Raw genomic sequence first — 288,358 nt, 5'->3', positions numbered from 1 at the left:
CAGATAGATCCAGATGTTGTAATACCTATATGGATAGACATTTTGGAAGTTATGGAAAATAGGTCGCTGATAGCCGCTGTCTACAGCAATACAGAAAACTCTTGTGAAGTCAGTATTGTAGACATGCCACACATATGACTGAGTGGAAGCCAGTCTGAGTAAGAATGCAACATTCCTTTGCAGAAGCATAAAAAAAGAGCCCATTGGGGTGTTTTGGAGAGGTGACTCTAGAGATATATGCATTATAGACATTTACATGTGCTTTTATCTGCATGACAACCTTTCCTTTTCTCTCATTAATCTCTGCAGCCATCAGTCAGCAGTAGATGTTAAAAAATCTGTTGTTATGTATAAGTTGGTATGTAGCTGCTATTGTATGTGTGCTGTTATGACAATGCATCTTCTTGGTGACACCTACCATGAGAGAACTACAAAGGACTTTGACAGGTGTTTATTTGCTCATGATCTCAACATGATGGCACTGCAATGTTGAGTTTTTAAAAAACCTGCTGAGATGACCGTGAACAAGGGTGTGGTTTGACCCATGAATACTTTCATAGTGAGACACACCTTCCTACTTTAGAGCCCTGCTCCTCATTCTTCATATTTTTTCAGTTCCAGGAGGGTTAAATGTACCTGTTGTATCAATATATTATATGATGGGTGTGGTCTGAGAACGAACTGGCATTGCGGTTTGTAGCTTGTTGTTCATTGTTGATTATCAGCATGATTATGCTTAAACTACAGAGCTTAACACTACTGTCTCTGTATGCTGGTCTACTTGTTCTCAGGAACTGGAGGGAGAGCCTTTAGTTTTCAGGCTTCCAGCATGGGTGTGAGACACTGACACCCTCTCTGCTTTATAAATTAAGCTTAAAAGTTACCCATTTTTAATTAATTGATAAGCCAGTGAGCTATACATGTTTTGTTTGCATCTTGCAATACTTTTAATTCTTTTGTTGAAAGTAACACTGGAGAATTTTGCTCTTTTGCTTCCCCTCTGTTTGAGCCCTGCAAATGTACAGCCATAAATAAGCAGTTATTTTCAAGTTGAAGTGGACACAAAGGCGCCATCACAAGCCAATAAAAATGACAAACGACCAGACAGCAAAACAAAGTGGTGAAGGTCGGTATCTCAGCCCCAAGGCGCTCTGGGGTAATTTCAGGCCCAGGAATGTCCACAACAAAAGTTAGTGGACTTCAAAATGAGTCAAAAGAGGGCTCATTCATTTCTCTGGGATTGCTTTCATTTGGACTTCTTGCTTTTATGGCCGTTTAGTCTTGACTTTTTAATTCTCTTCTTTTTGCTTTGGCTGTTTTTGGTCTAAGCTTTGCTTTTGCTCTGTGGAGCACTTTGGGTCACGCTTGTGTTTTAGTGTTGACGGCTAAGTTGAGCTTAGCTGGAGTTCATGACACCAGGTACAGTTTACATGAAGCTCTCTGGAACAGCAGGAAGCTGTTAAACTTTGGTGTTGACTCAGAACTTTCTTTAAAGTTGAAGGATATGATCTGAGAGGAAAATACTAGTTTACTGATCATGCTCGAACTCACAGTACCCTGAGAAAAGCCAATGAGAAAAAAATTTAAAATTGTCAGGAACTGGTAGATGAGTGCAGGGGTAGAGGCTGGAAGGTCATTTCATAGTCATTATCATTGTGATTATTACCTCAAACACTCTCTCACGCTCCAGTTCTAAAAATGGACATTTTCACATGCAGTTTTTCTCATGACCACTAGATGCCGCATGTTCTTTGAACGTAGTTGCTGCCTGTATCTGGCTGCATGAGCAAATGTCTTGTAGATTTCCACTTTTGCTATCTGCATTTTGACCATAGGAAGCTCTTCCAGGAATCAAGGTTTTCTCCGGGGTCGCTCCCTCAGCTCCCTCGAGATTTCAAATGGAGAAATGTCAGTCTCAAAATAGCCCCAGTTTGGAGGTGGCACTTTTGAGATGTCCTTAAACCTTCAGGGTGGGGCTTTTATCACTCTGTCTCAGTTTTCATATGCAGAACAGCTTGTAATATCTGTTAATCTTATGTTCTATTGCAGTAATGGTTGTTACTGTTTGTAAACCCAACATTTTAAACAGTCTGAAGGTCTGAATGAAGAGTTAATTTGGACAAGAAGCCTCCAACTGAATGAGACAGACAAGGGCCTGACCATCAGGAGTCCTGGGAGTTTCCCCAGTTGGTCAATGAATCAATTTGCATGTTCTCCCCGTGTATGCCTGGGTTCTCTCCGGGTACTCCGGCTTCCTCCCACTGTCCAAAAAATATGCATGTTAGGTTAATTGGTGACTCTAAAATAGTCCCTAGGAGTGAGTGTGAGCGTGTGTGTGGTTGTTTGTCCCATTTGTCTCTGTGTGGCCCTCTGATGGACTGCCAACCTGTCCAGGTTGTACTCCGCCTCTCGCCCAATGACTGCTGGGATAGGCTCCAGCCGCCCCGCGACCCAACTGTCGGATTAAGTGGATGTAGAAAATGGATGGACCATCATGCATACCTAACTGGAAGCCAGTTACCTGTGGTCCATGTGAGTTTGACCCAGCCCCTTTCTCCTGATATTCCAGAACGTAAAAGTAGTAAAATCAGAGCAATTATGCTCTAAAAGACAAATAAAAGCGTCCCAAACCCCATCAATGAGTGTTACATCAACACAATTTAAGCTGAAGTAGAGACTTTTATTATTTGTGTATCATCTGCGAGACGCAACATACTTCAGCTGACTTAAGTTGCCTCATCCATCCTGTACCTTAGACCTCAGTTATTCAACAGATCAAGTGATTTATTTTGGACTGTTCAAGTTCTGTTGGTAAAAACACACCTTACTTTTTCCACAGAGGACCACACAGAGGAATCTGTTGTGATCTAATGTTGCCCTCTAGCGACTACATGTAGGAATTATTCTATCTAACGTCATTGTACAGCATATAACTACATTACTTTGCACATCTGGGGCCATTAAAGTAAGATTTTAGGTGTTTGAACACACACCTAAGGGAAAACCAGTACTGAAAAGTCCCATTCAGATGAAATACACAGACAGTCTTCATACTTTCTGCTTTTATTAACAATAACTGAAAACAGATCACAGAGAATTGAAAATATAAAGATGAAATAAAAATGGAGAGTGAAATGTAAATACATATCAGGGTCATCATTCTGAATTCCCGAACCTGATGCCAGTCTTACTCTACGGTGCAGTGATGAATACAACACATCTGTCGTGGAGCAGTTTATTTGTTTTAATGGCCTACATTTTACAGCCATAAGGGCGATATGCTCTGCTAATAAACTCACCTGTTTTAGTAAGTTAAACACATTTTGCTCTTGTTGAAATTAAAGAATAGAGTTCATATTGTGTTCAAACAATTCTGATAAAAACCTGCTCTGTTTTCTTTTGCCCTGTACATGCCAACATACCCAGTAGAGCTGCACCAAAAGTACTTTCAAAGACAGTTTATGCTGTTTTGAATGATGTGAGCTTGACCTTTCTACCATGTGCACATACACACACAGCGTCCTACATGGATGTCTTGCAAGGATTGTCAGGACTGAAGGTCATGATTTCCATGTGGATAAGACCTGAGTGGAGGGAAAGCACCGTTAGAAATACACGGGAAAACTTCTTCTTGATGATTTAGGATTCAGTGTGTGTTGTTAAGGTCACAACCTCACTGAAGTAGCCATACTTACTCTTCCACTCGCTAATGGCGAGCTCCAGGCTCTCGAAGGAGTCGTCGTAAGGCTCAGAGTCTGTTTCGCACTCTGGGTCGTGATATTCAGCCAGGAAGGGGTGGGACAATCCCTGCTTCGCTGTCAGCCTCATCTCTGGATCCAGCAGCAACATTCCCTCCAAAAGATTCACAGCTGGAGGAATCAAGACGGAAACCACCTCAGATTTTACTTCATTAAACATTTTTTACTTAAAACTTACAGCGCTGGGCCAAAATAAGTCTAACACGCTAAACATTTTGTTGGGCGACCTTTGGTTTGACTGTTCTTCGCTGTATAAAGTCTTCTCCAGCAGATCTAAAAGAATCTCAATGGGGTTAACATCTGGACTACATCGTGGCCAATTAATTTGTGAAAATCTGCAGATTTCTTAGTCAAACTTTCACAATTTGAGCCTGATGATTCCTGTCTGTGCCATCGGGGGAATAAAAATGATCTATTGATCGTAAGACCTGGCCTCAGACTTCATATGAGGGGCAGCTACGGCTCAGGAGGAAGAGCAGTCGTTTGTTAATTGGAAGGTTGATGGTTTGACTCCTGACTTCCCAGATTACGTCCAGCCTTCTTACTTCTTAGAAACTGAAGCCTTCTCTTTCAATTACCCTCCCCGATTGGAGATTTTTTTTTAACTCAACACAGCAGTTTAGTCCAAAGACTTTGAGACCGCTTCACATTGTAAGTGTACAAGTGCTCTAACTTTCACCATTGACCCTCTGAGGTCAAAGGTATAATGATTTTATCTTTATATTTCACCTTAAAAAGTAAAAACTTTACCTTGTTTACAGTTTCTTCCTGCATCAAACAGGAAAAAGCATGACGTGAATTATTTATCATAAGTCTGATTTTACTTGGCCTGTCGACACAATTTAGAAACTGCTTTATAGTTTGAAGTCTGCACTTTCAACGCAAGTTGAAATGGAGACTCAGCGAGTCTGCGTCTTCCTGCCACCTCTTAAATTGATCATGAGATTTGATCATGAGATTTGAGGTTAAACACTACTGTGATTTCTACTGTTGTTTTTCTTAATTTCTTAGGGTTTGTGGGTTTTCTGACTTTTGGATTTCCTCGTCTTGGTTTTTCTGTGTTCTTAGTATTTGGATTTATTATCTATTTGTATTGTTCTTCTTTGGTTTGCCTCAGTTATTACTCTTGCTTTTGTACATAGTAGATCTGCCTGTACTCAATTCTGTTCTTGTGTTTATCTTTAAGTCTTGATCTCAGGTCAGTTTCTTGTTGATTCTGTCTTAGTTTCCCTGTCTGTCGTTAATTGAATTCAGCTGCTGCCACTTGTCTCTTCAGTCCCTTCAGTACATAAGCTCCATGGTTTTTCTCAGTCTTTCTCAGATCCTTGCTGATACTCTGCAGTTACCCACTCATCTGGGGGTTTTCCATCACCATTGACTCTAACGTAATTCTGGATTCACCATACATTTAAGTCCGATCACAGTCATTCCAGATTCTCCTCAGAGTTATATCCTTCCAGGTTTTAATGATGGGTTGTTAATGATCTTAACCCAGTTTAGTATTTGCTTGCTTGGTGCAGTCCATAGTATGGAGCTGGAATAGAGACGTACGTTTTTTAACTTGTATCACTATATTTGAATGTGTGATAACAAGTACAAATCAAACAAGTATCCAACCAATCACACACAGAGAGAGAGAGAGAGAGTAAAGGTTCTGAAATGTATAATTATTTGATTAATGATTTTACCTTTATTTTTCACCTTGCAAACTAAAAACTTTGCACTGTTTGGTGTCACTTTTTCAGCACAACTTCACACGTGTGACTTTACAGTTAGTTTTTAATTTTGACATGTTGTGTATTAACACACTGGACCTAAAAATCACACAAAAAACATGAAATCAGAGTCGGAAAAAGTTAGATTTTTGACTGTGAAAACCACAGCGAGCACTTTCCTCAGAATAGCTAGTTTTCAGTTTCTTCCTGCACCAAACAAGACAATATTCAGGAGAAAGCATAAATCATTGATCATAAGTCTGGTTTTACTGCTACCTCATCTTAAATCGGTCATGTGATTTGGACGTGCCGGCACATCCGTCGACTCCAGAGGGTTAAACCAAGCATCGCCATTGGTTACTCAGCAAGGTAAGACTTGTATATTTGATTTGTATTTGTTATCACACGTTCAAATATAGTAATAAAATTTAAAAACTTTGGTTTGTTTTCTAGCTTCATGGCGGAGACTAATAATTTGACCTTTCTGGAGCAGTAACATCTTTTCCACAACCACAGGATGTGTCTTCTGACCTGGTTATTTCAGGAATAAGAAGCTAATCCATCTTAAGTCATTTGTTGCCGGCTGAAACATTGATCAATGCGATTCTTTTCCAACCCAAATCCAGGTGGAGACCTTTTATCTTTAATTTTTTTGGCCTGTCATAACTAGATTCTCAATCATTAAATGTTCCACATGTAACTACTCAAAACAGTGTTATTTACAGGCATGAACAACTGTAATGTGAGTAGGACGGGAGCTTTTTGTCAGAGAAAGTGTTGAAAATAATGAGTTGAACAGGTAGAAGCGCACCGTTCTCATCCATTGTCGGGAAAACTTCTTTGAAATTTTTCTTTTTTTGTGGAGGGAGACCTTGCACGTACGATTGTGCCTAGAAAACAAAAAAAAAATAACTGTTAACGTGTTACTAAAAACCATGAATACAGACACAGACATTTGGAAATAAGCTGGCTTTATCAGTTCACTTCTTGGTATTTAAGATATTTGTCAAATCCAGAGTGTTAATTAAAAAAAATAATAATAATAGTTTGTGGAGATGCCACAAAACTCACATCTTTGCTCTGCATCTTCTGAACCAGGGAGGAGTCCGGTGTTCCTGTCAGGCGAAGGATCTTCTTCAGCTGATCAATGCCTGAACAAGCTGGTTAAGGACAAACTCGGGTAACGCCTCAGCTCATTATGACACAATAAGCTGACATTTATGTGGAAAACATCTGGACTGTCCCACTAAGCCTCCCAATTCTGCCACAGATTCTTTATTCTAAACATTAAATGTGCTGTGGGGTGATTTTCTGTGTCCTGTGGATACTGTCGTGCCCTGGAAAAAGCACCTGGCCCATGATCATTTCAGCCAGAATGCAGGCGGCTGACCACACGTCCACTGTGAGGGAGGAAGGCAGACGGAGGATTTAAATAATATAAAAACCAAATGCTTCAGTGTCCTAATACAAACCGGAAGTGACAGGTGTTGAAGGTAGGCAACATTACCTGTCTGACTGTAGTGCATCCAGTTGAAAATGATCTCTGGTGCCCTGTACCAGCGCGTCACAACATAACCAGTCATTTCACTCTCGGTTTGTCTTGCCAGACCAAAATCCAGAATCTAAGAATAATTTCAGTTGATTTGACGCTTATTAAAACCTGAGAGATTTGCTTTGAATATCTTTAAGAAACTGACCTTTAATTCGCAATTTTCGCTCACAGCGAGGTTACCGGGCTTCAGATCCTGAAAGACATTTTGGAAAATGCTCTGATTTGTTTCCTTGTTTAGAGCAAGATGAAAAGATGTCAAACTGTTCCTTTAAATGTATTTACTGAGTGAACACTAGTTGATGATAAGTGAGACACAGAAACCCAGCAAGTGGTGTATTATAAGATGATATACCAACCCGATGAATGATCCCTGCAGAGTGGATATACTGTGGAAAAGAAGAACATAGATTAAAGTGGGAAACACGCACAAAAACATATATATGGAGGACTGAAACTGAAACGGAGTCTCCATTTCACCTTGTGTTGAAAGTGCAGACTTCAAACTATAAACTAGTTTTTAAATTGTGTCGACAGGCCAAGTAAAACCAGGTTTATGATAAATATTCTATGCTTTCTCCTGGATGTTTTCGGCACGTTTGGTGCTGGAAGAAACGGTAAAAACAAGCTATTCTAAGTAAAGTGCTCCCTGTGGTTTTCAGTCAAAAATCCAACTTTTGCCTACTCTAATTTGATGTATTTTGTGTGATTTTTAGGTCCAGTGTGTTAATACAGTGTGTCAAAATAAAAAAATAAATGTGAAGTCACACATTTGAGGCTGTGCTGAAAAAATGACACCAAACAATTTTAGTTTTTAAGGTGAAATATAAAGGTAAAATCAGAAAATGGACAGTTATACCTTTGACCTCAGTGTCTTCATTTGCTTTTTAAATGAGTCAAAACAATCAGTACAACATAAGAAAAAAGGAAAGTGCGTTCAATAGTTGAGGTGCAACTGCCTGAAAGGAACGACCGTCAACAACACCGACAATCTCTGATCACATGACCTGAGAGTTTGAGTCGGAATGTACGGTTTTATATCTAATTCTAAAATTAACTGGTAGCCAGTGTAGAGATGATAAAATCAGACTCATGTGTGATCTTCTGTTGGTAAAGAGTGGGTTGCAGTAATCTAAAGGAGAAGAAATAAAAGCATCTATGATCATCTCCAGTTCACACTTTGACACCAGCCATCAAAACTTTAAAAGCAGTTTCGGACCGATTGTTTGGTCTAAAGACACGATTGGTCAAATACAACATAAACTTGTCGAGTGGTGAGAGGAGCCAAAAGAGCCCGTCAGGGGCAATGATCAGACATTCTGGATTTAACTGAAGGTGCTTGTCCATTAACCACGGTTTGATGCCTGTCACGTAACTCATCAAATGTGGCGGTTTGTAAAACTCTGTGTCTTTAAAAAAGCAGTACAGAGCTTTACATTTTTAAAACTTCCCTTGGCAAAGCAAATCTGTTTGGCATAAAAGGTATTCAGACTACAATTCTGCTGCCATAATGCTGAACAGGACAAGCGGAAAAAAAAAAAAAGCAGTACAGCTGGATATCATGAGCATAATATGGTATGAGATGTTGATTTATAACTAGGACAGAATCCAGGATAGAACCCTGAGGGACTCCATGTGACATAATCTAATTATAAGAATTTCAGAATTTCGTTAGATAGATAATAAAATTAACCATTTTAAAAACATCTTTTTAACTCGATTAACTATGATGCTGTGATCAGGAGTAAGAAATTTGTATAAATTAATGTAGCTTAAAAACAAATCAGAATAACATATTTATTTCACATTCTTCTGAATTATTTTTGCACAAATTATTTTTTCATTCAATCTTAAAAGCATTTATCATCATAAAAACTGGTTTATTTAGCCATTTATATATTTGTGTATTTGTTGAAGTCCCCCATTGAGCTGCTGTATGGATATAATAATGTTTATGTAGCAGAGCAGGTCTGTAGGAGCCATATGTGGAAATTTCTTTTATATTCATGAATGATTAAGTCCTGTGTGTTTGTACAGCCACATGCCTTACACATGTGGATACAACTAAAACAGAATATTGTGTAATGATAAAGTGTGGACACCCAGCCTTACAGCCCCCTACATGTGATCGTTAGAACTATGTTTTGTACTTTTTCCAGCTATCTAAGCAGCTAAATGCAGATAAATACAGCTGAATACATTCATAGAAACATTCATACATTCATAGAAAATTTGCAGTGTTTTCCTGTCTGTTTAGTTTCCTTTGAGCACTTTCGGTTAAACATTGACTGGCTCTGACCTAAAAGCATAAATAAGGGTAAAGCAGTGAAACATCCATGACAAATTCAGGCCACAAATGGCATTTACACTCCCTTCACTGAAATAATTAGTAGTGAGCTACCAGAGGAGCATCTTATCTGACAAGCTGCCTCTTTGTACGTTATGTCATTATAAAGTGAATATCTGAAATATAATCAGACATTTTCTATCCTGAAAACAGAAAAATGTGAGATTTTACCCTTTATATGTGCTTATCATGGGGCACGTTTTTTTTTTTTCATGTATTGTCAAATAGGGCACAAACAAATTTTTTTGGGCTCGTATTATTTTTTTCTATTCCGATTTGGGCCAATTCAGTATGCGGCCATAAATCGGATACAGACCGGATGTTTTTGCAGTGCGATCTCAGTCTGTGCGGTGAAATCGGAATCCATGCGACTTCCACGTCACTCTCAATCGATGTTCGTCACAATTCTACCCACCTCTGTGTTTTTAAAACGTTAGCCAGTGAAAGACTCCAGCGATGTTTTTTTCAACCATTCATACTGAAATCTAATATTGGCCATATTTAAAAACAACAAAAAAATCAGATCTTAGCATTAAGGTCTGCAGTCTGAATGTAGTCTAAGTCTCAGTTATGCTCAACGTTAACTACAGAGACGCATATGGACAGAGACTTCTGTCCATTGTCTGCGTTCATTGTGTGCGTATTTTGGTACGTTTTCAGAGAGCAAACGGAGCAGTACCATCAGAAGTCGTGGGTGCAGTGTTGTGCAGTATAGCTAACATGCGACCAGCGAAAGGATCAAACAAAAAGTTGAAGTCATATTCTTGTCTCTTGTAATCACCCCTAAATTTCCTCAGTTGTCTTGGTGTTATCTCCTGGTCTCATTCATACCCGTCTCCTGATAATCACTAACTTATTGTCACTCTATTCATCAACCCTCCCAATGTTTATAGCTCTCCGGTCACCTCAGATCATTGTTGTTGTTATCCTGTGGTTCTCTTCTCAGTTTCTGATGGTTTACAGTCAGTCTGATGATCCTCTTCTTTTACTTTATGTATTTGGTAGTGATGGGCGAATGAAGCCAAATAAAAGCATAGAGGCTTTTCTTTTAATACTGAGAATTATTCAAAGCTTCTGGGCTTCACTGTGAGGAGGAACAGTGACATCTGGTGGCAGACTGAAATTAGCATGTGCACAAAACATTGTTTTAATCCCAAATGTGTGCAGTAAAACTCAACTAAAGCTGCCTGTTAATAAACAGATTTGAGGTTATACACAACCTTTAGTAATAGCAACAAAAGCAAATATTAGATAAAGCCATGTGTTCATGGCAGGATCGGATCCTTCACCCAGAATGAAAGGAAAAACCATAATTCCCAAATGCAACTTGCGGAACTACACCAGCACAACTTTTGTAAGAATAAAAGTATAATTTTTAGGCTGTATTTCATGTATTTCTTTCGTTTTATGCCATATTAGTGAAGTATAATCTGATGAAAGTGTCAGTAGCTGCCCTTGTGAACATGAGCATTGTAAAAAGTGGCCCAATGGAACGCTTCGTGAAGCACCAGTGACGTTCAACATCATCACTCACTTGAATCAATCTCCGACGCTTATAGAGTTGACATACGACGGTTCATTGGACTGACACAAGCTTCGGAGCTCTGCTATCGCTTGCCCATCTGTAGCGTTTAGTTTTCCCCCCTACCTTCACCTCCTCATCCAGTAGTCCTGCGTTTGGGTCCTTAACCTCGAGCTGAAGCTGAATTTTGACAGTGCAGGAACTTGTGCTGTTTTTTTGTGTCAAACGTTTAAGTTAAAGAGGAAACTGTTGGTCAATGGCTTCCTCTGTCTGCCGTTTGGTAGAGAGTAGAAAGCAGCACCCATGAAACAAAAGATGAAGTTGTGGGCAGAGCTGAGGGGGAATGCAGTTTGGATTTCTAAGTGTGGATAACTCCTTCATTTACACACTAATGTGATTTCATCTTGTTCTGTTTTGTTGTTGACAAACTATGCTCAGGTCCCTGAGACAGCTGAGGCCTCTTTCTAAAGTGCCTTCCTCTAACTGTGGTTGCCTTTGTCTTGTGACAAAAGATTGAAGGGATTGATGCAAAAAGAGACAGAAGCGTAGAGTCTGGAGGAGGTGAAGAGTTCAGCTCTGTGGTCTTTTTGCATCTCTGCTCTCTCCATACGTTGCAGTCTATCTGGAGTTGACCTGAGGTTCACACAAGCTGTGGACTTGCAGTAACTTGTCAAAAGTCTGAGATTCGGGCATTTTCTTTCAAAAATTTGAGCCTTTTAGGCAGACGGTGAGCTTCTGTTTTAACTAAAGACTGTTAAGCTTTAAAAAACATTCATTCTTTTTTACTATCAGGAGCACTGAGCTCTCACCAAAGACTGTAAGATAACCTGTGTAGGTGATAACAGTTCATTTTGTTTGCATATAGCCTGGACTTTACGTTTTGAAAAGGGCAAAAGGAGCAATAAGATGAAGGTGGAGGAAGAAGAGCTTGAAGATAACACCCTTATCCTTTCCTTGACGCTAACCCTCATCCCTCTGACGTTTTTCAGGAGATTTTAAACTCTTACAGGAGACGATAAAACCTGTCTGATCTGACGATAAACCTCGGGAGATGCTGGAGAATATGGAAAGAGGGGCATCATGTGTCACTTTGAGTTGTGTTGCGTGTTTGTGTTGGTAAAGATAAAATCATGGTTGAATACGGTAAATATACTGGAAATAAATTCCCAAGAAATTGATCTAATATTTCATTTCCATATTATAATCCATGGTTTTAATCCCGCATTGTGATGTATGTCCTATTTGTGCATCTTTAGACACTTTCTGAAACTTCTTTTCTTCCTTCAGTGCTAAATTTGACCAAAAATGTTTTTAAAACTACAATCAATGCAAACATACAGGTCTCTTCAACACCTATATGACAATGTAGATAAAAATGTTCACTGAGTTTGTGGGCTGCCGCTGTCTTGTCCATCCCGTAGAGAGCAGCACTCTCGCATTTCAACAAATTTGCAACGTGTCGTTACTTGTTTCAAGTCTGCGACTGCAAAACTGAACCTGTTCCAAATAACTGATGCCTTTTTTGGGAATGAATGAGCTTTTTTGTGTCTCTGTAGGATACGGTCTAAGCCCACTCTGAACTACAGAAGCCCAAGGAGGGGCTTATTAAAGAGAGAACTATTTTCAATCAAAAACAAATAGTCATAAATGGGCAAATTAGAATCAATCGATGAAATCGATTCATTGCCCAGCCCTACGTGTTACTATTTCGCTTAGTATAAAGTTTGGTTGCATACAGACAAAGATGGCTTAACCCCCTCTTAGTGATCACACAAATCGTGCTGAACAAATCTAATAGATTTGATTTGCACTCTTTGGACAACATTGTTGACAGTGAGGATCGGATGTTGACCTCGACAGAGTAAATAATCCAGCAGTAGAAGGAATACTCAACCCGACTGATACTGAGATGCCTTTCATAATGGAAGCAGAAGCAGGGGAGTTAGGGGGAGGAGATTTCTGATGGTGGTTGAGATCTGCCCCGAGTTAGGATCGAGGAATTGTTACAGCCCTAGTTACAGCCCTAGTTACAGCCCTAGTAACAGCCCTAGTTACAGCCCCCACCCGCACAAGTTATAACAACAATTTTGCCAAAGATCCCATTGTTGCTATGCTATGCCTCTATAAAAAGGCTAAATTCGTATACTATTTATACTAAATAGTATTTTTAACACTATTTATCAGTGGAAATCTGGCGTGATATAAAAATCATAAGCACTCACCTTCAGCCCTCTTAGAAGCTGATAAAAGAGGTATGTGATGATGCGGTCGGTTAATCTCTTCCTCTTCATAATGTGACCCAGATCCTGGGCTACAAAGGGCATTACCATGTAACTAAAGAGAGACAAAAATAAAAGGAGAGCATGTACAAATAATCAACAAAAACCGTCTGCTTTAATGGACATAAAATCTAACACTAAAGGGATGCCCTGTGCTGTGAAACTAAACACTGTACGAGCTCAGCAGAGACGGCGACACAAACCGATGAAAACAAGAATAAGCTCGCTCTCACATGTTGTAGCTTCGACTTCTCGTGAACCTACACACAAATGAACACACACAGGGGGTCTCAACAAGCTGCAACAACTAGCATCGGCGTGTCAATCTCAACTCACAAGGTTTGGAATTTCTCCAGCGTGGAGTCAGGTGTGAAGACGTCAAGGAGGCAGATCACCTTCAAGGAAGAAAATAGTGAAGAAGTAAACATGCTACTATACATATGTATATATATATACATATGTCAAATACATTATGTTTACAGTTAAATATAGTAAGTTTTTCTGTTCCCATCCGCATGACAACGGGGAAGTTTTGGAAAAGGCTGCAAAAATTGACAAAAATGTATTTAAAGATGTACTAAACGAGGACGTGATTTGATACATTTGTAAATACAGAAGTTAGCCTGAAGCTCACCGCAATCAGCAATGTGTGTTTTAATATGAGAAAAGACACGTTTGAGACGTGTTCGCCGTGTTTCAGGTGAATTCTGAGCCATGAGGGCTCCAACAATACACAACACTCCCTGCTCGTGAGCTTTTGTTGAATGCACAACAAATTCTGCTTATCGTCAAAGTTTCCTTCAAAGCAAGAAAAGAAATTAGATCAAGATTGTGAGCAAGATTATAGCTAGTCAGCAACTTGGCTTACTTTGGTGACTTTTTCCGTACTTGAGGACATGCATTTGGGTGTCTGAAGTCCCTAACAACTAGAAAATGTAGAAAAACACAACCCTGGCATTTAGTTTTGGATCCTTTATATGTGAAAATGTGACATGCAGTGAGCCGTTGATGTAATTCCCTTTAACCTTGTCTGACTTTGACTTCAGATGATGCTGCATTCACTGTTCCTCAGAAATGGGAAGATTATCCCTTTTTCTTTCGCTCTCAGCTTTAACATTAACTTTAATTCCTATCACCATTTTTATATTTACATGACATAAAGAAATACATAAAGTAATAATGCTTAATGCAGAACTTTGTCTGATATCTCGACCTTTTTATAATCTGACTACCACCTGGCATTCTTTCATTTTTTACCAGTAGGAAGTTAGAATTTTCAGATTTCTCATGGGTCATGAATGCACCGTCGCTATAGCGCCTATAGCAGACTTTATAGAAACAACATCAGTTAAATATTGGCCATATAAGTAACTGATTCTAATTTCAGCTTCTAAAAACTTAAGCAAAACATATAGCAAGTCAAGCATTGTTTACATCATTTTAGTGTTTAGTCTAAGGTCTGAACACATTCATTGTATGCTCTCTTATATCATATCAAACACAAAAATGGCAAAACAAATAAGCTTGTATAATAATAAATTCCACTGAAATAAGTAACAAAATTATATATGCCAAAATAAATTGAAGGAATGTGAAATTACTAAATTTTTCTGCTTTAATTTAAAAGTGCATTTCCTTAATTTAATCTATTTTCTTTGTAACTTAGTTATAAATATAATTTGTTATTGTATTTGGAACTATTTTTGATTAATCCCCGCCCCCCGCACCATGCTGTATTGATCTATTTATTCCCTTATAATGATTTGTTTTTTTATTCTGATATGTCCCGATATATGTATTTACTTCTCTGTTATTCCCCAAAGCACATTTACTTCCCTGTTTTCTTTGTACATTTCATTGTCTCCGTTTTTTCCATTTCCGTATGCATTTCTGCCTCATTATGCAAATGAGGGGGCGGTATGACATAGATGGCTTGTTAACTGAAAGACCGAGATAGTTTGGGTTCTCTAAGTCAGTTATTTAAAAAGTTTGAACAAAAATATAGGCGGCACAACTGTAAGCACTTCGGCTGTTGTTCTGACAGCAATTTAAGCTAGTTGCTAACACTGTTGTCATGAAACAGGCCTCTTATGACAGGGAAATAGGTGGGCTTTGGGAAACAAAAAGGCGGGAGAAAATGCAATGGGGAAATGACAAAGGAGCAAATACATCAATAAATAAATCAAATATAAAGAATAAATAAATAAATGTATGACAAAGTCGAAATAGAATAAAGAAATAAATAATTTAAAGGAAATAAATAGATTGATACAGTGCAAGGGAAATAATAAATAAATAAATACAGGAATAACAAATTAACAAAGACAGAAATTTAATTAATTCCAATTGAAATAAAATTTAAAACTGAGTGGCAAAGTAAATAAATAGCTAAATTAACACAAATGAATGTAGTTTAAAAATAAAGAGGGTTGCAGTGGAGTCGAACATCCTGAAATGATCCACTTAAACTGAGGTTTAAACAAAAAAAGAGCTGCTGTGGTTTGTTACTTTGACCAAAGTATGTCTCACCCTGCCAGATATCAGAAAATGATGTTAGCTTGTTGTGAAAAAAGGGCAGATTATGTCTTATTATGTAATGTTACCACATTACTTTGTTAACTGAAGCTTTCTTGTTGAACGGTTATGTTCTATAATTCAGACAACCTGCAGCTGTGTGGATAAGCTGTGTTTTCAACACAACACCGGTCCTCTAAATATAATATATACTATATATAATATATATCTATATCTAATATAGTGTATAACCATTATATTATTTGCATGTTTCTGGTTGAATGATGTAAATCTATACAAAGTGTTAAAACGCAGTAATTAATAGTACACATGCATTACTACGAGGAGATCTCAAGGAACCAGATCTGTGATCATTAGTTTTATGTCAATATGCGTCATATTTAATGGCATGTAAATATTTGTTGTCCTGTCCTGTTATATCTGACCTGTCGGGGACTACAGATGTAAAGTAGCCTTATGGCAAATTCTGGTACATCTACATGGATATGTTCATTAATATGCACTCAATAAATAAATTACAGATGGTAACCAAAACCTGTCTCATACACCTCAATAAGACTTGTGTTTAATTGTGTTAAATAGTTTTTAAAAGGGCCAGAATATGTCATCTTTAAATTCTCTTTCTTTTAAACTTAATTTTTCTCACATTTTCATGCTGTATGTGGCGGAGGAGCCTGAGTTCCCTGTAGGCCCGCTTGGTGTGGATGAGGGACTGGAATGGCCGATACAGCTTCTTGATGGCCACCTTCTCTTTGGTCTTCTGGTCGATGGCAGAACTAAAGGAGATCAAACACACAGCGTCTCGCGTGACTCAGACTGTTACTGTTATCTATGGCTGCTGCTTATTATCTGTTGTTAACTGTCTGTTCACTGTGGAGTCCACAAAATGAATAAAAATCAGTCAAATATAGGAGCTAGCTCTGTTATGTTTCACAAGATATGAGTAAAAAGCACTCGCAATTCCTGTTAAAACAAAGCAAACAAATTAGGTACACACCTTTAGACCTGAAATGAAACGCTCCAACAGGGTTGGACTTTCTGGTATTTATTGACCTGACTTTATAATATTGTCAATAACATCTTCTTCATCAAAGATTTACCGTTAGATACAACTGTTTCTCAGACATCTGGGATTCCTGGCTGGGCTGTTTTATGTTGGTGTTGGAGATTCTTGTCATTTTGGAGGACCTGCGTTGACTTGCTGACTGCCTCAGGCAGACAATAGTGCTTCTGTTAGTAGATATGAGCATAATCTAGGCTACTTCGACTCCCTGCAACGTAGCATGCAGTGGAATGCAGACTCTAGGACTAAATCAATCTCGACAAGAAATAATTTGTGAAGTCAAGGATTCAGATATTCATCAAATGGCCTGTTAATTCTCATGTATGTTGAAGATAGGTCAGTTGTAGCTTCAAAGATCTTTACCTTGAATTCAAACATTATTCAGTACTGGATGGTTTTATCATGAGACAAAAATTGTAGATTGTGGGTATAGACGTATGTGGTAATACTTTTAAAGACATTTCAAAGGTTAATTACAGAATTACTAACTAATTTAATCCTAGAATAGGATTAAATGTTACTATGTTACATGATTGTGCAAAGAAAAAAGGTTAAATCTCTTGCAAAACTGACAAAGAGAGAGAGAGAGATAAAAACCCTGCAGGAATTTCCTCAGTCAGTTTACCTGAAGTCTGCTCAACCTCCCCGGTTACACTCACCATACTGTCCCGTAAGCTCCGGAACCGATCGCCCTCAGTGTCGTATATCTGTCCGGGACGTCCCAAGTCGTTTTCTGAATCTCCTGTCTGTGAAAACCGGGTCTGACAGGCAAATCTTTCGCTGGAGACTGCATGTCGCTGTTTTATTTTAAAATTTGCTGTCGGGCTTTGAAACCACACAAGGCTTTTACAACCTTGTGTTTCAACCTGACAGGTGAGATAATGCGGTGAGGGTAGGAGCTGCACCGAGAAACGCCCCCGGTGCCATACTGCCTGCCCCCGTTTCATCTCACCAGAGGCGCTGTTCTCCCAGTTGGTGTGCAATCACCTGAGGAAAAACCACATAACTCATTCCTGTGCTGTGTTAAATAACCTCTTCAGCCTTGCAAGCTGACCGAGTTAGTCTCCCAATAAAGTAGAAAAAGTCAAACAGTTTTATTCTCTAAAGAAGGCAGAAATAATCTAATATAAGATTGAATAAAGTTTTGAGCTGGAATACCAAATGATATAAAAGGAAATCATGTACTGCTTAACGTGAAATTAATCATTAAAATAGTTCAATTCAGGTTATTTCATATTATACTGTTGCAGAATTAACTTTATTAACAAAATTGTCTTATTTTTAACCATGTTCTGCTAAACCTTAGCTCGGCTAACAGTCTTTTAGCTAAACTAGTTGCTACTTTTTTCGATATAGTTTGACATTGCAAGCGCCTTATTGTTAACAAGGGATAAAATAGTTTAAGTTAAATCATCAAAACTTGTTTCAAGTTTAGGATGTAAACAGAATTAATTTTATTAAAGATAGCTGTGACATTTTTTAAGGATTTCTTTTTAGCTCAGTACTAGCTGACTGTTAGCTTTGTAATTTAGCAAACCTCTGAAATGATGTTTTTGGAGCACAATATTATTACTCCATACTGCACTGTGCAAAAGTCTTAAAAACCCCTTTCTTAATGTATATATTTCAAGGAAAACCGAATGTTGGTACAATGGTTTATTGAGACAAATAGATATACAGTGTATAAGGTTAAAACAAAACAGTTTGTGTCAAATTTTAACAAGTTTGAAAGCTTCAAGCTATCTGCCATTTCTTTAAGTAGTCTTCAGGAATAGTTCTCCAGGCTTCTTGAAGGACGTCCCAAAGCTCTTCTTTGGATGTTGGCTGCCATTTGTTCCGTTCTCTGTCAGATGATCCCACACTGCTTCAATAATGTTGAGGTCCGGGCTCTGGGGAGGATTCATCCCTCCATAAGACCTGTTGCCACTGATTTTCAGTCCACCTCTTGTGTCATTTGGCATAGCTCAGCCTTTTCTCCCTGTTTCCCTTCCTTAAGAATGGCTTCTTGACAGCCACCCTTCCATGGAGACCATTTCTGATGAAGCTTGGGCCAACAGTAGATGCATCAGCTGAAGGTCCAGACGCATCTCTCAGGTCTTGTGTCAGGTCTTTGCTGGATTTTTTTTTTCCTCTTTCTTAAGGACATCACTTTCAGATACTGTCCATCTGCTGTAGATAGTTTTTTAGACCTGACACATCTTCTTTTGTCCTTGACTTGTCCAGTTTGCTCAAATGTTTTAAGGACCCTAAAAAAGTAAAAAAGAAAGTTTATGAACAAACAGTTACAAATTAAAGAACAAATGTTATAGATAATGTTATAGATATAGTAATTTTAAGAGTATATATATATATATATATATATATATATGTATAATATTTCTACTTGATCATATCACAACTGGATACTCAGTTGTAGCATGTCTTTCTGAGCTGTTCTAATGCTATAAGTCTGCCTTCATTGTTAAAAAACCCAAGACTGACTTTGTCAAATAGCATTGACACATGGGCTCACGTTTGTAGTTTACTTTGCCTGCTCATTATGAAAAACAAATATTTAAAGAAATATACACATGAACCTTCTTATTCCACGTCTAGTATGAGCTACAGTTCTTCTGGAAAATATGACTCATCCCATCAGGATGATCTTGTAATTTGTACAGCCCCCACCCCCCTCCCTTTTGACCTCATCTTGTGTTTATGACACAGAGCTATATGTAACCCAGCAGAGGGCAGTCACACCTTATTCAGCGTGCACACAAGCAGGAGAGTGCCCACTCTCTGCCAGCCAAAGTGACTTTAATTAGAAAATTGTCATCATTATTAGTGAATATATAGTTCAAAGCTTGTCTAATTACTTACAGGTAATGATTGAAGGCATCGATGGAGATCATACTGATCAGAAACCTGCCAGGCCCAACTCCACTTCCCATCTGCTCTGTGTTATCAGAAAAACTATTTTTGTTGTGAAGCTGGAACACAGATGCAGGTTTGTGATCTAATTATGTCCATGTTTCTGTGCTGAACAGTGAGTGCAACTGGCAACGTGTTGTATGAACCTACAGAGTCAAGTCATCAAAGGCAGAGCAACGTCTCTGAGCGGCATTTTCAAGATAAAAGATGCTCAAGCTCCACTGGTTTTTAGTTGTAGAGCTGCAGAAGTTCATACTGAAACATAAAGTAACTAAAAGTATGCTGTACAGTATGTTGTCTGCCTCTTAATTCATGTAGCTCACTCTTGTTAACAATTTCAGTGCTTCTTTATTTTCGATTTCTTATGGTGACAAGTTTGCAACGTAATTAGCATCTTTGGTTAAAAAATCTCTCCTGATGTCGTGGTCCTTGAACACAACAATGCACTTGACATGTCAAACATACTTTAAACCTCCTTTAAATGGACAATTTTCTCTTGGTTAAAAAGATTCAGAGTCAACTTGAGGCTCCTTTTAGCTCAGACTCTCTGTTGGAATCATATAAAATGGCAGCATAGCATCTGTTAACACCCACCTCAAAATGTATGAACAAAATGTTGTTTTTTCATTGATTTTTTTTTAGATTGTTTTATTTTGATTTAAGGACATCAAAGACCAGATCGAGGTGGTCCAGGGGCCATTTCTGGTCTTTGAGCTGTATTCTGACTAAACAATTTAGCACATTCGTCTGAGAAATAACCATTTTTTTGTAGTTTCAGCAACATACCTTAATCTCTTTCTCTATAGTTCTCCTCACTTACACCATATTACTTATATTTTTGTGAATTTCTTAATTGTATACTTCAACTTCATTTGTATTTATTTAGGATATGTTATTCTTAAAATCAATCCATTCTCTAAACCTTCCCAATTCAACTCAGGGTCCAGTCTGCCATCAAACGAGAGGTGGGCATGTTGCTCGCCATCATAGATCAAAGGACCAAGACAGGGACAAACAAACATACACACTAACACTTGCTCCTAGAATCAGTTTAGAATCGCTAATCAACCTAACATGCATGTTTTGGAGACAACAATGCTAACCACCACACCTCTATTTGATTTTAAATTAAATTAAATGAAAAAAAAACTTTATTTACTAGAGTGTTGCAGTCAATTATTTTTCTGATAATATAAAAAAAATAATCAGATGATCCACTGCAAACTGCTGCCACTTTTGTGTGGTGTATTTTATTTATTTCACATTTCTGTATGTGTATATTTGTAGTTATTTCATTTGATATCTTATTTTTAGATATTTTTTCAGACTTTTATTTGTGCTGCTGCAATGATACAACTAACTAAGTAACTTACTAAATAACTAACTTTACAGCTGACAACTAAAACAAGGGTAGTAATACTACTACTGCTACTACTTCTAATAGTAATAATAGTATTTATTATAAGAGGAAGAAGAAGAAAGAGAATAATAAATACAACAATAGTATTAATTATAATGTGTTTAATCGATTGCTTATTTACTTTTTTGTTGCTTTTGTTTTGTTTTTTTCTAGGTACGACGTGTTTGGAGACTTTATTTTGAAGGCGGCATCTCCTACTTCCGGTCTCCTCGTGCCTGAGACGTTGATGTCGCCTCGTCCTCTGTCCTCTCTGCAGCGCTAACCGTTGTTGAAACCTCTCGGATGGGAAGAGCTACCCGATCCGAAAAACAGCAGAAACGGACCGCGGTTCTGACGGGAACACCCACACTTTCTCACACTCTCCGGACTCCGAGTTGTTTAAAGTCCGTAGGAGTTTTCTTTTCTACTTTTTGAGCCGTTACTTTCCCCCAAAGAAAAACACCGCCGGTTTTCTCTCCTGTGGAGCCGGACCTCATCAGTTTGTGGCGTGGATGTGAGACTGTATTTAACTCCTCATCATGGACGACTGATTCATCCGCTTTGCACCTAACAGGTAAGTACAGAACCGTTCGTCTAGGCTCGGTAAACTCCACTCTTGATGGTATGTTCATAAAAATGAATGTTAATGTTAGTTGTTAGTCTTAAATTGAGGTTAAGCGTTGCTTTGCAGGCTTTGTTCTACTTTTAAACAGGTGAATCAGTTGTTAACGCAGTCTTTATGGGTCTGTTTATATTTTTTATACTGATGGGTGACATGCATGCCATTCACAACCCACTCAGACTGATCTCCACGGTGGATCCACGCTGGGAAACACTCTTTTGTCAGCTGATAAAGGAATGTGTGTGAGCCAAATGTCAAATGCCTTGTTCACCTGCTAGCAGTCTGCTGCTTATTCACAGCTGCATATTTATCGCCTCATTTAGAAAACAGATTTAATCCACTCTGTCTGCCTTCATTGAACTTAACAGGGGCTCACCAGCTGATTATTTTTTTCTGGAATTTCTGTGTGGTGGCTGTGGATGATGTGCATGCCATGTGGTGAAATAAGAGCAGGGCTGAAACAGCTCCTTATCCCTCTGATAAAGCCTGAGAAATGCCTTAGTCGTACAGGAATGCTCTTCAGTGCGGCTGTGGTTTTGTTGAAATGGCTAAAAAAGGAAGATGGAGCTCGGTTCAGCAGCAGGTTGCTCTGTCCTGTGCCAGCTGTCAGATTTAATCTACCAAAATGAGAAACAGTGTAGAAATGGATCAGAATCAAAGCCTTAATGCAAACCGTACTCTGGGTCTCACTGCGAAGTGTGTTGGCGTAGGAGGTTTCCCTTCAATTATATTACGAGGCTCACATGTTTTTATTGCATTTTTCATACACTGTGCAAACTTTGTAAAGATTCTTGTGGTTGTGCAGCCCAGCCTTGAACCTCCATCATGTGGGCCTTAGTATTTAGACATTTTTGAATAGCTGGCCATATGCTTGCTGAGGTTCTGCTCCAAAGCATGATATCGCATTACTTCCCCTGGACTGAGGGGGGATGAATGGAGGTGTGCTAGTTTGGTATTATCAGGGAAAAAATGTGTGGAAAAATTGGACTTTTGTCCAGTTTTACATCTGCCCTGTGTGCTAAGTGTGTAGAGCTGCTTAGAATGAGTTTGTGTGCATAAAACTAGGCCGCCATCTAAGCTTCTGTGTGCGTCTTATCCATAAAAAGTAAAAAGACTGAGGTCATATGGGCGAGTAGCTTGTTGCTGCACGTCTCAACTGCTGTTTGCGAGTAAAAATTTAGTTCAATTTGTGATGCCACTTCCGTATAAAAGGAAGTTTTTGGATTGTTAACATTACAGAAACGTGGAACATTACATCTAGTCTTATGCCTTATGATTGAATTATCACATTTGGGGAAAGTTAAACTGATGAATAGATACCTAAGAAGGAGGAGTAAAGCTTGATTTTATAGATCTTCTTTAGATCAAAGCCACAGTCCAGGTTGTATCCTCCTCACGACACATGGTGGCATCCTTTGAAGAAATGCTGCTACAAGCAGGATAAACGACTTATACGAGCGTTTTCAAATTAGAGCACACTTCTTGCCCTTAAAGGGGAACTCCGGTATTTTTAAACCTAGACCTTATTTCTGGCATGAAATACGTTTATCTACTCACAGTTTGGCGAAAGTCGGCGTCCTTCGGGAGCTATTTAGATAACTCGCGATAGGCGTATATCCATATAACGGAGTGAACAGGGCAGGGACGATGCAGCCTCTAAATAAGGCATAATCTATCTTTATTTCACCAATACTTTAAGAAGAATGAATGAAAGAATGAAACGAACGTGTACTATTGCTCTGTTAGCACATAGCTACTGTTATGTGGCTACTTGCAGCTATAGGAGAGCTAACAGAAGGAATTCTACACACACCTCTACTGGGACCACTTCATCGACAGGCATGGCTGCAGCACAGCTCATTCACTCCGGTAAGAACGTCCATCTTACTCAAAGTCGTCGTTCACATTGTCAAAATCGGATAAATATCCTGCCATGTTGCACAAAACTAGCAGTAGCAAACTCTGTGTGAAGTTAGCCGACTGTCACAGAGAAAGGAGTAAATAAACTGTGCTGCAGGGGGGCGTGTGGATGAAGTGGTCCCAGTCGAGTGCCTGTGTAGAAATCCTTCCGTTAGCTCTCCTATAGCCGCAAGTAGCCACATAACAGCACTTATGAGCTAATAGAGCTATAGTACACGTTCGTTCATTCATTCTTCTTAAAGTATTGGTGAAATAAAGACAGATAATGCCTTATTTAGAGGCCGCATCGCCCCTGCCCTGTTCACTCCGTGATATGGATATATGCCAATCGCGAGTTATCGAAATAGCTTCTGATGGACGCCGACTTTTGCCAAACTGTTCTCAGTGAGTAGATAAACGTATTTCATGCCAGAAATAAGGTCTCTGTTTAAAAATACCGGCGTTCCCCTTTTAAGAAGTCAAAAAATCCGCATTGGGTGACCATTATCACCATGGACGCCATTTTGCTGATGTAAACCCAACACGTTAAACTGAAATCTAGTCACTTCCTGGTTGTGTTTGGTCTGTAACATCTCTTGGTTAGGGTGAGAAATCAAAACAGCTTGGCTGGGGTTAGTAATTTGGAGGTTCAAGGCATTTTTAGGTCTAAAATTCAGTATTTTTACAACATAACCTTCACATGTAGTTGCTCCCACGGCCACTAGAAATATAATCATGAGTTGTAATTTTAGAAGGAAGACAGCCTCCCATAGATATATAACAAATACAACAACACTTTTATTATCATTATGCAGCATATTGCTTTGCTCAGATACAAAGCTTGAAACAAAAGTGTAAAATAAAACAAGTTCTATTTGTATCGGGCTTGCTTGTAATGCTAACACGCACTTTTTTTCACTCTGTTTATAGTCTTAATTGGTTCAATGATCAAACACATAAACCTGTGAAACACCCTCTCTGTGTTCTGCATTGTGGTGATTTAAGTAAAAGCTTTCAATATTTATTTGATCCCCAAAAAGTAGCTGGAGATTAGTCCGGTTAAGCTTCCAGAAACCATTGTTTGAAGTACACAAAGGATCCCCAGTGGCATAGAAATCCTACAGCTGTCTAGTATTTTGACGGCCTAATTGCCTGCCGGCCCAATACAATGACAGAACATTTAACACCTACTTTGGTGTTGCAGTTTTATACTGCAAAATTAACCCGTGACTACATTTTCCACACTCGTTTCCTGTTGTTTATATGCACACAAAGCTTAAATTTTTGCACCTACTCAACATCTACCTGCGGTCTTGCTGAATGATGTCGCTCATCTGCGATGGTGGTGACATGAAAATGTAAACGCACGACTTGCTGTTTTGACGCCGGAAATAGGCCGGAAATACCGGAAAATACAGTTGCTGTTTCACCTCACGCTCATGTAAGCAACCATCTCAGTTCTCATCGTAATTGCTCACATACTTCCTGTGTTGTTACCAGAAGATTCCCCAAGAGGGCGCACCTGATCACCCAGACTGAACTCGATAAATGGTAAATATGGGGTGAATATAAGAGGTTAGCATTTTTTTAAAACAAGATCTAGACAGAAAAAGCAACATCGTAGGATATCGTAGATGGTACGTGACGCCCCTAAACCAAGCATGGAGTGAGAAATTGCCGACACGAAACATCAAAAGTTAGCTTACACACCCCCTACTGGTCAGCTTCTTAATGCAGCTTGCGTACGCTTGGTATCTCAGCCCCTGCGTTTCTACAACAATTTCAGCCCCCAGAATAACAAAGTTTATCGTACTATAAAATGAGTCGGCACATAGTTTGAAGTTTTTCACAAACCTCTCTGTGTTAACTTTAATCCCGATCTGTGGACAAACGTAACTGTGACACGTTTTCATGTGGGAGCGTGCGGATGTTACAGGTATAAATGCTTCGAATAGCGCATGTTGCGTCGTGTGTATTCTGCGTATATCAGTTTTACATGGATGCGTGACTCAAGCTTAGGGAGTTAAAAAGAAATAAACGAATTGGGAAATAATAAAGGGAGGAAGTAAAATGAATGAAGGTGTGTTTATTTATCAAGTTATTGTTGATTAAGTTTTTATATGAACCGTTTGTGACTCCTTTCAGAGCCACATTTAAACAGTATGGTTAAAATTTATCCAGTTATTTACATTTGACTTTTTGACTCATTTTGTTTGTTTTGGAGCTCCATATCACAGATGTTATCCGTTACTGTTTTGCAGTGCTGCAATCATATCTGCACACAGAGCCTTTTGAATTAAACTGTGGCGTGATTATTCCCATTATAGTCGGCATACAGGAAGTGGTTGGGTTACTATCCAGACCTCGAACCTTTCAGCCTCATGAAGAGCAACGGGTCGAAGGCCACTTCAGATGCAGCTGGTCACTGAAAGGCGATGCTTTGCAGCTGAAACCAGCGCTTTCTATAAATCATAAAACTGTGTGACTGCCGGACTTGTTCGCAGCAAGGACGGGCTTTTATGATTTATTGGTGTCAAGTGGCGGCCACGCAGTAGGTTAGGTAGTTTATCTTTTAACAGCGTGAGAACTGGAAATGAGAGGGAGCAATAAAAGGAGAGGGAGCTCCTCATGCCTCCCTCATCTGTCCGTCAGGTGTCACATACTGTAGGAGGATGTGAGCTGTATTTTTAGCAACATTTCGAGTATGCGTAATCATGAAAATGGGAAAGGAATGACTGTCCTGATGAGGTCTTGTTAATAAGTGACCGCGTTGTTTGCCTAACACTCACAACCAGAGGAAGGAATCAGAGTAAAGGGCCTCACTGTGTCGGTGCATTTGCATGAAAGAATGAGAGAATATGGACACTAGATTTTGATGATGGAAGTATTTTGGGCGTTCCCCGTATCAGTCACTGCAACAGCTGGTGGTCCCTCCTGTTACATTCTTCTGAGTGCATGTGTGTGGTTGTGTGCAGGAACACTTGCTCGGGCACCACTGTGGCCACAGGCATCCCTGGGAAGATAAAGGAAACTGAGAGGCATTGTGCAAATGCCAACCCCATATTTTATATTATCACTCCTCTGTGACTTCTTCTCTTATAGAAAACACCACACATTTGGTGAACTCTTCTTCGGATGCAGTTGCTCCCTGCTGGGTAGATTGAACCCCCCAGGCCTCCGTAAGCTCCCGAGGGAGTTGGCGGACAGTCAGATTGGCAGCCTAATAAATACTCCTTTTCATTAAGCAGCAAGCCTCTATTCGCTGTACTTAAATGGAAATCCCCCTCCATCCTCTCATCCTATTGACCATACAGACTTTACAACGGAGGTACAGGACGTTTGTCAGGAAAAGAACAAGCACATATGTGTCAGATGGTCCCATAAAGTGCCTAGATGGATGTTCTTGGTTCCACTCGAAGGATTGAAAAATGTAATTTAAGCTTAAAGTCATTTAACTCAACAGAAAGATGATAGAGCCTGGTAAACCACTGCTGCACAGATCAGGGATCACTCCTTCATACTCTGGCTTCCTGCCAGGCTGGTATTGTGTTGGCTGTCTTACATTATTCCTCATCAGCTTGTGGGTGGAGAATGAAAGATAGTTCGGCTGTTATTTACAGTTTCCAGTCATTTGAAAACTCTGTGAATATCTTATCTTTTGCTCTCTGTTTTGTAGGATTGTCTTTGCACAGTTATTCCAGACAAAGTGCCATTTTTATGACTTTTTCAACATATTTCTAGAGTAGATGTAATCCAGCCTGCTTCTGTTTTCAGATCTCCTGTGTCAGCGCTGGTAACATGATGAGAGCTTGTCTTAAAAAGCAATAATAATGATATATATATCACAGAACAGCGGGCGGAATGGGGGAAAAGCGCGTTTTCTCTACAACTGAATATGACCATAGATCCTTATCTCTGTAAGAAGATGGTGAGGGTGAAAGCGGCTACTGTATCTCCTCATATCAGTTGTGTTACTACGATAATATATATATTTTTATGACACAGTGTGTGTTTGAACTAGTTCATTCTTTCTGGTTGAACAAAAGAGAGCCCAGATGTCTCCTTTCAAACATTTTTTTAATCACTTGCTGCTGACAGTCTTCTTTGTCTCCCAAATCCTCACAGTCGCACTGCATAACATAGAAGCTACGTGCTTTTTCTTCTTCTTCTTCTTCTTGAAGAACACGTGCCACTTAATAATTCCACTGAAATCGCCATTTGTTATTTGTATCGCACAACGAGAACTTTGACATTTACCTCCTCCTGAACTCTGTCAGCATTCGCTTGCTTTTCCCATTTGCAGCGTTGTTTCAGTCTTGTTGTCTTTAGTCTGACTTAAACAGAGGCTTTTGATTGTTTCACGACACGCTTGAACAATTCCCACATTTCTATACATTGCTAATGTCACGTGCACGCAACGCTGGAACGCTATGCTGATGTCAGCTTCTGTTAAAAATAGACTAAAAGGTAAAGTTTCTGATTCAAACCTTGGATTACAGGAGATCCCTTCAAATTTAGTTGCTGTTTGGATGCTAAAAGTGAGCTGCTAATACAACAATATGGTCAATCTTGATCCTCACTGATGTAATCTCTTTTGTGGCTGTAATCTTCTTACTCAAAGTCAGAGGAAGACATGCCTTATCAAACCCACAGGGTGTGGTTCTTATTGTTCTGACGCAGCCCTCGGCCTCGGGACAGTTGTGTATGTGCCATGCCACCAGCCCCATCCCCTCACCCAGCTCCCCAGAGAGCCTGAGCCAAGCCGGCAGCCCGTCCTCGACACAAAACCTTAAACCTCCAGCTGCCCTTTTTTATACTACCTCGGGCTACCAACCCTCCTCCTTCACTGTAGATGTAGAATACATAGCTACCCCTCGTGTAATCAGGGTTACTCATAGCAACAATTAACATAACTGGTTAAAAATCATGATCTTGTATATGTTAAAAGCAGTGTTTTTCCTCCTGACTCCCCTATTGAGGGGGTCAGTGAAATGATGCCATGCTGCTGTGGAAACACTAACAACCGCATGCTGCGCTCTATGTCTGGACCAGAATGCCTGCTTTTGTGGACGGTTCCTGAAGTCCTCAGCCTTTCTCAGCTTGTTAATTAAATTCCTTTCCACTCGTTCCATCAACTTGTGCTCAGCACATTTCTGATGACCTTGCATTTGCTGATCGTAATCAGGGGTCTGACTTATTGCTGAGCCTGCGGTGTCATCCACCAACCGTGTCATTTTGAAAAGGGAGTTCCCTTTCTGTCCATTGGCCTGCTGCCTATATTTGAGCCTTTGCTGCATACACTGCTGGACAGTTACATATGTGGGACCAGGTGCTGGTGAACCAGAAACATAAACCGTCCTCCTCTAAGCTGTTGCTCCCGACACCTAGCACCAGGCCCCAAGACAGTTGGCTTTGGATCCTGTAGAGTTATGCTTGGGATCTTATGTGCTCACAGGTGGAGCATTCCCTTTCTTAAAGAAACACATTTGTTTTGGGGAGGGGGGGGGCTTCTGAGTTGAGGCGTAATCATAACACAACCCGAGACACACTTTTTACTTCATTGATTGGCTTGGTTAATTACTTCTGCTAACACAGACTGAGAATGAACAGCGGTCAAATGAGTGATCAATATAATTTGCACCGATCAAACAAACGGATGTCAACTGCTTCATTCTGCCGCCCGCTGAGTGTGAGCATTTGGGATTACTTGTGTGTTCAGAAAGTAAGGTTCAGATGCTAATTGCTAAGTCAGCTTCGCCTTCTTATCATTGTCTGTGGGGGCTCTCTGTGAGACGGATGACGATCTGATCCTCAGATTTATCTGCGGTAACGGGGATTTTCAGTGTCAGTTTGGATCCTCACAGATACTGAAATGGTTAAATCCCCCCTTAGGTCACCCAAGAAAAAGGAATAAAATCAAAAGAATGGCTATATCTGTCCAGGATTTTTTGCTACAGCTCTGATCATCCGCAAACTTTGTGGCTTGCTTTAAAGAGTCACTCATTTTGTGAAGAGTTTTTGAGTCATTTTAGGTACTCGTTTGCGAACTGCTGTTTTAAAGCTTAAAACCTTTTCTAAATCAAACGCAATGAGCCAAGTTTAGATCAGACTTAAACGACCAGGTGCTGTTATTTCCAGAAACTGAAACGTTATATCAGCCTTGGGTCTGTTGCATCTTCACCTTTGGTTCGGGTTCAGGGTAGATTAAGTCCGCTAAAGTGTGCTGCTCCACCCCGATGTTGCTTGCCAGAGTCTGATTGAACCAGACAGGAAGTCCGCTGCAGCCATGTTACTTTTATGGAGTTTGAGTTGTACTTATTTGTGTCAAACAGCTTAAAAGCTTAACTGTTTTCACATTTTATTGCTCTAAAACACTTCTTAGTTATAGTGTCTGTGTTTTTTTTTTGTTTTTTTTTGTGTCTTAGACATCACCCGCATAAAAAGATGAGAGATTAACATTTAATACTCTGATTTCTCTGCTTTTGCTGTCACAATCTGAGCAAATGCTCATTCTGAGCCCACCCAAACACTGAAGCTTATGGTGCGTCTTGTCGGCTGTCTATCTAGCTATTAACTAGCTATTAACTTATTAATGTTGTGCATTTCAACAGTTTTTTAGTTATGTTTTTCACCTTAGAGCATAAATAATCAGAGATTAAATGTTTTATGGCTCCTATTTAGCTGCTTTCTTGTTGCAATCTGAGCTCAGAAGCTCCCAGAATGAATCGGTCTGAACGTTGCGTTCATGGACACAAACAGCTATATAACTTAAAGTTGACATATTCTACAAGTTAGGTCAGTATTAATGCTTATATGACTTGGTCGGAAACGCAAGGAATGCTCTACCAATCAGAAATGTCTCACCCAAGGTTCAGGATTGTCTGAAACGTACTAAATCCCTACCTGGACCATTTTTAGGGCCATGAAACTCTATTTAGTCCTTGGTTTCTACAGAAGAACAGAAGCTGGAAAAGGTTGCTGTGGTGCAAATTTAACAATTTCTACTCTAAACGTGACACCAGTTTACTTAATAAACATCTAGCTTGACTTTTAATCTACAAAAAAAGGTTTAAAACTAGTAACTGAGATAATAAACTTGTGAAACATATAATATAGTCAACTGGCTTGTTTCCATTAATTTGTTTGGAGTGGATAAACATCCAGTGTCTTCAACAGTAGGCTAGTTGCCACCTGGAAGTAAAACCGGAGGGAAGAAAACAGAAATAAACCAGTCGCTCATTAAAAGGCATTAGTGAAACACGATTAAATACTTTATGATCAGGTTTTGCTCCACCTGCGTTGCCTCCTGCTGGTCATCAGGAATAATCACTTCTTCAGCTGTGGCTTCATTTTTCAGACCTGTAGGCTACATTATATCTTGGTATTTTACAATTGGAGTTGAAATCCAGTCTTAAGAATTATATATAAACTATTCTTCACGACCTCAAAGGTCTTTGCATCATGCAGTTGTATCAAATATCAGTAATGCAAATTGTTATTTTGAGAAGGGACAGTGAATATAATTTGATTAGCAAAAGACATGTAAATGTACCTCGTTAGCCTAAAGGCTCGTTTTCATTTGCAATCCTTTTAACAGATACTTGTTGTGATGTACAATCAGCTCACTTGGTACTGAAAATTTTCATGTTTCCAAATATCTCAATGAACTGAACGATTTCTGAATGTTTTAATGGAGTATGAAAGAATATAAGATGGATGTTGTTTTTAGCTAAAGGCCTCACTTTAAACCACCTTTACCCTAACCCCCAATACTGATCCGAGTCTTTAAGACTGCTTGTCTGTATTCCTTGTGTTTAGCATCTCCTCCATTGTCTGCTTTACGCTTTCTGCCCTATGAGATCCACAAACTGCTGATCATGTCGCACCGTAGACCTTTTCAATAAATGACTAATCAATCCAGTGTGCAGCCAGGCTAAACACTGACAGCGGGCAAACATCGAGAGCTCGATAGTGGTCACTTTCCATTAAAAACCTTGTAGGTGGTGGTAAATGTTCTTGTCCAGCTCAGGCGGTGCCATCTCGACTGTTGAGAGGACAGGATGTACTATAGCTTTAAATTCTAGGTGATTAAAACCCATATTCTCAATTGCAGCGATGGGCTGGTCATCCTCTTTAATCCTTAATTGTCTTATCACTGTTCCTCTGAAAGTAGTCCCTCTTTGTTTAAGTTCTCTTCTGGTATGGGTTTCTTTAACAAAGCCTGGGCCAATTGCTTAAACCTTAAGGGTCTAATAAAATTGATCGTACTGAATAAAGCTCTGTTGCCATCACCTTGGAAAATGCTTGGATTTCAGACATCACAAGTGGATGTTGGACTGTCTAACAGCTTCTAATGCAGTCATATTACGGTGCTGCTGATATTAAACAACAGAAATGGAAGCTGATGTGACCCCTGATGCTGATTAGTCTGAAATCCTGCAGCACGATGACTGATATATTCTTTCAATGTTTCCTAACAGCTGGATATATTTAGCTGATTTCTGCCTTTTTAATGAAACGAAACATCTCCCACAGAATCAGCAACAATTTTCCTTAAATGGCTGCATTCCCATTGGGCTCAAACAGTAGCTGAAATGCAGGAAATACTGATCTCATTTCATGTGAGATTCCTCCGGAAGGTTGGTATTGAACCTGAAAAGTGGCTTTAAATTACCCAGTTCTCCGGGCTCACGAGGACTGACAGATAGATGCCTTTCTGCCAAACCCCTCCATGCCTTTGAGTGGCTGCTCGCTCGGTGCTTTATTAGATGAGGAGAAGAGCAGAACTGTATAATTTAGTAAAGGACCTTGGCCTGTGGGCAGAGAGTAACAGAGAAAGCCATGATTTTCAGTGTGTTTGGTCCAAACGCAGCAGCTGCAGGAGAAAGAAGAGGAAATCATTGAGATGGTTTGTTTGAGCGGATCGACCACGGCAGTCCAAAAGTCGGCCTCGATCCTGTGATCCAGTTTGCAGTTTGCCACAGTGAAAACATGGCTTCTTATCAACACAAAGCCTAGATTGTTGACAGAAGAAATCCCAAAACCCCTCGTGGAATTAGTTTATTTTCTTGCATTTGTGTATGTCCACGTCCAGGACAGTGCTGTCGTTATGCACTGTAGTAGTACACCCCAACAAGCCATCCGGACTTCTTTCTTTCTTTAGAGTTGTCTTTTTGAATTGATCGAGTTTAACATCATTTTCAGACAACTCGGCTCACTGTGCCGTGGATCTATTTCTACCCACTTTTTTGCTTTTCCATGAAGGGACAAACTAGTTTGGAGTTAATTCTACTAGCATGCAATCAGTTGAAAGCAACATCTGTGGAGTTGGTTTGATTTATTAGCAGTAATGAATCTGTCTCTTGGATTAGCTACATTTAATTAGACTTTCCAAATGAACTTTCTGGAAAATTAAGTCTGATCTGTTGCTTGATTGCTGGAACAGTGTTAGGATTTATGTTGCAGCTAATGAGCTGATTGATTGCTCAGTTGATTGAGTTATTGTCTTGTCACAGCTTCTTAAAACCGTGGCATTATTGCATGTAAACTCAGTGAAAACAAATGCGACCAGACGTCACCAGTAGGTTTATTGTTTAATGGAATGACAACTATCTAATTAAATAACGGTCGGACGAACCATGGTTGTCTTTTTCTGTAGAATGTTTATGTTAAATTCATCAGTTTTAATACCTGGTGTGATAACTTTAAACAGTGGGGAATATAAAGCAGTTTATTTCAAAAGCACAGAGGCAGTATCGAATAAAACTTAGTCATTTAGCTTCGCCCTCAGCAGGTTTGCCGAGGAACACAATGTATATTTAAATTTTCTACCGTAGTCACACCTTCTGCGCAGTTGCTGGGGTGACAATACTTTTTCATGTGGTTAAACAAATTAGTGTCATTTCCTGTTTTTAATGTTCACCAACCCACAACGTTTTCCATATCGCTGACGTTGGGGGGGCAGCTTTGGTCAACCACTCTGCCAGTTTGGGAAGATAAAGTCAGTTTCAGCCTCCTACGTTTCTGCTCAGTTCGCTGGTCGGTCTTGTCGGTTAGCAACCGGCTGAGAGGTGCGTTACCGCGAACTGGCGAGTGTTACTGCGGGACACACAGCTGGTGTTGGAGATAGATTTACTGCAAATGTCTCGTGCTCATCACCGAGATTGAAGTAAATTTAAATCCTGATTGAAGTTTGAGATCGTTTTATCTCATGTTGAATCACTACAACCACTAGCGTGAAATCCTAAAACGACTTGTGGAGGTACGGCTGGCCTCTGTGGGGTAAAACATGGCTGACCTTCGGTCACCTCAGTGCCACGGTGGCCGCGCTACTCCAAAAACATCTAAACTCATGTCTAAACAGTCTCGGTCTCGTTAAATCATCCACATATTTGAAATGGAGGAAACGACCGAACTACGGGGAGAATTTTGATGTTGGAGCGTGTGGCACAAACACTCCAGTAGCTGAATGCTCACAAGTAAAGCGAAGCAAAGTGGTCTGAATGCACCATAAAGCCTCAAAGCTTCCATCAAATCAAGCATAGAACAGTCCGCTGCAGCCCAACTTCATAAATCAAGCTGCAGTTTGTGTTTGAGAGCTGTCATTAACATCGAGCCAAGTTTGTGTGATCTGGATTTAAGTCACAGAACTTTCTACCAGTTGCTTATTTTATACACTTAGCAGACATTTAGAGCTGTGCAAGCATTCGTTTGGAGCTCTGTTTCTCGACATTTAACACATACCTTCCCCGAATTTCTCTCTGTTTAGTCTCCACCATCTTTTAGAGGAAAGATCTGAAAGATACTCCTCTATCATCTCGACAACAGCAGGTAGTAGTCAAACTCATTGTGAACGTTGGTGAGTTGGTGAGGTTTACAGAGTTTGCATATGAGGGTTTGCTGTGGTTGCTGTCAGTCAGTGTCGATGGGCGCTGGCCCAACCTTAGAGGGGAAGCACAGCAAAACAAAGAGCAGAGACGTGTGAAAACAGAGGGGGGAAAGCACGCACAGAAACCTTTAGCAGAAACACGGTTAAAAATACTTAAATCATCTGGCCTGTTGATGTTTTTCTTCAGCTACTGGAAGTAGAGCAAAGGCGGGTTGTGATTAAATTCAGCTGAAAGCCTCACATCTCAGCAGGTGGTTGAGTCATGTTGAATCCATCATTACTGATTAACAACTCCCTTGCTTGATGATTAAATATGCATTTGTTTCTTTTATTTCTCTGGTTTTTCCAACGACACAGCAGACGTCTTATTTCTTGCTTCAGGAGGTGAAGAAATGGATTGTTTGGACTTTGTGGATGCAACATTAGGAGGGATTCAGCAAAGCGAGCGTCTGGGTGTCGGTGGGGGGAGTATAGATTTCCACAGCCGTCACAGCACAGCTGAGCACACAGTATGAAATGACCCAAACACAACCACCAGATCTTTACAGACACCTGAATGTGTGGCAGCTCGATCTGTGACTTTGTGTGCCTGTGCTCACCTGCCCAGAAGCAAAAAATGTTCAGATTTGATCCAGTATGTGCTTCTGTATTGTGGTCGCTGGTTTCAGCTTATAAAAGCAGAATAATAAAGACAAGTTAAAGGACATGAAACTAGTGTCCTGTCGCAGATTGTTTTAATTTCTTTAGGAAATGAGTTTCCGATTAAGCAGCATAGTAAAATAGTGTGTCATGGAGGATACCACAATACTAAAGCGAGAAGTAAACACAGCCTCTGACGGAGTCAGGCCTTTCCAAGCAAATCTATGTTTCTGCTTCCAAGAAACTGAATGGTATTTCCTTAACTGGACTCGTTCCTGTTTCTTTGTCGACAAGTTTCATTCTCAGTAATAGAAAAATAGTTGATTTCCAGGTGGAGTTTGAGTCAAACCGTGAATACATAACAGATGATTAGGTCTTCTCCACTCAGAGGCATTAATCTTATGAAACATTTGTTTCAGGCAAGCAAAGCAATGAAATGACAGCACACTTCCATCGAGAAACAAAGTCAGATTATTTTTCAGTTGATAGAGCTTTCACGTGTGTAAAACGCTTCTGCCGTCTAAGATCTGAACTTTGGACATTTGGGATTCACGAAGGGATTTGAAGTCGGTCCATTTCGCTTCAACATGCTGAAGTTTGGGGGCTGGAAAATACAAATTGAGCCAATTAAGGACGTAAAACTATTACAATAATTACAGTTATTCATAAGCCTCCAAGAAAGCGAGGATCTGGAAAGTATCTTGAAAAGCTTTAGCTGTCCATGACTTGGAGTTATTATTCACAGAGTAAACAAGGAGTGTCTTAGTCACTATGATTTAAAACAGTCCAGATCTGAGAGGAATCTGAGAGTCCAGCTGCAACAAAATAGCTGAAGTTGTCATGTTCTCTTAGAGGAGTAGTTTGACATGATCGGCTGGGTTTGTGTTGCCTTGGACAGGGCCGAGATAGCTGTTGCTCCCAAGTTGAAGCCATTTAATATACCGAACCTGACGACACAACGCCCTCGGTTGGAGGCAGATGGTAGCTGGATACCGCGTCTGTCTCCAGGTGGGGTCCTTCCCCTTTGTTGTTGTAGGTTTGCACTAACGATACCTCCCACCAGGCTCAGCCCACAAGCCATGCACCCTGCTTATTATTGTAAGATCATGCTTTCACATGAAAGTGGGTGCTGGCAATATGAGAAACAGACTAGAAAATTGTTGTTATTCAGTGTGTGAGTGAGTGGTCTCCATTAGTTGAACAGTAGTTGGATCAGGTCTGTTTGTCCAGCTGCTGAATCACCCCCTGCCAGGCTAACACACACACACACACACACACACACAAACACACACACACACACACACTTTTGCACTGGCTACAGTCATTCCCCGTCCTAACAAGCTTTAACCTTTCACCAGACTAATCGCTTTTTCCAGGATTCAGAATGACTCACGGAAATGTTTTTTTTTTTTTTTTTTCCAAGCGTCACACGCACACATATGCACGCACACACCAGACCCCTCTGTCTTTGTCTCCCATCTAAATGGATCTTCCTCTCCCCCCTCTTCATGTCTGGATAGGCCATGTCCGCCTGCCTCCATCTCCTCCCTCCTGTCATTCTTCACATCCTTTCTGATTTCCGAGTCGACAGTTTGACCCCGGTTGCCCTTGACACATGCATTTCTATAGCCTCAGCCAATCAATAGAGACTCCTGTGTGCCAGTGTCAGATGTTGGCTCCACTAATTGAAACTAACAACAACCTGGAGTGAGCGTGAATGAGCGTTTTTATGCGTGTGGCTGATGATGAATGAGAAGGATGGAGGAGCTGCCACTTTCACATGGTGATCGCATGTCATCAGCTGTTGTTTAAACCTTTGTTATTGGAAGATAAGGGAGAGGAATTGTACCCCATCGTGTCAGCTGTATATGCCAGCCAGATGATTAGGTGTTTATCATTTTAAAATGTGATTATTACTATTAGCTCTTACTCTTTACCTTCAAATCAGAATCTCATTATTAGTTATTTAGTGTATGTAAGAGCTTTTCAGGAGTTTACATGAACAGTTTTTTTTAGTAGTTTATATGAGAGCTTTTCAATAGTTTAAATAAAGGTTTTCAATAGTTTAAATAAAGGTTTTCAGTAGTTTATATGAGAGCTTTTCAATAGTTTAAATAAAGGTTTTCAATAGTTTAAATAAAGGTTTTCAGTAGTTTATATGAGAGCTTTTCAATAGTTTAAATAAAAGGTTTTCAGTAGTTTATATGAGAGCTTTTTACTAGTTTATATGAGAGCTTTTTACTAGTATATATGAGAGCTTTTTACTAGTTTATATGAGAGCTTTTTACTAGTTTACATGAGAGCTTTTCACGAGTTTATATGACAGGTTTTCACTAGTTCACATTAAAGGTTTTCACTAGTTTACATGAAAGGTTTTCATGTGTGCTAATTCTGAATAATGTCCCTGGTGGCTCTCCATAGTTTAACATGTTAAGCGCTATTGTTGAGCTTTGATATTGATCCTAACTGGTTTCCTACTGTCTCCAGTGCTGATCATGGGAATATTTTAAACACATCGTGGAGGAATAAGTCAATGTCTGTCAAGCACAGTACATTAATCAGTTTTATCACAAATTTATTGTTTTGTTGTCCGAAAACATACATTTGTTTTCTAAACACAAATATATACGTAGTAATATTGCTCTACCAACTGAGCCTTCCCCTTTAAGAAACTGTTATTGTGGATAATGCGGTTGTGAGCTGTTTTTGACGATTGGCTGCAGATGAGGAATGTGTACAGACAGAGGTGGTTCTATGACTTATTATCAGCCATTAAGCAGCCACATGGGCCCAGGTTTCAGAATACCTAATCTAAATCTTCTTGCCCCTGAAAAGATGATGCAAATGATCAGCAACAGTTAGGAGGCATGGTTTCTGGAAATATTACAACTATTAACATAATCTGGTAACTAAACACCCCTGTTTACCTGCCAGAGGTGTACAAAGCTGCATGTGTTGCACAGTTTGGTAGCAGCCTGCTCAGATAGCAAATGGCAGCCACAGTCTTGGTGTTACTGGTGAAAACGTGAGTTCTTCTGCCTGTTTTTTAATACGGACACTCGGTGGAACATTTTCAGTCTCTGCTGGAATGAATGAATGTTACAATGCTGTAGACAGCACTTTTTATTACATTATTAGTTTCCCATTTCCCATTAGAATATTTAATTTAGCAAAAATATTAAACAACACCAGTTCCTCATCAGAAATGATGCCTCAGAATCTGTTGTTTCATGTCACCAGAAGTCCAAATAACTCCAAAAATTGAGATGATAAGCAGGCGTTCTGGAATTTGGATCGATTTCGAGAATTTATTTTTATTTTGTCATTGATTAATTGAGTTCATTTATTTTTATTATCCTTCTAACAGAAAAGTAGTTGAGGTTTATAGGCGAATTGATTTTTATTCATTTTTTTCCCATTTTAATTTGCCTTTATTTTCCTATACTGTCAACATTTACAGTCTAAACATTAACATGACATTAGAAAATAAAAAATAACTGCATTAGTCCAACCAAAACTGAACTTTTAAATTGAACAAAACCAGACTTACACTCCCAGATAAAGCGGTACACTCTCAAATGGACTCGCATGGGCCTTGGTGCTCCGTACATACTTCAAAGCTTCATCTTTTGCATTTTTTTGTGAAAAAAATAAAGCATAAGTGTATGTTATTACAGTCTATTTCCCAATAAAGCTGCTCTCATTCACATATTTTTCAGTTTCTTTTCATGACATCATAAATTGTGACTGAAAGTCCACCCATTAAGACCATTTGACCACTGTCGCTCTGCTCTAATAAAATCCCCATTCAGGTGGAGACAACGTCTGTGTGGTGAATGTATCTTAACTGATATGTATGATGATCTCATACAGAGAAAGTTGGAGGCGGCAGAATGTCTTGTACAGTCAAACTTGGTTTATTAATTAGCTTCTGCTTCAGTTCATGTATACCAGTAGATGGACGGTGGTCCAATCAAAATGGCCACTTCGAGCTTACAGTTTGTTTTCAGGATTATTAGCCTTGGCCGAGGTATGTAGCACAGTCTCTGAAAAACCACCCAGGTGCTTTAGACAGTAAATCAACTCTAAAATGATGCTTTGAGACCCCTAAAGCATTTTAGCACATACATAGGATAGATCAAGATGTGAAATGAAAGTTCCAGGTCAGGTGACGTCACATAGTTTACAAACGGGTCCCAGGTTTTATAAAATGTCTAATTTTCTTAAGTTTTATGTTGTGCATCCAACCTCTGATCCAGTGCACTTCTCATGCTGGTTGGTTGGTTTTTACAAGGAGGCATCAGTTGATTATGTTGTTATAGAGCTCGTCTATTTAAGAGTTTACAAGCGGACTTTGTTAGCTTTTTACTGAGAGATCGAGCAGGTTTATAGCATGTTGAGCATCGATTATTTAACTACACCGTTACGTCTGTGGTGGTTTTCATGATAAAGACGTATGATCTCAAGAAGAAAGAAAATAAATTAACAAGGATGGTGTGTGTGTGTGTGTGTGTGTCTGTTGGGGGGTTCAAATCTACTGTAATTAATCCCAAGCATCAGTCAGTGTATTGTCATTAATAATGCATTTCTTAGCAGCAGTCCTGACAGAGGGAGTGGATTTAACTCTTTATTCAGAGACTCGGCAACAATGCCAGCCAACCCCTGAGGACAATCTGCTTTATTTGAAGGCTGTTCTTCATGAGAAAAACACATTTGGCTGCTGAGCCACATCCTTCGTTTCCAAACAGTTGCAGTTCAAAACACATTCAGAGCTAAACTACTTCCAGTCCTCAATCTGTGTTAAAGTACGTTAAAGTAAAAACTTACAATAGTTTAAATGAAAAGAAAAGACATTTCTGAAAGTTATGATACTGAGGATCCTTTGCACCCACAAAATAACATGTTACAGGCTGTGCTGATGAGATAATAATTGTATAATATGTTTGCAAAGTGAAATCTGCGTTGCCACACAGACTGGTCTCGAACAAAGCACCAGTTTAATGTAAGAGTTTGGACGATCTGCTGTTCCTACACTGTGTCTGTGTCAGAAAACAATCAGCAGTAATGCAGGAAATTGCTCTTGAGTGGGCCCTCTTGTTCTTGTTATTCAAAGATCTTTTCTTTCCTCTTCCTTTTCTATTATTCAGTTACCTAATGCATTGCAGAACTACTTAACGGTTCAGTTTGCAGAACTGATTTATGGTTTTTTAACTGCCGATACTCTCATTTTCAGTTTTTCAGAGGTCTTAAACGGGGTCTTTTCTGCATCCGAGGGTTGAATACTATACATATGCCACTTAGCGGCAACTTGCGGTTTGAGTTACACGCAGCAATGAAGTGGGTTTTTGTTTGAGTATCAAACCAAGTAGAGCTACATAGAGGCTACTGCACGCTGCCTGGTGGGAAGTAAAAAAGGTTCGATCCCCGACTGCTGAAACTGGCTCTAAAGGTGGCGTATTATGTCGTTATCAAGATGTATGAGACATAACAGCAACAACTCCTTAGAAGTTAGTGTACATCATCTTCATTAGCTAAGCTGTTAGCGTTAGCTACTGCTAAAGAAAAAGATGAATAAATAAATAAACCATGAGGAGTTATTTCTCAGATATTTCCCTGCTCTGAAATTCAGGCTCTGAGAGCTGGAGCTGATCCCTCTTTGTGGCTCAGTTTCTTCAGTCCAGCGTTGAACTGGACCAAGTTATTAAAACAGTATGTACAGCAACTACTTTTCAGTCTTTAGCTAACGCCGCTGGAACTTTACCCTCAAATAGTTTATCCACTGGGCTCTTCTATCCTCTGAGGCTGCTGGTAGATGGAAGACACATGCTCCTCAGTACAGCCAACAACAGAACATTTCCAACAGAAGCTGGCTTCATCCGTCCAGCAGGGTGGATGAGAGTGGGCGGGGCTTAGGGGATGAAAATGAGTGGTGTAAATCTGAAATGAAAACGACGGCTCGTTGAATGAGGAACTGTCAAACAAAGTGGAACTCAAACAAAATGTCTGGGTTGTGTTTTGGGGGAGTTTTACACCTGCTGGTAACTTTAATCAGAATCAGAATACTTTATTGATCCCCAGGGGGAAATTCTTTAGTTACAGCTGCACCCGTTTAAAGAGCATGAAAAAGGAATAGAATACAATATCAATATAATAATAAAACTAGTATCCTTTAATACGTTAAAACACTAAACACAAATACAAATAAAAAAGAAGCTTAGTGAGCGGGAAAAGAGAATAATAAACAGGAGTGACTGCAAGGTGCACCCTAATATATGCTCCCAAGAACAGAAAAAATAGATTTTTCCACAATAAATCACCTTGAATGCAGAATAAACTTAGTATGAATATTCAAAAACAAGCACTTCAAAAATTTGTAGGTTTTCTGAACAGAATTTAAGAGCTTATTTCCTGCCCAGTAAAGGGATTTCTCCATCTTCAGTTTATAGGAGATCTGATGTGAAACAGTGTGTGGTGTCTGCTTAGGTCAGAGTCAATAAGTGACCCCTGCCTCTAACCTACAGGATCATAAACTATAGCGGTCTACTCACCATCTTCTCTCGCCGTATAAGACGCCAAAACAACTTGGATATAAGGCACACATTGGACAATATGGGGCTCAGTATCTCGCCCAAACAATTAGTTGTTTGAACTGGAGAAGTTGGGGATTGAACCCGCAACTGTTAGATTGAAACATGACCACTCTACCCACTGAGCTTCAGCCATTATCAATAAAGCAGGAATCAGAAGTTACAGTGTGACACTAAACTGCGGTATAAAGTCCCACCTGTTACTGAGGCTAAGGAAGCTAAATAGTCTGCTCTGTCAACAAGCTCAATGTCAGGTTTCCAGTTTAGTTTGTTTGAGCTCAGCCTGCTTCAGTGTGAGTTCTCAACATATTGTAACAGCTTCCCTTGGTTCTGTTAATACAGGAGAAAAGTAAATCCAGTCAAATCTCATCAGAAATGATACAATACATCTATTTGTTCACTTGTCCATTAAAGCAGTGTCTTGCTTAGTAGCTTTAAGTGCGTGATTCAGATGGCTGTGATTCAGTGATGAAACAAATAGTAATGCGTCTTATTTGTAAACAGGACTTTATTTTCAATATCTTTCATTAAAAAAAAACAGTTTACCTTAGTGACGTTTGCCAATAAGTTCTTCAGCATTGACACAGAACCAACAGGAAAAGACTTCTAACTAGGACCCACCTGTTGTGTGTAATCAGCAATCCGTCAATTATCTGCAGCTATGAAATGCACCTTTAAGGTAAGATTTTATGGTAATATCACACACATCGCACGTTAGAGCTGTTCCACCTAAGGTAAGGACGCGACTCCGCAGTAATACACGCTGTGATAGCGTCTGGAAGTTGCTCTGCCGTTGGGGAGTTGGGATTCAGCTTGAAGCGTCTAAGCTTTGAGTATTTCCCCCAACCCTAGTTGTAAGCTGCGCTCCAGACAGTAACAAGCCCTTTTTGTGAAGCTGCTGTTGTTCACTGTTAGCTGTTCCTGATCTGCTGTGAGATCAAAGGAGTAAAATACTTTGAGTGCTCCTCTAATTTAGCTTTATACCACTGTAACACTGTCCAAATAAAAGATAAACACCACATGTCCTTCTTTGTTTCTACAAGGCAATAAGATTTTTGTATGTGTTGTGCTAGTGACGGCCCAGCTAACCTTCAGCTGCTAATCCACATCCACAAATATTTCCCACGTTAAAATCAAAGGTGCCCGTTTACATTCGACTTTAAATCGACACGAGTAAATGTTTAATTTCTTTATGGGAATCTGAGAAAAGCAGAATAAATGTGACTTTTCGTGTCATTGTGAGTTTTTTTGTTGTGGTTTCGTGCAGGTTTTTTGTTAGCGTTATTCTAGCTCGTATACCGTGTGTCTACAGAGGAATCGTAAGCAGGTCAGATTACCACATGCAGTGTGTCGCTGCTGTGTGTTTCTTAGCATTGTGTTCCAGTCCGTGTGGATCAGTTTGAGTCCTGTTTATCTTTCGCTGGTTTGAGCGCAGCCAAATCCATGTGGGCAGGATTCAGGGTTTCTGTATAGCTGAGGTTTAGCTTTGATGGGGGTGGGGGGGGGTGTTTTTACTTCCACAGCAGCCTCTCTCTTCAGTTCACACGCAGTGAACTGAATCTGCCTTTACTTTTTTTTTTTATCCAGTCTTTTGTTCTGTGTGGTTTTGTCTCTTTTTCATCGGTTTAGTCGTTTATTTCTTTTTTCTTTTTGTAGAATTTGCTTCCCCTTTCTCATGTCTTTCTTTTACATAAGTGTGCACGCACGCACACACACACACACACACACACGCACACACACACACACACACACACACACACACACTCTCGTCTTTGTATTTTTTGGCCCTTCAGTCCCTGTTTTTTATCTTTTTGTCCCACCTCTTTCTTGGTTAAACCCTCTAGTTTGATCAAACATTGATGATCCCAGGTGTCCTCAGACCTCAGGGGACATTATGATTGGCTACACAGTCCTTATGGAGACGCACGCACACACACACACGCACACACCTGCAGGCCTCTTAAACCCTCCCCCTTCTTGCTTTTCAAGATCTGAGTTAAACCTTATCCGAACCCTCGCCCCTCTCCTTTGCCGTTTCTTATCTTTCTCTCTCCTCTTTCCCCGCTGGATGTTGGAGAGCCAGCTTCAATTAAAGAAGCAGTGGGGTTCCCTAAGCCATTAGCCATATTAGTGTTGGGTCCATGCCCGTGCCCCTTCTCGAACAAAGACCTCTGAATGCTTCCTGGAGTAGTTTGGTTGGCATTTGTCAAGATTTGCAGCCACGCAGCCTCTTAGAGAGCCAGTCTGCGGTGCTCCCGCCATATTAAACTGTACTTTAATGTGTTTTTAAGAAAGGATTTTTATTCAGGTTTCACCACAGTGGACCGGTCTCTAAACTACACCCTTTACAGCTGATTTCCCACAACACGACAATGACATTGTTGGTCATTGATTTAAATGATGACAACACAATGAAAAGAGCATTGCCCATTTGATTAATGACATCTAGAATCCTCTCCTTGCCTTCCTGTGGGTTTTTATCGTATATTTAACCTTTCGCAATGATTCCTTTGTCCCCAGATTACAATCACACACCTCAGACCTTCAACACAGCCAGACTCCAATCATCAATCATCTTTGATTTTCTGCCACTGATTCAGATAGAGGGGTAATGTAGACGCATTGTGTGCGACTATCTAGTGTTCCTGAGCAAGATGGAGAGAGCACAGTCTATTAAGCATTTGACAACCGAAGACCTCCCACTCTAAAAGACCTGCTCAGATTGTCCTCTCCTCCCAATCCCAGGAAGCTAAGGGGGAACAAAGGCGTGTCTCAGAAATGGAAAGGGGGGACATTTTCTTTCTAATGAAGCTGTCTGTCACACAGCTTGTTGACAGAAGGCTGGGATCTCGCGCTCCAAAACCACCAGTATGGAAGCAGAATTAACTGTAGTCGTGTTTAGACACCAACAAGATCATGAAATTATTATTATTTCAGCATTTTATGTATGTTTCCGTTGGAGAAATTTCCCACTACAGAGTAACTTTGTCATTCTTGCTGAATAACCTTATAGCCATTTTTCCAGTATATGGTGCGGTGTGATCCATCTCGGCTCTTCCATGCTTTATTCTCTCCGGCAGACGGTATCAGCTGGTTATCATCGCAGCGTTTGTGAAGCTGCAATGACGCAGGGTCTGCTGGTTTTCCTGTTGGCATTGCATCAGCTGGCTAGAAGTGATGACGAAAAGTCATGATCTGTCAGCACAATTAATGTTTACAGTGTTGTTAATGGATGACGAGATAAATGTGCCACGGAAAAAGACGTAACAGTAGTTATTTGTAGGGTTGCAAATGTGCGAAAAACACCAGGTCAATTTCCAGAAACTTTCCGCAGGAACTTAAGTTTGGGAATTTTGTAAATATTCCTCCATACATCGGATAGCGTGCGAGGAATTAATCTGCTGAATAAGATGACAAAAAAACCCCGCAATAAAACAAATTAGCAACATGGCTCAAGACATAGCGGTGTTTGTGGCGGACTACCATTAAATTTCTCTTGTTAGTACACCAACTCATTAGAAATGAGCTAGCAAAGATGGGAACTGCTTAATAAACATTAGCATGATAGCATCGCGATTGAGTAGCTAGCTACTTTTGTATTTGTTTGAGTGATTTTTGGACTGGTTCGCGTTGTATCTTTGAGAAAAAAGTTGTTTTGCTTGTAGTATGATGGATTGTTGTTGAAGATGGCTGAAAAATAACCCTATAAGGAATGTGAAGAAAAAAAAAGGTTTAATTGCACCATACAGCCAACACCTGGCAGGAAGTAGGGCTGAAAGTCAAATTATCACTTTTCAAAGTTATAAAAGTTGCAAAGCAAGAAGATTTTTTAAATTAAATTCCTTCTAGTTTATAGTTTCTGGCGGAATAATGGAAAAATGACCTTATTTTTTTCCTTCTTTAATGCAAAATGATATGTTAAATCCTCTTCTTCACAATAAATCAATGAATATCATCAATGGTACACGACAGCTGTGTTTTCTAAATGAATTGGTCACTTGTAAACATGTATACCACATTACATCTGCTCCAATTCAACACGGAAATCAATAGATACTATAGATTCTTCTTTTCTTTATTCGGCTGTTTCCAGTAGTCCTTTGTTAGTGTTCACATGTTATGATTTTAAAGCTGTTTAACCAGCTGTTTCCCCTTTCCATGAGGACCACACTGGGATCAGGAAGTACCCACCAGCAGCCACCTAATGAGCGAAGAAACCTCTCAGACTGTAGAGAGCGATCCTGAATAAAACGTGAATTAGAAACGCCTGTCACTGCTCCCTGTTTTGGGCTTCCATGAGATTATGTCAGCATGGTCGCCCTGGCTGCAGATGAAACGCATCCAGGATGAAAAGTAGGCATTCATAAACACCAAAGTGACCAGCCAGGCCTGTGATATATTAATGCAGGGCTTTGTTGTGTTGTTTTCCTTGTGGTTGAACAGTCAGGTAGAAACCAAGAAAGAGAAACAAACGTAGAGGGTGTTTTCTGAAATGTCTCCTCTGCAGACTTACAGAAGAGCCAGTGAAACACTAAAACGAACGCTGCTCTTACACAAGGCTGCTATTATGGTCAAAAGTTCACGTCGCCACCCCAAACTCTGCCGCACACCAGCACTGCCTCAAAATGCCTGAAGACTTGGGTCCAGATTTACTAAAACTTTGTTTTAACATCAACTTTTCACTTGTTATTGTTTATTATCCAGACACAGTGATGACTTGGTACTTTTAAACCTGGTTCTATTACGTATGTGTATATATAGAAAGATGCTATTTCAGGTACGGTAATTGTTTAATTTAAAGTTTTGCACTGCACGACTCACTTCCTGTTCTACTCCTGGAAAGAAAAGCTTGTCCTAACTTTTGAGCTTGAAACTGCTGTGATTGTTGCTTTGTGGGCGATGAACATGAGTTCTGTGAAGGGAGCTATTCTTAATGTTTGGAGTACTAGATGAGGACACTAACAGGACAACCGCCCCGCCACATTATTCCTAATTGATTAAAGAAAATCCTAAACGACCTGGATTTATTAACCAGAAGAAGAAATGCAAGACGTGCTGCATAACTTATGGCTGTAGCTTTGGTGCCATTCACATTTTCGTTGCCACTGTTTCTGAGTGAAGAATGAAATAACATTATCTAATAGAAAGAAAGCAGCAACCCTTTAATAACAGCTGTTTATGATATCCAGGGGTGGACAGCAGGCTGTAGTGATAACTTGCTTCATGATCAAATATACTCATTAGCTGCTTTAAAGGTGACATATTAAGGAAAAATCACTTTCTCCTGCTCTCTGGAGCATATATTAGAGCGTCTGAAGAGTCTCTTTATTTATTTTTTTCCTTTTGCAGTAGCTAAAGCTAACAGCTTGGGTGAAAGAAGATGACGTACACAAACTTTTAAGGAGTTGTTGCTGTTACTTTCTGAAAGATTAACCTAATCGTTACCACATTACTTTGTCAACTGAAGCTTTCTATGGTGTGTTTTCAACACAACACCGGTCCTTTCCTCACCGTCATAGCTACATTAAACTCCGTGTACCGCTCTCTTTGTGTTAACATAATGTTATCGACGTGTTTCTGATAAAGATGAACAGTTGTTTAATGACATGGAGATATCTAAATATATATAAAATGTTTGAACGCAGTAATTAACGCTGTGTTACACTGTGAACATCTCCGGGTTGTTCCATAACTGTTGATGAGAAAGCTTTGTTTACTAGCATCTGGTGCTAACTTCTAGCTACACTGCTAAGCTATTTCCCTCTTAGAGGTGATGTGTTTTTGGTACGATTGCAGGACTAGCTTCATTATGTTTGAGTTACTGCATTAGATTACACAATGGATGCCGGGTTTTGCCGCTGGAGGGGTCGAGCGTTTGCTAAGACTGGGTCAACGTAACCTATCAGGGAATTGGTTGAATGAACCGGTGTAGGTTTTATGGGGTTGACTCTTAATCGTGTTATTGTTTCAGTTAGATCTGCTTTTATTCTTTCAACAGTAACACGGATAAAGTATGTGTATTATAATCTATGAAGTGTTTAATACTGAAAGCAACCAACACTGTGTACCTGAACGGGTTATTCTTTCGGGGGTTTAAAGCTTGTGTTGTCTGAATTACAGGCTCCCGATTCTCAGCAGGTGTGCTTGTTTTTACACTCCTGGCTGACTGTTTTGGTCATTGTTGAAATGAGTTGGTCGCACCTGTGCTGAAGAACTTCACCCGCACAGCTGGACACTCCCATCAGTGATATTTAAGACACGCAAGCACGCATTAATGTACCCGTTAATGTCATGTGTCAAATGGTTTTAAGTTCTCGTCCCTGGTCGGGAAAGCAATCGTTCGGTGATGTGATGCTGCAGGACAACAGCAGCAAAGAATCCCTGTCTAAATATTTAGAAAATGCCTGGCATCCAGAAAGGCGCCTTGGACACTAAGCATGGGGGGACAGAGAGGGAGAGGCAGCCAGGAGGTTATGTAGAGGGGGGAGTGGCTCCACTTAGCATGCTACGAGTCAGGGGTTTGCCAAGGGTCACGAGCTGCATGAATAAAACAAATCCTGCTCTTGCATCCATGTTTCAACATCCAGCAGCATGTTCCTTTGGGATTAGATGAAGGTGTTTTTATTCTCTCTCTGGATCTTTGGAGAAAACCCACTTCATGACTCATAGTCATAAAACTTATTAAACTGGTGGTTGGGCAGAAAGCAGACAGGGTATTTTAACCTCATTGTGCTCTGGTCAACTTCCACTGATTTTGTGGCTGGATGTGGCACTTGAAAAAAAAATAGTATTTTTTTAAAAATTTATTTATTGTCAGCTCTGTAATTTAATATCCAGGCTGAAAATCAGGTTTGACGTTTCCCAGAGCTCTCTGGATCTCATAAACCGACGCTTATAACGCTTTTTCTGGAGACGCATTATAGAATTCACCAACTCGGAAAGAGGAGAGCTCAGACGACCGTGTGACAAGCTGATTAACATGCCCACGGATTGGGAGAGCTAGACCTCAAATCTCTATTCACCGGACCCAGGCACGTCGTCACGACAACGAAGGACGACAAAGGACTTTCTCAGGCTATTGAGCGCTGTGAAAGAGGAGGCAGCCGTGTGTGTGTGTGTGTGTGTGTGTGTGTGTGTGTGTGTGTGTGTGTGTGACTCGCAGTTGAGATGTGGCTGTACAAGCCGTAGGTGGTAATGTATGCAGACAATCCACAAACACATGAATACACATGCACGGCCCACTGCCCTCTCTTTATTATTCTGCCACACAATGAGTGGACCAGCATTTCTGCGGTGACGTGATGCTTCATGTGAGTGTACGCTCGCTCTGAATTCCAACCAGCAACTGGCACGGAGCTGCCGTTTAAGCTGGCTCTGTCCGTTTCTTGGCACCACGACTCTTACATTTCTTCTTATGTGTTTAACTCTTAACTTTATAACTTTATCTGGAGCTCTGGCTCGGGTTTTTAAAAGCCTTGAAGTTTCACTTAAAATCAGCATCTAAATACGTGTGATAGTTTCTTGCTTAAAGACAATATTTTTTGCAAAACTGCCAAAATCCATAGGACTACAATACTGTATAAATGTGTTGAGCCACCCTTCATTTCTTTATTCATTTGTTTCACGGGAACTAGATTGAGTCCTGGTATTCCAGGCTTTCTGAAGGTCTTTCAAAGTTTTTCCAAAGCTTTATCACTCGTTTTTAGTTTAGTTCTTATAACTTACCATTTTCAGAGGAATGCTTTTATTTGTTTGTTTCTTAAGCCACTTAACACCTATGAATCAGTAGTATAAAAGGCCCCTAACTCAAGAGATGAGACGGTGTTGTGTCCACACATAAAAGAGAATTTAGCAGAGAACCAATTTTAAATTGTATCTTTAGATACTTTGTTACTAGCAGCCTGTCACAAAGACACACCATTTGTTCCCATTTCTTTAGTTGTATCGATGAAAAACACCAAAGATAACACAGTTTGAAAGACAGAAAATAGTGTTTTTGCTCCAACAAAGTGATTCTCAAAGAGCTATTAGCTGGAAACGTGGCATATCTCAGCATGGTGTGCAGTGTGTCCGAAAAACATTTGAGGAAACTGGACAAGTGGAGGAAAAAAGAAGAAGTGTCAGGCCTAAAAAACTATCTACAGCAGATGAACAGTATCTGAAAGTGATGTCCTTAAGCTGACCTTCAGCTGATCCATCTACTGTTGGCCCAAGCCTCATCAGAAATGGTCTCCATGGAAGGGTGGCTGTCAAGAAGCCATTCTTAAGGAAGGGAAACAGGGAGAAAAGGCTGAGCTATGCCAAATGACACAAGAAGTGGACTGAAAATCAGTGTCAACAGGTCTTATGGAGGGATGAATCCTCCCCAGAGCCCGGACCTCAACATTATTGAAGCAGTGTGGGATCATCTGACAGAGAACAGAACAAAAGGCAGCCAACATCCAAAGAAGAGCTTTGGGATGTCCTTCAAGAAGCCTGGAGAACTATTCCTGAAGACTCCTTAAAGAAATGACAGAAAGCTTGTCTAAGAGGGTTCAGGCTGTGTTGGAGAATAAAGGAGCTCAGACCAGATGTTGATGTTATAAGCTTATAATAACTGTACAAACTCAGTTTTTGCCTTATAAACTGTATTTCCACTTATGTTTGCACATTTCAATAAATTGCTGCACCTATTCCCCATTTTCCTGGCAACGTATAAAGAAGTTTGAGGCGGCCAAAGGCTTTTCACAGCCCTTTTTTTTTTTTTTTTTACCTCCAAACCGGTTTAATCAGGACTGAGCAACTTTAGATCCTGCTGACTGTTATTTGTTGAGTTTCTAGCTGATGTGATTAAATCCAAATGACGCAGATCAAACTGGATTAACAGCTTTTTTTTAATCATTAAACTTTTGCTGTTGCTTCTTACTGATACTTCCGTTTATGTTGGAGTTATTTGGATTTCCAGCCGCGCTGTCTGGGGCCTTAAGTGCTATTAACCAAACCTGCTGCAGTATAAGAGCCTGTTAGTCTATTAAAAATGTATGACCACAAGTCACCATAACCCAGCCACAAATTTAATATCAACCCATCCTTTCTCTGCCCTGTCACAAAGCTGTTATGTGCAGTTTTATCATCATTTGGCAAATAAAACGGCGAGATGTGACATTTATTTTGAGTCAGAGTTTTTATCCTTTACGTTTCAAGCTTTTTATGAGTAGAATTTCATGCTTTTGCTTTGTTGTCCTCGTGTTGTCAGTCTCAGAGCAGCTGACTTCGGCCTGTAATTGTGGCAGGATTGGTTGGCTGCTGCTCGCTCCGTTGGTGTCCAGTCCCGCCGGAGGATCTGACCACCGGCCTTTTAATAAACGCCGGCTTACATTAGATAAAAGAAAGCACACAGAACTGCAGCTGCTCAGCACAGCAGATATGTTTCTCACCAGTGTTGTCTAAATTTAACTGTATGCTTCTGTTTCAGTCTTGGTTTGCATTGTATTAGTTGAGGCGTGGTGGTGGTGGTGGTGGTTTGAATCTCATCAAACTCGTATTTATTAAATGGACGTATTGAACTTCCTTCAGGGCGATTGGGTCCCACAGCCGTTTGCCCGTCACTGGTTCAAAAGTTAAATTGAGCCTCAGCTGCTACTGTCAGTCACTTCCTCTTCTTCTCTCTGCATTTCATTAAGTCGGCGTACCCCGGCACTTTGATCCCTCCGCCCGTGGAACGTTGTTGAAGAATTATAGCACCATCAGTTCCAGTCCGTCATATTTGCACGACAGCACCGGTTCGCAGTCCGCCTCGGCCGGGTCGAAGGGTCAAAGGCTGCGTCGTCACGTTCCCAGAAGAACCAGTAACACCTTCCAATAAAACCTCAGTATGCTCCTCTCTGGCACCGCCGCCCATGTGAAGTAAATAGTTTGCATTTAAGAGGGGTTATGCCATATTTATTCCACAATGGCGTAGCACCTTTTCCATGTAAGTGGTACCGTCTCCACTACCTCAGCTTTTAGTCACAGAACCTCTTTGATTACATCCGTTTTTTTCATGTCACGACAGTAAAGAGAGCTCAAATTCCACGTCACCAACGACCCCAAATGGCACACTTTGACCTGAGAAACCACTGCGTTTCTCACTAGAGCATTAGACTCTAATTGAAGCCCTCACACTTGAAGTTTGGGCCAAAAAAACTGTTAATAAATCCATATATTATCCCTGTATTGCACATTTTCAGTGACTGTACTGTAGCTTGTCTAAAAGATGAAGAAGGAAACCTACTTAAACCATCTCTACTCCTCAGTTAGTTGTGTAATGCTAAAAGAAATGACATCTTGTGCCCCGATATTTTCAAATCTTGACACGTTATCCCATCTATTTGATTAAAAAAAAACGTAATCTAATTGTTATTGCGCCGAAGGAAACAAACTAATGCAAAGTAAACATTTTTCCTTTGCTTTTTTTCCTCAGTGGAAACATAAAAAACATCCACATCGTCTCTGATATTATTTTCCTCTTTGAACTGCTGTTTTAGAAGCCCTAAAGATCGATCTTTGAAGGCACAAGTGACCATATTTGGGCTAAAGGAGTATACTTAAGACAAAAATACATGTCATTGAGGCCTGATGTCACCTCAACCCAGCACAATGACGCGTGTATTTAGCTTATGGTTAATGGTTTTTAGACTATAGTGAACTTATACAAAGCACTTTACTGTGTGTTTCGTGTTCACTCCTCATACAGGGCTTCTCGTTTACAGCCTGAAGGATTATAGCTGTATTAACTTAGCTCAAACTCCCAACAGTATCCAGTCAGACGAACAGACCCATGAAAAACACGACTCTGGCTTACAACCCCATAAAGGGACTCATTTAAAAGCTTTATTATTATGTGTAACATCTCTGAGGCGTATCATTGATACACGGTGAGACATGGCATCCAATCATGGACCGACCCAAGCGTCTGCCAGTCTGCTAAATGCCTGCACGCCCTCTTTAACACGCCGAGTTAAACACTAATACAATCAAATTTGTCTCCTCCTCTACACCTGGAACAAGAGCGATGTTCAAACAAGCTGGAGAAATGGAAACTAAAAGCAGAGCAAAGCAATAAAACCTTATTTAATGATCTACAGATACAGTAAACATGCCCACACCTTCAGATGCCTTCAGATACAGATCATTCGAACTGCTCGTCTCGGCACACCTCAGTGATGGATACAAAAATACTTTACCTTTGCTGTAATTCTAGCTAACAGCTCTCTTTAAAGCAGCACCCCAGTGAAACTGAACATTTTAGGAAAGTTAATCTAGGAAAAAAGGTGTTCTTGGCAAAATTTCAGTGATTAGCTGTAACATGTCTTAATTCTTCTAAAAGTCATTGTGTCCTAATGTCCCTTTTCGCTACAGGACTGTTGACATATTGTAGCAGGGAAGCGTGTTACTAATGATTCGGTTAGAGCTGCGAAATATGTTGAAAATGTATCGTTATTGCACAATAAACATAGACAATATCACAAAGGAATTAGTTTGAAATGGGAAGAGCACAGGTGTATAGATGTGGATCTGTTTCTGAGTAGCATGCATGGCTCTGGTTCATACACCTCAGATTAACACCATTTATTTAAGTATTTGTTTGCATACTTCAACTGTGATATTGTGATATTGTTTTTTTTTTTGTTTTTTTTATATATACTGTCCAGTGCTAATTTTGGTGAGTAGCTCTGATGTGTTCACTATATAGAACTCTCTCAACTCTTGATGTAACACTCACATTCAGTATTATTTAAGTCTGGAAATAAAGAAGAAAAACCGTCCAAAACAAAGGCAATCATTCAATGGACACAAATGAAGAAAATTCCACACATTTCAGCTCATTCCTTCTTCTGGCCAGTGTTTAAATGATCTACATTCTGTAAATGACTGTTCAATTATTTAATTCTGCACACCACTTCAGAGGCCCATAAAAGGGCAGTTATGAGTACATTATTCCCTCTTTTTCACACGAGCACGTTGATGAAGTGGCTGCAGTGTCATGAGTGGCCTCTTTGGCCTTCACTGATGGTCCACTTTGTTAAACCGGTGTGCTGAATGGTCAGCGTTTGTAGACTAGAGATAATGGCTGCTCATTAGTAATAGATTCTAAAAGATGAAAGCTTTTACAGTGGATCTCAGGTCCTGCGTGACACGCTGTACCAAGCAGCAAAGCTTAACACCTGCTTTTCCCAGCAAGAGTGCTACTGCTTTCAGGGTGAAAGGATCCTGTCATAAAACGGCCTAATGAGTGTGTGCGGGTGGGTGTGTGTCGCTTTTTTAGGGGAAGTTGCTTTTATCCTGTGTCCGTTTAGTGCGGCCACTTGGTCGGAGAACTGTGAAAGGGACACTATTCGCCCCAGCAGCAGACAGAGAGCCCCTTCAGCACACCGGAGGGACCCACAGAGAGACCCTCTGTGTGTGCATGTGAACCGAGGGGAGAGAGAAGCCCATTGACCCTAAAGAAGGCAACGGAAATGGAGAAAGGCCAAACGTGTACATCTGCCTCTCATAATGTTAGTGATCTAAACATACTGATCTGAATATCATAGTGGTGGAGAGACGGAGCCAGAAACTGCACGATAAGCAGTGGATGTAAGAGTGGATTAGAGGTGTTGGTGTTACAGCACTTACAGCACTGTGCAAAGCTTTCCAGCCACCCCTCATTTCTTTATATATTTCCTGGAAAACAGGAAACGGCTGCTATTTGGGGTCAAAAACAGAGTTTGTACAATTCTAACAAGCTTAAAAGTCAGTGTTTGGTCTGAGCACCTTTATTCTCCAACACAGCCTGAACTAGGACTGGACGATTAATCGAATTTTGATCACGATTTCGATTTTGGCTTCTCACGATCATGAAAACTCTGTAATCGAAGAAAAACGATTAATGTGCCGCCGCGCGGCGTGTATGCAAATTACTGCGCTGTAAAAGCACAGTGAACGCACCTGTGTCGCCTGCAGCTGCAGCAGTGAGTTTGTGGATCAATTGTGGAAAGAACGGCTGACAACATGGCAGAAAAGCAGCCTGAGCCTTCAGTTGAAAAGAAGGGTAGGACAAGTTCAGTCATTTGGAGACATTTTGGCTTCAAATCGTCGGCCGTAGAGCAGAAAGAGATTGTTTGCAAAGTTTGTCACGCCGTCGTGTCTGCACCCCGGACAAATTTGTTAAACCCTTTAAAGTTCAGCCATAAAGTGGTCTGTGACAAAGTATTGACGGAGCAAAAGACCCAAAAAAGTGCAAGAGCGTCAACTTCAGCCACCGCAACACAGTCCTCCACTGAGGACAGTCTTTACAATGCCGCTCCATATCCCACCGGCTCCCAGCGGCAGCGAGAGATAACGGAGGCGGTGACGTTCATGCTAGCAAAGGACATGTGCCCCATCAGCACAGTTGGCAACCCACGGTTCAAAACACTGGTGAAGACGATGGACAGGCGGTACGTGTAGCCATCCGCAAACACTTCAGCGGAGTTGCACTGCCTGCTTTGTGTGATAAATGTTGCGCTGAAGTTGAAAAAGATATCTCCACTGCCGAGTATTTTGCCACCACAACAGATGTGTGGTCAAGCCGCACTATGGAGCCGTACATATCTCTCACCGTGCATTACACTGATGCAGATTTCACCATGAAGACAAAATGTCTCCAGACAGCATTTTTCCCTGACGACCACACGGGTAAATATTGCTGATGGTTTGAAGCTATAAACACTTTTTTCTTTAAAATCTATGAATAATCATGTTTATTAATCGTGATTTCAATATCAATCAAAATAATCGTGATTATTTTTCGTTATCCTGGACAATTATGAAAAATAATCACGATTATTGATAGTATTAGCTTAGCCTTTTCCCCCTGTTTCCCTTCCTTAAGAATGGCTTCTTGACAGCCACCCTTCCATGGAGACCATTTCTGATGAGGCTTGGGCCAACAGTAGATGGATCAGCTGAAGGTCCAGATGCATCTCTCAGGTCCTGTGTCAGATCTTTGCTGGATTTGTTCCTTTCTTAAGGACATCACTTTCAGATTTCAATTTTTTAGGCCTGACACATCTTCTTTTGTCCTCCACTTGTCCAGTTTCCTGCAAATCTTGAAGGATAAAGTTTCAGCTAATAGCTCTTTTGGAATCACCTTGTTGGTACAAAATAGCATTTTATGTCAAACTAGGATCAAATTATGTGTGTTTGCAACAGGCTGCTAGTAACAAAGTGCCCAAAAATACAATTTAAAATAGCTTTTTTGCTAAGTTGTTTATGTGTGGACACAACACTGTCCATCCCTTGAGTTAGGTGTCTTTTTAGGACTGAATGATTCAAATGTCAGTATTGAGTGGCTTAACAGACAAACAAACACATTAAATTATTGCTCAAGACAATTTAAAAGATTACAAGAAAGTCTGGCTCGTTGGAAACAAAATATGGAGAAGTGAGGGATGGCTGAAGACTTTAGTACAGTTTGTCCACTTTTCCATTCATTTGACTTCTGACAGTAGCTTGTATATAAGATACTTGTCCTACTGTAGCTCCATCAGGTTAATGCTTTTATTGCAGAACAAGGTCCAAGCATGTCAGACTCCAGCGGTTATTATTAGCTGTGGATGACAGGCTTGTCTGTTCTCTTCTTTGCGCCTCACACAACATCATGAGAGGATATCATAAAATGAGTATCGGTTAAAATGCTGCTTGGTCAACTCTTAGTCTCTCGGTCAAAGAATGGAATCTCTTCAAGCTAATGAAATCACACTGAAAAGAGTGGTCACCATAGTCTACCTTGAAGGGAATGAAAGAGAATGGGAGTCTTCAATGGATACAGCCATAACATTAGCATATTAGCTATATAAGTAGTAACTAGTGGATGTAGAACAATGTGGTGTGCTGCTCACACACTTATACTCAGTCACATCCAAGTAACTTAAATTTTCTGAATAGGATGATGTGCCGTTGTTTATATTTTTACGTTTATCTCTTGCTATTTTTATGCAGATGATAGACAGCTTTACCTCCATTTTCTCAAATGTTCCTACAATTCTGACAAAACTGAGGTCTTTGCCACCTCTGCTAATATTCATGTTGTCTTTAAACTGTATTTGACTTTATTACCTCATACTACAAAGTTCACTCAGTCCTATTCCCTTCAGATTCTAAATATTGGAATTATCAAATGAATACTTTTGGTAATTCTGGAGCAACTATTGGTATTTTCTCTCATAGGCCACTGTAATTTCCCTCTTTTCTTGAATGATTTAGTAGCAGTATTTACTCTGCAGTCCATTTTTCAGCTGATACAGAATGCTGCAGCAGACCTACAAACAAAAACTACCTGTCGGTCCAACATCTGCTCCATTCCTACATCCTTTCATGGGCTTTGAGTTGAATTCAGAATTGATTTCAGCATTTCAAAATTGCCCAGGAAGGCCTGGCACATGCATATATAGCTTATTAATTAAGCTCCTATTCTCGCTGGTAGCCTGGTCGACCTTTTGATCAAGACCTTTTATCTGTTCCCTGTTTCACTTTTAAATCTAGTGGTGGCCAGGCTGCTCATACCAAAGTTACCTACAGAGTTCCTCAGGGTTCTATACTCAGACCCATTGAGTTCTCCTTATACATGGGTTCTTTGGGCAACATTATCAGAAAACAAAAAAGCTGATGACAATGATTAATCAGTCAAACCCAAGGAAACCAATCAGTTACTGAAGTTAAAGACTTGTCTGGTTGGTAATTTGCTTTGAGTGAATTCAGGCAAATCTGAGGTGATTGTTTCTGCACCTAAAAATGTCAAAGCTTTACTATCCAACCGTGTAGTTAATTTAGATAGCGTAAGCTTAGCTTCCAGTACTACTGTGAAGAACCTTGGAGTAATTTCTGACCAAGATTTGTGTTTTGATTCACATAATAAAATGGTCTCGAAAGCGGCTTCTTTCCATCTACGTAACATGACCAAAATCGGGAGCCTACATTCCCAAAGTGGTGCTGAAAAACTGGTTCATGTGTCACATGGACTAATGCCGTGTCATTTTAACTGGGTGTCCAAATAATTCCCTTTAAAATAATTCCTGATCCAAAGTACTGACTGGTATCAATAAGAGTGACTTTGAGTATGAGTTTTTACATGAACGGTTTGTATTTCCTCTTATCGTCGTAGCTTTAAGGATTTATTTAGCTTAATATTTCCTTCTCCAGCAACAGTTTTGCCCAGTGTTAGAAACTTGTTGGAGGACTCTGCTAACGCAGCAACTCGGTCTCCTCAGTGACTGTCTCATGAACATCACCCAAAAACATATGCCAGTGCTTTCCACTCAGTCCTTTTAAATCAATCCCAAGTATTCACAAGTGTCTGTTTTGTATATTCTCACTGGATGTTGTCGCTGAGGGCCTTGCTGATCTCAGACAGACTCTTTGCTGCCTTCTCTACTGCACCGTCCGGAACGGGATCCAAAGATGCTACTGTTGCAGAGCCCAGGGGCCGGGGCGAGGCGCCAGCCGACCCAACACAACATAACAATGCAAGGCAGTGCTCCGTGGCTCCGGGCCCAGTGTCCCCCACTGTCCCTGTGCTGTTGACCCCACATATTTTATGGGGTCTTGGGCACTCAGTGGGCTGTCATGGCTCATTAGACGCTTTAGAAATGAACTTGCACAGCCGACTCTCTCTGTGATTAATAAACATGGACAGAGAGGAGAAGAGAGACAGATAGGAATGGGGAGGGTAGAAGTTCCCAGATGAGACAACAGTCTGAGAAGTTTACAGAGGTCTATAAATATACTTGTTAGCACACAACACACATACAGTACAGAGGATATCGGCTTTCTTTCTCCTACTGATGGGCTTGTTGGAACTTATTATAGACAAACTCCTATTTGAAATGCTTTTGATTAAGGAAATCACTCATGTGTGCTTGTTCTTACATGTTAATGTTTACCCCACAGTTTCCATGTGGCCATCCTTTCCCCTCCCCATTTCAGTGGACAATCTAATGGCCTACTAGAGGTTATTTTAGGCCGCTGTACTGTACTCCTCAGCTTAACGAGCTGCATACCAGGCTCAACTGATGAACTGTGGAGATTTTTGGTGAACTGCATGTGAGAAACCACCCCTCTGCTGCTTTAGAGGGAGGTGCTGGTATTAGTACAAACACACTTCCAAAGCAAAGTGAAGGCCAAAAGAGGTGGCTCGAAGAGAGGGAACTCATAAAAGGAAAAGGATATTTTCTTCGTAGTTTGTTTAAAAACTCAAAAATGAACTTTTAGATGCACTCACATCTCAGTAGATGATCATTAAAATGTTGTCAAAGTTTAAGAGTGGTCATTTTGTTGTTGGACGACAGTGAAAATCCTTAAAAGGTCTCAAATACAGAGAGTAGTGTCCCAGACTGGACTTCCCGTTTAGTCTTTTCCATCAACTCACACTGTTTCTCATGCCACTGCTCTTCCCCATCCATCTCCACTTAGCCCCACACCACAGCCAGCCAGGCTGATCTCAGGGTAGCTCGTAGGAAGCCATCACTGCCGGCTGGTAAGAGGAAGTTCCCATGATGATGAGGTCGCTGTGGGCTATAAATATGTTGGCAGGTCAAAGAGCAGGTGAGGACGCCTCTTCGGAGTAGCAGTGACAGTTTGTCCAGAATTGTTCCCATGGTTTAACTCTGAAACCTATGAAAGGACAAATTACTCAGTTTTCCCCTTTTGCTTGGAAGTTAATTCATAAGCAAGATAGTGTTTTTTTTCTTCTTCTTTGTGATCCAACCTCAGACTTCACAAAGTTTAATCAATTCTTATAAAAGGCTAAAGCTCAGTCGTCAACTGTAGTATATAGGTGACATATTTATTCCCATCCTTTTCCTGACTTTTGGGATTAAGGTTTGTACAAATACTGCGTCTAGCTTCTAAAATAACGTCTCCGTCTGTTATTTTACATTATATGACAAAAGAATAAACACGTCTGTCCACTGTTCAATCTAATCTTAAATAAAGATCTCTTAAAAAAAAAAAAAAGAAGAGATTCTGTAAAGCGAAGTGCTATAACTGGTTTACTTTATTAAATGGACTTCTTTGGATTTGTAACTCCACTCAGCTACTCTGCATGAATCTGGTGGAGATTCACGCATGGATCTGTCTTTCTCTCTCTCTGTAAGGTCCATTCTCGCTCTTTTCCCGTTTCCGTAAACGCACTTTTCCGTCCATTTCGAAGCACTTTTTGGCCAAACTAAATCAAAACTAACCACGTAAAATCGGCTCCTCGCAACATGGTGCTTCAGTCCCAGCATGCAGCCTGGTGTAAGGGGACGTCCAGCCCAAATCTAACTGGGATCGCTCCAGTAGTCACTCAGACATTTTGGTAAAAAAACAACAAAAACAACAAAAAAAAAATGCCCTCTTCTCAATAGACCCATCCACTGTGATAACATGGCTACAAAGAAGCCATGTTAATGAGCTCTAGAAGATATGAGGCACAAAGAATTTGTTTGTTTAGTATGTATATTTCATAAAGTCTCGTCCTCTGCTGTCTCGGAGGACTGTGCGAATTTTCAGGCTTGTTTAACAGAGCGGATCGGCCACTGATTCACCCTCTCCTACAGCAAACGCAGGACTCAAATCCTCTGATAGTGGGCGTGGAGTTTATTTATTATTACTCCGTCTTATTTCGGTCATGAATAAGTAAAGAGGCGGCCTAAGACACGCTGTCCCACTCAGCAGACACACGCACCTGCTCCAGGATGGCCCCCCGGTCATGGACCAACGCTCACACACTGGCACAGATTCCCCTTCTCCTCCCTTTCATCCCCCTCGTCTTTGTTCTGATTGTAGCCGCGGGGGGTAGACAGTTAGGTGAGACGCCACTGCATCGCAAATGTCTTCGCAATTTATTTGCACTTCCTTTAAATGCTGCCTTTTTTTCCTCCTCCATCACACTCTTATTCTGACATAGACTTGTATTCACGGTCATTATCCGGAGTGTTGGGGTGTAAATGAAATAACACTTTCCGGTATCCCCGTTCAAAGCTTCTCCGCAGATGGTGCTGCACATGAGTTACTTATGTGTTTCTCACTGAGGTCAGTGAAAGGTCTTAGGAACCTGTTCAATCATTGAAGAGGGTTTTTCTAATGCAAAGGCTTTCAGTGTCTACCAACCACTCTACACACAGGTGTTGAGTGACGGCTTTGGAAATGGGAATATAGAGTTGTTGTTTTGAGTGCTCCAGCTGTAAAAGATACTGCGGTTGCTGGTGAAGCTGTAAACGCTCCGAGTTATGAGATAAAAGGTGGAATTAAGCCATTTGGTAACCGAGCCTCCTTAAATCTTGCTTCTTTTTGTTGCTGATCCATCACACTCTCTGCAGGTTAATCATTCTCCATTTCTGTCATTCACAGATGGAGAGAGAACGACTGGGATATGATTGCAGGTGATGCAGCAAAGGAAGTCTTCAGTTTAACAGAGAACATAAATGGTGAAAATCTTTTCTCAGAAATCCTCTTTATGCTGCCTAAAATAAGTTTTTTTTTATTAATACATTTTATTAAGACTGCCAGCAATACTGCTTTTTTTTAAATCTGTGCTTCTAAATTTCTCGATCCTGTCTTTGCCACTTGGCAAGCAATCTTGAAAAATGGGTTTTGGATATTTAATCTAACTTCTGTTCTCGAGATGTGACCCAAAGAGGAGTAAAAAGTGCACTAGTTAGGAGAGATTTGGGTCATTAATGAGCATTTCTGCCATCAGGATGGTCTAGATTGGGGTATTAAATCGCACAGGGTCCTTATTAATTAATAAACTATTATTGTTATCTAAATGCATGTAAACATGTTAGTCCAAACAACATTGAACAAAACTGAGCATCCAGATAATACTGATGGGGTTGACATAGCTCTGTATGTATATACTTATCTACCTCAAATGGGCCAAGACACTCCATCTTTTTGAGTAAACTGGGCTCGGCTTGTTTTTAATAATTTTTGGACTGTGCAGGGGGCGGAGAACTTGCTGAACGGATTAGATTACTGATGATATTTGTGTTCAAATTATCTTCGGTATCTTAAGAAAGATGAGAATTATCTTTAAAGTCTGCATGAAATGTGTCAATGAGGGCTATATTCCAGTATTTATGCATTTCCTCTTAAAATAGAATCTCGTCTTAGAGGGTAACCACCCTCTGAACACCCATCTCCACTGGCCTGATCAGGCACCACCTACTGTTCCGTATTGTTATCCTCAAATTCAAAATTCAAGAAAGGGTTTAAGTGGAGATTAAATTTCTATACAAACCATAGTGCAAGATGAGTCATCAACATTTTTTATCGTTTTCCAGGACATTACAAACACTAAAATACCACTAAGGGTACCTACATATCTATATTTAGCCTTTGATGGATCACATATTGGTGTGCAGATAAAGTAGTAAAACATTTGAATGACTTTGAGGGTTTTTTAAAGTCAGACAAACTGAAATGTGCACGACCTTTGATCAGGAAAAGAGCTTCTTCTTGCTTGCTTGAATTGTTTTGGAACAGATTCTGGCCAACGTAATTTTCCAGTTTAACTCTCAGCTGTCTAAATCTCTGAATTGTGCACTATAGTCAGATAATAGACCATATAAGCAGCCTTTAAACCTGTTAACTGCTCTAACTGTGCTCCTGTCTCCTCAGAGTATTTGCCATGCTACATGGGAAGGCTTTGAACTCCTCCCTGGTCTTCCTCCTTATTCTCACCATCATTGCCGCTGGCCGATGTCACTTTTACCCGCGGTTTTCACGCAATGACACTGAATTCCAGCACCTGGTGCTCCACCCGGACCCCTCTGTGGGGACGGTATACGTGGGGGCCAGGGACTACCTTTTCCAGCTTGATGGATTAGATGGGCTCAGGCTGGATCAGGAGGAGAGCACCGGTCCTGTGAGTGACAGCAAAGACTGCCTTCCTCCAGTCACAGAAACCAACTGTCCACAGGCCAGAAGCACCAGTAATCACAACAAACTGCTGCTGGTGGATCCGAAGGCGTCGGAGTTGATCACCTGCGGTAGCGTCCATCAGGGCACCTGCCAGAAACGAAGCCTGGACTCCATCAAGAAGGTTCTCTTCTCCACCGAGAGGCCCGTGGATACACAGTATGTTGCAGCCAACGACCCGTCAGTGTCCACCGTGGGGCTGGTGGTGGAGCTTCGTGGCGTGAAGAGGACGGTGATGTACGTGGGACGGGGCTACACCGCCAGCCACCCGCCCATCTCCACCCGCCACCTTTCATCAGAACCCGTCTTTTCTTACGAGGAGACGGCGAAGCTGGCTGTAGCTGGACGTCTGTCAGAATACGACCATCACTTTGTGACCACATTCACGCGGCGCTCCTACGTTTACTTTCTGTTTTACCGACGCGACATCAAGTCGGTGTCCAGGGAGTACCGGACGTACGCTGCCAGGGTGTGCCTGGAAGACACCTCCTACTATTCGTATGTGGAGGTTCCTCTCGTCTGCAGCTCACCGTCCTCTCCCTCCAGGACTTACAACCTGCTCCAGGCAGCTCAGGTACTCAGCACCAAACAACCAAAGCACAGACTTATGACTAAAGTTTTACTTGGTTTGCGGAGTTATTCTCCTCATCTTTGAGTGTCTGCCATGTTTTGAATGATTGGTGGAAGTTTATCGGAACATTATCACCTCCTCAGTACTTTAAGGCAGTTGCTTTGAGGCAGAGTAACGACTCAGAACACTGAGTCTGTCTGAATGATTCTCAGATGTCACACTGATCTTTCACTGAGTGTCTCCCACGCCTTTGTTGCAACAGGTGGGACAAGGTGCAGGCCTGCAGGGCAAAGATCTGCTGGGAGTCTTCTCCACCCGCGCCAGCTCAACAAACAACAGTCCCGTGGATTCCTCGGCTTTGTGCGTTTTCCATCTGGACGAGCTCGACAGACACATCGACTCCACCCGGGACCTCTGCTACACCCAAGATGGGCGGGTGGAGGGTAAAGGGGAGGTGGCCTACATAGAGTATGAGGTCAAGTCCAGCTGTGCCAACCTGCCTCTGGTAAGGATGCGGGAAATAGGGGAAAATGCTTTCAGGGAGTGGACGTTAACCCGATTTTGAAGCTGGTCTTTCCTCTTATTAAAGAAAAGCAGATATTTTAGAGCTGTGTGTTCTGCTTCGTGCAGCTCTGTGCTCGTTCATAGCATATATATATATATATATATATATATATATATATATACAGGACTCACTGTAGATACATTAGAGCTATATATCATTAGTAATAATTTGATGCCTGTTACATCAAGCATATCGACACACTTGGCTTAAGTGTTCAGCGTAAGATAAAACAAATGGAATGCACAGCCAAATAACAAGGAAATACCAGACTGGTAAGATTAACCTGAATAATGGCTGGATGGAAGTTTAGTAATGAGCACCCTTCTGAAAAGCCCCGAGCTCCCAGATGCCCGAGGAGAAGCTTTGCCCAGCTGCAGCCATCCAGAGACCCCATGTGCAGCCGCTCAGGTCCCGTCAGCCCACAGAAACATTTAATGGGATCGTTAGGGATCAATAAAGAAAACTAACCCTAAATCATCTGTTCTGCTGCCTAATGAGCTCTGACAAGGAAGGATGGAAGCTCTTTTGAAACTCCTTGACATAAGAGGAGAGAGTAACAGGGAGAGGAAGGGGGAGGAAAGAGAGACATGGGAATAGAAGGACTGTAGCACGGAGAGTGACGGGGGGGGGGGGGGGGGACATTGAAAGAACAGGGAAAGATTGATTAGATCACTATTCCCCTTCCAACCACGATAAGCCATCTTATTTTCATAGTAAACAAACTCTGAACAGAAAAAAAGAGAAGTCTCCCTCCCTCTCTCTTTTTTTTTTTTTTTTTTTTTTTTTTCTCATGGCCAATTATGTGACGCGGCAGTTTGGAGACTTACAGGAAAACAGGATTTTCAGTGGCCGCTTTGCACGAGCAAAAAAAAAAGAAAAAAGAGCAAGTTGGTTGTTTTCAAATGAGTTTGCTCTAATCTGTGGTGCAATCCTCTTACGGGGAATTAAGCGGATTCAGTGGCTCTGAGGCAGTAATAGGAATAAAACCTTGTTGTTTTGAAGCTTCATGCTTTCCAGTTTAATCAAGAACACAAAAGTAATCCTGGAAATTAAACGTATTGAAAAACTAAAAGCAGTAGAAGTTGTGTTTATGTCACAGCGAAACCATTTCAAGCTAACTTTCCGTCCTGTCACATGTTGTAGAATACCCTGAATGCGTACCCATGCGGCTCTGACCACACCCCGAGTCCAATGGCGAGCAGGGCACCGCTGGAAGCTGAAGCTGTGTGGCACACCTCAGGCGCCCGCCTCACTGCTGTGGCCGTCAGCGTCAGGGAGGGACACAGCATCGCCTTCCTGGGAGACTCCAAAGGGACTCTTCACAAGGTAGCCGGCTTCCTGAGAGCCTCCCCCAGCATGCACCTGGGAAAGCAGGGAGAAAACCCTGACTCATTACCATGGCAATAATTATTCCATTTGGCAACTTCTCTTTAAGGGAGTGTTCTAATCTTCCAGTAGGTTACCTAATTCTCTGTCCATACAACCTCACCCTCACGGCTCTAACTGCTCTGCTTGTCTGTAAATCATATCCCAGCAAAGCAAACACACCACATAAAACATGAAAATGTAGTTTAAATCAAGTCTGTGCCAGTTCCCTTATGCCTCCGACTACAGCCTGAAAGATTCCCATCATTCCGGCATTCACAGTGTTCCAACATACACAGACTAGCATACCACCGTGATCCCGCGGTTAATGCTTTTGCTTTTTGTCCTGCCGGCTGTGATTGTTGGAGACCTTGTGCATTTTCTAACTTAATGATGTAAAGCCGCGTGGGGACTTTTGGAAAACTGGTGGACTCGTTTTCTTTCCCCTGCTGCTGAAACCGAAGCGTGTCGCTGCCTTTTGAGCAGCATTTGCATCAGAGAATTGGAGAAGTAACTCTGCTGGGGGGGGGGGGGGGGGGGGGGGGGGTTTCCCTCTAATAGCTCCGTTTTGGTGCATGTCTGTGTTTGGAAATGATTCATTATGAGTAGTTTCGTGTTTCGGTCTCAAGTGAGAGGTGGCGATTTTCCATCCATGTTAAATGTAATCCTACAGTCGTGTATTAGCGATCGATAACCTAAAATCTTTGTCACAAACTTGATTTTTGCACTTGCAATCGGTCGTATCAATTTATATGTGGCTTTGCTGATTTAAAGGAGCAGTTCACCAATTTTATAGGAACACTCATGTGCTTTATTGCCATGAATTTGATGATATAATTGATAGCACTCTCTTGTTTGTACATTAGCTGTAAACTCTGAGTTGGGACTTGTTCAGCTCAGCTGAGCATAAAGACTGCAAGCAGCAGCTGAGGAAAAATATGCCAACTAGCACTTTTTTTGTTTGTGTGATTCATTCTTCAAACAAAATTCAAATAGTCACACTTGCAGGGAGTGGCGTGCTTGAATAATTCCTTTCATGCACAGACTTTCTGAGGTGATAAGTGCTCATCTTTGCTTGGATTTTGAAGAGAGCCAGGCTAGCTTAGCCAATCACCTCCTGGCTCCAGCTGCATAGTAACACACAGACGAGACTGAGATTGAATTTTTCATCTAACTCTTGGCAAGACAGAAGAACACATTTCCAAACGGGGGAAATATTCCTCCAAGATCATCAGAGATCTAAAAGGAATGTTTTAATCAGTGCATATCAGGCTGTTTCTTTAGATTTTAAGATTCTGATTCATTACACCTGCAACTGAAGCATCTTCCTCTGCTCAGGGACTGATGTTTATGATATAAACATGGAGCTTTTTATGGTTAGGTTCAAGCCTTATCTTAACATTTGTGCTCACATTTAAGCAATCTTGTGTTCCCCCCTGTGGAAAGATCGCAGTTTAATATGAATCCAGTGTAACAGAGTAGCCTGAGTTGGAAAAATATTCCAACCTTTGTAAAACAATATGCCCACTGTGTCCTGCTTGCTATAAACCTAGTGTTTGTGAGGAGGGGCTTTCAAAGATGGGGATTGTTGGGCCTCTCCTCAAGTAAAATTAGGAATAGAGGTTGATTTGATTTGGCTCAGTCCTTAGATACTTATGGGATACTCCAGATGTTTTAAGCTGTTGTTTTGAGTCACTTTTACCAACCTTTGCGGGCTTTTTATGTCTGTCATTGTGGTTGTTTTGAGTCTGTTGGTTGTCATTAAGAGTGCCTTAGTGGCTGTTTTACGTCTCTTGGTCGCTATTTTGAGTCTTCAGTCAGTTATTATGTTATTATTTCTCTTTTTGGATATTGTGTCTCTTCATAGTCACCTATATATCTTGTTTAGTTTGCCTTTGGGGTATCTGTGTGTGTCTTGTAGTTTAGTTTTTTTTTGGGAAAACGCATCTAAGAACTGATCTTCAACCATATCACACACATTTACACTTTGAAAACCTCTGCTTTCGAACTTTTTATACTACTGCATGAGTACGTCATACACTATCATCAGATTTACACGTGTTCCAATAGAAATGACCAACCCAAATGAGACAAAAATACTCAGCAGCTGATGTGAGTGAAAACAGAGTCCGGTGTTTTCGATCAGTGGAATGACAACCAGGTTTGGGTGGGCGGCCAGTTTTATCCGAAATTATAGATCCATCTGTCTGATCTTCATAACTCATGTTCATGGAAATGTATCAAGACAATGAGGCCTCAGAAAAGTCTTTAGATGCTCATTGGGCCTGGGGGGGAAGTTGCAAATCTGTCTTAAAGAGTTTGGACTTCATTGTTAAAGTTCACAGGAGTGAACACAGAGAGGAGTGGAGGTGTGTAACGAACCCAGGTAACCTCAAAGCAACTACAGGCCTCTCCCACATTGGCTAATGTTGATGTGCATGATTACACAAGCAGGAAGGCGGTGAACAGCAGTGGTGTACAGGGAAGGTTTGCTATAAGAAAGCCTCTGCGTGGAAAAGTGTTTATCGGCAGTTGATGCTAAAATAGATCTGCAGAGCTGCATCCGTTCAGAATCGTGGTGGTGACGGCTAAAAGAAAATGTCAGGGCATCTATTCGGAAAATGACTCGAGAGGGAGATTTAAGCAGCAGGACGGCAACCCTGAGCGCACACGTCGTCCTACTAAAGGAACGGTTAAGCAAAGTTTTGGAATGGCCTCGACTAAACTGTTTAGTTGTACATGTACACATATTATTTCTACTCAAATAGTAACGTATGGCTTTTTGTTGAGCTCTTCATCAGCTTTTAGGGCTTTTAGAATGCTGTCCAAGACATTTCAAGATGAAATTTATTCTTGAAAAACTGTAGTTTAGCCCTTGCCCAAGTCTGCTTTACCCAGAATAAAGACTGGATTTTTATCCCACATCTCTTTTATTGAATTACTTCAACCTCCAAATCTCATCAAGGCGAGTTTGAACAATGCACTTCATGTTCATGTATGAATGTGAATGATGGGCTAGACATGCTAAATACTAAATATGACATGCACAGCAGTATTCATTTCCTAAAGGGTCGCTAGACATCACACAGCAACTTCGCCTGCCATTATGTGTTGAGAGTATCCTCTTAATGGGACAACACTTTCTCCATTCTGTCTACAGTGATCTCATTAACATGAGGTAACATGAGAGTTTGAAGGCCTTAAATCAGAATCACTTAAGCCAGAGGTGTCTTCCTGTGCTTCATATTAGATTTGACTGTCTGGTAATCGCATTCATGGCCACTTCTGCTGCGATCCTGTGCAAGTGTGATTTGATTTGTGTTTGGGTTGTAAGCTAGAGAAGGTGGTCCTTTAGCATTATTTTCATTTTTGTCGGTGTTAGATTTTTACATCCTGTTGTGGACGTCAAAATGTACAACTAGCAATAGTTACGAAAATGACGAAAGTAACTTGTGTTTTTCTGATGTTGTTGTCCAGGTATATCTCGGCCAAGATGGCGTTGTGGAAGTATACGCCAACACAACGATACATCCCAACTCCCCCATCAACAGTGACCTCTTACTGGATCAGCACGGGTCACACATCTACATCATGACCAAAACTGCTGTAAGTCCACAATGAACGCAGTTACGTACTTTGGGATAGTTTTAGGTTTCATGTTTAAAAAATATACCTAACAGATGTATAAACAGACGCTGCCTTTCTTCACATTCAACCACTCACCCAGATGTCTCCATACACGAGACTGAACATGGCTCGTCATTAATCGTCAGACAATTTATGGTTTGTCAGAGTTTTTCAAGCTTTGATACTTCCTCAAGCTGTGTCTCTCTAAAAGAGACTGAGAGGCAAAGGATATAAAAGCAAACAGAGAGGCCAGCTGGCAGTCTAGGTCAGAAGTCACTAACCCCACTGAGATGGGCACAACAGTCAGCAGGAGGTGTCAGGTCAGACATAACAATGGTATTGATCTGAAAAAGTACCCTCCATTGTGTTGGCACACTCCCTACAGAGTGTGTGTGGGTAGCTATAGATGCTGATAAATGAATATTGGAAACTGGAGGTCTATACACTGAATGGTTTGTGTCAGCCCTAAAGCGCTGAACGCCTTTATGCTAGCTAGTTACATTTAGTATATATGTTTAAAACAGATTAAGTATAATGAGTGTTGCAGCTAGCATAGAGCTAAAGTTCACGTCTATAAGCAAATGAAAATGTAATGTTTGGGGTAAAAAATATTGTAGCCAAAGCCAAACTGCTATGTGTGTCTTGCTGACTAAGGTATTGTATATTTATATGTATTGTAGCACTCTGATAACCCAAAGAAAAACATCCTTTTTTTCTAATGTAGATGTTGTGGCTTTATAATTCAGTCAAATCTGTTGTGTTACAAGCTAGCTAGATAGCTGTGAGTTAGCACTGTGGCTAATTTGAAACAGTAAGGCTGGCGTTGTGCTAAACTAGCTAGCTAGCATCTTTATGACGTCAGCTATGCGAGCAATTATTCTCACATACTGATTTTGGCTGAGTAGCTAGCAAGAGATCAAAGATCTCGCTAGCAAGTTTTGGCAATGCTAATATTAGTCAGTCAGCTCTGATGAAGATGAAGTGTCTCCAGATTGGTTCGGAACAGTTAATTTGCATTTAATTTAAAGCCACCTTGGAGAAACAAAAAAGGAAAAAATATGTCCGAACAACAGCTAATTAGCCACTGACATTCATGCAAGAAGCTACGATTGATTTTAAGCAGCTTTATATATGCGATGAAATTAAAGTAAATGTTAAGTAAATTGAACTTTTAAATGGCCTGTGAGCACCGCAGCACAATAAAGACCGAAACAGCTCACTGACAGCTAACATCCCTAACCAGAGATGACAGTGAGTCATTTTGTATTAAAATGCACAAACCATCACAAAGACTAAAGGAAAATATTAAATATTCCAAGGAGATTTCATTCCTTTGTCATTTAGAGAAGATTGTGGAACCAGACCATTGAATTAAAGTGAAATTACCTCAAAGGCAGCAGAGGCTTTTGCCTCATGATTCCAAATGCAAAACTCTGGTCCCATGTTGTAAAACCATATTCCTCATACATGACCACAAATAGCATCAATAAACTCAGCTAAGGATTTTATGCACATTTTCCATGGTCTATATACTGTTTTTTGTGTGTGTTTGTTTTACTCTATGAGCATGTTGGACAGATCTGAAATCCATTCATGGTGTGGAAAAATGTTGGAATCAGTTACTCAGAATGAATTCTTCTGTAAATAATCTGCACAGCCAAAACTAGCAAGACGTCCAGTGTAATCGTCGTCTGCCATTGACTGAGATGTCAGACGTGCCTTTTAAAGTATGTTTATATTTCTAATGGTTGTAATTTCTGTAGGATGCCGTGACTCATTTTACCTTTGAAATACTGACATAACTTCATTTGACACGGTGAGCTGAAGGGCCCAAACGTTACCACCGTGCTGCTATTTGTCAGAGAAAGAGAGCAGAAACATTCAGCTATAGTAAAAAAGAAAAAAACAGGTGAAGTCAGTCAGTGATGCTGTCAACTTACAAACAAAACCCAAATATCCACAAAAGGTGAGGCGCTGTGCATCATGTAAATTGATACAGGATGCAGTGATTTTCAAATCTCATGAAGAAGAAGCTCCATGTGCACAGTGTTTCTGGATCAAAGCTCATTTAAAGATGAACAAATGAAAGATGAGGTAAAATGAAAAAAACTTTTCTGTGGCCCGATGGCCCAAAATATGAAATTCATACCCTGTGAATAAAGAGGAGTGGGATTGTTATCCGCTCAGAGGCCTGCATCTCTGATGGTGCGGGGGTACATTAGTGCCTGTGGAACTGGGCACATGCACATCAGGAAAGACTCCACTGATATCTGACCATTCAGACGTCTTTTTTCAGGGAAGGTTTTGACTGTTTCAGCAAGATGATGCTAAACCACCTACTGCAACTGTTAAAACTCCATTTCGGTTTACTGTCAAGATTTGTGTTAGAAATAATCAGTTCTTAAGAACAATTTCTGCTGTTTGCTGAGAGACGTACAGCTGGAAACAACAAGCACATTTTAATGTTTGTCCAAGCCCAGATGAAATTGATTATTTATTAACAACTTGCCAGAGATGGATCTTGGCTGTGTGCCAACTTAAGCAAATAAACTGTGGACCTACTTTGTTACTCTGAGGAGAAAAAAGCCTGACGTTTAGACTTTGTCCATCTGAAGAAAGCCTGTTGACCCAGTTAAATCTGTTTTCCAGTGAAGCATTTGAAGTTGAAATGACTTTCAGCAACATTAAAGCTCAAAACAAATATTAAAAGCAGGTCTCTCACATCAAAAGCACGAGGGTTTGCAGTAAGGATTAAAGGTTTATTAATTATGGTCTTGAAAACACTTTAGAAAAGAAGTCCAAAAACAAAGAGCTTCACATAAAGAGTGGTTGAGAGGCTTGAAACAATGGCAAGGTCTCCAGTTGGAGAGCAAAGATCAGTCGGCATGCTCGGTGTGTAAATCAAAATCACAACGCTGTGGTTGCAAATCAAACAAAATCCAAATGAAAAGGCCTCATCCATCATCGGAGAGTCCCATTTCTTTGATTTCTTCGCCACGCAGTCATTGACCAACACGCTGAGTAATCGTTTCTTTATTCTTATTCCCGGAGAATCAAATTTTAATAAAGTTTGGATTGATTTGTTCCTCATTACAGTGCTGTTTCTTTAGGAGTAGAACCCCTGGTATTCACCGAATAAACGTTGTCTTTGATTAATAACCGTCAGGTATTGCTCATTGTCAGGTGGAAAAGCGTCCTGTGGCAGAATGTGGAGACTACTTGGACTGTCAGTCCTGTCTGTCTGCCAGAGACCCGTACTGTGGCTGGTGTGTCCTGGAGGGACGGTGAGTTTGTTGACTTTTTCTCTGCATCTTCTCTGCTCTTTGTTGCCCGTTTCCTTCACTTTCTGACACGCAACGTTTCCATGGGGATTTCAGTTGTGGCCAGCGGTGGGAGTGCCAGCGCGGCTCTGTGCAGGGCCAGTGGTTGTGGAGTTTCAACCTGACACAACAGTGCCTCGGCGTCCAGCACCTCAGCCTCTATAACATCAGCCGCGGGGAGAAAACCGATGTAATGCAGTGGGCAAAGACAGGAAATTGTTTTATACTGTGCCAGCTACGACCGTCCATGACTCCTTTTTCTTTCTTCTTCCCTCTTTTCTTGACGTTTCCGCTCCCATCCAGATTGCATTGTCAGTAGAAGGCCTCCCCGGTCTAAAACAAGGAGAGGCCTACTCTTGCTTCTTCCAGGACACAGAAACTCCTGCTTTGCTCACGACCACCGGTGTGATATGCTCCACCCCCGATGCCAGCAATTTGCCCCCCATTAGTCAGGGAGACGGTGAGTGTTTGCCCCAATAAATATACCAAATCCCTCATGTTTTTTAAAAACGTACAAAACTTCACTTTAATTGTTAAACTGTTGACTCTTGGGGCATTAGCCAATGTTTCTGGGCTTTTGATGGATGGGTTTTGGGGCCAAAACTTCCTGTTAGCTGGTAGTTTGGACGTTTTATTTTCTAGCCAGTGTGTCCCACTTTAAAAACATGAAAACAAAACCCATTTAAATGTGACAGAGCTGAAAGATTCTGAAGTGATGTTCAGTCTGAGTACACCTCAACCTCTAATGGTCAATGTAAGGTGGTTAGCACATGTTAATCTAGCCTATCAGTGCAGATGCATTACTGAGGCTGTTTGTAAACTGGGGATGTACACACTGTAGTGTTTTTCTCCCGTGAATAAAACAGCAGCAGCAGCAGCTCTCCAGTATCTCTGGATCAGTGGGAGATGGTCCCACAGGAGACATGCAGCATGAGTCACATGATCCAGCTCAACCCTTAACGACAGCCCAGCCGCGCTGTGTTCAACGTGATGATGAAATCTTCTGGTATCACGCTGAACTTCCAGTTCGAGATGTCCCACTTTTACTCCTGCTGTGTTACACAAAGTGTAGAGAAGATGTTCTCTAAGTTTTTCTTTAAACCCATAAAAATCCAGGCGACACTTTTTATAATTGATAAGAAGTTTTAGCAAAAAAAAAAATCGCGCTTATATTGGGGACAAAAACGTCTCGAGTGCAGCAAACTATGAGAAAATAAAGCCAAAAACAAACCCTCCTGTACTAAAATCCAAACCAGTGCCGGAAGCTTTATTCATACCTGTTGACAGAAAATAGAGTTAAAGAAATTCAAAGCACTGATGCCGACATTTATTCAGTCGTTTCCCTTTAATCCAGAGTTTGTAATGGTGACCCTGTCGCTGCGCTTCGTGAACGTGACCGTAGCGGAGACTGAATTCACCTTCTACAACTGCAGCTTGGTCCAGGAGCTTTCTGGACGCAGGCCGTGAGTACACGCCGCACGCTTTTTTAACGCTTTTTAATGCGTTGTGTGTTAGCAGGCTGCGAGGCGTTCTCACCTCCTTACATCCGCTGCCATGTATTTCGTAACTCCAAAGGCTGTTCTGTTGTGCCCTGCTAGGTGCCAAGGTTGCATTAGCAGTCGCTGGGGGTGTAACTGGTGCATCCACCAGCACGTCTGCACACATGAACACACATGCAGGCAAGGAGTCACCATCTACAACCGCAACGTGAGTCACCATCAGGTCTGAAAGGGAAGGCTCTGTTGTTTTATTGAGAAATCTATAGGAAAACACTGAAGCACCAGACATTTTCTCATGCACATCTGTCATGTTTGGTTCAGTTTTACTTGCTTTTTAGTCCTTTCCCCCCCCTTTAATTTACACCATAAATCATCTTTTTTCGGTATCACTCCTGAGTTATTTCTTAATGTTTCTGCATTGTCTCCTTTTTGTTTTTATCCTAATTTTATTTCTCCTCCACCTCCTTTGTTTCCTTCTCCTCTTGTTTACTCGTGCTCCTCCGTCATCAAGTTCAAACCGCCAACACCCACCATCCCACCACCCACCAGAAAACCAACCCCATCACCTCCTCCCACCACGACTGCCCCAACAACAACCACCACCACCACCACCACTACAACAACAACAACTACAACAACAACAACAACCCCTACAACAACACAACCACCACCCACTGAGACATCTGCTCCCTCCACAACAGCTGCCCCCTCAGCCACCACCACTGTGACACCCCCCACTACCCCTTATGCTGAATCCACCACACCAGTGACCTTGTCCACAACTTCCCTCTTTGTAAGGATCTCCACCCAGGCCACCACCACACACACCAATCTCACAGCAACAGAGGGGTCCCTCTCTGATCTGGAGGGAATGACGAAAGGAGCTGGTGCCACCACGAGTGACTCTTCAAAGGATGTGGATACCGTGTATATCACAGATGAAAGTCCCCACACTACATTCCCCAGCAGCACCAGTGGCCACGTCGACTCTCTCCTGAGTGTTTTTGAGCCCTCTGGTGAAGCAGTGGGCTCTTCTTCTGAGATAAGCTCAACTACTTCCAGTGAAGCGGCCCCTTTAATCGAGCGCTCTATCAGCGACGACGAGGAAGCCATTCCTCTGACCACCTCCGAGGAGAATGTCTCACCTCCTTGGTTGAATGGGTGGGAGAGGCCAGAGGGAGAGATTGAGATGGACTCTGAAAGGGGTCCATCTGTTGTCCCTCCGTTCATCTTTACACAGCCACCTGAGACAGTTATTGAACTCTACTCTGATCCGGCAACAAACCCACAATCTGATTCTTCAGACGAGTATTTTCTGGTGAGTGAAGAGGTGACGTTTTGTGGCGGTGCAGAAACGTGGCTACGAAACACTGCTACACATTTATTTTCATGTCCAGAGTGAGAAGGAAACATTGCTACCACTCTCATATCTGTGTGTTTAAAGCAAAGCTAACATTTCAGGACTCTTAGTTTTTTTACGGCTTATTTTACCGTAACTTATTTTATTCAATTGTAGATTAGTTGAATTTATCTTATTTTATTGTTAACTCATTTTATCTTACCTTAACTTATCTTATTTTGGTTCAATTTAGCTTATTTTGTCTTAGTTTATCGTGGACTAGTTTAGTTTAGCTTGTTTGGTTCTGCTCAAACAAAGCAGAGTCCACCTTCCAACACATTTTCCAGTCTTTTAATTCCAGGTTATATCTGTTGTGTTACTCTATTTAAGAAAGCCATGCAGGCTGTTAGCCCTGACACCAGGCTTTATGTTAAGCTAAGCTAGCTGCGTCTTAGTTTTACCTTCATTTTTAACTTACAGATGAGGAAAAGGGTGTCAATTCTCTCATTTAAATCCGTCCTAGATCCTCTTTCAAAAGTGTAAAACTCTTCCTTTACAGTAAAAAAAATACAGTGAGGATGAAAGCTTTAATGAAGGGTCAGTTATTCTGAATACTGCAAGCGCAGTTTTCCTTTCAGGCTCTCCTGACTACAAATCTGGCTGCGACTGAAACAAAATCAATGTCATCCCAATTGTTAAGATGCAGCTGAGTGATTTAAAGCATTAACCTGCCGGGTTTTATTGACTCGTCCACCCTCTCCATTTCGTTTCTGGTCAACCTGTTTAGTGCAGCTGGTAAGTAATGAGGTTTCACTAACTCAGCATTTCCTCCTGCAAGCGAAAGAAGCTACATTTCCACCTCTGATCATCTTTCAAGAAGAATTCCCCTCTTAGGGTTTACTCACATTCATATCATTGTCAGTTTTTTTTTTTTTTTAGTTTTTTTTTTTACATGTTTTGTTTCTTTTTGTGGACTAGCTTATTTTTTAGAGGATGTGTCTGCCCTGATGAGTAATGTTTGGGTTTGGAAGGTTCAGAAGAATGATAAAGCAACACTGATTGTCATGCTTCACGCTAATCTCTCTCAGTTAAAGGAAACACCAACAGTTCAGAGAATCTCGTCACGGTGCCCCTATGTGCTGTGTCGGCACAAACATTTGCTTGTTAAATTTAACGTTCAAGAATCCGAATAACAACGCGAATGGGAGCCAGGCTTGATTTAGCGACTAAACAAAGGACGGCCGTATTTAAAGGCCGTCGACGCGTTTGTCTGCGTTGTTTTATGTTTGGGTGTCTCACAATGTCTCCACAGGAATGCCCGTGTGTGGAGAGAGTTCAGGATTCTTCTCTGCTCCCCGTCAATGTGGAGAGGAAGATCACGCTGGTGGGCCAACACCTGAACTTGTTTGAGGTAACGTAGCGATCTGTGAGGAGGACAACATTTTAGCTTCGTTTTCTTTGAGAAGACGAAACAAATCCAAGCTCCTCGCTCTGCTGCTCCAGAGTCTGGAGTCTGGGGGGAAAAAAAGTCCAATTATGCTTATTTTATGATGAATCTGTTGTTGGTTAACTTATGTGGTTGGCATTCAGGATGAGAATTTGGACTACGAGTGCCTGTTGGACATTGAGAATCGGTCAGTGGTGGTGGAGGCCTTCGTGGAGCCGGACGCCTCTCAGCCAGAGGTCTACTTTATCACCTGTCAGCCACACCAGGTCAGCAGCAGTCACCCCTAACGTCTGGAAATGATGAGGAGGAGCGTCAATATATTCATTCACTCCTTGTTTTCTCTCATAATTCCTCCCTTTTACTTATTATTCTAGTTTTAAAGCCTACATGGACAAACTGGACTTTCAGCTAATTAAACTAAAACAGGAGTTAGTATTTATTAACAGTGTAAACTTAAGTTATCCTTATTTAATCGTCTATAAATCAGTTCTAATCAACAAAAAGGATCATTTTACAATAAGCCAGCGGCATACTACATGAACTAAACCTGATAATCAGGTGGTTTAGTACATGTTTGCATGACATGGGCTCATACGCATGCACTGATTTGGCTGCTTCCTGCTCTTCTTCTTGCAGTATGTGTATTCCCTGTTGAAGGAGGAATATCCCGCCACGATCAGTGTGAGGAGGAAAAACAACTTCCTCATCGACAGCGCTGAGAACCTGAACGGTTTGTACCGCCGCCGCTTGGCGTTTCTGCCCGGTAGAAGTTAGAGTGACCGAGCGCGTGTCGCGTATTGTTTCATGAGAAATACCGGCCCTTTGCTCCTTGTCTCTCCTCTCGCCTCAGTGACTCTGTTCAACTGCTCAGTGGGTCGGTCAGACTGCAGCCGGTGTCGCACCGCCGACCAAAAGTACGGCTGTGTTTGGTGTGCCGGCGCCGCCGGCTCTCGCTGCGTGTATCAGGACTCGTGCTCGGATGAGGTCAAACACACCTGCCCCGCTCCGGTCATCCACTTTGTAAGATTCTTACCCTCTTATGAACACTTTTTAAGCTTGTCTTTGCTTGAGAGAGAAAGGTGTGTGATGGCAGTGCTTTCATCGGTGCTGAAAATAGAAAAATGGGTTTCATTGATGTGGTGGGACAATCCAGTCCAAATTGGTCTCAAAAATATGTTTTCTTCGTTACTTTGCTTTAAAGCGCTGTTGAACAATTTGAAAATACAGCCAGCATCCTTTGCTTTTGATTGGCACCTGAATTGAGGCTAAAAGAGCTTTAATGTCGCAACAAAAGTCAACAGGACTCTGCTTTGTGTCTGACCTTCTTCTGCCAGCTTTTAATGAGCTTGTAGAGGACTGATGCATCCAATATCCAGCAAACCCTAAAAGCAAGACTTGACTACGTTGTCATGCGTGAGAAGCCTAAACTGCGTTCTGGATATTTTTTTCCAGAGTTTATGAGGTAAAAACATGGAAAACAGACAGCAAAATGAAATCTATGCGTTTGAAGATGAAGTGGAGGCGTGCACTTGGAGGAGATTTCTGTGGACTGTCGGGAGCTGTTTTAGGAAAGACTCCAGAAATTACCTTTAGAAAACACTGTGAAAGATGAACCCTTTTTACTATTTTTGACTTGTGGATGCATCTGATTATGTTTTCCAGCTGATGTACACTCAGGGTTTGCCATGTTTTTACTGGAGATTCTTAAAAGCGAAATATCAGAAATGTGTTTTTGAGTTTTTACGTCTACGCCAGCTTAGAGTGAGCTCGGAGAAAAATGTTCCTCCTCAGCCATTTTCTCTGAAAACTTTCTTCAATCAGAATCAGGAATCAGAAAACAAAAAAAGCCAAAGATAACAATAATTTAAATGATGATAAAACAAGACTAAATATGTCAAACTTTATGTAAAGCTATGTAGAAAAATAAGCATATTATGTATATAACTCTAGTGCTCCTGTATTGCACGTAATAATATAAAAAAGTGAACAATTTGGTGGTAATTGCACATGATGATGATGTTGTTTATGAGTACGTGTGTTTAAAGTTTGTGTAGTTTGGATTTAAACAGCAATTTAAAGTATCTCTAGCACAAGCTCACGGATTTAATATAAAAACGAGTTCTATATTACATATAAACTATATAAATAATACTATATTAATCCACACTTGGATGATTTTATACAATTATGATCCAAGTTTAGTATGAATTTATGGTTTTAGGCGGGTGAAGCGGCACCACCCTCATCATTCCTCTTCTTATCTCTACATTCAAAACAAAACTCAAGCTGCCGAGTTGAGTCACGATGAAACAACCCGATGAGGTGTTTGTCACCCAAATAAATCTGTTTCTGCACGCTGGTCACGTTGTCTCTGACATCAGAGCAATTCACACGCTTATTGAATAGACAGAAAGTTGGATTATGATCCAGTTCGCAGGCATCAAGATCAGACTTGCACGTCCTTCTTGTGTTTCAGTTGGACCCGGTTTCTGGTCCCGTGGAGGGAGGGACGGTGGTGACCATTTCGGGCTCCAACCTCGGCCAGAGAGTGGAAGAGATCCAGAGCTCGGTTACAATAGCCGGAGTCCCCTGCAGCGTCATCCACAGCAGATACGAAGTCTCCTCGAGGCAAGGCATCTGCACGCCGTGGGCCTTCCCCCATCTTTCTCCACAGTGACGGTCTTGTGACGTTCTCTTGCAGGATAGTGTGTGAGACCACCAGCAGTGGAGCAGAGAGGAGCGGCCATGCCTCGGTCCAAGTGAGGGAAGGAGGAGTCGGGCTGTCGGCTCAGATCTTCAGCTTCCAGGTACAGTCAGCGACAGCCACAGTATTGTGATAACGCCTCTGAAACAGGCGTTTTATTTTCAATGCAGCATTAGCAAATATGTATGCAGAGTAAAGGGTTACACCCCATAAAGTTAGGAGAGTAACCAGCTGATCTTTGCTGGTTAATTAACCGTGTTAACCTGGTTAATTAACCGTGTTATCTCGCTTGTTAGCACGCCTGTAGTTGGCCGTTCTTTTCACCGATGCTTGAAACGACAGCATCACCTTGGATTTGGTAAAGACCGTTAGATGATGCTCCTGGAGAGTCATGTCTTTTATACGCGCTTGCAGGGAGCTGCCAGCGGCTGGGCGGCGGAGCACACACCCACCCTGGATCGGGCCACCAGTCCATCACAGAAACCAATGAAACAAACAAACAAGCATTCACAGTCACACTCGCTGCTGGAGACATGAAATCATATTTGAGTTCTGCCTCCTCTGAGCACTCCAAGCCATAGCCACAGCCGTCTGTTGTTTTTTCGGTACCCAAAAGATTCCCAAAACTCCGCCTGAAGTCCCTTTTTTGGGGGTCTCAGGGTAAGAGGTTTAAGTGTTACCGGAGAACGGGGGAGCGATGCTCTCTGCTGCTCCCAGTATGAGGAAATCCTCCTGATGCTGGAAAATGTTCATGGTTTTGAAACGGACCTTTTAAAATGATGGTAAATCTTGTAACCAGGAAGCAACCCGTGCTTTTTTCAGCTCACACTCAAATAAATGGAGATCAGGTAAAGTTATTTAAAATCGCTCCGTTTTAAAGTAATTTAAGCAAACAGGCAGTGAGACAGTTTCGTTTTCTGAGGACTTATTTATTAGATGTTGTTTCTACCTTTCACCCAGGCTTTCAGTCATGGTTTAACCTCCATATATGAATACTTAGAGTGAAGAAAATCACACACTGGGTTACTGAAATCAAATGCTGAGACGCTCGTAAACACAGTTGCTTCTACAACACTGTGAAACCATGCAGAAATACTTACAACACCCAGTTCAAAGGCAGCACTTCTGGCGTGTTTTCCCCCTGAGTTCTGCTCAGATTCACTCACAAGAATACGGTAATGGGCCTTGGGCGTGGACGCCAACAAACCGAGCGGGCCCTCGCTGAGAGGAGGCTCCTCTGGAGCAGATCGGGTGCAGCGTTACGGCAAATCGTGCACAAATTCCGTCGTTTATTTTGGAAAATAGCACTGCTTTCACATAAAAAAAATATCTGTCTAATTAAGGAAATAGCACCCCCCCCACCTCCCTATCTGTGGCTGGTCTTAATTAGGCCTCACCAGTGCCTGCTGAAATGTAAGTAAAGCACAGCTCTACAATAAAGTCACAGCTCCTCGGCTTATTTACATAACAGTAAAGGGACTGAAGCTTTGATGGAAGCCTTAATTAATTGTCCCAAGTGACAAGCAGATTAATTGTTAAACGGGCTGGCTGTGAGGCAGCCTTCTAGAGTTTCCCAGAATGCCCTGGTGTTTCTTTTTATCTCCCCAATAAATCACACTCTCTGTATTGGATTATTGATTAGACTTTCCTCTTCTTCTTTTTTTTTTTTTCCTCTCATTCATCGCTCTGGTGTATCTCTTCCTGTCCTGACTTGTCCATCCTCAGAATCCCACACTCAGCAGCATTTTCCCTAAACGAGGGCCCAAGGCGGGGGGCTCGTCTCTCACCATCAGAGGTCGAAGACTGAGGACTGGACACGCAAGTGAAGTCGGTGTCCTCATCGGAGGAGTGCCCTGCTTGATGTAAGTGTCCCCAAGGGGCTGTTAACTTGTAAAAAAACTAACTAAAACTAAACAAGAATGTGTTTATGTAACCGTCCAGAAAGGAGGTTAAAATGAATAATAAAAAAAAAAGAAAAGAAATAATCTTCCTCTGCACAGGCTGGACGTCCAGGAGGATCAGATCAGCTGTAAGACCAGAGGCAGCAACAGAACAGGAGAGCACAGCGTCACCGTGCGCTTCGGGGGAGCAGAGCGCCATCTGCAGGGTCTGGTGTATCATTACACCCCGAACCCCAACATCACAAAGGCCACGCCATCCAAAAGCTTTCTGAGGTATCAAATAAAGCTGTGCATCCGAAACTTCAACATTACACCCAAACCGACCAAGATTCTGCCCTAAAAAACACCAACCGTAAGAAATAACTGAAAAGGTAGCATTAAAAGTCTGTTTTACCCCTCTTTTATCTATTCCTCGTTGTTGTTTTTGCTTGTGAATGTCCCATAATCTGTTCCTGTATTACCAGAAAACCTTTCACGCTGTAAAAGTTGCACCGAGAACACAAATGAATTAATTTAATGTAACAATTACTGACATCTTGTGGTCAAATTGGAGTTGGCAACCATTTCAAATGCCATCCGCCCATCATCTATTAATGTTCTGCATCTATATATTGGTAGATATTAAACATTGCACGTCATCAGCTATTTCTTTCTCTGAAAAGTGTTTGTCTTTATTTTCTGCCTTAGTTTAGCCAGATTTGCTTCAACTCAACATTTTTGGTTTATTTGCTGAAGTGTGATAATGAGTATTCTCTTATTTCTCACATTTGTACCTTTAAAATCTCACAAAACAGCATGTCCGAGCGCTTATTTCTCAGCTTTCCTCCTCTCCGTCTCCATGTGAACAGTGCTCTTCTTCTTTAATCTACTTACGGTCGTAATGTGGCTGTTCTCCAGCGTAGAAAGACCTTTAATAGCTTTAATAGAAAGAAATGGTTCATTCTAAGATATCTTTGTTATTCTTACACTTTAATATTTTGAATGCAGTATTTATTTATTTATTCTTTTTACGTGAAAGTTAGCGTGTGCTGGATGAAGAGTTTGTCACTTTAATTTGAAACCGAATTGGCCACATAAGCAGCAAAGATAAGAAACCAGAAAAGTGTTTGACAGCAAAGAGCGAGTGTGGTCTCAGTGCAAAGAGTGATAACATTTTGTGTCCTGCTCTTGTCCTCCTTCGCCCTGCAGTGGAGGCAGAATCATCAGCGTTTCCGGTCAGAACCTGGATGTGGTCCAAGAGCCCAAAATGAGGGTGACCCTCAGTCCTCCCGATGCTCTTCCTCCCAGAAGGAGACGGAGCATCAGGAGGAAGGACGACGGCCGACCGAGCGGGCGGCGTGATCCCCAGGGCTCGCTGAAAAGGTGGAGGAGGATTGTTCCAGAGACAAACTGCCCGGAGGGAGCGCTCTGCCATGTCAAACACGTGAGAGCTGTTCGCACCCTTCTGTGGACATTTTAGAATAAGCTTGAAGTTGTTGTTTGGAGCTTAAACTGTCCCTGTCCTCTCCGTCAGTTCGAATCTCGCTGCACAGTCAACAGCTCCTCTCTCATGTTGTGTCCGACCCCTGCTGTGGGTCCAGAGGCCAGAGGGGCCAGGGTGAAAGTCCACTTCCTGTTGGACAGTCTCCATTTTGACTTCAGCTCTGTGGCTAAGGAAGCTTTTAGCTATGAACTCGACCCAAAGCTCTACAAGCTGAACCGGAACGACTCGAGCAAGCCGTACCACCACAAACCAGGCAGCATCATCTCTGTTGAGGTGTGTAACCTGTAACCTGTAACCTGTAACTCGTCCTCCTTCTGCTGCTTTAGCTAACCTCAAACGGTATGACCTGATCCTCCCTTCCAGGGGGAGCGGCTGGATCGTGCCATGTTCAAGCATGAGGTGGAGGCTCGGATAGGGGAAGGCTTCTGCGTGGTGAAGACCCTGACGCACAACCACTTGTACTGTGAACCACCGGCCCAGCAGCCCTCTGTCACAGCCAGTAAGAAGCAGGATGGGATGGAGAGTCTGCCTGAGTTCACTGTGAGTGGATGAAGAACCCAGAAGTCGAGTTTTCTTCTAGTTTGTAGTACTTTTCTCCTCTTTTATCAGGTAAAAATCTTTAATTGCGCCTACAGGTGAAAATGGGAAATCTGAACTTTCCACTGGGCAGAGTGCAGTACGACAGCCAGGCACAGTCTACATTTCCTCTGGAGGCTCAGGTGGGAGTCGGAGTGGGAGCCTCCATAGTGGCTCTTATAGTGCTCATCATAGTGCTCATATACAGGTAAACATATCGCCACCTGAGCTCAGCTGATTTAAACTGTTGGTCATCAACAAAACCGCAAATTCCCATTCCTCCTTTGTGCTTAAACATGATCTTTGCTGTGCTTCAGGAGAAAGAGCAAACAGGCCATGAGGGACTATAAGAAGGTACAGATCCAGCTGGAGAACCTGGAGACCAGCGTCAGGGACCGCTGTAAGAAGGAGTTCACAGGTACAGTCCACCCTCTCCTACTGACCTCATGGTTGTCAGGCGCCTAATCACCGTGTTTGGGTGGAAAGTCGCATGCAGTTGTCTGATTTGGCAAGTGAAAATAAACGATGCTTTTGTTAAAAACCTTGTTACTGTTATCACAGACTGAGTTATCACGTGTTTTTTAACTGCCTAAGTCTGGCTAAAAAGATGATAAAACCAACATGACAGCCAGGTAAAAAAAGATTATTCCTACAGAGCTGGTCAGAAGTTTCAGTCTCATCCAGGAGGTGTCTAAGGACAGCTGTGTCCACCGTCCGGTATTAACTGATTATTAAACATGTTCATCTACAGCTGTTTTAAATAGTTCAACTTGAGCAGCATAAAGTCACTCTCGACGCTTTTTACAGACCTGCTTTTTAACAAGCGGAGCAGCTTTTCACCGAAGTTTAAACGGGTTTAAAATGTCGCCGTAGTGCGATCCTGTGCAGATAAAACCCATTTACCATGTTTCTGTTTGACAGTGTAAGACACGTGAACGCAGAAAAAAAACATTGAAACGTCAAAGAGCAGTTTTACGGCAACAAAACTGCCAGTTAGGACCTTTTATATTTCCAGTACAAACCAGTTTCAAGTTGGTATCAGCCGTTACGTTTCAGTCAAAGAATGAATTTGCAACAAAAATGTTATTTATTAGTTGTCCTTCTTGTTATTCTAGGTTTTATGAACACTCAGATGATTCTAAATAAAGCATGTACTGTGGATTGTGTTGTTTTCTCCTAACTGACCCCAGATTATTAGTCAAATATACATTTTTCTCCTTAATTGGCCCTCAATTTATCCATTTTAGGCGCGTAACTGCTTGAAAAGTAAAACATATCAGCCTGAGATAATAATACGTCACCTCTCTAAATGTAAAGCTTGGGAACTAAACTCTGGCCTTTACTCACGTTTTAGACCTGATGACAGAGATGATGGACATGTCCAGTGATTTGGTAGGTTCAGGAATTCCCTTCCTGGATTACCGGGCCTACGCCGAGCGCATTTTCTTCCCTGGCCACCAGGAGTCGCCACTGAGACGAGATCTGGACGTTCCAGAGAGTCGAAGACAGACGGTTGAGCAGGGGCTGGTTCAGCTGTCCAATCTGCTCAACAGCAAACTCTTTCTCACAAAGGTCAGCCAGTAGTTGGCTCACACCGGAGATTTTCTTTGGGGTTTTATGCTGTCTAAGCTTTGCTTCATGTCTCATCCCTGTTGTGCCTCCAGTTCATTCACACTCTCGAGGTCCAGCGGACTTTTTCCCCCCGGGACCGGGCCTACGTGGCCTCTCTGCTGACTGTAGCCCTGCACGGTAAACTGGAGTACTTCACGGACATCCTGAAGACGCTGCTCAATGATCTGGTGGAACAATACGTGGCCAAAAACCCCAAACTGATGCTGAGGAGGTGAGGACGCTTCCCCGGGTGTTGTTGTGGTGCTGCCTTTCATGTACACACAGTTGATCTGTGCTCTTTTTCCTCAGAACTGAATCTGTGGTGGAGAAGCTCTTGACCAACTGGATGTCTATTTGTCTCTTCACCTTTCTGAGGGTACGTACATGTTGTTGGGATGTTTTTGTGTTTGCTACCGACAACAGCTGGAAATGAACCCCGTTATCTTTAAGTCTTTCTGCATTTAACTCCATAACTACCATTATTCATCTGTAAGGCCCAAAGTACAGTCAGTGTGTCTGTAGACAGTGAAGTTTTCAGCCTCTCAAACTTCCCACAATTTTGTGATTTCAGACTTAGTTTTTCTTTTTTTTAAACCTTCAGGCATTCAGAAAGTGTAGTTAGTGCCTGGTTATCGCACCTTTAGCACCAATGCTAACCTCTTAGAGCACCTTTCCTTTGGAGTTTTAACACGGGGAGTGTTTGTGTGCAGCCATTTTCAGGTCCAGACTCTGGCCTGATCACTCCAGGAGTTTACTCTGAGGATTGCTTAATATTTATCTACATACATCCTTCCTTCTATCCTGCCTGATTCTGTCAGCACCTCTGCTCCAGGGACTGAGACGTTGGACGTCTGCACTGACTTTAGAAATGCATGTAAACACGTTGGTCCAACAGAAATGCTTTAATCAAAGCAACACATCCGGATAATGCAGCTGGGAATCGATCCACTCCTGCACGTAAATGCTCTCCACCTGCTCCAAAGTCTCTTCTTTTTGTAAGATAAGTCAAATACACCTGAATGTTAAGAGCTGAAGTTCCAATAAAGCTGCTCTCATTCTCTTTCTGTTGTCAGACAGCGAAACGGCCCATTAGAACTACGTGTGGACGCTTGAATAATTTCCAATAAAAATCCTCAAAATGCTGTGACGTCTGACAAAATCACCATTTAAGTAACTTAAAGACAAAGTGTTCGTTTAATTCAGCCGTACTTACACGGATGATGATCTCCCTCAGAGGAAGTTAGAAGAAGCTCAGCGTTTTCTCACCATCCACTGGGTTTAATAACTCCATATTTACTGGGACAAAGGTGGTCCAGTTCGATGACCGGGTCCATGTGACCGTGCTGATGATGCTGCCAGGAAGAGTTTCACTTCCAAACATGTTGTTGGGAATCCGCTTCTCATGATCCAAGAGTCATTACTGTGTCTTTTGTGGAATTCCCAGGGCTCTTCAGTGAGACCACGCTACACAAAGACCTATTTACTTTGCTACCGCACAGTTCTCGAATCTTACAGGCCTCTCGATCCCAAACTTCCTCCATCTGGGAATGACGGAGGCTTTTGTGCGCTGGGATACTTTTTCTTCTGTTGTTCCACAGATCTGTGCCTCAGTCCTCTCGTGTAGGTCTTCAGGCAGCCTCTTGACCTCACAGTTTGATGTTGAAAATGTAATTCTTTGCAAATATCATCACTTGTAAAAGCTGCTCTATGTGGACACGCTACTGTAGCTCCTGTTCAAGTCACTTCCCTGTTGGGCTTTTCTAGTGTTTCTTTTCTGTTGCAGTATTTCCACAGGAGTCGACATTGAAGTCCATTTTCCTTTTGTTATCTCACACTAACACTTAGAACTCTCACTTTCTTTCCACTTCTTTACTTGTTCCACTCGCACTCTGTTCTTTAAATAACTTTTTACCTAATGCCAGGGCTTGTTATTCCACTGAAGCTTGGATGTTACTCCTCACTTGTAAGGAAGAACTGCTTCATAGAAAGTCTTCATTTAAGTTGGTGTAAATCAGATCTGGCTGGTAAATTAAGGCTGAGTCCAGGCTGCTCAGAGGTAAAAGGAGTTGAGTTGGTTTTGGGAAAACTACTGAAATAAAGTCCCCATTCTTTATGTTTGGCTCAGGAATCAGCGGGGGAGTCGTTTTACATGCTGTTCAGAGCAATAAAGCACCAGGTGGACAAGGGACCTGTGGACGCTGTGACAGGAAAAGCAAAGTACACGCTCAATGACAACCGGCTGTTACGGGAGGACGTGGAGTACCGCACGCTGGTGAGAGTCCTTCATAGTTTATTACATAATGATTAAGAGTTAACACGGCCATGCAGTGTTTTTACTAAAAATGCTGACTTTTCTCCTCGTTTCATCCCATCTTTAACCTGTTTTGATGTCTTAAAGTGTATGTTCATGCTGCCTGTTCAAGTTCTATTTTCCACACAAAAGTAGTATCCGTATCTTTTAACCAGTACTCACAGTGTGACGCGATAAATTCAGATTCAAACAACTCAATTAGACTGCTTTGTAGTGCCGTTTGTGTTCCAGTTCCACGTGTTTAATCAGCCTTCCCGCCCATCTGTCCAGACTCTAAATGTTGTGATGCCGGCCGTGGCCGCCAGCGGAGGCGCCACTACTACGGTACCAGCCAAGGTCCTGGACTGTGACACCATCACCCAAGTGAAGGAGAAAGTTCTGGAACAAACCTGGAAGGGAACGTCTTTTTCTCAGAGGCCGCACATCGACTCGTTGCATCTCGGTTAGTCCACTTTAGTTCCTACGGCACGTTTTCTCCCAGCTTCTGAAGTGTCGAATTGATCGTTTCGTTTCCATTTGACTGCAACCGTTGAAACATTAGAATAAAGCACTGCGTAAAAGTCTTCAACCACAACTCATTTATTTGATATAAAACAAGCAAAATGGGAAACATGTAAGTAATATAACCATAAATAGAGTTTGAATATATTTGTTCTGAGCTCCTTTATTCTCCAACACAGCCTGAACCCTCTTAGACAAGCTATCTGCCATTTCTTTAAGCAGTCTTCAGGAATAGTTCTCCAGGCTTCTTGAAGGACATCCCAAAGCTCTTCTTTGGATGTCGGCTGCCATTTGTTCCGTTCTCTGTCAGATGATCCCACACTGCTTCAATAATGTTGAGGTCCGGGCTCTGGGGAGGATTCATCCCTCCATAAGACCTGTTGCCACTGATTTTCAGTCCACTTCTTGTGTCATTTGGCATAGCTCAGCCTTTTCTCCCTGTTTCCCTTCCTTAAGAATGGCTTCTCCTTCCATGTAGACCATTTCTGATGAGGCTTGGGCCAACAGTAGATGGATCAGCTGAAGGACAGACAGACATCAAGTAACAAAGTGTCTAAAATTAACTAAAAATTGTTAAGTTGTCTGATGTGTATAGACACAACACTGGTTCATTACTTGAGTTGGGTGCTTTTTTTTATGCTTGAATGATTCATAGGTCAGAGTTAAGTGGCTTAACAAACAATGAAAACACATTCCTCTAGAAATTGTCAGCTACAAGGACTGGACGGTGAAAAATGAGTGAAAAAGCAGAAAATGTCCAGAGAAAACTTTGAAAGACTTTTTTTTTTTAGCCTATCCCTTTTATTTCTGTTTTGGATAAGATGACATGTGCCACATTTGCCACAGCTTGATTGCAGGGATGCAGACTTCTTTCTGTGTGTCACTTGACATTTTTTAACCATCACCAGGTCACAAACGCTACTGTTAGCTTGAGCTAATCACTTTGGTGCAATGGCAATGCAGTTAGGTCAGAAAACGTCTGCATCACAGGAGAAGCACATCTGGGATGTATTCGTGTTGATCCTCCCTTTGAAAGGGGATTGTAGCTTTGTTCCCCAAACAGTTTGATGTTGTCGGGCTGATCCACGCCCACCCAAATAGTCCAAAGAAAGACATCATGCAGGACTTGGACATAAGTAGAGTAACAGCTCACATCAGTGGTCTGCTTTGTAGTATTTTTATCCTCTTAAATCTGCACCGATGAGCAGAAAATGAACATAACATCAACATTTTTTCCCCAGAGTGGCGAGCAGGTGTTGCAGGTCAGCTCATCCTGTCAGACGAGGACCTGACCTCAGTGGTGCAAGGCTCCTGGAAGCGCCTTAATACACTCCAGCACTACAAGGTCAGTGAAAGTCTCACGTGGCGTTGGCCTGGTAGAATAGACCAACAGTTGATCCTAAAACTCTTTCAGAGTTGAAGGTAGTTGACACTTCTGTGTGATGCAGGTCCCTGATGGAGCGACGGTGGCCCTCGTCCCCAGGAACAGCAAACACCACCTCCATGACAGCCACGATTACATGCCTGGAGAAAGTGAGTCGCACACATATGTAATACTGATTTAAACAGATGTGAAGGTGTACTGATGTTGCACAGGTGTTAGTTTTACCTCCTAATCTGAGTTTGAAGCCTGAACATCTTCACATGAGATGAGAATCACAGGCCAACTCCTGCGATGTTCTCCAGTTTTATGACTCAAATAGTGCAGAAATTCACAATAAATGTTTGAAAAATGTCAAATAATTCAGGATAAATTGTCCTTTACCAGCTGAACAGACTCTAAATGACCAGTGGAGGTTGCTGTTTGACTGCGTTATTACACTGGATGGAAGGAGGCGTGCTGGAAAACAAGCTTTGCTTTTGAAGAGATTGATTAGCGACCGGTTTTAAATGATTAGAATTCCTTCAAGAAAGCCAGGCGATACTAACAGGCTCCAAACAACCTTCATCTTACAGTTTTTCAAAAACAGACACTGCTTAAAGTTTTCACTCTCATCAGCTGTTGGTCTCTTCCTGTCAGAGACGCCTATGCTGGACGATGGCGAGGAAGGCGGCGTGAGGCTTTGGCATCTGGTGAAAGCCAGCGAGGAGTCCGAGCTGCCGAAACACAGGAGGGGCAGCATGAGGGAGAAGGGCGGGGAGAGAGCCAAGGCCATCCCTGAGATCTACCTCACACGGCTGCTCTCCATGAAGGTAAAACGCTTTTTAAAAAAATCCTGAAATGGTTCAAAATTACTTACAAAACAACGATTTCTAACATGTGATTTAATGTTTCGCTTAAAGAAGAAACATATTTTAAACGTATACAATTAATACTGGTCCTCTCACAAAGGTTTTTACTCATTCTGAACCCATGTGACATAATAAAAAGAAAATTATTAGTGTATTCAGTGTTTTCATCAGAGGGAGCTCCAGTTTTTTTTGTTTACTTTTTGACAATCCTTCATCCTGACATCCTTTTACTAGCCATTCAATGTTATGGGAAAACGAGTTCAGACAGTCGAAAACAATTTCACACAAAAGGTAGGAGGAAGCCCCCCCCCCCCCTTCACATAAACCTGTATTCTCACAGCTTTTCTCTTAGTATAACTTCCTGATTTTTTCTAACAGAAACCTTCACCCGTGGTGACCAAATGCGAGTCTACATTATTTAAAGCTTATGAAATATTAACCTTAATAATGCATGTGGACCCAACACATTAAGTGGTAAACTTTCCACTTTGAAACCACACGTTCAAACACACTTTACCAAACGCAGTGGGCTGTTAAACTCATTTATTAATGTTCATTTATCAGGTCTCCATCTCTTGGGCTGGTTTAAACTTGAAAATACTGGATCCTACATTTCCCATAATGCAGTGGAACTTCCATTAGACGCTGTGTGTTTTGGGATCATTTAAGTTTATTTGAACCGTTTTTGAGTTGCAGTTTTCTCAGCCAGCTCTGATTTCCACCTGCTCACACAATCATCAGCATACAGAATCATTTCTGTTGTAAACTGAGGAGTAAAGTGCTCCAGGCACAAATAAAATCCATCTGAAAAGGAATTATACATGAGCTTATAGGTCTAAAAACACAAAATACACCAGATAACAGAAATCTTTGCTCTTTGTTCACAAACTGTCAGTCTAAAATTGAACATATTTTCACTTTGGCTGATAACAACAAATAGAGGAATAAAACAATAGACCTGTCACATGAATTCCGGGATTTTCCTCTTAATGGCTTCCTTTTTTTATACCAGTAAAATCCGCTTTGCATGTCCAAATTAGCCTCTACGTGTGGGTACAAAGAGTTATTTAAAATGCCTTTTTTTTTCTGCTTACTCACCTTTTTCAGGGAGTGAAACAGATTGATTGGAGTCCAAAGTCCTTTACTAGTGGAATTCCCAAACTAGAATGGAAGTTTCCATCAGTAGTACTCCCAGAGGAAGCTTAGCAAACAGAATGCATTAATGCAACAGGCATCGTTTGGCCCTCATAAAGAAAGAACTTCATGATGAAGTTAAAGGAAATCTGTCCAATTTACAAAGAAAGAAACCAACAGAGGGATAACTCCTCATTCAGGCCTGGATGTGTTGTGGCCTGTAATCTGATGGATGGATGGTTTAGATGGATGAATAGGCAGATGGATGGAGTGACAGACAGATGGACAGATAGCCGGACAGATGGATGGAAAAATAGGCAGGTACTAGATAGATGGATAGATAGACAGATAGACAAGCAGTGCATACATACCAAATCCACAGCCTGTGCTTCTCAGAAGCAGATTTGAACTGTTACCAAACAGTTAAAAGGATTCATCTAAAAATCATTGAACAGCTGTGGTGGAAAGTGCTAAGTTGGCATCATCCATAAAGCAACACCGACTTAAAATCAAAGCTGGGTTTAATCATTAGGAAATATCCATCCTATTTTTTAAGCACCCGGTGTAAAACCTCATTGCATCACTATGACAACACAGAAGAAGTACAAGCACATAAACTGAGCTCCATGTGTAAAACCAGAGGAGCTCATCATCTGCTTCTCTGCTCCATCTCAGGGCACTCTGCAGAAGTTTGTGGATGATTTATTCACAGCGATCCTCAGCACCAGTCGCCCCGTGCCTCTGGCTGTCAAATACTTTTTCGACTTGTTGGATGAGCAGGCTCTGCAGCACAACATCGCCGACTCCGAGACCATCCACATCTGGAAAACCAACAGGTAACCAGGAGCGAACAGGAGGTCAGGAAGCACCACGTAAAGGTTCTTTTAAAGGTTCTTTAAAGGTTCTTTAAAGGGTTATTGCTGCTCTCAGCTTGGAGAATCAGATTTCCTGACGGGCCACGAGAACAGCAAGTCTTTCACCATTTAAAACTATTGAAAAAAGAGTTCATAGCATTTTGTGCTATTTTGTGAGTTTTTGTGTGTAACACGTCCTTTTTGCATCCGTTAAACATACCAACCACTTTGTGTATCCTCAGTAAAGCTCAGGAAATGTTCAATTTGTTTGCTTTCAGATTAGTTGGTAGTAGTTTTCAGCTTTGCTCTCCCAACAGGAATAATTTGTGATTCTCTAAACTGAAAACACTCTGACTGCTGCTTGCTACAAGTCAGACACCGATTACTGTCAGCCATTTTTTTTTACTGACTTTACTGTACTTCATTAGTTCTGGAAGTAAGCCTCCCTGACCCGTCTCTGCGGTGTTTTTTCTGAACAGTTTCTCTAAAATACTGCGCAGTTCAGTTTCCTTCATTCTTTCTCAGTTTACCGGACGTGTCGCTGACTGTTTTTCTGCCTAAGTGTTTACCAGCTTTTTATTTGTCTCACCCCACAGTTTACCGCTGCGGTTCTGGATCAATATCCTGAAGAACCCTCAGTTCATCTTTGACGTGCAGACCTCGGACCACGTGGACGCCGTGTTGTCCGTCATCGCCCAGACTTTTATGGATTCCTGCACCATCGCTGACCACAAGCTGGGACGGGTGAGCCGCTCCCACATTATCCAACACTGCTGCTCTGGGTTGTTGTGCCCACTGTCCACAGAACAATTAACACGTTGAGAAACGTCTTTTAAGCTTGATTAGTGTATTAGATAGTAAAATCTTGGATATATTATTATGAAATCATGTGTTTTATATGATATTCAGTACACGCTGCTCCATTTGTCTCCCCTGTACAGGATTCTCCCATCAACAAGTTGCTGTATGCCAGAGACATCCCGCGTTATAAACAGATGGTGGAGAGGTAAGAATATGGCAGCCAGTCCTCCCCGCTGACCCCAGGCATACAAATACTCTCTGGAAAAGTAATGAGGGAGCGAGGCTGAGGACATCTGTTAGCGGCAGACAGGAGGTAGACTGAGCCGGAGAGGTTTCCATGCATGGATAGTCGGGGAGCAGACTGCTGCACTTACTCCTGTCGCCTGCACATTAAACCCTGCACATTACACTTGTTGTATAGGAACTAAATGCCTGATTTTGGCCTCCTCTGAAAGTGAGGACTCCTCATTTTTTTCCCCAAAACTGTCAGAGTCACTCTGAGTGTTACTGGGACTGAGTTACACATGTGTGAACTTCTTCTGTCCATCCTCAGATGCCTTTAGATGATTCTAGTTGTGTCACAGCCTGTCTTACCCAGTAGTGACTGCACAATAATGCAGGTTTTTTGCAGGTTTTTCTAAATGTATGTCCAGGGCCCTCTCTGGAAATTCCTACTGGCTATGAAGGCCCATGAATACAACATGGGAGCTCCTCAGGCGTCAGTCAAAAGCTAGTAATGCTGGCTTTCTTAGTGAAAGCACAGCATCGGGAACGTTTAAGAGCACTTTTATAATAGAATACACACAGCAATCTGTGAGAATATGGTGAAGAAACCAGTTCTTCCTCTTCCCTTCTTTCTTCAGGTACTACGCAGACATCCGACAGACCATCTCTGCCAGTGACCAGGAGATGAACTCAGCTCTCGCAGAACTCTCCCGGGTATGTTGTTTTTCCTTTTCCAGAAAAATAGATCCTTAAGGCGAACGCTGAACAGATGCAGTGAATCATTTCTTTAACTGAAAATAAGAAACCACTTCATCACTTCTTTTTGTCTACCTAAAACAGAATTATGCGGCAGAGGTCAACTGCCTTGTGGCTTTGCATGAGCTGTACAAGTACATAAATAAGTACTACGATCAGGTAAGTATCACAGAACCCTTTCAGATTGCCAGTAGTAGCATGTTAATCAACAATGTTTTCAGAAACAGTCCAAGAGAGAGAGATGGCCATCACAAAGCTGCTCCGAGGCTCGTGCACCTAAATCATGTGACAAAGACAGCACATATCGCTCAGAAGCAGAATAACTCACCGCTGTTTTAGCCTGTAAACAACAACAACAAAAAATCTGTTTTAAATCTTTGCTTCATGTCATCACACACGGAGGTGTGCTGCGTGGACGAATGTTTCATGAAAATACAGCTCATTAGTTGCCCCGAAAAGGGTGGTTTCATGTCCCCCCCAAAAAAAAGCGTAATTCCACCCGGACTACAATTTAAGACGTGCATGGAATAGTAAGTGAATCAGCTGTGTTCATCCAACTCTCTCCTTGTTTTTGTCAGATCATCACAGCTCTGGAGGAGGACTCCACAGCTCAGAAGATGCAGCTCGGTTACCGGCTCCAACAGATCGCCGCTGCCGTAGAGAACAAGGTGACAGACCTATGACCCCGAGGCCGGGATAGATTTTTCATTTGTCAACTGGTCCTCGATGTCTCCTGGACGACAAAGAATCCTCCTTTTTTTCCTTTTCCAAAGGAATAATGTGACTCACACTGATTTCGCCGTCGTTTTGACAGACTGGTTTTAAGTGAGGGGGGGGGGGGGATCGCTGACTCTGGCCACGTTTCTCGTGAACCTTTTCAAATTCCCACCGGTCCTCAAACTGGGCTTAAAGGGACGCCTCGCCACTGAGGGGGAAAATATGACACGCATTTAAAAGCACGTGATGGATTCCTTACGTCAACAAAAGGGAGACGCGATATATAAAGAGATCATTCTGTTGGACTTCATCTTGACAAACTGAGCAGAACATTCCTTCTCTGAGTTTAAAGGTACGCTTGTTGGGCTTCTGTGTGCCCGAGGACGAAAAAAGGAGGACTTTACCTTTAATGTGGACAGCTGTGGAGCTTCTCTCAAAGTCTTACTAGTGATGCTGTCGGTGGATTATCGAACCTAAAGGGTTCTTCCATACTCCTTTTAGCTGCCTTAAAGCATCTTTCCAAGTCTTACTTTGGTTTCTGAGCTCACTCTGCTGGTGTTGGAGAATTTTTCGTGTTAACAGTTTCCACAGATTCTTTTTTTTTTTGTTTGAACTTATAGCTGCTGCTTTGTGTAGTTTAAACTAAACCCTCTTTCCTTTCATGGTGACCACAGCTTCTGTGACTGTTCTATGGTAGTGATTCACAGATGTGAGTATAAACTTTGTGGAGATTTCTTATTTTTTAAAGCGTTACCGGAAGAAATTTATTCGGAGACGTGTCTGGATTAAGTAAGAATTGATCCGTCCTTTTTTTTTTTTGGGGGGGTCATAATGATTAAAGTCAAAGTTAATATACAGAATCAATGAAAGGTCAAGCTGACCAGCGGGAAATTAATGCACAAATACAAAAAATAATGCACAAATAAGTTTGATTGTCTAAAAGAAATGTGGGGTACTGTGTGCGTTTATCTTTCAGCCTCAGGATTCGTTTTCCTCACAGCTGATTTATTTTTCCAGAACTCACAAGTGGTAAATCCTGAGCGAGACAATGTTGAATCTAATCTGTGTATTTATACAGTTATCTTTTATATATGTGCATTTTCTAGGTACATTTCAGTAGCATCGACTGCACTTTTCTTTTCACTCCTCTCTTCCTCTTCAAAGTCTGGTTTGATGTGCCACGTCTCTGCAGCGTTTTGGGTAAACGGTCACTTTCATTTGTCATTGAGGAAGGATCTCCTCTCCTCTGTGGTCAGTTCTGTGTCAGCTTCTCATGAAACGGAGGGACCAGACTTTTTAACTCGGATGGAAACAGCTGCGCCCCATTTGTACGCTTGAATTTGCATTCGTGTCGTCGGTGTGACGGCAGATTTTAGAGCAAATTTTTTTTATCTTTTAAAAGTGATCCAGACTTCAATCAGACGGTGTGATTTTTAAACGAAGATGCCTGCTGCTCTGCGATGCCACACGTGGAAGGCTTTTATTAGTTGTTTTCCAATTTAATTTATTGTTTATTTATTTCATTGCATATGTTGTTGGTTATTCCTTTCAGACGTACATAACAGTTAAGGTTGTGCTCCTCCTAAGTCAGATTTGTCTTTTTTTTGTTAAAGAAAAGCACCGCCTCCCTGTCATTTTTTTGTACTTTTCAAGTCCAAATCTAATTCACAATCAGCCATTTAGAATTTCTGATGATTTCTGTCTCTTTTTACATTCTGTAACGACTTTACAAGAGTTAAGGTATATGATTTATAATGCCGCAAACAGTTAACTTGTACATAAAAGCATCCTTCTCTTTCTTTGCCGTTTACATCGCATTGCTTCCTTGTGTATGCAAAACTCAGTTCTGATGTTTGTAGATACATACTGTTCCCAGGTAATCTTGACTTTAGCGATGTCTGACTAACTGATAGGATGAGCCTAACAACAGCTTAATGTGATGCAATAAAGTGGTCATATGTGAACTGATCTGTCAAGTTATCGGTTTGTATGAGTTTGTTTTCCCTGAAGTGGTAAAGGAACCAATCAACCAGCCACACATGGTGAGTAAATGATGACTATCACCCATCTCCCTGCAATCTTATCAATGAATCAATCAAAACCTTTGTTTTTTTTTATTTATATAGCATCAAGCAACTGTCATTCAAAGTGTTTGATCAATAAAAGTGACGAGAACACGACCAAATAAAGCAGATACAGAAATATAACAGGTAAAAATAAAAAAATGCCAAATTAAATCCGGTGCCGTTTTGTGTGAGGTGTTTCAGAACATTTATTCAGATTTATTTGGCCATATTGTGTCCTTCTGTGTCTTACTGAGATTTTTGTTTTTACTGGACATTTTCCCATTAAGAGACACGTTTTTGAAAGATCCCTCCACACCAGTTTGGATTCTGTGCTATTTGAGAGATTTCAGCCGATACTTTTGGAAGATTTTAACATCTGTTATGAGGGGCATCTGGAGTTGTCTATACGTGGAAGCAGCTGACTGAGCTTTCCGAAACCCGGAATGAGACCCTAAATTGGCGGTGGAAACAAAGAGAAAGGAGGAGGAAGTTTAAACCCTTTCTTCCTTTGATCATAAGGGGAAATGTGAAATCACCGACAAATAAAGCAAACCATCTTGGGCTTCTCTGCATGGCTTCTGGACAAAAGGGACAGCGGACAGAGCGGCAACACTAAAGGTACCGGTTTATAGATAATAATTACAGATAATAATCTTGGAAAGGGCATCTCTGCAGTTTCTGCCCACCCAAATGCAATCATGGCGATTTGCTATGCTACTCTTTCAACGCTCCAACAACTGATAATTGTTTTTGCATTATTTGTACTTCATCTCAAACTTGTATTGTCATAATATAATTTCCCATTGAGGATCAATTAATCACCTCAGAAGTCCACCCAACCTCTAACCTGAATATAGTCAAATATACGATATTAGCCCTAACAATGTTGCCTCCCTCCACTTTTACGACTGTTCAGTTATTTTAACAACTCAATTCCTTTTATATTAATGGTTTTAAACAAACATAAGATATAATAAATCACCTATAAAGGATGTGCCCCCTCAGTTTATTTGTTTAAGATGGTTGGCCAAATGGTTTGAGCCCAAATTTGAATTCCTAAAGATAACAATGGAGCACACATAGAGGATCAAGTTAAATTGTCCCTGTTTCACCAGTTTTTTACTGTTTTATTCTGGCCAAGTCAGCAAAATGCTCAGGCTTGACGACTCTGATGAAAACGTGGATGAAAATTTGAGTGACAGCTTTGCTACAGTTTTTAGCTCTCGAGTATATAATGTTAAAAAACAATTATTTTTGCAGATAAAATGTGATCTCTTTCTTTTTCTCCCTGTGTTTCAGGAAACACGGAAGCACTTTAGGCAGCTAAAACGCTGTTATAAGTTTATTATTTTATTAGTTAAATCCGATCTTTCAGACAGCAAACATCGTTCTATAATTCTAGTTTAAAGATATACTGTATATACACTGTATATAACAAAGATAACCAGTTGGAACTCTTCTTATGACTGACAGACAGTATTTATAAGTGTTTCAGGTCCATTTCAATCAATAAATCAGTCAAAGTACTTTATGAATTTCGCAAGGGGAAATTCTCTCGATGCAGCAGCAAACAGCGCACATAATAACTTTCTAACTGACAACAAAATAGAATAGAGGATAAGCCAGTGGTGTATACATAGTATAAAAATAATAAGAATAAATATATATTCACACAATAAAGTGGTTATGAAACTGTTTATTTTATTTTAGCAAATCAATACTGAACCCAAATGGGTAGGTGCAAACAGAGTAATGAATGTGCAAACTGTTTAATCTGTTGCCTAAAGGAGAACTGTCAAAGAGTGATGGTGAACGGTAAGAAAGACTTCTTTAACCATTCTTTATGACAGCGGAGCTGAATCAGCCTGTTGGAGAATGAGCTCCGCTGTCCCTGCAGTGCCATTTCATAGCAGTTAGCGAGCATGAACGAAACGGATGTCCGAGTCCTTTCGATGATGCAGCCCTCCAACAGTTTAAGAAGCTAATGTCTGCTTGTTGACGTAGATTTGTCCCCATTAGTGTCAGTTAGTACATTAACAACTTCCTGTTATCAGTGAGCCATGCCAGGAACTCCATATATGGTCATTGTCTTTCTCAAGACTGTAGAGAATGTGAAGCCAACATCCCACGTCGGTTTGTTTACACGTTCCCATTTTAATTCTAACAATTCAATTCAAACTAAAGGATCAACCTCTAAAATTATTAATCATGCTGTAAATACTCCTCATAAGCTAATGCTGAGTTGATGTCACGTCTGTTTGTTTCTTCTTCTTGTCCTTTTTTCTTTCTTCATCTCCCCTCTACTGGATTTGGCTGTTTTCAGTCAAACCAAACCAAAAATCTAACCAGGTAACAACAATCTTAAACAGCATACAACACAATATGACCTATCATCACATTCTCTTTTGGTTTTTAATATTAAAATGCATATTTATTATCAATATAGTGACTTATAAAACCCACTACATAGGACATTATAAAATAAACACACTTAAGACTGTGCCTTAAACTATAAGAATTTGTTTACTTTGATTAATTGGCCAAAAAAACGAGGGTTGGATTTTGCTGGGGGTCAGATTTCAGCTTATTAATTGGTAGCTCTTGCATTCAGTAGCGGAATTCAATTGGTCTTGGCTAAGTCCACCTTCTCTCTCTCATTTTCCTGTCTCCATCTCTTCACTTCTCCACTAGATTTTGACGTTTTTAGCTAAATAAAACAAAAGCTAAACTCGTAACAATGGTAAGAGGTAGTGGGTGAGCATTCCTTACAAATATTGTCATGTTGTCTTATCTGTTTTCTGTTGAGAAAACAGCAGTGTGGAGGTCTTAAATTAGCAGCAGCGTAATAACAAAGGAGGTGTGGGTTAGTCAGGCACAGAGGAACGAGTGTTTGCACGTACGCCTCCGTACACCGGAGGAAACTGGTTCAAAAATACTCTTTTATCACTTACCACTTATCCCCCACTAACCCTGTGATCTACATCCATGCAGGTGCTGTTTTCATATCGCTGCTCACTGCCCCTGTGGGAAAAGTTATTACAGCTCTTTGAAAATGGAAAATGGCACCAGCCAGGACAAGCTCTCGGGTGAGGCTTGGACCGACATTACAGGGTAATGACACAGGGGGAAGGACAAATGTACACCTGCACGCTAATGCTAAACAGCAATGAAACAGCCGGGCGAGTGATTATAACAGCATTAATAGACTTTTTTTATTTGTCTTTATTGTATTACATGTATAAATATATATACATGTATACAAATAAATGTATACGTAATACATAGACTTCAAGCATATTCAAACTTCAAATTTAGGCATGAAGTATTAAAAACACACAATATTTTACCTTTAAGAACTTGTAAAGTGATTTGTTTCATATTTTTAGATGTTATAGATGTGTCCACTCTTGCTGACATCAAACAACTCGTTCACGAATGAGTGATGACGAGCTTGAAAGCCATTACCCACTTCTTATTTCAACTGAAACAAAGGGTTTAACATTTGTGCAGTTTATCTTTGAGTACAGATATTTTCAGTTTCATACGGAATAGATTTAAGTTCTCAACTCGGAATCGTGATTATGTTCAATTCAATGCACATCTGTTTTTGTACACCTCACTCCTGTCACACATCTTATTCAGCATCTTGGTTTTGACTTGCTCCTCTAACTCTGCACTCTAACTGACATAATAAAACTAATGTGTTCAAAATACGTTGCTAAAACTGCACAGTCTACAGTCTAGTAACATGAAATAATTCATTTAAAAGGGGGTGGAAAAAAGTTACTTTGGTTGAAGTAAAGTAATAGCTTGAATTGTTACTGAACTATATCCAACAATGCATGATGTCCAATGGAGTGGACAGGTTATATATATATATATATATATATATATATATATATATATATATATACTCTATTAGGGACTTTCCATGGTGTTCATGGCATGGCTGGCCTTCATCACTGATTGGTCAGCGGGTGACGGCGTGTGAGATAACTCACTGAACCCACTGTAGTGACCACCGGATCAAAGAGTTTCTCACTGACTGTGTGAATGTTCGCAGATCAGATCAGTTTTTTTTCTTAGATATAAAGTGGTTTTAAAATATGAGCACAAAGTCCATAAAGGTAAGCAGGGGTCTCAGTGGTGTTGCATCTTAAAGCGCCTCCAGATCGACTTTGGTGTCGTTCCCACCTCCTTTTGTTCCACCTGACAAACGGCTCGGACCGAGAGGCTAAGAATATGTATTTAATTAGTAACTAACAGTATTTACATTTTTATATGCTACCATTAAGTTTTAACGTGTCTTTTCATAAACTGCTCAGACTAGAAATGCACCGCTACTGTACAGCCATAGTGCGCCTGTAGTTAGGTTTAACTTATCTGACTGTGAACAGTTATTCACGTGAGGTCAAGAGGTCTGAATATCACACGTCACTCACTTCTCATTCCTCACTCTTCAACACTTTGTGTCTCTTATCTCTCAGTCTTTGTCTGCAACTCGTGTTTGATCCAGACGCCCGTTTGCTCGACTGTATCTATCATGGAAATCTGGGAGTGTTAACAGCAAAGTGTTGGGAAGAAAGAGCAGAGAGTCAGACTCAGTCGTGGGAATTAAATTGGCCGCCGAGGGCTAAAATACCTTGGCGAAGAATTGGCCGAATTTCAGTTGACCTTCTTCCTCCTGACGTTATTGTGGTACTTGATATTGTGTTGGAGGTCAGGGATCCCATTCTCAAGCCAGGTTTAGCCATCTGTGATCCCTGTGGCCCAAAAGGTGGGACTCTCAGTGGGTGTACGAGGGGGGGGGGAGTCAGCAGCTGTCACTTGCTCTCCTCCCCTGACCGTTTCCCTCACGCGACATTCTTCTCATCTTTTATTGCAGTTTAGGCTTGACCACAACAAGGAACACGGTGGAAAACACAGAGACAAACAACTGAATCGACTGAAGAGAAAAGAATCTCTCAGGGAGGCAGGTAAAAGCCTGTCAGGCAGTGAGTTAGGGGTCTGCTGTTGGTTTCCATGTTTAGACGCTGCTGACTACGGCTTCAGGAGAAGTTGACCTGACCTGACATCACTACCGCCGCCTCTTAATGCTGCTGCAGTCTTAGTTTTGCTAATGCATTCGTCTCTTTTCTCAGTCTGAACCCACATTTTGTTCTCTGCAGGCTGCACAAGTCAAGATACCGACCATCTACTTCACCACATGATGCAGAAGTGTCCCCGTTCAGCTCAACAGCATCATATGTAAGTACAGACTTTTTGTTCCCCAGGGAAATTCTGGCATGTGATCTGAATGACTTTCTTTAAATTTGCAAAACTAAGGACTGTTTTTTAGCAGAGGACTACGTTTCTGTGTTGAAACATTTCCTTTTGAAACACTGGAGAAAAACAAGCTTGCTTATTTTTTTTTGGCATGTGATGTTCTTTGCAATCTAATTTAAAGGTTTCACACAGCTTTACAGTCTCCTATCAGTCTAAGAAAATGTCTCTCCTTATATCACCTTAGCCTCACGGAGCGATGTTGCTTGAAGCAGCTAATTTTAGCATCAATAAAGCAAGCCAGGATTATTTTAGGCATCACAGAGGTGACTCAGATGGTAGGCAAGAGTTGCAGACAGTATCTTAGAGTCAGAAAAAGAGAAAACGTGTTATTCAAAAATGTTTACATGATTATGATCCATGTACAGCCATATGATGCAGCAAAGAAAACAGACATGACGTGACCCGAACTCTTCCAGCCGTCAGTGTAACAGATATCCACAGCAGCTGGGATGCAGAGATCTCAAGTTGCATGAACAGACTGCAAAGTGATTAACTGCAGAGTCAGAAATAGTGTAACTTCCGATGTTGCTTGTCCGCTCTTAGCCAGGCAGTGGGACAAGTTTCCGTTGCTGACTGAGGCCATGGGAAACTCTAAAAACAGTTCAGCTCACAGTCGACACAGCGCACACTCGCTCATTCTGTGGGATTTTAAATCGACATGTCTGTGTATTTGTAGGAGTGAAGGTGTCTCGTTGGATAGTTTCAGAGCCCTCGGGTGTCACGAGCAGCTCGATCCAAAGGACAGCCGGGACTCTGAAGACCCCAGAGAATACTGTTATGGTATGAGGGAATATTCTGCTTATTTTTGAGTGTTTTTGTTCATGTAAAGGGTTTATAAAGTTACTTATCCCAAAGAAAACGCCCACAACGAAGCGAGATTAAGGGAATCTGCCTCAGGTTTTCTTCCATCACTTGTCAACATCACAGTGAAACACCTTTTTATAAAACCTCCCATTCTGGTTTTATGTATCTCAGACAAAGAATGAGCAGGAAATGGAAGCCGCCCGCTATGAGAGGACACGCGGAGCTGGAATCTACCGATGCCAGCTACGAACTGTGAGCTTTGCTGCTCTCAAGCTTCGAGTCCATTACTGTTGTACTCTGAGACAGCTTCATCTCACTCAGATCGCTGCTGTCAGAGTTCTAACCAGAACCAGGAAAACCGAGCACACTGGTTACCTACAGAGACTTTAAAGGCTTGCTGCTGGTTTTCAAATGATCAGTACAATGGGACCTCGATGCATTTCCGATCTCCTTGAAGAATATTAACAAAGGCGGACACAGACCTTTAGAGGGCAGTTAATTAGTAGAATCTTGAATATGATCCAAGCAGGGTGAAAATGCATTTAGCTGCTGTGCTGCACACAGACGGCATCAACTCCCTGCTGATGTTAAATGTACCCCAACTATAGCCACTTTTATTAAACCAATCTGGACCTTTTTCCTTTTTCCTTAATGCCTTTTGTAGAGCACTTTGAGTTGCCTCTGTGCACGAAATGTGCTTTACATTACAGCCCATTTTAATGCTGGAATCGACTGGAATTCAGCATCCACAGAATCCATTGTCCTTTAAAACAAATCTCCGTTTGAGCCCTTCACGCGCACAGCCATAGTGAGTTTTTGTTGTTACATTGTAAAGGCCACAAAAGCGCCAAGTGACTCTAAATGATAGGGTTATAGGCGAATCCTTGCTTTTTCTTCCGGTCACAGTTAACAACAGTGAAAAATGGCAACCGAGGTGGAGCAGCTGTATTTGCAGTTGGAGCTCATCAATACTGAAGAACAAATGCTTAAATTGCAAATGTTGAAGCACAGGCGACAAAGAAGACGTTTCTCTGTGGTCTGTACGACCGGCCGAGGCTGAACAACCAGTGTTGAACAAATGCACTTTAGATCATTTCGAATGCCAACGAGCTTCTTCGCCGTATACAGCCACTAAGACCGGAAATAGTAACTGCTGGAAATTACGTTCTGAGCGGACCAATCACAGCCCTCACGGCCCGCGTCGAGGCGACGTGTCGTTAGAATTTTTGGAAGGTGCACGTCAGGCTGTGGCGGAGGGGTAATCGTCGACTCGACATCACGCAGGACCATAAACTACCACTAAGGTGGAACGTGAAACCAGAGTTGTGAATTGCGGTAGCTCAGACCCCCTCCCACCCTTGCTCCAAGGCCATTGAATAAAGTAAAAAAGGGTCAGTGTACTTTAAAACAAGTTCATTTTAAGGCTCTCTGAACTGTCAAACACATATTTAGTTCCATCTTTGTGTTAAACTCTTGTGACCTGTAAAGACAAAGAGAAACACAAACCCGAGCGCCTCACACAAACTGCAGTGTTTTCTTGCCAGTTTGCCAGCGTGACCTTGCTCCCCGTTCTCCCCACCTCACCTGCCAGCTGTGCAGGTGTCGGCCTGCACCTCTTCTGCCCTCTGCTGCTATGCGATATCACAGATTTCAATGACGCGGTAATAAATTATACACCAGCTTATATCATGTTCTGTTATAATAGAAACAAGATCTCTGATGAGGTCCATAAAACTGCTTGTCATGCCGGCTGAAGGAGAACAGATACAGGCTTATTCATCATTCCTCTGAGTCCTGCTGGCAGGTCTGAATGATGTATTACTCACTAACAGACATGCTATAGCTTACAGGAAGTTGTAATGCCAGAAATAGCTTTGGTGCTACGTTTGAGTCTTCTTTCTGAGCTCTTGGATGAAAACTGCTCACTGCACAATGACCAGATTCAGATTCCAGATGATGTGGAGAGAACTCTGGTAAATAATGTGAATAGCCTAGTAACACAACCACATAAATTACTTTGTTTTAATCCTGCATTTCTCGTTGTTTCCCGTCTCCTCAGGTGGGTACCACCCCGTCCAGATTGACGACACCTTCAACAGCAGATACCGGGTGGTGTCTAAGCTCGGCTGGGGATATTTCTCAACTGTGTGGCTCTGCACGGACCTCAAGTAAGTTCTTTAGGACTGTACAAAAATGATTCGTAGTGATGGTTCTCAAGCTTGATTAAAAACTGCCACCTTTCTCTTTTGCAGGCTTTTCCACATCTAGTTTTGTCATCTCAAGTCAAGAATCTTGCTTGTAAACAGCGTTTGATGTTCATTCTAATCATTTTCAGCATAAAATAAGATGGTGGACACAAAGTTGCCATCGGAGTAGATTTTTAATGAAGTTTAGATGTTTGTTTGAGCCCGGCTATGCAGCTTCTCTGTAGTTTTGCATTTTAAATTTCAGCTGATGTCACAAAGGATGAACCAAACAGGGTTTCAGATGAGGAGATTAAATATTAGCACAAATTAAACAACCATACTGACGCAGCTTTATCCTTGGATAACGGATGTGATGGGAGGGGCAACGTGACGTGACGGGGGGAGGGAGGTTTTACTTCATTACAAACCGCTCTATGTCCTTTGAAACTGAGTCCATTATACAAACACGCCACTCCTGCTCTTCTGATAATTTGTTTACGGTCTGTTACAGAGCAGTCATTTCACGGATCGAACAGAAAGTATAGGACACTGCGGTTGAACAGAAGCTCTGATTTGGTGTGTGTGTGCTTTGGCAGGTTGGGTGGACGTGTTGCAGTGAAGGTGCTGAAGAGCGGCGCTGGCTTTGCCGAGGCGGGACAAGATGAACTGGCTCTTCTGCGATGTGTCAGTGGCCTGTTGCTTGTGTTTCTCCTCTCTTACTTTTTATTTGCAGTTTAGAGTTTGTCAGTATGCACACACCAACCTGCCTGTCATTTTGTTGCCCACCTTCTTCCCCTCCTTCTGCCCTGCTTCCCACCTTCTCTTTGTGCAGGCTGGTGGTCCTGTGGCCCGTCACCCCTCCAGTCGAAGGATTGTTCAGTTGCTAGATGAGTTCAAGTTGGCCGGGGTCAATGGTGTCCGTATCCTTTTTTTGAGACTGTTTCTTGTTTCTTGGGCAAACAGTTTAAACCTGACACCAAACCTGAGGAGTTATCACCACTGATGTGTGCTGGTATGCCCGAACAAGCCACCAAATATGAATCGAGGCCCAGATAAAGTGTGAGTATAACAGAAAATGTGCAGTTTGAATTCAGTGTGACCTTAAAGTCTGCTGGTTAGACATGTGTCTGGTGCTGGAGCTGCTGGGGCCCGACCTCAGAAGCTGGCAGCTGTGTTTTGGGAATCCAGGACTGCTGCGGCCTTGGGTCAAACAAATACTCACTCAGGTAAGTTACAGTGAAGATTAATGGACCCAAAATATAAATGGATCGACCAAAGACATTTTTATCTCCTCTCTTTAAGTCATCTGTGTTTTCTGATAATATGATAGGTCAGGAGACAGTTGAGTATCGAAGGGAACGACTTCAGCCACAGTTTATTTCTCTGCAGGTTCTTCAGGGACTCGACTACCTTCACACTCAGTGTAAAATCATCCACACAGACATCAAGCCAGAGAACATCCTGCTGTGCCTGGAGGAGCAGTCCCACAAACCACCAGCTGGGGGCAGCACATTCCTCTCTTTGGAGGCCAAGACCACAGGCATAATTGCGTTTTTCGTTGTTTCCACACATGCTGGGGAGGGTTTTAAGGCAGAAGTCTCAAAGCTGGACAGTTTATAGCTTCGCTGTATGAGCCACAGTGCAGGGTACACCAAATGTGTGCACAAAGCAGAAGTGCTTGGAGCCAGTTTGAGAGATAATGTCAGGCCTTTAATAAACAAAGTCTTTGCTCTGCACATACCTGAGGCATGCATTATAAATACAGGGGGTTATACTACTAAAAACAGAACAGGCTAGAAGAAAAAAAAGATATGAGAGGCAGAGCTAAGTGTTCTGTGTATGAATTTACAGAATATGCGATTACTAGGGATGCACTCTGATCTCTTTAACATCGGTGAAACAACAAACTCGAAACAACAGCTAGTATTTTAGCTCTTCATCACTCTTTGAACAAGCCAAATTCTCAGAAGCCCCTATAGCCTTTTTAACTATTACTCAGTGACTTGTCAGAACTTGATTGGTTCACCAAAATGTTCTTAAATCTTAAAATAAATCGCCTGCTGCGGAATCCGGTTGCCACCTGTTGAACATTTACTGAGTCTGCAGCTGCAGGTTGATCCTGTCAGTTTCAGGGTAAAGTCAATCCAACATCAGATAAACACAGACTACCGCCATCTGTTATATCAGGGATACCCACATCCGGTCCTCGAGGGCCGCTATCCTGCAGGTTTTAGATGTTTCCTTGCTTCAACACACCTGATTCAGATCAATGCATCATTAGCAGGCTTGTGCAGAATTGAACAATCTTTTGAAGAGATCCATTTGATCTGAATCAGGCCTGTTGAAGCAGGGAACCATCTAAAACCTGCAGGATAGCAGCCCTCGAGGACTGGATGTGGGTATCCTTGTGTTATAGGTTAGCCTTTTTTGGCCTGACTGCCGTCAACAAGCTGAATATCGGCCGATATATCTGTGCATCCCTGATCATTTTTACAAAGACTCAGATGCTTTGATGATGATGATGCGCTGTTGTTTCTTTCAGAGAGGAAGCACGTCAACCCTTATAGTTTGAAAGAGATTACAGTGAAGATCGCTGACTTGGGGAGCTCCTGCTGGGTGGTAAGAGTCATTTTTATGCACATTGTTACAGGGTTCTTATAGGGTTCATCTTGTCAAGGTGAATATTTTCTGCACTCTAAGTTTATCACTTTATCAACTTTAAAGGCAGCAAACAGTGTATGTTATGTTCAAATTGGCTTTATTTTGCCCCCAAGTAGCCAAAAAAAAGTTAAAATTAAATTAAAGTCTAACTAAATTAAGTCTAACTAAGTATAAAGTCAAAATAATTAAAAACACATTTAAAGCATTTGTTTCGCTTTTAAGGATGAACTGCGTTTTTATCCAAAGAATCCAAATAAAAGGTTTTAATCTGTGCCGTCTGTGTGTTGGACCAGTACAAGCATTTCTGCGAGGAGATCCAGACCCGTCAGTATCGCTCTCTGGAGGTTTTGTTGGGTTCTGAGTACGGACCGTCAGCTGACATCTGGAGCGTCGCTTGTATGGTGAGAGACTAACCGAACCTGTGCGTCCTTACACTTTGAGAAGTTTCACTTGACATGATTGGATCTTTGGAAACATTTGTTCTGTGGATCTTGATTTACAGCGACTGTCCCATCAGATCAAAAATGCTGCAGTTGTCTAATTATAACTAATAATAACTGTTATTACATTTTATCATCAATTCAAATTAAGGATGGCAACATAGGTGTGTAATTATGCTTAATTTAAATGTCCTAAGATTAGATTTGAGCATGAACATCAACATATTAATGTGGGGAAAATAGATTATTTGATTCCAAACAGAGCAAAATAAGTGCACATCATCTGCAAATAAAAGTATCTAAGTCTCAACCTAAAACTCCCCAAATGACTGTTGTACCTGCAGAAGCCCATCAAACCCCGAGCCCATGTTAAATAGGATTATTGTTGTTTTTATTCTAAGCAGCTGGGATTAAATGGCTAAAAGATGGAGTCAGGATTGAAGTATTTGTGTGACCAGAAGTGCAGGAATGACGATGCAGTGAATACGAAGCAGTTGGGAAATGATGGTGTCACGTTATTGCATTTTTTTGTCATGACGCTGTACACAGAAAGTTAAATAATCAGCCTTTAGGAGTCATGAGCTGCGATATCTGCAATATACATACAGCAAAATGATCCATAAATCCTTGTGCCAGTCCAAGCCCATGTGAAGCTGAATTTTACCATCCTTTACCTTCAATAGACTTTTCTGCAGGCTCGGTCAGATGATCTTTGTGAAATTTTGATTAAAAACAAAAAAAATCAGAGTCACAGATTGGTATAGCCAGCGTTGATCTTGTATAGACTCATACTTTTTTTTGTTGTTGCTCTGAACCCTCACAGGCCTTTGAGTTGGTCACTGGAGACTCACTGTTCCACCCCAAAGCCAGCGAGTCCATTTCCCTGGAGGAAGGTAGGTGAAGTGCAGCGTGCCGACTCTAACTGAAGAAGCTCACACTGTTGCTGTATTATATTATTGATGCTAACGTGTATCGTACATTTGTACTCAGATCATATCGCCCAGATCATGGAGCGGCTTGGTAAAATTCCACCAGCTGTTGCCTTATCGGGTAAATACTCTGCAGATTATTTCAACTGCAGAGGTAAGTCAGCAGCTTCTCTTTTTTGACTTTATTTGCATTTATAATTTTACTAAATGCTGCTGAATGCATCCAGGTGAGCTGCGTCGTGTTGGTCCGCTGAGGCTCTGCAGCCTTTACGATGTTCTGGTGGAGAAATACAACTTCCTGTTGGAGGAGGCCTCTGGATTGTCAGACTTCCTTATTGGCATGTTGGATTATCACCCGCAGAGGAGGCCCACTGCTGCACAGTGCCTCTGCCACCCATGGTTGACCTCTTGTTAACCTCCTGAAAGCCCTGCAGGCCTTCGGCGCCATCTGCAGTCCTCACAGGCAGATGCTTTCAGCAGCACGACCTCGCCGATTTCAGGGCATCTTTGAATTTTTATTCTGAGGGAATTCCTGTAGAAAGTCATGCATTCAGCGTCAGATAGATAATAGGATGGTATTCTCCACTGGAGCCTCTGAAGCACTTTAACCCTTTCAGTCCTAAAAAAAAAAAGGAAATGAATATGTAATGCTTCTTTATGCATCGGCAGGCCTGAAACGTGCACTGTTGCAGTTATTGACCATCAGTTTCACACTGGAGTTATTTTAAAAAATGCTTTTTAGTTTAACTTTTATACGTAAAATTGGCAGTTTTAAAAGAAATAAAGCCTGGATAAATGGAACTTATGTGTATGTAAAGTGGGTTTTATTTATATCGTCAGAAATTATTCCACAAAAGCTTTTGATTAATCCCACATAATCTGCGGTGTGAAAACATACAGACAGATGTGCACCTGTGCCTCCATAAGGATTTATCGTCAACAACAGGAACAAGGAGTCTTGTAGCAGACTGTCTATCAGTGGGAGGTTTCTGTAGAACCTCTGACCCAGTGTGTTGATGCTGTTCTCCTAACACCAACCAAGCAGTCTTTAGATTAACAGAACTATTTATTACTATTATTGCTTCATTTCTGTATTGAGACCCAAAATCTTGTACTTTTTATCATCCTTAGATGTCTGATTTAGGGATGGATCAGTGAAACTGGACTGAGGCTCACGAGGGAAGCGTAAGCTTATTTTGAGTAGAATTTACTTTCTGATCATAGAGTACTCGTTCTAATTTAAACCTGCACTGAACAGCTGTTGCTCTGTCCTTTCCTTTGCATAGATATGCAATGGTTTGTACTCGTCTGTTTGTTAGCAGGACCAGGCTAAATCTACCAGATCCAAAAGTCCTTAAACTTCATGGCAAGTTGGAGCACAAGCAAAGGAAGAACTTTATCATATTCTGGCACAGATTTGTAATCACTGTCAAAACTCAAGCCCCATTTATATATAGATATTTTCCCTTAGCCTGGAAGGTCCCATTGAATTACACGATCTCTTCTTCCAGGACGTCCTGGCCAAGAGGGCAGCAAAAGACAAATATAAATGTGAAATATATCAAATAATAAATGTCAAATTTGTTGCAGAGTTGTAATTAGGGTCCAACTAAAACCTACGTATTTCGTTTCTGGTTATAAAACTAACTAAAACAACAATGTGTTTCCTTCAACCCAGCTGACTCAAATGTTTTCTGGTGATTTGAATGAACAACATTTTAAGAAAGTGTAGTTACAAAGTAAGTTAACCAGTCAGAAGGAGCTCCTCTGAGTAGCTTTTAGCTTTATCTGGCCTCTCAGGAAACCTTCTCCTTTTCCAAACTTACAGACTGCTGTCTGCTGCTGTTTCTCTATGGGCTACATACTTTTAGAACAGTAAGGCAGACATATCTGCTTTGGCTAAAAATCCAAAAATCGGTCTCTCTGTGTGATTAAAGTGATGCAGGCAGAAGACAATCATGATTCATGCGTCTGAAAACAACCTTTGTTAGCCAAAACCAACCAGACATCTGAGCATTTGAAGGTGAAAACCAAGATTTCCATTAATTGTTTTATGATTAGTCACTTTAAATGGCTTTTACTGAATATGAAACATTTTCTAGTGTATTAACATTGTTTCACTGCCTGAACTCCCTCTGACATCCTGCAACTCAAGCTCAAGGACAGCATCCATGTGAGGGAGGTCATATTAAAGTGGCTTCCGTGCTTTTCACCCTCAGATTATTCAGTGAGGTTGATTTGAGCAAGCAGAAATGAAAAATGTACCTTATCGGACCCACATGTCCTTCAGTTCGTGTCTCGTGTTGCAGCAGCTTGCTGTGGTTGAATCTGGGTGCTAAGATTTGTCTTTTTAGGTGAAAAGGTAAGAATTTATGTGTGACGAACACATCTAACTTGCTTGTGAGCCTGTTTTAATGCACACTCATATTGTGACAAAAATGTACCAGCATGACAGAAAGTATTTACAGTTTTATGTAAAAATGACAATGCTCCATCACTTTGAATGTTTTAAAAGTGTTAAAAGGGAAATTCAGAAGATATAATAAGCATAAAGTAACAATCGTAAGTCTAGGAAAGCACATAATGTTCCTTTCTACTAGACTGAATCAGTCTGGAATGACTATTTACCATCAGATGAGTCTTATCGTTCTTCAGCTTCCTTTAAAACTTACATTTCTTCAGCCTGTGGCTCCCATTATCTCTCTAAACCGGTGAGTTTCCGTTCCATTCCACTTCTAAATGCACACTGAATGTATATACATTAAAACACTTTATTTATGTTTGAAACCAACTTTGCCGTCGATACTATATTTGATATCCCAAGATTCTGGATTGCAGATTTAAGATAGGCAATAATCATCTCTGGTGTACAATCATGAACCAAATGAGTGTAAATGACCAGAACTTTAGTGCAGGCACAGGAATCTACACACTAAGGCATCTTTACCTTTACTGTAGCTGCTGATACTCTGCTTCTGTTTTCATTTAAAGCTTTAAACATTATAGTCTGTCGTCTTGTCCTCCAGGACACTTGTATGACAGCTCCACAAAGTATTCAGGTTGTACATTATTTAATTTCAAGTGAGCTTTCCCATGATGTCATCCTATCCAGCTGTAGGCGTGGCACGCCACCAGGGGATTTTCTTTATAAACGACAGTATAACCACAGTCCGTCCTGACCCGCTGACACTTCTTGGGCCATGAGGTGGGTTTTGTTGGCCTGCAGGGGAGGAGTAGAGTTAGCATGAGTCGGCTACAATGACTGGCAGGCTAACAACAAGCAATGCTTATTTTTTTAACCAATGACGGTGAATAATCAACTCACGAAAAGCAGTAGAATCCAAACTCATGGCAGAAGCACTTGTCACAGCCTCTTCGGAAGGACTCTCCTGGTTTGAAGTACTTCTCTTTGTATGAGCAGAGCCCTAATGGAAGAAAGGAGCAACATGTATGACCCTCAAAGGTCAAAATGACCTTTTTCAGGACATTCAAACTCTGCAAAGGCTATAAATGTCTGTCCTCTCAGCAGAACACATAAAACATTGCTGGAATGGGTCAGGCACATTAATGGCTAAATCCAGCATCCTGTGCCTGCAGGCTGCAGGAAGCTATGCTCATGGGATTTATCACCTTGAGATTGGGATCAATGGGAATGCACTGATCTGCTTTGAAGAGCCCAGAGGGAATGCATGCAAGGTCAAAGTATAGATGGTAAAAAGTCTGTGGTCGGCCAGCTTGTGTTGGTTTAACTGCTGAAGGTACCGTCCGAGTGATTAATGTGGAAACTTGCAGTTTTAAATGATAACGGCACAAAGCAGAAGAGGTAGTTCTTACCTTTTTTGTGGTATACTGAGGCCTCTGAGGATCCACTGCTCAACAGGAGGATAAAGGATAAGCATAGAGCAAACACTAGCCACGGAGAGCTTCCCTGAAAGTTGTTTTTTGGATGTGACATTGTAAAATAACAGAAGTGCTACCCCTTACTCTGAGAGTTTCAAGAACTGGTGTTTCCACTGCTCCAGAAAAATCCAGTTAAGTCCTTTCGAGGGCCCAGTAGATACTGTCTAATATTTATAGTCTCACATCTCTACTGGACATTTTGGGGGTGGGGGAAAGCGTCTCCACATGTTTAGTTTCTTGGTTTCTTTCAAGTGTTTAACCTTTGTTTCAGAGCGAGTTGTGTTTGGAGTTTGGCTGTGCGTCCATGCGTTGCTAAATATTACCTTTGCCTGATGTGTGTTACGTTAAACTTGTGTGGGTAAAAAGAGGGTCCGGCACTCCAGCGTGATGGTCAATCGGTTCAGTGGTGCCCTCGGAAGAGCTGGAGCCTTTTGTCCACCCATTCGCCGTCTATTCTATGAATTTAATCTTAATCCTGGCAAAACAGAAGCCGCCTTTTAAAGTCAAACTTTTTTTATAGGACTTAAAACAAACAATAAAGGTCTTTATGTTGACTATGCACCTTGTTTGATTCATCAAATAATCACAAAACCCATTTCATGATATCAAAAATGCACAATTATACATTTGAAATCCAAAGAAACAGTGAGGAAATAGCAGATGTGTCGTGTTTTCAAGAAAAATACTCAGCTTTCAACTGTTTACATATGTTGCTGTTCATAAAACGTAACCTCAAGACTAATATTGCCAAGGAAGGATGTCGCATGTCTCTAAACTGACGTCTGAAAAATAGACCTGCAGGAGGAACCTGTTATATCACCCCGTCTCTATCATGTAAACACACACACAGTTTCCTGGCTCTGTGACCAACCGCAGGGCAGTTTGTGGTCAGTCCCTTCCTTCCTGACAGCCTCAGGCCGGTAACCATTCAACACACCATGCTCTGACAGAAGAGAAAACAAACCGAGCATCAAGGGACTGGAAGGAAGTCGAGGTGGCTGAGGGCCACTGCAGATAGAAGCCACCATCATCCTCCATGTCGGCCACAATCACACAGGATAACTCTGAGTTGCTTGGTAGCTAAATGTTTGTTTCTTAGAGCGGTCCCACGTTGAAAACAGAAATTGAAAATGATGGCTCTTGGTGTGACCAGTTATCATAGAAATGTTGGCTCTTAGAAGCCAAACTTAGCTGTAGTGAGAAGTGACTTTGATCCTTAAGACTGAACTTCTGTCCCACCAAACGTTCAGTTAAATCCTTTTAGTGCCTAACCCTGTCCAAACTTCAACCACAGTTTACTTACTCTAACCACACACGTGTATATTGGACAAAAGGGGAAAAAAATCCTGAAAATTGTTGGTATTGGATGAACCTTTAGCGGATCATCGAGCTGTTTGTACCTCTGTGGCCCTGCAAAGGATACTTAAAGGAGCTGGATCATTTTGCAGAGGTTAGTCTCAGTAAAGCACAAAGCTGTGTGGGAAAGTCTTATTGAGGCTAAGAACACACACACACACACACACACACACACACATGTATTTTTAAAAGGTGGGGTTTTCCCCACATCTACACATATTCACATGTCAGGGTTTGTGGTCTTTCTGTTTTATTTTGTGACTTTGGATTAGATTTCCTTGTCTTTGTTTTTCTGTGTTTTGTTTGATTCTGTTTTCTTGTTTGAGTTCTTACTATTTTTGAGGTTTGAATTAGGATTTATTCTGTCTGCATTAGCCTCTCCCTGACGTGCCTTTTTGCTTCTCGTCTCTCTTTTATGGTTTGCCTTAGTTGTTGCTTTTGTTTATAATTAGCTGTAGTCTCAGTTTAGTACAATCCAGTTTGTATGTCCGCACCACCTCAGCTGATTCCTTTCGATGTAGAGGAGCAGTGCTGGCTCCACTCTGAGCTCCTTCCGGATGGCCGAGCTCATCTATCCATCTCTATGGCTGAGCACGGACCCGCTTCGAAGGAAACTCATTTCAGCCGCTTGAATCTGTGATCTTGTTCTTTCGGTCACTACCCAGAACTGTGACTATAGGTGAGGGTTGGAACAAAGATGGAGGAGCAATAAGCGAGGATACACAAGTTCATCCTTTGCGGAAGACTTTTCAGAGTCTGTGACATCTGAGGTGGACGAGACATTTTATTCTTACACTGTATATTGAATGAAAAGTAAATATCTACTTTGTGTTGAACAGATTTAATGCTCATCTGACAGAAATAAGTCTAACAGTGGTTTGTTGGTGACAAATTAAGCCAAGTTGTTTCCTTTTGTCAAATGCTGTTACCGTGCCTCCCGTCTCCTCGTTTCTTTCCTTGCCTCCTTTCCTCGTGTCTTTGCCGGTAGGAACTAAGATGCGAGGAGAGGAGTTGAGGGGAGACATTTGAGTATGAGACAGAGGAAAGAAAGATGAATACTTGCACACACTCACACAAAAAGCACAAATAAAGTCAGAGAATGTCTCTGTGTGTGTTGGAGGCTTCAGAAACTGATGTTGTTGGCATCGCTGTCAAGTGCAGTGTGACTGATCTGTCAGCATCACCCTGGCAATAATTTCATAATTTTTTTTTTATCAACTTGTGAGACCTACCGCCTCCTCCTCTCTTCCTGCTGTTGTCATCATCATATGTTTGGTTTGGGCAATGCCTGTTGTTGCTTTCATCATTTTCTTCTGATTTAAGTAACCGTTTCCCTTCTGACATGACAATTAAAGTATCACAAATGTTTTACCATTGCTTGTTCAGGCACTGTTGAAAATCTCATTTCTCTTGTTAAATTAGTGTACCTACTATTAATTATTAGCATATTTCTTTAATGGATTAAAGAGCTTTAATGGATGAGCGAGAGCTAGAATTTGCCACATGGCCTGCCTGAAAAAAGAGATTCGGATTGTTAAGATTTGGTGCAGTTGGATTTCATTTGTCTTATTTTTTCCACAAAACGAAAGAAAACAGATAAAATATTAGAGAACTGTGAGAGAATATTGTTAGAGTCCCTGAGTATTGTGGCTAAGAATACAACAATCAAATCAGTTGGTATTCCCTGGGTGACTTGGGAAATAAATAGGTATTTATTCATCATCTTCAGTCTGTAAGGGTGTATTATAGGCTCATGATCACTCTGTGTGGTAAATGCACGAGGTAGTTCACCTAACCGTCATCCTGTAATTTGCACTCTTGCTGTGAAACCTCAGAATCTTTCTTCGACCTGGCACAGAAACCTGGCAGCTTTTTTGCTTGAGTAAGAAGTAAAATGATTTGACAAATGGTGGTGGTAACAGTGTGGTAGGTTGAGGTCATCAGACTCTACATGAATGAGAGAGGCTGACTGTGGTAGGCTGGATGTTACCAAGTGAAACGGGTTTTGTCTCTGGAGTGTGGTGGGTCCACAGGCAGCAGAATGGGACCACACAGACACTCAAATTACAGATCACTGGTTCATTGGCTTCTCTATTAGTTCACCTTCTCTAACCTGCAGTAATTTGCTGCAGTACATCTGACTCTGTTACGTCAGTTTTCTGCACTGGTTCCTCAAACTGGCATTTATTCAACAGAATATGATATAGCAAAACCTTCTGGAAAAAATATGCTAATGCTTAATATCAGTTTAATTGAGTTCCTTAAGGGGTTTGAAGTTGTTGGGCTTTCTTTGTTGACACGCCTGTGCAGCATTGGATGGAGGTCAGTGCCTGGGAGCTGGCACATCGGTATGGTGGTCCCTCTTTTTAAAAAGGGGGGCTAGTGGGTGTGTTCCAACCAGAGGGGACTCGCGCTTCTCAGCCACTCTGGGAAAGTCTGTGACAGATCGTCAAACCTGTTCTGTATCCTGGTTACCTTCACAATGATATTACAGGGTGCGTGGGAGTTTGCCCAACCTGTATTCTGTCGTGTGGACTTAACCTTGGACGACGTCCTTGTCCCTTGTGGTGTCCCGTGGGAGGTGCTTTGGTAGTATGAGGTGGCGGGTCCCTTGTTATGGGCCATTCAGTCCCTGTACACCCGAAGTGAGACCTTCAGGTTCATGTTGTCAGCAGTCAGTCAGACTAGGTTCTGTTCTTAACGTTTCTAGGTTGCCGTCTGTCCCCTCAGAAGAGCAGGACTGGAGAAAGGGAGATCTGAGGATCTCTGCTTAGACTGTTGCCCTCATGACTCAGTCCTTGATATATAGCAGAAAATGGATGGATGGACATAATGGTTCATATCTTTATAGTCACTCTGGATGGCATTACCTCGGTCTCCAGTTCTTGCTGTGAGGAACCAGGATTTCTCTTTTAACTAAGATATTTTCAATCAAACAAATCTCCAGAATGGCTTCCTTTAATTTTTGTTTTCAATTTTACTGGATTGGATCGGCTGGACCGTTGCGATACAGTTTTTACTGGGTTTTAGCTTTTAGCTGATCCAAAACACTGACTGGTACCTTCAGTAGAAGGTGAAAATTGTCTTGAATCCATCTTGTATTAAAGATGGATTCAAACCCACAGGAACTCTTTGCTTTCAGTTTTCAGCCTATTCAACTGTAAAACCAGGGTGTGAAATACAGACAGTTTGACAAACCTAAGGATTTGGACCCAAAAACCATACTTACGAATCAGATGAGAATTCGAGAGATTTATTAACAATATCAAATGAAAACAGAACTTATTTTAACTGTCTGTCCTTGAGAGGCAGACTCAAAGGGGCATGCAGGAGTGGTCAGGTAGGTGGACGGTCCAGGAAAGTGGCGTGGCGAGGATTTCAGGAAACTGGTGGGTTCAGAGGTGGCTTGGTGTCAGCGGCAAAGGATTGTTTTTGTTTTTTTGCAGGAGCAGCTGAAGACGACTGACGTTGCAAGGACCTCAAACCAGGGCTAATGAGCAGATGACCGACAGCAGAGAAGAACTGAGCCCACATTAATGTAAGTCATGATGGACGGCCACTCTGTTTTTGAGACTAAGCTTAAAAATGACCTTTTTGAAAGGGCTTTAGTTAAACTTAGTGAACTTTTCTGTACTTAATATTCTATTTTTTTTGTTCTTGTATATTATTTTATCTTGTTGTTTTTGCCTTTTCTGTATCGTTTTAGGGCTAATTTAATTTCTTATTGCTTTTATCAATGTTCTTTTCATTATCATGTATTTAGTTTTATTCCTTGCTTGTGTTCTTTGTTGCTTTGTTAAACACTCTGTGATGCATTTTCCTGGAAAAATAGCTGTATAAATAAACATCGATTGATCGATTGACTGTATTTAAGCACGTCATACAACCTATTTTGTTGTCTTGATTGGAGGGCTGGGAAAACTTTGTAGTTTTGCTTTAAACCATGTTGGGAATAAAAAAACAATGCTAGGAGGCACCTACAGTATACTGTGAGTTGCAGTCTGATGGCAAGGGGTCCTGAAAAGATCAATCTCTTATTTAAAAAAGTAAAGTTAAGGAGTGAGTCACCCTGGAGGCCTTTTGGGTTAAAATAACAATGAAAAACCTAACTATATTCTGATTGTGTCTTGCTGAGGTCATCATTCTTAATTTCTCTTTTCCCTCCCACCTATCGAGAGCCTAACATGTCTCCAAAATATTGTTTCATTTTCTGCTGTTTGTCTCATACAGTTCACCTCCACTGGGAATGATACCAGTCTGGTACTGTGAATGGTAATACTGGTCAGTCTTTTGATAAGTCCACGACTTATCTCCATGACAGTTGAGATTGTGTACGTTCACGTTTCCCATAGGACAAATGCACATAATTCTCTTCTGGTACACAGTAGTGGAGCCATCTGTCTGGTTCCTCGCAAATAGATACAATACATAATTCAATAAATAACACTTCTGGGTGACCATTGTGGTAGCTGCAACAAGCAGACCTCACAGAAGAAGAACCCACTGATGAATTACAGGTACTTACTGTGACAGGCTGTGGACTCCCTAGTCACAGGCGGTCTGAGGCTATGCCAAACTCTCTGTGTGCATCTGTGTACAGTGGCTCTGTGTGATATTTTTGGCTGCGTGAGTCACCCTCAACACTACAGCAGACCTGGTCACTCGTGCTTGGCTGTTATTTACATAAATAGTACTATGTCAGACACGGCTTTATGCACAGCGATGGATCCAGGCCTCAGGACCCTGGGCATCCTGTGATTAAAGCTGCAGAACAACAGTGTTTACTTGGTCTTTTGAAACCCAAAGGGTTCCTCCCTTATCATCAATTTCACTGGGAACTCCTTCATGGCTGCATTTGATCACTTACCCCTCTTTGGTTGTAAGGGATGCACCGCCTAACAGTAAACAGCAACAGGATAACATCCCTCCACAACCAACAACATACATACAGAGGGGAGAGGAGGGAGCTGTTTATCACCTTTTCTTTTCTCTCACCTTTATTTTGACTGATTTTGCCACTGCATCTCCTTGTTACACATTTAAAGCACCTTCATTCAGGTTCGACAATAAAAGCACTTTATCAAGAAAAGTCAAAGTAACACAAGATAATTTGACGATTTCTTGCTCTTTTGCTCCCTCTACAGTTGTGAAATGGAATACCATTGTTGTACAAACAAATCTCCATCTGAGCCCTGCAGACGCACAGCCAAAATGCGAATTTGTTGTCATTCTGAACGAGAATAAAGGCCCATACGTACTCGATTTCTTGACATGGCAAGAACAAGGACAAAGTTGGTTCTGGCCAGGGACTAACGTCACGAGAAAGTTGAGTGCAGAACTCTAGGGAGGTCAGCATAGAGTCCCCGCTGTGTCACACGCTCTAAGCATTGTGGGAATCTGACAGAAACATGGTAACAATGGCAGAGATGGCAGTGTTTGAGCTGATAAAAGAAGAGGAGGACAACATGTTTGAAGTTCAGGAGGAAGATTTACGGTTACTATTTGCGATTGCAAAGATAGGAAAAAAAAAAGAAGAGTAAACGAAGGTGGCACGTTCAATCAATCAACGACTGGAAACTTCCACAACTTTGGCATGAAGTTTGCAAAAAACGATTAAATATTATTCCGTGACGAGTTTATTTGTAAGCGAGTATGAAACAGGACTGAGGCTTCATCAGTGAGACAAGAAGGTGATGATAAGGTTAAAACTTACCTTAGACTAAACAGAAACGTAAACCGAAACCATGAATTGGCTTTAAAGCAGGGTTGTCGACGCATCCATCTTGTCTCACTTTGCCTCCGTTGTTTTTTTGTTTTTTTTTTAATCTAACTTCATGTTGAAACTTTCTTCCTTTATTATTACCAACATGCCATCTGCTGATTTCCAATATTACAAGCTCTTCCTGCCGATGGCACAGAACAGGTGTCTTATAATGACCAATGATCTCATAAACAAATACTTCTTCGTAGGGTTTGAGCCCTCATAATTAAAATGATCTTGCATGAGGCCTAACACTTCAGTGGTGGAAACCTTAATTTGTAATTATGGTTTAATGTAATACAAATGAGCTCAAATATCAATTTCTGGAAAATATGTTTGGGAAATATTGCTTTTTAAAAAAACTATTTTTAAAAAAAAAATGATTCTGGTAATAGTTTTGTTGTTATCCAGCTGGTCTGTGAGGCAGTACCATAAAGCCAAATGACGTGGTGCTGGGCTGAAAACCAAAGTTGTTAAGTGTGGTATCTCATCCCACCGGTTCTCCTTGGCAGCTTCAGGCCCGAGGATGTGCATAATGAATGTCTGTGTACCACAAAAAGAGTCAGAAACACAGCTCCAGGGTTCATAGTGCTGCTAAACTTGCTTCTGAAGTACTTTGTTAAGACTAAGCATTGAAAGTACTGGGTTAAAGTTATGAAATAACATGCGCTTGATTGTGAAAAACTTTTCCAACATTTCCTCTTTGCTATGGCAGATTGGCAAAAAGAAAGAAAAAAAATAGCCAGTGAGGGCCAGGTAAAGTAGAACATATTCATGAGTTGCTGTTTGAAACCTGTTAGTCACTGCCACGTCTCCAGTTACCTTGGTTACTAGCCAGTGTGTGTAGGACAGCTTCCTGTGTGAAAAGGGGTTTTTGAGGCGGGGCTGAAGCACAGCAGAGAGGGAGGCAGCAAGTCCAACTTCTTTTTAAGCTCTGCTTTAAATCCACATGAATTCACTGAGTAACTCAGAGTTAATGTTTTGAATGTAAAATATCTTTATTTGACCTTCTCAAAATGTGTTTTAATAACAGAAACTGTCATCACTGTGAGTCTGAATATACTATTCACAAATAGGAATTAGACATAATTTTCAAATCAAATTCAACATGTTATCATAAACCATGACAAGCAACAGGCATCTTTCAGAGTATGTCCCTTCATTCGCAAACTTTATAAACAGACTTTTTTTCTTTTAAACATTTTGGGCATTGAAATTTCAACAAGTAGTCGTTCGTAAGTGAATCGAAACTGAATCTGAGATGACAGGTCTGATGTGGCCGACTGACAACCATCACACACCATACCTTAGTACTTTGAAAGTAAACCATAATAGAAAGGAAAGAGTCTGCAGTTGACACATAAAACAAAGATCTCTTCAGAAAAACTTGACAAATATCTGTATATTATTCTTTTGTTGTACAAAAACAAAACTGAGTTCTCTTTTTTCATGGCAACACATGATAGTTGATGGTATTTTGGCAACATCTGCATTTAAGGAGTGAACAGAAAGTCAACTAGAATAACATAAGTCACGAAACAGAAGTAATTTTTTTGCCCCCGATCCGTCCCGCCCCCCCCTCCAATATTTTATTATACATGATATTGCATGATAAAAAGATGATAAATCATTGACATATACATGACATTTACATAGTCCACAAACATTTTGTTTGCAGCTAAAGATTGGACATTACTTCACACCGACTCTTTTTTTTTTTTTTTTTTTTTTTTTTACCTTTTGAGTCTTTTTCCACATGTTTAAATAGTCCTGCAATCCAAGAGAGAGGTGAATTCAGCTTTGGAGTCCAATCTCTAGTTCTAGATATCAAAATGTTTCCTCAAAGCAAGGTAATAATTACTCTTAGTTTTTGTGGCGCGACTTGAATTGACCTCAAATCTGCGGTTAAACCCATGCCGTTTCAAAGCTCAGTCTGAGTATGTAGTCTTCAGTAGAAAAAACTACCGCGTCACTACTTGTTTTGCTGGTTCTGCACCACATCACAATTAAATTAAGAGTTCTTAGAGGCACCTGGAGTGGTACAAATATGTGCTCATCAGGGTTAAGGTCTTGTCAGTTCCTTATTAAGGTTTTTTTTTTTTTTTTTTTCTTTTTCAGTTCATCGTCAAGTCCTCAGGAGCAGAGTACCCAGAGAAGAGACCAGATCAACGATCATACGGGTACTTGATGCTTGGAAGCCTCACACGACCATAAGGCCTCAGGGCTTTTTTTTTTTTTTTTTTCCTCTATTTTCTTTGTGTGGATTTGTCGTAAAATATGTCCTGGGCCTGTGAAAGAACTATCAAGTAAGAGATGCACGCCATAGGAGATGGTTAAAACTGAATATGGACTGATAAAGACGTTACCGCCTGTTTGATGCAGCTTTACTTACAAAAAAAGGCTGATTCTTCTCACGTGATTACATACACATCAAAAGCAAAAAAACGTATGTTTTGCTTTGCAAAATGGATGCCTGTTTCAACTGTTTGTATCTTCTTTATTCTTTATGCTTGCACAGTCGCTTCAATATTGTTAGAAAGAAACCTTTGTTTTAATGAGGGCCCGTCGTTTCTATCCCAACACAGTTGATAGATGTAAGCCAGGGATCTGTGCAGGGCCTGTGTGGACAGCATCAGTAGATTCAGCATAAGGGCTGTTATTATATTGTCTTAAAGGCCCAGCTTGGAAAGTCAGAGCAGTGCTTTTCTGTTTTAAATTTCAGCAAACAGAAACACTGCGGAGCAACGTCTCATTATAAGTCAAAGTGTTGCTCGTGTTGCCACCCAAGATAACCTGTTGAATTCACTTCCAGTGGATTCAGTAATTTGGGCATCTTATTTAATCGTATATGATACCCCAACCCAAATGTAGCAGGTTAAAAACTCATGCAATTGTGTTACTTGATCATTTAGGTGTTATTCTTTGACTTGTCCACAGCGAATGTGTTGCGAGCACATCCCTAACAGAGCATGACACGAGTTACAGTTACATATGATGCAGTATGATGAGCACCACACCAGGCTGTATTTTTCCATGTGATGAGGCCCAAAGATGTTGTGATTCAGTTGCTCCGATAAAAAAGGATGACTTCTAGGTTTTACAGTATGATTATACCTGTCCTTTGCATGAGCACAGCTTGTCAGTTTCTCACATGAAATAATTATCCATGCATGCAGCTAATTTTATCCCTGTCATGATTTAACCCAAGCTTTGGGAGTTTCAGTTACAGTTTGTCAGCCGGAAGTGCTGCTCTGAGAGGGATAAAAGCCCCATGGTGCTCTGGATTACAGCAGCCTGCTTTGTCATATTGTGCAACCGCAGCTTGTCATGGTAGAATCCCACTCGTCACTTGAATCATGACAGACAGTGTCGCTTTGGGGGCACGTATATGACGTAGCTGTAGCCCATGGAAGCCATAACTATCTCTTGGGTACAACTCAAGAGTAAAGAATTCTGTCGTTGGTAATTTTATATACTGTAAATAGAACAGGTACCATTTAATTGTTCAAAGCATGGACTTTGTTTATGTTGCTTTCGTAGCTGTGATCACTGTGGTGGTGTTGGCAGCATATCCCAGCTGCACAGATAATGTAGGATAGCAGCCATCACTGAGGACACTGAGGTTATGTAATCTGTCTTTATATGTCTTTATACTTATAATCACTTCGACAACATCAGGACCAAAAACCAAAATCTGAGACCTCAGCGACCGATAATGCAACGAGTGAACCGACTCTGCATGAACCAGAACAGTAAACTGGATGCACATTTCTAAATAAAGACAAATCCTGTAAACAAAGCAGGTCTTCTTGATGTCTGGAGGCTGTCATCACACTTTAATATAACGTCTAAAAATCTGAGTTGACAGAATAGGCTATAAAGCAGGCTCGTTGTCGCCATCCAACACACCGGTCAGTTTGTGTTATTTTTGCACCTGAAGCTTTCTTCCTTTACTTTTAACGACATGTCATCAGCTAATAACTTTATTGTAAAGTAGAAATGCTCATTTTGTCTTGTTTTTCCTGCTGTTTTCTAATATTAGAAGCTCCATGGTGTGAAGTTTTGCCCACCAACAGATCTCATAATGACCAATGACTCACAAACACACACCTCCTCGCAGCCTTTAAATGGGCCGTTTATGACAAGTTTGCTGGATTTAAACCTCTGATACGACAATTTTTAAAGAAAAGGGTAATATATTCAGATGATCTTGCATGAGGCCCAACATTTCAGAAGCAAAAACCTTCATTTGTGATTCTGATTTACAGTCTCATGGTGGTTGTCTGTCATGAGTAGAGAAGATGGGATGTAAGCGCTCCCTGATTTAATGCAATGAAAACGCGCCTAAATATCAAAGTTTGTAAAAGTTTCCACTTTCACAGATATTTTTCCAAGAAGAACTGCGAAGTATGAAGTTGCGCAGGATTATTCAGAAATCAAGATTAAGTACAGCACGTTCTCTTTGTTTTTGTGTTTACTTACGATCGTCTTATTAACATCTGATATCTCTACTTTTTCTGCTCTATCGGTATAATGCATGTTTAGTTGTAACAAGTATTTTCTTGTAATTATTAAGGGTGGTTGTCCCACCTATGATTCTCATGACTGCTGCAAGCAGCTTCGCTTCTTCAAAGAGGCATGTAAGTGACATCACCTTAAGACAATGCAGCACTTGGGGCCAACTCCAGCAGCCATATTCACACAGTCTTAAGACATCTGTAGCGTAAACTGATCACTATATGCCGGAGCTGTAAAACTGGAGTAAACTGCACACTGGAGACGGGGGTTGTGAGACACCACAAAGAAGTGAACTTAAATCTAAACTCTACAACATACATAAGGGTGAAGGACCACAACTTTCTTTTGAGGCCGTGTTGATGACGGGGAATTTTCCTTTTTTCCCCAGTCAAAAAAAAACAACTTGTGATGCTCTGCTTCTTTAGCTAAAATGTCTGTTTTGTTCTCATCTGTGTAAATCATCAGTAAGGAGTCATTAGAAACACAACGAATCTGCACAAACTCAGATGCTCTTCCAGCACACTGAAAGCGCTGAAAACAAGGGTAGAAATACTATATTTGAATGCGTTGGAGCCCGATGAGGTTTTGTTGCCAGCTGTTTTTTTTTTGTCAGCAGTAATGTTATTTACATTGTTCATTATGTATAGTAGAGAATCTCCCAGAGATGTTAAGATCTGTAAAGCTGCAATGGGGTACTCCTTTTAAAGTCCTCAGATGAAGAGCCATACGCATCCCTGTTGAAGTGTTTTGAATGTTTAATAATGGATTCGCTGCTGGATTGTGAGTCTCGACTCTGTTACTGTGTGAGGAGGACCAATAATCTGCTGTCCAATGCTGTGAATGTACGCTACACACAAACTCAAAGTCAGTAACAGCAATATTTTAAAGAAATGCTGACATGGACATTATGGTTCTTCATCTTAAGGATTGAATTTCTCACACAAATCAAGACTTTAAATACAGTAATTCTTTTTTTTTTATCATAAAGGTATTTGTTGAGAAAGTCGAGTGTTAAATGCACTGTACAACCATGTATAATATCTTTTCAAAATATAGTTTATCCCAGTGTGTTTGCTGTTGTTCGTTTTTTTTTTCCTTTTTCTTCTAACTCTTACAGAATCCTATACACTTGGTGTCTGCATTGAGTTTGGGTAATATCCTGATCGTTGGAAAGTAGAGAGGAGGAGAAGAGGGAGAAATAAGAAAGGAGAAGACAAAGAGAGAAGCTGTCCAGTGCCATCGCTGCCCTCAGTGAAGACGCTGCACTCCGTACCGTGGCTCTCTTCTATCTCGCACTTCAATCTGAAGAAAGCAAGACACAAAAGTCATTCCTGATCTAGTCTGATTAAGGAAGGTTGTGATGATAAATCTACTAAAGTTACTCTTTACCACTTTTGGAAAATAGAGGGGACATAACTTGAGTATCAGTCTTCTTGGCTTCAAAAGAAAACTATTCAAAGCTAAACATTTGGTGGAAGGATTAAAAAAGGTTGTTCACCATCTAAAACAACTTAAACCTGAACAGTATTGTTTCCTTTGTCGCTATTTTCTCAACCGAACAACGTCTGTGTTGCTCTGCAACTGCCAAGCATACCCCGCCGCTGAGTCGGACAGGACCTCGTCCACCTGGACATTACTTCTGAAAAGATGTACAAGATGGTACATGTTTTTCCAGATTGTTTCAATAAAGCGACATCCTGGTCACTGTATAGGTTTTGTAATCACTCATTTTCACTGTTTCGGGATTAGATCGGTGGCACGAGGCAGGACACACCAGGCCGCCACAACACAGACGTTGTCCGGTTGACTCTACAGCAATGTAGCGTTTGAAAGCGGTATGAAATTTTTGAGGTTTGAGGTGTTTTAGATCTGCTTCTGTCCCTGCTTTCTGTAGCTCAAAGGGTCTTCACACAATCCAACTTCCAGAAACCCAAACTGTCCTTTTCACCCTACAAACTCTGGACTACCTTTTGAAAACGTTCACTTGTAAACATCCTCAACTTAAAGGGGAAGTTTGTTTTTTTATAACCCTGGACCTTATTTCTACATTATGGCAGAAATACATCTACTCATCGATAACATTTTGGTGAAAGTCGGCATCCTTCGGATGCTATTTAAATCACTCGAGATCTGCGTATATCCATATAACAGGAGTGATCGGGGTAGAGACGATACAGCCTCTAAATAAGGCATTATCTGTCTGTATTTCACCAACACTTTAAGACGAATGAGTGAATAAGTCGTCCACGTCGTCAAAATCTGATAAATATTCTGCCATGTTGACTTTATCCCAAGTGACCCGGGTGTAGAAAGCCCTCTATAATCCCCCCGATAGCCCCCAATAACAACAACACGGCAGCTCTGAAGTATGGTCATTCATTCATGCGTCTTAACGTGTTGGTGAAATAAAGACAGATAATGCCTTATTTAGAGGCTGTATTGTCTATGCCCTGTTCTATGTTATATGAATATACGCGGCTCTCAAGTGATCACCAACTGTTAACGGTGGGTAGATGAACAATTTTTGTCAGAAATAAGGTCCAGGTTTAAAAAAAATTTAACTTTTTTTTCTTTGGCTTAGTCAGGAGACTAAGTAACATGCTGACGGCAGAAAATGTGCCTTTTAAAATGTTCGAATTCATGTTAAATCATATTTATCGGAACAAAAATTAGGCTCATCATGCGCTTGAATATGGGAAACTGGACTTCTTGGATCTTGAAGACATTTCAACCTCTCACCTGAAAGGCTTCTTCAGTTCTGAACTAGATTGGGGAGTATGAGCCTATAAGCAGAGAGGGTCATTGCAACGCAATTGCATCAAAAACAATTTTGAAGCGCAGAATATATATAAAGTATATATATAAAAATGATATATAAAGTAATTTTACAATTTTTTTCAACCTTTCTGAGAGTTTTGGTAAAAACATTTGGGTAAGGAACGGTGAAAGAACCAAAGCGTTCAGCTGTTTTGTGTCAGGATGCTGAGTTTTGACCAAATTATTCCTTGTATTTCCTGTTTTATCATTAAACTCTGTGTCCACTCTGGCTTTACTTTGCTGCCTCTCTTTTGTCTTCCCACCTCTGTACAAATTGTCTCATTGTGTTTACTTGTCTTGTTTGTCTCGGTGTATTTATAGGTGTGTTTTTCGTTCCTTCTGTTTGCCAGTTTGCTTGTTTTTCCTGGCCCATCCTCCCTGCCTGTTTGCTGTCATGTGCTTTTTGTATTTTGTTGATTTTAAATGTTTTCTTCTTTTACAGATCAGAGTCCTGCGCTTCCTTGTAAGTTGCATTTAAGTAATTTTACTTGTTATTCTGCCTCTCCATCTCAGTGTCTGCATGCTTTGTGTCTACCAATGCTTTGCCCGTTTTAAAAGGAAAAACACCTCCATCAGCTCTACTCAGAAGGCAATGCTGAATAGAGCAGGATGGATCAAGGTTGATAGAGGACTTTGCAACTTATCGTTTACTGTACGTTTCAATGATATTTAACCATGTCAAACAGCTTTGTTAAAAAGCAACGTGAAGTAAGATTTGTAAATGTAAGCATCTTTACTAAGTGGTTACATATCTCATCCCTGAACAGCAGACCAGAGTAGGTCAGAAAAGTATCAGAAACGTAGGAAATAAATGTGTGGAGATATAAATCCAAACACAAAATTGATCATGTAGCTTTTGTCATCCTCAGACTCTGAAGGTTCCAGCTAAACTATTCATTAAACTAAATTCACATACTTTTTGGTGTTTAGTTTTAATTTTAAGTCTTTCTGCACCAAAACACAAATCTCTTAGTGTGTCTCAATTATTTCTCTTAAAATGAATTCTACAGTCGTTCACACACACTGTGATTCTTTCGTGGGCTATTCGCTTCCCAGCAGAGTCTCTCTGTGGTCTTTGGCTGAAAGCAGCTGGAAACTGGTTAGCATGACTAAAAGAGGAATGTGTGATTGACAGAAAGAAATCTGTTATCATTGTGTTGACATAATTGGCATGATAATCAGCATTTAATTAGCATACCATTAGTCTGTTGGATAGTTGATGAATACTGGTTTAAAACTAAAACAGTCCTTCACCACCACTGTCATCAGTAATCAGTCCACTTTGCACAGACACGGATGCACACAAAATGTAAAATGCAATATAACTTACCCTTGACACAGCAAAATCTGCAAGGACAAAAAAGGAAATTGGAATTACAGAGAGACCCAACAAGGAAAAGTGCATATTAGTGCAAAAAATAACAATGCTTACTTAGGAATGAGTGAATTATTTAGGTCATCCCTTAACAGTGGCCAAAATGGCTTTCATTTGCTACCTACGACCTGTTCCCGTTAACGTATTTTTCACAAAAAAGGGAATTTCTAAAATAACTTAACTTAATTTAAGAAATTACTTTGAATTAATAGCTTTAAGTCATCTACATAAATTGTGCTAATCTGTACTGGTTTCTGTTGAAATCATAGAAAGCCTCTTTTAATTTGGCCATTTAATCACACATTTTCTCAGGCTTTAAATCTCTCTTTAAATCACTGGTTTCACTGTGAAGCCAGTGATTACAAGATGACAAAAACTGCAACCTTTTCCATATGACAAAGGGATTCAAGAGTAGTTTGAGTATTATACAATGCATGCAGGAAAGAAAATGCTGAAGCTGAAAAAGGGATTCTTTGGGTCGTAAACAATTCTTTGTGCATTTAGTTGACAGAGGCTATAATTTAGAATGATCTCTGGAACCGAAGATGGTGTCTATACGTAATTATTTTACACTAAAAACATAAATCCCAAGTGAGAACTGTTTTTCCTGCAGCTCCAAACAAAAAGTACAAGTCGAAGAAAGGTCAAGATTCAAAGTTATTGTGACTAACAGATTTGTTAGATTTTGCTTTGGTGTTAGGACACTTTTTTTCGTGGACTGTTCATAGGTTTGAAGTGATTTTACAGTAAATTTACTTTTTATGAAATAACTGTGAGCTTAACACAACTGATGAGGCTTCAGAGGCGTCGAATGTGTAAAATCTCTGAAACTGTCGGTGAGGTTAATCAGATAAGAACAGAAAGACACGCCCACGCTCTGGAATATCTCCAGTTGCCATGGAAACCATCATGGAGATAGACCGTCGGAGAACTGAGACATCTTATGTCACTGTTCTTTCTCCATCTCTGGCTCTTCCTCTCACTCCTTTACTCTGTGTTGCTCTGTGCATCTCTCATGCTCTCAGTCTACCATGCCGTGTCACAGAGCTTTTCCTTTCCACCGCTTTGTTTTGTGATGATCTACTTTGTGTTTATGGATTTGGATCCTTGTAATAATCCTTATATAAGGAGACTTTATTGTTTTGCAATACATCTCCTGCTGCTTTCTGCCATTCCTCTCCTCCTCTTCCTCTCCCTTCAAACAGCTGAAACAATGCGATTCGACTGTCCTGATGCAACATCATGCAAACTGTCAGAAACCCTCTGGAGGACTCGCTCCCACTCTTGAATTCAACACTGAAAGCAATTTGGCTGAAGATGCTGAGGTCAGATTAGAGTGTGTTCACTTTTTAACTGAGGAAATCTTGCTCATGGTAATGGCCCCACAGCTGAGGCATAAAAATTGAGTAGGAGGAAGGATTTGGTTCACCCATCTTCAGAGGCACAAAGTTACTTTTATAATTCATACTTTAAGGATGTATAGAGACAATATGCACTGGTGGGCTCAAGAAATACTTGAAGAAAATGAAGCATACCTTAAACTGGTGCTCTGATAGTTGAGTAACTTTTTATTCTTCACACAGTATGATGAAATTTCCTGTAAACCCTTTAAGGGTGTAACCAGGAATTCTTGTTTTCAGTAAATTGGTTTCTATATTAATTTCAAATAGAAACTATATGTAAAATAATGCAGATTAAAAATTTGAAGTAAAGCAGGTAACTTCTGACATCAAGAAATGTATCAAAACAGCAGATTGGTTTTGATAAATTGGCTAAATATGCATTTTTTGCATGTATCTAATTATTTGGAATAGTCAGTCAGTTAAATAAGTTAAATCTATGCAGCATTTGGAATAACCATGAAATGCAAGCCCAGAACCGCTTCATTGGACATCTTCTGTGTGGCTATTATATATATAGCTTTTTAGGGTGCTAACTTTCTTCCCATGTAACTGCTCCGAGTTTAGGCTTTTTGATTTGATAGTATTGTTGATGCAGCTAGCTAAAAGCTTGTCAGTCTCTCCTTATAAGGTTTAAAATGGAAACAAAAAAGTGCTACCGTGAATTTATCGTTAATACTTGTTGCATGAAATGAGAAACTTTGCGTTTACGTCTGTGCTGGAAGTCGTTTATGGACAATTTCTTTCAAATTTTGTGTAATAAATCGGCCACAATAATTGTAAATCACATTTGTGTGGTGGGAAAATGTCAGTTAACACGTAGTTCAGTGGCCTGCTCAAACTTGTTGTTTTATGTATCTATTTTGTTGGTGCTAGTGGGCTTTATTTAAGAGTTGCTTGACAGGAAATGGGGACAGAGAGCGAGGAGATGAAATGCAGCAAAGAGACCAGAGCCGAGGCTTGAACCCGGGCCATCAGTGTCGAGGAGTTGTGACTCTGTACAAGTGGTGCCCAGTTGAGCTACCTAAACTATACGCCTTTATATTCTTGGAGAAAATATTGTACAAATCATTAGGGCTTTCATGCTGCACATTCCTTTCTCTGGATCACCTGAACACAGCAGCCAGTTTTTTCTTACCTGCCACATAATTTGATGTGAAGTCGAGCAACGCACAGTTTAATCTCAGCCCATGAAGTAATAAAATCCAATAAAGTCGAGTGTTGGAAAAGTTTTCTTTTACTTACCTTTATTGTCTGTCTGCAGATCGTCGAGATAGAAGTCCGTCTGCCGGTTTCCCAGGACGAAGGCCAGGAAGGAGAGGATGAGGGCATCCAGGATGCCCATAATGGCCAGCATGTAGGCCCAGCGTACCGAGCAATCACCCAGAGAATATTTCCCCGCCTGCTCCCCACACATGTCCCGGATCACCTCAGCATCCCATCCGTCAGGGAAAATCATGCAACCCAGCACCAGGCACACCCCTGCAGGAAGGATGGAGGAGAGGATTTGCATGGTTAAAACTGTGATCAGGTACGTACAGAATGTCATAGCAGAGGGCAGAGATGATGGTGTTTCTTATTCACGCAGTGTGACCCAAAATGGCTCGTGCATTTGTGAAATGAGCTCATAAATATTTTCTCTCAGAGACTTTAAGACTTGAAAACTAAACGTAGTATTTGTCACCCTCGGCTGTGTAGCATCAATATTAATCTTAACTTATGCCATTTTGTCATATAACTAGCTGCCTGTGGGCAAACTGCGATATCAAATGATGCAATATTTGGGATGATGTTAATTCATAATAACCACCCACATGCCTGATTTCCTCAGTAATATGAATATGGAGTTGTGTATGTTGATGTCTGCTTCATCCAGGTGGAGAAAAAGTTGAATAAACACAGTATAGTCTGTTGGATGACTAAGATTTGATTTTCGTTATCTTGAGTGTTTGGGTATTTGGTAACTTTTAAAACCACTTCAGTGGTTTTGTTTAATATTATCTCCATGATTACGAGGATTCAGTCACTTGGTTATTTCTAAAGAGCTGTTAATAAGGGCACCTAACCACCAATAATTGATCCCCATTGTTTGTTCAAGATGCACCCTCTCTTACTTTTTCAGTTAAATTTGCAAACATCACGAAGAACAAGATGAATTACCGTCTTTTTATCCTGCTAAATGCAGCAATTTAACGGATAACGTTTCTTTCCGCTGAAAATATAGACTAACCTGGAAAAAACAGAGATACAAAATTTATTCAACATTAATCATATCGCGCATTATCAATTTGGTTTCATGATCAACGTGGATTTGATATTTACGGTTTATGTTTCCATGTTGATTTAAATAGATTTTGACAAACTGACATGGATTTGAAAGCACTTAAATCTGCACGTTTCTTTATAATATGGAACTTAAGTCCTCTAACTTCAGTAGGTTCTTGTGGTCCAGTATACTCTTTACAAAACATAATAATTTTTTCACATAGAGACACATTAATCACCTTTTAAGGCACTTCATATAACCTGTGTTGCCTATCATAATGTGCAGAAGCGCCATCCAGTGATCCAGGGAAGTCGGGGAATGCTAACTTTGCGGACCGATAACAACCTTGGTAAATCTCATAAACCCACTGCATACACACAGGTGTCTTTTACACAAAAAAAAACTATGTAAATTGGTGTAAAAATGATTTCTGTGCGCGATTCAGTTGCTGAAAAATCAATAAAACGTGCAAAACAGATCCCAAACCCAGAAAACATATGCAGGATGCACACAGCACAAAACCCTCCTGGGAAATACATATGCAGTTTAAACATTAACAACAGGGGTAATCTATACTTTACACCTGCTCATTTATCATAGTGTGCTGCAATGGGAAGCTGTTTTTGCCATATTCGGTGCTCACCAACTCCAAGTGAGGCTGTACGTAAAGCAGAGGGCTCCACTGGGAGATTATTCCAGACCACACATATCTTTCCCACAGGCAACATCACTTATGATATGGACTAAAAGTCAGACCCTTTCAAGACCATGAATATATCTTTCAGTCCAATAAATGTTTGTTTAATTGTGAATATTTGAAGTGCCGTGAGTGTGCATGTACTGAAGGATGATGGGCAGCATTCAAACACAGTAACAAGGTGACATAAGGCTATAGGGTCAGAGTGGGTAAAAAATGGTAGAAGGCAGAGGTCTTCTCATACAGAAGTGCATGTTGCAACAAAAACGTGTGAAAAAGTTGAGAAGACACACCACTTAACAGTTAACCTTCGCCAACAAAACATGTCTGAAATCAGACAAACCAAAGTTAATCTCACTTGAACCCAGCTTCACTCACATGGCGTCCCCACACAGACAAAGGACCAGCCCTTAAACAACCTCGGGTCCTCTTCACCAAGTTCACCTTCACCTGTTCTTTACAGGACTCCAAAATAGTATGCAGCTACTCATTACTAGTAAACTTCTTAAATACACCATAAAACAGCAATTTGTTCAGTCTTATCACCATAGACATCCAAACAAAAGAAAAATCCACCAATTTCTTTAAATCAATGCATCCAGCATTTAGATAGATTTAAACAGATATTCATGTGTTTAAGATGTACTCAATCAGAAAGCAAAACGCTGCTGGTGTCTGCTGACCAATGAACAAAGATGTAACTAACATTGTTAAATCAAACCAAACAAGTATGGTTAATGCGAGACTGTTGTAATGCTGGGAAATATAATGACAAATGGTGTTCACTCACCCACTTTTGTCACACAAGGTTAAAAAAAAAAAAAAAGCCTCCATTTTTACTGGAGGCAGATGTGCCAGTGCTGGAAGCAAATCAAGTAACTGTCCTTTGTGCCAGGTCCAGCACTGGGCTGAAGCCATCTCATGGAAGTGTTGTGCATTCAGTGCACAACCCAACCCACAATGAAGATGCGTACAAAATAATGCGGGCTGCAGGCTAGGGTTGAACTTTTTTTCCCCTTTAAACAGAATGCAAAACTTTCCTGAGAGGGTAGTGAGGAAATGCAGTTTCATATGAATGAAAGCTGATGGAGAAAGCTGTTCTCATAGGGTCAGTAGGTGATGATCTGCCTATATTAAAGAGAAGTCCATTAGTCATGAGCTTGTATTATACAACACCGGTGATTCCCACTGAAAACCCTGTTTTTATTGCATATGAGCAATCCATCATGAGAAAATGGTGGGTGGTGAAGTCGTGGCAACAGATGAGGGAGGATATGAGATTAGTCACAACCTCTCTGTGTAAACATGCAAACACAAGGAGTCTTATTTTAGGCTGAGATGAGCACCGTTCGAAAATGTGGCCCCTGCTCTGACAGTATGATTGCTGGCATAATGAGAGAATGTAATGAGAGAATATAATGAGAGAATATAATGACGATAATACAGTAAGTAATGAGAGGATAGAGGAGCAAAGGAAGTAATCGTCATGGGAAATCATCACGTTATTAGCTTCTTTTATGACCTTTACGTGAGATATTAGACATGATGAGAGACGATAAAATCATTAACTGAGTAATGAGCATCAGGTAACATGTTTTATGGATTTTTGATGAATGTTTCCCCACATGGCATCAAACTCATCCAAAGTTATTGTGTGGGCTTTTCCAAAAACATTGCAACGGAGACACTCGAAGAATCTCGATGGGCACAATATTTCAGCCTCGTGTCAACTCATTTAGCAGTCATTTCCCTTCGTAGTATATTTATGGCTGTCAATTAGTCGCTGAAACCGTGCATGTGAAAATGATGCACACGCACAACTTACAGGTATCAGAGTAGAAAAGTACGCTTTCAAGGCCAGTGTCACATGTTTTGAGCTGATTTGTGCTTTCGGTGGCTATTACATTTCTTGAGGCCACCTGTGTGCTAAACTTACCTACTGTATACTAGATGCTGCTGAGGGCTGGTACAGAGACTGAGAATCCACAGAGTTGGAGGTTAAAGTGCATCTTTCAGGTTTTCTTATTTACAAAGTATATATGTAATGTTTTGTTGAAATGTGTGCGAAATGTGCTGTGATGTAGCTCTATACAGTGTCAGTGATAATGAGTTTTAGTAGCTCTGACAAAAGGTTGGTGGTCGGTTGTTTTTGAGGGGAGGGTGAAGTCGTCCATGTGAAAGATTATTTTAGTGCAAGTTGCACAAACTTTAGTTCACAGATTTCTTTTTGACTGCAGTTAACAAAGTTAGATTTTTCCACCTGATGCACACTGCCCATCCCCCCAAAAAAGGTCACCACCTGGATTTAACTAAGCAAATAGTTAAGAGCCTCTCATTGGATAATTACAGCATGGATGATTGTGTTTCAGCTGGCAACAAGTTATTTAACCCTAACTGATGCGGTGAGTAGCTTCTCATTTCTTAAACAACCAATTTGTGGAAAAGATGTTAATCTGTATTAGAAAGGTCAGATTATTGGCATGCATCAAGCAAAGAAAACATCGAAAATTGGGTTAAGAGCTGTCCAATGCACTATTAAAAACTGGAAGGACAGTGGGGAAACAGCACCTTTGAGGAAGGAATGTGGTCGGAAAAAAAGTCTTGAATGATCGTGATTGGCGATCACTTCAACGTTTGGTGGAATTAAGTCGTAAAAAACAACAGTAGAACTCACGGAAATGTTTGATAGTGAAAGTAAGAGCATCTCCACACGCACAACGCAAAGGGAACTCGGGGGATTGGGACTAAACAGCTGTGTAGCCTCAAGAAAACCACTTATCAGTAAAGCTAATTGGGAAAAAAAGTTGGAGTTCCGGGTAGGATGTAGAAACTGGTGGATTTGTGTGAGACTGTCATTTTCTCAGTGTAGCAGCTCCTGTTGTACGTATCCAGCTGCATCAGGCTGCCGGGACATCAGTGCACAGATACAGTCCAACAGAGACAGCAACTTATAATTTCTCCTAATATTTGTCTCTTTGACTATATGACTCAAAATTACAAGAATGTGGTCTTTCATGTTCTTTCACATGTTGTTGAGCTCATTATAGCTTTGTTGTGATGCTCATGCTATATCACTTCATACACTTATACGCACTTGCTTCGTGTTTGCTGCATCTTTTTAAAACCTTGTGTTGCTAACCTGCAAATTAAGCTTCCATAACTCCTGTTTTCTGTGACCCTACATCTTTAAGAAGCTTCTGGGTGAGCTGATTCAGTCTGAGGATCACCTGTAGTGCCCAGCTTTGTCCTTCACCAACCTTTTCACCTGTAAAATGGTGTACTTCAACGCTTACTCCAAAAACTACATGAAACATACATTTGTGGCAGACCATGTGACACGGTCTCTCCTGTGCTATCGTCTATCTACCTTTCTCCTTCAACTTGAGTATTCAAGTGGGCACCAGCAGGCTAAAAATAACCCCCCACCTTCCCACAACCCAAGAAAAGCCTTTTGAAGCTGTTAGGGTTTTTTCCTCTTCCTCCCTCCCACTTTTCACACAAGACAGTGCGTTTCTGAACTTGGAGGGAAGGAACTTCAAAGATGGAAAGCAGTGGGATCAAATAGAGGGCGGATGGAAAGACGGACGGAGCTGAAGAATAAAGTGTGTGTGTGTGTGTGTGTGTGTGTGGGGGGGGGGGGGGGGGGGGGGGGGGGGGGGGGTGTCATATGGAGACTGCTGCTCCTTTGCGACTTCCTGTCAGTGCAGCATTCACAGCACCAGCGACCACAAATCAGAGCAGAAAGACAATGAAAACAATATTGGCAAGATGTTTGATTCCCAGCTAGTAAAAATAACTGTGAAGTTATTTATTTATAGCACATCATTTATATTTTTAGAACTGTTGCATAACAATTTTGCCAGACTGCTTTATCAATGTGTTTTCACACATTCTTTTTCATTACAGGCAAAAAAAAAAAGAAACATTATGTAAGAGCTCTAAAAATACCATCAGTATGTTACATATGTGTGTGTGTTATAGTAGACTTCACACGATTCCTTCTGAGTTGCTTGACTCTGTGTTAGCTGTTTTCCACGGCTGTGACACCCTCTCATATTGTGGTCTGACTGAGTTATGCTAAAACATGTTGTAATCTGACATGGACACTCTGTCAGATTAGGCAGTTATAAATGCATTCTTGTTATGACAGATGGCACGTTGGTAGAATTCATAGCTTGTAGTTTATCACAGCCTGATTCATGTCAACAGAAATGAAATGTAAGGAGCCAGAACTCAGAGAAAGCGAGTTAACCGGCTGAACCTGTCCACCAGAAGATAATGATATGAGCTCACTGTAATACATCGCTGCGTGTAGAACAACGCCTCATAGTTGTGCCGTGTTATTGGACCATTCCTGACTAAGCACTTGAGCACGTCCTGCTGGTGATAATTCATTATAACACTTTAATTGTTTTCTATTTTTAAAACTAAGAAAACCTATTAGTTTCCTGCATTGCTGATAATTAGATTCAGTGCATTTGTACCCCAAATAATATAATCTTGCATGAATATTATCTGACTTCATGCTGTTTCTTTATGCTATACAGTCTATGCGTGAGATTTTCTAATAGGTGTGTCCACTGTGATGCTAACTGATGATGTGCTAATTGCTTCTCATTATTACAGCTTCCCCAAAGTGACAAAATTAGTGGTTCACTTACAAATTTGTGTTCAATACTGAACATGTGGATTATGTATGAATTTCAGATACATTTATATGCATGGTGGTCGGTGCAGCAGAACGTAATGTATCAGTTTACCATGTAAACTGCTATTTTTTGGGAGACTTTGTCTTCACAACTGATGAGAAAATCCAACTTCTTGAGTTTTCTTTTTTTTTTCTGCGGATTTCTCTATTTTTTTTACCTCTTTCAAGGTTGAAAACGAGTTCCCAGTTTACACTGAATGCCGCATAATGGAACAATGTTATGAGATTATGAGACAGATTACAGATCACTCACAAAGGGAAGTAAATCAGAGTTTCTTACGATTATTTCACTGAAGTTGTGCTCTAAGATACAAACATGTTCACAGCTTCGCACAAGCTACTGCGTTGATGGATTTTATATCAAGTTGATATGACGTGTTGGTGTACACGTGTGTGTGTTTTTGTTCTTTTTGCAAAACCTGAGACATAATTGAAATTTTATGACAAAATGTAAACTAGTTTTCATACATTCAGAGGTCCCCCTGTCAGTATAAAAGATAAAAACAAGGCTGTAACCTCCTGTAAATGTTTCCACCCCTTGGCGTTCTCATGGAGGCATGCTGCTGCTGTTTGAAGCCCAACGCAGAGCTGTGAAGTTGAAGGGTGTGAACATCGCTGCGTTAACAAATCAGCCCGTACTCTCTATAATGTAATAAAGCCTGTCTGAGGTCTGCCCTTCCCTTCCCTCTGTCACTGTGTGTGGACCTCGGCCTGATGTCCTCCATCTATCTAATGAACGGCCTCCTCGCTGATATACAGAGCTTTTATTGGAGTTGAGATCAAGCCTAGTGTGTGCGTGTGTGCGTGTGTTTGAGTGTGATTGTGTGGATTGCTGAGGGGGCACTTTACAAGATGTTGCTGCCAGGGATCACTGGCCCACTTGGCATAGAGCTTTCAGTCTTTCATCCTGTCTTTACACTCTTTCAAGCCTACTCATGACTATAAATAGTCTCTTTTTTTATTTTTTGTCAACTTATTTGCCATTTATCAGACATAAAATGTCTGGGAAACATCTTGGTTTTCTCTTGGAAATGTATAAAACTGATGCTGAAACTACGGCATTGAGTGCTCCTTTTCCCGCGTGGTTTGGTGACTCTGTTGCTTTTTAAATTATTTGGTGGCATAGCATTGCGATGGTGCAACCAGCTTTTATTATTTGTCTCATATGATTATTTTAACAGTTAATCTAACTGGTTGAATGGTGATTGGAAAAGACAAACAGAGGCTTAATGAGAAATTTCATAGACCGTAAAGGCACAATCAAATGCTCCCTTCATATATTCACCCAGTATCTTTGAGCAATGCCATGTCCACTGCAAACAGTCAGTTCCAGTACAAGACGTTTTGTGTCCTGTCTTCTGTATCAGGGTGTTTAGGTCAGAGTGATGAATGTGCAGCATGTTAGCTTGTAATGTGGAAAAACGAGCCAGTGTCGTTTGAGCAAAGTCATTTTCAGTCATGAGAACAGCCTCAAAACTTTGTGAGTTTGTCAAACATAATCTCATGATTTCTTTCCAGCAACAGGAAAGTATTTTATTCATTTGTGTACGTGCACAAAAATATCCACAGAAATATATTTATCTCCAAAGGGAAACTGCAGTGCAGCAGAAAGGAATATTGGGAAATAGTGTTATAAAGTTTTGAATTGGCAAAATGCCAATGAAAAGAACTTTAGTGCTTTATCTCCTTTAACAAAGGATACACTCGACCTTCCTTTATGAAACATGAGGAGAAAACTTTCAAAGTGACACTTAATTCCATCCAAACTATGATTCATGTAATTAGATACTAGGACAGAAAGGTGAGTGGCGGCAGTTTTTAATCTGACAAAACGTATATTTTTGTTTTGAGACTTTCTTTCTTTTCTTTTTTTTTTATTTCAAATTGTTCAAAATAACCAAATGAAGTAATATTTTCCCTGTTTCTGTTCATGTTTATACAACCAGCATGAAACAATACAGAAAGAACGCTCAGGGTGAAGTATCTAATGGGCTTTTTGTAGTTTATATTTTGAGTAGTCGTAGTTTCGTCAATGCTGTAGCCTGATGATTTCCATTGAGGCCAACAACAATATATTATTTCTGGTTTTTTGGACATTTGTCCAGGCCTTTTGTTCCCTTGAGGGGTTTTAAGAGATTGGACAATCCTGTATTTTCAGGCTGAGGGGGAGCACAGGAGTTGAAATGATGAAAAGCACCCAGTGACAGGTTCGATCCCAACAGAAAGGATGTGCCTCTCACCATCCGGATGTCCTTGTACTGTGTCCTAGATCAACAGAGCAAATGCTGGCAGTCACACCACTTTAACCCTTAAAGAACCAATGTAAAATGTGAATGCACTTGTGTGTGTGTTTAGAGGGCGCATTGGGCTTTCAATTCACTTAAATTTAATTAAATTCAATAATACTTTATCAATCTCTGAATGGAAATCATATTGCTACAGTATACATTATCATTAAAGATGTGCTTTTGTTGTCGACAATTAGGTGTGGCAGAAATCTTTACTGGTTGCATGAATGGGTTGGGGTGTTGTTTTTGTGGGTTGGCAACAACTTGGCTGATGATGTCACACACAGCATGGACAGGAATTCACAGCAAACAGTTCAACATCTGGGGTGCAGAGATGCCTTCTAAGTGACATGTCAAGGCCATCTGTTGTTAACAAGCTCTGTAATCCCTCCTTCTTCACTGCCTTTGTCTGCCCTTATAGTCTTTAAGCAGAGTAGAAAGGTGTTAGTTGTTCCTAAAGTCATGTCTCTGCGAAACAACAATCCTGATATTCCTGCTGCCTCCTTGTAAGCACTCATGGGTCATTCATTTTCCACGCTAGTGATCTCCCACATCCTAAGATGATCAAAGGAAGAAAAGGTTCCTCCTCCTTTCTCTCCATTTTTTCCTCCTCTTCAACTCATCTGTAATTGGAATCTTATTCCAGGCATTACTTGGGCTTTCCACTGTTCCAACACGCAGACAATTTCCCCTTTGCCTTAGTTATGCATCAAACCAGATACAAGCAGAAATCCCTCCAGCAGCACAACACCCAAAGAGTGAAAAGAGTAGAAAAATGTTTTTAAAAGATCTGTTATCGCAAAACACAAGCTAATTTGAAAAAAAAATCTTCAAAAGATGCGAAGAAATACACAAGATGTCCATGTCCATGTTGCAGCAGGTTGCCACCCATGGGTCAAAATCACTAAAATATAGCAAATAGACATTTTACTTGATAATTAAATTAAAAGAACATGATTTTATCTGAAAGAAAGAAATGAATAAAGCTTCAAATCGGCTTCGCAAAAATAGCCGGACACACTGAGGGACAATGAAAGTCTACTGTAGATGCTAACCATCTATGTAAATGAGAAGCATGGACGAGGCACAGTTTAATGAGGCAATTCTATTTTTTTCCTCATATATTTAATCAACAATCTTAAAGGGCTTTGCTTCTTTCTTGTACAGGTACACACACACACACACACACACACACACACACACACACACACACACACACACACACACACACACACACACAGACACGCTTTCAGACTAAGTGATGATGAGACAGAGGTCAAAGAAATCCATTATTCAGCTGTCAGGATATTTATAGGAACACCCCAGTGTCTATGGAATTATTTATTAAGCGCCTGATATTTAAAACATGTACGTTTGGTTGAGAAAAGCCGACAGAAATCTCAGAGAGTGAGAGCGTGAGCAGGGATATCCCCCGAGGAAACTCTTCTCTCTGCTTCTCAGCATTTCCAGTCGACCACTGCAGCATCTTTTTAACTGGAACTGCTGGAAGCCCGTGCATGCAGGCACTTTTATCCACCATGCATACAAAGCTTAAAGTATGGACACACGAACACACGTAGATGGTCTTTTTTACACATTTACTAGAGCAGAAAAAAACCCAACCCCACAGAGAACAGAAAGAAAATGTCTCATTAATAATTCAGCTCTCACACCATCACGTGCAAGTTTACAAATGAACTTAAAGCTGCATGTTAATTCACTTTGTTTTGCTGGCTGTCGTTCGGGCTGCACCGTCTCCACTCAAACGTTCTTTCTTGTGCTCTCCTGCTTTCCTTAACGATAAATAAAAGAGCAGAACACAGACTGAAATCGAACTGGAACAGGATTGTTCATCAGTAACCCTGTCAGGTGAGGGGAGGATGCATCCACACTATGTGATTCACATCAGGTGATAAAATTTATTTGCAATGCAGTAAGTGTTTCTCACGCGTAGCGAGTTAAAAATTCACCGTTTTCACGTCTTCATTTTTCATCATATGCCCATGTATGCATGCACACTCATTTGTGGGATTTCCCAAAAACTGAGACCACATCGACTGTCTGCACAGGAAGTACAGCAGAAAAGTGAATTATGTTGCTTTTTCTTGTACAATTTCATGACATACGTGAATCATGTTTTTCATGACATTGTTAAAAATTAGGGCTCGAAGTAACCAAGAAGTAAATGATGGAAAATAGAAGTGATGAAAATGTGAATTGAAAAAATGCCAGTTTAAGAAATGAGTGATGAATTGTTAGGTAATTTGATTCATAGCTGATTGGATTAGATCTTGTAATGTAATGAAAACAGTCCTCTTAAACAGATGCCCGAACTAGTTCAGCTGACTCTTTTCTATGCAGAGGAGCAGCAGCTCTACTCAGGGTTCCCTCCGGATGGTCAAACTCTTCCTATCTCTAAGGTTGAGCCCAGCCACCCGCTACAGGAAACTCATCTGCTTATATCTGGGTTGCTACCCAGATCGGTGACCATAGGTGAGGGCTGGAACAAAGATGGACCGGTAAACTGAAAGCTTTGCCTTCTGGTGCAGCGCCCTCATTACAGCTGACGAAGCCCCAGTCTCCGTCCATGTCTCGCTCCAACTTACCATCACTCATGAACAGAGTCCCCAGATACTTAAACTCCTCCGCCTGAAGGAGGGACTCATCCCCAACCCGAAGGGAGCATTCCACCTTTTAAGGTTGAGAACCATGATCTCAGATCTGGAAGAGCTGACTTTCATCCCCGGCTGCTTCCCACTCCAGCATGTGCTAAAGGTCATGGCCTGAAGAATCCAACAGAACTATATAATCTACAAAAAGCACAGATGTGACCCTAAGGCTCCCAAACTAGACGCCCTATTCTCCCCAACAACACCTCCAGATCCTGTCCATGCAAACGATTTGTAAGCATTTTCATTACTTGGATATATACATTTTCCTTAAATTTTCCAACACACACACTTTACAGAGTAAAGCATGTGCAGGGCTTACATCAGACTCGCAGATGTCCACAGACGAGGATGCACAAACTACGATCTGGCTTTATATTCCAGTGTCACAGTTAGGGCGATATGTTGGAAAAGAGGCAATGTAACATTCAGGATTTATTTTCATTGTCTTAACAAATTATATCTAAAGATGATGCGAACCACATCTTTGCCGTGTGTCTGCGGTTACATCACAAGCAACAGACAGTACTCTGGCCCTTCAACGGTCCTTTTGAGCAAAGGTGGTAGAGGTTTTGCCCATGAAATTTTACACTAGTTTCATAGACGCATAGTTTTTGAGCAAATCAATAGGTGGTGAAAACATGGCATACCATTTAGACAAGTTCCAGTTGTGGTCTGTGTTATTTTTGAGGAAGTTAAAGCCGTAAGAAGGACACTTTTATCCTGTAGGTTTCTAACTACCAAAAACTTTATCTAACAGCATCCTTAAATATTACTTACATAAAACATAGCCTGGTGATAGGAGCGCTTACCTGCCGCTGCTGCTTGAGTCCTCACTGTGACCAAGAAAGTGAATCATATAACTCCACTCCTCAGATCTTTATGCTGGCTTCCTGTCTGTCAAAGAACTGACTTCAACATACTGCTGTTAGTCTACAAAGCACTGAATGGTTTAGGGCCAAAATACAGTCTGGATCATCTGAACCAGATCATCAGGATCAAGTCTGCTCTCTGTTCCCACAGTCAGGGCTACAGATAGAGAGGTGGCATTCAGTTTTCACGCTCCTAAAATCTACTGTTTTAAATCGAGGTAAAAAACTTTTACTATTTGCTGCTGCCTTTTATCAAAACCATAACTTTTACTTCTTGCATTTCTGTTTTTATTTAATCTCTTTGACCTCTTTTTAAGTTTGTTTTAATGTCCTTTCAATGATTCTTCTGCACCCTGCTATAGTGCTTTTAATGTTTTATGTAAAGCACTTTGAATTGTCTTGTACACGAGATGTGCTGTACAAATAAACCTGCCTTGCTTTACCTTATCAACCAGCTTTGAATGACTAACCTAGGAAGTGAGCAGCTACCTACAACAAAATAAACCTTCAGACGGAAGTGATTTAAAAAAAATATAAGGTCAGATGTGAGATTCACTCTCATCTTCAGGTAAGCATAGCTAGGATTTGACACATGGATGTTAGTACTGGTAAGTATTTCTAAAAAAATCAATTCAGTCAGATATTCCAATAATCTGTTCGTTGCGGATATCCGCAATACGATATTGTTTTCTTTTTACTTCCAGGTCCCTGTGTTCTTTTTGTTGTTTTTTATGATGTGCTGAGAAACTAAGTGAATCAGTGTGTCAGATGCTATTTTAGATGATGACTTTCGCATGTGCGGTGGCTCCGAGTGAAGCTAACGACTCTCAAAAAAACACTGGACTAGTGTTAAGAATCAAAGAAAATCTTTAATGTCTGACAAAAGCTTTGGAGTCCGTTTCTAAATATGAATGACTTTATGTCACATTGTGTTTGTTTCCTAACATGCGACAACTTAGTGTTCAAAATCCTTTAGTGTTGTATGATTTCTTATTTTTCAGTATTTTATGTTGGACAGAGAGTAGCTTCTTTGTGTGCAGGTAGCTTGATTTTATCTGTTGAGTAGACATGTACACCCCTGTACCGTTGTTTTGTTTCTCATTTTTTGCTTGGTACAGGATTTCAGATGAGTAGAATTATAAAAAACTAACACATCAGATTATAACACATGTAGAATACCGGAACTCACTGATGTATGATTCAGTTTGATGAAGGGCTCGAGTCATCATTTTGATGCTTTGAGGAACTTTTTGACCGTGTTCAACTTACCACGATAATGAGATGACAGCAGCTGTTACATCGGCGGCAGATAATTTTGTCTGTGTCTGTTTCAGATGCTCTATTGAGGACTGCCCTGCTCATTGCAAAAGGAGGCTCAGAGTCCAGCCCATCTTTAGCCGTGCTTACATATGCACCGAAGTCCTGAAATGTTCTAGAGTTGTTCCAGAGCAGTGGCATGTGTAAAGACAGATGTCTACAGCGGCTCCTGAAGATATATTCTCTCTCATTTCCAGCTGTGACAGTGCATCTCCACCAAAAAGCCTCCTACAAAGCATATGCTTGCACAGGCTAGTATTCATGGCCAAATCATTTGTAATTTCGTAGTGATTGATCGTAATTGATATAGCTTTATTGTCCTTTAAAAAAGGTTGATTTGACAACAGAAGCAAATTTCTATATATTATTTAGTTGGCTTCAAGCCTATACTTCAAGAAGCAAGCCAGTGTATACCAATACAACAATGTTAAATTCACCATAGATAAGCACACACATGTGTAACATCTCATTCTATTGTATGGATATTTTTAAATCCACACTCCATTCCTCAAGTTCACACACTGATTCCATATTTTCTTTCGTTTACACAGATGCACTAAGACCGAACAGTCGCTGACAGGTCGTTTCTCCCGAGACAGCTCCTCTCCTGTGCCATGGCCCATGTCCTGCTTAGTTCTGTTTAATATTGCATCAGACAGGTTCAGACATGAAGGAGGGATGAAGACATGAGCTGATGGAGGAGAGGACTGCGAAAGGAAGCCAGTGGTTAGAGCTACTGAGCTTTGAAGAGGATTAGAACTAAAAAAGCATGGAAGAAGAGAGAAGATGTGGTAGAGATCTGTTAGTCTTTTGGGATTAAGAAAACTCCAACTTTGCTTTAATTTTTTTTCAAGTTTTTGCACTAAATTCATCTTTGTTCAAGTAAGGTGCGTTTAAACTTATGCTCCAGCAGTTTCCCCCAAAAGCATTTCCCACTGAATTAATCAAAACCAAAGCAAAGGTGCGAGCAGTGAAGGTCCTCACAGAGCTTAGGTGCATTTGGGAAATCTCGGCCTCCCTTTGCTTCTTTTATGTGAGGGGAAAAAAAGTTGCTTATTCTAGATTGTGTCTGTAAAATGACCCCATTATTCACTGTCCCACTGAGGTGGGACATAACTGGGGAAAGAAAGGAAGAAAGCCGCCCATTAGCAGGCAGCTGTTGATTCTTTAATGGCTCAGACCGAAGCCACTTTTATAATTTCTGTGTTTTTTATTTGTTCTTTGCCCTTCTGACCTCGCTGTTGACTTATTTTCCTTCAGTTGTCCACATTTAAATCTATTTACAGAAAACTGTCATTGTTGTTTTTCGTAACGTTAACTACACCCTGTGAGGATTTATTCCTAACCTCTCTTCACGGTTGGGGTAGATTTTTATGCCACCTGCTCTTGCCTGTGATTTTAATGTCAGCAGGAACACAACACCATTTGATCAGCTTTGCACATTATGCACAGTAAAAATTACAGCAGAAATCACTCCTTGTTTTTAAAATGTCTCTCCTGTAAGTCAAATCTCGTCTTCCACAAAGTTTACAAATCCCATCGATTTAAACTATCATGAAACACAGGAAGTACATTTATCCACTCTTCTCTTTGTTATGTTATTCCCCTCTGAATGATGTGTTGTCTGGCTTTATTTTGGTCAACTGATGCCATGAGAAAACCTGGATAACCTAGATCATGACCAATGCTTTGGATTTTCCAATCCAGCAACAGGCATCTTTAGGGTGAGATGGAAGTTCTAAGTTACAAACGACCATCATTTGTGGTTATCATCGTAACCATGAATAGAATACTTATGGGTATTCCACACAGCCAGACAATGGTGGCTACAAATAAATTGCAACAGCAAGATAATGGACTTTAAATAAAAGATTTCTTTATTATATAATGAACCAGCTGTTTAACAGAAGTAATTAGAGGCCGCTTCTTTTGTCAAAACAAAGATCAGAACAACAAATCACTGGAGAAACTGATTAAAGCATGAAAAAACAATCACCTGTCTCAAGCTGTTGCAAACAGCTGTAACTGTAAGCATATTTGCACTCTGATGGCACCCAATACTGTTTTTTCATGAGGACACATTGACATAGCAAATTAAAGCAGCCTTTTGTGTCAGTTTTTAAACTATCATGTTTACTTGGTAAATTATTTCCACATTATTATCCTCTGTACGGGATTAACATCAATGCATATATTTAAAACCAACAAACATATTTCCTTCCCTAAAGATGCAGGTTTTAATGCTTCAACCTAACTAGAAGGTCGTGTTGCTTTAACTTAACCAAGCAGATGGGATGCTTTAACCCAGGGGACGGCAGCCCACAGCTCTTTTATCCTTCTGCTGTGGCCCCCTGTGGCTTTGGAAAATAAGTAATAAGTATTTAAATGTATTTTATTGTAATTCGTTAGTTTTTTAAATGTAATTCTAAATTTGAAGATTATGGTAATGTAGTGTTAAAATAAAACAGGTTTAATTTTTTGCCGCTCACAACCGCAGATGTGCGGCATCCGCCGGTAGGCCAAACACAGATAAATCCAAGAAAAGCAAAACTGAACTGAACGTTTAATGCTACGCGGGCGGATTCATTTGTTTTCACTGCTGACGAGACTGGTTTATTAGTCTGCTTAATATGTGGTGAGAAGTTGGCAAACAACAAAAAATCACATGTTGCAAGACATTTCCAGAATAAACACAGCAGGATGGATTTTCTGCAGGTGGATCATTTAAGTTTAAGTTTCATAAATACGAGGAAGACTCAAATAGACATGGAGTATTTTATTTGAAAGTAACCCGGCGTCTTTTTTTTCGGAGTTAAAAATGTTTTTGTTGCATGCAGAATTAGAATGATGTTTTTTCTGTAGCAGTTCATTTTTATACATAGCACAAAGGTAAAAAAAACTATATATGCAGCGTTATCTTCCTTTTAGATGTGGGAAACGGGTTCAAATGGCTCTTTGAGTGTTTAAGGTTGTCAACCCCTGCCTTAACCAAACCAAGTGCTTGTAGTGCCTAAACCTAACCACTAAGTTCTGCTGAAAGAAATCATGGTGTGACAAGAAAACTGAAAACTAAACTGCCTTTGTTTGTTTACAAGTTGCTGCTTAAGAATAATGTTTGTTTTCAGAGTCTGTATCAGAGTCTGCATTTGCCTCGGTGGCATATCAACACCGAAGGACACCCATCTGAAACACAGAGGGTATTTCCCTAAATTTGCATTTTCTTCTTACACTCTGTGGTTAGAACGAGTTGTACTGGTTTAAATTTGGGGCGTTCATTCAGTGTGTCCAGGAAGACATCCCCAACTCCGCATTAACGTAGGTATAAGCAATAAAGAACAAAGAGAAATTAAATGTGTAAAGAATAATGTCCGGAGACCTGACAAACCAGTGACTGAAGTGTTTTTTAAGGAATGTTACAAAGCTGTCCAACACAGGAGGAAGTGTTCTGACACTGTTCTGAAGCAGTGTTAATAGAGTTTTTAATAAGAGCTGATGTGGATACTTTTTACTTCTAGCTATGGTCTCAAGTGTAAAAGTTGATCGTTCATTACTCTGCTGGTAAACTGTCTCTCTATTCTTAGATGTCCTCTTTTATAGGAGGAAGCATGACTGTGCACTCGAATGTAAAGTCATTTTCACAGATCATGCCATGGAAATGCCATGGAAATGGTCATTGCCACGGTATGGAAAATGACTGAATGAATGTCCATGTGACCATCTTGTACAATTGATTATCTGTAATTATACAAATAGATCAATGACAACAGCTTTTTCAGTGGGAATGTCAAGAAAGAAAAGAAAGAAACATACAAGGCTGTCCTTTAATGTGCCTGACATACTAGTTTTATGATGCTGAGCTAAGCCTAAAGTTAATTGGATTATCAGTTGCTAGTGTTTGCTGTTATCCTGCACCACGACAAAGACCCCAGCTTTGGCCCCTGTACAGTTTTGTTGTAATTTCTTCTTGTGTTTCTAAGAGCAGCCCATATTGTTACTGGTGATTTTGTTTATTTGACTTGGCTCACATCTGCACCGCAGCAAAGACGTTAGTCTTTCAGTCCTCTGTAAAGATTTCTCCAGATCAGTTGGGCTGCGTTTTACACGTTGACATGTGTAGTAATGCTGTATGGTGGGGTGTTGCCATTTTGAAGTACTTGTCAAAGGCTTTAACCTCATTCACATTTGGTCAGCTCATCTTACATAGAAGCCAACTCTGGCCTGTTTTCAGGTAATAGATGCCAAGACGCTCTGTGTCAGTTTGCACTGCCAAGAGTCCTGCACCTCAGTGTTTTGGCCCAGGTTCCATTTTTTTCTCATCTTTTACTCAATCATTCCTAAACCAATAAGTCACTTTAATCTCTCCAGTGTAATGAGCCACTCATCCCGAATCTGATAGGCAACTACAGCAAGAAAACTGATGTCCTGCATGGATTGTCAAACTTGATATGAGGGTGAGTAGGTGGATGCTAATGTTTCTATAATAGCAGGTTCCTTTTTTTTTTAACCTTAGTAAACATTAGCCAACCACCACACTCTGTCCAACCTGCTCGCTAAATGATGCTCTTGTTCCATTTGGCCAAACACTTAGGGCCACCAATGGTTCAGCTTGGCCCTTACAGTATTTTCTGTGATTACTTTGTTACTGTGCTGTGCCAGGAGACCTGCAGGCACCCACCAGGGCAGAGTGGATGATTAAATGATCATCTCCAAGGTGGTAAACAGCATTTGGCTGTCTGCCAAGCCTATTAGACTACTTATCTTCACCAAGGTAAGGTTCTGAAGTTTCATAAACTCTGACATATTCCCACAAACTAGAAGCAACAAAAGTGAATGTTGTTGTTGATGACTCTGATTTTCTTGCCTGCCCCACAGGTTCAGAGCCACTGGAGCAAACTGTTGAGCTTTATACAATCATGTGAAAAAGAAACCAAACCCTGTTTCAATTCCAAGGTTTTACCACTGAGAACAAAAAATACTCTGGTCCTTATTAGATACTAAAATTTGATTAAAAACAACTTCAAAAGAACAGCAGCTCATGACATATTTAAAGAAAACTAAGCATGAGTTCACATCACGATTCAACCACTTGTAAAACCATCTTTAGCAGCAATAAGTTGAAGAAATGTATAATGTTCTGTATAATGTTATCAGTCTCTCACATGGTTGTGGGGGAATTTTGACCGACTCTTCTTTACAGCGTTGCTTCAATTCATTGAGGTTTGCAGCATTAGTTTATGCATAGCTCTCTTAAGGTCCCACCACAGCATTTCAGTCAGGTTGAGGTCTGGACTTTGACTGGACCACTGCAACACCTTGATTCTTTTCTTTTCATTATCATGTTGGTGACCCAGTTTCAGCCAAGCTTTAGCTGTCGGATAGATGGCCTCACATTTGACTCTAGAATACTTTGGTATCCAGAGGAGTTCATGGTGGACTCAATGATTGCAAGATGTCCAGGTCCTGTGGCTGCAGAACAAGCCCAAAGCATCAGCCCTCCACCACCGTGCTTGACAGTTGGTATGAGGTGTTTGTGCTGATATGCTGTGTTTGTGTTTGGTTTTCTCCCAAAGTGCATTATGACCAACAATAATCTATCAGGATTTATCATAATCTAAATCTAAAAATTAGATATCCATTCGTTTGTATTGGAGAATTCTTTATATTCCATAATCTGCTTCAGTAAATGGTCTGAACACCTCTTCAGTCATTGCATATTTCCATTACTTTTCTTGATTAATGGCTTGCAGGAACACCAAGGCTCAATTCCTGTTAGGTCATGAAGATTCAGACAAAGAGAAAAAAAATCTGTACGTCTGCTGTTCTGTCTGATCTGTGCTGATTGTGGAGCAGCAAACTCTTTCAACACACTCGGCAGAACAGAGGACAGAGTGGGCAGATGAGGATGAGGAAAAGAACAATACAGAAGAAAAAAAGTGCTGATCTCTCTCCCTCCCTCTCATTCAGCATGCTGACTGTTTCTGTACAAAAAACTGACTCCCACGCTATTCTGCCTGGCCTATTTATCACACTGATCAGCTTATGAAGAAGTCGGAGATACACAGGAGGCTTGCTTGGAGATGTGCATTTGAGAGTGATCATAATTTTTCTTTTTTTCTTTTTCTGCACCTTCTGAGATTTGCTGCATGATGATCTTTGTTCCAAGAGGTTAAATCCTTGCAACATCTAATCATCGGAGATGGACTTGCCTCATTGATATACTGAAATCTGTATTTTGTGACAGTACCGGCTCTGAAAATGATAAGAAAGCTAAAAAAAAAAGGCAACAAAATCATATGTTGGATATATTTCTTTCCTTTTCTTATGACGTAGAAATACTTTTTTTGAATACTTTTGGATTTTGAAATGATGTTCAGACAGTATGTGACCTTATAAAGTATCCCCTGGCATCTGCATCCATCTGACCTTCTCTCCCATACTGTGCTGTTTTCAAAAAGGCATCCAACCATCACAGGTGTTACCTACATCCTCTGAAGGCAGCACTACTCAGTATGTCCCGCATGTGCTTGGGAAGCCACCATTTGTCCATAATCATCTCTACAATACTGTAATCTATACTCACAGGAGTGGAGACAAAAACCATCACCTCCCAGAAAACAATAATCCAATCGACCTGAAATCATCCTCAAAATAGCAGCCACCATCGCAGGAATTCATATCTCCACTGAGCTGTACATATCACACTTCCCTGCACCGCTTCTTATACAAATGGTTTGATGAATGAATGAATGGCATTTGCATTTCATCAGCATAAAGTAATGATCCTGCTGCTGCCTGCTTTGGAGATGCGGTGGTGTATCCCCAGAATATCAATGGTAATAGGGGGAGCTCCAGCTCTGTTATCACTATCAGTGTTTCAGTAATCACTAAAATGCATTCACACTCTCTGTCTAGTTGTTGTTATGAAGGGAAATCTGTGCAACACTCTTAATTAGATGTAACAAAACAGGGTCTACGTGCAATTAAGGCTACAGAATGAATTCCAACCCACTAAAAGACAATGAAAATGCTGCACACAGACTTTTCACCTTATTTCTGCTCATGCAGGTGAAGAGTCACATGAGTCAATAAGAGATTCCCAGGATACTGGCCTCAGAAATGTGTGCGTTATGACATGTTGTGTTGCTAAAAAATTATTTTCACCCACTTAGAAAGCAGTGAAATAACAAGTGTCTTGGAATTTTGTTTCATCGTAATAGATCTGACACTCTGTCGGTTGAATTTTGGGTTAGTTCCTCCTTAATTTCGTGTTGTTTTTTTTTCTTGTGTCTTAGATTTGATATATAAATCAAATCCTAGGCTGCACAGGAGAAGAAAAAAAAGCAACGTACCGCACAGCAGCTGCATCCAGGCACATGTCTTGTAAACGGTGGAGGTGTTGCAGAAGAAGAAGAGCGCCATGCAGGCGATGCAACTGAGGATCAGCACCATGGACAGCAGCACGAACACAGAGGCCGCCTTGAAGGCTCCGGACGGGATGGAGCTGAAGTCGGAGAAGCTGCCCACGCAGGTGAGCTCCCGGCTGGACGACGGCCCGGTGCCCACGCAGTAGTGGAAGAGGCCGAAGTAGCCGGCCTGCGGCGTGTTGACGCTGTCGCCGATCCAGTAGGGCTGGATGAACACCACCACGTTGACGATGGCGAAGCAGATGGTGAAGATGGCCCACAGCACCCCGATGGCCCGGGAGTTGCGCATATAATTGTCATGGTAGATCTTGGAGGCTTCTTGGGAAGGCAACATGTTTGGTGTTATTGTTTCTTTTTTTTTGTTTGTTTCTTTTCCTTACAGCTATATCTTTTTACACCCTGTCCTACCCCCACCCCCCTTTTTCCACTCTTACAAGAAGTAAAAAAAAAAGAAAGTGAATAAAAAAAAAAACACACTTAGCTTAACACACCTCGAGATTCAGATCTCTCCCCCACCCCCCACCCCCCCTTTCTCTATTTAAAGCTCCCCTGCGCCAATATTCCCCCGCTTTGGCTGTTTCTTATGTGGCTGTTAAGAGCTACTAATTGGGCCTCAAAATCATATGATACAAACGGAACCTGAAAACCTGACTTCGAGACTGAAAATTATAAAAATTAGCAGGGGGGAAATGCTACATTAAAGCAATATAAAATCATAGCCTACTTATACCTCTAATGAATAATTTACCAACACCAGTGATTCAACATTACTGTCTAAGGCTGGTTTCCTTGGGGCTACACCATAAATGATTAACTAAAATCCATCAAAATAGGATATTTTTCTTTATTTCACAGTCATCAGGTGGAGGGGGCTAAAGCTGTTTTTCGTCCTCATCCATCAGTCCAGAGCTGTCATCAGGATGTCCTTTATTACCTTCCGTGAGATGAAATGCGTCTCGTTGCCTGTAGCGCTCGCGGTAGACCCCGTTTTTACCTTCCGAGGCATCCGTGGGGTGCTCCCCTTCCTCTGCTCGCCTTTAATGTACACGCAGCATGTGGAAATCAAACGCAGTGAAACGTAAAAAAAAATAAAAAAATAAAAACAAAGAAACCAGTTTTCAACACGAGCCCACTGTCAAATTTCAACAGTCCTTTCCCGTAAATCCGACGTCCTCCACCGCCTCGACTCCATTATCTTGTCGTAGCCTTTATCCAGTATGTCTCTTCTCCCTCTGCCTCTCTCCCTCTCCGTTTCTCCGTCCTCCACCTCCCGATTTTCTGCGCGCCCCCCGGAAGATGCTGATGTTGTACTGATGACAGCGATGGAGCGCGTTCGCGGGAGCAGCAGCAGTAGTAGGGAGAAATTTCCACCAGTGCGCGCATCCGTCCTTGTTCTCCTTGAATTTTTACATTGGAAAACGTGACTTTTGACCAGTAATGAGCTTTTTCACGAGGTGATTCACAGACCCAAGGTGACATATTGATTAAGAAAACCTGGTGTAAGCAAACATGAAATTTACAAAAAATTAGCCAGTCTTATTAAATTCTTGCCAACTACAATCTCTTTTAGTGAGTTTGGTCATGCTTAAAATGAAGATACTCCTCAGTCAGCTGTTTACTGCACATTTACGACATTTATATTTTCAAAATCTTATGTCGCTGTTATTTGATATATATTCAAATTCTACGGGTACACAACTACAACCCGAATTCCTAAAAGTTTGCATGCTGTGTAAAATGTCAATAAAACTGATGATTAGCTGATTTCTTGAACTAGTATTTTATTCACAACAGAAAACATATCAAATGTTTAAAGTAAGACATTTTACTGTTTCATGATATTAGCTTATTTTGAATTTGATGGCAGAAATATGTTACGAAAGTGGAAACGGGGTTAACAAACAACTGGAGGAACATGATGTGACTAAGTATGTTAAGAGCACATTAGAGAGGCAGTGTCTCTCAGTCATAAAGATTTTTGAGCAATTTTAGAAGAATCTTTACGATAATAATCAAAAGATTCAGAGGATCTGAGACGTCACTGTGTGCAAATATCAGGGCTGAAAATCATTACTGAATGCCTGTGATCTTTAGGCAAACAGACATAAGTCTGTCATAGAAATCACTGCATGGGCTCAGGAACACTATCGTGCCTATTGAACTGGCAACTTCCACATCTGGAAAGGCTCCCTCAATGCTGAAAGCTATATACAGGTTGTAGAGCAACATATGCTTTGTATGTTTCAGTAAGACAAGGTTAAACCACAGACTGCATCTATTCCAACAGCATGGCTTCCAAGTAGAAGAGTCCAAGTGCTGGACTGACCTGCCTGCAGTCTAGACCTTTAACCAATGATAACATTTGAAATACAACAAAGAAGATCCAGGACTGCTGAGCAGCTATCCTCTATTAGACAAAAATAGGATAACATTCCTCTCCCAAAGATCCAACATCTGGTCTGCTCAGTTCCCAGATGTTTACAGACTGTTGTTAAAAGAAGAGGGGATGCTGCACAGTTGGAAACACGAACCTGTCATATCTTTTTTCAAAAAATGTGTTGCTGCCAATAGATTTAAGATGAGCTAATATTTTCAGTGAAATCACATCATGTCTAACTTTCAGCATTTGATGTGTTTACGTTCAATTCTGATGAAAATAGTGGTTTGAGTGTTCAAATCAGTCCATTCTGGTTTTGTTTGCATTGTACACAACATTGCAAAGTTTTTTTTAAGAGTTTCACAAGAATGTGAAGAAGTATTTGACCATATGAAAATTGTTTTTTTTCTGACATTTGAATAAGAAAACATTCAATCCTCTTTGATCTAGAGCCGTTAGCTGACTTAAGGTGATTCTCTCAAATAAGTGACAGATTAGCATTTTGTTTTGTAATTTAGATGTAAGGGTGACCCCATGTTTAGTTGTCACCTCTAAATTCATCACTTTAGAATTAGAAGTTCATGTTAAACCCTGGCAACCAGTAACTCCACCTCCTTCCCAGTATTAGCTCATGTGTGCTACAGTTCACAACCCTTAACAGGATAAAGTGGGAGCAGAGAATAGATGGACGGCTAGGTGCCCAAGCTTTGATCAAGGGGTGATTTGTGGAACCTCTGTATCTCACGGCTAGTTCAGCCAAAGGTAAGAGGTCTCTGAGGCAGAACACAACAAAGGAGCGACTTTTGAATAAAAGTTTATTTGAAATGTTATAAATGTTGGGTTTTTTTGGGAATCCAGATTTTCGGTCCAAGGTTTGCTTAACTCGGATCTCTAGGATTGAGGAGAGGCAGATTAGTTCCAGATGAGTATGACCACAGGTAATGAATAAGAATGATTCAGTCTTACTGTGGTCGGATGATGAAAAGGGTTTGAGGAGGGTCAAGGAGGGTTGTTCTGGGTGGGTGTAGGAGCCGTAGGAGGGTAAGCAACCCCTATATATCCACAGGAGACACTAAAAGAGTAAAACTGATTAATCCTTGCACAAATATGGAACTGATGACTACAAGCGGTCTGATTACCACACAGGAGCCGTTGACAATCTGGCGAAGACTAGAGGGCTCTCGCAGGTCTTTTAGCAGCTTGGTAATGAGGTTTAATGAAGCGCAGGTGTGTCAGCAGCAGAGTGGCAGCCAGTCTCCACCCAGGAGGAAGGAATCCTAACCTGCTGCTCAGAAAAACACACCTCCACCACAGCCAGGACAGACTGTGGCACTTTTATCCAGACTTCTTGCAGCTTCCTGTGACTTATGGTGTCATCAAGTCAAGATTTATAGTTCTCTAAGTCCTCTGATGCTTAAAGCCATATTGTCAGTTTGTTCATACCCTCATTACTTCTCAAAATGGTGTCCTGGGAAGTTCTTCACAACAATATGACTCTTTTAAGCGTCTCTACATCAGAACACACTACAGCAGTGTGTAATGGCTTTGGAAGATGGCTGATGAGCCTTTTAAAAGGCAACAAACATTTACCTTAGAGATTATTCTGATTTTCTGGCACAAGATTGTCTCATAGGCTTCCAAACAGCAAACATACTATGATCTGTAGACACATTTATAGATTCATAAACCTGTGTCTTCCCCCTGAACAGACTGTGTGTCCATCTGATGCAGATAAAACTTGAGTTGTCGGTCTTCCACAGTTGCCCTGATGTGATGTGCAAGCTTGATGCGCCTTCTGGCCACTGGTTTATAATCTGGCTCTTTCTTTTATTCTACCTCAGCGGGGTTGTTTAATTTGAACATCCAAAGTTGATTGCTGTTACTTTTTAAAGTCAGTTCTGTTCTTGATTACAGAACTGAGATCACCAAGTAAAACTGATTTAGTTTTTCTCTGCTTCACTGACGATTGTCAGTTTTATATTTGATAAAGCAACACTTCTTCTTTACTACTTTATGATCATTCTTGAAATGTAGATTACAAATTAGAGGAGTGTCTACTAGGAGTGGAAATCAGGTTCATGCACTGCGTATAGTTTCTGGGTGACTGGTTCTCTTTTATAAATCTCATACATACACCAAGCTCTATAAATCTAGTGAAAAGAACTGGAACAAAAGGTTCTGCTTTGCATGTACACAGTTTTAGTCGTGAATTTACACATTTTTATTTACACATATGGATGAGTGTGAATATGAACCTTCTGAAATGGTGCACCCTAAAAGTAGCCATCAGGAAATGGATACGCTGTGATCCTAAAGGATGTTAAATGCATGACTATGGGGGGTAGGTAAGCCACCGTATCTATCGCATGTGAACTCAAGTGTCCAGCCAGGACAAGTTAGCTGTTTTCCTTGTTACCCTTAGCGATTAGGGTAAATTTATCATCAGAGGAAAAGTTATCCGTTTTCCAAAATCATTAGACTTAAGAAATTGGCATTTCAAGCAAGAACTGCAAATGTGAACCTTGTGGTCATATTGCCAAAGAATCCATCCTCTGGGAGCATGAATATTAATGCTAATACAAAGACTGGATGGTGAGATTTGCTCACTTTTGACAAAGATGTTGTTGACAGTGGAGGAGAAAATCAGAAGGATTTATCCTCTGTGAACCCTGAATGTTTGTGAGGGGACAATGAGGCTAATTCTTTGAGTAATGTTAGGATAGCTTAATATGACCAAACATCCTCAAGAGAAAAGCAGAAAAAGATTTTGTTACAGCTTTCGCTTCCTGTGTTCTTTCTTCAGCATTGTTGTTTTCTTCAGGGCCAGATGTTCAGCTTGACAATTGATACTCTGTCCATTAAAAGCTCTGTTACTCAGGGGACAAACACATCTGCCCTCAAGCTAGCATATTCGTGCAAAAATAGGCCAAGACTGGTCTGTGAGAGGGTGGACAAAGTGTTTTCGGAGGAGGGAACAGACAAAGACTGTTGCACATGATGATTTTAAATTTGGTCTTCCCGAAAGTCGTTCACGTTTTAGTCACAATAATCTGAAATAAACCTTCTTAGACGAACACGGGGAAACAAAAGTGCACACGCTCATGTTTTCTGCATGCGTGATAATTGTCCTGCTGTGGCAGTGTGATTAATATTGCACACGGTTCAGTCTTTCTGACATCTTCTGGCCATGCTGCAGCTTAGAACACACATAGCACATCTGGATGCTGTCTAAACAAACATGTATTTTTGCCCTCTCCTTCCACGGCTCTCTGACTATCTTTCTTCATCCTGAGGCCTCCCGTCATCTGTTAGCAGCAGCAGGGGACTTGACAAGCTGCACGTGTGTGTGTCTTCAGTGCGAGCATGTGAATTTCTCGTGTGTGTGCTAAATTTGGCAGTGAGAGCAAAAGGTGCCGTGCAGCTGCTGAAGTGAGGACATGTCAGTGGAAGAGAATAGACTTGTGCACAGCTAGGGTGCGTCTCTTGAGAAACGAGGATGTTTTTTAAAAAGGGAGAACAGAGGGTTTGAGAATTTTCCGTGTGGACGCATTCATGTTATTTTTAAAATAGTCTAGAGATGAAAGCACCAGCTGATTTGAAGACAACGCTATGTCAGCCTCGTGCATCTGTTAAACAACAGCTTCTTTTGTTATAATATCTGAATTATACATAACACATTTTAAGACAAGTTTAAAACAAAGCACTTCCAAGCATGTTTCCATGTCACTGCACAGAACAAAATAGTTCTTCTCACGATCTTGTGTTGGGCTGCCATCTGTTGCAATAAGAGTGAATTGCAAGTGTGACAGCCAAAGAAAACGCAGGGGACAATGCTGGAAATAAGATAATAGACAGGGTGACGGTATGAGAAGAGAGTGGAGAAGGTAATGGGGTGAAAAAGTTTACAGGTACTTTTTCACAGGCTTTGTAATTTCCTGAAGCAGCTGGTTGATGTGGTATGCAGCGTTGCAAGTACAGTAAGGTGTGTTTTCAGCTGTAGATTGAAATGCAAAGATGATTAGTTACATCAGCAGGACAGGGTCTGTATTGACTCAGCCGCTGTACCCGTTTAAATAAGAATTAAGGAAGACATTATCAAAGTGTGGCTTATTTTAGTGTCTCTGGTTATTTCATTGTTTTTTTTTAAAAGATGAGGTTCAATTTTTTTAACTTTAACGTTTTAGTTCACATCATATTTGAATTTCTCCTTCATTCAAGCAGTTTGCAGGTGTTTCTGCAGATGTGTGAAAATCTCAGTCGTCAGTTGCTCAGTTTAAGACCACTCTATTTTGGTTAGTTTTTGGCAGATAATGCCCTGACTATTGAAGCTTTAATGTTACATCCATTAAAAGCTCTGTTACTCACTGAATACTCAAGGCATCTGCCTAAATCTAACCAAATGTACGGTTGGTAACATTTAGGTTAGGGAATGGATGGTCTTTTGGTCAAACACCGTTATCTTCTGGCCTTCTCATGCCAGTGCAGGAGGGTTTTTTTGGTTAATGGGTTTAACTGCTGCCCAGACTAATCAGAAAACATTTAATAGTTGTTTTTGTCCATTTGACAAAAAAATGCAATATTGTCTCAATCTATTGCTGTAATTGTGTGAGAGTAACATATCCCTTGGCTGTTGTTTTGTGTGTGCGATAGCATCCACATTACATGACAGCAACGTGTATTTTTTCAACCCTTTTGCGAGAAAGGGAAGTAAAAAAAGGTCTGTGTGAAATGGCACCAAGCTTGTGGTGTCTTGCACTGAAGTGGATGAGACTTGGAATGTGGACTTAATGACATGTATAGATGTATCGAGAATATGAACGTTGACCTGGTGACAGAGGAAACATAAGCTTTGTCTGTGGGGAACCGAGGAAAACATGTAATTGTAATATATATAGATAGCCTTTATTTGGCCATACATTTAGGAGATTGAGCTCTCTTCCAACTGCTTTCTGCATGCTCTCTCTCTTCTGTGTCCTCCCTTTTTTATATATAAACTGGGTTGTAACATTCAGCACGTTTTCAAAGTGGATGCCAAGTGATACATTTGCCTTGACAAAACAGCTGTGCTAAATGAGACTTTGACCAGAGAGCGTGTGTTTTCCACTGTTTGTTTTATTTGGGAATATATATCTTTTTTTGTTACATCCGTATTAATTGATTGTTCTTTGTTAACTACTTCTCTGTCTCTTCTGCTTATGATTCTACTGTTTGTGCCACTTTCACATTCTTGTCAAGTACAGGGACTACAGTAGATTACATGCTCACTGTTGTCAAGTATTCTGACATAAACAGGAAGAAAATTGGGGTCAAGTGATGATACAGAGGCTGTGAAGTTTGCTTCCCTGTTGTGAAAACACTTGACACTGATTGATGACCCAAGAAGGTTCTGACATCCCTTCTGCTCCTAAAAGCTCTGAATGCAGTTCGACTATGTTGAAAGTGTTTCATCTTAACTTTATATTAGTCCTAAAAGGGAATAAAGCAGAAAACAGGTCACTTTAAATGTTAGTATATGTGTATCTATCAATTAAAACTGTAAAAGATGTGACAGCAAAATTATTTTTACCAGCAAATGATAATTTTATGAGTTGTCTAGACCTTTCAGGCATGCATTTGATAGATTTTCTGAAAATATTGTAGTTACTGAACCATCTGTTTTCAGAGTTTAAAAGCCTATCATTTTACATTAAGGCCTAAATTAATCTTTATCTTTCAATAATGAAACCATCATGCACAGCGGGGCCTGAAATTTACATTTTTAAATGATGGGCTACCAAGAGGGTTAATCCGGTCATGATTTTATTGTATAGGCACCAAAAAAGCAGAGTCTAGCTGAATTTTTTAAACCAAAAATCGTTGTCCTCTAACATAATGTGAAGTTTCACCTTCTTGTTTATAGAAGTACTTCTTCATACTTTTTGTACACATGTATATGTAACCCTTTGTGTGTGTCATCTGCTCAGAAAGAATCATACGGAGCTGGTCTGGGTTGTGGTAACTGCTTTAAATCTGCATCTCTCTGCCTTTATGACAAAGAGCAATGAGGCAGATAGTCAATCCAAGGAATTTACAGTTGACAATAAAACATATTAAAAACGGGAAAGTTACGAAACAGTATCATGACAGAATTAATACAACAAATTAAATAAAGCGAGACACCATTTTAAGTATTTTATTATAAGTTAACATATTTTTTGTCCACAGACAAATTTAGGTACGTTAACTCAACAGGAGAGACTAGTTGCGTTGAGGATTACCCACAATCCCTTGTCCACAGGTGATGCAGGTACATTTATAGACCAGCAGGTGGTGCAATTTTCCCATTTAGCAGAACCATTTAAACTCTTTTTATACTTTGTAATATTTTATACTTATACTACAAACAAACTGTTTTGTTCAGTTGTGTGTCTTCAGTAGTACACCCACATCTAACATACTTAGAAACATGTTGCTCACAGCCTTACAGCCAACCACACACCGCCTTACTGGAGTTTTATGACACATGTGAAACCAAAACAATTGGAAGCTCTGTTCAACAGTGTTGGCCACCAGATGTCACTGTACTTCATGTGTTTGAGGCCATCTGGCACTAATAAAAAGGAAGCCCCATGCAGAACCTCAAATATTCCCTGCCACGCACAGCTTTGCAGATGAACATTTACATGTGTTACCTGCCATTTTTAAGCAGTGTCAAAAATATGTGGAAATCGCTGAAATGCACTCGTTTGCGTTTGTGCTGCTGCTGGTAATTTTAGTTTTGCCACATGAATGTCTGAGATAACTGTGGACAGAGAGTCCCTTTGTGATGGCGTGAAACTGGAAATTAAAAATCCAAACTGTCCCATGGTTTCATTGTGTGTTTTCTCGTCTATTTTCCTTGTTCTCTATAGTTTTTAAACCTTCGTCATGTTAGTGGAGAAACTGGTTTAAGCCAGCTTTCAACCAATTTACGTAAGACCTATACACATCATAACACGACTGTTGACTTGTTGGGAAAATGATGAAAAAGTAGATTTTCCACATTTGTTTTGTTATGATTGATTTCTGTTAAAAAAAAAAGAAGCTGAATTAATCCAGTTTACTAATTAAGGCTAAATGAATTACATTAAACAAAAATGAATTTATGTGTATGTCCATTGTATGTCCCATATTCATCCTAAAATAATTATCTTATATATTTCGGCTTCAGTGACAAGTGGACACTTGTAGTAAACTTATAGACTAAACTTATAACTTATGCTGTGTCTTGGTATGTGCGAGGTTGCATTCACATGACATGATGGCAAACCTTTAGCATATATTCTATACTTCTAATTATAGCCTCAACCATGTATTCTAAAAAACTAAACCGCGTTTCTTAAAATGTTTGCTGAGATGGAGCTCCAGTTCAAGTCTGTTGTGTGACAGCATGTGGATTAACTGGTGTAGTTGAACTGGGATCCTCTCTGGTCTTTGACTGTTTCTGTACACAGTAAAACCGGCAAACAAGAATTTGACAACAGTTCCAAGATGTCACAATTTTAGAGAGAAATCTCAGTATGTCACAATTTTGGTGGTTAGGACATTATGTGGTGGAGGAATGAATCATGACATGACAAAACAAGACACTTTGTCTACAAAGCTTGGAAACAGCATGTTAAGCCACATGTATACATCCATTTGTTCATAGACACAGGCTGACTAAAGTACTCAGGTGCTCCCTAAGAAATCTGAGGTGTTTCTTGTGAACCGTGAACACAAAATGACAACTCTGATATGTTTTCTTTTGTTATATCTTCATTTAGACATGAATTGGCTATCGAACCCTGTGGAGTTTTCTATGTTCCAGCTGAGCTGCAGCGTCATATGATGCACACCGGATGGAAACATTTCAAAGCTAATGTGTACAGACTTCCAGTTCGAGCCGCTTATAGCGTAGCTGTGTCACTGCTATTTTTGCAACAGAAATGAAAGCTGATCTCTAAAGCATATTCTCCAATAAGCTTAAAATAAACTGAGAGCGGCTGCCTGTGTGGGACTTTTTATCTCATGCTTCCTGTTTTTGATAATGAATGATATTTGGACAATTTAACTCAGACCCGAATACACAGAAACAACATTTAAATCACAAATTTGCTGTCATTTATTCGTCTCTATTTTTACCCTTTTGTTATGGTTTACTCAACAGCTAGTATGGTGAACTGCTGTCCCACTTGTCTCCATATGGATGGTCCAGATGATCACAGACTGCATGTTGGCAGTGACTGAACTGACTCTGGGGCATCCGGAAACAAGCCTTGCAAATCAAATATGCGGTCACATCATCAAAGGCGTTTCAAAGCTGTGATTTGTGCTTGAAATACAAAAATATAACACTGTGCAAGGTAGATTCAGCCGGACTGAAGCTGTTTTTTTTTATAATACAGAGGACAGCTGTCATAACTCCTGGATGTGCACTATTTTTTGCTTTCAGTTGTTTGAAGTATGAACCTCCCAAACTCCTCTTAGAATGAATCACACAGTTGTTCATTACGTGACACTGCTTGGCTTGCTGTAATCAGCATGTGCTTGTGATTTTTTTTCCCAGGTAGATACGTTAGCTGGAAACATGATGCATCTAATTTAGCATCCTTAGACACCCTTATCAAATATCCTAATCAGAGAGAACTGTGAATTTAGCTGAAATATAACAAGCTTGTGATTTGGAAGGCTCCTAAATGTGGTCTGCAAAGTACTGCAGAAAATTGGATGAACATGATTTGAATTGCCACAAGGAATGAAAATGACAGCAAAAAGTACAAAATAATGGGCCTGTTAAGAGAAGAAAAATAGATTGAAATGTTCAGTGCAGATTTTATCCAGTACATATCACTTAAAAAAGTGGGGAAATGCACATAAACCAAGTTCATATAGTAAGTAAGAGAGTTCTAAGGAAAAAGTTGATTAAATTAAACAAATAACCCTGTTAAAGAAGCCTTAGTTGCATTTATTTAAGGGTACTTCCTAATTCCTGCATCAGTTGGAGAATTAAATAAAAACAAATGTGAGTAGGAAAGCATATGAATGTACTGTAACACAAACACACTATTTAGGATGTTCAGTACGCTATGTGTCAATGAGGAGCTAAGACATGTTTGTTTTATTACTAAAACTGGAGCTAATTAAATGGATTAAACCTCCAAATAAATTTCACAATCAGACCCAACACGGTTTAGTTTTTATAGGTTTAACACTGCCTTAAAGGATAATTCCACTTATTTGAACCTGTACCTTTTGTTGCTGTTGGTGTGAAACTAACTTTGCTTTCTCCATCTCCATTAAACACATTCAGGGAAATGCTAAAAATATTTTTTTTACGTTGAGCTAACGTACCTAAAGTTTCGGTTCGTGATATTTTTCTTGGGATATACATGGTAAGCTGTTGTGTTCGTGCTGCAGAATTGAATAAGTGTATCTGCCTGTTTCCTCAGAGAAAACTGGATCAAGAATTGATGAGAAAATTGAGAAAGACACAGTTCAACATTAGTATGAAAACGTTATCATTCCCCATACCTGACCATGATTGTATGCCTGCTCCTATCAATTAGTTTTACTTCCAAAACCTAACCAGGACAGGACAAAAGTGTTTTAGTGAAGTGTTGTTGACTGGAACCATCAGAATTGTCGTATCTGAGTGTTGAACATACGTCCCATGCCTGAAGGTGCTTTTCTAAATGGCACCACCCCCTGCCAAACCCTCCTCCCTTGGGGAAAGGAGGTTACATTACATCACTCCTTCAAGAGGAAACACTTGAGAATGAGGCTAGCTCAACTTGAAGACACTTTCAGTCTCATTTCCCTCCTGCCACCTGTAGGCAGGTATGTTAGAGGGCACCTTTTGGGGTTGTTTTTAAGGTAATGGATAAATGACGTATTCAATTGTTTTGATAGGAAGACTTGTTGTGATGAAGTGATAGATGGATTCATTCTCACTAATGCAGAAGTTTATTCAACAAGCAGTAGATTCCACAGTTTCTGGGGAGGATTATATCAGATTCTGAAGCCAGTTATCAAGTAAAGCTTTGTGAATCTTACAGAAATTGTCCCGCATAGACGAAGGTACAACCTGAAATATCTAAGTGATCTTCTTGTATTCCATCACAGTTAAAATGTCAACCAGCCACAATCAATCCCCTATTGGAGATGTGTTTAAGATTTTTTTCTTTTGCCAAGCTTAACTTTCTGAATTATTATTTATTACTACCTCTCTTCAAGAAAAAGTGCTCTAAAAATTCTCCGACCTTAGTCTGGTCAGCAGATGTAATTCAACAAGCAGGCAAAAATATATGTAGAACATTGAAAAATAAGGGGAAATTCATTTTCTTTCAGTTTACGTCATTGCAGAATTCCGTTTCAGTCGTAAAACCTGCTTTCCACTGAACAATGAAATGGAAAGTAAACAGGATTTCTCCTCCTTGGATAATTAGCTGCCACTCCACAGACTGTCACACACTCACAGACACACACAATTACACATCCTGTTTTGGATCATCCAGAGACAGGAGTGGAAATGAGGTAAATAACTAGACTTTTTCCTGTGTCCGCTCGCTGTTCCCTTCATCCCACTTCCATTTCCTATCTTCCGTCCTCTCAATCTCTGCCCCAGTCTCCATTTTCTCTCAATACTGTTTTCTTCAGCCCATGAAAAATTTCAATTTCTGCCTGATCAGCTGCAAAATTGAGTGGATCTGCAGACACACGTGCAGACAGAGAAAGACCCAACACACACGCAAGGACATACAGCTGTGAGTAATGTCCATTTGTCATTACTGGTGAGCGACGAGACCAGGGGAGACCTGATATATTCACACTCACTCTTCATTGAACCAACCACAGAGCCATCGAAGAATATGTTTTAGACAATGTTTTTTACCCTTTTTTGCAGGAGATTGAGCTTCCCTTGACTTTTTGGTGCCTTCTTCCAAACCTATTTATGTAGGGAACTCTTTTATCACCTCTACTGTATCTGAAAAATCTTGTACTCCTGTTGCCCACAGGAGAGCGGATTAATGGAAAATTACTGTGTGAAGTAGCCCCTCTAAATTCAAATGAGTATACATCTCATAAGAGGATGGCAGCTTGTTTCTTCTGCTGAGCTAACTGACCACGAGTGTGTGAACCTGGCTGTATGATTACCTGTTCCAGTGAATCTATAGTTAATATAATGTAACCTTCACGTCTTGTAGAGCTGAGTACAGGTGTGGCTTAACACCACTGTGTTAAAAACAAATTTTCATCTGAGCCCTGTACATGTTCAGCCATACACATGGATTTATAGTTATATTGAAGAGGCTGGGAAAGACACCATTAGAAGCCATCAAAAATGTCAAGAGACAATGAAGATAATGTTGCAGGACCTAACGAATGAATAAGACTCCATATTTTCATATACAATGATAAAGCTGCTGAACACAAGACAAAAACAAGCAAAACATGTTCTGATTTACTGTATTAAGGTTAGCTCTGTCTGATTAGCATTTCTGAAGGATTAGAATTGGCCATGTATATGAAATCAAAACACACCGTGTAATTTGTAAATCGCATCCATTAAAATGCAATCTATTGCAAATAACTAGAACTCTATTGAAAAGCTGCGAACATTTTTTGATTTTTTTCGTGAGATTTACAAAAACTGACCGATCACTTTTGAAGATCTTGTTTCCAAGTGAGTCTAAAACAGGATTGAGGTGGCTAACTAAGGCTTTTAATCTTCCCACAAGCTGTTTTTAAACAACAGTTCCAAGCAACAATATTCATTAAGTTTTCCCATAAGCAATAATTAATTAATTATTAATCTCTTTTTAGTATCATCTAGGTTTTGATTATATTTTGGATACGGTGTCAATGCAGAGCATTAAAAATCTGGTTAGTTCTATCCCTATGCATGTGTTCTCTTACGTGTTTAGGTTTCTGATCCTGTGTACACGGGTGTGTGTAATGTCTCAGCATCTCATCAACTAAGATATTTCAGAAAATGCTTGGAAACTTGGATAATATGCTACAGAGTTCTGGTCACAGTAGATATCCAGGTCTCTCTAAAGCAAGATTGTGGCCTTTTTCACAGCCTGATGAAAGAAACTGCTCTTAGGTCTCCTCAATGCTTGAACACGAAACAAGTGGTCTTCCTTTCTTGGGCCTTGAAGACATTTAACCTCTCATCACAAAAGTCTTCAATAAACCGAGAATCTTGTGATCAAAACATCTCACATGTTGGTAAAACGGTTAACTCACTAGTGACTGTGACCTAAGCATCCCATAAAAGATGAAATGGAGAGCAATGGAATGATGTGTTCACATTTCAATCTTATTGAAATGAGCTGGCATTACATGCAAGAACATCCTGAAATAACTTGCAGCTGAGGGAATTTAGCATGGAAGATCAGACAGATTATTATACAATACCTGCCAGAAGTTATTTCTGCTGTAAGTGGAAAAAAGGGGATATTACAAGCTTGTGAGGTCACAGTGCGATAAATTTCCTTATCATCCTTTTATTGGGTGCTTCTCAAAACATGACGGTCCAACAGTGTCACGTAATGTTACATTTTCAAACCAGATTTAAAGTCCCATCTTTTTTCTCTCGCTTTTAATTCTGATGATGTTCTTATATATTAATGAACTGATATATAAAAAATGAGTTTTATTTCATCTGATCTTATCTTTCTTATATTTTCCAGCTCTTTGATTGGCTATTGTTTTTCTTACTCTATTGTGTCATTGTTTTTGCATTATGATTTTATTAATTCAATGTCACATTGTTTTTGTACTTATGATTTTATTTCTTCTGTCGCCTTAAACAGAAAGTGCATCACATTTGGACACAGAATGGGAAAGTTGACATTTTTAGGTAAAAAAATAATAAATTTAGGTTACTAATATCCTTTAGTTTTTATAGATATTGTCTGTGACAAAAGGAGCTTATAGCCTTAGTAACAGGTGACTTCATGCTTGTGAATAAGTGTCTCACATGCACACACACGCACACACACCCCTCCTCGACACACGGTGATGGAGAAGGAGCCTCCAGCTGGCGGCGCTCTCCTCCCTCCTCCGCGGCTCCGGACAGACACCAGCGGCGCACCGTGAGCGCAGGAGGAATGAATGAACTTTAAATCTCCCAACTTTCGCTGCGTTCCCGTCTCTCGGCCTGTCGTTCTCTCCCTCTCTCCCTCCTCCGCTGCTCCACCGGCGAAAACACCGAGGAAGACAATGGATCTACAGCAACCACGACCCGACTGTGAATGAACGCGTCTTTTCCCTCCTTTCTTTCCTCTTTCTTCGCGGATGCTCATTAGCGTCGTGAGGCGAGATGATGGCATCAATAGGGGAATTCGACCCTCTCAATACCAGAGTCCCTGCAACTAAAATAGAAGTTACCGTTTCGTGCAGGTAAGGTCAAACTCCCAGATACTCTCTTCTTTTTTTATTATTTTAGTTTGAAAGTCTTTCATTTCACCCACTTGAGGTAAAGTATGGCTGATATGAAATGCTAATAAGCAAACAGCAACGAATCCATCACAAGTTGAGCAGATGTTTGTCATAAATATTTTATGTCCTCCTATCTATCTATCTATCTATCTATCTATCTATCTATCTATCTATCTATCTATCTATCTATCTATCTATCTATCTATCTATCTATCTATCTATCTATCTATCTATCTATCTATCTATCTATCTATCTATCTATCTATCTATCTATCTATCTATCTATCTATCTATCTATCTATCTATCAAAGACTGTTTATTTTTGCAGGAAGTCTGGCCAATGGCCAAGTGGATTCCCACTGCTAACCACAGCATGCATAGTTTATCACTATAGCACATAAATACGGTGGTTATATCCAGTAAATGTAGCCTATTGTTGATATTAGATTTCCAATTCTCCCACAAAAATACACTATAATGCACCTGGATTCGCTGTTTGGTGGCTGCTTTAGTTGAACGGTTGGCTGACTGAGTGACTGACTGACCGAGCAGTTAAACTCAGCAGGATTTTTCCAGACTGTCAGGCTGCCTGCCTGGCGGTGCGCTGACTGTCTTTCCAATCCACTCCTGAATAATGGATAGCTGTTGCTCCTGTGGAGATCCTCCTGAGATCTGCCCGATTTGAAGTGGACAGACACCTGAGTTTTGACAGTCCAGGCCTGCGAGCGCACAGTGGGTTTAGATGATGACATAGTCGTATGAAAAAAGAAAGCGCACCATATTTCAACTGTAAGACATATCGGGATGTTATGAAAATCATTTGGATCATCTTAGCAAGTCTTGAAATGATGTAAACACAAATGCACATGACATTACAGTGTGTCATCATTATGTATTTATCAGAAACTAGGCCAAAATAAAGAGGCTGCGTCTGAAAATGAAGGAAGCTCAGTGATTCAGTAGCACGTAAAACCACTGGATGTTATCAGTCTCTCACATAGCTGTGGACAGATTTGGGGCCACTTTGATTTAGGTCTGTGGTGATTTGTTTATGCATAGCTCTCTGGGGTCAGGAAATAAACTGGACCATGGTTAATTTATTCGTCAGACATTATAAATTTGCTGCTGTGTTTGGGATCATTGTCCTATTGATGACCCAGTTTCAGCCAAGATTTAGCTGTCTGATGGCTTCACATTTGACTTTGGAACACTTTGGAATACAGAGGAGTTCAGGGTGGACTCAATTACTGTAAGGTGTCCAGGTGCAATTAGCAACTTCTTTAAATATTCTATATTCAAAAATAAAACATCAATCTCTCTTTTTGACCCATCCCAGATTGATGGGCAGCAACAACTGCTTCTCTAAAATCCTTGCTGATGTTTCCTCCTTGGCATGAACGCCTCAGAGCAGCAAACTGACAAAACACCTGCTTTTACAGCGGTTGCTCACACTTGTTGATGATCAGTTAATCAAGTGCATTTGATTACCAGCACCTGGCTGCTACTTAGCTTCTTAATTCAAATGGAAGCATTAAAGATGGACTGGTTTTTTGCTTACTGCTTCTGCATATTAACTTAGTTTTTGTTAAATAATGACACAGTGTGTTGTGTCCTGTGCTACACTTCACCTAAAGTTGCATTTGCCTAATTTTAATACATGTTAAAGAGCAGGTGATTGTGTCCTGATACCTAAACTCTTCAAAGAGGGTGTACTTTAAAAAAAAAACCCACGACTGTAGATGTTGAAATTGTGCTGTTTTCGGTCCTTGAGATGCACTCTTGTAAATGTATGACTGCATTTTGCTTTGAATTGTTGGGTTGTTGCAGTGCTAATTATAGACCCTTTTTATTTTGGTCCAACAAAAAACAAACAAAACCAGCAAATAAGCGTATAACACAAAATGCTAACTTTTTTTGTAAGGACACTGAACACAGCACAGTTCCAGCTTTGCGGACAGCTAATGGACAGGGTCATGTTTGGACCTGTCATATCGGTGAGATGCAATACTTTTATTCATTTGAGGTAAAAATGTACAGTGTGTATTATCAAACACCGATTAAATGGTATGATGATGACATCTCTTAAGTTCCAAGCCCAATTCCTTCCCTTGGCTCTACCGCTTAGGCCGACCCTCTGTTTTTCAAAAGTAAATTTGTTGTCATCGTGCCACCCAGATGGCTCCCGATACCCCTGATGAAAGGCTCAATGGCTACTACTCCTTGATACCTAAAAGGCGAAGGGCATCTTGCCTTTGAGAAAAAGAGGATAGAGCTAAGTGATAGGTCTGAAGGGAGATATTGGTTCTGATACTGGTTATAATCTCATGATGACATAACTTTGTTTCAATGTTAGCTGTCTTAGTTTGCCGATTGGTGAGCTTCCTAATTAGCTCAAAATTTACCGACAGTTACTGTCAATCCTTGGTTCCCTGAACTTATGTGTTTCCATCACAGACTTCTTGTCCAATTTTATTTACCTAAAAAATGGGCAAGTAGGATATGCAAATTGTCGTGTATCTTTTGCTGCTTGACATCAGAGTAAGCTTACGTATGAAATCAAAGACCTGAACCCCTCACCTGAACCTGACCAGCCAATTCAGTGAAAATAAATCAACTTGGGCCACACGACTGAATTTGATGGCTAACAGAAAGAATTCAGAATGGGTAATACTGTAAGTGTGAATGCTCTTGCACTGTACCCCTGTGGGTCTCTTTGTAACTAAGCACACAGCTTCAGCTGTATGACTGCCACTTCAAGATGGAAGTGACAGAAGATAAACTTAGTCACTGTTGTGGCTAAGGCACATGGGTGATGCCCTGTGTTGAGTCTGCTCTGTAGAGTTAAGGTTTGCATGAAGTAAAAAACTGATTTTTTTATTCATGATAAGAGTATCTGTGGCCATCATTCAGATTTCTTCTTTTACAAATAGACCATGTCTGCAAAGAATAAAAAGACTTATACAGTACATATATATCTTTTGCTTTGTTTTTGGTCTCAGATTGTTTTTGACCAGCTCGCTTCTTATACAGCTGCACAGATAAGAGTGATGGACATTATCTGCATCATATGATGCTTCTCTCACTGCTTGATAATTTGGTGGATTTTCCCCATGTGATTCAGAGACTGAAGCAATGTTTTATGCATTTCTCCTCATTGCTTTATTTGGTTCTAACTAATATTTCTCCTGAGATGTTCCCAGGCCGGAGGGGATATGCATTCCTCCAACGAATTCTGGGTCTCCTCCCCTTTTTTCTCATTCAGAGAAAAGTGTCATTTAAGAGGGAAGATGAACACTTTCACAGGGCACTGTTTGCAAGTCACATTCTCATTAGGAGCTGAACACTCCTAAAGGTCTGATCATGGAAACGAGCCTTTACGTTTAGAGCTCACTCTAATAGGGACAAATGTAAGAGGGAACCAAATAGATTTGTCAATAACACCCTGGAATAACCTTCAAAGCTGGTACATATGTGCACACTCATCATTTTTAGGCGATATTGTCATTAAAAATGAAAATTCCTCATGCATTAATGTGACTCCTACTGGCAAATCATTTTATTTTTCATTTAATTTGTCATTGTTGTGTCTGCAGTGACAGAAGGTCAGGCTTGCTATGGTAAAACTAATTACTGTATGTATTTCTCCCTGTTGCATTGAATGGCAGTATTGATCAAGAAAACCCCACTAACAAGGCTCTATTCTCAGGGGAAGCTAATCAACACTGTTGATGATTTAAAGTGTAGTTTTCAGGAAGTCCTTATTATCAATGACAGGGATAAATGTTGAGGAAACTGAAGTCAACATCCTGCCGCTCAAGTTCGCTCTTCAAAACAACAGCGTTTCATGCACAAGACATCGTGGACCAGCATATTGTTGATAGACGATACCACAAACCGTGTTTGGCACCATGTTTGACTCTCCAGTTCTGACGCAGCATCAACATTAAGTGCAAAGATAGGTGAAAGACTGTGAATGGAATTTAAACTGAAACCTCAAATTCCTGAACAAAGTCCAACCGAGCTTTCCTCTGTGCCAGTCACCTTTTCATTCAACTGTACAGGCTTCACTAGATATTTTCTTTTTGGGCTTATGTACAGGTTTTGTGAAAGCCTGCATTGTGCTGGGAGACAGTTGTTTGACATTAGCGAGCAACATTTCTGAGCCAACGTTAGCTACTGTTGTTTATCGCGGGCAGTGGAAGTGATTGCATTAAAGGCACTGAGCCAGGGCACTCTCCCTTTGAGTGCAAGTTTGCAAGGCATCTGAGAAAGTTGAGTAAAGTCTAATATAAGAAGAAATATAAGAAAGATAAGATCAGATGAAATAAAACCTGCGTCAATCCATTAACATATAAGAACATCACGATTAAATTAAAAGCGAGAGAAAAAAGATGGGACTTTAAATCTGGTTTCAATGAGGCATTTGAATATTTTCTAGCATTAGCAATACAAAAGCCAAAAACCTAAGTTTCTCCCCTTACCTACTCATATTATGTTTAACGGTAAGTAATGTGAGTATAGGTAAGTAGTGATTATGCCACTTATTTATGCCTCCTCAGTATTTATGTATGATTAGAGTGGCATCCATTCAATACATCTTTAATCAGGGCATTAAATGCAGCTATTTTGTCAGTGTTAGTAATGACCCTGAGATGCACACACAATGTTGTGATGTCGGTTCAAGAGAGCTAGTAGCAAAAATGACCTCTGAGTGAGGGTCAAACTTCTTGTAAAAGGCAGGGAGAGTTGTCGTGAAATAAGCTGCAAGACTTTAATTGGACACCTGGGGTATGGTTTAATAGCAAGAAAAAAATATCCTCCTTTTGTTTTTTCCTTTGTACTTTCTTTGAAAATCTCACAGGGTTAAGGAAAGATGGCTGGAAACGACACACTGCGTTCCAGCTGTGATGTGGGGCTGTACTGAATCTACAGCTGTGCAAAAAGTACATTACACAAAAACCCATTAAATACTGCACCTAATACGTTCCCCACATGTTGTTGCATTGAGGCTATATTATATATATGTATGTATATATCATCTTGATTAAATGTAATTAGAAATTACAAGAAAGAAAAATTAAATGAAAGACTTTTGTCAGTCACAGATATTGTTGCTTACATTCACCCTAATCCTCATTGGTGTTTCATGGATTGATTCCCCCCTCTGTATCCTCCTTTAATTTCTATGTTCTTTGCCAGTTTCTTGTTGCCATCTTCGTTTGTACCAGTTTAATTTTTTTTTTTCTCTTTTTCTGCCGGCCTACGAGTCTTTATTTAGGTCCAGTCCCCTTGAAGACACAGCGCTTTCTCTGTCAATTCTCTCTGAGTGATTATTTTCGCATTTAGGTGAAACCACAACACTGGGCTTGTCTAAAACCTTGTGATTTTAATATCAGTCAAGACTTAAGAGGTACAGAGCAGCATCTCTGAGATGGATTTAAAATGGATTGCCATTCATATTTTGTATAAATGGGCTGTATTTCATTCGCTGCTTTTATATTCAAATGAGAATATCCTAACTTTTTAATTCAGCTGTGTTAAAACACGGAACCTGAGCAAACTGATTGTTAAAGGAAGAAGGAAGCAAACTACTGTTGCTACTTTCCTTTAGAGTTGAAACACCCAAATCTACTTGCTTAGGTTTAGAGGACATAAAATTGTCTGTTTTAAAATACAGCAAAGACACAGCAGATTCATGACAAATTGGCAAGATGTGATGAGCCGAGAGTAAAAGCAAGACTAATTCATTTTACTGTTCAAGAAAATGAATTAGCTTTAAGTTTGTGGATCTACAGCCACCAAACATGAGTTTTACTCACTTCTATGTCCTACTCAGCTGACCATTTGGATGTGGTGAAGTATTTTCTTGCAGATTTTTGGTGGCAAATGACAACGTTTTGCCCAGGAAATAAATGGTTTATGATGAGTATAATCAGAAATGGAGTCCAGTTAGAGTATAAAGATTCAAAACACCTTGGAAGGGCATTAAGACTTTTTACAAGACAGTGAACAAAGCTTGAAAAATCATCACGTCTACATGAATATGTTCAAATGATACCAAATTAGCACATTCAGAGGAGTAACAGTTTAAAACTGTACAATTTCCTAAATTGAACATGTTGGACTCAGGTCGCTAATCATGTCCATAATATGGTTGGCATTTGAAAGCTTTGCAGCGAGAGACAAATCTAAATTGTTCCTCTTCTTTCTAAGTTTCATCATCAACCTTTCACCTTAAGGAGGTTTTGCACATTGTTTTCTGATGGTTAGTTTCACTGAATCATTTGTGGGAGCTGTGAATCTGCATATGACCCAACTATGGTAGCTTAGCTGAGACTTTTGGGAAACACTCATAGGAGCGAAGAACAGAAGAGATGAAAGTGAAACATTGAAAATATTAAACATTAATTGCATAGTCTCAAAACAATGAGGAGGGCTGAAATGATTAATTTTTACTTCCACTTTCCCTGTCTCCACAGGAGTTTACTGGATGTGGATACATTCTCCAAGTCAGATCCTGGTATGTATGAACCTTTTAATGTTTTTTCTTTCATTTTTATTATTTGCAGTTTACATTTTAAAATGACTTAAAGATGCATCAACAACATTTCTTTTATAAGCATACATTTTTAAAGTGGTAATATGTGATGTATCATGCTTCTCCCCCATGGTTCCTACATTAGTAAATGACCCCGAAGGTCAGAGCTATAACTGTGCGAAAGCTTGACAGATACAAAAAACAAGAATAAAAACAGGGGCAAAGAGAGCAAGGACAAGACTTGGGAAGACATGAAATTGGGTTAGGATCGAAGAAAGGTCAGGATGTGAGGCTGACTGGGATGTAGGCAGGACACAGATGACTGGAGGTAGAGAGAAAGATGTCAGAGCTTATATTTGGATTTTATCGCTGCTTAAGGTGGAGGTCTTTCTCTGGACCTGCAGGTGTAAACCTGGTATCAGATATCTGACGAAACAATTAGATTTACATTGTCAGACCTAAAACTGGATTATTAACAGTGAGAATAATCCAGTTGAAATTCATATTTATTTTCTAAGCATTTAAAGATTCTGTCATCACTAAAGAACATACAAGAGAGCCAGTTAAATTCAAATGATCATAGTTGTAATATTGATTATTTAAGTCAATTTATGCACTTATTACCATGGAAGCGAAAGCTCCACCTTTAATGTTCTTGCTAGCTGCAAGGTGTCTTTCAGTGAGAAACTGAACTCATTCATTTCATTCTCTGTTGTACATATTAGGATGGAAAGGCAGTGAGATATAATTTTTTCTTTTTTCTTGGGACAACTAAAGAGGTCCAATGATGCTGTCGTTAAACTTCGTTAAAAAGTCTTAGTGGGCGTTCAGTCCCACTTCAGGCCATTTTGAATAAGTTAATGTGATTCAATGGTTTAGGACTGATATTTACTCTGTTTTACTTGAGTTTGTTGATTTATTTATTTATTTTTCTGGGAGCATTTGGTTGACATGGTGGGACATTTATTAATGCCTCCATAGTTCTTTCACTAATTCTTTCTTTTAATCACAAAAAATGTTTAACTTTCTAATTGGTTGAGCTTTTGTCAAATCTCTCCAAAAGGGGGAAACAAGAGCTGTATAAACACAGGGAATGCATCTTCTCTGCACCTGCCAGTCCTGACTGCTCTATTACAGGTTTTATATGTTTATCCATTTTGCCCTTCTGACATCAGAGCTTTCTACTAAATCAAGTCCCTGTAGCTTCTGAAAGATGAGCCGAGTGGTGCGTTTGAGAGCCCAAAGGGTGAAACATTCTCAGACAAATGATGCACACAAGTCAGACAGACAGTCGGGCTTTAAATGAGTTGCACAAATCACAGCTGGAGAGCACAGCTGTACAACGTCTGGTCTTGAAGCTTGGGTGATAATGTCTGTGATTGATGACAGATGCTAAGGCTGCCTGAGGAGCTACTGGTCTCCAACCAGTACAGACAGAAAGAAGTGGTGCATGAGCTTCTCCAGCAGTCTGACGCACATTATCAGATGTGGAAAGCAAAGCTGCCTGTTGCTATACACATCACAGCCTGAACATGTAATTAAGAGGAAAGGTGTAGGTTCAAGTTTGAAACCCTTTTTTTAAAAAAAACGACTGAGTTACTGAAAACTACACAATATGGGTTCGTCAGAAGAAGTTTGGTCCTTACAGCTGAATGATGGTGCTCTTCTGATTGAACATGGCACAACGTATCATAGCCATCGAACCGGCTGCCCCCACAGTCTTTAATCAACTGCCTTCAAGACATAAAAACCTGGATGACAATTAACATGCTCAAACTCTACAGTAATTAGACCGAGCTCTTGATTGTGGACCCCAAGATGTTGCTCTAGAAGTTGGGAGACTTCCTACTATACGTGGACAGCCGTTCCATCTCGCCATCTCATGAAATTCGTAACCTAGGGGTAATCCTGGATTCCACCCTCTTTTTCAGTCACAAATGAATCACATCACCAAGTCCACCTTTTTTTCACCTTTAAAACATTTCCCAACTCCGCTCCTCGCCCTCTGTTTCTGTGGCACTCATCCACGCCTTCATCTTCCTCCCGACTGGAGTCTGTTTGGGGGTTCCCAGCAAAGCCCCAGACAGGCTCCAGTATGTGCAAAATTCAGCTGCCAGAGTTCTCGTCTCCATCAACCCATTCCTCTGACACAGGTTTACTCTCCATCTCCTGCACCAGACACCTCCACCCTCTGGAGCACTCTCTCCCTCCAGTTATCCGTCACGCCCCAACTCTAGACGCTTTTAAATCTGCCCTTAAGACTCACCTTTTCACTGTGGCCTTTAAACAATTATCTGTTTAGCTGTTAGCACTTTGAAACCAGTCAGCACTTGTAAAACGACCTTGAGTTCCTTGAAAGGCGCTCTATAAATTCAAATAATTATTATCATTACTACAGTTTGTACAGAAAGGCTGCTCCTTTCCTTTTGTCTATACAGCGACGTAGTTTCAGTGATGACATATATTTGTTCGCCTGCCACACCTTGCTCCATTACAACGTACTCTGGATGCACACTGTTCATTTGGTTATTATATATATAGGAGCAGGGGTGCAGGATAGCATTAAGCTGCTGTCTCCAGAACATTCTTATCTATTAGAGGCCAAGACAGCAAAGCCAATGTAGTCTCTTTAAGGAGAACATGCAATATATGTGTTATCTGGGAAATGGTAGCAGTTTCTTGATAAAAGACAGTCAAGGCTCAAAAATCATTACGTGCCTATGCTTTTCTTTAAAAAGAATCATCGCATGCACATAGAATTAGGTTTAGAAATGAAAATACAGGGTTTAGGTTTGTTCTATTACTTCACATGAATAACACCCTACATAGATTTTGTTGTCACACTGCATAGTTTTTGCACTGTGGACAGAAGTTGCTTCTACAGGTTATGGGCTGTTATATATATATATATATATATCTTATTTTTATACCGATGGTTTCTAATAAGCATGCACAAGCTTTGAGACAGAGAATAGTGCAAACAGTGTTAATTACTCAATGATTAAGAAAAACATCTTTATAAATCAGATAAGTTCACAAGTACACAGTAATTGACAGCAGCATGTTTTCAGGTGGCTTTATTTCTAATGCTTTAAACCGTCTAGAGTATTGGTGACAAAAAGTCCACTGGGGTCATTTTTCCTCTTAATTTGACCATAACCTTCACTGTATTACAGCAGAACTGAAAACAGCCACTAACTTTGACTGCTGAAAAAATATATCAGATAAATATTTTTCTCATTTTTTTTGCATAAATCTGTTGCTCAACCTCAGTCCTGATCAAAACTACTAAATATATATAAAAAAAATCTAAATTTGAACCTTAAATGCCAAGTAAAGTCACTGATATGGGAAAAAATACACACCAAAGGAGCTAATTTTAATATAAAAAGTGATAGTTATAGGCTGAGACGTCGACCATGTAGAAAGATAGCGCCTGTGGCCACCGCTTGGTCCTCCTTTTGATGCTGTAGGTGCCCACAAGCTACAAAGATAATAGAACAAGAAAATTATAAGTACTAATTTAATGGATAATGGTAAGTATTTCATTTTATTCTGAAGCTGCACATGACAAGCATTATCAAAATACAAAAGGTATTTCCTAAATGTATCTCTAACAAGCACACAAATTCAGTAAAATGAACAGGATTAGAATGCAAGAGGTAAATATGTATTGGCACATACCATGTCCAGATTGTCAACACCGCCTTTGCAGCAGTTGTAGGCAGCGACAATCTCTGGTTTCTGCTTTGGGCCCTCCGTCAGCGCTGACTTCCGATGCCTCGTGCTCAGCAGGATGACGTTCCTCCCCCATTTTGGAACGTAGCTCACAGCTGTGGTGTTCCTGGTCAAGGCAAATGTGTAGGAGAGGGCAGCTCGGTCTTTAGAGGTTGGGTGGCAGCTCCGGCTTGTTCTTTCTGACAGCTCCAACCAAGGCGATTTTCCTCTTCAGGAGCTCCCGAGCAAGTGGATCGGTGGTAAAAAAAAATGTCACACGTGACTGTGACACCCTGAAGTCCCTCTGTCATGAAAGGTACTACCTCCAGTCGGGGTCCTTAGGCAAGACCCCCTTACCCTATCTGCCTACCTGTAAGTTGCTTTGGATAAAAGCGTCTGCTAAATACATAAACATAAACATAATGTCTCTGCCAGGGTTGACGAGGAGGGGAAGCCGGTGTCCACATTTCCCAAAGGGTCCTGATGTGGGCAAGCTTGCCCTCCCTGATACGAGCAGGCCTCTGGAGCTTGTCGTCGAAGCGTAGAGCATTGTTGATCTCATGAAACCTGTGGCATGGCATGGTGGCTCTGAAGATGGCACGGCCTCTTAGCTCATCCCACAGGGACAGTGTTGTCTCTCCTTTTGACCTAAAGACTCCAGCCAAAATCAGGAGACCATTGTAAGCCCTGAGCTATGTGGAGTCCACGTCGGTCCAGTTCTTCAGGGAGCGGCGCCCATTTAGGTTGGTCATTCCCACAATCAGATCAATCATGGATGATGTCTCCGTAATCATTTCCAGGGCCTCTCTGACACCGAAGTGCATCTCCATGGTTTCTCCCGCTCTTCTTGTTAGCAAATGGCCACCAGGACCTCATGCATGTGTTCGAGTAGACTTACTTTTATTTGTTTTTTAGTCTACTCACATTTACACTTTGCTTTTGTTTACTGTATGTAGACGCTCTTTAGTTCTGAGAGCTGAGGTGCATGTTTTCTTTTTTTTGGCACGATCAAGGGCAGTGCATAAAGGTCACGCACCTAATCGAACTTACACTTCCCTTTTGTTTACTTTATGTAGACTCTCTGTAGTTCTGAGAGCTGAGGTGCATGTTTTTATTTTTTTGGCGAGATCAAAGGCAGTGCACAAAGGTCACGCAACCTAATCGAACTTCCACTTCTGAGGTCAGCCCTGCATTTTAACCCTGCCCTCTCCGTCCAACACAGACAGATAGACAGACACAGACACAAACACACGCACACTAATATGCTCATGAACTCCATTATATAAATGCAGAAACTAGGCTATTAATACAACAGGCCTATGTAATTGGTAAATGGGTAAACCAGGTGGTCAACAGGAAAATAACCTTATTTGAGCCCTTCTGAACAGGGTTAACCACCATAACTGTAAAAATTATATTTATATAGTGTCATGTCTCTGCATTCAAAACATTTGGTTCTAATTGGAGTCAATGGGGCAAACACAGCCACTAATGCTGTGATAGGAAGCTTTTTTGAAAATCTGATGCTGCACAAAAACTAAATATGCATCAAAGTCAATTATGTTACTAATACAAACTGAGCCTAATCACTGGTCTAAACCTCCTGTAACATATGCTAATTTAAGAAGACAGAGAAACATCTCCTGGGTCCCTGCCATTCTGTACTACTCTAAAAAGATCACTGTCATAATAGGCTGACACTAACTACCCCTCATCTGATATGTTTACTGGAAATAACTGATCCAACAAGTCATTGTCTATATATTAGAATAAACTGAGAGCTGTTATTTGGATGAGCCTCTTACTGCACTTGTCCACAGGTGTTTGCAAAGTCACACCATTTAAATTATTTAGTTTCCACTCGAAAGCGGCACCCTGCTGTTTTTCTGTCCAGACTTTGCAACTGCCAAGCCTCTGCTGTTGGATATTTGGCTGCAAAAGTAGTAATTCAACAACAGTGTTCAACAGGAAAGAGGGAATAGACAGTGATGGTGCCTTATAGGAGAGGAGACCGCACAACACTCAGCCATTCTGGGTTTTAATCAAAGTGTACACGCATAATCAGATGTACATCTGTGGTGGTACTGCTGATTGCGGAAATGCTAAATATAGGGACTTTAATAGATAGAAAAAATAACACAAAGTGCAATCAGGTCAAAGAGACTAAGTTGCCATCAGAATTAAAGATTTAATCACTCTTCATTTCAGTCAGAGCTAATAGGTGGCCCTGAGTACCACAGAAGCACGTGAGCAGGAAGATATTTCTCAGTGTTGTTCTCCGTCTTGAGACATCTTCTTCATATGCCTTTACTTATTGCATTCATTTTCACGAAGAGAAAAGGGCAGTCCAGTAATATACACAGATGTATTTGCAAAAATCAAAATGCATTAACGTGCAAAATGTAAGTGTAGTAATGATAGATGAGAATTGGTCATCCTTTGATCATTACAAACCCTTTTGGGTGAAATTTGGATTAGGTAGGAGATCAATTATTCACATTTTCCCCTAATTGTTAAATTCAGCAAATGTGATATTAAACTTGGAATGATTAAAGGTTTTGGATGTGGAGTAGACTAAGAATTTGATTTAAAACAGAACTGAGAGCATCTTCTCATTTTTCTTTAGTGTGTGAGTATTCTATTGATAGCAATCTGTACATCCAGCTACAACACAAACAGGAACTGCAAATTCGAATGATGCAATTATTACTATTGCTAGCGGATAAAGATGACGCAGTACCACCCTGTAGCAGACAAAAGAGCAGCCAATTAATGTCTATACGGAGTGAGCTCTCCTGATGGCTTTTAATAGCTTCCATTGTTGGTTTGAGGTTGGTCTTAAAGTTTTTATCCGTCACCTCTGTTTAAATGCTACGACTGTTTTATGAAGCATCAGAAGCGTATTAAATGTCTGTCAAAAAGCTGTTAGTAATTTAATTTATGCTTCTTAAATAAGTAATTGTGACTAAACGTTGGCAGATGACTCCAAATTTAAAATTTACAGCTCAATCATCTCTGGAAATATTTCTTTTTTATCTTGAAATCTAGATTCTTCTACCTTTTTGTCAAGTCTTTTTCCTCCTAAGCCGTATGTCAAGAAGGGTATATTTTTATTGTGATCCCTTGTCATGGAGCTCCTCCTAGTGAACCAACAAAACAGGGAAGGTAGCCATTTCGATGCATCTGTGTGAAGTGAAAATGACTTTTAAGTCAGTGGGATGGGTTTGTTTTGAGCTTGCTTTCACTGTTCGCTATAAGCTTCTTCTTTGTGTTGTTGTTGGATCGTATATTTTGTTCAACTTGTGAGATAAAAAATAAATCTCTTATTGTTTTTATTTCTCCCTTCACAAAAGAAACATCAATGCATATCCATGCATGGATCGCTACATGAACCAATCATGTAAATGTGTTGGGAGTGTTGCTTTTTCATTATTGCTATTAGTGGCAGCCCAACCTGGATGGGTTAAAAGCGGAGGACAAATTTCATGTGTATGCATATATGCATGACAATAAATCTGATTTTAATCTTAATCTTAATCTTAATATTAGTGGCAGCCCACAAAGGGTGCCTTTACAATGAGGGCACTACTCAGCTAATTGGCCTGATCAAACCCAGACTCATCTACAATCACAAGAATGAGACTTCTGTCTGTTCTCTCCAGATCAAGAAATCATCATCACATATCTGTATTGTAAATATTTATTAAATACACATACATATCTGATAGATAGTTTACTGAGTATAACAATTTCACTGAGACTCAGCACAGTAGCAGCACTGATCAGGAGGTACATGTTGCCAAACACCTGCCATCTAAATTATTTAATTTAAAGAGCGCAAAACTCAAATGATCAGAGATGTGAACATACAACTTCCTTAGTTTTCTCCTGGTAAAAGGCAGGAGGAGGAAAGACCTTGATGTTTTCTTCAAAATTTCTGCTGTAAAAGGATGAAATTAGGATCATGGGATTTGGAACAAAAACAGTTACTGTATTTTCTCCAGAATTGAATAAAATTACTTGAGTTTAATTGATTAATTAAATTAAATTCAGTTTTATTTATATAGCGCCAAATCACAACAAATGTCATCTCAAGTCACTTCAAACAGCCCACTTCAAGCCAATTCATTGTAGTACAATCCTAATCAAATCAATCTGAATTATTTAAATTCCAAATTGGTCCAATTCATCTACAGCCAAGTTAAAAAAAGTTGCCAACAGATAGCACAAAAACTTCTCTTTGATCCAATCTCCCATCCTGAGCATGCACAAGGCGACTGTAGAAAGAAAAAACTCTCTTTTACCAGGAAGAAACTTTCATCAGAACCAGGAAGGGCAGCCATCTGCTTCAGCCGACTGGGGGTTGAGAGGACAGGAAAGAGGGGACAACAAGCACCATAACACCAGGCCAACAATCATGTCATATGTACATAGAGAGCAAAGTGAGGACAGGTGCATCATGGGACGTCCCCCAGCAGTCTGCGCCTATAGCAGCGTAACTATGGGATGTTTCAGGGTCTCCTGAACCATCACTAAATAGAAGCTTTATCAAAAATGAAAGTTTTAAGCCTAATCTTAAAGGTAGAGAAGGTTTGGGTCTGCTTCCTGAAGCCAAAGTGGTTCTACAGAGAGGGGCCTGATAACTGAAGGCTCTGCCTCCCATTCTACCTTTAGAAACTCTGAGAAACATAAGTAAACCTGCAGTTTGGTAGCGAAGTGCTCTGTTAGGAAAATATCCAACTATGAGATCTTTAAGATATGATGAAGCTTGGTCATTAAGAGCTTTATATGTGAGGAGAAGAATGTTAAATTCTATTCTGAATTTAACAGCGAGCCAATGAAGAGAAGCTAAAACTGGAGAAACATGATCTCTGCTGTTAGTTCTCATCAGAACTCTCACTGCAGCATTTTGGATCAGCTGGAGGCTTTTCAGAGAACTTTTAGGGGCACTTCTTTGCATTTTTCTAATTAGATTTTCTAATGAGTTTCTGATTGTTTCCACTTGTTTTTTTTTTTAAATATCTATGTTGGAATAATTTCTGCTGGTAATTCTTGCTCTTGGCATAATCATGGCAATGGTAAAGTTGTATGCTTGTAGGTGGAGCTGATTAAGCTTTTCAGAGCCCAAGTAATGCCTTGAATAAGACCTTAAAGCCAGATGAGTTGAAGAGGAGACATCTAGGATGTAGAATAGGGACAAAACAGAGAGAAAGGAGGAAGAAGTTTAAACCAGTTCTTCCCTTGATCATCATGGTATACGTGAGATCACAGGCAGATAAAATTAATGTCTGTTCCTCAAATGTTGAACTGTTGACTGTGAGTTTATGTCCATGTTCAGTTCAGCTGCGTTACCTGCCAATACTGTCTATGACATCATCAGCAAAGTTGTTGCCAAGCCCAAAAATAACACCTCAGTCCATTTTTGGTGGTCTTTGAATATCCTTACCACACCTCTCTCTGCTACAATTCAACGTCACAAAAGTTAACACCTAATTTTTATGCCACCATGTCATTTATCCATTATTTATTTGTAACGGTAATTCATACTGCAGCAAACAATGAACAAAAGATAAACAAACCGATGGTCCAGGAGCCGCTTTTCAAGAGCTCAGTTTATTCATTTACTCCACCTTTTGGACGCGTATTAAACAGGGGATATGGTAGAAAATCTGAGCTCCTGAGAGGTTTGCCGCACATCAGTGAGGCGGATCAAAGTTAGTGATTGCTTGTACAGAGATCCACTGTACAAAGACCACAGAGGAGATAACAGTCCAGATATGGAAGCACGTGACAGCACATTAGGAACAAAAATAGAAAAAGCAAATTAGAGACAAAACACAGAGCTTCTACTCTTTGATGGCACTTCATGTCAAATGAGACTCGGTGATGTGCTGTGGTCCAATTGATATTCACTCTCATTTTAGTGCTGGACTAAATCCTTTTTAGTCTTTCAACACCTGGGGTAATTAGATTGAATTTGATTTGATTTTTCTCAGGAATGTGATGAAAACCCCCCCCACATTTTGTCTTCTGTGTTCCCTGTCAGATCCGTCCATGCCAAGAGTTTTCAGCTGAAAGTGTTTGTTTTCACGTGTTCTTGGAGTCAAAGCAGGCTTCGTCTGTTTGAGCACCTCTTCTTATCAAATTTATTGTTGACTCAGAGTTTGTCCTTGGAGCTGTAGTGTCACGTTGCCTGGTCATTATATGATTTAACTTCTCACAAACCATCAAATTACCTGATGTCTCTCTCTATCCGCCCACATGCAGACGAAAGGATGTGTGCTTCTAAGTGAGATGAAAAGCTGCTGAGATGACTTTCAAATATATATTTTTCCTGTTAGACTTTAAGGATTGAATTACATTGAAAGCACCTAATGAATACATTAGTCAACCACAATGTATTCAACTTCCGCAAATTTTCTCTTTGCAAACAAGATATCTTGTTTGAAGTCCGGTTTGTTTCTTGCCAAACCAGAACAACTACTGTTTTCACATTCATCATATTCAGCACTAGTAAGCAGAAGACTTTCCACGTGTCAGTTTGTTAAAATTAAGCTCCCTGTTTTCATATCATCCTTAGCTTTTGGGATTTTTCTCCCTCTCTTATGCTGAGCTGTATAAACAGGTTGTTAACACTGCAGGAGATGCTTACTTTTATGGGGAAATATGAGACATCTTGAACAGAAAACAGTAATGAGTCAAAACAGTCATCACAGAGTAACATGGTCTGGGTGTGAGCCTTAAAAATGATTCCCTTACTACACTGTTCTAACTGTTTAATTCACTGCTGTAAGGGTTAGAGTCAATGCCCTTTAGTGTGAATGTCTGAAACAGTACACTTTTGATATTTTCAGAGTGAAGGACAGGGTGATTAAAGAAGGGGCAGAAGCAGAGAGAAACTCAGTAAGCAAGAGCTATAACAGACTATAACAGACCTGGTATTGTGAAGCAGAATTCACCAAGCGTTGGATTGTTCACCCACTGATAGGGAACGTGAGCAGGGTTTAGATCGTTGTGAGACAGGTTAGTTTTACCCTACTGATGATGTGTTGTTGCAATAGTATACCTGCCCTGCTAAAAGCAACAAAGAAAGTATTAGTATTCTAATCAGTTTATGTTCCAAGAGTTGAACAACCAGCACATACAGTAGATTGTGATGAAATGAAAGGCTTCTTTTTTTTTATCACATCAGCCTTTGTTGGGTTTACAACTTTTAGAACCATTTTATTTATTAATGCCATTTACATGTTAAAATGCTGAATATGAAAAATTCCAATCTTATGGCAGAACATTTGGATCGTTGTACCAAACATTTCACAACTGAGCCTTAAAAATTGGACCATCACTATATTTATCTCACTTTACGTCATCTCCCTTTGTCTTTACTTAGATGCAGCTTATACTATGACAGATAGGTTCAACGTATACCTACTTTCTTGTTGATCTACGATGCATTGCTGCACGATGACGTTGTTCCCTTGTGACTCTTGATTTCATTCTTCATAAGGAGGTGGAGGATGGAGTTAGAGCTCTGCGTCTCATGCAAGAGACAAGGAGTAGAGACCCAATCGACAAAACATTAATAACAAACCTTTCACTTCTCTAACTTTAACTGTCTGCTTTCAGTCGTGCACGGTTACAGTTAGGAATGAACAGTAAAAACACATGGGGGTTAGGGATAAATATAACATGGTTAGGTTTGGATGTTACTAAGTATATGATATACATGGTTAGTGGGCACACGTTTTATTATTCATTCGTCTGTGTTACTGTAATGTCACATGGATGCTATGTTGCACAAAACAACAGATTACACATTTGTTGCCATCTCATGATTTTCAAACCTAAATAAGATTTATGTATACAAAAGTGTTGATGTACTTCCTGTGAACTGTTAGCCAGCTAGGTGACGTCCACTCTGTGGCTGTTCTGATAGTGTTTAAGTTTGAGAGGAAACAGTAAGTTACAATAAAGTACTTTGTTTTCATACATTTTCTGAGCAAAGATTCAACACCTCTATTATTGTTAATATTATTTTTATTGTATTATCTTATCTTGGTTTTGGGCGTGCTAAATTTATTTAGTCAGTGTCCTTTAAAATTGTGTTTAGCTGGATAAGATTAATTGTAATAACATGATTCAGAAGTGATTGGATCGGCTTCTGAGAAACTGAAGAGTGTTTATAAAGGCTGTTCTGTCACCACTTTGTTTCACTTGGACTAGTGTGTCTTTTACATGTTTTCTTATCAGAATTGCAGTTCTACTCAACCTCTTCAGCAAAATTTCTGTCTTTGAGCTTGTTATTTTGCAACAAAAGACCAACAAAACAGATGTCACATGTCAGATTGAACTTTATCAAATAGTTTATTGAGTGACTCAAATAAAATCCCAGTTGATTCTCTGTCTAAACACATTTGATTTGGTTTGAAACTAATTTGGAAAATCATTGAAATTGGTTGGATTGAGACTGTAAATCGGAGGTGTCAGTGACATGAAATAATGAAGTTTGCCTCATTTTGAAACAAAGCTCCTTTAATACACAAGGCTTCGTCTTGCCTTTGGTCAGTTGGATACACGTGTTGACCTGTGGTACAGTCTTATTCTGTCCAGTTTTAGCTGGTTTTTAACATATTCCAGGCATGCATGACCTTAACCACATAGATGTTGCCCTTGGAGGGATGCAAACGGCTTTTGTGCATTTTTCTGTGCGAGTAAATTACCTTTCCACTTGAACTGTGGTGGCTTATAAGAAATGAAACCTGTGAGGAGATTATGGAATTGAATAAATAAAAGGAAGTGCTGTCATATGGTCAGAGAGACAAAGCCTCGTGATGTATTATTTTGGATGAAGATAAAACTGTTGAATTCTTGAGATATTTTTCCCCTCTCTCCAAAAAAAAAAACAAGCTTTATTTTATTCCTCTACAAGTTTGACATTACACTGACATGGCTTCATTTCAGAATTTCACAGAGAATTACTCATGGCACCACTTGGAAAGCTTAAAGAACCTTTAAAAATAGAGTCCATCCTTCTGCGGCCCCACACTCAGGTTGTGCAGCTCTTGAAGCTCCACGTAAGATTCAGCTCGCTCTTTTATTTCTGTCCACCACCATCTAACCCGCTATCAGGCTTCCATATGAAACATCCCACTTCTCTTATGTAACATCATTCGCCGGTGGAGTGCTGGCAGTTTCCATCCACATGCATGGGTGTTTCATTCCATTAGAATTCGTAGGAGAGACAGCCTCCCTACTCCCACCACTCAAGGAGCAGTTAAAAAGTAAAATCAATGATTAAATAAACTCCAGCATGATCACTCTTTGCAGTCTCTTAATCCGTATGAGTGATTTATGTTTATTAATTACAATAAAGTATGTGATGTCTCCCAAATATTAATTTTGTTGTAGCTGCTTGAGGATTGTGACTCAACAGCAGGTAGGAGTTAATGTATTGTTACAGCACAGCAGGTGTGGCCTCACTATTGAGACTTCCCTTTTTAAAGATAAACCGACTAAGTAAGACATAAATTAACCATACGATTAAGAATCAGATTGTTTTTGGATTTTATTTCTCTTTTTCCTGTTATGCAGTTGGTACAACAGCCTGTTGGGGGTTGGTAATGTAGGTATGAGACCAAAGAAACACTAGAAAGCAATGAATGTTAGTAACTTTTTCGTCCTCCACATATTCCCCTTCCAGCCGGTCAACTATAATTGAATAAAAGCTTGATGGCATAGGTGAATAAAGGCAAGGCCTGAGTTATACCTTCTAAATAAAGGTCACTGGTCTCTAATTACCCCCGAGGTCTCCTAATGAGATCTGAGGGAAAAGTGAGCATCCCCAGTTGACTCAGGCTTTCGTGGTCGTCCATTCTACACCTGGGGTATTTAATAACGACACCTCAACTTAAAAAGCATATTCGAGAAAGCACTTAGATGTAGTCATGACAGTAATATGCTGCTGTTACATGTTCAACTTCCTCTTTCATTATGAACATGGATCCCGAAATAGATGAAGCATGGATGAATTTATCTAATTTAATGAGTACATACATGTCTTTATTTCATAGATGTCACCTCTAGGACAGCTTTTACTTATTCAAGTAGACATTCATTTTATGATTCTACATTTATTTCCAGGAACTCATGTTATAAAGTTATTTCCCAGCGCTTTTCATTTCCATTTCTTGTTTTCAAATCATGGTGTGAAGTTGTCTCACTGAGTCAGACGAAGCATCAGTACCAGTTGGAAATGTCTTTCAGGAAGATAATCATCATCCCCATCATGTTCATCAGTGTTTGGGTATGACAGGAATATGCTCTCAATGTGTAGAATGAAAAATGTGTTGTTTGACTGGCTGAATGAGGCTTGGAGTACAAAGCTCTTTTAATGGACAACAGGACCAGAAAAGTGCTGTATGTTGGGTGATTAATTAGATTTCTCCATCGTCTGACCCGACCTGTTTGAGAAAGATAATCGCACCTCTTTGTTTGAATATTGGAAATTGAGATAAAAAAGCTCAAAGATAAATTAGTTATTAGCAAATAAAGCTCTCTTAACTATTTAGTGTTCAGCTTAATCATTTTGGAAAGCACATTTTTCAGTGACTTACTTCAGAATCTTACTTCAGAATCTATTGAAGGAAACCAGCCTGAGCTGTTTCTGTATCTATCTGTTAGCTTACTGTAAGTTAGTAAATGTTATGCCGTTACTTTTTTTAAATGTTGATACTCTCGGTATGAATTGATGTCTCCCTCATTTCCAAAGAAATTTTTGTCAGTGAATTCTATTGAAACATCTATTGAAAACCTTTTCATATAAAAACATGTATTTATTTAACCAAATTTACTCATCAGAGTATTTATATTATCTATTTACGGCAGGATTTGTCATAGCTGTATTTGTTGGCGTTCCACAGGGTTTAAGCTGGAGTACATAGCATTAAAATCATATTAAATTAATATATTTATTATGCATATTACAGTATTTTAAAGATTGCATTTGCCGTGTGCCAAACAGTCATAGCAACTGGTGACTACAACTTAAACCTAATATTTTGTTTAGATATTGAACTACCACTCCAGACTATCACTTTGTATGACCAAAGTATCTAAAGTTGGTAACAGCAGAGAGACTTCCTCAAGTTTTCATGTCAGATGTACAAAATTATATTTTAAAGTAACACCAGAAAATCTTGCAATTTTTTGCTTCCCCTGCTCCAGTTGTGGGATGTAACACCGCTGTTGTACAATCTATGTCTGAGCCCTGCACACGCACAAGTGTTGGAAAAAGCCACCCAAAAGGTCAAGCAACAACGTAGGGGAACGTTACAGGATCTTACAAGAATAAAACTGCATATATTTACAAAGCAAATTTACATTTTTGAAGGTTTTGAACGTGCCACGTGTGTGAAACCTAAACGTGCGTAATTTGCATTGCATATATTACCTTTAGCCTTTTGACATGAAAACAACCTTTTTCCAGGTTCATCAGAACTGAGGTGCCAACTGAAACTTCATCTACGAGGCAGAGACGATAATGATGAGGTTATAACTGAGGTTTCAATCTCTGATAAATAACAGCACAGATGGACATGCTGCCGCTGTAATGGTGTGTATTTCCTGTTGGCTGCTGTGATACAGAGCACTAAAGTAAATGTCAGGTGTAAGCAAACATTTTTAATTAGTTTCATTAGAAGAAAAAACAACAGCCTCAGTCTCCTGGTTTACAACCTATGTGGAGCAGAGGGAAAAATATCAGGATCATATTCTCTTAATGATTATAAACCTGCATGTTGGCAGCTTTACTGACAGAGTCTAAACAAATGTGGTACAACAAGAGAGCTAATCAGTTGTTACTCACCAACAGCAACAACAAAGCTAAATCTGCATCTATCTTTTTTCCTCTGAACTCTCTCCTGCAGTAAAATCCAATCTTTTTATTCTTGCTGCCTTTTCCTAACCTCCCACATGATAGTATTGTTGTGGGTTGTCATGTTTCAGAAGTTTTACGGTTCACACTGTTACTTTAATGGTTACTCAGCCATTTGTAATCATGCTAGTAATATATATATATAGTTATGCTGATGACCAATTGCTGCTAAAGGACAACACAGCAGCATAAAACCATGAGCTGAAAGCTGATAAAACGTTCTCTGAAAGCTGAGAGGAACTGCAGACCCAGCCCAGTCTAAAATGTAGCAGCATCCCAATTCAAAATGAAACCTGTGGGATGGCAGCGCATGTGAAGTTACATGGACATCCTCCCTTTGGCAATACTTCAGATGAAGTTACTTGCTTACACACTACAGTGCAGGGCCTGTCCTGGGGTCTGTGCTGTAAATGCTGGCTCGTAGTGAGAGCTGAACCCTCAAACACGCTTTCTGACATGTTTTTCTCTTTTTGTGTCTCTTTTTTGTTCTCTTTTTGTGCCCTGTTGTTCGGATTTTGGACGAACAAAACTATGCATCTATGAACACCGTTGTCACGGAGATGCTGAACTTTTAAAGCATTGGGTTTTTTTTGGCTTAAACATGTACTAACTTGTTAATTAACAAGCTTTATAACTGCATTTATGTGTAGTGTACGGAAAGAGCGAGGCGAACTGTCATTACACTACACTCAGCTACTGACCTCACAGCTGAAATCACACTCGCATGAATGCTCTTCTCCAGACAAGAAATCAACAGAAGTTGTGTTTGGAAAATTGGACCACATGAGAATTCTCATTCAACCTCTTTTCAAGTTATATCATGGTTTATACAGCTCTTACATACTGTTCCCACAACGCTTGTCACCATCATCTTTAGCTGCCACTGCAGGCAGATGTTGTTGGCAAAAATAAGGTTTAACATATATAAGAAAAGTGAATATTGACTTGTTGCCACAATCTGTCACATCGGTTGAGGATGATGAGACACCCCCTCTCTGTTGGTGCAAAATGTTGTGATTTTAAAACTGTGAATGATGCTGTATTTTCCAGGGGAATGAGCTTGTCTGTTGCAGGATTTTTTGCCTAGATTGGATGTGCCAGCTTTGTCATAGCTTCTATACTGAGGTTCGAGAATTGGGTTTCTGGACTCTCTTGCTTATACTCCCCTTGACAGCGGATCAGTGGATTAGGTGGGATGTGCGACCAACCTCCCTCTCCTAAATTGCCATGTGAGAGGTGTATTTGTGAAGGATTTCTGACAGCCAATAACCCTTAAAGCAACAATCTCCACTCCAATTGAAATCTGCTGCCTCCACGTAATGTTTGACTTGGATTACTGCTGTTCTTTTATGTGCATCACAATCATATATCCATGCCTTCATATCCTCTTTTCTTTGTCTTAGTCCCATCCAACCTCTTTATCATTCTTGTTCCCCCTTCCCTCCTTATAGTGCCCTTTTAATATTCATCTCTGCCCTTCATCTGCCCTCCTTCTCCAGCTTCATCCCCCGCAGCTTCATGTTCCCACCACCCGATCACTACTCTATTTCACCTCACAGCGAGCAGCTTGTGTCCTCAGCCTGTAAGAAAGCTTGTGGCATCTTGTTTATGTCTGCTTACTCCCTGATTATATTTTTCTGAGGTGGAAGTTCAGCAGACAGGTGGTAAGAAATTCCCAGTTGGAAAGAAGAGAAAAAGATGGCTCATGCAGGTGACTGTTGCTGTCAGCTCGTTCAACATTACCAGTTTGAGTCCAAAAATCCTGTCATTTTCAGTTGGGCTCAACTTACTGAGTGGGCAGAAATGTTAATGTTGAAGGCAGTGAAATGGCCTAGTAAGCTTGCACATACAGTATGTGCACATAGGCGATTATGAGGTGTATATATATCGTGATATCTATTTAGTTGGATGTAAAAGAAATAAGTACATCGCAGTGACATTTGCTTGTAGATTCTGTACGTACACACATGGGCCAGAAATAGACTTACACTGGTTATAACTTTCTTGGTCCATTCCATCTTTTATAATGTTCTGTCTATTCTAATTTCCAAACTGTTAAATGAAATAGTTTTGTTTCAATGTTGGGATTTAAAAAAAAAAAAAAATTCTTTTTTACTTGATGAAGAACATCCTCCATAAATTGTGATCCCATAACTTTTGCCAGTGCTTATAACATCACCAAATTACTAACCTTTTCTATTGTACCCATGTTCGTTTTTTACATCCTGCAAATCTAGAAGTTGTATACGATTTTAAGTTTTTCTGTGGTCCAGTGCCCCTAAAAGTCAAGGAAGGCATAACATGGTGGCAAATACGTGGATAATTACATCCATGGTAGAGATGGTTTCCTAAGTGAAAGCTTGCTTATAATTCATACATTATTACAGTTAACAGAACAGTTATTGGTGCTTTTGCTGATAATGATCCAACCAATTATTGTGAATACAACAAATGACAATAATGAAATATATCCAAACATTAAAGGTGCATTAAAGGAGCTGGTATCTCTGTTTGTTTGACAGACAAGTCAAAATATCCAGAGTAGATTGACTGTATCGTCATTTGAGTGCCACTAAAAGCCAAAGGTTTGGTGTTTATCCCACCACAGGCAATTGTATTTAACCCTCTGGGGTCTGAGCCCATGTTGGTCGTTTTTGAATACTTTTGTTCTTTCCTTTATATACCACAAAAAAAGCATGCCATACCCAAGCTTGGTATATTTTTTTCTAGTTTGTGATATCAAAATTAATTGTAGTTTGCTTTCTACGGCGTCGTACTGACGTCATGCAATTTGATCACGCCGGTGTGATCATTGACCTCAGGGGGCAAAGAAGAGTTGACAGAAAAAGTAAATGGCTGATAAAATGATGATGCACTAACAGGATGGGAACAACCCGATCGCAGATGACCATGACCGCTGTAACACGTTAGTCAGTTAGCAGCTTTGTTGGGCAGGAAGCACAAAGTCCTTCGCTTAACTGCAATAATATGAAGACAAAAGTCCCCATTTAATTAGAGCAGGGGAAGGTGATGGAGTGTCACTACTGCAAGATTCTTGAGAGGAATTAGTAATTTAATTTGATCTAATGTGTGGTGCGGTTGAGGTAAGTTATGTCGTAAAATCTATTATCTTGTTCCTGAAGTGGTGGTGTTCTCATCTTCCACATTATATGCCCCTACCACTTAATATAAAGTTATCATGTCATTCGATTCTTGATTGGTGCCTGAACATTTGACCTAAACATCACCTGTTGCTACACACATATAGTATTTACAGTTCTTATGACATCTACACGTGCCACAACTGCTGTAAATAATGGAGAATACAACGCTAGATGTGAAAATTAAACAACGTGTTTCCTGGGAATGACTTGGTTCAAAAGAAATGGTCAAAGTGATATTCCAAATGTTAATATGATGTTTGTAAAAGTCAGATATTCTGAGTCAGTTTTACAAATTCAATAAATATTGGACGTGACAATAAAAATGTCCTTTTTAAATGTGTTGCTAAAGACAGAACAAGACAGCTGAGAGAAGTGACAAAAGGGAGCAGTTCTTATGTTTGAAGCAGCGACATCTGTTCTAATATACTTTAAGTTTGTAATATTGTTTACGTTTGAGTCCATATTACCATTGAGATAAGAGATGCTTTTCAATAAATTGTTAAACTGAACATGGTATTCTTTGTGTATAGTATATTTAGCCAGTCATCCAAGCAGTGCTGCATCTACAAGCATTTCTGTGTTTGGATAAATGCTTTCTGTCCGCTGAAGGAGGCTTTGGATCAATACAGTAAATCTGTGGGGATTCTTTTAAAAAGACAAAAAATAGCCAAGCCACTCAGGATATCTTTGTATGTCCTGGTTTGGATTAGATCTTTCCTTTTACTGTAGAGCTCTCATGCTGCTAAGCTGTGACTCCACATTGCAGAGTAATTTGATTTGTGCTCCATTCTGAATCATTCATGTTCAGAGTCCCATCGCTGCCTGAGCTGCTGCCAGACTTATCATCAGGTGTCATAGTTGGAAGTAGGGTTCGGAGGAACATAGAATTGCCTTGTAATTTAGCTGCTGTGTGGGTAACCAGATGGGCTCCTTTCTTTTCTCAGTCACTTTCCATAAGGTGTGCAATCAGTCAGGGCCTTCGGACAAGCCAGACTTTTGTGTGGCCGAACAGCAGATTGGTCTGAGTCGTGTGCTGCTCCAATTCCATAAACATGAATCTGAGCGAAGACTTCAATTTGAATAAAAGAAACACACTCTATCCCTTAAAAAATCTCTTTGACTTAGGGCTATGACTTGAGACGAACACTAAGCCCCTGGTGTTAACTTGTCTTCACTCATTTTTTCTCTGTAATTCAAATTAAGGCGTGTATGCAAGTCATGAACTGATTTGCTTGTTTTAATTGGATTTACAAAATTCATGTAAGCAGCACCATATACAGTTTCCCGCATGGTTAACAATGTGAGTAAAGGTTGTTCTCTTCTTAAGACACTGCCCAAAAGGTCCACTGTCTACTGCCCTTTCTTGCTTATCTCCCCTCTGTTAATTGCTCATTAGAAGAGAAAATATGGTTTTAATCATCTGCTGGTTCAGACAGGCTGAAGTTCATTAAAGCTAATGTCCCTACTTCAGAGAGGCACAGAGTGGCTGATTGCACTCGTCTCGACACAAACATCTAAACTTGGCCAATAAGTACATCCCATGAGCCTTTCGTGAGTGTTTTGTTGTTGGTTTAAGCAGGGACGTGCACGTGTTTGTGCCAGATGTGAGTATATGATACATTTTTACATTATTCGTGGGTTACTGCTCGATTTCATACTGCATGTTGTTGTACTCAAAGACACAATTGTTCTCAGAAGACAAATGAACTCTGAGATACTTTCAAAACAATAAACCAACCTGTTGTAATAGTGTATTTGGATTACATAAGTGTGATCACTGGACCTGAAACCTGAAGCCAGTTTAATGGATTAAAAATAATGCACCACCACTGATAAGAGGCTGGAGGCTGCATCCAAAAAACTACTGGTCCCAACAGACTTCCACCACATGTGCTGGTGGTCCATTTGAAAAGAATGCCATGTGTTTCTTTTTACCAGGTCCAGCTTCTTGTCCAATTCCTTCTGGATCCAAAAATGGAAAAATAAAAAGATGGCAAATGGTATCCGAGTTTTGCCACTGATTTTACCACCAGATCTTATTACAGTCTTCCAAAAAGTAAAGAGATGAGAGCAAAATGAACGGCTGCAATCCAAAGATGCAGCTGAAATCTGAGCTCTGGGTCTGGAGTTTTGTTTGAAAATCACTGTAGAATATTTTGACAAATTTAGACTTGATAGAGCATTGAGTAGGGATGCACAGATCCATGGGTCAAACCTCTGCATCAGGTAATAATCAGCACGTTGGCTATATAAACCATCAACTACTGACAGTTTCCAGTATTTATCTGAGGTGTCCTGGTCGCATTGCATTGACTCTGTCCTGCGTCTGATCAGGTTGTTTTTAATCAAAAGCCCTGAAAATCAGTTGAGTTGGCACCTGTTTAATAGGCTGTTATTTCTTTCTTCTTTTACAAATCATCTGTTTCTTTCAAACGTTCTAAGAATTTTGGGACACATTTGATGAGATCCATACTTTATTTCGAATGATGCATATCTCATTATTTCTTCAGCATTAAAGGGAAAATAAATGCTAAAAACAATCTGTATTCGTCAGTGGATGTCGGCTAAATGATCATTTGTAACATCAGTATTGACCTAGATTCAGTTTATAGTCTGTGCCGTGTTTTTACATTTGATTAAAAGAAAACATTTGCATTATTACTTATTTAGCTTATTAACTTTCGAGTAACATTAACATTCTTTAAATAAAGTGATTTAGTTTTTAATCTTTAAAATGAAATGTGTTACTGATCTTTTAATGGATAACTAAATCACTTGTAAACTGCCTTTTTTAATCCTGTTATCCAGGCTCACAAATCAATGTTTTCACAATGTTACAAATAAACCCAGATTGACTAACTTATAAAATAGGAGTTTCTGGATGCAACACACCAGCTCTGAGTCTCTCCCTGGACTTCACTCGTGCACTGCAAAACAATCAGTATATTTCTCTAAAATCAAAAATCTTTCCTCTCAGAAGAGTCTTGATAAACTCATGTAGTGTCACAGCTTCACTAATCTAAGTGCTATGATTCCAAAAGCTCCTGTAAGGATCAATAAGTACAGGTTGATGCAACAAAGTAGCTGTTCGAACTGATGGGTAGTCGGCTGTTGGTCTGATACTTACAGAAAGCTCAGTCTGCTCTACCTCATAAAGTTGCAAGCCGGGTTATAATTGCAGCATAAACTAGCAAAGCAAGAGCACATTTGATTTGTTCAGTCAGAGCATCTTCATGTATAATTCACGTGAGACAAGAGTCTGAAAACCTAACTGAGTCAGAAGCACAGATGCTAATTTCTTTTAAACCTCAGAATATTCTTTGTTTTATAATTTAATTGAGGTTTTTTTTAAGATGATACTTTTTTCAGTTTAATTTTTAAAGGGTTTAGTTGACACATTGCATATTTTTCATTCTCACTCCATTTTTTCTAATCATGCATATTGATGGTCGGGTAGAAATACGGCTGAAGATGGTGACAGCATATCTGCGAGGCAGAAAAAGTTAAAGACTCATTACTCCTGCACTGCTCTGCAGGTATGCTGTTCATGTGCTAAACCATTTAGAGTTGTTTACAGGAATGGTTATGAACTAAATATACTTAAAATCCTTCATTTTGAAAAGGGCTCAAGGGATGGTTTTCAATAAGAAATTGTTTACTTGCCTCTGACAACCCCAGGAACAATGAAAATGGATGTAGATGTGGGTGTTTTAAGTGCTGCTGGTTCCAACATGCAGGAACCATTCGGCTGGAGGATGAAATTTCTTTGGTTTTCTTCACACTTCACTTTTGCCTTTTCCTTCTCTTTCGCTTCCAGTGGTCGTGTTGTATTTGCAGGCTGTGGGAACCAAAGAATGGAGAGAGGTAAGTGAAACAACCTTTTTTCTATCAATATCTTATATTTTCATCTAGCTAAAAGGCCTTTTTTGCAAAGAGGACTGTCTTTATAAATAATATAAATGTGTGTGTGTGTGTGGGGGGGGGGGGGGGGGGGGGACTTACAAGAGACCACTGAGAATGTTGTTGTATAAAATCTTAACTGTCAGCCTCTGTGCTTGTCAATGTAGCCACTGTACGCATTCAAACTGAGGAATTAACAGTAAAGGCTGAATGATAAATAAATTAAAAGGATTTTATAATTTCATGATGTTAGATCAAGCAAATGCCAACCATGTCTCAGAGAAAGAAGGAAAAGAAGGAGGACTCTTAGGCCTCTTCTTGCCATTTCCTCCCCTGCCACAGTTGTAAATCAGGGTTTGTTCCATCCGTTTCTTTTTCTTTGAATTACAACACTTTTTGTTTCCCCCCGGTTTCTCTCTGTCACACAGACACATTTTCATGGCTCATCTCTGAGCCCTATTTTCCTTCATTTGCAGTAATGATGTGCTGAATTTAGTCACTTTGTTTATCCGTTAGAAAATTCAAAGTCAACCATTATGTGTCATTGACGGCTTTGCTACCACTGATCCGCTCACTTCAAGCCACCTCACACCTTTTTATTCCATGTGGGAAGGGCCTAATCAAAGACACAGCGAGAAATGTGCTGCAATCAGAGGAGTAAACATCTTGCTGCCTGCCATAAACATATTGACACCTGAACAGATAATTGAGCTTGGAGGGAAACCTGGAAAATGCTTTAATATGCTTTGGATGTTCTATCCTCATTATGTAAAACTTAATGTGAACAGATTAATTCAATATGAAATTTGTGAGCACATATATGAGCAAGTAGCTAATTTACATTACATCTCCATGCCAAAATCAGCGCAATTAGCATTGAATTGATCATAATACTGTCACCTCATGCCTCTCAGCGGGACACATTCCTTTGTGCTGCTTTTCATCATTTTAACAGGGTGAAATTTCTAATTTTGCACTTCTTTTCTGCCTTTTACGGTTTCAGCTGCACCACACTGTGTACTGAATTTGATACAAGTGTTTCCATTTCTCCCAGTGAATGACAATGATCCTCCACTCACAGGCCCCTGCAAATGAAAAGTGCTCGCTGATTTCGGACCGCAGCACACTGTGTGGGTCTGCATACTCTGGAGCCAGAGTTCAAGGCACAGCGTCGGCAGCATTCAAAACTGTGAAATGTTGTGATGATACGAACTCAATCTAAAGAGGCACTTCACTATTTAGATTTGTTTTTCCAGTTCTGAATTCTATCATACAAATATAAGACGTTGACATTTCTAACATATTTACAGAAATCAACATTTCATGGGCTCTAAATATCTGAACACCCATCCTCTGTTTCCATGTTACCACATGGAATAAATGCTTCTTTTTGGTCTCTTTTGAAAGCAAATGGCAGTGTTGAAGCCAAATGCAGGACTATGGAGAGATAAGAACAGCTGGCAGATGGTCTCAAAGCGTTTTATTTATCCAAAAAAACCTGAGAACACTGGGGAAATAAAGTGGAAATTCACAGGAGAAACACAGGAGGCTTGACACAGGAGATAAGAAAGGATCCAACAAAGACTCAACTGAAAACCAGGAGTCTATATACAGAGGGAACTAATAACAAAAGAAGCAGCTACTGAGGCAATCGGCAAAGCAACTCAGGTTTGATAAGGAGAACTCAGCAGAATAGACATGGGGAAACTACAAAATAAAACATGAAGTAACTAAAGACCAATGAAGAAAATACACCACAGCATAGGAAAATTTAAAAATCCACAATAAGATTCTTCCCTAAACTTTTAGATCCGCTTAATCCAACTCGTGGTCACTTTGGCGTTGGAACCTATCCCAGCTGTCATTGGTCGAGAGGTGGAGTTCACCCTGGACAGGTTGCTACTCCGTCACGGGGCCACATAGAGACAAATGAGACAAACAACCATCCGAATGCTAAATATGTTATAGAAAATGATTAATTTTATCCACTTAAATTTTCATTTGAACAGATGCTTAGATGGTTATAGTTGTGACCTATTAGTTAGAAAACAAAGTCTGGCCACTGTCCGATGTCTGACATGGTCCTAGTCCAAGTTTAATAACAGTAGAAAAAAAAAAGATTAATCTTTTATCAAGTTTCCTTAAAAGTATGTCCAGGTCCTCTCCTTTTTTGGCTTTTAAAGCCTGTGGACTCAGCATGGGAGACCCAAAAGGCATCTTTCAAACGCTGACTAAGCTGACTTTATTCAACATCAGCTCATTAAGAATATTTGAACAATGAGGCACAGCTCCGGGCTTCATGGTGAAATTATGCATCTGCGTGAACTTATTGAAGAAATTATGTTTTTTGAGCCTGAAGTTTTACTGAACTGGATTCTCTGGACCTTTGTCAATGAAAAAAGATCATTTTTGTCAAGAAAGCATCAATCAGGAGGCTTTATATGTGATTTGATTATATTTTGTGTGGTTTGTTGTGGTCACATGAATCTAAATTCTTTGCATCAGTTGAATCGGCCGAATCTCAACTTTCCAGCGTTATGCACCAACTTACACACGGCATTTGTGTACAAAACGAAAGTGTGTAGAAAACAGCTGGCGCTCTTTTTATGGGTTAGAAAGGAAACTAATCAGAGGAGGTCAGCTCACCTTAATGGCTACATATTGACAATTTCTCAAGGCCCCTCGGCATTTCAAATCAATTAATCTGGACATCTTTAGCACCAGTTAGTAGGCATGCGAGATAAACACACAAACAGTGTATTCCATCATCATTAACGAACAACTTTACTAATTTAATGAAGTTTTCTAAAACAAGTCCCAGTCTTTTCCTTAACTAAATCAAGTAGTGTCAGTCCCTAACTTAATCCTACTCAGGAAATTGGCTCCCTGTTGGCTCATCTCAGCAGCCCTCACGCTTGAGTGAGAATCTCTTAAACTGCACCTGCATTTTCAACTATTTGCTAATAAAGTTTGTGATGTATCAATGGCAGAAATCTGCTTAGTAAGCTAAAAGAAGTGCCAAATCCATCCATGACAGCACTAAGGACTATAAATATCTGGAAAACCTCAATTATGAAAACCTCTATGATAAACAGGTTAAAAAAAAGACATTCTACACTATGGTTTATATTTAAACTCCATTTCACTCATTCAATCAAACTGAACGCAAATCTCACCAACAGAGCACAACTGGGTACAAAATCTCCTGTTTAACACCATTGCTCTTAAAACAGCTTGCTTAGAGTTAGCTCCTCGTCGTCTAATTTCTGACTCTGAATACATGTCCTCTTGTCATTTTGCTAAAATACAGAGGCCATTTTATTATTCTATACACGCACAACCATTTCCTAATCTGCCCCCATGAGGCTCTGGCACCCATTAACCAACCACATCTCACTGAGATTATAAACTAAAGGCCTCCAAGCCCCAAAATAGAAACACAGCAAGGAAATATCATGGGATTTACCTGCTGGGTCGATATGGCAGGTAGGTTCTGAAGTCCAATACACTCCCCTGTAAGGCTTTAGTAATGGATAGGATGGGGACGCAGCTGATAGCATGGATTATGTGTGCTGGGCACTAAAGACATGAATCCAGGTATTGAAGCTGGGGCGAGGCAGTGCTGAGATCAATAGCTCATTACACGATGCTGTCGGGCCAGGCCGCGGAGGTGACGCCAGCAGTCCGCTGGGGGGAATTACTGGTGTGATTGTCAGGGTGATGGAGAGATATGCCATAGCTAAGGAGAGAGGATAGGAGCGGGCCTCTGTGCTCACTCTGAGGGGAGCGCTGGTTCAAATCTCAGATTTCTCTGGGGACCCAGGATTTAATACATGCAGCTCAGCATGATTCAGTGTGGCCACATCTTTGTGAAGGAGATATTGTATTAATTGATTACGTGATCAGATTGTAATAATACAAGGATAACATGATATTCTTCTCAGCCCAATACTTTGTTCAGTTCTAATAACAATAGTGTCGAGTCACAGGAAATTAGAAAGTACACACACTTTCAGTTCCCAAAGGTTTATATATCACGAGAAAAAAATTTAAAAGAAAATTCATCTGGTTCTTGTCAGGTATTAAAATGAAATAAATACAACTTCATATTAACAAAAACTGGACTAAAATGCATAAACGGTGTGTCAAAAACCCTTACTGCTTCCACAGAAATTTAGAAGGTATCAGCCAGGTGCTGCTAATCAAATGCACTTATTCAATCAATCATCAGCAAGTGTAATTATCGCTCTTTGCTAGTTGTGAGCATTCAGGTGATCAGTGAGAAAGATTATTCACAGGTGAAAAGCATTCAAGATAGCCATTAATCTTCCCAGGAGTGAACGTCCCACCAAGTTCACCTCAAGGTTAAAAACCCAGGAGCTACATCTCAGACTCTACAGGCCTCAGTTAGACAGCACATTTAGAAACAGACTGAACAAGTGGCTTCTTTGGGAGGGGTTGAAGGAAAAAAGCCTTTTCTCTCTAAAAAGAACATGGCAGCACAGCTTAGGTTTGCAAAGTCACATCTGAACAAACCACAAGACTTCTGGAACACTGTACTTTGGACAGACCAGATGTGGGGAAAGTGGAGATGTTTGGGTTGGGACCTTTGTATAAACAGGCACCGCAAACCTCAAAGAACTCAAACAAAGACTTAAAGAAGAGTTAGTCAAAATTCCTCCAGACTGATAACGGCATACAGAAAATGATTACTCCAAGAGGAAGATTTTCACAGTACAATGTGTTTTGTGCTGTTGCTCATCTGAAATTTGATTTGCTTAAATTTGACACCTGATAAGGACCAGTTTGGCACTTAAATCCTAGAACTGAAAGATGTTGTGCTTTCTTTTTCACATGATTTTACTGTAATCATTGCTGGCATAACCACCAATAACCCCCTGTTATGTTATTGTAGTTCGGCAGGACAGAAGTAATCGATAACACTCGGAATCCAGACTTTGTGAGGAAATTTGTCCTGGACTTCTTCTTTGAGGAGAAACAGAATCTAAGGTTTGATGTGTGAGTATGTCTTTCTTTTTCTTCTTCTTTTTCAACGCCTTCAGTTAAACTGTTAAACCTTTCACTTTAAACTTGCTGTAATTTACTGACGTTTTTCACATTGAAATGAAAATGATAATCCTGTATGTTTTTGCTAAATATCCCCAAGTGAGTGATTTGTTTCTTGCAGGTACAATGTGGATTCGAGAAGCTGCAACATATCCAAACACGTAAGTCAAGTAGGCCATGGTGCCCTTAAATGACAGCTTTGATTTACAGCTGACTGCTGATCAGCTTTCAGATGCCTCAGGTTATTTAGCAATAGTTAGTGCTGTAGTTTATTTGCTGTAAATATGTCAAGCAGTGGTTGTTCAGTGAGAGTAATATCTGTTTTTAAACCATTACAAATCTGTTCGGTGACAATCTATTTTTTATTCTTGTCCTTCCTTCCAAATGAATCTCTTTGGAGAGCAGAAGGTGAGTGTTTCCACTTACATATGTTTGGCCTCATGAGTCCTGCTCTTATCTTTTGTTCATTTCACCTTTAATTTTTTTCCTGGAAAACTCAGCGGTCCCACATGAAACTTGCAATTTTGTTGGTGTGATTCATACACTGTGATTTTATTGTATTTTTCTCCCATTCTTTCATCAAATTTCATCACGGACAAACGGCAACACCTGGGAAGCTTCCCCCGTTGTGTTGTGCCACATTTTGTCTGTCTGCATTTTCTCATTGGCTCAGGTAAAAGCAACTTTCAGAATTCCACTTCACAGCGAAGGCAGCTGTTGTTTGAAGGCAGTGTACTACTGTGCATGTCAGGGTATTTGCACCGGCCGCGCATGTTCAGTTTTGCGGGACTCACATCCACACCCGCTCTCGCCCACGCACCACAAACATCAGCTCTCAGCTCTCGGTACCGCGTGTTTTTTAAAAAAAATTTTACGCCATGTCATCTCAGCTTTTTTATGTTGCCATATGTTTTATTCTGTACCGCGTTGGAGAGGTTGCACTCTTTAAATTGTGTTCCTAACTGTATATGCTGAACAAATGGGGAAACATTCTCACTTTACATGCAGCTAGGCCCATTTAAGAAGCAGCTGAATTACGCGGCCCTGAAGGACCGCTTAAGCTTGACCTAATTGGTTCAGTGAATGTTCACGCAGATGGTTGAATTAAACTGTAAAGTTAATGTTTAATTTAAAATGGCACTTCACTAAGATGAGATTGAACTTTAATGACTAATAGTTTAATATCTCTGCTGCTCTCCCCATTGATTTTGCATTTACTTGTAATTGCTGTTGAGCTTTTTACAGCTGTGCTGTTACAGGGCGGATTCTCCTGTTGCTAACACTGATGAGCAATACTTTTCAGAACTTTTTTTTTTTTTTCAATATTTTACTTTTGAGTGGTCGAACTGTTTCTCAGCCTTGTCACGCAAGTGCTAATCTGTCTTTTCTACCATTATCCCTGCTAAGGACTTTCTGGGCCAGACCTTCTGCACTCTTGGAGAGATCATCGGCTCCTCAGGGGGACGGCTCGAGAGGACACTATCGTAAGTGCCTAACGTCCTTTTTTATTGTCTCTGTAAAATTTCTGGCCCTCTGTTTTGGTCTGGTGTTTTTTGTCCAGGTATTTGAATATAAATTATGCACATAAATAATTTCTTCAGCTGAGCAGAATTAAATGAATCCCGTCTGTCTTTTGTTGCATGTTTTTTTGTTTGCTGATATGCAAAACAACATTATATGAGCCATCTCTCTGAAGCAGTGTATAGGCTCACCCAGTTTAAATAGCCTCACCTATTATATTGTTAGATGAGAGAAGAGAGACTCGACATCCTGTCGCATCACTGGACACTGAGCTGTTGTTTCTGAAGTTGTTTTCCTCTTGGTGTAGCACTAAACTGTGATGAAAAAGAAACCAAAACACTTTTCTTTTTTAGATTTAAAGAGTGTGAGTTCAAACCTTTAGTTCCACTGCTTGTCTGCAGTGTTGGGTAACATCCTGCATTCACAGGTAAGAAATGCTCAGAGAAAGAAAGAGATGTGAAGTCAGAGATGTCATGAACCAGATTTGAACCCGTTTCATGGTAAGCGCAGTGTCTGTTGCTTTGTCTGGCTGTTCACTGGAGAGTTCATCAGAAAGTTCAGGGACAGTTTTTTTTTTTTTTTTTCCAGCAAAGATGTTCTGACTCTAAGTGGAAATCAAATGCTGTGTAATGTTAGCTTAACAAGCGTAGCAGCTGCCCGAATAACTGAAAATAAATCATTTAGTGGTTCTTTAGTTTGTGTTGTACTTGTGGCAGTGCAGCAAATTAAATTCCCTGACAAAATAAAGCGGTATAGATTTGCCAATCTCATATATTGAGTTGTGAATCAACTGGTTTGAAAGAGATAGGAGGTAGCTGCACCAGCTGCAGCTGTGTTGTTCTCTGAAGTTTCCCAGGCGGCAGCGAAATGTGCACCATCAGGTAGTCGCCACCACCCGTGATGGTGGTTGGCTCGGCTGAGCTGGAAATATCCAACAAAGTGTCACAACTTTTATGTAGGCGAATACACTGTGCTTAATTTCAGTGACGCAACCTCAGTCATTTTATATTTAATAATTTTCTTGCTGAATGTTTTCTCTTCTGCTTCTTCTTTTGTGTCTTTATCACATGAAGACCAGAGGTGCCTTCTAGATGTAGGAATGGGACCATTCATATTGCATCAGGTCTAAATGGGTTAAAATGTTGGAAAGCTCTTTACCCAGAATCTTTATGCACATCATTACATGTCTTGTTTCTTGTTTCTGCCTAGAACCAAAACATATTTAGATTATTATAATTTGAAGCAGAAAAGACTAACTTAATGGTAATTAATGCCATGTTGTTGTTTTTTTTTTTAAACGGTCACACTTCTGCTTTCTACTTTTAATACTTAAAACAAATATTATTTAAAGTCCATGCCACCACATTCTGTGCACTGAATGTATAATTTAGAATATGAATTCATAAATTCAAGGTTAATTTAACAGCCTATCCAGGAGCTTCTGTTAACAAGATCTCACAGTTGTGTCTCGTCTCACTCTGTCATTGTACAGACTTGTCTGTTATCACCAGACAGAAGTTTGACATACTTTCACAATATGATCATTTAACTAGTTGCCAAATTTTCACTATGATTTCTAGTTTTTGTTCAAGTACGCCAGTGACTAACTGGTAGAATTAAAAGCAAAGCCTATACAAATACAATCTAAAAGTCCACAAAATTTAAATTGTCTTTTTTGTGACATTCACTTTAAATTTGCCAGACAGTTATAAATGTGGCTGCTGACACTGACTTCAGCTGGTTGAGTTGAAGAGTCTCGTCTGCTGGGGCAAAGTTTATGGCCCCTGCAGCTGCCCCCTGTCGACAGCACTACTGAAATGTTTTAAAAAGCTTATCAAGCTCAGACAGACCAAACAATCAGTCCGCTTTCAGCTCAAATCCCACAGACTTTGTTGAGCGAGCATCTAAGACAATGACAGAGGGGGAGTGAATTAAAGGTGACACCAATGCTCGAAAGCAGATACAAAAATAGCCATTAAAACCTGACATTTAAGTCATATCAAATCCTTTGTTGGGTCTTCTTGTAACCATGCAAACAAAGCACTTCCACCTCACCCCCTCCACATTTCTTAAATTCTTTATTTTTTTATCAAATGGATTTTTGAGATGGAGGCGATCACTCAAGCTCATCACAAACCACCTATAATTTCCATGTGATTAATTATCTTTCCTCTGTATCCATTAATAGCATTCACCTTGAGGAGTTAAAGGTTACATACAATAAGATTGCCGTGTGAAGGATTTCTACGGTAACTGATTGGTAATTTAAGGTGGATACCAGAGCTCAAAGACTTTTGGGGTTTTCCAACACAAAGTCAGATTTTTCCCTCAAATGAAGGTTTGGCTAAATATAAAAGTCTGTGTAAATTATTCAAATCATATTTTCCCATAAATGTACTTAAATCCCAAATAATATCAGCTGTTTTACTCGGTCTTGTAAACCTACAACTACTCTTATATTTGAAATATATCTGATGTTTGGTACAAGACGTTATTTAGTAGCCTAAAGACGCTGAACAGTGGGAACAAAATGGTTTATCTATACTGCTGTATTGCTCGTAATGTAATACTTAAATTCAGTATTCTTTGTAAAGAAGTGTATTATTGCCAATAAGTTTTTCCCTACAGACTTTTCGTGGGATACAGAAAGCTATGGCCTGATATTTGTTTTGGAGCAAAAGTGTCATCACGTGAAAAAGTTAACTCCATCAATGGACAGACGGCGGTGTGAGTCATTTAAAAAGTGCCGTGTTTTCATGCAAAATGTCAGCTTTCTCCCCAGAATTCGACTCAGGCCGAACTAGTTCTTGAAGTATATTTATTTTTCCTCCCTGTCCTCGTTTAAAACTTGTGTTTATGTTGTAGCTCTTACGTCGTTACCTTGATAGGAGCTGTCTTAATTTGCTGCAGAAGGTTAGAATACATATGCATAGAAAACAAACAAATGGTGGATTTCTCTGATATTTAAACTGTTTTTTCATCCTATTAAGCTTGAGATGGTTCTGAAAACCCTTTCACTTTTTTACTGTCTTTGCTGGCAGATATAATCCCTGGTTCCTTCCTGGCAAAGCTCAGTCATTTGCTGTTCAGTGGACTACCCTTCTGGCAACAAGAGCTTGGTTAAGAAAGCTAAATTAGATAATCGACTGGCAGCTCTCCTCTTGTAATAACAACTTCTCTGCAATTTGGAACCCGAAAGCATTTTTCAAAGTATGCAAAACCTTTAAAAGTTCCTGTATTTCAAGATTTATTTGACCTAAAGTTTGTAAGCATGGCCTAAAATAAAGAGATGTCTATAAACAACTTATATTAGAAAATTACTCTAATCTATTATTTATTAAGATAAATGATCCAATATTACATGTCCGAATGGCAAAACGGTCAGTTGGGTGTGAGAGGGCTCCCTGCTTTATTTAAGGAGCAACTATCTATCTTAACACATTTATGGAGCCATATCAAAGTATGAACAACATCAGAAAGAGTTTCTAATCCTCATCGGGTTGGAAAAGGAAACTCATTCTTGTTCCCGCTTGTCACAAAAGGCCACTTGGTCAGAAAACCCCTCAGATCAGTTTTCAACTAACACGTCCATTTTAGTGTTAATTTTCAATTTGCAGGGAGCTGCGTGTTGCCAGATATCCCTCTGTGTTGGTAAGAGATGGAAGTCGAAGAAGAGGAAAGAACACTGTTTCACTTCCTTTTATAAAAAATTAAATACATTTCATTGGAAAATCTTATTTTCCTCATTACCTTGGTGCTGCCTCTGACGAGTATTACGTTACCAGGTTAGGAAACTGGTAACGTAATGTAAAGTGACGCTTTGTGGGTATCTTTTGTATTCAAAATGGACGCATCACGCTCCTGACCAAGTGACCAATTTCAAATGAGAACAGGTTGGAAAAGGTTACTAGTTTCTCCCGTTAGAAAATTAGATCCAAAGTACAAAAAAAATGGTACAAATGGAGGAGATTGAAAACCACCAACAAACAGAAAGAACTTCAAAAGTCAGTTGTGCTAAAGTAGTAGTGAGGTCAAAAAGTATTAAAGTGAGCAGGTTGGAAGTCTGATGGAAAATTGTTTTGTAAATGGATGACACCAAATTAAAAACTTCTGATTTAGATAAGGAGTTGTGTTTGGAGAAAGGAAAGTGCTGCATTCCAGAAATAAAAACAGTAGCCCCTTTGTGAAATGTGGTAGTATCATCGTTGGATCATGGATGATTTGCCAGGATTTTTGGAACAATGAATTCGGAATCCTCAAAGAAAATGTAAAAAAAATCCAACTTTGAGTTCAATCTAACGAGAAAGTAGGTCACACAAGGAAATGACCATAAGCCCTCAAGTCGCTCTACCAAAGAATAGTTAAACAGGAGTAAAGTTTTAGAATTTCAATCTGACAGAAGTGTTGTGGAAGGATGTAAAATGAGCAATTCTTACAAAGAATCCTGTCACTGTCCAATAGTTCAAGCTGTTCTGTTTAGAGCAATGATTTGAAACTCCAAAGCTGCAGGAATTGGACATATTTTCTTCACTCGCAGATATGTAATAGTCTAATTTAGTCTCATCTGTTTTATTGGGTTCTTATCTACTTTTAGAATATCATGAAAATCTGCGGCTTCAGATAATTTTTCTGAAGCCTTTTATAAAAAGACTAAAGGATTCATAACTTAAAGCACAACTGTAATCAAGATTTTGGATACAAATTTAGCAGGAAAAAGCCATTTACTTTATAAAAAGATGATGTAAAGCTGTCAATAATAGAGAACAAAGTCACCCTGGCAGTGTGTGTTGTAATCTGAGCTTCTGTGTTCAGTGGTGTGGAGCTTGAACTGGTCCATTTCTGCAGTTAGGGGCTCAGCTGATTTTTAATTCACCAACAAAGTCATATTCTTTGACAAAACTGCCCCCCCACAAAGAGTGTGGTATTGGTGTAGCTCCCCAGAGAAATTAATTGAATTACACATTATTTGTCCTAAAGTTAAATGATATTGTTACAGTGTTCATTTAAAAAAAAAAAAAAAAAAAAAAAAAAAGAAGTGCTGAATGTGCTGTTGGAAGGCTCCAAGTTGGGTTCCACATCTGGACTGATTCTGCTTGTTTTGGTCTTTGAATGCTAATTTTCTGGTGCATCTTATCATAAATAATCTTGCATATTCATCACTGCTGTTTACATAAGAAGACTGCATAGATTTCCTCCTACAAAGATATTGTGAGAATATCATCTCATTATAAAATCAGAAAATCTTTACTGTTTAAGCTTTTCATCTCCACTTAGATTTAAATATAGCAACTGTACTTCACAATCCAGTAACTACTTAACCTGACATCTCTCACACCCACGCTAATCTTGGAAGAACTGGTGTCAAGTAATATGTATTTATATTTTAAATGGAGTGTTAACCACTTATTCTGAATTGTTTTACAGCCCTTAGAAGGTTCTACATCATTACCTGATGTTTTTGAGGATTCTCAAAACAGTCTTAGATGTTGTCTTTTTGTACAAAAAGTAGAAATGGAACAACACAATGAACAACAGCGTAAAAGATGTAGCAAGAAGCTAAAGGAACCAAAAGGGACAACAAGCAGTATTACAGGAAAAAGGCTAAAAATGGAGAGGAAACCAAAACAATGAGAGACCAGCAGAGCACAATCGCAATTCTTGCCATCTGGTCAGTTTCTGTGATGGCTGCCTGCGGGGAATAGACAGCTGTCTGGAGCTTCTGATAGATCAGACACAACAAAAGCCCATGGGTGAGAAACAGAGACGGAGGTATAGAGGTATAGAAAGTAGAAGGGAGGTATGTGAGGGGTGACGAGAAGACGAGGCGAGAAGAGGGATGGGAGAGGAAATCTACTTAATCTTAAAGAAAAGCCGAATTGGTGGTGGGGGGGTGAAAATGTTCAGAAAAGAGAGATGCACAAATATCCTCACATAGGTGGACAGATTGTTCTTCACTGTCCTGTCTATGTGCTGTCATTTATAGGACCACGCATACACACACATACACAGACAAAAAGTGTGTAAAAAGACAACTGCACAGATGCTGTTTCTAGATTTGCATATATTTTAAAAATAAGAACTTCAAAGTGACCATAGGTTGATTATTTTCTTGCATTTGCTCTGGTCGAGCACACAAATCCAGAGCAAGTCCAGAATGTATATGATTCTTGTAGCCTCCTCATGTCGGTGGGTGTTCGTTTTTATAGGTCAACAGTTTTAAAAACGGGCATCATGCTACATGACGAGCTAAGCTCTCCACTTACCTGTGTGTTGCTATAGTAACCGAGGGAGCTATTAGCTGAGGCGGTAAAAGTATAACAATGATCTAAAATACACCCTTTTAAGAAAAAAAAAAAATTAAGTGGAACCGAGTGCTGTGTGTTTGATGAACACCCATACAGTGTGACCACATAACAGAGTATTTTTAAGCTGGAACTCGTGGTAGAGAAACCTAACCCTATATAAACACACCCACATGTATAATGTTCACATTCATCTATGTATCAGAGCAGCCCTGAGCACGTTACAGCTGACACACGAGGGAAAGAAAAGGACAAATCACACATTTTTTAATGTAATTGGAAAAAAAAAAGAGGCCGATGGCGTTCATAATCCCACACGATGCCAGCTGCCCAGATGCAGATTGATGAGGTGGATGGCATACTGAACAAGCTGTCCGAAATCATGCTTTTGTTTCCTTGTTTACGATGGCAAACCAGACTGTGTCAAGAAATTGTACCTGTCTGGGTTTCTGCTGTGAGACAGTGGTCAATATGTCTGTGCAGTATGTCAGGAGGCAGGGTGTGTAATTGGCGCCAGTTGGTAGGATGCCTTCTGCTCTGTCGCTTATGTCATATAGACGGAGACCAGTGCACAAATACAGACCCACAAACTATTGGCAAAAAAAGAAAAAGAATTGTCAGACAAAATAACACATCTTCTGCTCTGTGTGGGGGAGCAAACAGTGGCAGATTGCAGGGATTGCTGCACTACTGATGAGCTGTTGGACAAGTTTGTCTGTTGCAACCCTGTCATATGAAGACAGATTCTCTTAGATTACCAAAACAGTTTTCTCGAAGCAACGTTTCTTTTTTTCATTATGAGTCTGTGTATGGAGTTTGGTGTCAGGTGATCGTTGGTCCGCTCAGTAGTTTGACAAACCAGGAAAGGATTTATCCTAATCTTTTGAATGGCTTGTTCATCTTCAAAACCCTTGCAGATGGTTCTCTCGACAGGACCAAAGTTATTTGCCATTACTGTCGATGTGATTTGAATTGTAACCAGAGTACGTCGAGTCTTAAATATCACTTGTTAGCAAAACACACGGCTGATGCAGAGATCCTCACTCCCTCTCACCAAAGGCAGACCTTCCTTAGTAATTTGCAACGGAGACACCTGGACTACTCTATCTACGGATAGATTAGACACAGTTACAATGTGTGAAACAATTTTCTCAAGGTGCGAATGAATGAACACGTAGGAAAGAATGTTACATTCAGCTCAATATGACCTTCTGCTGTTGCTTGTTGGACGAAGGATGTTCTTTGCAGTGTGTATCAGGACAATTTGTTTTGGGTTGTTGATATAAAAATAAAATGAATTTGCATAAAGAACGCATATTTGTCTGCTGCCATGCTGATTATTAAAAAATATCTATCTAAGGTACATTTAGAACATGTTAAAATATGTATTAAAACATATTTTTGTATATATATATATATATATATATATACATATATATATAATGTGTGTATGAATGTGAAACAAAGCAGGAATAAAAAGGTAGAAAAGTCTCGAGAGGTGAACAAAGCTGAACAGGTGAAAACAACCCCAGAACTTTTGTTCTCCTTCTAACAGATTTGCCTTCGTTGGTGTTTGTACTTTAAAATCCTGCTTTCGTTTTCCTCTTTACATTGTGGTTAAAGCTCCGTCGGCACCAGAGCTGCTGTCACTGTGGGGCCTATGTTTCTTGGCCACCCACTCCACGCCAGCGGCAACTTTAAAACACCGGCTCTTGCTATCTTTGTGTATATTCAACTGCAGCTCTCTGGCATGAAGCTACTGTTAGCAGTGTTACAGATCAATAAATGTACAGGATTTTGCTAACTTCAGCATTCCCTGAACCTCTCTTGGGATGACATGTCTGTCTGTCAGTAGGTTAAACCACCTCAGTGTTTTAAAACCACTCAGCGAAGATACTGATGAGGATAAAAAATCATGGATTCTGGTAATCTCAGGGCAGCGTTGCTTGAAGGTTTATGAACCCTTCTGAGTTTCCTGCATTAAATTGACCCTAAAACAACACTAGGTTTTCATATAGGTCCTAAAAGTTGATAAATGGGAAAATGATAAGCTTGGCAATTTGCTTTGAGGAAAATGATCCATCATTATGTGTCTGTGAATGAAAAAGTAAACATCTGCTCTCAGTATCAGACCAAATAATGCTGCTCCTCTTTGAGCAGGGACACCTCCCAATAAAGATAACTGTTGATCAGTCAGGAATTTTAACCTTCTTCTCTGCACAGAACAGCTTAAACTCTGGGGTTTTGGTGGGTCCAGTTTGTTTAACTGGGTTGCCTCGATCTATGTTTAGGACTCATGTGAAACAGTCATGATTTTTTTGGGTCATATTTTTGCAGCAATTTTTCAAAAATGAAAGCCTTTGCAGACACGAAGGTATCCTTCCGTTGTTACACATATTTTTCAAAGAAAGGACAAATCTACCTTTCTAATTCTGCCAGAAGATTGGCATCGTGTCAGTATGAATTCTTGCAACATCCACTGCAGGTGAATGCAACAGAAATGCATGAAGGATGCAAAGAGGGAGTACTTTAAGCACTTTGTGGCCATGTCCCAAGTCTCTCCCAGTTGGGCTTGTTTAGTTTTTCAAAAAGAGCAGAAATGTATGTTATGTGTGCACTTGGGACACTGACTTACATCTTGCAGCCCAGCTCAAATGAGCCTCACTGTGCATACAGACCTGAACTTGTTGCAGTCATTATGATGTGGGTACACACCAAACACACACAGCATTTCTGTTATTTCTTCTATGCATTCACACACATTCATACACCGATGGACATGGGGTCCGGTGTCTTACACTTTGACATATGACCCAGGGAATCTGGGAGTTGACCCACCGACCTTCAGATTGATAGAAAACTACACTTCCTCCTGAGCTCCAGCCCACTTAGGTGCTACTGCCTCTACATTATTATGTTGGGGAGGATTTTGATTGATTTAAGGACCTTAAAGTCCCAAAAATCCCTACCACCACCACACACGAATCAGAACAGCACAGTTCTTAATCTTTCTACACATTCTAGCAATTATTTATAAGTATAATGAGAAGTCAAGTCAAGTTTGTCTGAGCTTCGCATGTGATACGCACAAAGCTTGCACACATTTATCAGATGTAATGAATTATATGACTCAGGTATGTTTAGTAATATTTGTCCCATCGGTGTCATCATGGTGGCTCTGTAATGAACAGCTTTCTGAAGAAGCAAAGCTCTTCTTTAAGTCCCTGTTACTTAGGAAACACGAGAATAATTTGATAGATAGTCTTCTGTGCCTCTACTTATGTCGTATTTACTTTAAAAATAAGCAGACAAAACCCACTGACCTCTAAATGTCATGGGTGCTTTAGTTTTTGTCAGTTTCTTGTCCATTCTCATTTACCTTTTCATTTGCCAGATACCAGGTGAGAGTGTCAGCCTAAAAATTACAATCTGAGCCATAAAACCTGTGCTAAATCTGTCTCCTAATATTGTCACACACACACACACACACATATGTCCCCTGTGGTCCTCGTCCTCCAGCACTGGCACCTGCCATCTGGCGTGGCGGTTCAGGACTCATCTGGCCTGCCCTGCTGTGACGAGCACAAAGACGAAACACTTCTGCTCTTCTTCTGGAGAGAATGTTAAACTTCAAACCTCACATCAGATGTAAGACAGTTGAACATGCCCCTGCAAAAAAACCCAAAAGGAGTGATTCACGTGTCCTCGTCACGTCACATCAGAGCACCTGTCTGACTTCAGGCTCGGCAAATTATCCCGAGGCAGTGAGTCTTGCTGTGTCCGTAAATGTGTTGAGGAAATACAGTTGATACAAAAAGATGCTTATCAGTTCCAACTTTCCCTTGAAGAGGATCAGCCTCGCCATCACTAGCAGATGAATCAGAACTGAAGATCTTCCAACTGGCAAGAATTAGTTGCTACTTTATCCTGTAAATCAAAGATGTGTTTGTTTATGCCTCTGAGCAAGCAGAATTTAGCTTACAGCTAGTTTCCTTTTGGCAGCCTAGAGCGTCTTGGCAAATAATGTGACAATGTTTTACAGCCACAAACAGAAAAAGCATCGTCTAATCTGTTAGCTTCGCTGTTTGTTTAAACAACAAAGGACTCACAGTAGGAAGAATCAGTATCTGGACTTAGGAATGAGACACAAAACATTAGCCTGTTATTGTTGACATAATGTATCAGCCTAAGTTTTATGTGCACATGAGGTTCATCATTCATGAATGATCTTTTAATGTTATTCCTCATTCTGTTATGATTATCACACATGACTTCGTGGTACCCCAGAAGCACCCTTAAATCACCCACAAAGTCAGCTAAAATGCTGTTAAGATCCTCAGATAATTATCAAAGCAACAAAACAAAGAACTCGCATTTTTTTTGGTTTATAATAATTTATAGATATATAGGTTTATAGTAATTTGATTAGTCATGGCTCCAGCTGTCCAGAGGAATCTGATGTTTTTGTGTCATCATCTCCAGAGTTTAGATGATTGATAGGGACAAATATATTTGGACTCAGTCCGATATTGAAGGAGGACGCCGTAATGTCTGCAGTGTAATCCAAGAGGCAATTCTCCATGTTGATAAAGTCAATAAAAGTACTTATTTTTATTGTCATCTTGCACAGATGTTAGCTGAAATTTCATCCATCCATCCATCCTGCCCACTTTATCCTATTAAGAGCCACGAGAGACTGCAACCTATCTGAGTTGTCATGATATGGGATCCACCCTGGATGGGATGAACATAAATAACTTTTAAATGATCTGTGAGCAGCAGATTGCTCAGATTTTAGGGAAAGGAGTCTACTTGAGGAAAAACTGCTTTGGTTCAGTCTGACCTGCAGTGGTCAAAGTGTTCTTGGTCAAAACTTCCAACAAGCCGGTCTACATGGCACAATGCAGGACAGGAGTGTTTTTATCCATATGTAGCATAGCAAGTCCTTCAGAACTGGTCTTTAAAGCTTTGTGGGGTGTTGTGTTGTTGTTTTTGTTTTTTTTTAACCTTTTAGATAACAGTAAGCTATGTTCTCGCTCATGTTTTCACTGGCGTGAGAATTCGGAGCAGGACTTCCTGAGGTCAACTTCTGTTACATGTTACATGCACTATTTCGGAAGGAATCCTATGTATAATATTGCCAAACTCCTACAAGAATCTGAGCCCGTCAGTTGCTAAAAGAAGCACCTTCACCTTGACACAGACAGTAATATTATTCTGCAGCAGTGCTCGATACTGAATCACTTCCACTTGCTTTTGTTCCTATCATTCATAGACTCTGAGAGAGTAAAATAAAGACCAGGTTTAAAAATATCAGAATTCTAATGCAGACACTCTGGGACACCTGAAGCAAAAGGAAAATGACAAAATCTGTGTGACATGGACCTACGCAGCTGTGGAAACCATGTTGCTCTGCTCTCACTAAACGGCCCTAATGGGATCCAAAGCTCGGTCACCATCCAGCAGTGAGTGCATACCACTGCCATCAGCTTTGCCCCGTTCAACAGTCAGTCATAGAGGCCCCGCCATCTACAGGTGCAGCCACTTATCCTGATTCATCTCCACTTCCTCCCTCCTCAACAAACAGTAATGCTGCTAACAGCAATTGCTGAAGTACTAATAACAGAAGCAGCAGTAGAGTAGCTGAAGGTTTTTAGGCCGGACCTTGATAACAACACTGTGTAAGGGCTGTAGAATATTTTCTCTGCACAGTGGCTCTGTGTTTCCAGAGCCACTAAAAACAGCTGTAATTAAACCTCTGCTGAAAAAGGACAATCTTGACAAGACGCAAATGAACAACTACAGGCCCATCTCAAATATCCCATTTTTAAGTAAGATCATTGAAAAAGCAGTTTTTCAACAGCTTAATTACTTTTTAACACAAAATAACTGCTATGATACCTTCCAGTCAGGCTTTAGACAGCACCACAGCACTGAGACTGCTCTGACCAAAGTGTTTAATGACATATGTCTGAATGCAGACAGTGGAAAAATGTCAGTCTTAGTTTTACTGGATCTCAGTGCTGCCTTTGATACAGTTGACCACAATATATTACTCAAACGACTGGAGAACTGGGCTGGTCTTTCCGGAACTGTACTAAACTGGTTTAAAACATACTTAGAGAACAGGAAGTACTTTGTGTCAATAGGTAACTTTACATCTGAGCAGACAAGAATCACATGTGGAGTTCCCCAAGGTTCCATCCTGGGAACTCTTCTGTTTAACATCTACATGCTCCCACTGGCACAGAGTATAAAAAACAACCAAATAAACTACCATAGCTATGCAGATGACACACAGATGTATATAACAATGTCACCAGGAGACCGAGGGCCTGTACAGGCCCTTGGAAAATGCATTGAGGAGATTAATGACTGGATGTGCCACAACTTCCTCCAGCTAAACAAAAACAAAACTGAGGTAATTGTCGTTGGAGCCAAAAATAAACGATTGAAAGTCACCACAGAGCTTCAATCTATAAATCTAAAAACTACCAACCAGGCCAGAAATCTGGGTGTAGTGATGGACTCAGTCCTAAATTTGGACAAACACATTAAGGCAATAACAAAGTCAGCCTACTATCACCTTAAGAATATATCAAGGCTAAAAGATCTGATGTCTCAGCAGGACCTGGAAAAACTAGTCCATGTATTCATCTTTAGTAGGCTTGATTATTGTAACAGCATCTTTACAGGTCTGCCTAAAAAGTCAGTTAGACAACTGCAGCTCATCCAGAACTCAGCTGCTCGAGTCCTCACTAAGACCAAAAAAGTGGAGCACATCAGTCCAGCTCTGAAGTCTTTACACTGGCTGCCTGTCCATCAGAGGATAGACTTTAAAGTTCTGATGCTGGTCTATAAAGCCCTGAATGGTCAAGGACCAAAATACATCAGTGACCTCCTGACCCACTATGAACCTTCCAGACCCCTCAGGTCACCTGGATCCGTTTTTTTATCAGTTCCCAGAGTCAAAACCAGACATGGAGAAGCTGCATTCAGCTTCTATGCTCCACATGTCTGGAACAAACTCCCAGAAAGCCTCAGATCAGCTGAAACACTCAGTGTATTTAAGTCCAGGTTGAAGACACACCTATTTTCAGCTGCATTTGAATAAGCTTGAGTTTCAAAACGGAATCATGTTTTAACTATTGATTTTATCTTTCATATATATAATTTTTTCTGATTTTATCTATTGTTCTTATTTCTTTCTTTTGTTTAAATTTTAAATCATGCTTTTTATTTCTTCTTTTTTAATGTCTCTGTGAAGCACTTTGAATCACCTTGTTGTTGAATTGTGCTATACAAATAAACTTGCCTTGCCTTGCCTATTGTTCCAGCATAGGGGAAAACACACCAGCGTTAATGGGACTAACATCCTGTAAGATATGCTGTGTACATCATTATTAGGCAGGAGTGTTCTTATCTCATTATTAATTTCATGCACATCTTCTAAAGCATATAATTTTATTCAGTTTGATCCTTTTCAGTTTTTTTTGTATGCATAATCACCAGGTGGTTTCATTACCTCAGGTAATTTTCACTGACAGTGAAAATTTAATTAATTAAAGTACTGAAGTTGTGACCTGCAGACAATCAAACATTTTGTTTGGAAACACACGGAGAACAAAAGGCTGTCCTGACTCAGTTATTTCATTCTGGATTCGGTCACTTGTTAATTTTAGTCTGTTCTCTTATTTAATCTTTTTCCACCCACCAAAGGTCTCCTGTGTTTTGCTGCTTTTGCCCACAGCCTGAAACTTGCACATTCTGTCTGTTCCCAGTTAGCTGAACTGCTTCTGCTTTCCTTATGACCCTCAGTTGATTTAAATCTCAACCTCTTCCTACAGCTCTTTGGATACATTTTTGTGGATAGTGATATATTCCAAACTAACTAATCTACATAACACAATATTTATATTTTTTGCATAAGCATGTGTTCATCTTTCTTAATCGAGCTAATATGTGTCTAAAGTTTTTTTTTTTCATGTGCATTACCTATCCGAACAGTGCAAGGGCTGCCTTCGATCATTTTATTTATTGATGTTGAAACAAACTTAAAAAGTGTTTTTACACAGTGTCCATCAAAGTTTTGGCCTGTGTTTCATGCCTGTTCACGTGTCCTGACTGGACAGTAAACCCCTTATTTATTCATCTGATTTATCTAAAATATACGGAAAGTTGCCAAAAAGTCTGTGATCTGATGGTTCCTCATGTAATTTGAGTACTTCATACATGAGGGTGAAGCTCTTTTGCATTTGCAGAGTACAAGTTTTCAAGCACCTTGAATTGGATTATATTATACCAATTATTCAGTGTTTTTCATACAGTTTTTCCTGTGTTTTGGGTCCCGCTTTGAGCATTAAAGGAGAAAATGAACTGTACAACATCCTCCTCTGCCACTGTATCTCACATCCAGTTTTAATTAGTAAATTCTTTGAATGTAACAATCATAATTTGTACAGTAACTGGTAATCAAAGCTGTCAGATTTAAGCGAATAGTGCAACATCTCTCTCTGAGATTAAGTGGACCAGCAGTAGATTGCTGCAAGGCAGACATACCTAACATCAGATTACTCAAGTAAATATTCTTACCTTCTCTTTACCACCACAGTCAAATTTATGTGAGAAGACCAAAACGGGATTATGTTTCAGAGTACAGCCAAAAACATTACCCCAACATTAACCAGCGCTCTGTAAAGAACCAGTTGTGTGTTTGACGTCACTTTATAATCAAACGGCAAACGGCAGCTCTGGTCTGTTGTTTCCCCTTAGCCTTTCACTGCTTATGAAATGGCTTCCAGCAGCCTTATTTCGATAGTATTTTGTGAAGGTGCTGCGAAGACAGTAAACATTCTAAATCATTCTAAACTATTTGGTATATCTGACTTGTATAATTCACAGCTCACAGGGTTATAAATACTGACACGTAACATGTCTCTATGGCCTCAAATGCATCTGACGATGAGAGAGACAACAAGCTTAATACCTAAAGCCAAGCAGAGGAACTGCATGCCATTATTATTCTGCAGCCCTGTTATGCTCCAGAGTCTGAACAGTTCTTGAATCCAGTGGGCGACCTGACGGGTGTGCAGATGGAAACACTGCGCTGATAAATTCATAAATAATTCCTTCACTGTTGCTGGGAACAGTGAGGGAATCCATCAACTTGAAAAGTACGTCATGCAAGGCTGTGGATTTAAGAGACGAGGCGTGGATGGCTAACACGCTCCTCTCTTTCCTCCCCCATGTCTTTAAGTCGTTTCACTTACAAGGCCTCTTCTTTTTCTTCTTTGTCTCAACTTCTGTCAGTTCTGTCTTGCTGCTGCTTCTTTGTCTTTAATATCAAAGCTCAATATGTCTGTGTTGTTTTCATGAGGATGGTGTTCAGCATTCTGCTTTATCGTGGAACTTAACTGGGACACGGTTTAAATATTCAGTGTCAGTGGACAACCGCTTTGCCTGCTGGCTTTAATTCAGTTCGTCTTTTTCCAGAAGTTGGATTTGGATGACACTATGGGCCAATTCAGCAGATGAAAATGTACAAATATCACTCCTTGCAAGCAAAAAAGAAACAACAAAGGGAGGGTCTGTAAAAGCCAAACATGATTTTTAATGAATATTGTAGAAGGTGTGGATTTATTCATTCTCACATTATAACCAGGCCATTATTAAAAGCTCAGCTGCATCGAATTACAAATCAAAATGACTCTATTTTCATTATGATGCTGTGTGCTGCAGGCATGAAGTAACGATATGTGTTGCACAGAAATGTCTGTGCTTGTGTGTTTAAGAAGGAAAATGGAGTAAAAAAACCTAGATATCAAGGTCCAAACACATTGAGACAGTCTTATATAATCTGACTCAGCTTTTTAAACACTGAATGTACATTTAAAAAGCATGAATGTTTCTGTTTTCTCTATTCTTTGTTCCAATGACTTAAGCCTCACATTGTACGCTCTGAATGGAATCAAATAAAAGTCTATCAGTGACATGAACTTCTAGCTTATAACATGGAGAAACCTAACAGGGAGCGAGAGAGAGAGCTCAGTATTTGTTGTTGCATTGTTGTCATAAAGGATAAAGATCGGTGCAGATCTGTTGTATGAAAATGATAATGTTCAAGAAGGAAAATGAACTAATGAATATTGCCTGATGTGTGAGAAAATGCTGAAACTTCCAATTTGCAGATTCGACAGACAAGGAGAGAAGCAAAAAACTGCCTTTTTTAATTTTCTAGACCACCTAGGTCCATATGAAAGAATACAGTACTTACATTACAGTAAACCCACACATTCTAAAGACTATTTTAAACACAGTTTGGGATTTGTGAAACCTTTTATCCTGTTTGTGAAAATAAAAAACAACAACAAAAAAAACCAACCCCAAAACATTTAAAGTTTGAAATACTGTTTGCTGTCTGTGAGAACACATTTAACACATTTACAATTAAATGTAGAGGTTAGATTATCAGAAAATCATTGTAATTAAAAGAAAAAGTAAACACCCAGTGAGCATCAGTTCAGCTGATTGAAGCTGACAGACTCAGTTAGGTGGTATCTCAGATTGAATAACACTCCCATTCATGAGGCAGATGGGTTACAAAAACTGAAGACCACCTTGGGTCCCAGTTTTGTTGGCCAAGAACAGAAAACCGAGGCAGCAGTAGGCTCAGACTGACCAGACTTTGACAGTCGAAGGCTGGATAAACGTTGTCAGGTCTAATGAGGCAGAGCAGGATGAATAAGGACCCCAACCTGTTTTGTATCTGCAGTCCGGTATGCTGCTGGTAGTGATACTGTGTATTCTTGGCACACTTCCCCCCTTAATAGCAATCAGCTATAGTAGAAAGCCTGTCAGAGTATGTGTATCTCCATATATCCACAACAATGAGTATGGTTGAACCATTGAAAAACTGACCTTTTTATCATCATTTCCTTGATCTTAGTAAAAAAATGATGAAGGAGAAAATTACAAGGACTCAGAAAAAGACAACTGCACTTCAGTGAGAGTCCAAACACTGAGCTTTGAAGTTGTTCTGCAACACTGATGCAGCTCTTGAAAAGATATGTCACAAAATGTGCATTAGATACTTTCTCTAATGCAGAGGTTGTCAAAATGTGAGGCGGGCCTCTACAGGTAGGGCTCCAAATAGTTTTAGGGGAAGTTCAGTGAGTGGGTGGGGGGGATTTTGAATGTATAAGAAATGTTTGTGATGTGGTTAAAGAGCTTAGGTACGTTAGTTCTGGGAAGATTTGACTGGCTGATCTCCCCAAAGTAAGAAACTATTGAGTACCTCAAAGATGAATAATCAAGCATCAATATGTAATCAATTTGGTCTACTTAAGTGTGTCTGGGGCTATGGGAAACTATGGGAAAGGTGGAGTGAGTCTTTTTTTTTCAAAACTTTTTCTCATCCTTTGAAGATCCCTGGTCTATTGTAGTCTTATCATATAATTTCAAAGAGGAAGGTTCTTATACATCACATTAGTATCATATTAATCCATGCATCCATACATTTTCTGAAGCTTGCAGAGATCCCCAGACTTCCTTCTCCCCAGCCCCTACCTCCAGCTCTTCCAGGGGGACACTGTTGTTCTCAAGCCATCTGAGGGATACAATCGCTCTAGCTGATGCTGGGTCTGTGGAACATGTCCAAAACACCTCTCCTGGGAGGTTTCGGGAAGGTCACTCATTCCCAAGACATACCCAAGTGGATAATCCACCTTTTTCCACCTGAGGTCTGTGGCGTCCAACTTGAAGCGCTAATTATGATGGCAGCTGCTTCACACTCCGCTGCAAACTGCCCCAGTGCCAGCTGGAAGTCTCCACTGGATAAAGCTAACACGACGACATATTCTGCAAAGAGCAAAGACCCTAAGATGACTCGCCGGCCCAGGGGACCCTTAATGTAATAAGATATAATATGAAATATTATTAATTGTTATCATTAAGAACTTAAGTAAAAAGCACATCAGTGAGCTTTATTGTGTCACAGGTTGTTCGTTCATTTCCATGAATCCAGGGTAGAAGACTGTATGAAAGTAATCGAGCATCGCTTTGAGAGATGCAGCCGCAAGGAATAGAGAGACGGATTTCCTTTCATAAAGGATAATCCAGAAGTGTATCCTGTAGAAATTACAGAAGGCATTACAGCTCCTTTCCTCAGCTTTAAGAAGAATTTAAACAGCTTTTATCATGGCTGCCGCTCAAAGCTTTCCAGGTAATTTCTCTTAGTAAGGAGCCATTTTTCAAACATATGTCGAGATGTTCAGCGGTCTTCCCAGTCGCCCTATTTAAGAGATCCAAATGCGAGCAGCAACATACAGTGAAGAAACAGGTATAAAGGTGAAACTTATTAGCTCTATCAGTGAACAAACAAGTGTTTTTATTTTGTCTGAACTTTATCACTCACTTACAATGGAGGAGTAGCAAATTTATTGCTGCATTTTCCTGCAATAATTCAGATAACAGAATCACCCTAGAAACTGATCTGGCTGAATTATAATAGCAGTCATACCTACGCAATTTAAAAAATGGATATCCCTTTTAGACGGCAGATTCACAATGGAATCCAGTTTTTGCTCACAACTAGATTCATCACTGCCTCTGAGCGCAGCTGTTGTTTAAAAAGAAGTGAAAAGCTGATGAGATGTTGACTCATTGCTGCAAAGCGATATTCAGATAAACTGGTGGAAGTAGCTGGGAATCTCACACTGACTGTAATCGCAATCAGCAGTTGTAGTTTTAGACGCATGTTGCTTGGAACTCGGCTGCCAGAGCCTCCTGCCAGCACATGAAAGCATCGCATCACGACCAAGTGCCAGAAACAAACCAATCTGTCCAGTAAATTAATATTATGATAAAACTGTCAGATTTACGAGGACTTGTTTTACTCTTGGCTTCATGGCTACATGCTAAGAAAATGAGGCTTTGATGTGAAGGCACATCAGAGCATTCTCTCATCTTTCTTCATCATACCTTCATTTCCATCCTCATGTATATGCCACCTCCCCCCCTCCAGCCCTTTTAAAAATTACAATGAAGCAGCGCTCAGGCTTGGCCCTTTTGTGCCTGACTGTCAGCAAATTGTACACCCTCATTTTTCTCCTCTCTCTCCCAGTCTGCTCCTTCTTTTTGCTCCTCCATGTCACCACTGTAGACATCCACTGCGCTTTAAAAAAAAAGTCTCCTTCTCTTGTGACGGTTCAGCGAGTTGTCCTTTCATCACAGTCGTTAATGTGTCAAGACTTCACATTCAATATAAGTTTGAATACGAACAACAAAAGAAAAGAGAAGAAACAAGCCTTACAAGCTGAAACCTTGAACATTTGGTGGAAAAGAGTCAGTGATGCAAGGCATGCATGCATGTGCACCCCTGCACAGGGTTTTGTTCTCATCTGGGAGTCATTCCTCTGAACAGCCTGTCTTTTAAAAGAGATCCCACATTTTCATCGTGTATTATGTTCCAAATATATGTGGTCTGGTGATGCTAATCTGCTAAAAATCTAGCTAAACTGCTATATTAGCATTTTTATACTTAAAAAGCAAACCTTGTATATGATTAGGAGTTTGAATTCAACAGCCAACAAAAATTTGAATCCGCTTCAATCACTTGAGCAAATACTTGACTTCTTCCCCTGTGGTGTTTTTAGTCCTGAATAACACACTGTGGAGGCTATATGGGCCAACTGTTAAATGTCTGTCTTTGGGGCACCAGGATGCAGGTTGGTACAAACACACTGAAACCTGTAGCATTACGTCTTTATAGGACAAGCACAATGGTCAAACAAAAGATCAATTAAGGCACCAATCGACTGAAACTGAGCAGAAAGCTCCAGAAAACAAGCAAATTTCCACAATCAGGTTGATTATAGGTTTGATGTAGCTTTGGTGATGCTGAGGTCATTTTTATGATGATAATGCAGATATGAAATAAAAACAGTTTTATTTCAGACGTGTTATTTTTTCTTTTTTTTTACTCCGTAAACCTGCGGAATGAACATCGTCAAACAACGGTGATTTTATACCAAAGGTTGTGTCTTTACAGCTTTCCTCATTCTGATGTTGCAAGCACCACAGGCTGGTTGGTGTTTCCACCACTTGTAGTCTATTTTTAGAAATGGATAGCCCATTAGAGAGTAAGTGCAGGTCCCTGCTTGAGCTTTTCTTGGAAACAGCATAATAACAGCATATAGCTATAAATGACATCTGCTTTGTGCTTTTGTAAGTCATATTGTTACCATCTTTTGCAATCTTTCCCCATGTCTCTTCCTCTCCTTATGCTCTCAGTGGAATTCCTGGGAAGAAGTGTGGTGTCATTATCCTGGCTGCAGAGGAGCTCAGTAACTGCAGGGTCAGTAAGAACACACGTAAACCTGCACACAACCCAAGTGCAGCTGGAACATTATCATCTGACCAGTATTTTGTTCACTTATTATATTAAATTTTTTTTTTTTATCAACTCTGGTTCTGGTGTTGTACAAGTTTTTCCACACAGAAATAAATCCCCCCACACAACTATACAGATGCACACCTTGATGGAAAAACTTTAAACATTTGGTGACCAGAACCAATCCTTTACCCCTGCCCATCCTGTCCCGTTTTAAGCCCTTTATATTTTGTTAGCGAGGCCTCTCCGAACTTCTCTAAATGTGGTTAAGATCATGTCAGGATGACTTTCTTTTATGAAGCAATGTTCTCCTCCAGGGTGCAATTTCCCCTGATGCAGTTATATATTAATATCAACCAGCAAGTCAGATGTTTGCAGAGTTTCCACTATGGGTGTGTGTGTGTGTGTGTGTGTGTGTGTGTGTGTGTGCTCCAGAGATCATTATGTGAACAGACTTACCTTGGCTGTGTTTACCATTGCTGCTATGGGAGGTTTTTCTCCTAACAAGATCCAAATGTTGTCAATGGCAAGCTTAGGTTTCCCATGATGCCTCATTACTTATCAATGTATCCTTCTTTCCTTCCTTCCTTCTTTCCTTCCTTCCTTCTTCATATCTACCTCTCTTGTCCATGACATCTCCAAACAGGAGCAGAAAAACACAAGTCCTCATTAACTGCTGTAACCGTTCATACATATGCATGAAGCATTCCCTCTGGCTCTCTGACTATATTGCAGACATCACCTAATAATATATATTTTCCTTTCAAATAAGATTTGTAATTCTTATAAAACAATGGATAACCATGGCTGAAATCTATGCATGAATCTCTTATTAAAGCACTCCCACCGCTGATGCGTTCAGGTCCACATTTGCATCATCTTCCTGCCAAACTATTTTTTTCACTTTTTTTCACATTACTTTGGGTTAATTTTCTAAACTGTTGCTCAAAAGTGCCACACAAGCCTTCGCCTTTGTTGCCAACAAATGAGTTCCAGAGGAGAAGGAGTTGCAGACTTTGAAATGAAATTGCATCAGAATCATTATGTTGAAAACTGCCTGTGTTCTCTGTCAGGATATCGCTACCATGCAGCTGTGTGCCAACAAGCTGGATAAGAAAGACTTTTTTGGGAAGTCTGACCCCTTCCTGGTTTTCTACCGCAGTAACGAGGATGGAACGTGAGTGTGGGCTGTCGAAGTGAGCTCAAATATTTACCTGTGTCCTCAGTATTATCCGCTTTTAAATTGGATCCCCTTGATCATTGCAATGAATGTACAAATATTCATGGATCCCTAGTAGTCGCTTAAATATATGTAAATTATTCAGATCTTAAACAGATTTCAGACCTTGATTTTAGCAGCCTTTTCAAAACCCCTTCTACTAATCATTTTTATAGATGATGCCCAGAAAGCCCTGTACCTCTTACTGTGAAAATCACCTGTTTCCTTTTATGTTTAAGAGTTCCACAGATTTTTTAAAAGCAGTTTAGATGTATCAGAGCTGGTTCAACTTTTGAAGCTTTTAAGAACCAGTTTGCTTTTCCACAGCCAGAGAACAACCAACGAGCCGAGAAATGAATTGACTTGACTTCATTTGACTTTAAACGTCTCTTTCAATGTATTATTCGATCCTCCCACTTGTTTATCCTGAAAATTTAGGGAAAATGAGAGAAACATTGAGCTCATCTTTCATCATCTCTCTTCTGAATTAAGCAGACTATAAACTACACTGGTTCTGTTTTTAAGAGCATGGCGGTCACACAGTGTAGCTGGTCTCGTTGGTCTTGATGACCCCTAATCTAAGCAGTTCTTTGCTCTGGACCAATACAGAGATGGTGCCACTGTAGCACCAGTTTTAGCAGCCTGCAATCAATGCATTGGTGGTCCAAACGGAAAGAGCTTGTTCTGAGTTCTGGCTCTGAACTGGCACAGGAACTTATTAGTCTGAAATGGAAACTGAAGAGAGCTGCCACAAAAATCTGCCCATAGAATGATAGTATTTTATCAAAGATGGCTATGAGGCAATTCAGCTATATGCTCTGGATCTAATCTTGTATATTCTATGTGAAGTTATAAGAAATATTAATCCACTGCCATAGAATTACAGATACAGAAACATACAGGCAGAGATACCTTAGCTTAGCATTACACTGCTAACTGCCAAGATTATTACAACTATTCAGCATGAGCATATTGTAGCAGTTTTAGTCTGACAAAGACATTTATATGATTGTCCAAAATCCCTAAACACAACCAGTGCATCTCTTATTAGAAAATTTTAGGCTTTTTTGGGCTTGAGGGAGCAGCCGGTTGTTTTAAAACCCTTCTAGCATTTATTGTGAAGTGACAACGTTACTTAAAGGTTAAGGCAGGACCCCCAGCAGACCCACTGGTGCTGCACAGTATCAAACACAGTGTAAAGTGTGTTGAAAAAGAGGCAGAGTGCACTGGCGTTGCACTGGAACAGTAAGCTTCTACCTGCACATACAGTGTATCCTCCCCACTGCAAAGTCACCCCACTGAATCAATTTAGTTGCATGTTTTATTTCTTTCTTAATTTAGCCCTATCTAGTTATCTTTCAGAATGTAACTTTCTTCCACATATGTGCCTTGTGGAGATGTTTGCACCAATAAAAGAAGATGTGGTATTCTGCCACATCGCCCAGATCTACTTAAGCAGATATTAATAAAAGAAAGACAGAACAACCGACTGTAGAAGGCATCTGGCAGAATTACAGAGGAGGATAAGGGAGGTGGGACTATTTTCACTGGTATGATGTGAGTAATATGAATGTTCTCTCCCATTTGAGGCCTCACATCTGGTAATTTTCCGGTAGGTTCACCATCTGCCACAAGACGGAGGTGATTAAGAACACGCTGAACCCGGTGTGGCAGCCCTTCACCATCCCTGTTAGAGCTCTGTGCAACGGCGACTATGACAGGTCAGAAAAAATTTTGCACAATTCTATTATGTCACACCATGTTACTCTGTCACCACCACATTTAGGAAAACTATTCTATAAAGTTGTATATTTTATGAATATTGTTTGGCTCTGATTTTGCTCAAAGTACTGGCAGACTTTTCAGTGGATGACATCACAGGTTACTGGGGCGGTCAGAATAATGCCAGCAGTCGGTCGTGGTATCCCAGGGACCAGCACTGGTGTTATTGAGATTGACTCAGTTTTCACACAGCAGTGTTATACATTCAGAACCAGCTGCACTGTGCTCAGCATCTGTGATGGCCACTTGGTGTCGCGTATACAACTACATGCAGAAGCACATACAGACATGCACCGTGTCAATCTTGCAAGAATTGGAAGTATTATTGTCTTCTCTACAGTTTGATCCCCTTTAAGACAGAAGATGCATGTATGATATGTAGTGACAAATACTTAGCCTTTGTTGGAGGCTTTTGTGTTGGTGTATTGTCTGAGGTTAAGGACGCTCTGAGCTATAAAAGTGCTTGCTTTTGCAATCACCCCATGAAAGAAACCGCAACAAATAAAGCCTGACAATCAGTTTACATACAAACAGATTGCTGACTATGAGACCATGTTTAAGGCAAAAGAGTATCAGAGCTGCTTCCATCTGTAGCTGAGAGGAAGGTCAGCTGACGTGGGCTGCTGAATGCGATGAATCAACCCTGAATCACAATATTGCTCTCATGTGTTATAGGTAAACATTTGGAAATGTGTTTTTTAGTCTTTACCTCAATCTAATCTTTATAGCACTTTTCCATCACAAGTTATTTAAATGGCAAAAACAAGACTTAGAAAAGAAAACAAGATTTAAAATAGAGGAGTTTTAATAAAGATTACCAGCAAATAGAATTTTCCAATAGCAGTAAAATATAATGAAATAGCAAATAATAATTAGGCTCCCAAAGCGGGATCTGGTCCCACAGTAAGGAACCAGGTCTCTTTGCATCTCATTCCAGGCCTGGAAGTTGACCTGTATTCTCTCAGTGAAGTACTCTTGTGTGGTGATAGTGAAAGGGCTTATAGATAGGGCAGAGCTTGGCCATCAAAGAGTTGGTATGCACTCAAAAGTTTTTCAGGAAGCCAATGTACTGAGGGTGAAACGGGGGAAATGTGATCTCGCTTGGCGGTAGCAATCAATGCCCTGACCACATTATTTTGGATCAACTGAAAGAGGAAATTCAAGGAACTGTTTGGACTCCCAGCCAAGATTGCATTGCGGTGGTCCAGCCTAGACGTGATAAATGCATAGATCAGTTTTTTCAAGCATTGCTTGGGGACAGGATTCTCCTGATTTTGTTGATATTCTGCAGATGAAAGGAAGCTGCTGGAGAGAACAGTTCAATATGTGAAATAAAAGACGAATCCATCCTCAAAAATGAGTCCAAGGTTCCTCAGTGTAGCACTGGAAGCTAAGGTGATGTCTTGTTACAGTAACTATCTTGTGGACAGAGAATATCTGAGGTTTTACAGCATGAGCGTGGTGTTAAAAGCCTCTCTGCTGGGTATGTTAATGACTTTCTATAACCTGAAACATTTTAACCAAATTGAGTGTCGTTCATATCATGCAGCCCAGTAACATATAGTGTCTCTGGCTCTTCACATGGGACTGAAATTGCATTTGTGGTAATTCATGCAAACTTAGCATCCTTTATTCATTTTTCTCTCCCACATGTGAAAATTGATCGTTCTCACAGGTTTGAAAGTAATGTGAGCACAGAGCTCACATAATAACCAGTACCTGCTGTGCCAACAATCGTCCTTTCCATGGGACATTATTTATTCAGTGAATGTGTAATTGTTCTATCTGCTCCTGGTGTGACGGAAATAAAAGTTTTTTTTTCTTTTTTTTTGACAGGAGGTTAACTAATGGAAAGTAGACTGACTGAAATAAGAGCCTCTGTCTTTATTTTTTTTCAGGACTGTGAAGGTAGACGTCTATGATTGGGATCGGGATGGAAGGTAAAGAGCACTGTGGATAATGACTCGGTACAGGCTTATGATTCACACCGATGCCTCCTGAAATGTCAAAAAGAAATGAAATGTCTTCTGTATATTCTGTTGGGGAAAACTTTGCGAAAAACTTATTAAGACAAGCTGTGAGACTGTGCACAAGCTGGGAGTTTGATGGGAACAAAGATGGGGAGAAAGATATAATAATTTTTCTCAGATTATGAAATTCGTGCTCATGCTTGCCTGTCTGTGTGGGCGTATTTTATTTTTATCTGCAGACACGACTTCATTGGAGAGTTCACCACCAGCTACAGAGAGCTGTCTCGGGGGCAGAACCAGTTCAATGTCTATGAGGTGAGATACAAAATTATTGTTGCTTCTCATCGCTGTGAACCTTGCAAATCCAGATGTAGGTTTTTCATCTTCTGGTCGACTCTCCGAAGGTAGAGGGAATTCCGCAGCCCTCGTAACAGCTTTTACACCCTCGAATCTGAAGGATTGAGATTGATTCCACATAAAAGCTGGTAAAAGCAGATGGTCTCAACTAAAAAGCAGAAATATTTGATAAAACCTGACACTCACCCAACACAGAAAAATAAGCGAAATGTTTTTCCCAAACAGATTGCCAATTAAAATCACACAAAAGAAGATCCTGTACTGTTCAGTTTTCATTCTTTATGGCCTCATTTTTATGATAATAGCACTATAGTCATACAGCAGCTACCGTGCTTATGTGCTTTTTCTCCAAAGGAGGATGAACTCCATCCACAAATTGAAAATCCTCCTCTACCATCAAACCCCAGAACTTTTAATTAGTAATCCAAAGAACAAACTCAGTTCCAAAAAGGTTGTGTCGCTGTTTGAAATGTATTTAAAAAACATTGAATGCAATGATTTTTAAATCTCACAAACTAATATTTTTTGTAAAAGGAGAAACAATGCTATACAGCATGGCTCTCATCACATTCAAAATTAGCTAATATTTTTCACAAAATTGTGAAATGTTTAACCTGAGCTTTGGTTTGGCTTATATTTTAGATTTCTTCGAGCTATTTGGGGTTAGGAGGAACCAATAAATATGATAACCAGATATCATCTAGAAACATTAAGCTCCTTTTGAAAAAAAATGTCCACATATGGGGGTCTGATAACGAGAAATGTGATGTCCACGTATGTGGATGACAGGTTTTAGGGAGGCTAACTTTCAACATTTGATCTTTTTTTTTGTTATTGTGAATGAAATATTTGTTTTAAGAGATTTAAGAGCTTCCGGTCTAAAGAAGCACTCGCTCAGGCTCCGCATATTAACTTCTACATAGACCAAAATACAAGTCAATGCACTATAGTACCAGCAGCTACAGACAAGGGCCATCACAATATGCCCAATCCATGTTGTTTATAATGGCCATGATGATATTTGTTCTGTTTATTACACATTTTACCATGCGTTTGGGCTGTAATATTGGGACTGGGTTACAATAATGTTACAGCAATAATCTCCACTCACCAGGACAATCTCACTATAACATCAAAAAGTCCCAGCTCTTTGGATCTCCATTTTGTAATTTGGAGCTTCAAAAGTAAATTAGAATATGATAGAAAAGAAGAAAGTAGAAAGCAAGTTATTTATTGGGGGAGGACAGCTTCTTAACGGTTTTGCTGGAAAAAAGAAATCTGCATCTACATGCTCAACCATTAGCTATTAAACTCTTGAACTGCTAACTCCATTAAAAGCTGCAGCTCGTTAAATTCTGCTCAACCGAGGGGCGCTTGGCTCTAAGCAAACACATCAATATGAAAGCTGCAGAAGATGAAGAAAGAAAGAGTCGAACGATTAAATGCTGTAAAAGAAAGAAGAAAATTTACCAACAAAATGTATCAGTGGAAGGGATGAATGATCAGCTTTCCATCAGTTTTTGTATCAGTTTAAGTTCACGGCCTGGTGTTGTTATCAGGGATCTGCTGAATTATTCATGCTCATGATTGAGCATCACAAAGTGCTATGAAGTGGTTTCTATAAGTGTCCTCTCAATCGCTAATTTACTTTTTTCTTCTGTAGGTTTTAAATCCTAAGAAGAAAGGCAAAAAGAAGAAATACATCAATTCTGGGACTGTAAGTGTGCCCAGATGACCTGTGTCAGCCTGTCGTTTCCACTGCTTTGCTATTTGATGTTATTTTGAAGATGGGTATCGTCACCTCTTATGTCTTCCTCTCCCTCACTGACTCTAATGCCCTTTGACACCCGTTTGTCTTGTTTTCCAACCTGCCTCCCTGGTTCCTCTCCCTCGATCCTTCTCTGGTCACCACTCCGAATGTGTGTGTGTGTGTGTGTTTGTGCCAGGTAACTCTGCTGTCCTTCAAAGTGGAGTCAGAGTATACCTTTGTGGATTTCATCCGAGGAGGGTGAGTGGAATAACAATTAGTGCACACTCACAGTGAGTGTCGGAGGCCACCATTTTGTTTGCTTTTCCCTCTCTCAGTGTGTGTGTGTGTGTGTGAGGATTCTTGAACTGAATTTCCCAAAAGCTCATTTGTGAACATTGTACTGAATTCCTATTTGCTCTGAGCGAATGAAGTCTTGGCAAAGGTTGCATTGGTAAATATAGCTAGTAGATATAGTTGGACTCATTTATTCAGTTCATTAACTTTTAATTACTGGTTCTCTTTGTTTTACTTAATTAAATCTCCTGGATGGTGAAGAGTCTGTTGTCATACCAAACTATTTAGCCAAAACATTTGGTAAACTGATTAGATTTTTGGTTCATTATGTTGGTGTATCTTTATGTTGGACAGTCAGTATTAAGTATGCAAAAGTTTGTTGTTATTCTTACTTTATTTGCAACAGGACACAGCTGAACTTCACAGTAGCTATCGACTTCACAGCGTCTAATGGTAAGTCACAGACTGGCCTACGTTTAGATGCATGATATATTCATTTATTGTTTAATCATCCTTTTTTTCTGCCCTCCAACAATGTACACAAAGACCACAAGCGATACCTGACACAGGTTACAGGACGTCCATATAAATGGGTGTAACGAATCATTCGTCAAGTGGATTTTTCACACCGCTCAGCAACTTTTGCTAAAGCTACAAACTGTAGCTGGTATAGCTGTAGGGATGGCAGTGTTCATCTGTGTCAACAACCTTTGTAAAGGATTAAATGGCTGTTTTTAAAGTCTCCACCACAGGGCCGAAGTCAGTTGAACTGGAGGTGGAAAAAAATTGGTTTAGACATTATTGTTCCCCCAATTTATTAAATCGGTTGATTCTGCTGATCTGTCCTTTGGTTTCGAGTGAAATCTCTCACATTTTCTCATAGTCTCATCTGGCGCCATCCTAAAGTCAAAATTCCAGTTTTTCATTTTTGCAAATCAAATGGCATACAAAATGTGCTTAATTTTTATTTGAGTTTAGCACTATAAAATATGAGCATTTTATCATGCTATACTCAGATTATCAGAGGAACGGGGTTTTAAAAAAAAAAGAAGTAGTTGAATCAGTCAAAAGATTAGATATTCTAGTATGAAAGCCCATTTACTTACTTTGATCGACTATAATGTTTCATACACATACGTCTGAATTTATGGCAAACAAAGCGGTTTGAATAGGGGCTGTAAAAGTAAACAAACATGTCTGATAAATTCTTTTGTTTTGGGTTAATTTTTTCACACCAGCACTTACTGACGATGCTGCCACCTCTGACAACCTAAAGTTGACACTCCTACTGTGAGCTGTAGTCAGAGCTGTACATAACAAAACACTTGGCTCAACATGCGTAATTGTTGGATCTTGCTTGAAAAATGATTTGGTGATTAGTTAAGCGCCTTGCTTTAGTAGCAGGTGTTCCGATTCCAACACTTATTGTGGTATCCCACCAGTAGTTTCTCTGAAAACTTGTTCAGAATGATTACAGATAAAGAGTTTGCTTTTAAAGTGCATGAGTTCAGCATCAAATTAGCTCCCCCCCCCCAAACATAGTTTAACTTATCCTTTTTTTTTACCGTTCACCAAATTTGTGATACCAAGAACACCTGCCTTGAATATGTTGTAACATTCATGCTTTTATTGATGAAACGTTCAGTCAACCATGTGTATCGCGCAGGTTGTGGGGTACATGTTTAATGTTTATCGTGTCCAGAGGCGCATGGTACACCTGCAGTGCAGTTGGAAACTCGATTGGATTAGAGGAAGTACATTGTCAGTGGGTGCGTTGGAGTGTGGAATCTATCATGGCTTATCAAATCAACCCCATCCTCTCATCTCATTTAAAAGAGTGGCCTCCTTTCAGAATGGAGGAGTGTCCAGAATAGCTTATCCCGAAGGGGAGAGGAGAGAGCTGGCAATTAGCTATGTTTGGGGATACCAATATGTGGTCAATGATTGTGGAACGGTCATTAAAGGAAGCAATATTGTCAGACATTAACATGGTATAATAAAGTTAGAACTCCTCATTATAAAGCTGTTTATGAGATTTGTTTTATTTTTTATTTTTAAGAGATTAAAAAGTAGATTGTTGCCTCTCCTGCAACTGTTTTTGTGTAGCAGCCACTAGTTTTCACATCCATAAAAAACAAACGAGCCAAAAGAAATATAAGGCATATGGTATTTTCTTGGTATTGTACTTATTTTGGGCTTTTCATTAGTTTTTCATCATTTCTGAGATATTTAGCAACTCACCTTTCATGTTGTGTTTGTCTTCTAAGGCAACCCATCCCAGCCTACCTCCCTCCACTATATGAGTCCCTACCAAATGAATGCATATGCCATGGCCCTGAAAGCAGTGGGAGAGATTATCCAGGACTATGACAGTGACAAGCTCTTCCCTGCCTACGGCTTTGGAGCTAAGCTGCCCCCTGATGGCAAAATCTCCCACGCATTCCCATTGGTAAGACACACAAACACACGCACTGAGGTATGAAATCACACATGCAGGGCACATCCGCACAGTTGGTTTGGAGCAGGAGATGTAGCACCAACAACAGCTGGTCGCATAAGTTGAGACGGTGGCTCATCTGCCTGCCAGCGGGAATCTCCCAGCAGCCCCTCCACTTGGCTCTTGCTCCCTCCTGAGGGAAGAGGCCAACTGCAGTCAGAAATCTCTGGATGCTGAGCTTAAGTGAAATCAACGTACCTGTGTTGTTAAACTCAAGATAACTACGTCCCCCTTTACAAAGTTAACTCAGCAGACAGCACAACAGGCAGGATCAGTAGTAATGGTTGGATTTTTATGGAAAAATCTTTTAGGCTTTCATGTTTATGTTTGTTCATATGAATAAATAATACATATTCTGGTCCCTACAGGGTCTTGGAAAAATTGAGAAATAACTTGTAACTTATTTTATTCAATAAAATTAAAGCTAAGATGCTGAAGCAGTGGGTGAAGAACTAAGAAAAATCCACCACAGCATTTCAGTCAGGTTGAGGTCTGGTCTTTGACTGGACCATTTAACCACCTCGATTCTTTTCTTTTTCAGACATTCTGAAAGATTTGCCTCTGTGTTTGGGATCATTGTCTTGTTGATGACCCAGTTTCAGTCAAGCTTTAGCTGTCGGACAGATGGCGTCACATTTGACTCTGGAATACTTTGGTATCCAGAGGAGTTCATGGTGGACTCAATCACTGCAAGGTGCCCAGGTCCTGTGGCTGCAGAACAAGCCCAAATCATCAGCCCTCCACCCCCGTGCTTGACAGCTGGTATGAGGTGTTTGTGCTGATATGCTGTGTGTGGATTTCTCCAAACGTGCTGCTGTGCATTATGACCAAACATCTCCACTTTGCTCTGGTCTGTCCAAAGGACATTGGTCCAGAAGCAGTTTGTTCAGATGTAACTTTGCAAACCTAAGCTGTGCTGCCATGTTCTTTTTTTAGAAAGAAGACGCTTTCTCCTGCAACCCTTCCAAACAAGCCATATTTGTTCAGTCTGTTTCTTATTGTACTGTCATGAACTTTAACATTTAACATGTTAACTGAGGCCTGTAGAGTTTGAGATGTAGCTCTTGAATGTCTTTCACCTGTGAATAATCTTTCTTTCTGTAAAATGATGGATGATGGTCTTATAACCCTTCCCAGGTTGATGGGCAGCAACAATTGCTTCTCTAAGATCATTGCTGATGTCTTTCCTCCTTTATATTGTGTTAACACACACCTGAATGCTCCAGAGCAGCAAACTGACAAAACATCTGCTTTTATAGAGGTGCTCACACCTGTTGATGATCAGTAATCAATTGAATTTGATTAGCAGCACCTGGCTGCTACTTACCCTCTTTATTCCCATGGAAGAAGTGAGCATGTTCTTTCTTTTTTTTTTCTTCTCAATTTGACTTTGTTTTTGTTAAACAGGGTTTAACAAACCACTTGCAGTTGTTAATAGATGTAAATCAAATGTTATCGTGACTGACAGCAGGGTAGTTAACATATCTTTAACTGCAATACAAGTACAACTGCATGCATGTCCTGCGTGGATGAATGTTTATTGTTTGGCACTGTGAGATATGCTTTCTAAATGTTGTGTGCTGCAGAGCAGTGATGGTGATAACCCAAACTGTGTGGGCATAGAGGGAGTTCTGGAGGCATATTTCCAGAGCCTGAGGACAGTGCAGCTGTATGGGCCCACTAACTTCGCACCTGTTATCAACAAAGTGGCAAAGTAAGTTTGAAAGCACGTCTACACAAATAGGGGATGTAATTATTCCTCACATGTCTTCTGGCTTATTGCTGTCTCACCCAAAATGAAGGGATATTTCTGTTAATTTCGAATTTCTATGCCTGGATGTTTAACAGGTCTTATAAAGTGACATGACTCATAAGCAGCAGATTAGAGGTAAAAACATATTTATGAAACATTAGATGGCAAGTTAACATATGAAGGATTAGGGAGGTAACAGCCCCACATCAGCAAATAATCACATTTATTCTGAGTCTGATTCTGGTTGTTTTGGAACACTTGATAAATTGTTTTTGGCGAAAGGTGGATTTTTCTACTTGTTTGAGTTAAAGCCCAAATCTTAAGCCCAAATCACATCTTAAACATTTACATTTTACAAAAAGAATATGTTTTCAAACAGGATCTTGATGATTTCAGCTGATGGCTGGTTAACAAGGAGTTTTTCTGAAAAAGAAGAGGAAGATATGAAAAGAAAAATGAAATGTTTCTCTAGTTTCCCTTGTTAACAAATCAAAATACTGAGGTGAAGAGTCATTAACCTACTAAACTAATTTGTTTTTAAGCATTATTCCAAGATATGAGACCCTTTACTCTTAATTTCTATTTGTTAAAAAGACTGAAATTACATAAAAACATATTTGCACACAAAAGGAAGGATTTCTAAAGAAGGTGGCAGCTTTTGTACAATAAAATCATGTTTAAAGATGAATGTGGTTTGTGTCAGAAAGTGTATATCAGCAAGCAGCTGTTTTAAAAACTATATCATCAGCATAGAAATGCATCTTTGTGTGGTGAATGTTCCCTTCTGTATTCTTTATTTTAAATGCTAAACAAGTACAAAGAAAATGTCCTATGGTACCCTTTTATTTATTCATTTTTCAAAGCTTGGAGCAAATGCATCTGTTCTGGGTCATGGTATCTGCTATTATCTATTTTACTTTCTGCAGAGTTGGAAGACAAAGGTTTTAAAGAAATCTGGAGATATCTAAGTTTTTAAAAAAAAAGTGCGTAGAGGTACTGTGGCAGCACAGTGTTATTTGTTTGAACAGGTAAACACACAGGACATTTTCTTCTTTGTTCTCTTCTCAAAATGGAGTGGGCCAACTTATTGTGAACATTCATCAGCAGTAGTTTCACACCTATTTGTGATAGTCTGCTTGAGTGGATCTGTTGGATTACATGTTTAGCTGTTGTTTCCTTTATTGATAAAATCCCCCAAATGGCAGCAGACTGATATTTTACATGGTGAGGCCAAACGTGGAGCTCTAGATGTCTGTCAAAGACTAAATTTGATACGAGGACAAAACATTTAATCCAGATTTACTCTGATGTTATGTTGTGGAGACACCAGTGGCTTCAATAATCAGTCAAATAGAAGTTTGAGAGGTGTCTGGTTCAGTTTGGTTAGTTTCTAAGTAATCTCAGATCCAGATATGTTATTTTCAGGCCTAATTAGGTAACATGCATTTTAATGTAAGCATGAACAAAGTCTGATTTTCTTCAGGCGCACCAGCTTTCTCTGCATTACCGTTGGTTTACAATGACCCCTGCTGTTGCAGATGTCGAAATTATCCCTGCGTTCCAGGGAGACTGAGCCACAATTTGTATTCACAAACTGCGGTTCTGTCTCATAATCTAGACTCTTAGTGCAAATGCCAGTGTTACATTATGCAATCCTCACTTTCAGAGCTTGTTTGTTTTGTTACAGAATGTTTTAATTATTGATGGCCATAGAACTTTTACAGTGTCTAACAGGGTAAATGGTCAATTAAAAGAAGGAATAAGACTGCTATCGCATGTTTTTCAAAGTTTTGGATGAGAAAAATATGCATTAGTTTGGCTGTTGGACCAGAAAAAAACATAGTCCATGTGCCGCTGCATTGAGTAATCAGCTTTTGATCCTTTACTGTGTTCACACCACTGTGTCGGCCAGCAAAACGCATAGATGTGGCACAGACATCAGAGGGAAACAAAAACTGAAGAATAAACAGCCGCTACCACACAGACATGCACACATTTAACACTGCGCACACACATACATACATACATAAAGTATGTTATATTATTTGTTTTCCTCATCAAACTCTGCAAAAAGAACAGAAATCATTGGAAAACTGAGGAACAGTGCATTATTTCTTTTTGTACATTCTTCCTTTATTTGATTTCTTTATTTTTTTCTGTTATATTTGATCAGTTGTTTTCTCTGTTTAAGGGTAAAGGCCCTGTTGTGGGAGTTGTCCTTCTAACAGGAGTGTTTTCCATATTCTGTAAAAAAAAAAAAAAATCCAAATTTATTGGGAAGTTAAAGTCATATACCTTTTCTCTTCATTCACTTCATGTAAATATCAGTAACATTGGAAAACCTGACGTGATTTACCTGCCACGTTTGAAGCAAGGTCAAACCTAACATTGGTGTTTTGATATCAACACATTCTGCTCTTCCAGTTCACTTCCTGAATATCGTCTTTAACTTTCTTGATATAGACTCAAAAAGGAAAGAGATTCAACCTTTATTTGCTACAAGTCCTCCAACTGAAATGGTCATGCGTCGTTTTTTCACAACCTTTGATGCAACTCACGATTCCGTCTCATAAATTAACGTCCCGACAAGCTCCACGAGGGAAATATGCTTCAAATAAGCATTTCCACATCAAACATTATCAACTCTTTATTTGCAGAAGCCGCAAAGTCCACAAGGAGGAAGAGAGAGCTAAACAAAGCTCTTGTGTGATGTGAGATCAAGACCAACAAACCCTCTGTCAAGGGCACTTTTCACACTTTTCACACTTCATGGCCGGGTTTAGAGAAAAACATTACCTCGGTACAATATCAAAACTATCATAGTTTAAGCTAAAATACAATATTTTTACAATGCAACAGGTTGTCATAGTTACACAAACATTTGTCAATTCCTGGTTGTGTTTTGGCGATAACAACACTTGATCAGGGTTGAAAAGTGATCATGGTAGGAGCTAAAATATGTTCTTTTTACAGCTCAATGAGGATGTCATGGACGGAAAAGTTGTTCAGCGCATGGAAATTGTTAACTTCAAATTCTTGATTGTCTCTGAAACATAAATGTGATGGACTAAAGCATGGTATGAATAAATTTAGCATGCCAAGGATTAGAAGATCCTCAGGAAGTGGTTGTGTTCATGTGTTACACCCTTATTTCAAGGCTTTGGCTCAAAGAGGATCAAATCTTTGCTCACCCAATTATTCTTAAAACAGCCTTAAGGGCCGTTCACACCAAGAACAGTAACGGTGTGAGCGTCCACACTGCTGAGCGATAATGTTAGGCCAAGCACGTGCTGCACCCTCCGGCTGCACCCAGGTGCCAAAATGGCTTAAGAGGACCCTCTGCTGTTCTATGCCGTGCAGGAGAAAGAAAATCTGTAGGAAGCAGGTTCATGAAACTTTACCACTTTGTTATGAGAGCCATCTTTTGAGAGCCAAGTTTTATTCAGACTTTGTATTAGTTAATGTCAGTTTGATTTCCTGGCAGTCTTCAAAAAGGACATTAGCAAAGTACAAATTTGAGAGATGCCATCAGCACCAAAGACTGTGATTTGATGCCTTTCTAATGTTCAGTTTTCACCAATTCACTGAGCAATAATAGATGGTTGACTTCAGAGGATATTGACAAACTTGATATTAATAAACTGTATAGTTTACTATAAAGGAAATGAATGATAAGAAAATTGAATTGATATCTTTTAGTACCTTGGGGGAGAGTGTGAGAACCCGGCTGTATTTTGATTGGCTGTCAGTTGTTTTTTTTTTGTTTGTTTTTTTTATCATTCATCAAATGGCTCTGAAATGAATTCCAGCGGCGTCATTTGTCTCTGTCATTGTTGTTATATTTGCAGTGTGTACGTCGCCTTCCTCTGGAATTGGAACAGTATTTACAACCAACGTTTTAGTATTTATCCTTATTGTTATTGCTCTTGGTGTTTGCAGTTTTTGTAAGAGCAGTTTTATTTAAACTCTCAAATTGTTCTGTAACATTAATATTAGTAGAGGTCCAGAATTGCTTTGGCTTTTTACTTTTTTGTGAAAGCTTGATTCAACCTGATATGTTCCTGTCCAGAGTGCAGACATGTGTTCTTTGTGTTTTCTGTGCACCAGCAGAATGTCAGCTTTAAATGCTGTGTGTGTGTGTGTGTGTGTGTGTGTGTGTGTGCACATTCCCCAGCTGTGCAGCAGAGATTACAGATGGCTCTCAGTACTTTGTCCTGTTGATGATCACAGATGGAGTGATATCTGACATGGTCCAGACCAAAGAGGCTGTGGTCAATGTGAGTAAACAAACGCGCACTCACACACACTGATGAGTGTTACTGATGTGTGTCTCAGCATCCTCACCTCTCGTGTGTGTGTGTGTGGGACGACTGAGAAACTGCAGAACATTTTCCAATAACGCAGTTTTTATGATTTAGACAACATTTAAGTGTCAGCCAGCGAACAGGAGGTGTAAACTAAACCTCAGATAATTGCTTTAAAAGCTCCATATGCCTCTATGCCAACTTTTGATTGTGTGTCAAGGAAATATAAAGGTAAATGTTGACATCTGAATGTTGCCTGAAGTAAGGCTGCTTACTGTTTTTTTCCATATTCTCCAGAAGTACTGCATGAGACTGCAAATGTTCACTTCAGACATGCTGAGTATTGTGCAGACTTTAGCTTCGTGTAACTTTGTGTGTGAAAACAGAAGTAATTCTCAGGAGTCATGGCCGGCATGGGTATTGTTGGCAGTTTCTGCTGCATAATTTATTCTGTTTGCACGTATTTGGTGTTCCACCACTTTCATAGAAATTTCAGATATATCTTATATTGGTACAGGTAAGTCGATAACCTTAGCTGCTAATCGATGTCCTGCTAATAAGTAGCTGCGATTTCTGCATCATACTTTTTGTAAATGTACTGCTCCACTTAGGCACAGCATGGGTGTATTTATAGTACTGAAAAACGACTTCTCACTGGCCGGATCGTCATCGAGTGGTGAAGCATGTTTGAAGCAGCTTTTGGAAATATTGCTTCATGAAAAAAGTGCATTCGTTTTGTTCCCATTAACTGATTCGAAGCAAATCATCAAGGCTGCATAATGATGTCAGCAGGTGATGGTTTAGGCTGATTAATAAACGGAGAAGAAATAGCTAACCCAAAACAAACCTTAGAAGATGTCACAAACAAAATCTCTTGCCTTTGTGAACAATGAACAGTGTTTTTCTGGATTTTTTTTTCCCACAATATTTGTGTTTATACGTTCATGTCAGTGGCCACATTTCTTGTTTGCAGCGCTTTTGATGCTTGCGTGAGGGCTTCTTGTCAGTTTTCAACACTCCCCAGTGATGACTGCATCTACTTGTATCCCACATTTAGCCCTCAACATGTCCAGTTAAATTTAAACTTTTAGCACAAGCAGTTTAGTCCTTATCGCTTAATTCATACATCACAAAAACAAATGTAAATATGTAAGATGCTCGAATGAAGTCTGTAAGATGTTGAAATCATAGAGAGCACCAAACTGGATTTCAGTACTGACCTGAGTACTGAGGGCAGTTGAAGAAGAGAATGTGAAGAATTTGTAATCATTTGTCATGATGTAAGATGCACAAAAAAGCTATTTCAAGGCAGTCTGGTCCCAATTCTCTGGACAGTTTCAGAAATAATGGCTGAAAATGGGTATAATCAGTCTGTTTATTTAACTCTTTGACAAGTCTCATGGAATCCTGCTTCTTTGTGATCTACTGAATCTGATTGAGCATCATCTTTGTTTTTGTCCTCTGAACAGGCAGCATCACTTCCTCTGTCAATTATCATCGTAGGTGTTGGGCCTGCTGAGTTTGATGGTGAGTGTTATAGTTCTTTTCAGCCTGAGTAAACGTCAAGAGAAGACCAAGGCTGCAATCAGTGACATTTTGTTTACAGGTGAAAAAGAAAAAAAAAACAAGTTTAACAAAAAACACCATTAATGGTTTCACCAAAATATCCTAAAAACGCAAAAGGTGTAAATTGGTATTAGTAGAAAATTTAATGTATGAATAAAAGCAAAAGTTAAAAGGTGATCAGATGGTCAAGTGGTTAGGGTGCATATAACACATGTGCATTTACCCAAGTTGAGTCTGTGTTTAGACTCTTAGCCGTCTGGACCTTTGCCTCATTCAAAATAATATGAAGCCTTCATAACTGGCGTTAATATTTCAGTCGTCTTCGATTGGTGTTCTTTTGGTTGTTTTTAACCTATTTACAGCACCTGCCTGGAACATTAGCACCACCTGCTGTTTCTGGACAAACCAACTGTTAAATTTTCACGTAACTACAGCGAAGGGAGTATTTTTGAGCATTTTTCTGAGCAGATTTTCAAAAAGCTTTATTGAATTTTTGGAGGTATTTACCATATAATGAAAAGTCTCTTTAAAGTTCCAGTATATAACATTGTGCTTCAGCCAGTACCAGAGATTCCAGCCCACATAACACACCTGGGATTTCAGTTTAGCATATTCTGAATAATCACAGATATGTTGAAAAGTGATTGCTACAAACTGTAAGAAAACTAGCTTGTTAGATAGCTAGCATGGTAATGGTACATTGCATTGCCTAATGTGGTTAACAGTTACTCTGAGACTCAGTTGCTAATGTTAGCTTAAACATATCTAGAGTCAGCTTCCACATAGAGAAATACAATTGGAAGAATCCAGCATTAACCACAGTTATACACATAGCCGAGCTGAAGTCAATTGATTTTTTTTTTTTTTTGTTCTTTCAAAACAACAACTTGGACCTTACTGCGGTACAACCAAAAATAAAATCGGCATTAATCATTAAATTGACAGTAAAAGCAGTAGATTTTACTGCTTTCACTGTCAATTTAATGATTAAACTTAAAAAAGACAAACTTCACACAAATTTTTAAATCTGTTGTAGACTCATCTGGAAGCCAGTGCAATGAAGAGAGAAGGCAGAGAAGAAGTGCGATTTAGATAAATTTAAAATGTGTTTAATTCAGTTCAGCAGTTTTGACTTTGCAAACAAAGGGAAGAATTGAATGCTGACCTTGACTTTTACCTAAATTGATACTCAAAAAGGAAACCATCACAGCAGCTATATCGTAACAGGTTCTTTATGTTCGCCAGTGCTCCAACCCCCTGGAAAAACTGTTGAGGAAAGTCAGTGAAGTCAAGTGTGCGAGCATCTCACAGCCTGAAAATCAATGAATTACTTCACAGTTGGGACTATTTGTGTGTGAGTGTGCACAATCTGTTCCTGCTCAGCAGGGTGAAACAACTTAAAACTTCATCATTGTTTTGGATGGCCTATCATTTTCTACTTGTTTAAGCAATCAAAGGGTGGACGGGCTGTGAAAGCACTGAGGCATGTCTGAAGGTCACAGGGTCAAACGGCCATAGCAGCTTAAAGTTTGTGTATGCCTCTTATTGCTCAGCCTAATTGTTCTGCCTCGAGTCTGTGCTCAGCTATTTTTTTTTTTTTAACAGAATTTCATGCTCTGAGCATGTCACTTTCTACTGTTTGTCCCTTTGATATTTTCTAACTGTGTGTGAGTCCTTCTGCTGCCTCAGCTTCAGACAGTGTGCAGCCATCTTTTTATGATAGCACCTTACATCCTGGTCGGTTTGTGCCTTTTGTCCAGGGCATGATTAACATCGCTGTGCAGATGCTGTTTAAAGGCACTTATTTTTAAATTTGAACCAATTGTGTGAAAGCTCTTCTGTAGCTACACTTTCCCCCATGATTGGTCATAATCATTTTATCGTTCTGACGAGCTTGTTTGAAGAATTAGATTTTTATTGTGCATAACCTGTTCTAACTGTGCAGAGTGCTAGCTCTTGGCCCCCTTATTGTGTTCCACTTAAGCACTTATGACATGAATTTACTGCTCAACATTTTGTAGCTTTGTTATATTCTCCCCTAGTGGTTCTAGCATTGAGTCAATTTCCCTTTGCCGCTTTCTGTCCTTTTAGCGATGGAGGAGCTGGATGGAGACGAGGTGAGAGTATCCTCCCGAGGACGTCTTGCTGAGAGAGACATTGTTCAGGTACTCATCATGTTTCTATTTAAATGTGCAGGTTAGATTTGTGCACTTTTCTGTGAACAGCATCAGCATGGGGGATATATACCCAGAGGAAGATGGCTCACATTTACAACACACACTCAAACTGACACTGGAGACCTCCTCTATGGAGGGAAATTGAGCAGGCGTACTACAGTCTGCAATGCCATGTTTCTGGTTTTGATTCCATCCCTCCAAAATAGAATAAGCAGCCCAATTATTTAACGTTCTTCGCTCATAATTACACACATAAATAACAACAGCCGGCGAGAGAATACAAATCTCTCCTGGGACATTTTAGGCTCTCATGTGTCAAAACTTAAAATAAAGGAGAAATGTACTATAAACTGCTGCTGTTAAGTTTATCTGGAGTCAGCTCAAGGATCAGAAACATATTCCAGTTCATCTCATGGTATGTTTCAACATTTGTAGCATTGTTATTTGTATTTGCACGGATAGCGGAGTATCTATACAGGCTGCTGTAGGCCCACGGCGTTTTGTTTTCAGCATGCTCAGTTCTTGGCTCCTTCAGCTTACATATTTTTACACTCAGCTGTTATTTCATATTCCACACCTGTATATTCAAATGTTTTTTAAAGTGTAACGTAAAGCTGTTATTTCAGCAAATTGAGTTACACATCCAGGGAACTGTGCAGGTATTCAAATAACTTTGCTGCTCCGCACAGCTGTAGCTGAAGCTTATTGTCTGCAAATATTTATTTGTGTGTTATTTCAAGATAACAAAGCTAATTTTCACACTACGTTAATTTATCTGATTATCTTGAGAAATCTGCCTTTTGTTTTCTCAACATAACATTGTTACCTGTTATCATGAGAAAACAAGCTTTGGTTTCTCGATCACAACATGATTGTGAGCTAAAAAAATTGTGTAAGCACCTAATTTCCTTGTTCATTATGTCATTATTGTCATAACAGATGGGGAGGATCTACAACATTAAATCAAAGTGTGCGTGTGTACTTCTGTTGGATGCACTGAGTTTAGATCAGATAAGATTTAAATGTTTTCTTTTGAGCACAAACAGTGATGTCTGTGGGCATGAATTTTAACCAACTCAGTTACGCTTTAGCCAGTAGCTGCAGTGTTTATGACTGAGCTTTTTTTTTTGCTTTTTTGGATAGAAATTAAACAAGATAATGCAAAGAAAAACTTGGGTTTTTTAAAAGTTTGCATTTTAACTAAGAAACTGAAAAGCACACCAACTTCTGATCTCAGAAATGACTCCCGATGCCACTGCAGTGTTAAGCATTAGTGCCAGGTTTCTGTTTCCGTTGGATTGACAACTTTACAGATCACGAGCTTCCACTGAACTTACTTCAGTTACAATACAGTGACAAGTAGCTTCAAGTGTGGTTTGCTGCTTTTGTTGTTGGTGTAGCTCAGCTTGTTACGTTTCCTTGGTTTTGTAAAAATTATTTAAATATAGACTAAATGGCAAAAGAACTTCATGTCATGTAATTCTCTTTTAAAGTCTTATTTGCAGTTTAAGAAAATGCCTGTTAGTTCCATCATCTGAAATGATTACATTTGTGTTAGCTACAGTGTTTAGGGGCTCGTCACAGAGATGTCACATGAATATTTCCTGCCATTTTCTTTTCTAAATCTAAATGTTTACTCCTGCTTTTAATCTGTTACAAACAAAAATTGCTCTCAAGCACATAAAAGTTTGTGTTTGTACTATAACTGTCACGAAACTATAATAAAGTGATAACCCTTGAAGCGAGTAAAGGAATGTCCTCTGGGCAGGACATTTTCCTCCATTATCATTTCTAAACTTGACAAAGAGTTCGGCTTTTTAATGGGAAAGAAAAAAAACTGTTTTGCAGTGAGTTTTATCAAGCGCATGCCGTAACCCCTGCAGAGCGATAAAACCACATCTGGCAGAAGTCATTTCAGAGAGCCTTTAAGAGATATGAGAACATAAATAGGAAGCAAATACAATGGCTCACGATAATGAACTATTGAATATTTGGATAGGAGGGAAGACTGGCCTGTCAGCCAGCAGAGAGTCGGGTATGATGATAAATGAGCACTTACAATGATAAATGTATGGTGTCCAGATAGCGAGAGGAGGAATACTAGGGTTTAACATATTAAAGCATAACATTATCACAGCAGCAGTAGTTGTTTTATTGTTTGAGTAAAAGAATTTGGTTCTTATTTTGACATAAATGTCATAGTTTGTGGCCCAAAGTAGAGGCAATTCCTTATATTTCCATACTTTTGTCAGTGAACACAAAGAAATGAAGACTTTTGTAAACCATCATTATCAAGAAATTGCATTTATGGGAATGAAACTGTCCCCACTAAAACTTGATAAGGAAAATAATATATACAAAAAGCTGTATTGATTTTTTTTCGTCTTTTTTAAGGTCCGGTTTCTTTCTAACATTGGTAATCACATCTGTCTTTAACACTGAGGCAGTCATTCATACAGGATGTTTACACTGGCAGGAGAAGAAAAAAAGCAAACTCGATGCACATGTCAGGCCTTACACCACAAGTTTACCCTCAAACTGACGAGAAGTTGACAGGTTTGGTAGGAAGTGTGGATTAAATGTGATGATGTTCTCATGCGGACAGTCAGCACTTGTAGTTATCTTGACAGAAACAGTCATTTTCAACATTTTAAGAATAATAATCACAAGTTGAGTGTAGAGTGGTTTGATAATGGGATGATTTTGATATTTAGCCACTTTCAGACACGTCTCATCTGCATCTGTGTATATCTGTGCAAAACACTCTTTCATGAAAGCCTCAGTAACAGTTGGAACAGGACAGCTGACTGTATGCTGCTGCTGCTGCATCATAAAGGCCAAAGCAACACGTCAACCCAGAGGAACACTGGTTCTGCCTCCTTAAGAGCATTGTGTGCCCCACGTTTCAGAGCTGAAACGTAAGTGGAATGATGAGCAGACTGAATAATTTAGCACCAGTTTAGGTCCGATACTAAAACCGTTCAGATATTGGAGCATACTGCATCTCTCAGGTCTGAAGACTCTTTGCTCTTCAAAAATAAGTGAAAACATGCCAAATGAGATGTGTGTTCAAAACCTTTTGTACTGTACGGGCAAGCAGATGCCAAAGTGAGGTCACTCCTGGTTTTACAATTTTGTCCCTTTTCAACAGTTCACATTCATGCGCAGATATCTGTTTAAGGAGATCAGAAATGGCATTTTCTTATTAAATCACTGATGTAATTAAAAGGAGAAATGTTCTCATCCAACAAACATTACATTTTGGAAGGAAAGTATTTTTATTCTCTTGGTAGACCAGTCTGTAAAATGAAGGTCTCAGATTCCTCAAAGTCTCAACATTGAAAAATGAACAAAAACTCCTCATCTCTGCTTGAGGCTACATTAGCTCCTGCTAACATAGCGCACAGTTGATCGGTGAATGAATTGTCAGATGCTGATTTGGACTGCAACAGATTAATTTGACATGGAACAAGAATCTGTGAAGAGGGCAAGACAATATATTTTAATATATTTTTTGCTGCATTCTTTCAAAGATGGAAAATTTTAATTTGAATGTCAGTCAAAACACAAAATAGTTTAGTCTTCTCTCACATCTTGTGCTCAGTTGGAATCTTATTAGATTTATAAATGGATTAAAACAGATGTTGCATCTACGGAACGTATTATTCAGTCATTTTCTTCTCCCATTTTACTCAAAGAATAGCAGAAAAATCATTAAATAAGTCTGAAAACACTAAATGAGTTTGCTTTCTTTGAACAGAAAAAAGAACACGTATGATCACATTAAATAGGGCAGAAGTCTTTCCTTCTATCTTAAAGTTTGATGAGCTATCCCTAACCCACAAGCAGTGTCCCTAATACAACAACTGTCTTCAACAGGCATGCAGCCAGCTGTTGAATAAAATAATAGCGTAGAAAAGGACTGGATGCCATTCATCTGCTGATACATATATCCCACTTTAATATCTGTATCTCTGCTTCCAGTTTGTTCCATTCAGAGACTACATCGACAGATCTGGCAACCAGGTTCTCAGCATGGCCCGACTGGCTAAGGACGTCCTTGCCGAGATCCCCGACCAGCTGCTGTCATTCATGAAGAGCCGAGGAATTGAACCGCGACCGGCCCTCTCCTCCTCCCCGCTGCCAGAGCTTCTCCGCCACATGTGAACCCTGACATGCTCTCTGTCTGTCCACACCAACTTCCTTTTTCCCCATCTCCCCAGTTCCCCCTTTCTCCTTATCTTCACCCACCTTCCTTTACAATTATTTGTCACTTTATAGGAACAAAAGATTCGACCTGCTGCCTGCCCTTCATCCTCCCTTATCACCGGTGAGGCTAAACACACATCCCATCTAGCCAGCGGGCGCTCATCTCCGACTCACCTGCTGCTGTAACTCCTCTTTTCCTGTTGCTGTTATTACTTTTCAATTACAGTACGAAAGGGCAGTTAAAACGAACCCTCCCCTCTGACATTTGATCACTTCGAGATGACTTTTTGAATTAGTCTAGTAATTCCCCCTCAACACGTCTTCACCAGACACGTTTTGCACAAAAGGTTTTTACAATTATCTTCAGCCGATGTTGACATTCATCACATTTATCAGGGGTCCTATTAAGTGCACGATGTGGTATTTGATTGAAAATAAATTAATTCAAAGCCCCTCACGAACAATGTATGGCAACGTTTAGCAGGCGCTGGCGATGTCATAGGCCAGGTTCTGACAGTAACTGATGGCGTAATTGGTCGTCGCATGGACACGTTTTTTTACTCCTAAGCAATTAATTAAAATCATCCAAAATTATTCTTATGGAGGCAGCAGAATAGCGTTGGCAGATCCAGTGCTGGGGTTCAGATCACATGTTATCAGTTACAGACCGAGACACACACACACACACACACCTGTCTGCCACGCCACACCCACCCTCGCTTTGCCCAGCATGTGACGAGGCTGGGTGCAGATTCCCCCCCTGCTGTTAGAGAAATGCCAGTCTCTCCAGCTGCCCTGCAGAGAGGAGGAGGAGGGAGGAAGGAAGGAAAAGAGCCAGAAGCAGGGAGTAAAGGGAGGAGGGGCAGGGGCAAGAGAGAGGAGAAAAGAGACAGAGATGCTCAAGGACGCAGGGGGGGAGAAAGCATCAAGAGATTTGTTTTGTTTGATGATAGAAGGCAAAGAAAAAGAGGGAGAAGCAGGTGGCAGCATATGAAAGAAAAGGCTGCAGCTCAGTGCTGTTTTTAGCTTACTTTCAGAAGTTTTTTGTATGCATATTTTTAGAGGAAATTAATCTTAATAAGGGATAAATGCACATTCTGTGAAAAGCAATATACCTGACTCCCAGTGTAATGTTTGCCCTATGCATGTCCCTTTCTCTCCCCTGCCATTACTTGACATTTTATTTCCAGGCAGAGTGGAGCTCTGTGCAAAGTGGGTAAAGTCTGCCACCTAGTGCTCAACCTTTGTATAGCAGGGTGTCCTTAATATGCATGACTGCTGTTCGTTCCTATTTCAAACAATACGCATGCATGAGCACATGCAGCCAGTCTTATTATCATAACATAGAGCAGTGATTTCAGGCATCCGGACAAACAACAGAGAACCACGTGGAACAAAAAGAACTTCAAACTTCTATGTGAGATGTGTCAAGTGGTGGTTTAGAAGGGTCTTTTGCGTGCTGTGTGAGTATATTGACTTTTTCTAAACATGTTTCGTCATGTTTTTTGCATGTTGAAGAATTAATTTGTCAGTTTTAAAGTAGATGTTAGCCTCCTGAAAAAAGAGATGGAAATATGTCTCACAGTAATATGCATTTTTTTCCTCTGTTGCTGTATATTTTCATGTATGGATTTCAGAATTAAGTTGTCTGCTCCGTGTCTTGCAGAATCCTGTGAATCAACTCGTATTTTTGATATTTTGAAAGGGTCCTAAAAACTGAAATGTAAGGTTTCTGCAAAACACCAACGGAGTCTGAACATATTCTGCTGTGATTTCTGTCCGTCTTTGGCTCTATGAACATTTGGAAAAAAATGAGCTGAGCAAGGTTTCATTGTATAGACATTACAGTATGTGATAAAACATGTTTCTCACTCATTTGCTTAAACTAGAGCTACAAAAGCCTTTTGCATCTGTGTTTCTAATAACATCTATATTGTATGTTGAGGTTTTTTAGAATGTCCAATAAGCAGGATGTAGAAATTAGAAAATCTTAACTGTTTTGATATGATGTTTGAACATGTTAGCGTGTACTCATGTCTCCTGAATTTGATGAACTGCAGTGCAATATTCTCGTAAAACAACACAATCTGATTATTGTATGTAGTTGTGATTTATTTACAACGCCGCACAGCATGCTCCCAATGAGTTCCATCTTGAAATGGTTGATTCATCAAAGAGATTAAAAAGCTTAAATACATAATGGTGACATGTTTGCTTCATAACTGATTTTAAGTTTTTTAAGTTTAAGATTTTAAAATCTTTTCAGGTTCCTCAGTCGTGGCTTTAACTATCTACGCCAGAGAGGCCGACATGCACACCTTTAGTCCAGGACCACTTTTAAAGTTATCCACCAAAAAATATATAAATAATAGCTCTAAATGCAGACAATGCCACGATATGAACAACATTGGCTGAAAATTAGCTCATCTCTGGAGAAAGTTTAAGATGAAAATGCATCTACTGCCACCCACATCAACCTCCACAGCATCAATCAACACTGAAGTCATCTCCCAATACCTGAGGTGGCACATACACACCACACACCTCATCCTGCACCTGCAGCAGGTTTAACATCCCCACAAATCTCCCTGTTAAGTTCTGCACAGCATTAACCAAGCATGTACCACCATCACAGTGGTTTGGTTCTTCTACTTCATAGAGGAAGAGCAGCGTTCAACGACAACTGGTAAGCAATTATAACGGAGAGGGCATTGAACATTCATTCATCCATCCATTTTCTTCTGCTGGGCTAGATTTGCCCAGGAAGGAAATCTAGATGTTCCTCTCCCTACCAACATTCTTCAGCTCCTCCTGTGGGATTCTGAGGCATTTCCCAGGGCAGAGATACATAATCCCTCCACTGAAATGTGGGTCTGTTCCAGGGCCTCCTCCCAGTTGGTTGTGCCCAAAAATATCCAAAGGGAGGCAACCAGGAGGAATCCTAACCAGATGCCCGCACCATCCAAGCGGACTTTTTTCTTTAGAAAAGGGTCAGCGTCCCTTAGCCCTTATAACCCTAATCTCCCAATTAGCACAAACAGGATTGCTCCACTCAACTCCTCTATTTGTTTCTTAGTTCCTCCCACCAGAGATGCAATCAGAGGAGTCGAGAACGGACACAAGCAGAGACGAGTCGAGAGACATTTAACAACTTATGTGTCACAAAACTGCATCTAATCAGTATTTAGCTGCAACTTAACAGTTTATTTCTCTCAGATAAACATTAACCGTCTGTGACAAAGTAGAATTTTACAAGTGTAGGATTAATGATATGCCACGCCCCCCTCAATGACCATAGCTGCCCAAAAAATTATCTAATTGTCTAAAAAACTAACAATTAGAGACGAGGAGGCTGAAATAAGAGCAATGAGATGAGCCTCCACTGGTGTGGGAACTATCGCAATCATGCGACAAAACTTTACAGGTGAATGCATAAATAGTTGGTGAATTCAATAAAAGATTAGGTGTCTTTTTATGTAGACGATGAATGTTGCCCCATTCTTGTCTGATTCAGGATTCCAGCTGCTCGGCAGTCCTGGGTCTTCTTTGTTGTTTTTAGCATTTCAGCTGGTGAAAGCTAACTGCTTCAGTCAGTTATGATGTGTGAAAATGTGGATAGACTTTCCACCTCCATAGATGCTGCTTCTGCCCTCGTAATTTCCACTGTATTTTGTATTATTCTTGCAACTTCCTCTTTAAACTGCTTGAAATAAGTGAAATCTCTATGAGTTAGTCTCAGTAACCTGAGAGGATGATGATGCAGCACTTGCAGCTGATTCACTCTGTCACTTACTGCAGCCCTTGTAAGACCACGAGTAGGTGAGGATAAAAAAAAAAAACTAGTAAAAATTTACATATGGAGTGAAAAATATCAATAAAAAAAAAAATATTTTAACTGAAGACTTTATAAGACCTATGCACATGTTGGGGTCCTGGTCGCTTGGTTTCACTATTTTTCCTCACAAAGACTCCCCTGGATGCTACGTTTGCACAAAGGAACAGTCAGTCAACAGTCACACAATGTTACAGCCTATTAAACATAATGACTTAAAGAGGCAGAGGAGTAGCTCTGTCTGGATGTAAACATGTTATTTAAGGAGGTGTTTTGAAGCAGACAGGAGTCAAGGAGAGGAGGGAGGGAGGATGGTCTATTCAGGGAGACTGTGAGAAGCTCTAGTTGTTTAAACTAAGAGCAACATGACATCACAGAAAGTGATAGCTATTAACGTAGGTGCACTCACGTAGGTAGATGCAATATACGATTTCATTTTCAATTTGCCTCCAGCTCTTCACTCTGCTGCTGTTCTGGACAATAACAAGGAGATCCTGATGTCATTACAGTGTTCCTTCTTTTCCCTTTCTAAACATAATATTTTATGACCTTGTGGAAAGAAACAAGGAACAACATCTGGCAAAAAGGTGTGTTTTTTAAAGGGACTTGAACAAACCTGGTTTTGTGGGACTTTAGGTAATAGGTCAGAGAGGCTTAGCTCAGGGAAACTTTGGGCAAATATAAATGAGGCCTTCAAGCTGGAAAAAAGGGCAAGAATGAGGAGGCACTCTTGAAGTGTTCAGTGAACTGCTTTACTAGAGTTGGACAAACTACTGTGAGATTATGCGTAACACTCTAGAAATTGCTGTTAAGTACTGGTTGCAAACAAAGCAGTTAGATTGTTGAGTTTATTCCAAAGAGGTTTCCTCAAACATTAACTGGAACCAAGCTGAAATGTGGCTCAGTGAGAGTTTGTGTCCAGCTGCAAAAGTATAGGATGAGTGTGCTTAATTCACAGTGGCAGATTCTGGTGTACACTAACACTGAGTAAACAATCAAGGAGATGAAATCTTAAGACTCAGTAAAAGTACCAGTAGTGTTACCAATAAGAACAATGCAGCCTTTTTCTTTTTCCACTTACCTCACCACTGAGCTGCTGTATAACTGCTTGTTGTTGTTGTTATGCTGTCACAGCAGAGAGGTGCTGCAGCCATAAACCAAAAAGAAACATTGCCAAAGTCGGCACAGTCCCCAGCTCTGTAATGTCTCTGCTGTGGTGATGACTTAAATGCCTGTAAAGGTATATGCTGAAAAATGATCAGATAAGCTTTTTATATTTTTCAGCCCAGAGTTATGACCCAATGCCAAAAAAAGCAGAGATAAATAGAAAGAGAAATAGAAAAGCAAAATATAATGATTTTTATTCAAAGTAGAACATATGAACTGTATCAAATGTTGACAGTGAGCCATTTCACTATTTCGGGAAAATATGAAGTACTCTGGAATTATATGGCAGCAACACATCTCAAAAAAGTAGAGACAGGCTGGAAAAGTAAGTATTACTAAAAAGAAACAAGTGGACGAACGTGTTGCACCCAATTAGGTTCATTTGCAACAGTTCAGTAACATGACCAGATGTAAAAAGAGCACCTCAGAGAGGCAGAGTCTCTTAGATGTAAAGAAGGGAAGAGGTTCAGCGATCTATGTCAGTTAATTGTTGTGCAATTTCAGAATACTCTTTGTCAACGTAACACTGTGAGAACAGTGCCTATGGAACTGGCAAAATCTTCACATTGGGAAAGACATCGTCAATGCTAAAAGGCCACTTTAGATTTTAGAGCAATATTTGCTCCCAACCAGATATCTTTTTCAAGGAAGACATATTTCAACAAGACAACGCTAAAGGACAAACTGCATCTATTACTATAACATGCCTTTGTGGTAAAAGAGTCCGAATGTTGGACTGACCTGTCTGCAGTCCAGACCTTTCACCAACTGAAAACATTCAGAGCATCGTGAAACATGTCATACAACAAAGACATTAGAAGCTAAATCAGACAAGAATGGGACAAGATTCCTCTAACAAACGTCCGACAGCTGGTCTCCTCAGTTTGTCAACCTTTACAGATTGTTGTACACTAAATATAAAGCTACATTTGGCAGCAAATTAGCATAGCTTAGCTTACAGAATGAAGTTGGTGAGAAGCAGCTTATTTGGCTTAATTACTCAAAATGTAAACTATGAAGACATATTATATTCATGTTTGAACAGACCCTAAGAAGTCACTCGGTTTAGCTCTGACTGAAAATTCTAATGCTGGAGATGCAGATACAGTATTATGATCTGCCGCTACTTGTAAGTTAACAGCATATTTGAATGACTTTGCTCAATACTTTTTGTAGTTTTCCCTCATTTTGTTTACCTCCCTGTCCCCCTCAAACCTGATTATTCCCATGCATCTATCATGTCCTGCCTTTAAATGCCCAACAATACTTCTCTCTCTCATAAGTATCTCACAGTCTCTGTCTTTTCCTGCCACTGGAATCTGTGAATAGGCAGAGACATAATTTAAAACCATTAAATCATGACTTGGCCACAACATACTGCAGCTCACTATTTTTCGATTAGGAAAGACAGAAGAGGAAGGGGATATATAATACCCCTGTTTCGGAGTTTAAATAAAGGCAACACTTTGTTCTCTGTGTCTGTTAACGGTTTGGATTAGGACTACAGATGCAGGACTTGGAGGCATAAAATTCTCTGTGGAGCATGGCAATAGCCATGACAGCAGCCTTTAAACACTGTAGCCTCTGTCCTGGTAAAACAGCAGTATCTGGGAGTTCCCACATACTGGGAGTCATGGAAAACAATGAAAGAGATTACTTACTTTCTTACTTGCTTTTACAAAGTAAAGCAAAAAGAAAAATGTTTCCTAAAATCTAAAGATCAAGCCTTTTGAGGTATAATCCTTGAGATTTTCATAACATCCAGCCCCATTCTTGACATATGGTAAGCCTCAGCTTCCTAGTGTACGTGTTTGTACATGCTGTAACTGCTTCTGTGAATACTATAGTTAATTAGAAGATATCAACTGGAAAGCAGTTTAATGAATGGTAAAAAATCTATAATTTAGTGGAAATTTAGCACTAGAAAAAGGCTTACCCAGAGTATCATTATTGTACAGATGTAGTCACATTTCAATTACAGTATGTAACATTAAGAATTATCTACAGGCAGAAATGCAGTTTAATTTCAAGTCCACCAAGTTTCATAGCTGTTTTTCTTAAGGAGCCCAGAAAGCCTTAAACCAAACATCGAGACTCTACAGGGATTCTATTATAGTTTCACCCTTATGTGCGGAAAGGAAAGGGAACAGGTGAGATAAGGTGGTTTCAGTAAATTGCTCATGTTTGGTTGCTTTTTGCTATTTCTTTTTTTTTTTTACAACTCTTATTAGCTGATAGTGGCTTTTTTCATGCGATTTTGAATGAAAATCTGGAAGGTCTTGTAGCAAGACTTATTTACCGTCACCACCAGTAACATTCATTGTCAAAGTAACCTGACTACATCTCTGAAGTATCGAGGATACATACATTTAAACCTGGTTTATTGTTTCTACCATATGAGGCGAAAACAGAAGCTTTTTTCTTTGATTAGTGTTAGGAGGTGGGTTTCTCTTTTTTTACGGGGGACAGGGAAAGAGGAAGAGCAAAGAAGAAGAAACAGAACAACCCCTTTGCCCAATTTCTATTGCTAATTCCACCAGTGCTTGTTAGCAATTTGCTAACTCCGTATCTCTACCATTTGCTGCTTGTGATAAAAGTTAAATTATTTATTACAATATGTTAATGATAAATAGAGTATTATATGTATGTATATTATATATATCATTTAAAATATAATAGTATATATATATATAATAATAGATTTATTATTTTTTCTTTTTGAGGTGATGAGGTGATGATTCTGCCAACTACTGATTAAGCTACAGCTTGTAGTCAGTGAGCTAGCTAGTCTAGTCTAGCAAGGCTTCTTTAAGATGACAAAATTCAGCAAACACCAGAAAAGTCTGATTAGTTTTGTTGAGTCTTGTTTTGTACCATCTCTTTGTTTTTTAACTTTTGATCTGATCCAGGCAAGCAGTTTCCTTTTTCTGGTCTTCATTCTAAGCTAAGCTAAGCTAAGCTAAGAAACACAGCCAAAGTATAACGTCCAGTATTTTCCAAAAATGACAAACTATTCCCTTACAAAAACAAAAAAGGTTTGCAAGTACAGCAGGGTTAAATGAAAACCTTTAAACATACCTTTTATTTAATGCAAGAAAATTATTTTACTGAACGAGTATTAATGAGCCACCTGAAGTCTCTGTTTACAACATTTAGTACTTTCAACTAATGAATTCTGAACTGAGAAGTGCAGTCAAGTGACAGGGAGAAATTATCTTATACAGTTGATCTACAGTCCATGATCACCAGCCAGTATAAACCATCAGCAAAGATAACAAAAGGGGGACATTAATCTCTCAACAGGCTTTGTGCATATTATCATACCATCCATCGTGTTTGTGTCTGAGGAAGCTGTTTTTCTTTCACATTACCATAGATATTTATCAAACACCCACTCACAGACAGATCTGACACAGCTCCATTAGTTCCCCCAAATGGATTATCTCATATATCAGGCTGAATAATGATACAGCCACATATTTGAACTTGAAACTACAAACAGTTACTAAAATAATCCACAGTGAAAGAAGATTTTGACAGATTTGATGATGAAAACAGAGGTGTGAAAACTGATAATGTGACATGTGTCAGAATACTGCCCTCTGCAAAACAACTGTGCGAGATGGTGTAAATGTGCAGGTGGTTTGTTGATGATAGAATCAGTAGGGAACAATTAACTGAAAGATGTATGGTCTCTGAGTTTTCATTTAAATCACTAATAATTCTGTTTGATGACAAAAAACCACCAGGGTATTAAAAAAAAATAATTATGACTCGTATCTTCCTTTCAAAGATATTCGCCTTGACGCGGAACAAGTGCATATGAAATCTCCCATAAAGAAGTAACTCAGGCAACCTATGAAATTGCATCTTATAGCATGTTTACATGTTGAGAAAGACTGTTTTAGTCCAAGCCATGATTTTTCCCCCTATCTGATAGTTTTGATTTTCTAAACCTCAACATGTAGATGTAGTGCCAACATTACCAAAATGTTAGCTGGTCTTTGAGTGCAAGTTTTTTTTTGATTGCAGTGCTTTGAGTGACAAATTACAGGAGGTCTGAGTCGCAGCGTTGTACACAGCTCTCTCCATTAATCCATGGTATTGTCACATATATTTGTTTTCAGTAGAAGATTTTGGTGAGATTTCATGCACCATCTGGCCTGCGAACACCCAGAATTCCCCAGGGAGAAGGAAGATGTGACACTCTTCTTAGAGTCCAGACGTTTGCAGACAACAGAAGATAGTTGGGTACTTTTGTACATTTTGTATTTCTAAAACCAAAACACTTATTGGCCAACATGCACTGTATTTCGACATCAACTTGTCTGCAATAAGATAAAAATGAAAGGCCCCTTGTTTAAATTTACACTTACGTTTGACAAAGTTTAAAACATTACTTTGTAGATGTAAGAACAACTGTGCAATGTTCATTTATGTGGGCAAAAGGCAAAGACGCTTAATCCATCAAATAGGATGAGACTTGCTAGTGTAACTAAAAGCCAACTAAGCTGTCTAGGAAGTGTATTAGAGGGTGGAGGAATGTTTGTACGCCGACTGTTTGTGTGTGTGGCAGCACTACTGACAGGATGAGGAACGTAAGGGTTAAGGTTCTTTACAGTTTCATCAAAAACTCATTGCATAATTCTCAGAGGTAATCTTTGCCCCTAACAACACTTTTTGAAACAAATATTGCATGGTACTGTTGGTACTGTCAGTGTCTCAGGAGACGGTCTGAAAATAGACTTCTGCGTGTGTTGGGGACTTGAGGAAATAACAAGTTTAGGCAAAGGGTCAATCCCCCACAAAAACACTGTTGTTGGAGAAGCATTTTTAACATCTGTGAAGTGAAAAGTTAAATGTGGGCCAGAGCTGGATAAATGTTTTTTTTGGGTGTTTTTTCACAGCAGTGGCACTGACTTGACCATTTTACTTACACCAACACATGGAAAAACAAACTAAAAGATAAACCTTTTTTTGTGTGTGCGCATCTGGTGAGTTTCATGTGAGGTGAGAGGAAATGTCTCGCTCTGATCACCCAGTTAATTTCCATAGTGAACTGTTTACATGGCTGTGTTTAAAGCTTTAGGGATCTGTTGGTCAGCTGGTGAGGCTTAAGCTGGTTACCGCATGAACACTCAACTCAAGATAACGAACAGTTAAAAGGGGATTTAAATGAAAGCATTAAAGACTGACTCGGCGACCTGCTAACATCAAAATCGCTAACATTTTATGGTAAAAATACAGTCTGACTGTCAGAGAGATTGTTCATAAATTAATCTCCGAAATTCAGTATAAATGTCGAGCAAAACAAAACAAGGATAGGCCAAGAAAGAACTCATAAACTTTTGGTGCAGATGGAAATCGTTTTCCTTAAAATTGCAAGACAGGACATTGGTGTCACTTACCAACTCAAAAGTATTTAACCATAGCTCCCTTCGAGAGCTTCAGCGATAATGCCATCTTTGTTGAGAGTATCATCTGTCACTGAAGAGGCACACATTTTCCCCATTTCACTTTTGGCATGATGAAAGCATTACCAGAGGATATAAATCAATTTGATTCATTAGGTCCATCTGGGGCTTACATAATATGCATATGTGTAGGTGTTTGTGAGTTTGAATGGACCAGCCGAAACCAATTAGCTTGTTGGGCAAAGAAAAGAACCATTGTAGGCCTCATCAGCTTATGTTAGTGAATAATCATTCTAAGCTCTGCTTCTCCGCAAATATAACATCAAAATTAGAGGTGAAATATATCTTTGAGCATTAAATTGTTTACAGCGACAACTACAGTAGAGCCTTAAAGACCAAGATACCAGAAGTTGCAAGTCTGGTTAACAAGCTGATGACTGATGTAAATCGAGATTGGAATCTGTGGGGGGAAACACAGATGTGTTGACTGGTTCTAGTGAATATACCAGCAAAATTACATATACCCTGGTGAAATAGCCACGGTCCAGTACATTTGTCGAAAAATCCAATGTATCGAAATAATACTGGATAAATAAATTGCTTTCACTGACAAAAATCACATCGGGTATTTGCTGAATGCAGCAGAAGAGGTGGGAATTATACTATTGGGAATTTTTTTGAAGCTGACATTTTGGTTCGTTATGAGTAGGAGCTCCAACACAGACAACTTTAAGTAAGTAAGTAAGTAAGTAAGTAACTTTCAAATATTCATTATAGATTTTTCTACAAGCTCATAGCAGGACTACTTCGACTTAGAACTTAAAACTTAAAAAGACAGAATTCATGTGGATGCATTTCAGGTTTGAAATGTCTTGCATTTCATTCACTTTGCATGGGACGAAATCTTCTGTTTCTGTTATTGAATTCACTTCCAGTGTTTGCAGTGGAAAGTTGAAAGAAATTCAACTTAGCAAGCAGCAGCTCAGCTGCCAGCCATTCAGTGTAACCGAATGCAGGTCTGGTCTCATGACTGATTGATACTACAATTCCAAACATCATGCAAGCATGAATACATCACTTATATGGAAATCTTGCTAAAGAGCTCTGGAAAATGAGTCAAACAATGTGTGAAAACAGTTGGTTGTCCTGGAACATGTATGGCAAGCAAGTGTGTTTCTGATAGGAACCACTGTTTCATACAACTTTCCACTGACCTGTACAAGTCAAGGCAACTGTTAACACTAAGGAGGCATCCTAAGACAAGCTGTCTTCATAAAAGATATAAATAATTAATCTGTGGGTCTGCTATTCGTGTCCATATTGTGATCAAAACAGTGATTTTTTAAAGGTGTACTGTTTTGTATCGTCTCCTGTCTCATGTAAACTCTACTCAGACACCACTCTGAAATATATTTCTTGTTCCTAGAACTTATCTCCAACAAATAATCTTTTACTGTAAAGAGCATATAAACAGAAATTGCTTAGTTATTCTTGCAATAGTAGCTGTCACAGCAGTTGTATATTTTACTTAGATTTAACAATGTGTTTGTTAACCATAGAATTGCTGCTTTTTTCTAAGTTCTAGGGAGGTGGCCACTGTCCTTTCTTTTAATCAGCCAACAACAAAAGTCACCTTTAACCACTCCAGCTCCAAAACAATAGTTAAGGTGATTATAATCTGACAGTCTTATTCACAAACTGTGTGATTACCAAAAAGAAATACAATAATTCGTGTTTTGGGGGAAAATGCAAACGCTCCTTTATAAATAATCCCACCACCACACAATCTTTACGTATCCACTGAATGGCAGCAGCAAAGCAGACGCACAAAATGTAAAGCAAAAAGAAAGGTTCACATATTTTAAAAGCGGTCACACAAGCCAAGCACCAGTGACCCGTGATCACATAAAGTAAAATATGTGAAATATGTAAAACTTTTATGTAAATTTACAGTAAAAGTGCTCGATGAGCTTGTTAAATTAATTGGTGACTATAAGCATAACGTCTGTTTTACCAAATAAACTTTGGCTACAAACAGTAGATGTACCAATCAGAATAAAAGCAAATGGCACTGCAACCCATGAAATTTTTAACGACTTAACAATTAATGTTATCATTACTTGAAAAACTATGGCAATGGTCTGACTTTGATGAACATTTTCAAACGTTTTCACGCCAAATGGTAAGCAATCCTAGCCGAAACATTGTTGCGTGGAGTTGAAATTCTTTACAAAAACCTGGATTTTCTCCACTTAATTAATCTTGATGTATGTCCTCTTTTGGCGTTCAACTCCAACTTTGTTTTCAAATTTAACCTCGAGAGGCTAATGAATTAGTAGCAATGTGCTCCGCAGGATCTGCTGCTATCGTGAGCAACAGGCTAGCTGGACGGTTTTCTCAACTGTTCTCCAGTGAAAATAGACAGTCAAAAACTTTCAGGTATCTCGTTATCATCATTAGTCCCACAGCAAGCAGAACTTGTCATACATTTTGTGATTACACAGCCCATCCATTTAAGAAAAAGACAAGAAAATGTCAAGTTTAAATGCCATTTTTGCATAATTATGATTTTGCCATCACACTGCGTTGTTAATAGCTTGTATTGCTAATAGTAGGTATCTTAGTCAAATAGCACAACAATGACAAATCCAACTGGTTTATTGGGTTAGAACTGGAACTCAGGCATGGCATTATTTGCAACTCTGACTTCCGAGTTTGAAGGTAAATGGAATACGCCATGATGCATTGTTTCACACACGTGTTTATATTCAAGTCGACTGGAAGTTCTTTTGTACCTATGGGAGTCCCCTAAATCTCCAATAGATGTGCAAACCATCTGCTTTTCATATATTTCACGTCTGGAATTGTCCTAAAAATCATTGAAATATTTTAACTTTTAAGATAAGATTACTATGATATACATGCGTGTTTGGGATGTAATTCTGTCTGATATATGGACTATGCCCCCTCATACATTCAATGTAAGGAAATGCGTTCTTTAAAGATCACTACAGATCTTTTCACCAATAGGAGAGACTCCATGTTTTATAGACTATACATATAGAATTACGAATCCTTTAACACTATGGAAGAGGTCAGTTAAGCTATAGGTCTGCCTGGTAGTAATTTTGTGAAAGATAAAAAGATGTATGAACCGCCATGTATACACTCCATACGATGAACAGCTTCCCATTATTTCAGCATCAGTGTTGACTAAATATCACTGAAACTTTCACTTGAATGTGTTTATAACATAGTGATCAGTTTGATTGTAAAGCACAGTAGTTTGTTTGTCAAAATTCCTGGCACACCACGCAGTCTCACTTTAAAACCCTGTAAAAGTTTAAATATTTCAGTATGGCGTTTATGCATAGCATTTCCTACGTCTTTTACCTCATATGTTCGTGATCATATTCTATAAAACTGATAACATTAGCGTTCCCACTGATGAAGTTTATTCATCTGGAAAAAAAAAATGCATTTCCTTATATGGAACCCTTGGGGGCAAAGTCCAAATATCAAACTCAAACAGACCAAACACACAGGTATGTGGAAATCAGGAGAAACTAGCAGGAGTAGCAGTAAAGGTTTTCTCAAAGAGTTCAGTGCACAACAGACCTCCTCAGTGTGACATTGTGAATCATTTTACACAGCATAACATCCACTGACTCTATAGTGCATACTAATACACAGTGAAACACTCGTGATGTTTACAAGCAGACTGAAACTGGATCATTTATCCAAACACACTGATAGGTAATTTAAGCTATGCAGGCAAATCAAATTAGGCTGGAGCCAGTGAAGTTACTTCAGCCCATGGAGGTGTTTATATGAGGTCTGTTCGGCTGGAGTGAAAGCAAAACTTCTATTACTGATGTTATTGGGCAGTGTGTAAACACACTCACTTACCTACTCAATGACCCCCTCATTCACTCAGCCACTTATTCAGGCATCATCATCTCTAACAGGAAAATGCTCAGTTTGTTTTTTAGCTAGCAGATGTTTGTGGACTTTTTTTCACCCAGATATAAAATGCTGTTACATTAAAGCCTCTTAAATACAATGAGGTATGATAAGTTTTTTTTTTAATTCATACATAATTATTTACTTTTCATGAATGAATGATATAGAAGAGAACTGCAAGCCCCAATCAGATTCGAGTAAAAACACAACCAACACCATAAAGTATTACAAGGAACACATAGAACACAGTCAGTGGGGATGGGAATATTGAACATGTTGCCAAATGTAAGCGAGGCATATCAGCACAAAGTAAAAACCTTTAAACCCTCTGGAGTTAGAATAGGGACATGAACGTAATTTATGATCGGAACTCGCTTGCTCACAGCCTCCCTCCTTCATATACTGACACCTATTACCACTGACTGCAAAATCCCGAAGGCGGCCTCAGATCACTGAGAGCCAATTGAGATGCGCCGAGCAGGCGAGCCTTCAAGAGCCGGCCCCTAACTTGACTGGTATAACGTAAACGGCTGCGATCACGTGTCTGTTGAGCATCGAGAAACCCTCCACGGAGAAAGAGAGAGAGAGAGAGGAGAGAGAGAGAGAGAGAGAGAGAGAGAGAGAGAGAGAGAGAGAGAGAGAGAGAGAGAGAGAGACTGTAGTAAGCCTATGCAAAGCCAGTTCAGAGGAGTTGTGTTGCCATTGCGCACAATTACGCACCGACTCTAACTTTCAGGACACGAGCGCTCAGCGTTAAGGAGCGGGATTTGGTTATCTTACAGTCACTGGTGAGTATGTTTTACTACAATCTTGTGCTTTCATTTGTTTCTCAATGTGGAGAAAAGTGGGAATCGTGGCTCTGCTGACTGATTGGAAAGACGTCTGATATCTCGTGAAATGCAAGCTTATGGTCTATGTATTAAGCTGCTTCAAGAAAAAAAAGGGACATAGTGAAATCGTCACTGCTGCACAAATCATATTTGCAGCAGTGCTGAATTGTTTTCAAATTCACGTAAATCCCACTGAGGCTGTGGTCGGACTTGCTGTCACAGCCCGCGGCGTTAAAACATGCCATGAATTCCAAAAAAAAAAAACACTTCAGGACTTATCATGCAGCGTGTTTAAGAAAGCATCAAGCTATCAGAGCCTTTTTTAAGTTCCACGGCTGCAGAGCTACTGATGGACAAAGGACTTCAGACTTGACAAAGGCAGAGTCCAAAAACACTCCTCTCAAACTTTTTCCCCCCTCTCTCATAAGGTATCGTGTAAATGCCGCAGCTGCAGACCCCCAACCCCTTCATGTCGTATGGTGTTACCCCCAAATGTTAACATATCATTCCAATTATGGCCTTGGATCACACATTACACTGAATCTGCATGGGGAACAAAGTACGGTTTTATTTTAAAGCCCTGTGCAAAGTCTATAAGGCACCGATCAAATTCAACAATAAATTTTACTCGGACCACCTGGAGGTCCCCGAGCTTCACTTAAACGGCCTTACAGAAGAGGGCGCACATGTTTCCACACATCATTTTAAGGTTTTAAAAGGGATTTCAGAGTCAAATGTATTCATCATAAGCCACTCATTTCCTCTAAAGCCATTTGATGTTGTCTAGTATTTTAATCCTTATAAATGTAGATGTGGTGTATTGTTTGTGAGCTGTTTAATGCATAAAAATAGAAACTAAATCCTTCACTCATCATTCTATTGAAATATTGTCCATTCTGACCTGAAGGGCTGTAAAACTCGGGACATTTTGCAGCAAGTCTTGTTTGCAGCGTTGCAATAGATTTGTCACTCAGATCAAGCTGAATTAAGGACCACAAGGGGGAGATAAATAGAAACACACTGTTAAATGACCATGTGGCTCTAATCTTTGAAGTAGTGAGAAATGGGAACCCCTGATTCCACATGGTCAGCTTGAAGTCTGAACCAGCAGCTGCACTGTCTACACACACATACACACACACATACACACACGCTGCACACAGCCTTCAAATTCCTCTTCACTCACATGAGGTTGACTTTCCTTTTGAAGTGCCATGAGTTGCAGAGCTCCTGAACAAACATCAGGTAGTTCATAAAGACCAAAAATTCATATTCATTTTCAGTCAGTGTGTTAGTTTACTCTGTTCTTATGGACTCATCAGGACTATTATGTAAAACATTAGCCCACATCTTAAGTCAGACAGACCTCGGCCCTGAATGTACTAATGCTGTCAAGTTGCAGTTTTTATGATTAAGTTCAACTAGAGATTTGGTTTCTATTTTTGCCACATGGTCTTCACTCCTTTTTATTATTATTTTTTCATTTTTTTATGATCAAATTTAGTTCTTTTTTTTACTTTTTTTTTTTTACAAAGTTTGGACTCTTCATGGACTAGAAGTATCATTGTTTAGTTTGGTCTTAAATGTCTTTCATTTTCAAACACAACCATTTCTTTTTTGCAGAAAAAAGAAAGAAGTTTTCATTAACAGTTTGATCGTCAGAGCACAGCCGAATCAGCTGCCATCCATCCGCACAGGAATGGTTGATCACTTGCCGCATGGTGAGGAGACCTTCCTGTATTATACCGGCTCCCCAGGGTCTGACTACAGCCGTGCCTGTCGCCACACTAACGGCGGCGTTTCGCCGGGCATCATGGTAACTGACACTTGCACCTTCCAGCACCACCCATACCAGGGGGTGACGCTCTCCTCCCCACCTTGCCTCTCTGAGGACGATCTTAGCGACTCCTCCAGCGCTCGCTCCTCCCTCTGCTCGAGCCCTGAGACCTCATCGCCAGCGGCGCGAATCGTCCTTTGCTCCAACTACGAAAGCAGGAGCAGCAGGAGCAGCGGGTGCTGCAGCTCGTCAGGAGAGAGTCAAGAGAGCCTGCTTGACCTCCTGCTCTCACAGGCCACCCTCACCACCTCTGTAAGCACCAGTGGCAGCAACAGCTCTCTGTCTTCCTCACTTTCTCTTTCTTCCCCAGCCTCCTCTATCTCCTCATCTCCCACTGCCCCATTTTTGCCCATGGGCCTTGCGTGGGAGTCCAAGAGGGAGCAGCGGCTGAGTCTCCTGCAACAGCAGGCCAAAGAGGACTGTTTTGAGTTCCCAGTCTTCCTCGATGAGCTACAGGATCCTGAAGCATTCCTCTTTCAGCCCACTCTGGAGGAGATTGAGGAGTTCTTAGAGGAGAACATGGTTGTGGCAGTAGAAAAAGAAGAGGATGGGACTGATGAGGCGATGTCGCCTCCGATGTCGACGTCTGATGATGTTGAGGCAGAGGGTTCAAGGACATTAGTAGGACAGCATGAATCAGTATCACAGAACTCAGATCAAACTGTGCCTGTGGCTCATTCTCCACTCTCCTTCTATTCAGAGACCAAACATTCACCACATGCATCAGACATGGACAGCTCAGCAGTAACAGTGGATGCTAGCTGTGTAACTACTTCTTCTAACAGTCATGTTGATGGGATCAAACAAGAAGACTGTGGGTCACCACCTGGTTCATCCGAAAGTGCCAGCACTACCTCTGGTGTGCCTGTAATCCTACAAATCCAGCCCCTACAGATCAAACAAGAACCAAACACCAGTGCCATATCAGACGCAGCCACCCATGAAGCCCAGAAAACCCATTCCCAACCATCCCAAACTTCATCAGATATCAAAATTGCCCAGCTTCTGGTCAATATCCAGGGGCAGACCTTTGCTTTGGTGCCTCAGTTGCTTTCCCTGGCAGCTACTAGCGCTAACAAAGCTGGAAGCACCACTTCGTCCAAATTTGTCCGGATCGCACCAGTGCCCATTGCAGCTAAACCCACTGGTCTTGAGGAAGGTGGTTTAGGTGGAGCCTCAGCTGCAGGGGTCCTAGCCGGAGGACAGAGGTACCAGAAAAGCGCAGTAGCAGACCTTATTAAAATGCACAAGTGCTCTTTCCCTGGCTGTAATAAAATGTACACCAAGAGCAGCCACCTTAAAGCACATCTCAGGAGGCACACAGGGGAGAAGCCATTCGCCTGCACGTGGCCTGGCTGTGGATGGAGGTGAGCAGAACCAAGCGTATTCATCTTAGATAAATGGTTCAAATCAGTAATGAGCCAAAAGCGATACCAGTTGTTATCTGCAGAGTGAAAGATAAATTAGAGCTACATCAGAAGACTGTCTATGTTTATCTACATCACAGAAATGACATTAATCAGTTATCAACTCGTCCATAACGTGCAGCACATGATTCTGACATTTAATGAACAGTGTTCTTTATTGTTGGATTATTACCCATAAGAGGCAACACCAGGGAATTTAAATTTTTCTGGAAGCTTAAACATATTGGCATATTTTCGGCCTTGCACAGCATGTAGTTCTCATGAGTCTTTGATGTCCCCACAGGAAACAAATATACTGTTTTACACAGACAGGACAGTTTTATGGTGGCATAACAGTGTGTTAAACATACTGGGAGATGAATCAGGAGACTCAGTTAACATAGAAGCTACACTCTGGACTCATCATTATGGTTACAATTTGTTCTGTTCTACAAGCTGGCTCTCTCCCTGCTATCTGTGTGTTTTTGAACCATGGTAAGGTTGCAGATTAGATAGGGCACCTTTTGAAATCATGTGTATGCAGACTTTGCCCCCTGTTAGTTGACTACCTGTTTGCAGACTGTCTGCAACCATTTAACATACATTCATGCAACAAAAATACACTTGGATCTAATCTAAAGTTTAAGAAGACTTTAAAGATGCTTAATATTCCATAACACATCTTTAAAGTCTTCTTTGGCATAAACCGGTTGCACTCCCCTGTCCTCTAACCATTGCCTTTATCTACATAAAAAAAAAAACATCCTGTTTTGAACCCTTTGATCCAAAGTGCATTTGCCAACTTTTGACCTGTTGGCCATTGAATTCCACCTCTATATGTATACAAGCATTGCTCAAAGGTGTACATGGCGTCTCCTGTTTGTGTGTACAGGGTTAAGTGAAGGCAAGTATTATGATTATGATTAAATTACGATAAGGTTAAAGTTATACGTGTTAGTTAGGAATAGACTGAAAACAAACCAATGCATATGAGCAGGAAAGAATTAGATGATAAATTAGATGGTCCAGTGTCCTCAGTGATCTGAGGTGACGGCACCCTGCAAACACTGCATGCCGCAAGGAGGCTGCACTGAACCTGCAGCATTTTGAAATCCCTCAGACATTACAATCCACTGTTGGGACTTTACTCTGAGGTTGCTAGGCAAGATGCAGAAAGTTACAGCCACCCTCCACTTGTCATCAAAAAATAGTTACAGTGGGTTTTCACCTATCTGTTTCACTGCAAATCTGAAGTTTTCAATGATGAATTTTAGACGTAGCTAGGGGAAGGGAACCTTTGGGTCCGGCCGAATTGTCTTTTTTTGCTTGTGAAGTTTCTTATTTCCGCTAAATGACTCGGAAGTATCTGAGGAACCGCCACGATAAAAGCCGTTTGAACTCTCTAAACGCGAAAGGAAAAGAGCTTCAGTGCTTCTACTTCAACATAGGACACTGGCTGGACCATCCTTTATTTAAGAAAGGTGACGATTTCGTCCCACAATTCCTTGCGGCCGAAACTTTCAAAGTGATACTTGATTATATTTAAACTGTCACACTAAGTGAGATTTGTGTGGTTCAATGGTGTGTGTGAGCAGCCTGTGACAACAGTATCTTTCACTTCTGTGTCTTTTTCTTTACTTTTTTTCAAATTACGAATCTCGATAATATAGTAACATTCTTATTATGCTAAAATGATTCATGCAGTATCGCCTGCATGTAACAATTTGAGACTGCATCAGACCAAGTGTCTGAAGAGCTTTGGGGAGAGCATTTTTTTGAACAACTGTAGTTTCAGTGCTGCAGAACCACATCACAGCTTAATATAAGTGCGGTCAGATTCAGCTTTTGACTATTTGACTGTACCCTTTGACTTATTGTTTTTATTGCTCCTGGTCTTAATGCCTCGCTGAGTAAATGTGCTCTGATATCTGAATCTAACAATACATCAGGGGTATTGATCCTCTTGGTTTAGTCTGTAAAGAAGCTTCAAGCTTGACACTCCTGCGGTCTGAACTTGCTCGAGTACAACAACGTTGTACTCTTTTCAAGGTCAGGACAGAACAAATCTATACGTTTATATTCCAATCAGATTACTTTTTACAGGAAGCATTGCTGCATTGCTGTAATTTTGACTCATGGCTTTTTAAATTAAAAAAATAACGTAGAATGGGCAGTAACTACTGAAAGGGATGTTTTTATACAGGGTTTTATTTAACAAATAAGGAAAGACAGAAAACAGTTACCTAATCCACAGACTATTTATCTAATAGAGCAGTTATATTAGCTTAATGCATGAGTCATCACATTCAGTTAGACTTGCAGTTCCTGTTTGCATGCACTGCAGATTCATCCATAATCCAGATATTATTACACTAAGAACTATCACTATACCCTTGAAGTTGCACTTTATCTTGAATGGACTGTTTTTGCAGAACAGGTCTTGGGAAACAATAACTCACACATGCAGGTGTTCCCTCTTTCAGTTTGCTTTGCATTGGGTTTAAAAAAAACTGTTTTCAGCACTGATGGAGGAAATTGTTTGTGTTAAGCTGAGAATGCTGTGTTTTCTCTTTTATGAGAGGTTTGCATTCATGTGTTTTAAGCATTGTAGGTTTTCAGGATGATTGATTCTTTGTTAAGGGACACCAAAACATGACACACCAGTTCATCCAAAACATCACTTCCATAGACCTTGTGTGACAGTAGCAATTTACTGTATTATAAAGTTGCCCCTTCCTTGCCCCTTTCCTGCTGGGCACAGGAAAGGGACATGAAGTGAGTCTGTAGCCTTAGAGTAGATCCATGTGTTGGCCTCTCTGAAGTAGAGGGAAGCAATATTTCATTTGCTGAACTCCCACTAGTTACTCGGTTGAAGTTATTTATTTCTTGTTTTTCTTTTTAAAGCTTTTTTGGACCTTTATTCGTCTTTTTCCTGTCACTATAGTTTATGGTTATGCGCAAAGATTTGGATGTACAGATGACTGTAAACTATCACATACAGGCAATAACATACACAAGCGTTCAGTATTTTGAGCACAGACTGGTATGGAGAGACTCAGGTTTATACTGAGCGGCTGAGCTAGAAACCAAAGTTTGCTGTAAAAACACTGTGGCGTGTGTGTACTCGGCATCTGTCATCGGGGCTGTCGTCTGTTTCAGCTGATTCGACATTACAACAATCCAATGTTAAGTGGTAACAGAGCTGTCATAGTTTATTTTTTTTTTAGATTTGCCACTTTGAGCTCAACAGAGAGGCAAAGGAAGAGAGGATACTTACTTTACTGCTGCTACCACTGTTACTATTATTCACAGATGATGTGTTAATCTGACCAGGAAACCACTGTTACTCAGTCTCTCGCGGCACAAAGGTCAGTATTGTTGAAACAGAATTTATTGAGCTGGATAAATAGATGAAATCCATTTTGGAAAACCATTTAGAAAAGGCTTTTCAGCTTGTTTTTGTAATGGTTTGCATATAGCCTCTGCCACTTACCCATGCGCATTGCCTTGATGAGATTTTAAGATAAAAAAAAAAAGAGACAAAAAACAGCCAAAATGTTGTCACAAAGACAACTACACATGTTCTTGTGCTACAAAAAGAAGCCAGGAGAATCAGAATGACAGCTAAAGTTGTGTAGAGTATGAGACCTTGCCAGTATCTAAGTTATTCTAATGTTCCAAGTTTGTTACCAACCTGACTGCCCCACCTTGTCAGCAGAGATGAATTTAGGGACAAGCTAGAACAAAGCCTGCATATGTGTTTCCCACAGCACCACCGCTAATATGTATACTTTGTCTTGTGCAGCAGCCACTGCCTCGAAGACTCTGTGTCTAAAAACCACAATCCAATGTGAAAAACACTCTAAACTAATCAACAGAAGTGCCCTCCACTCTTACACTTACAAACTCACTGACCTTACTCACAGTTCCTGAAATTTACAGGATATAGAGATAAGATACTTCTACCATGTAGGATTATAGGGAAGGAAAAAACATTGACAAAGAGCTATACACCAGCAAGAGGGGAAACGGGTTACAGAGACACTTATATTGAGATGACAGAAGAATTTTCACATGCTCAGTTTTTTTAAATTTAATTTAAAGAATAAAAAAACAAGTTTACAATTAGAACTGTCAAGCATACTGTTAGCTTAAAATAATGCCTTTTCTGTTTGAAAGACACCTCCCTTGTGTCGTATGTTATGGTTGGGCTTAGGCCCAGTTTTAGTTAGTAGAAGAGCAGGACAAGGTTTCTATCATGCCCCAGCCTGCAGTTTATCCAGCACAGCTTTAGGCTGTAATGTGTGGAAGTGCGTCATTCACAGCTTACAGCAAGGGTCGAATGTACAGCTATTTAAAGTAACTAATTCAAGTTCCAAAGTTTTTTATCAATAGATTTTTTGTCTTAGGACTTTGTCAAATGTAGTGTATAGTATTTATTGAATTTAAAGCTATACTAATCAAAATATATCTATCAACAAGGAATCTAGTGACTTTTGGGGATTTAAAAGCCAAAAGAAAATGATCAAACAACCCCATGATATATGGCTCTATATAAGCTTATCATTTTTACATTGCATTCTGCTGCTTAACTGTTGTAGTTTACTCTTACAGCTTATCAACTTTCTTTTAAAGCTACACTAGAGAGGTTTGAAAACCTTAAAACTACGTGCTTCTGGCTCATTGTGAAGTACATAGACTTTTGTCATTCACATTCCCGGGCCTGAGACTTCCCTAGAGTGCATGGGGGTCTGAGATACTGCAGTTTACAAATTTGGTTTCCAGCCCTGCACCCACACCGTTTTGTTTTATTGTAACATGACATTTTTGCGGGCTTTTGATGGCGTCTTTGTGGCCTCAAATTAATATGTTTGGCTGTACATGTGCAGGGCGTACAAGGAGATTTGTTTTTATGAAAGTGGTGTTATATCCAAGAACTGTAGACTCAACAAAAGAGCAAGAAAATGTATTGTTTCTGTAGCATAACTTTAAGCATTATTTTCAGAAGAAAATGGAGATAAAGCAACTGCATGCTTGCTATTAAGCACTAGGAAGACAAATCTAGCAGCCAGCTAATGAACAAAGTGGAACATTTAGCTAAACAGATCAATATAGATAAGCAAATTAATATATTGAGCGTATATCTGTCATTTTAGTTCAGATGGTTGTTAGCAGCTCTTTGTATAAAAGATATACTGACAGATTGTTTTAAATAACAACTCGTTTTGTCATATAGCCTACCCTTGCTCTGTGTTGTGGTTTGGGCTAATTAGCTTATGTTACTATGCTAACATGCTTACATAAGACACTAAACCTGCTTAGTAGCCACATTTTAGCATTGCTTAGTGTTTTAGCCATTTCCAATGGAAAGCAGTTACAGCTAGCAAACTACAGCTAGAAAACATTGCTTACAGCATAAAAATTGTTGATACCAGCATGTAAACAAGGCAGCGCCGGACCTAGCCAAGATAGTGATGATAGTGCTAACAGAGCTTGTGACATGTTTGCACATAAATGTAGTTATTTACAGACTATATTAAGGCACAGAGGTTCTACTGCTGCATTTCTTGCCCTCACACTATTTCTAGCAATGCAAACTGAGTTTTGTTGCCACAGTGACTGATTAACTGTGTTAATGTGTTATATGCAACTACACAAGAGATATAAAATTCTCTATTACCAGTCACACAAATATTCATTTGAAGGTTCTTACTTTCTCAGATTTCACAACTTAGCTTTATAAACTCTTTTAATAATCTTCTTTTTATTACTGGCCCATTAACATGATAAAGAGAACAGTTGTGTAATCCATGTCTGGAGTGGACACGGTCTGACATAACTCTGAGTGATGTCTTAACCTCTTTGTAAATTATCACCTTCATGCCAGCAGTGTGCTGCTACTACTGCGAAATCAATCTGTGTTACAGATTAATTTGATCTTAAAAGATTTACTAATGTATACAAAGACACATCTAGGTGTAGAGGCACTACTCTGTCATCCATTTAACCCTTCTCTGTTATGATAGCCAAGCTGGCTGGAGCCCATAGAGACCACAGCAGATCAGGCCAGGAATAGACTGGGCTTGGATTTACAGTACTCATGTGTTGAGCTAAATATGGGGTGACTCTTTAACTTCACGGAGAAGTCTCTAGGCAATACACGCACAAAGCATCACACCTCTCAGATTACCTCATAAAAAAGCAAAAAAAGCCTTCCATTACTTTTATCTTGTTTGGCTGCTTTAAGAATCCATCATTTTTATTGAGGAAGCAAAATACCAATCCATAGTTCATTTAAGCAAAAACTAATGAATGTGACTGGCAATTTGACCAAATTTGGATACCATGTGTTCAGAATTGCTGTGGAAATGATTCTTAATGTTCAGCAAAATATGAAGGATTTTATTAATCGCTTCCTGTCTTTCTTTCCGGCAGGTTCTCTCGATCTGATGAGCTATCCCGTCACCGCCGGTCCCACTCCGGAGTGAAACCATATCAGTGCATCGTCTGTGAAAAGAAATTTGCCCGCAGTGATCACCTGTCAAAACACCTCAAAGTCCACCGTTTTCCACGAAGCAGCAGGACAGGACGCTCTGCAAACGGACCCCTTTGACCCTGCTCAGACTGACTGACGATAACTGGGGGAGGGGTGTATGTGTGTGACGAAAGACAGAGGAGGGCATTTGGGTAGAGGGGCAACAGTCCAAACACCCTTAGAAGGACTCTGTGCAGGGCCCTTTTTTTGCTCGTGTGCTCTTATGTTCAAGTATGTGCGCGTGACATGCATTCATGGTACTGTGATAATTTATTAGGTGGTGAGGAAAAGACTGTAAAAACTAAAGCAGAAACCTGTTACTTGACACAGCAGTCTCACGTGTGGAATAAGCTTCTTGTATATTACAACTTCATTCTCAGATCTTGTAGCTAATCTATTTTGAAACAAATATTTGCTATGCAGAGTATTTTTACACTTTGAGGTGCATGTATTGCAAATCAAATGCTTTTTATTGATAAGTTTTATATCACCTGCTACTGTTAAGTACCCCCCCCCTTTTTTTTTTTTAAAAATCAAAATTTTAATGGGTTGAATTCTATTTTTTGTCAAAAAAAATACTACAGTGAAGCAGTGGGATGTGTTGGTGCCTTGGTTTAATTCTTTCTCAAGAGATGGCAGAGTAATAGATACATGAACATTCCTTCTGCTTAAAAAAAGTCTCTTTGATGCCTTTAAGTGGAAAAACACTGTAGTAACTGCAAACACAAGAACAAAGCTCAAGTTCATGTTGATTTACTGCTCTCTATCGTAGATCATGACACTGTGTAATTTGCACTGGCACACATGAAATTTCTGGTTGTCTGCCCCAACTGAGAATTTTGAATATTTAGTGTTGTTTCACTGTGGTCTGACTTGGTCTTTTGTTCATCTTGTCAAGGTTGTTTGTCAGATTAAAAGCCACTTTTATGGGCTCTCGTGATTCAAAATTGATTGCAGTGCAGCAACATCTAAATGATGACACAGAAAATATCTCAAGCTCTAGTTCTGTTTTATGATTTTGTCATGTTCCTGGATGCTATATCCTTTCTTTTTTTAAAACTTAATTTACTTCATCTCACTGGTGTCAAGTAATACAGAACTGTTTATTTAAATGTTTAGTCGCAGAATCAGAGGCTGACATTAGTTGGAACTTTTTCCCTTTATCTTGCCACAGTTTTTTTTTTTTTTCTTATTTTCCCAACGTTAAATGTGTTCAGAGGTTTTACCCTTTGATTGGCTCATGTTGAGACTGGAGTTGTGTACTGAAAATGTGAAACAACAAAATCGATCGCCAAAATAGATGCACTAATGTGAACTGAAGCATAAAGCACAAGAAGAAAGACACATAGCCACCAAATGTCAATAAGAAGATTGCTGTTAAAGCTTCTGGTCATACCAGACAGATGAAGGCTTTAAAGCAAAATTATTTATTGCTTATAATCTTACCCTTTATAATTTAAGAGAGTAACTGTACTCTGTCCTCTTTGTAAAAAGTAGACATTTTTGCTTTAGCTTCCAGAGGCAACAAGTGCCTCAAAAATGAACAAATGTATCTGGACTCTCTTTTTCTTTTCATGATTTTAAATTTTTTTTTTATTGATTTGTGACTGGAATTTGGGTGTCATTACGTTAGTTAACACACTTACGACTTGACACGCCTTGTTCATCGAAGAATAATTTGAAATTGAAAAGATTGTTATCTGTCCTGTGTTTTCAACGCATCACATCTGCCTTTGTCTCGTACTGTATGGCAACGTTAACACTTTTTAAAGCTTTCTTTTTACCCTATCGGATTTACCTGTACAGACCGCTTCATTCTGTCACTCTGCACCTCAGTTGAAGTTAAACCAAATGAGTCATGGGAGAGACGGCATATGCTTCACAGCTGCTGAGTTCAGATGGGAGTCCTGTGCCATCAAGTTGATAGAAACTTAACAATAAGTATTAAAATGGATGAAAAAAAAAAAACAGGATTGTTGATAATTGGAGTTATCAGTATAAATGATAAGAAAAATGTTATTTGTTCATATGTTTATTTGCTGAGTGATCGACAGACCATTTTGAGTGTCTGGTACACAGCCGCTAACTCTGTATGGAGTAAGTGTACTAGTTCTGTGAGGCATTCCTTCCATGGAAACAGAAGACATGCTTTTCTCAATGGGTATAATATGGGATCCCACGAATGTATGTAAATACTGTATATGTATAAGAAAGGAGAACTGAAATATTCATATTGTAATTTCTGTGATTGTGAATGATTTTTGGAAATGTAAAGAACGTGTACATAATGTGATGATTGGCATATATAGTGTAAAATCTGGAAATCTCTTTTTTTGACAAGTGTGTACACAACATACTATTGAATAGGCTTATGACATGTTTGATGGTACATCCACGATTCTAAGATATAACTGCAAAAGCATTTTGCTCATTTTAACAGGTGCACTGTGCAGTGTAGCATAATATACCATAAAACATGTGGTAAAAAAAATCTGTTTTGTGCACACTTTACATTAAAAAAGAGTTCCTAAAAATCTCATATTTTTTGCTTTGTTCTACTATGTAAAACACATTTACAATAAAATTCCAAAACTAAACTCATGTTTTCTATTCATCTTTGAATTAGTGTAATTTCTTACAAATGCAAGCATCGGTCTTCACCTGCACCGCTGTCCTTGCATATCCTGTAATCAACATCAGTGACTCAAATCACCTGAAACAAGTCAGATCAACACTAATCAGAATTGAATTAAATTACAAATGTGTTAACTTTTAAATGGGATTTTTGATTGCCAATGCAAAACTAAGATTTAAGATTACATGCTTGTATGTTTTATGAAATAAATCACTCCCCAGTACTTTGTAAATAATTGAATAAAAGCCTCAACGTCTGCAAGAGAAATCATAAGAAATGTTTTCCATTTATCAGCGTACCAGGAAATCAATTCAAATCAATAAGCATTAAAAAAGTAACTGCTACAGTTAGCTGTATCAAATTTACAATGAAAATGAATGTTGTTGTGTTTTGGCAGTAGTTGGGAGGAGAAAAAAATCTATGACTTAAATTTTCAGATTCTAACATTCTTCAACACATCCTTTATTTACATAAGAATAAGCTGCTTTTGCTATTGTAAGTCCTTCTGGTATCAACTAGTCAGAAATCGAGTCCAAACATTAAGTTTCAGGTCAAGAACTATTTGAAATCAAGTTATCCAAATAAAGTGACTAGATGTATTTTTTATCCATCTGTAGCTCAGAAGGAGAGACTTTCCCGGAAAGTTGCATAAGAAACAAATCTGGAACAAGTGAGGTTATGTCATTATAAGATTTGTACCACATGGCAAATTTGCATGGAGATTATTCCCCCATTCTCTGCTCTTCCTTCATCCAGAGTCTCTTTCTCTTCCCACATCTTATTCCCCCTTCTCCAAAACAGTTCAAAGACTAGATGTTTCTTGGCAAGTTTGCTGAGTCATTGTGTAAAAGCAAAAAAAGTGGCAGCTAAGAAAGAGGTAGCAGCTAACAGCAAAAACAAGCCGCATTTGACTGTGCTGTGTCTGTTCTGGACATACATCATGTCGATTTATGAGCCAGTACAGTCTCAAGGGCACTGTGGGATGCAGCAGGAGGATTTAATTCGACACATCTGGATCTGAACTGCACTCTTCTTGCTTGTGAGGCTCCCCTCTCTGTTAACGTCCTTCGGTCAACAAGTAAAAGAAAAAAGTGCAGGGCTCTCAATATCCAGACATACATAAGGCCTGATCACTCGCACAAAACAAAGCCTGTTTGAACATGCAATAGCAGAATCAAAGCTCATTCTAATACCGCAGTGGTGATTTAAGGAATGTAAGGTATGCCATTAGAACAACTTGCAAAAGTTACAGCTAAGAAATAAAACACATAGTTTAAGAAAATGAGTTTTATCCAATTTATACTATTGTTCATTCTTTCATTTTCCATACGCAGTTTATTCTACCTGGGTTTGCAGAGGGGCTAGAGCCAAATCCCAGCTGCCATCGGACGCTTCGGACAGTCTATCACAGAGCTAAAAGCTCAATCTCCATTAGACTCCATAACATGCAACAAAAAAATGAAAATAAAAGTTGACACTGTCACAACCTTTTTTTAAATATAAAAGCTAAAATTCATCCAACCTTTCCTCCATTTTGAATGTGACCTTCAATTAAAGTTGAGAATCAGCACTTATCCAGTAGGTGCTCAAAATCAACACGTTAACAAAATTTCAAAATGTGTCAATGTCCAACCTTTGGGTTTTAAAACAATGATAACTGATTATTCAAAATAACACACACAGATGACATACAACATTCTTTATAAAAAGCAACTCTCACTGAATGTTTTTGTATCAGACAAATCTGAGGGCTTGCATTTTATTTCCTCTACACCCTGTTTGACCCTGTTCTTTTCAAAGACATTTCCTGGCCAAGGCCAGAGTAGCCACAGCTGTGTGTCTGGCGGGGTTGGGTTTGATACCTGACTGTAAAAAGGAGCACTGTTGATGCACTTCTTGTAAAAGCCAAAATGGCTTTCGCTGATGTGTAAAGGTGAGTCCACAATGATGTCAGTTAGAACTTGACTGAATATTCTTAGTATAACGCTGCAGTCTGCTTATATTTTCACTTGTTCAGCGAGACACATTTGATCGCCGCTATTAGTTGTGGGTGCGTCAGACTGCTGGAAATCAAAAATGAACTGAGAGGTTTAAGACTAATTCTCATTTGTTCATTGATCTGTTGATGTTGGATACACTGCTTTCTAGCTTATTTTTTATGATGGGACTTATGTGTACAGTCCCTGTTAGGCAAACTATCCCTGTACTGTTACCTTGAAGCTAACTATTCTAGTTCACCCGGAATCCAAAGGCAACCTCATGTATTTAGTCTTCTCACTGATGAATATATATCTATCTATATATATATATACACCTTGAGTCAGTTTCAGCAACAAGGAGCTCTGTAAATAGTTACTAGGGTATATTGGTATCACTCTAAAATTAGAAATTCAGCTTCTTGACAGACACAATTGTGTGTCCAAACAAGCAAACATTAATCTGCACTGCAGCTGAATCCGGTATGTGAACCATCCAGTACAGTGTGTCAGCGAGCCTTATCGCTGTGCAACACGCACACTTAGCAGTGGATGCGTCTCAGGGCCTCCCAGCAAACTCCAGGAGCAGGCAAAAATATCACTGTCACTGAGTGAAACTAGTTTGGATTCTGTAAAACTAACAACAGATTTATTTCCACCAACGCATCCCATTGTTTTCCTGTGTGACCTCCTCTTCACCGATCCTGTCTACCTGTCTTTATAAAAGGCAGGACACAAAGATCTGGTGGCAAAACGCTTTAGGAACGCCTCTGCAACGTCGAGATTTTTTACATTACTTTAGTAAGCAACATCCTCCACTGGATGTTTCCTGCAGCTGCTCAAGAGAGTTACACAATGATTATGAGGTAATTTGGACTATTTTCAAACAAAGCTGCTTCAATTCATCAGTACTTCTGGGATGTCTTGACTGACTCAGCCCTTTGTAGAATACACAGTCTCAATTAACTTACAGTCGGGGTTGTAAATCAAGGATAAAAATCTTTCTTTTCAGACCTTCTGTAGTTGATTCATATCCGTGCTTTGGGACATCACCTAGTTATCTGTATTAGATAGATATTAGTAAATATTCTACTGTGATATTTATTTCTATTCTTAATTAAGATTGCAAACTGTTAAAGCACATTGGTGGCCAATAGCTCCAATGCATAATGCCCCCTCCATGGTGCCTTACTACTGGTTTGAGGCCATGATACTTCTTCTTTGTTGATAGGTTTGAAGAAACTAAAAATGAAGTAGAGTTGCGGTGTTAAATTTCAATTAATTCAGCTCTTCAGCAGATTTGAAATCGAAAAAAACGTACCCATATGTGAGCTATGTTGATTTCTTAAAGTATACACTGACTGGGTTCAAACTTTACATTTAATCCTGTCATGTGGAACTTTTCTATGTTCTGGTTTAATGGATGGATCATATGGCAGTAAGAGTAATCACACAAACACTGTCCATGTTTGCTAATGTATATTTAGGACAGGGAAAAGCCACACCAGATTGTATGCATTTTATCTTTCCTTTATTTTCAGATACTGCAGTCCTTCGTCAGAATAGTCAAAAACATCTTTATGTGAAAAATCAGAAACTTTGACAGATGCGCAGTTTGTTTAGCCTGCTTCTTTCCTGTTGCTTCAATTGGTAATCTATTCAACTCTGGCTAATGCGACTCCACCAGTGCAAGAACGCAACCACAAACAACAGCTCTAATACTCAAGTAAACTCGGAAATACAGAGATTATACCCGGTGCTGCTAAGCTCAGTTGGTACTACTTGATCATGTTTAGCAGGGTATTGAATGCAGCCAACACTGTTTTTCTGTAAAAGTACCACAACAGCTTTAAATTACAGCTTCACTGTCACTCTCATAACAAAGGTTTACACATTTTCTGAACCTCACACTGACGCCAGATTTGACAAAAACTTTTTCAGTTTTATTCTAATAAAGTATGTTATGTTAATCTTTAGGGGATGAGAGGCTCATCTCACTGCGCTGCAGGACTGAGAGGTTCAGGAGGTCCTTTGTCTCCACAGCCATAAGGCTTTTTAATAGTGACTGCTGATATGTTCTTCTCAAATTTATTTATGTATTTTGACATCGATTATTATTATTATTATTATTATTATTATTATTATTATTATTATTATTATTATTATTATTATCATTATTATTATTATTATTATTGTTGTTGTTGTTGTTATTGTTGTTGTTGTCTTGTATGCAATCATTGTAAATATTCATAATTTTTTAAGCTACTCGACTAATTTGAATTTCCCCCACTGGGGGATGAATAAAGTAAATTTTCTATTTCTATTTTTTACGAATTGCAGAAGGATAGAAGAAAGTGACAGTGGCAACACCCCTTCCCTCTCACAAGCACCAGGCATTCCTTCCAGCTGCACATCTTCACAGGTGTACCTGATCAAGACAATTAAGCCCATTCACAATGCAAAAAGACTTGCAGTTAGAGCATCACACTGTAAGGCTACTGCGAGTGCTCAGGGGGGGGGGGGGTGACATATTATTTATGTTGACAAGGCATTTGGGGAAAAAATGTACATCTGCCACCTAAAGACAAAATATGTTTCTCTCTGGGATTTAAGGAGAACTAAAGGAAAGAGGAACAGGAAATACATCAGTGACATCTATCAGGTATGTACAGACATATTACTTCTTTTTGTTGTTTTTCTGGATGTGTAGATATGACATGTGTGTGAGCTTGATAATATTTTGACCCCAAGTGCTAAATGATTGATGCAACTTAAATATGTGTGTCTCTAAAAGCGATAGAAAATTGATGGATGATGACGTCTGTCTAAATGGCTGTGCAATGGTAAAATATCAGACTGTTCTCTTGGTTTGCATAGTCTCATATAAACAGCTTGAATGTCATTTTAAATGTTAATATGAAGGGATTTGATTTTCCACATTTGGATTATTTGAACTACACTCCAATTCAAATATTTCTAAAAAGTTGCAAACAGTGTGTGCTCTTCCAACTGTGTGTCAATATGTCTGAGGGAGCTGGACAAATGGATAAAATCTGAAGGTCAGAGGCAAGTTGCCCCACAGTAAACTACAATGGCCCACATACCAATTTGACGTGTGGGATCAGATGATAAGTCTTATGCAACTGTGTACAACTTTCAGCCAAGTTGAGACCTGGAGTATGGGCTGAATAAAGTGCTCATAAAAGAAAAGAGCATATGTTTCAAGTATGTAACAGCTGTAAAATCAGATTGTCTGCTAAAGACAAGCAACTGTTATAGACCGTACTCTGTGTGACAGAATATGAAAACCAGTTGGCAGCATTAGAAAATGAATGACATTGGAGATTAACACTATTCTTAACCTACTTTTTCAAGGTAAACACAAGCAACTTGTGCCAAAGGAAAAAATGGACCAGACTCGGGGAGTAATCCCTATATAGACCAGTGAGCAGTGCTGACTAACATGTCATTGGGGTCATCAGGTGGGAACCTCCTTTCATCTGTGTTTCGTGTAGTTGGGCCCATGACACCTTCAGGAGGCTAGACAATGATCACTGGCATCCCAGAGTCACTCCCTAATGCAGCCATCACTGCTCCTCACGCCACAACAACCATCTCTTTTTTTTTTCCACAAGCTACCCCAGCCTCTCACCAACTGCACACCAGTTACAGCAGGGTGGGGGTTAACACTATTCTTAACCTACTAAAAAAAAACAAATGCCCACCACTGAACACATCATCTTAATGTTGGTTTAGCCACAGGTATGTGTGTATGCAGCCTAATATTAAAGACAGATTTGCATATCTGGCCAGTGCTCTGAGGTTTAACAACATTGCATACACCATAAACTGGTCCTGAAACAGACGTATGCCACTTCTCGTGCAATGTTTTTTTTTATTTTTAAAAATGATAAAAATAAACTTAAAGAGAAAACATGAGCAGAGATGCTCTGACTCGTGTGTACAAAGATTTCCCAAGCTGTAAAATCCCGATAAGCTCTGTTATTTGACGTTTGGTATATGCTGATATCGGGCCTCATTATGATTCTGGTATTTTCATATCAGTGTGGATATCTTCCAGAAATCTGTGTTGCTGCACTGGGAGAGTTGTCCTTCGTTCACAGCCGCTGAAATGTGTGCTTCCATGTCAGGCAGCCCATACTCCAAACACCCATATAACCCCCTCCTCCACCCCATATTTCTTCCAATACAATACAGAATTATGTGGATAAGCTGCTTGTCTATTTCCCATGCATCAATCTTCTCCTCGATTGCCCGCTTCATGTACTCTGCTTTATGAGATCCACACAACCTCTGAGAACGCAGCTCCACACAATTTTGAATCAAATGAGGAATCAATCCAATATGCAGTTAAGCTAAGCAGGGACATCAGGTTATCGTCAGACCCTCGCATGTATGTAGAAAAGCTAAAAGTGGTCACATCGGATAAAATCTCTTGTAGCTGGAGGCAAATGGTTATGTGCAGGCCGGACAGTGCTTTGTTGGATATGTGGTGTTGAGAGGGAAGGGCTTCAACCACAGCAATGGAGAAACAACCCAGAGGGATGAATTCATTCACCCTCTCTGTAATCCTTTGACAAATTTTTGCTTTGAGTAAGACTTAGTTTCTTCAACCTAGTGTTTCAACTGCAGGTTTCTGATCAAATTGGCGATATTGAATGAAACCGTCTCTAAATGCTGTTCGACTGCTCTTGTTTTCCATTTCAAAATATTTCCACAGAGTAGACATGATAACATCCTGCTGTAACTCCTGTTGGAAGCTGTATTAAAACGTAACTGATGTAAAACATCAAAGTTCAGGTGTACTCTGTGACCCTGATATTGATCAATTAAGAAATGACTTGATCAGGAAACCAAAGATGGGATCAGGGACATCCCTTGTACAAACACTGAAGAACTGAACAAGTTTTTCAACATGATCGGTTTAAAACAACACTTGGCATTCTCCCTCCCTGCCTTCAATTATATAGACTTTACACCCTACCTGTGCCCACAGCTTAGCTGTCACACCTCCATAGTGTCACCACTCTCCTCAGTCATAGATCTTAACACAGCCTCCCCCACCTCAGGACGCACTGCTACCTTTCCTGCGCCCCCCCCCCCCCCCCCCCCCCCCCCCCCCCCCCCCCCCATATGTCTCCAGAAGTCGGGTGAAAAAAAAAACAGCTGGAGAGACTGAACTGGAACAAGGTTGCAGGTCCAGATGGTGTCAGCCCCAGGGTCTTAAAACCCTGTTTGGAACAACTATGTGAGATTCTACAGCACCTTTCCAACCCTAGCCTGAGTCAGGAGAAAGTTCAGAGTTGAAGGAATTGGAGTAAAAGGTGCCATCATCTACCTTCAGCGAGAGCAATCTCAGTTCCACAAAACAGGCAGCATTGTGAGGATAATTTTTTGTTTAGTACAATTTTTAGCCTGCACAATTATGAGAAGTTCCAGAAAACAGGAGATGATGGATTCTTGCCTATCTAACAGATTACAGTTTGAGACTGAAGGGTTGTGTGTCTGAGAAGATGGTCTGAAGCACAGAAGCACCACAGAGGACTCAGAAATACTGAGAAGACACCGCAGTTGTGGGTGCATTAGTAAAGGACAAAAAGCTCAGTACATGGAGCTGGTCGACCACTTTGTGGCATGGTGTGGGAACCATTACCACATTATGAAAACAAGAAGAAATAGATGATTATGCATTTTTAGAAGGACCAGGAATAAACTGAACCTTACCTCTGTCTGACAAGAAGAGGTAGAGGTTGTGGAGACTGTCCCCGAGAACTGTCCTATACGAATATCAACACATATAGGGCTGTGTCTACAATTCCTTACAAAATTAATGCAGGAAACCATTAGGAATGTCATTAGTTATGCCAACAAATAAAATAAATGAATAAATACTTTCTGTATGTCATATTATAAAAAAAAAAGGCCTTTTTTCCCCTCAAGAATTTCTGATCTGTTGGATAAGTAAAAGTATAAACAGAATAGTAAATGTTTTACATATGGTGGTCATGTCTCAAAAACAAAATGTTCTTGTTCTCTTAAGTGGTATAAGCTGAGCTCACACACAAGCATAGTGTGTGTGTGTGGAGATGAGTCTCCTGGGTCCAACAGAAGGCCAGAAGCTCATATCATTAGACCGCTTCAATGGGTTGGTAAATGGAGGTGTAGCTGCAAGAGAAATCTGTCCAAAAACACAAACGCAATTAAATAAACTCAACAGAAGGCAGTACAATCCAACTTTACACACTCTGTTCACCAAGCAGGTCAGTTGGACAGGATTCATGCACTTATGGCGTTAAAGGTTTAACTTCTTATTAACGTTGAATGGAATGACATCTTGCGTTGCTTAACTGAATTGTGGGTCTGTTGCTTTTATCAGCTTTTTTTTTTCTATTAAAATCTTAAGTCAAAGGGTTCAGGGTCAACACACAATATTACTTTCATATTTTGCCATTCCACAAAAACCTTTTCCCAAGACGATCAGATAATTACAAAAGTAAAACTATTTTTCAAAGATCTCTCAAAACTATAACGGACTGTTTATTCATTTCTTTGAGTCAAGAGGTATAAACCTGAAGAGTTTTCACCAAAAAAGTATAACTGGATACAATTCAGGCCTGCATGGTGGTGTTGTGGTTAGCACCTCACAGCGAGAGGGTTCCAGGTTCAATCCCCAGCTGGGGCCTTACTGTGTGGACTTTTAATGTTCTCCCCATGTATGCATGGGTTCTCTCTGGGAACTCTGGCTTCCTCTCACCGTCCAAAAACATGTATGTTGGGTTAATTAGTGACTCTAAAATTGTCTTTAGGAGTGAGCATGTGTGTGGTTGTTTCTCTGTGTGGCCCTGTGATGGACTGGCGATCTGTCCAGGGTGTACCCTGCCTCTTGCCCGATGACCGCTATGATACTGGATTAAAAACGCTGCCCTGCAGTGGGAGGCCCATGGTATCTTCAACTGAAAGTTCAAGTTTCTGTGTCTAGTCATTGTGACAGATGCTTAATTCATTCCAAAACTAACAGCCCATTCAACTGTAATGTCTGTATCATCTGTTCTAGACAGCTCTTTCTGTTGAAGTTACAAGAAAGAAACTATTCTTGACACCCAAAACAAGAACTATGGACTGATGTGAGCCAAAGACCATTTACTCTGGTCAGAGTCTTAAGAAAAGAGAGGTCAATTTCAGAAACTTTTGTTTCTTCATCATCACATTGATGAAAACAAGCTCCGATCACGGAGAAGGATTAGTGATGGTTTTGTGGTTGGTCTTGAACAAACACAGATATAACAACATTTTCCAGTGTCATGTTATACCTTCAGGAACTAATTTGTTAGGTCTAAACTTGGTCTTGCAGCAAACGATTATGCCAACCACAACTCTTGGCAGTGACAAAACTACTTGAAGTAGAAAATGAATGCATCAAGTGGTCTCAACTCCAGTTTGTTTGGGATGAGCTTGACCAAAGGTTTCAAAATTGATTTAACATCGTCATTCCCGACTTGTCACACATAGTGACACCTGGTCAAGAGCCCAAGAGTCTCGGTTTTTGAAAGCACTGGGTACCCCTTCATCTTGTGGGGTTTTTTTTTGGGACACTTGGGAAAACTGCTCTACAGCTGCATATTTCCAGCCATCCTTTTACAGTATTAACTAATGCACAAATGGTAAGCACCAACAGGAAATGCCAATTCTACACAAACTCTATGAAGAGGTTGGAGTGCCGGAATGGGATAGTCACTCAACTCTCAAATATAGGACTATGTTGACACATCCCACAGCTGTCATTGTTCCAAGTTAGAAGCAGCACATCTAAAACTTACGCTTTAGGGGAATCTTCCTCGTTGACAATCAATACTGCTGTTTCTTAATCGAGAAATTTTGAAAGCTGAAGAAAAGCTTGGCTAACTTGCATTATTGGGTACAGATTTTTTTGTTTTGCATTTCCTGATGGCATTGTGGTTCAGCAGAATTTATTTGTACCAAAGCTGTACTACAATAAGTTGAAACTTTTGATGGGTCAATAAAGCGAAGCTAACGAGTCCCATTTATCCCAACTTATGGCAGCATCAGTGAATGCAGTCAACTCTCCAGCCATGTCTTAATGACACTCTGCAGCAGGCGGACAATAAGTACCTTTATTTAGCATCATGTCAGTATAGCTGACGTGTTTGTGGGATTTTCATAACCAGTTCCAGTCCTTCAGTTTGCTGGTCAGGGTGAACAGCCAGAGAGCTTAGCATGGCCATTGTTTCTATTTACTGAGCTCACTCTGACACAGCAGTCAGCACTTAGTCACACTGTTGATCATCTACACGGAAGAAAAGTTTCCCTCTGCTCAAGTTTGGCTCTGATGGTTAAACACAAGTTTGCCACACATCCTCGGCTCTCATCCCAAGTAATCAGTGTAGCATCAAGGTGGTCGCAGCTTATCACAAATTATGAGCTTGTTTATGTAAAAAAAAAAAATGATTCAAATCAAAAAACACGCCTCCATCTAAGTGTTTGCTTTTATTTCATGCAGTTAAAATGTGGAAAATTGCCTGAGGGGAGAGTGTTAATGCCATTTTTCAGGAGCTATAACAATCAGCCCTCTGTTAAAAAGCTTTAGATTACTTGTTCAAGCAAAACAACTGCAAACATTATCCAGCAGAATCCCTTTGTGGGTTAACTAATAATCTACATGTTAGGAGCATGTTGGTCTGTTGCAAATTTTATGGTTGCACGAGTGGATGCATTAAACTTTTAGATATTGATCTTAATCCAACAAAACGGTGAACATTATTAATGAGAATAGTTGTTGGCAAAGAAAATGACTAAAGACATTGTCTCAGTCAAATCAGGTCAGTAAAAAAAATCATCCGAATACATCGTCCCTGAGAGTATTATACTTTTTGTTTGCCCTGTTTACTTTGGATGACAGGAAGGAAGTTTTTGTATTCGTTTCCTTCTGCTATCCATGTCCTTTGTCCTTTTCATTCTGGCTTTTTCATACTTGACTGACATCTGAAAACAACGGCACTGGTTTAGAAGAAAATGTGCAATGCATATTTTTTTGACTCTCTGATCCAACATGAAGGCATCTGAACACGGTGACCATTTTTCTAAGATGATTGACTCCCTCATATTGGGAGAGAAGTCAAGTCAAAGAAACCTGCAGTTCAAAGTCGAGTTGTAGATTTGCAGGGTGGTATGCACAGGATTCAGCTGACAATAGCATTCATTGCCTCAAGGCAACAGGCCGAGCACTAAACTCACATTGTAGGCAAGCTCACCTAACTCGTGCTCAGTGGCTTCTCTTCTTGTTTGGTTTATATTAAATCTCAGTCTGTGTAGTTCTGTTACAAAGTCATATGCTGGGTATAAGCTCTTTTTGGAAGAATGAGAGAACTACCCTACTACTAAACAGTCAAGTCTACAAGCAGCACAATTTTAATGACAAGATCTGTCACAATCTCCCTTTACTTCTTCATACTTCACTCTCTTCCCTATCTGTCAACCTTAACATATGTTTTACATTGTAGATATTCATTGCGCCTTGCAATGAAGGCAGGGTAGAGGGGAGGAATCGGTCATTTTTCTTCCTTCTCTTCATTTCACCATTTCTCTCTCTGCCAATTTGTTCTGCTCCATTAAAATCACCTCTAGCTGTCTAAGAGCTGGCGGGCAGCGAGCCAGAGGGGCCAGGCGCTCATGAAGTTGGGATTGGAGCATGACTGCCAGACCCAACATAGACTTTCAAAGCATTTTTAACGGGTCTTACATGCTGCAGTGGCATCACCGGCAAGTATAAATTGCGGTTTCTCTTTAAACTATGGTGAAAGCTTAGCACAATATTATTTACCTGCTTGGCAGCTGTGAGTACAAAATTATATTAAACACTATTACTTCAACCCCAGTACACTAGTTTCTTGCCTTTTTTAGAGCAAAAATCTTTTCACTGGTGCTCTACTTAGAAAAAATATTCAAAACAAAAATAATTCAATCACTGATATCAATTTGAGGGGAAAAACAAAGGCTATGATGTTACATAAAAAAAAAAAAAGTTTGCTTTAGCTGAGTTGCTTTGTGGATGGACTGCATTTTACTGTAACACCAGTTAGTTTCACTAGATGGGACATGAGTCATCGTAGTGTCTAGGTGTCCATGGAGCCAATGGAAGAAGAAGCTGCTCCTTTAAAGTGAGCGTTACCTTTTAATACGCACTACTCCTTGTACATTTTGTTCTGGACTGGTAAGTAAAAAGCTTGTATCATTAACCTTGTGGATGTTGTAGCTGTAACTTTTCTCACAGTAGTACGTTTACATGACTAGTTGAGTCGAGCTACGGTTAGTCTTTGATCTTCATTGGGCTAGTACACATGCCTGGGAGAGGAATCAAGATACTGAATGAAGTATGTCTGATGTCGTCCATGCTGGATTGTATTCCCAGGCTGTATTCAGTCAACAGTTTCACTCACTTCACAGTTTTATAGGATGATGTCTCGCATTGCCAACTTGATTTCTGGGTCAGTCGCCCAGTTTTGACACTATAGCTTGCAGAA

The 288,358-nt window shown here is 40.0% G+C and overlaps 6 protein-coding genes across 7 annotated transcripts; 4 read left to right on the top strand and 2 right to left on the bottom strand.

The window, feature by feature from the left end:
• Window positions 1-3,047: 3,047 nt before the first annotated feature.
• On the bottom strand, window positions 3,048-17,687 carry LOC140271836 (mitogen-activated protein kinase 12). The gene is made up of 12 exons (XM_072367143.1): window positions 17,428-17,687; window positions 16,352-16,481; window positions 13,507-13,565; window positions 13,114-13,225; window positions 7,382-7,411; window positions 7,171-7,218; window positions 6,981-7,095; window positions 6,802-6,873; window positions 6,545-6,624; window positions 6,285-6,363; window positions 3,696-3,869; window positions 3,048-3,584 (listed from the first exon to the last, which is right to left on the bottom strand). Exons 1-12 carry the CDS (start codon window positions 17,559-17,561, stop codon window positions 3,523-3,525), a joined length of 1,095 nt encoding a protein of 364 aa, XP_072223244.1. The 5' UTR covers window positions 17,562-17,687; the 3' UTR covers window positions 3,048-3,522.
• Window positions 17,688-21,342: 3,655 nt separating this feature from the next.
• Window positions 21,343-96,160, top strand: LOC140271439 (plexin-B1-like). Its single transcript, XM_072366662.1, has 39 exons — window positions 21,343-21,651; window positions 61,084-61,160; window positions 62,356-63,229; window positions 63,489-63,731; window positions 64,935-65,117; window positions 68,634-68,762; window positions 71,967-72,067; window positions 72,161-72,293; window positions 72,407-72,563; window positions 73,458-73,566; window positions 73,702-73,810; window positions 74,114-74,920; window positions 76,254-76,352; window positions 76,532-76,654; window positions 77,025-77,118; window positions 77,239-77,408; window positions 78,865-79,016; window positions 79,090-79,195; window positions 80,818-80,954; window positions 81,093-81,266; window positions 82,182-82,416; window positions 82,507-82,749; window positions 82,840-83,016; window positions 83,112-83,260; window positions 83,370-83,470; window positions 84,407-84,624; window positions 84,717-84,895; window positions 84,973-85,039; window positions 86,789-86,935; window positions 87,245-87,416; window positions 88,717-88,820; window positions 88,924-89,008; window positions 89,496-89,668; window positions 91,517-91,677; window positions 92,292-92,439; window positions 92,637-92,701; window positions 93,360-93,435; window positions 93,562-93,636; window positions 94,056-96,160. The coding sequence occupies exons 3-39, from the start codon at window positions 62,366-62,368 to the stop codon at window positions 94,158-94,160; spliced, it is 6,570 nt and encodes a 2,189-aa protein (XP_072222763.1). The 5' UTR covers window positions 21,343-21,651; window positions 61,084-61,160; window positions 62,356-62,365; the 3' UTR covers window positions 94,161-96,160.
• A 4,769-nt stretch (window positions 96,161-100,929) lies between these two features.
• LOC140271699 (SRSF protein kinase 3) lies at window positions 100,930-109,305 on the top strand. The gene is made up of 13 exons (XM_072366987.1): window positions 100,930-101,236; window positions 101,429-101,507; window positions 102,262-102,365; window positions 104,449-104,557; window positions 105,172-105,259; window positions 105,408-105,495; window positions 105,695-105,801; window positions 105,965-106,115; window positions 107,118-107,194; window positions 107,530-107,637; window positions 108,500-108,569; window positions 108,667-108,759; window positions 108,833-109,305. Exons 2-13 carry the CDS (start codon window positions 101,467-101,469, stop codon window positions 109,018-109,020), a joined length of 1,224 nt encoding a protein of 407 aa, XP_072223088.1. The 5' UTR covers window positions 100,930-101,236; window positions 101,429-101,466; the 3' UTR covers window positions 109,021-109,305.
• A 13,102-nt stretch (window positions 109,306-122,407) lies between these two features.
• On the bottom strand, window positions 122,408-152,401 carry lhfpl4a (LHFPL tetraspan subfamily member 4a). The gene is made up of 4 exons (XM_072367766.1): window positions 151,899-152,401; window positions 130,978-131,214; window positions 128,288-128,304; window positions 122,408-125,442 (listed from the first exon to the last, which is right to left on the bottom strand). Exons 1-4 carry the CDS (start codon window positions 152,305-152,307, stop codon window positions 125,389-125,391), a joined length of 717 nt encoding a protein of 238 aa, XP_072223867.1. The 5' UTR covers window positions 152,308-152,401; the 3' UTR covers window positions 122,408-125,388.
• Window positions 152,402-167,432: 15,031 nt separating this feature from the next.
• Window positions 167,433-248,885, top strand: cpne9 (copine family member IX). Its single transcript, XM_072367140.1, has 20 exons — window positions 167,433-167,757; window positions 174,276-174,316; window positions 196,965-197,011; window positions 201,963-202,066; window positions 202,236-202,275; window positions 203,519-203,598; window positions 224,227-224,290; window positions 225,400-225,503; window positions 227,162-227,266; window positions 229,226-229,267; window positions 229,537-229,612; window positions 231,318-231,371; window positions 231,601-231,662; window positions 232,105-232,151; window positions 233,966-234,147; window positions 235,782-235,909; window positions 240,123-240,225; window positions 241,722-241,779; window positions 243,910-243,983; window positions 247,980-248,885. The coding sequence occupies exons 1-20, from the start codon at window positions 167,678-167,680 to the stop codon at window positions 248,160-248,162; spliced, it is 1,674 nt and encodes a 557-aa protein (XP_072223241.1). The 5' UTR covers window positions 167,433-167,677; the 3' UTR covers window positions 248,163-248,885.
• A 14,332-nt stretch (window positions 248,886-263,217) lies between these two features.
• LOC140271437 (Krueppel-like factor 15) lies at window positions 263,218-275,785 on the top strand. 2 transcript variants are annotated; one of them, XM_072366657.1, is made up of 3 exons: window positions 263,218-263,368; window positions 265,034-266,614; window positions 273,089-275,785. In XM_072366657.1, exons 2-3 carry the CDS (start codon window positions 265,110-265,112, stop codon window positions 273,264-273,266), a joined length of 1,683 nt encoding a protein of 560 aa, XP_072222758.1. In that variant the 5' UTR covers window positions 263,218-263,368; window positions 265,034-265,109; the 3' UTR covers window positions 273,267-275,785. The 2 variants fall into 2 exon arrangements, with proteins under 2 accessions (XP_072222758.1, XP_072222759.1); XM_072366658.1 differs by lacking the exon at window positions 263,218-263,368 and adding an exon at window positions 264,174-264,655.
• The last annotated feature ends 12,573 nt before the right edge of the window (window positions 275,786-288,358 follow it).

Source organism: Leuresthes tenuis, unplaced genomic scaffold (assembly GCF_036924035.1).
Source record: "Leuresthes tenuis unplaced genomic scaffold, fLeuTen1.0.hap1 SCAF_16, whole genome shotgun sequence".
NCBI classification, from domain to species: Eukaryota; Metazoa; Chordata; class Actinopteri; order Atheriniformes; family Atherinopsidae; genus Leuresthes; species Leuresthes tenuis.
This window is presented reverse-complemented; position numbering and strand designations above follow the sequence as displayed.

Bases quoted from the DNA above. Each gene is read 5' to 3' on its own strand.
- LOC140271836 (XM_072367143.1), bottom strand. From the start codon at position 17,561: ATGCAGTCTCCAGCGAAAGATTTGCCTGTCAGACCCGGTTTTCACAGA. The intron at 16,482-17,427 runs GTGAGTGTAACC...GATCTCCTTTAG, and splicing joins GGAGCTTACGGGACAGTATG to TTCTGCCATCGACCAGAAGA. The intron at 3,585-3,695 runs GTAAGTATGGCT...CCCTCCACTCAG, and splicing joins CGCCATTAGCGAGTGGAAGA to GTCTTATCCACATGGAAATC.
- LOC140271439 (XM_072366662.1), top strand. From the start codon at position 62,366: ATGCTACATGGGAAGGCTTTGAACTCCTCCCTGGTCTTCCTCCTTATT. The intron at 63,732-64,934 runs GTAAGGATGCGG...CACATGTTGTAG, and splicing joins GCTGTGCCAACCTGCCTCTG to AATACCCTGAATGCGTACCC. The intron at 83,471-84,406 runs GTACAGTCCACC...CTCACGTTTTAG, and splicing joins CTGTAAGAAGGAGTTCACAG to ACCTGATGACAGAGATGATG.
- LOC140271699 (XM_072366987.1), top strand. From the start codon at position 101,467: ATGATGCAGAAGTGTCCCCGTTCAGCTCAACAGCATCATAT. The intron at 104,558-105,171 runs GTAAGTTCTTTA...GTGCTTTGGCAG, and splicing joins TGGCTCTGCACGGACCTCAA to GTTGGGTGGACGTGTTGCAG. The intron at 108,570-108,666 runs GTAGGTGAAGTG...ATTTGTACTCAG, and splicing joins GTCCATTTCCCTGGAGGAAG to ATCATATCGCCCAGATCATG.
- lhfpl4a (XM_072367766.1), bottom strand. From the start codon at position 152,307: ATGTTGCCTTCCCAAGAAGCCTCCAAGATCTACCATGACAATTATATG. The intron at 131,215-151,898 runs GTACGTTGCTTT...TCCTTCCTGCAG, and splicing joins CTGGATGCAGCTGCTGTGCG to GGGTGTGCCTGGTGCTGGGT.
- cpne9 (XM_072367140.1), top strand. From the start codon at position 167,678: ATGATGGCATCAATAGGGGAATTCGACCCTCTCAATACCAGAGTCCCT. The intron at 202,067-202,235 runs GTGAGTATGTCT...TGTTTCTTGCAG, and splicing joins CAGAATCTAAGGTTTGATGT to GTACAATGTGGATTCGAGAA. The intron at 241,780-243,909 runs GTGAGTGTTATA...CTGTCCTTTTAG, and splicing joins TGGGCCTGCTGAGTTTGATG to CGATGGAGGAGCTGGATGGA.
- LOC140271437 (XM_072366657.1), top strand. From the start codon at position 265,110: ATGGTTGATCACTTGCCGCATGGTGAGGAGACCTTCCTGTATTATACC. The intron at 266,615-273,088 runs GTGAGCAGAACC...TCTTTCCGGCAG, and splicing joins TGGCCTGGCTGTGGATGGAG to GTTCTCTCGATCTGATGAGC.